Genomic DNA, 272,005 nt, shown 5'->3' with positions numbered 1-272,005 from the left:
TAATTACACTCCAGTTTACTTAAGATAATGCATTTGAATATTAGTTGACATGAAGATGAGTTTGCATCTCATTTTAACACATGGTGTTGGAGAAACCCACTTGAGGTGGAGTTAGTCGTCCTCTCAAAACAAAGGAGTTTGAATCTCATTTTAGCACATAGTATTGGAGAAACCCACTTGAGGTGGAGTTAGTTGTCCTCTCATGCCTCTTTGTTTGTGAAATCCACCTATTTCTGCAACCTCTTTATCATCCTCTCATTGTTGCACATGTTGCTAGTACTTTGTTGTACAATAGAGGATGATCCACCTTTATGGACATATGATTACACCTTATGTAGCTCATAGGTTATCACTTGAATCACACAGAAGGATCACACACAGAATTTAAAAAATAATAACCTAAGTTCTTATGAGTGCGGGACAACTCTTACCACATGCTAACTTTTGAAGGAATTCATTACCACCAATCTGACCTCCTTCATCCCAATGTGTAGAATAGATTGTGTGACTTTCAATATCACCCTTCAACTCATCACTCAACTCACCCAATTACACCCCTACAAGTAGTGAGTGACATCACCAAACATTGTTCACAACATCATGTCATTCATTGGAGCCACATCCAAGAGAGAGTGCATTTCTTTCAATGACTTGTCACATGAGCCAATTTGATTTGGAGCATCGACTCTAAGCCAATCAAATGACATTCATTCCCAAGATCGCTTATCATTTAACCAGCCAAGTCTGCCATTCCTGGTAATTTTTATTGAAAATTTAGTTATTCCACAAATTTCACTATCAATTTTGGCATTCATTTCAATGTGATGGGGTCAAATTTATTTTGATGTGAGTCATATACCCTAAAAATTGTAATTCAATGATTGTACTATCAATTGTGTATGTTTAACTTTGATGACTATTTAACCATCAAAATTAAGTATTTTTTTTTTCATGTGATGGTCATTTAACTACCAAATTTGAGCTCGTACTTTTTATGACATCTTCATATTTTAAAAAATTAGCCCCCTCACTATATGCAATTTCAATTTGGTAGTCCAATCTTGATAAGCCATAACTTGGTCATCCAGGTTCCAAATTGATTCCAATTTTTTATTTTGGCTAGACTATCTTGAATATTTCATTGGTACAACTATTTTCTAGTTTTGGTAAAAGAATTTTGTAGAATTGACATATTTTGGTGGTTTTACCTATCCAATCCTAGTTTTGGCAGCTTTCAGGGCTTTGTTCGACCTCATACAAACACACTTTTAGGTGTAATTTGCTTTTAAAGTGCATGATTTTTGGTCTATTTTCTAGATCATTTTATCTATTTTGACCTATTTTGGCACTTGTAATTGATTGGATCCTATAGAGATATTACATCTTATTTTTTTAGTATGTTAAACTTTGTATTTGTTATTGTAATCATCAAAATCAAAATTCCACTTTGATCCATTTTGACAAGTGGTGCATGACAAGGATCAAATTTTAATGGTTATGTAATGAAACTTTGATGCCTTTGATACCATGTAATAATCTACTTCAATCTATGATATCATATAAGGATCAAAAGGGAAAAGGTCAAGTCCTAGTTGCTACTTCAAGTCATGATTTAGGCAATTCACTTCTAGATTTGGAGGCTTTTCATCATATGACATCTTCATGGACTATGCTTTCATCATTTGGTCCATGTCATGCACCACCAATTTTGATGCACAATCACTCTTACACGAATGTGATTGGGAAAGGGACTATTGATAAGGTTGGGGAGGGGGGAAAGAACCTTCAAATATGTATTATGTGTAGCTCATCTAATTCATAATCTTCTTTCCATATATCACCTCACTAATGGGACAACAAGGAGGATCGTGGAATTCATTCCTAACTCAATTTTTATCAAAGATTTGAAGATTGGAGAAATCGTTTCTATAAGAGTGGTCAGCCATACATCTTGGCTATATTGTTAACATTCAATCAAGTTTGTTATTAGTGACAACACTTATTTAGATTCTGTATATAGTGTTTTCCAAGCACTACAATTCAAACCAAGCAATTCAATGTTTGTCGAGTTTTACAATTTCTACCAAGTTAATAGCTTAAGTCAAGCGAAGCTAGTGTTAACCGAGTTGAATGGAGAATAGTGTCTACCAAGTACGATCATGGTAAATAGGGAATGCAGTTTATACTGAGTTACACAGTATCTACCGAGTCACCAGTGAATACCAAGTTTGAAACTACATTGAAGTGATTAGTATGGACCGAGCTTCTACTTCTACAGAGTGCATGATGATGTCGAGTAATGACAATGGATGCCATGTATCAGAACTTCACCAAGTTAGTTTTCAGAACCCTAGTATCTACATTTGGGCCGACTTTGTAATATTGGTGTTAAATTGTGTAATGGTTGAATTTGTAATTGGATTGATATATATATATATATCATTTCCTTTTATGACATATATAAAAAATATATGAATGGAATACAAGAACGCGAATGTGAATCAACAACAAAGTAAAGTGTATTGTAAGGCCATATTAGGAGCAACAGAGTTATATTTATCATATAGAGGTGATTAGTATTTCAAAGGATCTCAATCAACAATTCAGTTGTCAGTCAGAGATCTACAGTTTCATCCTAATAGGTGAATCAGCTTCAAATTGTTTCACAAGGTAGAGTTAACAGTCTTTTTCTAAATCTCTTTACCAAGTGCATACTTCATTGTATGTTTGTAAAACCTCTAACAAGGTGGACCTAGAAGTCCTAATTGCTCCTAATAGTGTAGATCATTAGAAGTGATCAATGTAAGCCTTAACTAGCCAACTTTATGCTGCAGTATTGAAATTGTGTGGGAATCATCCCCACCCCAGTTTTACTATCTATTTGAAAGGTTTCTAGGTCACCAAATATTGTGTTCATGGTGTCTTATGTTTCTCAATTTCTCATGCATGCAGTAGATCAAATTTATTAATATTAATGCAATTAAGTTTTGAATTTGTTAAAAGGTTTTGAGGTTACTGATTCACCCCTCCCCTCTCAGTAACCTAGCTAGTCATGAATATTGTCAACAATTGGTATTAGCACTTTGTGATTCTCAAGATAAAGTTTGATAGCTTGAGCAAAGATCAAGGACAATGGAGATATTTAGACTTGACAAAGCTATTGACAATGAAAAGTTAGATCTAGAGATGGCCATAGCTCAACTCAAGAAATCAAAAGAGCATCTTTCCCAATCTCTAAAAAGAAGGAAGGAACTTGCAGATCAGATGAATGACCACCAATATATTGAAGATTTTCTCCCTTCAAGTATTTTAGATGAAGCAAATGATGCAATCAAAGAACTCCTAGAAAAGAATGGTTCCCTACAAGAAGAAGTAAGAAAATTGAAAAGAGAACAAGAAATTCAGTCAATAAGATTGTGTGCAATCTCAGAATAGGGAAATAAGGAAAAAGAAGACTTGGATGGAAGGCACAATAAAATTCAAAATCAATCCCTTCAACAAGAAAATCTTATTGATCAACTCTCCAATGCAAATGAAGAAATCAAGAGTCTGAGATTTGAAAATGAAAGAATAAGGAATGATCTGAGCTTTGAAAGAAAAATCAATGAAAGGTCAAGGAATGACTTAAACTTTGAAAGGAAAATCAATGAAAGGATGAAAATTGATCTAAATTTTGAAAAACAACTCAATGAAAGAATAATGAAATCCCAAGTAGAGATGGATCAACTAAATCAACAAAATGAGTAGAATCTCTATAGGCAAAAGGGTAAGGCAAGAATTGGATACAAAGAAGAAGGTGAGTCCTCCAAACAAGGTGCACAAAAGAAACAAAAACCTACTTGCAATCACTGTGGTAAGATAGGTCATACATCAAACAAATATTGGAGTAATGGAAAAGAAAAATTCAATGGAAAATGCTACAATTGTGGTCAACGTGGTCATAAAGCTAATGAATGCAAAGAAAAACCAAAGTTTGAGGGCAAGTGTCATAAATGCAAGAAACAAGGTCACAAGGAATCTGAATGCAGATCTAAGTTGTTCAATCCAGGTGAACAATTTGTAAAGGCAATATTCAATTGGGACTACAACACTTGGTGTAGATGTCATTACTGTGGAGAATATGGACACATTGGCATGAATTATGTTAAACATCACATAAGAAGAAAAGATACCACCATAAGATGTTACACATGTACCAAACTTGGTCATATAGCAAAGAATTTCATGAATATAGGTAGAATTGAAGATGAAAAGAAAGCAAAAGCAGATAGCATCAGGAAGTAGATGAGACAACAATGGATTCCTAAATCTACTAAGCAAGGTAGTTCAAGCGATGATAGTCATGTCACTCAAGAAGTGGGTGACTCCACCATTTCCAATTAAGTTCTTAAGGAAGAACTGGAACTATGTTTTCAAGGTCACATCTTAAATAGTTCCAATTGAAAGGAAGTAAAGATTCATATCGGTATTCAAGATACAAAAGGATCATTAGTAAGATCAGTAATAGTTATCACCGAATTGACTTCTCTACTAAGCAAGGTTGGGTCATGGACTCTACCAAGTGAAGTCGGGAGTAACATGGTTATGTTTGGTTGCCAAGTTACAAGCCTTCACCAAGCAATCCATACAAATAGTGGATTACAAGTTGTCGCACACGACATCATCACTGCTCCTAATGTATTGAGCATTAATGGGAAGTTTTATCAAAAAGGTAGGAAATTGACTTCATTTTCACTAAGAATTCAACATATTGTAAATAGAGCGATTTGTAGTGCATCCAAGTGACTTTGAGTAGAATTTGCAACAAAGTTCTTTCGAAAATGTTCTCAACTTACCGAGTTATCATGGCATCTAGTAGCAGTAGCAAGACAAAGAAAGGTTCTGAGATGTTGGTGAGAGGTGTTGAATGGAAAGCCCCTAACTTCAAACTTGTGCCAATGATCGTGAAAACCCTCGACCCGAATGGAGCTCAGTCACAAATCCCACCTAAGGTACTTCTCATAAATGATATCCAAACTCATTTTAAATGTGTGATTCAGGAGATAAGAACAATTGAAATTGATAATGCCCTAAGTGAACTTTGTGTGAACAAAATTCTCAAACCTAAGCACAAACATTTGGAAGAGAAAGGTTTAACTCATATTCCTCACTTCCCTCGGAACTTTCAAATCAAATGAATTAGGTATATCCTAAGGCGTGTTCATAATGGTCAACTGTGGTTAGAGTAACCAATTTTGATCACCAAAAAAATCATACATCACATTACTGGTCTCCCAATACTCACCAAAGCTAAAACCACTAAAACCCTAGGTCAAGATGAGTTACAAAAGAAAACCCTAGCTGAATGGGATGACAGAGGAATGAAAATTAGTAATGTAACTAATACAGAACTGAAATTTGGCATTTATGTGATAGCACACAAGATTTATAGTTTGAGCCAACTCAATAGTGTGTCATACAAAGTAGTTGACTTAGCTTTTAAGATCATAAAGAAGAATCTATCATATGATTTAATAGATTTGTTGTTGAAGCAATTGAAAAAAAACATGGAAAGCATTAGAACTTCAAAGAATAACCCATGCAAATTTGGTTCATTGTTGACATGTTTTTTTTCTATGTTCAAAAGTTTTTCCCTTCTAAAGGCACGATTGTATGGAGAAAAGATATGCCAATTTTATATCAGATTAATGAATATATTGCTGCAATCGATGAAAATTTTGTCAGTATCATGGATAACTATTTTGAAGCCTTCAAAGAAAAGATGAATAATAGATTTAGGATACCAAAGAAGTTAGTTGAAGACTATAAGGATGATGTTTGCTTTATGGTAGATAGTGATAGAGTCTACATCTAGGCAGTAAGGCCCAAAGTTGTGTGGGTAAAACCTCTTCTATATGAGGTTAACATTGATGAGGCTAAGGAAATCATTGAAGCCTTGGCAAATGAGCCTTTAGATCCAAAGGCGCCTTACATTGGAACTTATGATGAGGCAAAAGCAAGAATTGAACTTGAAATCAAGCTTCCACATGTGGTAAACAAAGGCAAGAGGAGGATAACAAATTTGAGAATAGCAAGCACCCCTCTTATGTTAACCAAAGGTAAAGGAGAAGATGTGGAAGAATCAGAGGATGAAGAGGAATAAAAAAAGGAAGAAGAGTCAATAAGGAAGAAAGGAAAGGTGATCATCACCAAGCCACCAAAGCCATCCACTACCATGTTTACAAGGAGATCCAGGAAGAAAGTAGGAAAAGAAAGTAGTGATGTAATCTTCAATCGAGCTTCTCTTACATTTCAAGAAAGGATAAAGATGGTAAGAGAAGGTGTTGGAATGAACAATTTTAAAGCACTCAAGTATGAGACAAGGACTCCAATAGAGCAGAAGGAAGTTGAAGATCTGGTCATGGACAAGATGGGTAGGTGAAAATTCTCTCCTAACTAGCTAGCATCAGAGGTCCCTATAGTTTTGTTAGATAAGATTAAGGTTAGATGGGAGAACACCAAAAAAACCATCAAAGACATTTTTGCATAGATCGTCAAAGACATTTTTGCACAAACATTAAAATAGTTGGTACCCAACTTGACTGATACAGAGGTAAATAAGGCATTAAAAGACAATGAGAACAAAATGACTTTAAAGTTCAACACTTGTCTAGTTTTGATGAAAGATATAGAGTATGTTGTGAAGAATGTTGCAATCCTATGGAAAAATGTATTCCATCTTCGCAAACTAAGTGAATATCCTATTGAAATCAAAGATGAGGGTGATGATAGTGACAAGGATGAAGACAATGATGAAGACTCTACTCAATTTGTCAGAATTGATATAGATGAATTTCAGGAGCTAATGAAGGATGATGAAGAGGAAAAAGAGGAAGAAGCTATAGAAGAATCCAATCAAGAAGAAGAAGAGATCGACCTAGTCAAGATAGTTGCAATTGTCATGGCCTCACTTCCTCACTCTCCAAAAAAACTTGCAACATCATCAAGCGAAGACAACTTCAACAGATTTGATTGTAACAACCATTGATACATCAAATGTCCAATCACTCCTTGCTACCTCTCAGCTTAGCACATCACTAATAGAAGTGTCTACCACTTCATGTACCAAGCTATAGCATCCCTCAATTACCAGGTCAGCTTCAACAATGGATACATAATGTTCTATAATTTTAAGCTCCTTAGCAATAAGTACAGTTTTAGATTCTATAGTTTTGGCAACCTCAGTTGTACATACTCCTATAAGTACCTCAGTTGTGCATACTCGTGTAAGTACCTCAGCTGTGTATATTCCTATAGACTGGGAAGGCTTCATTGATGCATCTTAGGTCTTGTTTCTTTGTAAGGGGAGGATGTTATTCTACACTCATGAAGCAATTTCTACATCAAGACTGGGGAATCTACAAGTGTATATTCTAAATTGAGGAGGGAATGCTTGGTTTCTATTCCACTTCTTCTCTCTTATATTGGGATTCTTTATTGTATATGCATGATGTATATCATAATTGGTGGGGGGCGGGGGAAGGGGGGGGGTGTCTTGATTATTCGATCCATCCATGCAACTTTCTTTATTTTTCATATATTGTTTTCAAGGAGATTTTTTCCCATGAGGTTTATCCTCTTTTCCTTCTTTATGAGAGATTGCATTGCATATCATTTTCTTTTGCATATTGTACATGGGTACCTAAAATGGCCTAGTAGTGATGATGCATCATGCATTTCATCTAGCTTTTGTAAGCTTGAGTTCATTCCCCTAAGTTACAACTAAGGGGAGGAGTTGGTGTAATTAAATATTACTACTACACTTTACTTAAAATTTTACTTAGGATCTGCACCAATCTGACTTGTTGGCTTGCTTACCTAACTTGGCTTCTCTAATTCTCTCCCACCTTGTGATGTGATGTAGATGTAGGCCAAGGTGTGATTGATTGTGCTTTTCTTTATCAATCTTATCCCTACACAACCCAATATGACCAATCCACAAGCTGGACAGGCCAAATTTTTTCCATGAATATGAAGACAAACAAAATTATAAAAAATGAAGATGAAAATCAAATTAGTGGAAATGAGATAATTATTAGATTTGAAATGAAAATTCATCATAAACCATTACTAAATAAAAAATCAAAGTATAAGGGTTTAATTTGCGAAAAAAAATAGCTCCAAATTTGACTTTTTCCTATGGTAGACAGATTTATAATCAAATTTCATTGGAATGGCCACTCGGATGCAATGGTGAGGTCTGATCTTGCTCAAAATGCTCGCACAAAGTGTTGATGTTGGATTTGAGTTATGGCCCTCCAAAGGTTGAATAAATTAAGGCTCTCCAATGGATATGAAATAAACATTCCTTTGGATTTGATACCATGTCTTAAAATGAAATACAAAATCCTATGTGTCTTAATGACAACTAATATGAAAATGTATTAACTCCTATTGAGATTATTTCTACTATTGTTCATGATGATGCTTGCATTCATACAACCATGGATTCAAGTGATTTAATACAATAGGATATTCATTTTCTTCTAGATTCAAATCCATTGAATGACTAGTTGATAGAAATTGTAGGTTTGTTTGTGGAGTCTTACATTGTAGATTTTGGGAGACACTATTAATGGCATTCATTGTCTCTTTGATGAAGATGATATTTTCAAGGGAACATGTTGATTCTCATCTTTACTCTCTAGTTGATCATTATTTTGAGGTTGATATGATGGTGGATACTTTGATACAACAATTGGAGGATGTTACTTTATCTTCAAAGGAGACACTTGAGTCTTTGCCACATGTTCTACATTCATCCTCAATTGATCCTAACCTATCTTTTTCAATAGAGTAGCATAGTACACATAATATGGGGAGGTTCCTTCCAGTGTTGACATGAGGAAACTTGAATAGGTTTTAGAGATTCCATGCATTATTCCTTCCTACAAATTGGGGAGGCTTCATTGATGCACCTTTGGTTTTGTTTCTTCCTAAGGGGGGAATGTTGTTCTACACTCATAGAGTAGTTTATACATCAAGAATGGAACATCTGCCACAGGTGTACATTCTATATTGAGAGGGGCTACTTAGTCTATTTTCCACTTCTTCTCTCCAGTATGGAGATTTTTTATTGTATATGCATGTTGTATGTCATAATGGAGGTCTACTCTATCCATCCATTCACTTTTAATTTTTTTCATCTCTTTATGGGGGAGGGTTTTTCCCATGAGGTTTTCTCTCTTTCTTTTCTTTATGACAGATATTTTATTTTGTATATTTCACATTGGTACCTTACATGGTCTAGTAGTTGGGACTCAACATGCATTTTCTTCTAGATTTTGTAAGCTTAATTGCATTCTCATAAGCTGCACTTAAAAAAGGTGTTAGTGTAATTAAATTTTACTAATTACACTACTTGATTTTACTTAGGATAATTGATGCGGGTGCATCACAAAACTAGTGATATTTTGAAGTTGGGTATCATGGTGGATAGTCATTATTTCATTAGGGAGTTATGTGGCCAAGCCATAAGCAGTTTACATAGTTTTAGATGGTTATTTTACATTGCAATGTGTCTTAGTAAGTCATTTTGCGTCTTCTTGATGTCAACTCCTGTGCCATTCGAGGCATTCATTTTGAGTTAGTTGATGTAGCTAGGTTAGTTTGGATTCAGTTGATTAGGATGGGTTCTCTTTTGAAAAGATGAGCGTGTACCTGATATGATGGGTGATGGTTGAGAAATGTCAGGATAGCAAAAAAGTGAAAGCCTGACTTGGAAGGGAGACATAGTGGTGCATGTGAGGCCGAGCCCAATAATGATGGAGTGAGAGGTTGTTCTTAAAATTGGTTGATACTCTACCAATTTTGGAGGCCGGTAAGAGTATTTTTGGGAGATTTAATATGCAGAAGCTGATGTGTAATGAGGGGAGAAACCTGATAGAGGGAGCTCGAGAATGGAAGAATGGAGAGCGGGTATGAACCCTGATAGTGGTAAGATAGTAGAGGTAGTAGAAAGGACTGATAGCAGAGTGGGAGATTGCGGGAGCCCGAAAGCAAGGAGGAACTGAGACTTAGAGTGTAGGTAAAGAAAAATAAAGGAATATGTGTGACGACAAATTTCCTTAATGGAATTTTGACATTTAAACTAGCATTTCCCATTTTCCCTCCAAAGGAAGAACAAAAAAAAGTAAAATGAGCTTAAATTAGTCAATCTACAAGATCAAACTTGGAAAAGGAAAAAAAATTAAAAATTGCCATAAGGTGAATGCTTGCAATACAATTATCAAAATCTAATCCATACACTCCTCACATAAAATGGATCCATTAGAAGTGATTGTATCAAAATAAGAAAGTGTAATTATAAAATAGAAAACATTGGAAGAGGTCAAAGTGATAAATCTGTTAGCGTGAATGCTAATGATATTCTTATGGGGGAGTATTCTGGCACTGCAGGAACATTGGAGAGACAGTTAGCATAATTATGTATTGCATTCATTACTATGTTTGGCATTGATATCAACATACTATGAAGATTGGCAAAGTAGAAGATTAAGATTAAGGTTGTATGAATCAAGTATTGAAAATGAGGTCAAGTGTAGTTTAGGACATGCTCTACAGTGTAACTTTATTTGGGGTTCAAGTACACATGCATAAAGTCAAGGATTGGTAGTAGTTATTTGTGATTTACATAAGAGATTTTGTAGACAGAGTTCTTGAGAAATGGTTTCTAGTGTTTGTATTATATCTCCTAACAGGGATAGAATTTGGATGAGCAAAGTTAGACAGAGGAAGAAGACAACTTGGTAATGATGTTAGAAAGTGCATGAGGTCTAAGGTCACACATGTGAGAAGTTGTGAATATTGTGAGTCGATAGTATTATGTAATTGTGAAAATATGTAATGAGGTCCTATTGTAATTAATTGGGAAAGCATCAAGGTTGACTCAATGAATTATTTTGAGGGCATGGTATAAAGGAAAGATGTTTTCCTTGTGATGAAGTATGGAATTGATCAAGTATGTGTGATAAGTGAAGAAGATTGGTAAATTTGAGTAAGAGATTAAAGGTATTATTGTGAAGCAAGTTTGGAGATCTGAGAAGTATTTGGTGTGGAAGAGGCACATTAAGAGGATGGAGCAAGTGTTGATTTGCTAAGATTAGTTGCATTTTTGTTATTCTAAAAGGAATAATATAAAGGCCAATTGGATAGTGTGTTCAGTGGTCTTAACCCTAAATCTATTTGGAAAGAGGGTCCTTCTACCTTCTACAACTCCCAATAGGGTTGGTACAACTCCTAACAAGGTTGGAATCTCATAACATGTATTCAAAGTCTCCTAACTAGGACTAATATGTACTGAATGTATTTCATTGGCTCCTAACATAGTCCATCCTCTTACAAGTAAATTATATATTAGTCCATCATTTTGTGGGTACCATCCCCACCATAGTTTTCCCTTTGATCAAGGGTTTCCCTAGTTAACATAGCTGGTGTTATTGTGTATGTGTATCTTCTTATAATTGTTGTTGATATTGATCACATGTTTAAGGTTTAATAAGGTTGATAAAAGTAATATTGATATGATAATTGATTCAACTCCCCCCCCTCCCCTATCAGTTATCTTGGTGGATTTTACTTTCTAACAAAATGATCATCAAACACCACAAGTTCAAGGATTGGAAAAAAAAGCAATTTATCTTCATGTATTACATGTAAAAATAAGCACAAGGATTTATTTGGAGTGGGAGATTATTCCTACACCCTCCCAAGAATCATGCATCATTGATGACATGGTACCTAAGGTTCCTAATTCGAGATTTATGAAATTTTCACATAATTCAAAACACATGAAAGGCCATAACAAACTAATAGCTAAAAATAATGTCTAAAGTAGTGATTTAGAAGTTACATCAAGTTCCAAAGAGGGTAATAAACAAAAAGTTAAGATATCAACAACTAGTTCAAAATATTGTCCCAAGAGTTTGAATGGTATAAGTTTGAGGAAAGATGGGTTTGTAAACAAGTATATCATTTATCTTTCTAGTATCCCCTTGTTTGAAGTAGAAACCAATAAAACCTTTGACTACCCATCCTTTGAACTAAATGAAGAGATTGTTTTGAAGTCACACATATGAGAAGATGAAATCAAGTTTTGGGATCCTGATGCATCTTCAATCAAGAAAGCATTAAAACCCTTGTGGAGAAATAAAACAAACCCCAACAACATATAGTTTAAACCTTGGAACAATAATTTAACTTATGTGACATTTATTCTTAACCAAAACTATCTCCTACCTTCCAAAGGAGACTTATAATCTATATTGGAGGGGATGATGCATCTATTGTAATAGAAAATAAATACACTACTTGTATCTAATATAATCATATTGAGATGGATGAACAAGAACTTATAACATCGATTATAGAGGGAAATAAGATACAAAGGCCTAGTGGATGGGTATGATTGATACAATAAAATAAATGATCATATACAAAGATCACAAGACCAAGGAAGAAATAATGTTTTGAAAAAATAGATGAGGAAGAAAATGATGAAAGTTTTTATTTAAAAAAGTTTGATTTCATAAATAAGGACACTCTTCACATTATTCATAACCTCAAGAATTATGGAACTAAAATTCCCAAAATCAAATTTTTTGAGAGTAAAGTTCAAATTTATAATCTTTCCTTCTAATAGAGATCATATGTTGATTGTATAAGTTTGGTAAATAGAAGGAATTATTGTTGTATAATGATGAACTAAATGGTTGATAAAATGGATAATGGATAATGGATCATGGAATACTCCTATATTCACATCCATCATAATGTATAATAAATTTTATCAACATATATGTGTTATACAGAGATGGCACTTCCAAGTTTGTAATTCAAGATTCATCGTGGAAATAATATAAGAATACTTGTGGAAAACATTTTCCAAGAGCGAAAGAGTATAATATCCATTATATAATCTACTCTTATAGAAGCATTAATAAATGATTAGTCTAATCATATCCTTTTGATAACAGACATCTAAATTTTGTAAAGTACTGATAGGATATAGCTTTGACATCATTAGATTAAATGAAGAAGAAAATGTACGAGGTAAAGTGAATATTCTATTATATAACATAAGTGGTGAAGTGATTATTCTATTGCACAAAATAAATGCATCCCTGGACGGTGATGGAGACACTGATTTCACTATAAAACATAGAAATGACAAGGGGTATGAAGGCCATGAGACTCCACATAGAGGCTACATCATCGCCAAGAAGGGTACTTCCATAAGATTTAATCATAAGAAAATTCATCCAAGTATTCACGATTTCCACATCAAGAATTCATCGACACCATTGTGTACATGGATGGGAGGAGATAAGTAAAATATGATAGCATTGTACTAACAAATATACCATCATGTATTAGATAAGATAAGATCATTAGTGGTGGTTTGAAGGAGATAACATACCACATGGATAGATGGATATGATTGAAGTACTTAGAGATGAAAATTACAACTACAAGCCATAGTAAAAGCATGAAATTTTATAAATGCTAATGTCTAAAATATATATGATAGTTGTATGCATGTGTTTATGCTTGAATTTAAATTTTAAAAAATATGTTAGTCTAAGTTTATCCTTGTTTCTAAGGATCTTCAGGTGGGGCATTACACCAACCTTGACCCCCAAAGATGGAATAAGATTCCTTCTAATCTTTGCATTCATCCACTAAACCCAAGATTCAATGCTTCGTATAGTATCTCCTTCTACACAGACTACGATTCTCTAAGCCCAATGGTGAGCCTAATCTATGCTCTTTTTTGCGAACTCTGTGGATCTATCTTACATGTCTTTTTTTAACGTTCTTTTACCAAGGAAGTTTGGAAGATCTTTAGTATTATGTTAGGTTGTGATGTCTCTATTTTCCAAATCATCTCTTGATGTATATTGGGAATTGATAAAAATGTACAACGCATTTTGGTCTATTTTTTCTCCTTTCATGTTCTAGCACATTTGGAAACTTAGGAATGAGCATATTTTTAATGGCAGCCTGGTGCAGAGCACCCTAGGGTTTTACTCCGAACCCTAGTACCCAGTTAGGTAATGACCAAGGAGTAGGTCATATGAATAAGAGTTAAGAGATTATCGGCTTAAACTTTAAACAGCTCAACACAAGGTCACAAGATCATACAAACTATAAACTGGAAGCCACATTCACAAACAAACCAACCGCATCAGAACCTTGGAACCGATAGATGTTGATAACGATGAAGAACAACAAAACAATGAAGAGCCAGAATCTTACCTGTCACACCGTCGCAGAGCAGAAAACTGTCAAAGGAAGAAGGGTTACGATACAGCAAATAAGATCATTATTTGCAACAACAAAAATAAAATAGAAAAGTGTCAGGGAAAGACAAAAGGATGACTGACACGTTGGAAGAGCAGACTGTCGATGTCGACACAAAAAGGAGAGGAAACGTCGACAGTTACAGATGGAAGAATACGTAGAGTCATGGTGGTTGGAGAATACAGGGTAACAAGAAACCGTTATAGCAAAGAAAAGAGCTGATAAATGGGAGCCGAATGATTCTTGGAGGCAGAAGTTTTTCTTTTGTCCTTGAGAGTGCGTTGAATAGCTAGGAAAAACTCTTAGGGGAAGAGATATTCTGAATTGCATTGTCATTTTCAGTTTTTCAATAAAAAAGAAAGAATTTGAGTGTGTACAGTGTGTTTTTTTTCTCGAGTTGCATACTAATTTCTGTTTGAGGTTGTATAGTAGAGTTGTGCTTAATAGTGGTTCTATAGATGGATTTCTCTTGACTTTCACACTCCGTCTTATGGAATGTGTTAGTCAGGAAGAATCCATCATGGGTAGGAGTATAGTTAGCTTAGGAAATATGGAAAGGCTAGCCAGAAAAAGTAAACAAGTCCTAGGCGAGCATTGATGGCCCGGCTAAGGAACTTGTAGAGAAGAAAAGATACAGAGAGGGGGCATGACTGACTCTATTCAGTCATGGAGAGAAAACTTAAGGTGAGAGGTGAAACATTTTGATGGGGAGGAAGTCTGAGAGAGATAGATAGTGAAATTGGTTCCTCTAATTAAGGTCAGTGAGATACCCTAGGAGACACAGTGAGAGTCCAAGGAATCCTAGAAGAAAGTAGGTTCTAAGATTGGGAAGATTTTATAAATCCCCATCAGATTGGTATCAGAGCTAATTGGAAACACTTATGCACAGTAGTTGGTGCCCATAAACTTATCTCTTCTTGAATATTTGTTCTCAATCCGCCAGTATACCGAGCAACTTTCACAACTTCTTCTTCTTGCACCCTTGATCTCAAACAAAGCTTATGAAACTCTTCTATATATGCAGCCACATCCAAGTCCTTCTACTTTAGACTCTGCCTCTTCTTATGGAGCTGTATCTCATAATCTTCAGGAAGATAATTTTCCTTGATCTTTGTCACCATAGCTTGCCAGTTTGCGATGGGCTTTTTGTCTTCTCTTTTCCTCTCTTCTTGGAGGAATTTCCACCAAGTCAATGCTGCTCCTCTCAATCGAGACTTAGCGACTTTTACCTTTTCTGCTTCAGTTACCCCTTCACAATCGAAGTGATTTTCCATGCCTTCTATCCATTCCATTACTAATTCAGTATCCATCTTACCAGCAAATACAGGTACTCCTTCCAATGCTTTTCCACTTAATGCCTTAATGGCTTTCAAGAATGGTTCTTCTTGTATAGGAGGGTCTGGTTCTGGTATGACATCCTCCTCAGCCACAGCTTCCCCTTTACTTGAACTCCCTGCTTCTCCTGTTACTTTACCAGCAACTTCATCTAGACGCTTTCTCATAAGCTCTAGAGTTTCCTCAAGGAGTCTATTTCTCTCCTTTTGTTCATTTACTTCTTTGGCCAATTCCACATTGGTCACCATGTTTGATTCCGCCACTGATTCTTCAGCAGTCTGAAACATTTACAAATTAAGCCCAAATCTTAACCAGGCTCTGATACCAATCTGATGGGGATTTATAAAATCTTCCCAATCTTAGAACCTACTTTCTTCTAGGATTCCTTGGACTCTAATAGAATCCAACTCTAATAGAGGCAGAGGCCGAGGTTTTCATCGAGGTGGATATAAGGGTAGAGATAACGAGACTAAGACTCAAGAAGATTCTAAACCAGTGGAGCAAAACCATCACAACAATAATCATAGAGGAGGCTACTAGAGAGGTAGAAATTCATATAATGGAGGCAGAGGAAGACATAGCTATGGTGGTAGAGGTTCACATTTTTCCACTATGAAGTGTTACAATTGCGGTAATTTGGGGCATCCTGCTTATAGGTGTCCAGATAAGCCTTCATCTTCACAAGGTGAAAGGAGAAATAATTATGTCCAAGAAGACCAAGTTAATTTCCATAACCAAGAGGTGAATCTTGATTCAGAGAAAGGAGAAAATCTCATGTTCCGTAGAATATTGCTGAAGGAACCAAGCCAGGAGGAGCCAAAAGAGAGGAGATCACTTTTCAGAGTGAAGTGCAAAATACTTGGCAAAGTTTGCAAGGTGATTGTGGATTCTGGTTCTACGGACAACATCATCTCGGAAGAAGCAGTTCAAAAATTACAATTGGTAAGAACTCCGCATGACCATCCTTATAGAGTTACTTGGTTAAACAAAGGCCACAAGGTGTTAGTAAATGAACAAGCTTGGGTAGACTTTTCCATAGGGGGTTATTAGGATAGAATTTTGTGTGATATACTTCCAATGGATGCATGCCATCTGCTATTGGGTAGGCCATGGCAGTATGATAGAGATGCAGTCTACCATGGAAAGAAGAATTTATATACTTTCAAGAAGGATGGAACAACCTTCAAGATACAGTCTCTAATAGAAGATGGAGACACAGTAACAAATCAGAAATTACTACTGATGAGTGGTAAGGAATTCTTGAAAGACTTCAAAGAAGAAGAAGAAGTTGGATTTGTTGTTCTGCTAAAACCCAGAGAAGAGGAGATAAAGAAACCCAATGTGTTACCTGAGGAGGTCCAGGATATATTGGACAAGTACAGAGATATCATTAGTGATGGTACACTAGCTACACTACCACCACAGAGAGTAGTAAGTCATCAGATTGACTTTGTACCAGGAGCTTCATTTCCAAACAAGGCAGCCTACAAGATGACTCCCGAACAAAACAAGGAAATTGCCAGGCAGGTTCAAGAACTGCTAGACCAGGGATTGATCAAGAAAAGCATCAGCCCATGTGCAGTACCAGTTGTACTAGCACCGAAGAAAGGAGGTAAGTGGAGACTTTGCACTGATTCTAGAGCAATAAATAGGATAACCATAAGATATAGGTTTCCTATTCCTAGAATAGAAGATTTAATGGATTGTCTAGGCAGTGCACAATATTTTTCCAAAATTGATTTGAAAAGTGGTTATCACCAAATTCGAATGAGGGAAGGTGATGAGTGGAAAACAGCCTTCAAAAATAATGAGGGTTTGTATGAATGGTTAGTTATGCCATTTGGTCTTACAAATGCACCCAGCACTTTTATGAGACTAATGAATGAAGTGTTGAAGCATTATATAGGTAACTTTGTAGTAGTTTACCTGGATGATATACTGGTTTACAGTAAGAGTAAAGAAGAGCATCTCAAGCACTTGGAGATTGTGTTGAGAAGGTTGCAAGAGGAGAAATTGTCCATTAACCTGGAAAAGTGTGAGTTCATGAAGGAGGAACTAGTTTACCTTGGTTTTGTTGTGTCACAGAGTAACTTGAAGATGGATGATGACAAGGTCAAAGCTATTCTGGCTTGGCCTACACCGAAGACAGGTACAACTGTCAAAAGTTTCCATGGTTTGGCTCAGTTTTATAGGAAGTTCATTAGAAACTTCAGTGGGATATGTGCTCTGATGTTGGATACTATCAAAGGCGGAGTAAATACAAAATTTGTGTGGATAGACAGAGCAAATGAAGGATTTGAGAGGCTGAAGAAAGAGGTAGCTACTAAGCCAGTTCTAGTACTACCTAGTTTTGAGAAGCTATTTACAGTGGAGTGTGATGCTAGCAACATTGTTGTTGGAGCAGTCTTAAGTCAAGAGGGAAGACCTGTTGCCTTTTTCAGTGAAAGGCTAAATGAAGCAAAGTCCAGGTATTCTTCCTATGATCTTGAATTGTATGCATTAGTGCAAGCCTTGAGAAAGTGGAGGCACTATTTATTGCCCAAAGAATTTGTAGTGTACACTGATAACCAAGCTTTAAGCTTTATAGATACTCAAGAGAAGCTCAGTCTGCGACATATTAAGTGGATGGAATTTTTGCAATCCTATACATTCACCATTAAACATAAGAAAGGTCAGGTGAATAAGGTAGCAGATGCTTTGAGTAGAAGATTGCTGACAGTGCAGGAAATTCAGTTGAGGAGTATTCGAATAGAAGAATTTAAAGATCTCTATGCAGGTGACGAAGATTTCTCAGAAGCCTACAAGGTATGCTCATTTTTTGAAAACCATTTTCATAGTGAGTTCGCTAATTATACCTTGCAGAATGGTTTGTTGTTTAAGGACAATCAGCTGTGTGTTCCAAGGGGTTCAATGAGAGAGAACCTGATGCAGGAGAAACACAATGGATGCTTGAGTGGGCATTTTGGATTGAACAAGACTCTAGAATTGGTGAGTAGATACTATTACTGGCCGAAAATGTAGAAAGATGTAAGAAGATATGTGGAGCAATGTACAATTTGTCAAAAGGCGAAGGGGACCTCATCAAATGCTGGACTGTACCAACCCTTACCCGTACCTAATAGACCTTGGGAATGTCTGAGTATGGATTTTATTGTGGGGTTGCCTAGGACAAGAACTGGATTTGATAGTATATTTGTAGTAGTGGATAGGTTCAGTAAAATGAGCCACTTCATACCATGTAAGACCACTAATGATGCCAGTCACATTGCCCATTTATTTTTCAAAGAAGTAGTTAGAATTCATGGGTTGCCAGTCAGTATGGTGTCTGATAGGGATGTAAAATTCATGGGTCATTTCTGGAAGACATTATGGAAAATATTGGGAACTAATTTGTCCCACAGTTTTGCATACCATCCTCAAACTGATGGTCAGACTGAAGTTGTAAACAGAGTACTGGGAAATCTTCTCAGATGTTTGACAAAAGAATATGCACAAACCTGGGATCAAGTGATACCACAGGCAGAATTTGCTTACAATGATAGCATCAACAGGACTACAGGGAAAAGTCCTTTCCAGATTGTGTATGGAATGCATCCACGGGGAGTCTGTGAACTTAGAGAGCTAAAAGAACAGGGAGTGGTCAGTGGGCATGCTGAGGATTTTGCTCAATTCATGATGGAGGTGCATGACCAGGTGAAAAGAACTCTGGTTGAAGCAAATAAAAAGTTGAAGGAGAAGGTAGATGAAGGGAGGAGAGAAGTACAGTTTCAAGTTGGGGACTTAGTAATGGTGCATCTGAATAAGGCCAGATTGCAGAAGGGGGTTCCTACCAAATTGCAGATGAGAAGAATAGGTCCTTGTAAAATTTTGGAGAAGTACGGGCCGAATGCCTATAAGGTAGATTTACCTAATGATCTAGATATATCACCTGTTTTTAATGTGCAGGATCTAATTATTTACAGGGGACCAGAGATGACTGAGAGCATTCAGAAAAGAGAGATAGATAGAGATGTTCGAGACATCAAAGTACAATCCCAGCCAAAACTGCAAGCGGAGAGAGTACTGGATTCACGGGTTAAGAAGACAACTCGACGCAGGGTTTATAGAGAATACCTCATAAAATGGAGAGGGTTGCCAGCTGCAGAAGCCACATGGTTGGATGAGGAAGAGTTCAGAAGAAAGGGGATTAGTTCGGCATTGCTGCCGACTAATCAAAATTGACATCTCCTTCACAAAGGGGGGAGTATGGTGCAGAGCACCCTAGGGTTTCACTCCGAACCCTAGTACCCAGTTAGGTAATGACCAAGGAGTAGGTCATACGAATAAGAGTTAAGAGATTATCGGCTTAAACTTTAAACAGCTCAACACAAGGTCACAAGATCATACAAACTATAAACTGGAAGCCACATTCACAAACAAACCAACCGCATCAGAACCTTGGAACCGATAGATGTTGATAACGATGAAGAACAGCAAAGCAATGAAGAGCCAGAATCTTACCTGTCACACCGTCGCAGAGCAGAAAACTGTCAAAGGAAGAAGGGTTACGATACAGCAAATAAGATCATCATTTGCAACAACAAAAATAAAATAGAAAAGTGTTAGGGAAAGACAAAAGGATGACTGACACGTTGGAAGAGCAGACTGCCGATGTCGACACAAAAAGGAGAGGAAACGTCGACAGTTACAGATGGAAGAATACGCAGAGTCATGGTGGTTGGAGAATACAGGGTAACAAGAAACCGTTATAGCAAAGAAAAGAGCTGATAAATGGGAGCCGAATGATTTTGGGAGGCAGAAGTTTTTCTTTTGTCCTTGAGAGTGCGTTGAATAGCTAGGAAAAACTTTTAGGGGAAGAGATATTCTAAATTGCATTGTCATTTTCAGTTTTTCAATAAAAAAGAAAGAATTTGAGTGTGTACAGTGTGTTTTTTTTCTCGAGTTGCATACTAATTTCTGTTTGAGGTTGTATAGTAGAGTTGTGCTTAATAGTGGTTCTATAGATGGATTTCTCTTGACTTTCACACTCCGTCTTATGGAATGTGTTAGTCAGGAAGAATCCATCATGGGTAGGAGTATAGTTAGCTTAGGAAATATGGAAAGGCTAGCCAGAAAAAGTAAACAAGTCCTAGGCGAGCATTGATGGCCCGGCTAAGGAACTTGTAGAGCAGAAAAGATACAGAGAGGGGGCATGACTAACTCTATTCAGTCATGGAGAGAAGACTTAAGGTGAGAGGTGAAACATTTTGATGGGGAGGAAGTCTGAGAGAGATAGATAGTGAAATTGGTTCCTCTAATTAGGGTCAGTGAGATACCCTAGGAGACTCAGTGAGAGTCCAAGGAATCCTAGAAGAAAGTAGGTTCTAAGATTGGGAAGATTTTATAAATCCCCATCACAACCTTAGAATTCTTACTGAGTCTCTGTGGAGACTCGTAATATTTAGCATTTCCTCATAGGTAACTATGATTCTAAAAGTTAAAGAATAGAAGAATTGCTTAATGTCATTAATGATTGTGCCACAGTATTCAGGAGGGAATGATTTCCTTATGAATTTAAGGCTAAGGACACATTGAATAAGTTCCTTGATCAGATAAGGAAGAAGAAATTGGTGGAGGCCTCTTCCAATTCTCCCCTGATCTTAGATGCCCCTTAGCCAACTACTGCTACAACCACCAGCATCAATAATCAACCATGTATTGTCTTAGGAACCCCTTCAACACCTCCAACTATGCCATGGGAACCGTGGATGTCAAATCCTTAAATGTCATCAGGTAGGATGTGCTTAGGCTTAAGTGGTTTGATGGTCCTCTTCCATGGACCACCTAGTTCAAATTGATCTAATGACCATTAGTAATACTTTTGTATAATTTTTGCATTGACTAGTTAATATATATGTAAAGGTAGAATTCGTAGTGCCAAAGTTTTTTTTGGTATATGGTATTTGGTAAATATTGTGGTGGATGTTGTTGGACAATGACATAACATATTGTATCTCACTTGTTTCCTAATTTTTAATAGAAAAAATAATAATAAATGAAATATGTAATCAAATTTTATATTTATATAATAGTTGTAAAATTACTTATTTTATTGCATACAATTTTACTTTCTTGAAAATTATATATTACAAAACACAGTGTTACATTAGTTCTTAGTTTTGAATAATATTACAAGAATATGTAATATTTAATTTTACAAACCATTCTTATTGTATGACTTTTATTCCAATCCCAACTTATTAGTTTTAATCATATATACTTAGTAATATTCTATATCAAAAATACATAGCTTTATTTTTAATAAATTTAAAAAGAACTCTTAATATTGATAATAAGGTTATTTAATATTTCTAAATAGACTCATCCTTTCATCAAAATCATCCCATACAATTGTGTTGTTTTATAATCATGCATTCCATTTGCATTCTATGTCTACTATTGTTACTACAATATGGATACGCTCTAATATACCAAAAAGATAAGGTTGGGGTCCCTTAGTAGGGGGCTTCGGAAGCCACTTGCTATTTTTTAGGGAAATTTTTTTAGTTGGTGGTCACATGACTTATTTAGTATATTCAAGCTGAAATTTTTAACTCCAAAAGTTATGGAAGGTGGCATTAAAAATTTGTAAAATTAATTTCCCTCAAACTATTTTTTAACTAGAAATCTAAAATTCAAATGTTCAACAAATGACAAAAAACAATCCTAAGTTCGTGGAGCTATTCCCAGACCCACCCCCTTTTCACTTGCTTGCTAAAAATTAGAGGCTTGTATTTTTTAGGAGAAGATTTCATATAATCCCATGACAAAATACAATTTTACTCACAAGACCACTCACTTCCTAAAAAATAGAGCTTGCGCCCCCCTCATGGGACCCCTGCCTAACTAGCCAGTAAGTGAAACTTTTTTTTTATTGTAAATAATTTAATTTTGTGTTTTGATGATTATTTATTTGTTTCTTTTAACTAAATCATTGTGAAGGGAAACCTTACAAGGACAATGATATATTGCATTCTACAATAATAATGGAATAGGACATGCGGGCCATTGAAATTAAGTGAAGAACCATACAAATATGTTTTTGTTTAATTTTTTTTGATGTAATTCATAGCCTTTGGATATTGATTCAATTTACTATTATTTGGATATCAAGTCATATGCATGAGTTCTGTAACATACCCAAAATTATTATTCAAACATAGACATTTATTAATTGAAAATGTAAATAATATATACATTCTGAATTGTTGAGAAAGTTGGCAGGAAAACTAAATAAATAGTTATAAAAATAAACTACCAAAAAACTACTCTAGATAACTAATAAAATAAATATCCTATCGGATTAGTTATCATTCCCCATAATCTGAAAGGAAATCGATCATGCCAAGTAGCATTCTGAATCACTTAAACATGACACGTCTCATTGCTTTGGTATAGATATCACTTATTTTCTCTTCAATGAAACAATGTTTCAATTATATAGTTTTTGCATCAACATGATGTCGAATCAAGTAATATTTGGTATTGATATACTTGGTTCAATCATGAAATCTAGGATTCATGGCCAATTGTTTTGTAGAAATATTATCAACAAATAAAGGTGTTAAAGTAATTTGTTTCTCTTGCATGTTGTCAACGATTTTTTTAAGCCACAGAACTTCTTTTGTGGCTTGAGTTGTTGCTACATGTTCTACTTCAATTGTAGAGTCAGTGGGTACTGTCTACTTCTTTGATCTTCAAGTGATGGCAGCTGATCCTAGAGTCATCAAATAACTAGAAGTAGATACCCCATTTTCTTTATTACCATCAAAATCTAAGTTAGAATACCTAGTAAGATGTAAATCTCAAACTTTTGAATATTTTATGCCAAGAGTTTGAGTTCCTTTCAAATATTTTAAAATTTGGTGTATTGTCATCCAATGCCCTTCACATGGTTTATGTGTGAATCAGGACAAAATTCCTACTACAAAGGTAATGTCAGGATGAGTAGTGGTGAGATAAATCAAACTTCCAAGAAATTACATGTACTTGGTTGGACCTTCAAAAGAATTTCCTTCATTGGAAAAAATCTTCAGATTTTGTTCCATTGGAGTGGAAATAGAAATTGCAATCTTCCATGCCAAATTTGGATAATAATTCTCCAATATTTTTTTTCTAAGAAAAAAAAATAAACTTAAGATTTTGAATGACTTCCATACCTAAGTAATAATGAAGTAATCCTAAGTCATTCATAGCAAAAACATTTTTCAACTCTCTCTTAATAGATGTTATGTAAGCATTATCATTTCCTACGATGAGAAGATCATCAACATACACAACTAGATATACAAGTGATCTACCAATTGTCTTGACAAAGAGAGTTGCACCATCCAGATTGAAGTGCATGTAGTTAATTTCAGCAGGTGTTCAGTTAATTTTTCATACCAAGCACGTGGTGCTGGCTTCCAATCATACAAAGGTTTTATCAATTTACATACCTTTTGTTAATGACCTTTGATGATAAAACCTTCAGGTTACATCACATAGATATCTTCTTTCAAATCTCCATTCAAGAAGGTTGTCTTAATAGATATATGATGTATATGTCATCATTTTTATGTTGCTAAAGAAAATAAAGTCCGAATAATGCCCCACTTTGTTGTAGGAGCAAAATTTTTAGTGTATTCAACACCTTTCTGAGAATATCATTTTGCTACAAGTCTTGCTTTGTTTTTATCATGTAAACCATCAACTTTATATTTGTGCTTATATACCCACTTGCAGCCAATAGGTTTGGTTCTAATTGGAGGGTCCACCATCCTCCAAGTTTCATTTTTCATGAGAGCATCATACTCTCTCTGTGTTTCACTTTTCCATGCATCACTAATTGTTGCTTCTTGAAATAAAGAAGGTTCATCAAAAACAAAAACAATAATTCAAAATCTTCATACCTTTTTTGAATTTGTTGTAGGAGTTGAGAATTCAACTCCGATAATGCACCAAGATCACCTGCAATGCAAATAGCTTGCTGAAGAGAAACCTAGGGAGCAAAGAGCTTGAAGCAAATACCACACAAGAATATTTCACAATAGAAAATTAGAATTGTTGTGTGAAAATAGAATTGGAATGAATTTACAATGAGAGAGAGACTGCTTATAAAGGCCTCATGGAAGCTTGTAGAACAAGCTGGAATGAGGTAGGAGATAAGGTTGACAACACACATCCACAAAAGGTGGAAAAGATAAGTATGCTAAAGGGAACAAACTCCCATGTTTTCAACAACTAACCTCAACTACATGCATCAACCTAAGTAAGCTTAAGCAATAGAATAAATAATTAATAATTAATTAATTATTTACTCTAACACCCCCCCTTAAGTGCAACTTAGGGGAATGCCTTAAGCTCACAAAACAAAGGAAAAAAAGCAAAATGGGTCCTAGCAATGAGGCCATTTTAGGTACCCAAGTACAATGCAACTAAATGCAACCTCTATAAAATGGGGAAAGAGAGAAAACCACATGGGAAAAACACTCCCCCAAAAAGAGGTAAAACAACATGCTGAAAAAAAACATGAAGTGAAGGAAGGATGGCCTCAACCAATCCCTCCAAGGACAACTTCCATAACCCCAAGCATTGACCATAGCTGAAGAAAGTTTGGCGATGTAAAAGGCTTAGTGAAGATGTCTGCAACCTGACTAGTGGTAGGAATGTACTCCAATGCAATAACACCATCCTGGATCAACTGACGGATGAAATGCATATGCAACTCAATTTTCTTGGTACGTTGATGTTCCACTAGGTTGTGTGAAATGTGGATGGCACTCTAATTATCACACCACAAAATAGTAGGATGATCAGGAGGAAATCCAAACTCAATCATTAACTGACGAAGCCATAAAGCCTCCTGACTAGCAAGAACTGTGGCCCTATACTCAGCCTCTGTAGATGAAAGTGCTCGATCATGCTGCTTCTTGCATGACCATGTGATGGGACCAGAGCCAAGACAAAACACAAAGCCAAAAGTAGACTTCCGATCATCAATATCACTGGCCCAATTTGAGTCAGTGTAGCCAACAATGTGTGGAGTTTCTGTAGCATAATGAATGCCATACATGAGTATGCCCTGAATGTAGCACAGAATACACCTAGTAGCTTGCCAATGACTCTCATGAGGGTCTTGAGAAAACTGAGAGACTAGGCCAACCATAAAAGAAAGATAAGGGGGTTGTGTGTCAGGTACAATAGGCTGCCAACCAATTGTCGATACAAAGTAGCATCCATTGTAGATGAAGAGCAGGAGGTAGACAAAGCAACACTTGACTAAAATGGTGTAGGAGCAGCCTTACAATCAAGCATGTGAAAGCGACAAAGCATGTCAAGAGCATACATCTGCTAATACACAAAAATGCTAGTAGGAGACTAATGAATCTGAAGACTAAGAAAGTAGTGCAGCAAACCAAGATCAGTCATCTCAAACTAGTCCATCAATGCACACTTAACATCTTGGAGCATGGATGACAAACTACCTATAAGGATACAATCATCAACATACAAAACAAGAATCAAAATCTCATCACCAAGATGCTAAATGTACACTGTGGGATCGGAATGGCAACGAGTGAAGCTTGTAGATAGTAGAAATGAGTCCATCTTCTCATACCAAGCCCTAGGGGCTTGTTTCAGACCATGCAATGAACGTCGAAGCCTACAAACCAAGGTGGGATCCTACACAAAACCTGGAGGCTGCTCCATATAAATCTCCTCTGTGATATCACCGTGCAGGAAGGCACTTTTCACATCCATCTAATAAACTGGCCATCCCTGTGAAGCTGCGAGGGATAAGACAAGGTGAATAGAATTCATCTTGGCAACAGGGGCAAATGTCTCGGAGTAATCAACACCATCGACTTGCGAAAAACCCTTTGCAACAAGATGAGCCTTATACTTATCAATGTAACCATCAGCGGCATACTTAGTGCGATAAATCCACTTACAACGCACTAGTTTTCTCCCCTTAGGAAGAGAAGAAAGATCCCATGTATGGTTCTTCATTAAAGAAAAATATTCCTCCTCCATTGCACTATCCCATTCTGAATGTCCTGTCACCTCTGCAAATGTCTGAGGATCAGTACTAATAGCATGACTGAGTAGACTGGAACTTGCAGTGTGAGAACGGGTGTGACGGGATGTGGATGGGTCACCAGCTAGAGATCCTGTAGCCTCAACAGTAGCTCGAGCCCATTTAGGCATCTAGGGAGGATCCTGTGGTGGAGATATATCGGGATCACCATGATCATCATCCTCATTATCTGTAAAAAAAAGTGGAGATGAAGAGGGAGTACTGGGAGCTGGAGGAGGCGCTAGAGGTGAGGAATGAACTGCAGGAGGGCTCTCATCAAATTGGACATCCCATCAAAATAGGACCTCTTTGAAATCAGGATCAAATAACCTGTAAGCCTTTACATCCTTGCAGTAGCCAACAAAAATCAATGGTCAGCTCTTCAGCTCCATTGCTTTCCTCTGAGCATCAGGTACAAATGCATATGTTATACTCCCAAAAAATCTGAATGACGACACATCATGCTTGACATGGGACCAAGCCTCCTCAGGAGTCATATGTCGAAGTGCCTTATGAGGCATCCAATTCTGAATGTAGTTGGCACAATTGACTGCCTCTACCCAAAAACATGAATACATGGACCTAGACTGAATCATGCAATTTGCCATCTCCCAAAAGGTTCTGTTCTTTCTCTCGGCCACACCATTCTGCTAAGGAATGTAGGGCACTGAAAGCTGATGCTGAAGACCATGCTCGAAATAGAAATCTCTAAAAGCCTCGTTCACATACTCCCCCCCATTATTCGTGCATATGCGTCAAATAGAAAGTCCAAACTGCTTCTCTACAAATGCCTTGAAAACTTGAAATGAGTCGAAAGCATCAAACTTGTACTTAAGAAAGTACACCCATGTGCATCTGGAGAAGTCATCAATGAATGTAAGCACATATCTAGCACCTGAAAAAGGAGTAGGAAATGACATGAGGTCACTATGAATCAACTCCAAAGGTGCTAAAGCACAAGTGGCTCGTCCATGTGGAAAAGAATACCTATGTTGCTTGCCAAGTGCACATCCCTAACAAACACCATCTAGACAGGAAATCTGGGGAAGCCCAAGAACAAGTGCCTGTGTGCTCATTTTCTTAAGATATTTGTAATTGACATGCCCAAAATGTTCATGCCAAAGTCTACTTACTAAATCTACATGTGCAACTAAGCATGAACATGTGTCATCAGAAGACTCAAATCCATCAAATTTGTAGAGGTGAGATGCAGAGTCAACACTCCTAGTGGCCACGATCATCTCCGAATCATGCAAGTCCCGAATAACCACATCATGTGGTGAGAACTCAACTGTCTTCCTAGAGCCAGAGTGGCAAATCTGATAGATAGACAGAAGGTTCATTGAAATATCAAGAACACAAAGTACATCCTATAGAGAACCCCCGGCCAAAGCAACAGTGCCAGAACCCAAAACTGAAAGTTGTGAAGAGTTTCCAACTACAATCTGTGTGGTGGCACAAGTAGCAAGTGAAGTAAGCAACTTAGGAGTGTTTTTTAGGTGGTGAGAAGCCCCAGAATCAAGAATCCATAAAGGCGCTCAAGTCGTAGCTCGTGCAGAAAGAGCATGACCTTTCCCTGTAGGTGAAGATGAAGACTGAGGAACTGAAATGTGATGCTCCTTCATAGCTTCCTCTAAAGCCTCTAATCGTTTCCAACACCTGGAAACTGAATGTCCATCTTTCCCACAAAAGCTGCAGTTCTCACTTGATTTCTTCTTGGTCCTGGAGGTAGACTCACCCGACTTTGAAGAATCTTTACCCTTGGGAGGGTTTGCTGGAGGATTAGTTGGAGGCTTAGGATTAGATTTTGATGTATCTTTCTTCAATTTTCCTTTCTTCTTTGATTTCCCCTTAGAATTTTGAGCAACCAATGCTTGGCTGGAAGAGCCAAAGCAATCCACCTGTTGTATCTTTGCCTATTCCCTAGTCAACCTATCACAAAATGTCTCAAATGTAGGCATCCTATGTCTGTCTCCAAGGGCATCCATGGTGGAGTAGAAAGTAGAATAAAAGACCTGATACTGCCACTTCAGCTTTGAGAGTATCAAAAATATGCACTCATTATCTGTTTTGTTCTTCCCACATCCCTATAAAACTGCATGTAGGGATTTGAACTTCATCAGAAAGTCCTCGATGGTGGGAAAGTTGCTTGGTGACAAAGAAGTCAACTTTGCATCCAATTGAAGTGCTTAGAACTCATTCACCTGTCCAAACAAAGTCTGAAATTTCTACCAATAAGCCCATGGAGTAGTCAAACCATCCAAGTGAAACAGCAGACTGTTTGAAATGTTGAGTGCAATCAGTCCCATGGCTTCATCCATCTTGTTCCTGTGTTGTAGAACCTCAAAAGGGCGCATAAGAACTGTTTGATTCTCATCCAGACAAGACCATAGACCTCTTGACATGAGAAGCCTATTCATTTGTGCCTTCCAGGTGTGGTAGTTGTGTGGTGTGAGACGGATCACAAATGGATCCACCATTGAGAGAAAGAATAAGACAGAAGTAGAAGGGTCTTAACTAAATAAATTACAAAAAAGAAAGACACCCCCCCACAAACGTACAAAAATATCTCCCAAATACCACAAAAACAACTATAGAAAGTAGAAAACTAGAAAAGAACCTAGATTTGTTGATGCAGAATAGGAGGAAACAAAAGCCTCTACTTTGACACCAAAAATGGAAGCTCAAACAAGCTCAAAATCTTAGGAAACTAGCACCAATGTCTCCACCTCTGAGTTAGCTTTCTGACACTTCTTTTGGATAAAAGAAAGACCTTCGTATGCTCAAGTTATGGCCAAAAAACTGACTGCTGCTCCAAAAATGCACCTTGCTAGAAAATTACAAACACTAGATTAAATTTGACACTCATATGGCTGTCACCAGGACGTCGTCGGGAGGATGATGTCAGCCGCTGAAATGATGATGTCAGTGGTCGAGAAGATAACATCAGTGAACAAGAAATGATGTCAGCAAAAGTTGTTAAAAAAGTGATGTCAGCTGACGGGAAGGTGATGTCAACGGACGGAAAGGTGACGTCACCTGACAAAAAATGTCGTCAGCAAGGTGGCCATGTGTTAGCAGGCAGTCGGAGTGGAGTTTGGCAGTGGCGGTGGTGCCCCAGAGGAAAACCCAACGGCACCGCTAGTGCAGGGGGTTCCCTGGTGGAGCTACGGTGGAGCGCCGACAGCACGCTAGCGGTGATGGTGCCAGGCTAGCAGAGCAGGCTCCAGGTGGCTGCTGCCGGCGGAGCGCGGCTGAGGACAGCACACTGGTGGCATGCAGGTGGCCCCGCAGTGGCACACAAGTGCTGCTGCGGTAATGCACTTTTTTTTTTAAAAAAAAAATTCGCTCCAAAATTTTGTATGGCAGCCTGTAGGGGGCCAAAAAAAATTTCAGAAAAATGTCTGAAGTTAAAAATGAAAAGTTTTATATGAATCTTAGTTGTAAACGGCGTTCTGGATCCAATGGCAGTGTTCGTTTAGGTTGAAAATGCTCCAAAAAATTTCTCTACCCCCGATTTGAAGAAAAAATGCACAAACAAATTAGGGTTTGTGACTACAAATTACAGCTTCAAAAATCCTTTGAACAAGAAGCAGCAAGGAGGCTCTGATACCATGTAAGAGTTGAGAATCTAACTCCGATAATGCGCCAAGATCACCTGCAATGCAAATAGCTTGCTGAAGAGAAACCTAGGGAGCAAAGAGCTTGAAGCAAATACCGCACAAGAATATTTCACAATAAGAAATTAGAATTGCTATGTGAAAATGGAATTGGAATGAATTTACAATGAGATAGACCGCTTATAAAGGCCTCATGGAAGCTTGTAGAACAAGCTGGAATGAGGTAGGAGATAAGGTTGACAACTAAGCACACATCCACAAAAGGTGGAAAAGATAAGTATGCTAAAGGGAACAAACTTCCGTGTTGTCAACAACTAAACTCAACTACATGCATTAACCTAAGTAAGCTTAAGCAATAGAATAAATAATAAATAATTATTTATTTATTTACTCTAACATTTTCTTCGTCTGTGTTGATCTACAAACTGGTTGCTCTGGTATTTTCTCAATCTCAAGTGTCTTAGAATCAGATTCTTCACAAGATGGTTCACATTCTTTTTCAACATGTTCTTCACAAAATATATCAAATTCTTTAGAACTGTTCTCTTTTAGATTGTTTCCATTCCCTATGACTTCCAAAGATTGACCTAGAAAGGGGATTCCCCCTTCAAGAGTTGGAAGTTCATTGTCCCATTCATGATAGAATTTTTTTTTAGTGAAATTTATCAAGAGGAGAAAGTTGTTTGTCAACAGTAGTGCATCTTCTTCAAAGTCAAGAGATATGACATCTCTAGAAATAACAAACTTTTGGTTTCCTCATCATATAAATGATAAGCTTTGGAAGTAGTAGAATATCTCCAAAAAATACATTTTCTAATCCTAGCTTCCAATTTATTTCTTAATTGTTCATAAATTAAAGCATAAAAGGTGGAACCAAAAGTCCTAAAATGCTTGACACTTGGAAGATGGTCATACCACATTTCATAAGGAGATTTATTTTGTAGTGTAGTAGAAGAACTTCTATTCCTTATGTAGATAACACAAAGAATTGCTTCTCCCCAAAACATTAATTTAACATTCTTAAAAAACATCATAGATCTTACCATTATCAGGAGTGTTATGTTCATACATTTTTCCACACCATTCTGTTGTGGATTATAAGGAATAGTGATCTAACACTTAATACCATTTTTTTGCATATATTTCTCAAAATCTTTAGAGTTGTACTCACTACCATTATCACTTCTAAGGGTTACAATATTGAGTTGAGTTTCATTTTTTATCCACAAATGAAAATTCTTGAAGGTATCAAAATCTTGAGATTTTTCTTTTAATAAATAAACTAAACACATCTCGATATAGTCATCAATAAAAGTCATTATGTATTTTTTCCATTTGTTGATGGAATAGGCATAGGTCCACACAAATATGAGTGAATGAGGCCTAACTTTCTAGAAGCTCGAAACATAGAATCATGAAAATGTTGTTTTACTGTGTTTGCCTAAAATGCAAGAATCACATTGGGAAATTATTTTTGGAAAAGTAGGAAGTACTTGAATTCCTTTTAGCTTCATAATTCTAAGACAAACACAACTAATGTGCCCAAACCTTGCATGCCACAACAAGCTGGAAGACAAATTACCACTATGCTTGGAGAGATTTGCAACATTTTTGAGAATTTGATGAAGTACCTTTTAAGTGTAGAATTTTGTCATATTCTACTCTAGTCATAACAATTACATGATCAACAACTCGTATAATGTCAATCATGCCATCAAACATATGGATTAAATGACCTTTTTGTCTAATATGCACAAGGGATATCAAATTTCTCTCCAATTGTGGAAGATAAAGAACATTAGAAAGTATGTAATCAACAAGACCTGGTAATTTAAGTCTAACAAACCCAATTCTTAAAGGTTTTAACTAATATTTGTTAGCAAAATATACTACTCCATCCACTTGATCATTGAATGTCTCAAAAAAATCTCTTCAAAATGTCATGTGGCTCCAGTAACTAAAAGCCAAGAATCATTCATAGTAGAATATGAAGCACTAAAAACTTCTTCAATCCCAAGACTACAATGTGCTACAATATGATGTATAGATTTGGGAGGGTTTCCTTTCTTTGATGGCTTCTCTTACTTGTCACAAATATTCTCCCAAGGAGTTCGATAAAAATTGGCAGTATGATCCATTTTTCCACATCTATAACATTGCAAAGATTGTGTCTCTTGGTTGAATGTCTCTATGTTGATAATCTCTATGTTGGTGTTGTAGCTGAGAATGTCTATCACCTTGATAATTTTTTACCCCCTCTACCTCTAGACTATCTTCTTCCACGACCTCTATTGCTAGTGCCTTGTCTAGAAAAAATATCTTTGAATGTCTACCCCTTATGTGCAAGACACAATGTCTTAGCATTTGAAGGTGATGCCTTCTTCCTAAAGGCCTTTTCTCTCTCTACAATCTTCTCCACAAGTTTATAAAATGTTATATCTTTCATCTTTTCATTGTCTTGAAGAGACTCAAGATAGTGTGAAGGGCTTTAATGAAAGCAGTGAGTTGTAGATCAACTTGTACACTTGTGGATTCAATATCATGAAATAACGCTCTAATTTCATACATTGACTTCATTGGATCATTATCTTTCATCTCTAAGTTGGATAACTTCATTAACAATTGAATGATTTTAATCTCTCTATGAGAATCACACAAATCTTTGAGTTTCTTTAATATTGCAAATGCAGTCTTACAAGAGACTATATGTCTGCTTACCTCTTCACTAATGGAGACAGCCGATAAAGGGTGCTCCCCTTAATACCATAAACACATAACAGAAACAACAACAATTGTGAGAACAAAATATAGGCTTCTTATTATTGCCGCAAATGTGCCATTACAAAATTCAGATTTACAATATGCTAACCCACATGGGCGCCTTCATTATAGTAATCTACAAGAGTTGCAAACTATGACCCAGAGTTGTCCTAGACAATGTTCAGGCATTTCTTAAATAGGCAATTTTATGCCACCTAGGAAGGTTCTAGACACTCAAACTTAATACCTAAGGCCGAAAAACCCTAAAAATACATATAACGTCAGCCAAATACACCTTTGACATTAGTTTGGATGTTTTGGTTGGCCCAACTTTCGAAGACCATAACTCTCGAACCATTTCTCTAATTACCTATAATAACAACTTTTTGGAAACCTCAACTCATGATCTACAAGCTTGGATTGGTGCAAGCACCCATCCTTTGAGTTTTCAAGCCTCATTCGGGCACTTTAAGGCCTCCAATGGTGACCCTGAAGTTTATATACCAAAATTGAAAATAAAAAATCTACAACAAATCCATGAATACAAATGATATGGCACTGAGCCTCAACTAGTAGGTTGATATATACAAGATGAATATCCACATTAGAAATTAGGACATTCATAGCTCATATGATTGACTTACTAAGTAGTAAGCCTCCATAGACAAAAACTCTGCATTAAGGCAACCCTTATTCAAACAATTGAAATGAAATATTTTTTCGATGATGCAAGATTGCTCTTACACCTAGGATGCTCCTGCATTAGACACCTAGGGTAATTTAAGAAATGACTTGGTCACGTCTCAAGTATTCAGAGGAAAACCAAGATGGCTAACCTCCTCCCTTACTAGCCATGATAAATCTTCTACTGGCCTCCCTTTCCATTTCACTGGGTATTCTTCATAAGTTTTGTTCCTTGTACTTTTGCCAACATGACTGTTCAATATCTCCTCAATCTCCTTTGTAGTCGAACTAGCTACTGGAATACTCCACTGTGCTTCTGCAACTTCATCTCCATCACCTCCTTCATAATACACTATCAAATGTGAAATGTTAAATACTGATGAAATATTCAATTCAGCAGGCAACTCCACTTCATAGGCATTTCCACAATCATTTCTTTTTACTATCTTGCACGATCCAAACTTCTTCATCTTCACCTTATTATATGTACCCACTAGAAAATGCTCCTTTCTCAAATGGACCATGACTTCATCTCCAATCTGAAATTCCTTATACCTCCTTTTCATATATGTCTTGGCCTTGTACTGTGTATTCATCATTATAATGTGCTTCCTCACCTCCTCATGGATGTTCTTCAAATGTTCAACAAATTCTTCAGCTTTGGCACTACTTATCTCTCCTTTATCTAATTGTCGCAATTCAGAATCATTTATGAGACTACTCCCATAAACAATATGGAATGGTGATTTACTAGTAGTCCTATCAACAAGAATTATTATATGAAAATTCTACCTATGGTAAAATCAGATCCCATCATTTTGGTTTATCTCCAACCAAACATCTCAACAAATTTTCCAAACTTTGATTCACAACTTTTGTCCGCCCCTCAGTCTGTGGATGATGTGATGAACTAAACTTCAAATCTGTCTTCAATTTCTTCCATAATGTACGCCAAAAATACTCAACAAATTTGGTATCTTGATCTAAAACTATACTCTTTGGCAGACCATGTAGTCTCACCACTTCTCTGAAAAATAACTCTACCACATGAACATCAGCACTGGTCTTTTTGCAAGGAATGAAATGTGTCATCTTTGAAAACCTGTCAACCACCACAAAAATAGAATTGTGCCCTTCCTTAGTCCTTTGTAATGCAAGAACAAAATCCATGCTAACACTAACATCCTCCCATAGCTTCTTTGGTACAAGCAATGATTGATATAGCCATGTATTCTACTTTACTCATTTTTCCATCTGACATACTTTGCAACTTTGTAAAAACTTCTTCACATCTTGCTGCAATTGTGGCCAATAATAGTTCTCAGCAACAAAAGTGATGAAGGGTGTTCCCCTTAAAACCATAAACTCATAATAGAAACAAAGAAACAACAGCCAATGCGAGAACAAAATATGGACTTCTTATTTGCGCTACAAATGCGAAATTACAAAATTCTCAAGTACAATATGTTAACCCACATGGGCGCCTCCAATACAATAATCTGCAAGACAAGCTACGAACTACCACCCAAAGTTGTCTTAGACAATGTTCAGGCCTTTCTTAAATGGGCAATTTTATGCCTCCCAGGAAGGCTCTAGATATTGAAACTGAATACCTAGGGCCGACAGATCCTAACAATACATATAGAGTCAACCAAATACATCTTTGACAATTATTTTATATATTTCAGGTAGCCCAACTTTGAAAGGCCATAATTCACAAATTGTTGCTCTAATTGGCTATTACAACCACTTTTCAAAAATGCTAGCTCCTTATCTATAGACTCAAAATGGCGCTAGCTCCCTTCCATTGAGTTTTCAGACCTCATCCGGGTACTCTAAGGCCTCCAACGGTGAGCCTGAAGATTTTTCTACAATTTTTTCCACCGAAAATCTGCAATAACTTCTCTGATACTTATGCTTGAGCAATGAGATTTTTATGGTAGGCTTACAACTCTAAAATGAACCTTCCGGTAAAAAATGAGAACATTCCAAACTCATATGACAAACTTACTAAAAATAGCAAGTTCTCATAAAAAGTAACCACCCTATCTACTAGTCCTTATTAAAATAGAGAAGATTGAAATACAAATATTTTTGGGGTGATGCAAGATTTCTCTTACACCTAGAATGCTCATGCATCAGAAAGCAATGATTTTATCTCTACCAAAGTGTCCAACCAATCCTCCACTATGCATCTCCTTGACGAGATTCTCTCTCATTGAACTTCTTGGAATTCACAACTGACTTCCTTTGAATAACATACCATCTTGGATTATGAAATCCAACCACTTCACCATGTCAAGAGTAATAGGTTATGTACAGTCCTTCCAAGCTTCACCAAAATCAAGATTCTCTAGATAAAAATTATTGATTTCCTTGAAGCCAACCACTTCAATCTACATTTTTGTTAACAAAAGTTGTCTTCTACTAAGAGCATCTATAACTCTATTAGACTTCCCACTCCTATGTTTCAAAACAAATCTATAACTCTGCAAAAAATCAACCCACTTCAAATGCCTTTGGCTTAATTTTTCTTGACTATCCAAATATTGCAAAGCTTGATGGTCAATATACAGAACAAACTCCTTAGGAAGAAGATAGTGTCTCCACTTATTCAATGCCTGAACTATAGCATAAAATTCCTGATCATAAACAGAGTATTTTCTTTTGGCATCATTCAACTTCTCACTGAAATAAGCAATAGATCTACCTTCTTGGCTCAAAATAACTCCTTTTGTAGTACCACTAGCATCACGATCTACTTGAAACGCCTTGTTAAAATCTAGAATTGCTAAAATAGGTTGCTCTATTAACTTTCTATTTCAACAAATTAAAACTTGTATATGCTCTAGTAGTCCACTTAAATCCTTTCCAATCCTCTCTCATTGTTTCATTCAAGGGTCTAGAAATAGTTTATTAAAACCTCTTATGAACTTTCTGTAAAAATCAGCCAATCCATGAAAAGATTTTACCTCTGTCACTCTCTTTGGAGTAGATCATTCAAGGATAACCTTCACTTTCTCCAGGTCCATTTTCAATCCTTCAACTGAGACTACAAATCCCAGGTACATCAACTCCTTCACAAAACTTCACTTCTTCAGGTTTATCAACAACTTTTCTTCCCTCAACTTATCAAACACCTTTCGGATATGCATCAAATGCTCCTCCAGTGTCTTACTAAAGATCAAAATATCATCTAGGTAAACAATGAAAAACTTACCTAGAAACTCCTTTAGTACCTCATTCATGAGCTATATGAAAGTGCTTGGTGTATTTGTAAGCCTAAAAGGCATGACTAACCACTCATATAGTCCTTCCCTTGTCTTGAAAGTAGTCTTCCACTCGTCACCTTCTTTGATGTGAATCTGATGGTATCCACTCTTAACATCTATCTTTGTAAAATACATAACTCCACTCAAACAATCCATAATATCATCCATCCTTGGCAATGGAAATCTATTCTTGATTGTGATCTTGTTAATAGTGCGACAATATGTGCACATCCTCCATTCTCCATTATTCTTTGGTGCTAGTACCATCAATACACCACATGGACTTAGACTCTCTCGAATCAACCCCTTCTACAACAACTCATGAACTTGTCTATTCAACTCTTCACTTTCTATTGGTGTCATTTTGTGTGTTGTCTTGTTTCGAAAACTAGCTTCTAGAATCAAATCCATCTGGTGATTGATCTTCCTCATTGGGGGTAATCCATCAAGTACATTATTTGACACAATATTAGGAAACTCTCCCAACAAATCTACAACTTCTACTCTACTTCTTCTTTACCATGTTTTGGGATTATAGCAAAACACATATGCTCACACTTCATACCTTGGAGAAACTCATTTCCATCAAAAAAATATATTCTAGTAGCACTACATACATTTTCTTTTTTCTCCTTCAATGGCTTCAACTTATGTTTCACTCCATCCTTGGTTAGAGTGTAGGTATTTTCTCACCCATCGTGTACAACATGTTTATCAAACTGTAACGGCCTACCCAACAACATATGACATATGTCCATAGGAGATGATAGCACAAAGTATCTCATCCTAGTAGCTTCCAATCTTGAAATTCACTTAGCATTGTTCATTGACCATGACTTTGTGGTCATCTTGCACTCAAGAAATACGATATGGACGTGGGTGTTTCTACCTCTTTAGCTTCAACTTTGTGACCATAGTTTATGACACCAGAGTGTCAGTACATCCACCATCAATGATCACATCACAACACTTATATTCACATTTTCACCTAGTGAAAAACAAACTCATCCTTTGATCAGGTTCATTCTCACCACTTAATAGGACTTCACTGTTAACTAGGACTTCTCCTCTTTCAACATCTTCAGAATGTGATGATCTAACATCTTCATCAACATGCGCAACTCTGGCCTAGTCTTTTGTTCTTTGGTTGGTCCTTCCTTAGTGTTGGGAACATTCAAATGCTCTATGCCTTTCTTCTCCATAGTGAAAACATTTTCCATGAAAACCTCCTCTTCCAGATCCTTTCCCTCTTCCTCTTCCTCTTTGATCTCTATTATTCTGGTCATAGAAAATATTGGAATTATTTCCCTCCGGTTCTAACTACTACTTCTAGCCTCATCCTTGTTCTTCTAATCATCATTTCGGCCTCCATAAGATTGTCTGCCAGATCTTCCACCGCGACCTCTACCACTATTCTTATTATCAAACTTTTTTCTTAACTTCTCCTCAACTCTTAAGGAAAATTGGTACACCTCCTCAATACTGGTCACCCGAACAAAACTTGTCTCCTCTTGAATACTTGGCCTTAACCCAATAAGATAGCAAGCCACTTTCTCCTTATTAGCTTCTCCATGGCTAATGAGAACTAGGTAGAACTCTTCGGTATACTCTTGAACACATTTTCGCGCTTGCTTCAACCCTTGCATTTTCTTCAACAAATCAAGCTCATAATCCACAGGAATGAACTGTCACTTCATTTTAGCTAACATCTTACCCATCTAATGATTTTGTGCTTCCCTCTTTTATTTTGATCCAACTAGATCTCCTGCCACCAGATCTTTGCATGACCCTTCAATTTGGCCTTCACAAACTTGACCCTATCCAGATCTTCAATATCTTCATATTCAAAGTACTCTTCCAATTCATTGATCTGGTTGATCAATTCCTCCAGGTTGAGATTTTCCAAAAATGTGGTAACATCAAACTTAGGTTTTTTTCCAATACTAGAAATGGCCTTTAAAAGATTTTTCCCCTTTGGGTTAAGAACTTCCTCTAATGCAGCTTGGTCCGCATTTCCTTCTTTTCTTTCATCCTCACTTTCATCGTCTCCTACAACAAGATTCATTCAATTGTGCATCTATTCTTACAATACTTGCATTTTCCTCTAGAGGGTTCTAAAATCCTCATGTGTAACACCTTCGACTCTTCCACCATGCTCTCTTCGTGGAGGCATTTTTGCACTTATGTTGAAACCCTAGTGCAAACTGCCTCACAATCAATGATCTGCCTACATGCTCAGCCCAAACCACAGTCCTGGTGTGAACTGCCTCGTAGTTGGTGATCTGTCCACACACTCAAGAACTCTTGCTCTAATACCACTTGATAAAGGGTGCTCCCCTTAATACCATAAACACATAACAAAAACAAAGAAACAATAGCAATTGTGAGAACAAAATATGGGCTTCTTATATCATTGCAAATGTGGAATTACAAAATTTAGATTTACAATATGCTAACCCACATGGGCATCTTCATTACAGTAATCTACAAGAAAAAGCTGTGAACTATCACGCAAAGTTGTCCTAAACAATGTTCGAGCATTTCTTAAATAAGAAATTTTATACTGCCCAAGAAGATTCTAGATACTCAAATTTAATACCTAGAGCCAACAAACCCTAACAATACATATAAAGTTGGCCAAATACACCTTTGACATTTATTTTGAATGTTTTGGTTGGCCCAACTTTTGAAGACCATAACTCTCGAACCGTTGCTCCAATTGCCTATTGTAACCACTTTTCGAAACCTCATCTCGTGATCTACAGGCTTGGATTGGAGCAAGCACCCATCTATTGAGTTTTTAGGCCTCATCCAAGCACTTTAAGGCCTCCAACAATGATCTTGAAGTTTATATACCAAAATTGCAAACCAAAAATTTGCAATAAATCCATGAATATGATTATATGGCACTGAGCCTCAACTAGTAGGCTGATATATCCAAGATGAATATCCACCTCTAAAATTAGGGCATTCTAAGCTCGTATGACTGACTTACTAAGTAGTAAGCCTCCATACATAACAACTCTTTATTAAGACAACCTTTATTTAAACAATTGAAATGAAATATTTTTGGGTGATGCAAAATTGCTTTTACACCCAAGATGCTCCTGCATCTGCAGCGATCAACGCATAAGCCTTTTTATCTTTACTATTTCATATGACAAGTTCATTTTCATCTGTAGGTTCCTTTGGCTCTTGTTTTGTCTCTTCACTAGCATCTTTGCTTTCACAAACATCATCCCACAAATCATTAAAAATAAGAGTATTCTTAACTTTCCAAAACCATTCATGGTATTTCTCTTTATCAAAAAGAACTATTACAACAATTGAAATTAAAGAATGCATTGAAATTTACTCTTCAATCTAAATTCTAATTTTTTTAAAGTAAATTTTAAAATCATTTACTTCATAGTTTTTTTCTACAGATTGTGCAACTTGGCTCTGATACAACTGTAATACGCTCAAAAATATTATTCAAACACACAAACATTTATTAATTGAAAATGTAAATAATATATACATTTCAAACTCTTGAGACAGTTGAGAGGAAAACTGAAGAAATAATTATAAAAATAAACTACCAAAAAACTACTCTAGATAACTAATAAAACAAATATCTCGTAGGATTAGTTATCATGTTCTAGTCCCTTCATCTTCATATTTGAACAAGATATCTTAAGAGACATGTTCTTACACAAGCATATATATTAAAACTAGAGTTCATGTTTTTTTTTGAAGACATTTACATTTTTTAAACATCATTTTTAACTTTACTCAAATTTTGCCTTCCACAATAGGACATGCCTATATAGACATCAAATGGCTGAGATTTTGCATTTAATAATTAAGTTTAAAATTAGAATATAATTTTATTTTTATATGTCAAAAATTAGATAGATAATTCCTCCACAACATGAGTTTTCAAGGATTTTCTCAAATTATTACAGATTGTCACATTACGTGGTACTTACTTCATGTCTCTCCAAAGGTTGTTTAAGTGCATTATCTTCTTAAATTTAAGCAAGTGATGTATCCCTATGCATTGTCTATTTGCTGAAAAATGTAAATTGAAATTTTTTCTCTATACTATAGAGAAGCAACTACTACAAACAAGCCTCAAAAAAAGGTGGGAACCAATAATAAGCAGCAACTAATTTTTGACAAAATGATATATGACTCCATAAATTTATTCCCCTCCTTTTTATTTACTTCTATTCATTTCCCAAAATTTACTCCAACAATGATTATTAATAATTTTATTTTAAAAGGGCATGAGCTCATAACAAAATGGTCATTGCAAGTCATTGTAGAAGGGAGGTGATAGGATCAAATAGCGAGGTCCTTACATGCATAATGGAGGACTGATTTTGCATGATGCAAGCTTTGACAGGGGTGGTGACGAGTGTTGACATTGAATGGAGTGTATGCAATGACTAATAGACCTACTATAAGATGATGATGCTAGTCTCTAGGAGTGTAGTGATCGAGGGAGGCATATTGGACGACACCGCAAGACAACTTTGGAGAGAGTGCAAGGGGTATCCAAAGTAGTGAATGAGAAAAAGGGTGTATATGAATGCCACCAAAAGAGTTGGTGGTTGGAACTAGCCTTGCAATGGGTGATGTGAAAGATAGGAGGATGAGTGGGGTGTGTGCACAGAGGCATGGTTGTCACGAATGTTGACATTGAACAAAGTGTATGTGATGTTTGATAGATCTGATGAAGGATGGTTATGTTGGTGACCTAGAGTGCGGTGATTGACGGAAGCAAATTGGTTATGTTGCAAGGGGATAGCTTTGGAGAAAGTGTAGGGGGTATGCGAAGTGAGGACGAAGGGTGTATAGTGGTGCCACCAGTTAAGATGGTGGTTGGAGGTAGCCTTGCGATGGGTAATGTGGAGTGATGTGAAGGATAGCAAGATGAGTGGGGTGTGGGCACATAGACATAGTAGTGGTGTGGAAAAACATAGAGGAGTGGATGTCAATGGATAGAAGATAGGTTGACGTGGAGAGTGGAGGCTTGGAGGTAGACACATGGAGTAAAGGGACATGGAGATTAGAGGTGAATGGCACAAGGGGCATAGAAGATGTGAAAGTCAAAATGAATTGCTGATGATAGGAAGGCTTGGTGGCGGATTAATAAAAAGTGTTGATCCCCTCCAGAATATTGACATTGATGGATGAGCAAATACCATATTGGTGTTTAGCTCAAATTGGCGATCTAATTGATGCAATATCACAATAATGGGGTCCTCAACTAGTTCATAGCTCCAATCAAAAGCAGTATCAATTACAGAGAAAAAAAAATTAAAATTAAAAATTATGATAGTTGTTTAAAACCATAAGTAGCAAAATTATATATTTGTAGGTCACCAGATACTAGAATTGTTTTCTAAAAATTGAACAGACCCAAAATAAGCTAAACATCTAAAACAATTTCATGGAAACCTGCTTTTACTCTCTAAACATGTTGCATTTTGTGAATTTAGACAAACCTCACAATAAAACTAACAAGCCATATTCTTGCATATATTTTACTTCTCTAACAAATCATTTGTTTTAGTTTGGTTTATTTTTAATAGTGAAGCGAGGATAGTCTTCATATCGGTAACTTTTTATTAAATAGAGTAAAGCAAATAAGAAAACCTTAATTGTCATTTTATTTGAACCTTAACATTACAAGAAAATTTTAATTGTCACTTTCTTTCAATTGAAATATTACTCAAAATTCTTACCCCTTGTTTTGTTTCAACCAAAATATTACAAGAAAACCTTCATTATCTATTTTCATCAGTCGCAAATATTCTATTATAAAATGAAATTGTGCATGTATTAATGCTTGTTTATTTTGGAAGAAAATGTTGATTTATTAGGATTGTTGCAAATGTACTAAACCCTGTCATAATATTTGGTATGTGTTTTCAAAATGGAAGCAACCTCTTATATATATAATGACAATAAGTCATGAAGAGACATGTCACTTCATGGGATATGTCTATTCATTAAGCTTGTGTGTGTCTGTGTAAACAATAAATATTTATCTCATAAATGATAAGCACGCGCGCGCGCACACACATTATATCTCATATATAATTATATATAGTTTTATCCGATTGAGGCTACTAAACATCAAAACTCCCTCTTAGCTAGGGAGGATAAGCACAAGATAGAGTTTACACCATTGATAATATTAGAAATGACAAATTTTAAAGGATATCTTTGATCAGAAGATATCCGCCATTTGTATATCACATTTAATATCAAGAGTATTGGTCTTCCAAAATATCAACACAATGTGATATTCACCAAGTACTCAAATAAGGTTTGATATCAGATCTGCTATCATGAGCATTGGTCTCCTAGAATATCAATGATATTCATCAAATACTCTTTGAGTAATGGCCTTCTAGAATGTTGAGATGTGGGATATTCACCAAGTACTATGCGTAATGGCCTTTATAGAATATCAAGTTGCATGATATTCACCAAGTACTATATGAATAATAGCCTTCCAAAATATCAAGTCATGTGATATTCACCAAGTACTCTATGTAACAACCTTCCAAAATATCAATTTGCATAACATTCACCATGTACTCAAAAAATATCTATAAGTATGTGCACATGCATTCTCATATTGCTTACCTAAACATCCACCATGCAAAGTATAATCTATCATGATTTGCATAGACATCATAAGATATCCATTATAATAGAAAATTAAGTTTTTGTAAGATTGTCACCTTTCAATAACTTCTACAAATATGGGTGACATCATTTGGAAGTCATCACTTCCTCATAATCTACACAAGGGATAGGCCTATTAAAATCACATAGCCATGATGTATATTCATGAATAACAATCATCTTGATTGTTACAATTTATTGATCACTGGAGAATTCATCACAACATGGTTTACTCCCTCTAAATAAATCATCTAAGCTCCTTAACAAAAGTTTATTTTGATGAAGTGTCTTACTCCCTCTGAATTTGATATGATCAAGATCTTCAAAGATAAATTGAAACATATCCTTTATCCATTCCTTCAAATGAATGTATCAAACTCCCTTTGAAGATCAATCTTCTAAGCTCCTTTACCTTTGAAGAACCATTAGACTACCTCTAAATCTAATATCAATCCTCCTTTTCCTAAAAGAACATTCTTTGAGGAAAAGATCAAGGCACATAGTTCTTATAGTGCATATAGAAATACAAATAAGAGAGACTAGAAAGAGTATATAAATGTAATATCTAAGGATAATAAATAGTTATCTGTACATCAACATTCTCGACTCTCCTTGTCATCATTGACATGTTCATCTTATGACTTTATCTAAATTACTGATGTCACTATATTATTAGCAGTACGTTATTCCAATTCTCCTCCATGTATCACGATACTAATTCTCCTTCTTATACTTGGGTACAGACTATTCATTCATTTAAATATCATTTATTCGAATGGACCCTATTGGCAGCTTTGATGAGGCAACTTATTATATTGTGAGTTTTCTTCCATTTGTTTGGTTCGGTCACCTCTTATATATTCACTCAACTTTACTTTGAATTCGTCCTTCATAATTTCTTTGTTTTCTATTATATGAAGCTATTCGTAATATATCCATCAAGCATGATAGAGTTGGTACTATAATATCAACATTGATATTGTATAATGTTTCCAATTAAATAGTCTCTTGGATTAATCATTTTCCTATGATCTCTAAGTTCCACGAAAAAACTATTATGCCTCTACCACTGAAGATTACTCACAACAATCTTCACTTAGATTTTGGTGTGCTTATTCATGACATCTAAGTTTCTACTCTTTTGGGATTTTGTCTCTCATTTATCTATAAGTTTTTTATCCTCCTTCAAATACTCTAATGGTAATTCAAACTTATCTAAGAGACTAGTCTATGCGTAATGAAGACCGCAATCCGTAGGATTATTTAAAGTGGCATATTTGAAGTAAACCCTTAAAATCCATCATCAATCGTTGCAGTAACTCAACCTCTCAAACAATCAATTCAGTGGTCAAATTCTACAGACATTGGGCTCACTTATTACTCTTACGGACTTGGATCACTATGTCAACAATTTATCTAGCCCCATACCAAGTTACCTTGGCAACATGGAAATACTGCTCTATCTGAATCTTTCTTATAACCATCTGTCTTATAACATTGTTCAGAAGCCGGTCAGCCAGCAGTGTCATAGGGAATTTTGATCTGCGCATCTCAAAATGCTTGAAATCATCGGTTCAATCTTCCAGTGTTCTCTCCAACTGATCCACGTTCCTTATTTTTGTGGGATTGTTTTCTTTCAGAGCTCTTGTTCTAACAGTCATGGTGTACTTACATGTTCAAAGGAAAAAAAAAAGAGCAAGGATGAGAACACAAGATAGAGGAATTTGTTCCATAAGGAAGAAATTTCTACCCTTCCTATATTGCACAAATTATGGACATTGATGTTGGTGCATCTCGCAATAATTGTTTGCCTTATATTTGGTGTTCATACTACGTCACCAGTGTTCCAACTACTTATTTGACGGCGTAGAATTTTTCAAACTTTCATTTGTCGCAAGTTTTCAAGGACCTCGATGCACAACCTTGTTTTTATGTTTTTATGCCCATTATTTTCTTTGATTTGATTCAATTGCATGGTCAATGTGTTCAAAATTGTGCAAATTTGACAAATCTAAGGACTGAACAAGGCTCGGGTTGGAGCAGAGGGTTGCGCTCAAATTGAATAGAGACATGATGCGAACACCTTGATCATAAGATGATCACACTCTCATTTAAATCTCTATATGCTCGGGATTATTCTACGACATGCCTATGGTATTTACAAGATAAAACTGTTATATTGATCTGAAAATTCACTAGTGACAACCTAAGATTGGTTTTGCTATCCATTGATTCTCTCTTCTAGAGTTCAATGGTTGCCCAAATTCCAAATCTTAGAATCTCATCTTCCGTCGATCAAAGGCCACCAATAATTCCTTCAACCCACCTTCAGATCTCCAACCCCCCAAAAATATGTTTCTATAAGATGCAAAGAGAATCGATCCAAACAAATTATTATTATTGTGTTTGTAGGACATTGATTTGAAAAGTATTATCATTCTTGTCATTATTACACATTTGTAGAAGTTATTGATCTTCAAAAACTCCATCCACCTTAAACATAAGATTTATTAATATATTGCAAATACGGAGGATGCTACTAGCTCAACAATGATTGATCAATACAACTTTCATTCCAATCTTCTTTGCAGTCTTGCAAGCGTGATAGGAAACCTACTCTAATACCATGTTGATTTAGTAGGATCGATGCAAATGTACTAAAAAAAGTCATAATATTTGGTATGTGTTTTCCAAATGTCGGCTACCTCTTATATATATAATGAGAATAAGTCATGAAGAGACATGTCCCATCTATTCATTAACTATATAATTAATATAATAAAACATTATATATATATATATATATATATATATATATATATATATATATATATATATATATATATATATATATATATATATATATATATATATATATAAAAACTAATATCTCATATATGATGAACACATATATAAATTATATTTCATATATAATGATATATAGTTTTATCCGACTGAAGCTACCAAACATCAACAAAAAAAAAAAGTGATAGAATATATGGCTTCAATAACCGAATGCTTTTAAATTAATAATTAATTCAACAATATTTTGAATGTCATCTTAACACCATAAAATGGTCTTCAATTGAGGCCTGTTAAGCTTTTATAAGCAATTACAAGATGCTATAACTAGAAGTTCTATTACAGTGACTGGATGAAAATTTGGTAACATGAAACTTGAAAGTATCAATCTTAGCACGGTGACTGAATTTCCAGCCATGAATTAGAACTCTAATATAATCACACCAATCTATCATTTATTCTAGATATGTAACAACTATAGTATGTGGAAGATAAATAATCTCCCATATCACATTCATAAATTATCTGCATGACAGAGCTTAGGGGGCGCAGTGTGAGATGTATATGGTTCTTCATCTTTTGATGCTTCTCCAGCTCTCACCAAGAATAACAGTTGGGAAGATTGGTTGAATAAGAACCAGAGAGACCCACCCTTTTTCGGAATGACATTACCAGGGATTTAATTATACAGTACATGCAGCTATTGTCGTGAACCCTGCAGAGATGTTCATGCTGGATTCTAGGAAATGGGTTTATAGTATCCCATAGATTAATCACCTATCATGTCACCCTCATACATTATCTGCTCGGATTTAGGAAATTGTGGCATGTGACAGCATTTAGGATTACTATTCTCCCTTAACTAGGTTGCAGACGAGAATCATGCACAATTCCAAAAATATTCATCGATGATAGATGAGGTTAAAATCAACGTTTTCTTCTTATTTCCACGTAGGCACTATTATAACATTCAACTATAAAAACCCAATAGTCTCCATTCCTCAAAATAAATTAAAATACGCTTTCATGTCATTCACAACTTGTTATTACGCCGAGAGGCGTTCTATACAATGGCAGCACAAATGTCCAGCACGGGAATATGCCAAGATTCTTGTCAATAAAAAAGAATTGGGAGTAGTTACAAACTTCCAAATTAAATATTAAAAAAGAATTCTCGAAATAATAGCTGGCCGAAATAATAGGGAGCCAAATGGAAGCCGAAATAATAGATGGCCAACATAAAAGACAATAAAAAATATTTCCGAAATAATAGCTGGCAAAGAAGATGCCAAATGGAACTCGAAATAATAGGGTCCGAAAAAATAGGCTCTTATAAATTATAATAAATTACATATTTCTTTTTTAAAATATAAAATAAAAATACGAAATTAATTTTTTTTAAAGTGAAATTTATTTTTTGTTTATATTAAGTTTTATTTTGCATTTTGATTACTATCCGCATTAAGAATTGTAGTTACACTATTTACATTTAGTTGTAAGTTATTTTTAAAATTAGATTTCTTAGCTTTTACATCGTTGTATTCAAATTTACATTTGCATGTTTCATGCATAATTTATATATAGTTGCATGTTATATATTTAGATATAACATTAAACTCCTCGTTTCATTAAACTCCGAGAGGCGTTCTATACAATGGCAGCACAAATGCCCAGCACGGGAATATGCCAAGATTCCTTGTCAATAAAAAAGAATTGGGAGCAGTTACAAACTTCCAAATTAAATATTAAAAAAAAATTCTCGAAATAATAGCCGGCCGAAATAATAGGAAGCCAAATGGAGGCCAAAATAATAGGCTCGAAAAAGTAGGGCCCGGAAAAGTAGGACCCGAAAAAATAGGGGTGACATAATTTCAATATGATTTTTTTTTTTGTTAAATATAATTTTGCATGCACATTCATGCTTTTTTTTTTGCGGGGAGTGGGATAATTTGAAACAAATTTGTGGAATGTGAAGAGACGTCTGTTGGGGGATATGAGGAGCCTCTCAGAAGTTATAAAACCAAGGCTCCTCATTTCATTTTCATTTTATGTTTTTGCAGGAAAGAAGAGGTGGAGGTTATTGGAGGATTAGATTGGAGTTTTTGAATAGGAGTAAATTGAAGTTTTGGAGTAACATTTTTGCAGGTGAGATTTCTATTTTTTATTTACATTTTCATTTAGATTTAGATGTAGAAGTAAATTGAAATTCAAAATTAGTTATAATATTCTACTTTGATTTATATTTCAATTTTAATTAATTTCATTTAGATTTAGAATTCTGTTCATCTGACCAAAATTGAGGCCACTGGAGGACCTGTGCAGAGTTTTTCGTGGAGATAAGCATGTGGGTACTGAATCAAGGCACATTAGGCCTCTTGGAGATGTAATTGCGGTGACTTCCATGGCTTTTTGAATCGAATAGGGCAATCTAAACAATCTCAGATCTGAAATTCTTTTTTTCCTTTTTAGTCGAAGACAAAACAAAGATTGCTTGCAAGAAATTTTGCAGAGTTTAAGATTTGATTGCTTATGGCCGACTATTCTTGGTAACTGATATTCTATTGTATATTCCCGTGCCCAGCACGGAAAGTTTTAATCTATACAATTTATTTTGTGCATTTAGTGCACAAACTAAAGAATGCATATGCAATCAATTTTTTTATCAATCTTTATGATAGCTTTTTTTTTAAAATAGTAAATAGAAATTATTCTTTTATGTATGTAGAAAAAAATTAGAAAGATTTTATGTATGTAAAAAATTAAAAGAATTCTATATACATCTAGATTTATTAAAAAGAATTCTATTTATATCTAGATATTTTGATTGAAACAACCATAATGTAAAAACAAAATATAAAATAGAAATGTTAATATATGTATGTAGAAAAAATTAGAAAGATTGCATGCATCTAAAAAAATTCTATTTACATCTAGATTTTTTTAGAATGGAAAAAAATGGATAATAGAAATATCAGTTGCATGTTTGTAGAAATAAATTAGAAAACCATGTATCTAGAAATTAAAAAGATTCTATATGTGTCTAATTTTTATATTTTACTTTATTCTAAACTAATTATTGATGGATATATATTTTAAAAATATTTATGTAGTTTAAAGTTTAGATTTTAATTAATTTGTATGCAAATAGGAAAAAGAATAAATATTTTATCTATATGTAGATTAATTTCTATTTTTAAAATTTACAAGTAAATGAGTACTTTATTCATTTAAAGTAAACAAGTTTTTAAGTAATATATTTTTATTTTAGAAATATATTAATCATAATGTTCATTTATTATTACTTATTTAATATACTTACTCTCAAATCTAAGACAATAGAAATGATATTTTATTAACTTTGAAATAGGGAAGTGTTAAGCAAGTTCGTTTACAAAAATACCAAAAATATATTTGGTCTTTGATCAAATTGGAGTTAATATTAGAAATATAAATATGATCATTAACAATTAAGCTAAATTCAATTCAAAACAATAATATTATTTAAATTTAAATAAAATAAGCCATGTTTACTTTGAAACATCAAACAACTAATTAACTAATACAATAATTAAAATAAATGAATCTATTATGACATAGAAAAATATTTTCGAAGTATAATTTCTTTGTTTTTGAATCAATATGAGTTTTTTTTTCTACTTGAAAAGATAAACCATCGTAATTGTCATCCTTAGTTAACCCTAACAACAACCCCTACCTTAGCCCTAGCCCCAACAATGATGTACAATATAACTATAATCCAACATTAAACTATAATTATAGCACTAAAACATATCCCTATTGATATAACGAAAATCTCTGTCCAAACCATAATCTAAACCAAAAACCTACACACTAATATTGGTTATAGTCCTAACCCTAAAATCTAACCCTTAACCATAATGTAAAAAAAAATTCCAAAATATTGATCAAAATCTACCTATATGGATAACCATGATATTAAACTCTAAATCCAGTCCCAAGGTCCTAATCATGGTGTAAACCTATAACCGAACTCTTAAAAAATTTACTAATCCCTGATCCTAATCACATTCCCAACTTTAAACTTGAACCATAAACCATAGTTGTAACCATAATCATAAACTTAAACAAAACCCTAACCCTAAAGGTACAATCATAAAATTAATCATAGCTTAGACCCTAATCCTAGCACAAACCACAATCATGACCAAATATAAATCTTCACCTTACCCGTAATCATAATTTCAATGTTAACCCTAACATTAGTTTCAATCCTACCATTATATGAACCCTAATATAGACTTCACCTTGATCCTCACCCTAATCTTAAGTCTAATTAAACCCTGACTAAAACCTAATCTAAATGATATATCTAACTATAATCCCAACTGTAATTATCATACAACCCAATGCTAACCCTCATGTATATTTAATCCCTAATCTTAACTCTAAATATTCTATAAACTCTAGAATTGACCTTGATTCTAACCATAACCATAAAATCTAAATTGTAACCATAGCACGAAAGGTGGGGACCCCCGCTACATGGCACAATTCTGGGTCTTGGAGCCTTGCGAAAGCACTACAGAGTGAGGAAATGTCATAAAGGTGACATGTAGTAGCATGATGCAATTTTGGGCTTTAGAGCATTGCAGAAACAATGTAGCTTAAGGAGGCGCTAGAATGGAGACTCATGGAAAGAAGAGGAAAGACATTCATGTCGCTGGCAAAAAACTATGAAAAGAGATAACATGATGTCTTAACCTCCCACAAAAAATGCAAGGTTGATCCCAAGGGGGAATTTGGTTTCCCCAAAAATGAATGATGGTCATCGATGAAGGTCTTCCTCTTGAAATAGACGGCATAGATGCATCGTGAATCCTCACCAATGAAGGATTAAGTCGCAACCATCGATGTAGATTCTCCCCTCAAAAAGGATGACTGAGATGCAACGAGGAAACTCCTCCCAATGAAGGATTAAGTCACATTCGTCGATCAAGATTGGCTTTATTTCCAATGGATGACTAAGATGTAGTGAAGAGATTCCTCCCAACAAACGAAGCAGATAGCACAAAAGGTGTGAACCCCCTCCATGTGGCACAATTTTGGGTCTTAAAGACTCATGAAAGCATTGTGGAGTGAGGAAATGTTGGAAAGGCAATGCGTGGTAGCATGATGCAATTTTGGGCTTCAGAGAATTGAAGAAACAATGTAGCATGACGATGCATCAGAATGGAGATGCATGGCAGCATCTTGTGCAATTCTAGGCTTTAGAGTGTTTCAAAGACACTAGCATATAAAGAAACGTTAGAATGGGAATGCATGGCAACATCTTGCACTTTTGGGAAGATGGGAAGATAGCTCGCGAAGAAATAAGAATTATCGAATCTCGCAGCATGAATCAACCCGACCAAGAAAAAATGATCCAGCGTGGTCAATGAAGAAATCGAGCCAACACAAAATGTTAGCCGCCAACTTTAGTGATGTTAACCCTCTGCAAAGAACCTATCCCATTTAAGGTCTCTCAGATCAGACATCAGTGATGGGTTGAATAGGGGGAAAAAATAGCACACAATGCCCTCCTAAATGAAATTCTAAATGTAACACTAATAACCACAGTCCTACTTCTTTCCCTAACCTTATCCATAAGCGTGGGAATATACATATTATTATATAGGGCACCTTATATAATAATAAATATAATCTAAAATCCCAACCCTTACTCCCCTCCTAACTATAACTGTGACCATAAGAAAACTTCTAAATATAACCCTTCCTCTAACTCTAACCCTAATCCTAACCCTAACTATAATTGTAACCCTATCCCTACCACTAACCGTAACCCTGAATCTAACTCTACCATAATTGGACTTTAACCCTAACTATAACTATAACCCTAAACCTAACTCTAACCTTAACCGTAACCCAAAACCTAACCCTAATCGTAGCTAGGATTCTAATACTTTGTCTACCCCTAACTCAAACTATAGCCCTAACTATACCTCAAACTCTAACCGTAACTCATATTCTAACCCTAAACCTAACCCTAACCTTGACCCTAACCCTAACCCTAAGCCTAAGCCTAACCCTTTGTCTACCCCTATCTCTAACCCTAACCCTAACCCTAACCCTACCCCTAACTCTAACCCTAAATCTAACTCTTTCTGTAAATCTAACTCTACCATAATTAGACTCTAACCCTAACCCTAACTTTAATCTTGACTGAAACCCTAACCCTAACCCTAACTCTAACGTTAACCCTGACTTAATCCCCTTACCCTAACCTTAACATTGATATAACTCTCTCTATATATAACCCTAACTCTAAATATAAACCTAACCCTAACCCTAACCCTAAATCTAACTCTAACTCTAACTGTAAGCATAACCCTACCCCTACCCATAACTCTAATTGTAAATCTAATTCTACCATAATTGGATTTTAATTTTAACCCTAACCCTAACTCTAACCCTAACCTTGACTCAAAACTCTAACCCTAACCCTAACTCTAACATTAACCCAACTGTAAAATTAACTCTATTGGTAACTCAAACCCTAAAAGTAGCCCTAATTCTAACCCTAACTCTAACTCTAGCTCTAGCTCTAACCCTAACTCTAACCATAAGTCAAACTCAAACACTAAACCTAACCCTAATCCTAACCAAAATTATAATGCTTTGTCTACCCCTAACTCAAACTATAACCCTAACCCTAACTCAAACTCTAACCCTAACTCATACTCTAACCCTAAACCTGACCCTAGCCCTAACCCTAACCTAGAACCTTACCCTAACCCTAACCCTAACCCTATCTATAACCCTAATCCTAACCCTAACTCTAATCCTAATCTTAACCCTAATTCTAATCCTAACACTAACCTTAATCCTACCCCTAACTCTAACCATAAATCTAACTCTACCATAATTAGAATCTAACCCTAACCCTAACCTTAACCCTAGCTCAAACCCTTACCCTAACTTTGTCCCTAACCATATATCTACGTATGACTATAACATTTTACATTACAATATCCCAAAAATAAAATATATATTTTTATCTAAATTAAACTCCTTATATTAAATTTAAAATAATATTTGACTCAAACCTTAACCGTAACCCTAACCTTAACCATGAGCATTACTCTAACCCTAACCTTAACCATAAACATAACTCTACACCTAACTCTAACCCTAATTCTAACTCTACCATAATTGGACTCTAATCCTATCCCTAACCCTAACTATAAGCATAACTCTAACCCTAGCCTTAACCATGAGCATAACTCTAACGTTAGCCTTACTATAACCCTAACACTAACCCTAATCATAAACATAACCATAACTCTAACCCTAACCTTAACCATGACCATAACATTAACCCTAACGTTAACCATAAACATAACTCTAATCTAAACCATAACCATAACTCTAACAATAACCATAACCATAACTCTATCCCTAACCTTAACCATAGCTCAAACCCTAACCCTAACTCCAACCCTAACTCTAATGCTAACCCTAACCCTAATTCTATCCTTAAGATTAACATTAACTATAATGGTAACTTTGTCCCTAACCATATATCTATGTATGACTATAACATTTTACATTACAATATCCCAAAAATAAAAAAAATATTTTTAATCTATATTAAACTCCTTATATTAAATTTTTAAAAATATTTTGAAGCATAATTTTATACTAACTTCATACAACTCTAATTAAAAATTAATTAACAATTTTATAGTAACCTTATCAAAATAAAAAATAAAAAGTAAATATTTTTTCTATTGCGCCGCGAGTGCCACTAGCTATATATACCTCTATATATATTACGCCGAGAGTAATCGTTCTCGAGGCGCCTATTTTTATTTTCATTAATCCCAACTTCGATTAAAATAACTTTGGGATTAAATAAAAATAGGCGCCTCGAGAACGATTACTCTCGGCGTAATATATATAGAGGTATATATAGCTAGTAGTAAAGTTTTGATTTGCTTTAATAAAATGAATGTATACAGCATCCAATAAAGGATAAAAATATTGCATTAAAAAAAGTCAATAATCTTGTCAATGGAATTTATTTGGTACAAATTTGTAGTACAAGATGAACATATTTGAAGATGATGTGATTTTCATTATATTTCAGTGCTCTGCTTCTACTCTGAATTAAAATCCATGTACATTGAATATACATAAATTCAATGTTCTTGCTGCAGGTCGCCATCTGTTCTCACCCAAAGCCACCCAAATATAGTTCTCAGCTAAAACTGCACTCTTTCTCTTCATTCCCATCACCATCATCTTTCAAATATTTAGCATTAGTATTCTCCCTTACATAAGTTGCAGATGAGAATTATGCACAATTGCAAAAATATTCATCAATGATATATGAGGTTAAAATCAAAGTTTTCTTCTTATTTCCATGTAGGCACTATTGTAACATTCAACTATAAGAATCCAATAGCCTCCCTTCATTCCCCAAAACAAATAAGCTTCCATGTCTCACAACTTGTTATAGTAAAGGTTTAATTTGCCTTTATAAAATGAATATATACAGCATCCAATAAAGGTGAAAAATATTGTATTAAAAAAAGTCAGTAATCTTGTCAATGGAGTTTATTTGCTACAATTTCATAGTACACAATGTACATATTTGAAGATGATGTGATTTTCATTATACGTCAGTGCTCTGCTTCAACACTGAATTAAAATCCATGTACCTTGCTGCAGGTAGTGATCTGTTCTCTCCCAAAGCCACTCTAGTATAGTTCTCAGCTAAAACTGCACCCTTTCTCTTCATTTCTGTTAGCATCATCTTTCAAATATTCAAGCATTTCCTTTCTTTGAGTAGCAAGAAAATTGGATAAATAAATCAATGGACAGACATCTTGAAAAGAATTCTTTTGTTCCAAAAGGTTTCATCAGCAGTCAGTGGAGACTCAGTTTGCTACGTCATCCACTTCAGTGTTGAAGATAAAACTTGGAAATGCTGTAGTAATATTCCTGCGAATATTTAAGTTCAGCTGATAAATCAGAGCTTAAGTTGTGAATGCAATTGACCTGTGCTGAAGTACTAGGGCTCTTAAAGATATTATATTCCTACAGTACAAACCTCACATCTAGACTGATATATATTTATAGTAATACCCAAGATGTACACAAGCAAGGAAATGAAATCAATTACTTGTAGAAAAATCTATCAAAAATTAAAAACTAATTTTCAGCTTGCTTCTGACTATTTTCAACTTGGGGGCAAGGGATTCCTAGTTAATATCGATGTTACAATCTTACATAAAGCCTTTTTACAGAATTTCCCTGCACTTTCAGCTTGAAAAAACTAAGAAAGTTTGTTGAGAACAGGAAATGACCCACTTAATCATAGCTTTTTGATATAGCCATGAAGCACCAAGAAGATATACAACTGCACTACTAATATATGCAACACAATAGATTATTACAATTTCCGTGTTGTTTAGAACATAGTTATTCACAAGCAAAGAAATTGGTATTCACTCCTTGAAGAAAAGTACTTTAAAAATGAAGCTTAAAAGATTTCTGCAAAACTAACAATCCTTGAAACCATAACTAATCAATGAAGCTGCAAACTTAACTTGTAAAAATCAACTGCATGGAATCAAACACAACATAGCTTATTTACAGTAGATCAAGCAAAAAATAATTGGCATGTACTACTTGAAAAAGTAATCTAAAATGAAGTTGATTTCATACCAAAAGAACATTTAAAAGATCTCAGCAAAACTTTTAACTAACAACCCTTCAGATCATAACTCAACAATGAAGCTGCAGAAATAACTTGTTAAAATCAAATGTACCTAAAGGCAAATAGGTGCAAAGTTACTCTCATAGTGCACACTACCTTCTTGATGCATCAAGAGGATTTGTGGACCCTCAAATGTAAAATAGTCAGAAACTGAGAGGGTTATATTCTGTTCAGAAATAATGCTTACCTTAAATATGGAAGAGTCATAATCTTTAACAGATAAGGGTACTGTACAACAAACTCTTTCCATTCCTCTCTATCAATTTTATCATCATGACGAAAATCTGCATCTGAAAATGTCTATGAGCCAATCCAGCAAAAAATCAGTTTACAATTACATAAATTGACTGCAAACTTGGCAAGCAATCTAATAAAACTAAATGATTCTTGATTTTAAATTTTTAACCATAAAGATGAATATTGCAGTGTCACCTTATCCAGTATAGCTTCAAGGACATCATCTGTCAATATCATGTCTGATTCATTCAAAAGAGCTACTATCATCTGCTTTACCTGCTAGATTTGTCCACATTAAAGAATTTGTGAGAAGGTGAGAAGCAACAAACCAGAACAATAAAGTATGCACCTGCCCAATGATTCATTAAATTATATTTTAGTTTCAGATGGAAGAAAGAAAAGGAAAAAATGGTATTAATGTCCACATAAGTCAGTAGAGATTTCTAGGAAGAGAAACCTATAGAGTCTTCAAAGGGGAAGAACAAAAGTAAAAACATACAAAATAAAAGGGACCACCAAAACAAGTGTTCAAGAATAGATAAAAATAGCAAAGAAAGGGAATCAAGAAACCCACAAAGACCAAAACCAGCCACAGAGGAAAACTGAAGATCATCAAGTATCACTATCTAGACTACAAATGGAGATGGCGCTAGTGCCATTGTCAATCACTGTGAAGGGACCAATACGACAACTGATAATGCTTGGCAGGAATTCTTGAGGTCTAAGAGGGGTACCCCCACTAGGATCCACCTAACATTCATGGCTGAAGTAACCCCTATAGTAGTGAAAAATCTCATAATATAAGAACTCCCCTCAGATGTATCCCTTGCCTTTTGGCCCTCATCCCCTATAGAGGATGTTTTCGTCCTCATTCACTATAAGATGCTTTGAGGACATCGGGATGCTCAAAAAACCTTTACCCCTGGTCCCCTTCTTGAAAAAAATACTTGGAACATGTCAAGTACATCCCTCATTGGTCACCGGATGTCAGGGGATGACTAGCCTTCCTCAAGATGGCCAGGGGACAACAAAGTGTCCTATGACCATCCCAGGGACAGCGAGCCACCTCCTGGCCTAGTACTATCCCAAATGACTTTTTTAAAGAAAAAACATTTGTTAATTGGAAAAAAAGTGATGGGAAGGATCCCCCCACCCCTTTAAACAATATCCAAACCTGATTGAACCCTCAGAAGAACTGAAAACTAAAAAATCATCTCATTTTACCACTTTGAAACTTGTGTAGAAAAGCAGCATTGAAAACAAGTATCCAACTGTCCCAGGGATAGCTAGATGTCCCTTATTGCCCAGCACTAACCCAAATGTAGATTTAAAAAGAGAAACAGATTTTTAATGGAAGAAAACAGATGGGGAATCCCACAAGAAGCTGTACATCCATTTAAACAATATCTAAAACTAATTAAACCCTCAAAAGAACTAAAATTTAAAAAAAAATCTCATTTTAAAATTTCTGACTTGTATAGAAGAATAACATCATGAGAAGAGCAACAGAGAAAAGAGGAGAGAACAATGATGGAAACAGAGCACTAGGGCATCAAATCCACTACATTTTGAGGAAAGTTCTTCATACAAGGTTTGTTTGTTCCATTTCTTTTGCATTTTTAAAAGTTTGTTTCAAATTTTAAAACATATAGGCAGGGCTTTTCTTTCTGCTATCTGAACTTGCAGCTTTCTTGTAACTTCTAAATATAAAAAACAATGAGCAGCAGTTGTGTTGGATTTCAAGAATGCTGCAAACGTACTAAGCAGTGCCATGTATTTTTGGTTTCCAACTGCAGTCTCCCCTTATATTTATAAGAGAGTGAGAGAATAGACATGTCCCATATATATATATATATATATATATATATATATGTTATTTATCGGAATAAAGCTACAAAACATCAACACTCCCTCTTAGCTAGGGAGGATAAACACATGACCATTTATTACCTCAATGTAATGTAAGAATATTTTTTATCAAAAGATATTCAACATTTTGTTATCACATTCGATATCAAATGAGTAATGGTCTTCCAAAATATCAACATATGATATTCACGAATTACTCAAAAATGTTTGATATCGCATCTGATATCATGAGTATTGGTCTCCCAAAATATCAATGATAGTCACCAAATACTCTTTGAGTAATGGCCTTCCTAGACATCAAGTCGTATGATATTCACCAAGTACTATGTGTAATGGCCCTCCAGAACATCAAGTTGCATAACATTCACCATGTACTCAAAACATGTTATAAGGTATGTGCACACCATTCTCATAATGCTTATCATATAAACATCCACTATGCAAAGTATAATCTATTACAATCTGCATAGACATTGTAAGATGTTCATCATAATAGAAAATTAAATTAATGTAAGATCATCACCTTTCGATAACTTTTGCAAATACAAGTGACATCATTTGGAAGTCATCACTTCCTTGTGATGTACACAAGGGATAGGCTCATTAAAATCACATAGTCACGAGTTATATTCATGAATCACAGTCCTCTTGACTGCTAGAATTTATTTAACACTGGAGAATCCATCTCAACATGGTTTACTCCCTCTGAATCAATATGACTAAGATCACCAAAGGTTGACTGAATCATATCCTCTATCTGCTCCCTCTCTTTCAAGGTTGCCTCTAATGAAATGTCAGGCTCCTTCTAAATCTCAACCACCCTCTTCCTGCAATATCATTCTCGGAGGAAAAGAAGGCACATAGCTCTTATAATATGTAAATACAAATAAGAGAAATATTGTAATGAATAGATAAATGCAATACTCAAGGAAAATACTTATCTACATTTCAACATCTATGATGCAATCTTTAATACTTTGGTTCATCCTCTTGATGGTAATATCAATACTCCCTCTGAACCCCAAGTTCTTGTAAACACGTACTCTTTGAATTCTTGCAAAATCTTTGTCAAAACATCAATCTTCCACTTCCACTCCAATATCTTTCTTTTATAAATCATTTTAACTTGGTTGTTATGTCACATAGTATTATAGGTAAAATCATCATAACCTCTTTATAAAAAATAATCTCTTCCTTTTGTACTCTTAATTTCATTTTGATTTACTTCCCACCTTTTTTATTTATTTATATCTATTGTAATTACTTGGCACCTTCCATTTTTGAAGAGGCATATCTTAGATGTCTTTTCTTTTCGATATAACATTAGTCTTCATGAAACCCCTTTGTCTTTGCTAAAAGATAATTTTATATCCAAATCAATGAATTTCTCTAAGGCTTCGTACTTGTTGCTTCAGTAACTATTCAAGCAGCCCTAACATATTTTCTATTTCGTAAGTTGTGACAATGTGTTACTCCATTCATGTATTAATGAATCTTTCATAAATAAGTCCAGTAACTGACACCTATGTGTTTGCTAGAAATCACCTCGACGCCATATATCTGCCATATTTTCTGAACATCCTAGTCACTGGACTAGTCAACAATTCCCAATGTTGATAACTTTTGTAATTGTTGGGTGGATATTTTGCAACCAATAATTTTGGGTAAAAATCCAATCACAAAATAGGATGACCAGCCACAGCGTATGAGACAAAATCTCTCCTACCTTAAAGGAAAGGCTCCCCTTTCTCACTATTCCTTGGATCAACTCAAGGTAAGCAAGAAGTCAAGAGATTTTATAAAATGGGTGGTTACCAATATCCTTTCTTCTTATCTTTCAAGAAAGAATCCACTTACTCATGGAGGGAGTAATGGGCAGGGTGAATCTCTAACTACACTTCTATCAAGAGTTAGAAATAGTGATACCGATAAACCTTCACTAACTCAAAGGCTCGCTGAAAATGCACCGGTTTGGCTCTAAGTCTAGTCATACTTCTATATGAAAAATCTTTACAATTAGGGCACAATGACTCCTAAAAGTAAGAATAACTTGACTATTTTGCGAAATAAGAAAAAAGTATAAGCTATAGACAAAGCTTCTAGCTATATATTTCCACAACTGCTCCCAATCAAAGCTTCAGCTCCGATTGCTTCTTAAATCACTATGCTCTTTTATTGAACACACAATACTAACATAAATCAAGAAAATAGGCACAAATTATAGTCAAAGCTTCTAATTTGCTCTATCACAATTGCTTCCAGTCAAAGCTTCGAATCCAATTGCTTCTTTTATTCACTTTTCTCCCAAATTTGTACTACACAATCAAAGTTATGCTTGCACAAATGTGGTAGAGCTTTCTTGCATACAACGAAAAATGATTTTTACAATGAGGGAGCACTCCTTTATATAGGCATAGGATTTGAAAAAAAGATGGAGGAAGAAGTGGGAGTAACTCAACCAACTTTGACCTGGTCTAACAAGAAGAGAAATTTTAGGGTTACATGCAACTGCTCGTGCAACTTGCATTACATCTTTTAACATACATATAACTCGCATTACATGTAATTAAATTTCTTCATACCATGCATCCTCTCCAACTATAAATATGAAAGAAGAAGAAAGAAGATGGAAAAGAAGAAAACAATCCTAGGGATTGTTTTGAAGGGCCTTGTACTTTGATGATGCAATCTCGGATGATCACAGGATCGAAAATTTTTGTACTTTGTACCCCTGTATTCACCTTGATAACCATGGTGTTGCGACTTTTGATAACCTCAAACTTTGATGAATTGTTCATTGTCATGTGGAAACTTGATGTGATCCAGCTTTTCTCGCACAAGTTGTCATGAATTCGCCTTTGTAGATCAACACAAACTAGAATCTCTGACACTTTGAAAACCTTCTTGACGATATTCGGATGTAAACTTGGAATAATTTTCCATCAACACCTTTAACTCTCTTTTTTTCAAAGCAAAGTGCTTGACAGGATGGAAATGCTTTGAAACATGAAAGTGGAATGCATGGGAATGCGTGTGAATGAAGACTCTTGACTTTAACAATTGACTTGGGCTTTCAAGATGTCATTACACGGAAAATGGATTGCATGTAAATGCAACATGTAATGAGGAATGGAAAGTGAGATGGAATGCAAAGGCAGATGGTGAATGAGCTATTACATGTAAGTACGAATGGAAGATGAGGTGCAAAGCATGGAAAGATGCAAAAACATGTAATTGCTCATGAAAGCGCAAATGCATATGGAGGGGTGGAAATGGAAAATGGAAAATGGAAGAGGGATAATGAACTTTATAGTCATCTTTGGTGAAAAGGTGAAATCAAAGTACATGGAAGATGAAAACGACATATTTTCGACTTTTTCAAAAAGTGACTTTTAATCAAAATCAGACCTTTTGGATGAAATTACACGTAAGGCTTTCATGTAATCATGTCGTGCGAGTGGATGCAAAAAGTGAGATGAGTGAAAATGGAAGCGGAAAATGGGATTACATGCATGTGCGGATGGTGAATGAAATGGAAAACATGTAATCGCATTTGTCAGATGAGATGTGAAGTGTTGTGACATGGAAAGATGGAAATGGAATGTGGAGTGAAGTGAAACATGCTCAATTTCTTGGGAAAGAAGTTGCAATTTCTTCCAAAAGAAGAAAAACGAAAAAGCAAAACAAACACATGCCTTTGGTTTTAAGTTCAAACATGTCAATATGCAAATTGCTTTCAAGTGCAAATTCGAATTTGGAATTTGGAAAAATTCCAAAAGTGTGAAAATGAGAGTTTTTATCATTTTTAAAGGCAAAATGCACTTTTCATGGCATCTATATGGACAAGTGTACAATAACAAGCCATAACATGCATGAAAATAGCAAGATAAGCATGAATTGATCAGAAAGTTTGAAAATGTCCACTTACTTGGAGGTTAAAGAGCCAAAATAGCAAGTTGTATAGACTTGAAGACCAATTCTCCCTCAAATCCGAATTTTCAAACAACTTTTTGACTTTTTTCGTACTTGTATTTAATGGACATTCAATGCTTGAATTTGATATGAGAAGGCCAAAAATGCGGTCTCCAAAGACAAGAGCACGCTTAGAACTCAAAAACAACCCCTCTTGATCCAAATGTATGGGTTGAAATGCCATTTTTTGAATTTTTTGAACAAAAACATGACTTTTTTATGTAAAAATTTGGGCCGGTTTTGCAAAAACGTGGCCAAAAAATGCATGTTTTTGAATTATTTTTTACTTGCGAATGCAAAAACAACTTCCCCAAATGCATATACATGGATCAAAATGCAAAAACGTGACTTCAAAATGCAAAAAAGTGGATAAAAACCCCAATTTTCTGAGCGTTTTTAGCAAAAACGTGATTCATAAAAAGCATAAAATGAATTTGTTTTTGGCTTTCAAGTGCAAAAATGTGAGCCAAGATGTATTGCAAATGATTGAAGATGCCAAAACGCCTCTTTTCCTTGCAAAAACGTGATTTAAATCACTCTAAATAGAAATATTTGAAGATTTTTCCAAAAACATGCCCTTGGAAGGAGTTTGAAAAAATGTTTTTTAGCAAGATAAATCTATTTTTGATGTTAGAAAATCCATTGCTAAGCAAAAACGACTCTAATGGAAAAGATCTCATGCAATTCCACCAAGTAAATCTCTCACAATTATCAAAATTGGGTTCTTCGAAGGCAAATGCATGCATTTCTTCAAAATCGCACTTTTTGGAGGGTAATGCACATTTTAAGTTACATCTCACAATTTAGATGCAAAGATATAAAAACTTACCTTTTGATGCAATGACATTAAAAAAAGTTCACTTATGATAGTTTTTTGATGTAATGACACCAAAAAGGTCCACTTATGTTTTCAAATTGAACTTTATATGCAGTGACATGTAAAATGTCCACTTTTGATGACTTCAAGTCATTTAACAAACATATATTCATTTAATTTCATTAAAATGTTACTTTAATGAGACATAAACAATATTTATATATCATATTAAATATATAACACATAAATATTATTTAAAAAGTAATATTTAAATGAGTATTTGATTTAAAAATAAAAAATTAAATTGAAACTATATAGTTTATATAGTGACTTTAAGTGAAAAATCAAAAAGTAACTCAATTTAAAATTATAATATAAAGTGCACTATAGTTACTTCAAGTGAAAAAATTAATAATAAAGTAACTTAAAAATATGACATAAAGTGAATTTAAGTTATATTTTTCAAAAAGTGAATGTCAAATTGAAAATATAACATCATATTTTTAATTCGTGTTGTTGCATCAAAAAGATCCACTTTTGAGGCACTAAAATGACCATAACTCTTAACTGACAACTCTGATTACACTCTAGATTAGACCAAATTGAAGGGGAAATCGAAAGCCATGACATGAGCAAAACCAAAGGACTAAACCAACAAATGCAAACTCAAAAGAAAAAAAAAGGATGATGAAGGCTTCAAAATCAAGCAAAGGCTTGATAGAAAACAAAATGAAAAAGACTTGATGAAGGCCATCAATAAAATGATTTGATATACAAATTGAAATGGATCGATCGATCAACATTAAGCAATTGAATCTCAAATTCAAGCTTAGAGAAATGTGAAACTAGCTTGAAAACGTTTCGTGCTATTACCAACGTTTTGTGGTAACAAAATGCAGGACAACAGTATTTATATGATGTTGATCGAACTCGATATTCAAGATTAAAATCTTGTATGTGTTATCATGTTTTTGAACATGAGTTGCCACCTGTCAAAGTCAATGTCAGATCAAGTACGTAGATCTGGTCGAAGAAGAAAAACCTGTGTATAACTATTTAGCTCTCCATCCTCGCTCATATGAGTCTCCTCCCGTAGTCGAGCTCGACAAATCCATGTTATTTAGCTCACATGTATGCCTTTTACTGTCATTGTGGCTCCCTCCTCGACTTGCTTTCATCTTTTCAGTGTCGTCCGGGATTTTCAGGCCTGTACCTGTTCTAGCTTCAAATTGTCTTTGTCAAAGGTCACTACTTGTGCATCTCAAGCTTGAGTTTCCATTGTCAAAGCTTGTCTTTGGTCTGCGGGCCTAGATTCCTTGAATATTATTATTGTTCATTTTAAAACACAATCCTAATGTATGGCTTAAATCGCATGTTGCATTTACTCATACACTTGGAGTGTTTGACCACTGATTTCACTAAGATACAATCACTTTCTTTTCTCTGAATCCATCATCTCAATTCATGTGACGATAACTTCAAAATGCCATGGATGATGTTATTTATCAACATGTGTACTCATTAATGGATTTTCTTTTTACCCGCATATGTGATCGATGACTATATAAATTGTTGAATGTATTATGTTGTCTACATATATTCTCTTTTAGCTCTTTATAATAGTCACCATATAATTTCAAAAAAGCAAATGGGAAATAGTTAAAGAAGACTCCAATCTGTTCACTAATGTTGAGTGTGTACAATGCTCATTCTATTATATCCATTCCTGATTAATATTACCGGTCCTCTGTAATTTACGTCCTAGCTTCCAAGGGGTATGATAAATCCCAATCATGTACAAACATTTTATTGAGTAACATAGGTTGGATAAATGTCGGGGTGAAGAATACCTTAGGTAATCCTTAAGATCATTGGTCTGAACTTTTTCCACATTATTTCTCCCCTACTATGATTGAACTGTTCTCTGATTTGATCACATTTGCAATCCTGATCTGATACCATGTTGGATTTTTGGGATCGCTGCAAATGTACTAAGCGCTACCATGTATTTTTGGTATGTGTTTTCCAACTGCAGCCTCCCTTATATTTATAAGAGAGTGAGAGAATAGAGATGCCCCTTTATGGGACATGTTTGTTCATTATTATAATTAAACTATTATAATTATATATATGCACACACACACAGAGACACATATTTTTATAAGTTTATATATATATATATATATATATAAACTTATAAATATATGTGTCACTGTGTGTGTGTGCATATATATAATTATAATAGTTTAATTATAATTTATCTTTATCTAATTTATCCAAGTAAAGATACAAAACATCAATAGTTGAGTGGTGAAAATGAAGGGATAGAAGTCCAAATGCACAATGTAGAGCTAGATGTCATAGAAGTATTGCTGCCACAAGGAATTTTTGTAAGAGTGGGAATGTACTAGGGCCAACAGATACAACAAAACCATTTGAACATCCTTCAAAAATACTCAAAATCTATGCAAAAGGCTAAGGTTAGATACAGTAGAATTTATTGTCATCTTTTGTCCTCAGGTAGTCAAAGGTTAAAAGATTGTGAAACTAACTCTAGTTGAGAGGGCTGAGGCAGCTAGATTGCATACGGAGGGGAAGGCTGTAACGTCCCTTTCTTGGTCACCTTAAACTTTCCCCTAAATTCACAAATCTGAAATGAAACAAAGAGCATAACAGAATTCGAGATATAATCCTCACTCAACAATAAGCTGAGATAAGCCTATTTTGAAAACTTGCAACCGAGTTAGATAATAATGTAGATATAATTCATGAGACACATCCATTTTAGGATTAACAGATATATACAGCTACATAACAAAGCTAAATGATTATGTGTGTTCAACTATATAGAGGGTTGAGAAGGGAGACATGATAAGATGCCCCAAATAATCCTACCCTAGGCACAAGGGCAGAAATTCTCTCCCTTGGCCCCATGTGGTCCTTAACAACTTTCATGATATAGTGTACCTAGTGAGGCTCGTGTTAAGTAACATGGATCATTTTCTGCAAATGTAAATAGCACTGCCATTATTATTGGTGTATCTCCAAATGCAGATTTTGAAGACTTTCAAATATTCATAAGAGACATGTCTCTACAAATCAATCATTAATTAGTCAATATTAATAACATATCTATATAATATATATATAATAATAAATATATTACATATATATATATCATAAATATAAGAGTGTATATCTAATTTTATGATTGACCAAAAACCATAGAGGAATTGTCTCTACGTCAATTCAAACCGACTGAAGCTACAACATTAACACTCCCTCTTAGCTAGGGAGGACTTGTAGAACACATTATGCTCTCAAGTATATGAAGAGATATCATCTCACCTTTCATAATGCACGATTGAAAAAAAATTCTATAAATTTAATATAAGCTTGAGCACCACCTTAAGTGTGGTCTATAATTGTAACTATGTCATGGTGTCCGGTAAGGTCTGGCCCAAAGAACCATAACAAGTTGATTATCACGGTGTCTGAAAAAATCTGGCCCAAAGAACCATGATGAGTTGGTTATCATGGTGTCCAACGAAATCCAACCCAAAGAACCATGATAACAGGTCTACCATTTATAAGATCACCACCTTACAATAGTTACCTTCTAGTTGTTCATTATCATGACTTCCAACACTCTAGGACAACAATTTAATGAAATTTGTCATGATAACAAGTCTACCATTTATAAGATCGTCATCTTACAATGATTACATCTTCTGTTTATATATGTCAATGAAAGATCATCACCTTTAATTACATATCATATGCCAAATAGTAACCACATGAACCAAGTCAGAGGGTGGTACTTCTGTCTCACAGAGAAGAATGCAATACAAGAAATTTCACTTTATAACTTATCCTCATAGAGAAAATATCATTTAAAAAGGGATGCACCTCAAAATTCTCCCTCTTAACAATGATCCTGGGAAGTCAAGTCCAGTAGTTACTCCCTTAGAGGCTCTTTTCCCCCAAGTATTCTTGTCAGACTTACTCTGAATCTGATATTAATCTTCTAATTTTCTAGTGAGAAGTCAATACTTCCTCATGATGTACTCAAGAGTAGGTCTATCAAAATCATGCAGTCACACAAATGTATTTCTAGACTCCCTCTGAGTATCAATCTTCTAAGCTCCTGTGTTGCCTTCGAAGAAGTGTCATACTCCCTCTTAATATAAAAGGATACTCATAATCTCAATCATCAAAGGTATTTGCTTCGAGAGCCTTACTTTATTCAGCCTAATCATAAGATTGAGTTTGCACAATTTTGGTAGCATGTGTACCAGTCTTCTTTTCCTACAAGAACATCCTCGCACATAAAGGAAAAGATCAAGGCAAATAACTCTTTAGTATGTATAGAACTACAAATATGAGAGATACTACAAAGAGTAGATAAATGTAATACTCAAGGATAAGAATACATATTTGCCCATGAGGGTCATGGAACATCTCCTTTCTAAAAATGGTTCAAGTGGGAATGAAGTATTGGAACATTGGTTATTATTCCCTCCACAATGTAAAATTCTCACTCTTATATCGTTGAACACTTTTACATCACGTCAAATATGACAACTTCTTTTTAAGTTCTAACTTGCTCTTTTCATCTATTGAAGGTCCAAACATTCATTAAGCTTAATAGTAGAAGCAAACATGTCCTTCCATTTTCTTAAACTTATCCACGATATGCCAATATCTTGATTGAGTATGATTGTGCCACATGAATGAATCTACAACTCATACATCAAGTTTCATTCATCAAAGAGAGACTCGTATATGGTTCAAATGAATTCTTAAAAGCTTCATTAACCTCTCACAACAACTACTCAAATTTCCTTTGTTCATGCAAAGGTATTTGTTTGATCTTTTGATTAAACCTATATTATGCACATCTTTAAATTTGTATATTCCAAATTTATATCATTGATGAATCCATCACAACATGGTTTACTCCAATTGAATTAATATGATCAAGATCACCAAAGGCTGACTGAATCATATCCTCTATTTGCTCCCTCTCTTTCAAGGTTGCCTCAAATGTCAGCCTCCCTCTAAAATTCAATCTTTCTATTTTTCCTAAAAGAACATTCGCGGAGGAAAAGATCAAGGTATATAGCTCTTATAGTACATATAAAAGTAAATAAAATTAAGAGAGATTAATATAATACTTAAAATAAGATCTTTCCAATAAAATGTAGATCATTCTATAATACTCAATTATATAATGATCCCCTTTATCTTAATATAGATAAATATTTAATTTAAATATATACATTAAACATATATGCATATATTCCATATACTTAATCTATGTTTTCAACATATTATTTCTTTTATTTTAATATCAAATATACTTATATTTTTCATATTTTATATTCCTATCATATATATATATATATATATATATATATATATATATATATATATATATATTAACACATCGATAGTTCAAGGGAATTAGAATATATAAATAACAAAGGAACATAATATATTACCAACTTACCTTTATGTCTCCCTTTTGTTTTATTTGAAAAATGGTATTTTCTTACCTAGTTTGAATTGCTCCCTTTTATCAAGACTTGACAAAGCATCTACATGGGTTACTTTATTTGGTTGGTGCTTGAGTCCTTTCACCCTCATGCCATACACAATATTCAAGTCCACGCTTCTACGTGAACACCAACAAATGGTAGGGTTTCCTTTCTTGTTTGATTCACGTCCCATCAATAGTCTGCCAATTCACATCTTTCCACATGACATATGTAGTTGACTGCTATCAATTTCATAGGGAAATCCATTTGCCTATACTGTGATCAATGTCGTTATTTCTGTCTAGCTCAGTAATTATATGTGCTTTCCCTTGCATCAAAATGAGAAAGTATTATTATCTTCCTTTGCATTTGAAGGTATAAGAGCCATGTAGTCACACTATTGTTGTAGATTAGACATCACTAATACACTAGATCAATCCTCGGGCCATGCAGATTTTCAAACAACTTTTAATTCATACTTATTATTTCTTTCCATTTGGTGCAAGTATTTTATAAACAGTCATAGCTAAACATGTCTATATTCAGGAGATAAAAAGTAAAATTCTGCAGCATATGTGAAGGGCCCTCATGACTTTTATGATCCATTGTTAAATCTCCATGATTTCATATGATCGGTAAATAGGCTCCACAGAAGGAACTATGGACTTCCCTCTTGTCTTAATGGATGTCAATGCTGACAGGGATCTTCCCTACAATGAATGCTCTTCTATTAATACTCTTGGCCATGTTGGGATGGTTTACTTCCAGAAATTTTTCATACAATCATCTGTTGGTCATATCTCCCTCCAATATCCTCCTCCACATTACCATTGGGTTCTCTTTGTTATTCTGTCAGTTGCATATATTCAATTCTCTTATCACTTCCCTAGTCTATGTTGACTGTGTTCCCTCTTGCACCTTTGACTGGTGTAAACATGCTCCACTTTATTCCCTGTATGTTTCTTTAACGTAGGTTTTAATGGTAATACCTATATGTTATTCCTCCTTCAATATCTATGCTTCCTAATTATTGTATCCCAATTAGCAATCACTGCTCCATAAGTCTCTCCCTGTTTGCAGGTATCATCTATATCCCAACGCTGACTACCTCAATGTTGCGATAGTGATTACCGACTTGGATTGGAGGTCTGGATGCTATACGTTGCCAATACATCTCCATTTGATAAAATCTCCAAACTGTAATAGAATATTCATCACTGCGTCTTGTGAATATAATCGATATCTTCCTCAACTAGTCTTTTGTCTATGCTTAATGCGTCTTGCGCCCCTTCATACTCAGCACCTTTCATAAAAATTATAACGCACTTTTGAGTTTGATAGATATCATAGTTAATAGCACTTTTAGGATTATCCGTAATTTCTGTTCCCTATAGATACAGCGGTTAGTTGTCTTCATGACCACCAATTCTTATTAATCATTCATAATGATATCAATTAGATGATGGCTCGCCTCCATGTCTAAATAGATATTGTAATCGATGTTATTAATCATGGTCGGCAATAAGGTAGTCGCTAATTATGGTTTGTACTCGTATATTGTTCTGCTTCATGGCTCAACATACTGCTTGTCAAAGTTCCATCAGTGCATATTACCTCAGCGACAATTGGCTCTTCCAGGTATTACCATGTATTACTTTCCTTATATTCTCATCTGTCATTGTATCTCCCAACTTCCCATTCTGCAATATATGCTTTGATTGTTGGTCCCTTGGTTCCTTTTATTTTATCTACTTGGATTTTCCTCCTCTAAGACGAGTCGCTTGCTAACTAAACCTCTGCTTACTATTATCTATGAAATACAATGATTCGATTCAGGCAAATGATTCATTGTTTGTCTTCAAAAATACATAAAGTGATATTAGGTATAAGACACTATTTTTCCCTCAACTTATTGTCTCTTCTTAATATGAATCTTTCTTACATTTACAACCTAGGCTCTAATACCATGTTAAGTAACATGGATCGTTTTTTGCAAATGTAAATAGCACTGCTATTGTTGTTGGTGCATCTCCAAATGCAGATTTTGAAGACTTATAAATATTCAAATAAGAGACATGTCTCTACAGATCTATCATTAATTAGTTAGTATTAATAACATATCTATATAATAATAATAATATATATATTATATATATATATATATCATAAATATAAGAGTATATATCTAATTTTATGATTGACCAAAAACTATAGAGGAATTGTCTCTACGTCAATTCAATCCAATTGAAGCTACAACATTAACAACTTGTAAGGTGTTCCCCTCTATCATGCCATCCTTGTCTTATGATTGAGGATCCCCTCTTGTTCACCTTGACAATTGATCAATATAGATTTTATAGGGTTGTAGGAGGCAACAATAGAGTGCCCTTAAAATGACCCTCTACCCTAGGTTTAAAAGCAGAAACTTTGTCCCCCTTGGTCTCGTGTGATCCTTAACCATCTTCATGAGGTGGTGTACTTAATGAATGATCACCTATAGTTTGCCCTCCTTGCATTCCCTCCCTTATCTCAACATGATCAATTATTCCAAAAAAAAAATCATTTAAATACATGCACAAATAATTATGCACACAAATGCATATGCATAATTATTGCTTCATACTCAGCAATTTAAGAGGTTACTACATGTTTAGTTTTTGTAGCTCAGACAATTAATTCTACACAGGTGTGATGTCTACACATGTGGAAGTCATCCGGTTAATTTTGCTTCCTCAATTGATGTAAAAAACAAGGAATTTGTGATTTTTAGTAAAAAACCATATTAGTTATATTTTTAGTTAATGTAGACTTATTTTATCTCTAAGGGCTTTAGTTTGGAGATCTTGGGTCAGAGGAGGATTATAAATTGGAGTGTGGAGGATATCAATCGCATGCCTAAAGTCCCTAAAGGGCCTCCCCAAATATCTATATAGGATACATCAAGAAGATAATTTCCAAGGGAAGTTGAGGAAGAAGGGGAAAGAAAATTTCAGTGTGGGAAGCAAAGGCAATCCTTTTTGCAGATACAAATTGCTATACTTTCTGCTGAATTTTTTTAGATTCTTCCATGGGTGCAATTTTGATTAGTACAACTTGAGAATTCAGTGAAGCAAGTATCTGAGTAAAGAAAGAGGATTGTGAGGCTGATATTATATGTGCAATTGTTGTGTCAATCTTATATAAATTAATGCTCCTGAAGTTGAATAAACAAGTGTTTGCAGATTTCCCCCACTTAGGGTTTCCTAGATATATTTATGTCATTTTTTTATTGGTTTCATATGAATATGATTCCGTTGTTCATTGTTATTAGTTCACCCAGAGTATTGTCTTTTGCAAATCAGATAAACTTTATTCGTGTTTCCATTCTATGAAATTTGTTGAGTTAATTTGTAATTGGATTATAGAAATTAAAATTGCATAAATTGCCCTGTTCACATATGATTACTTCTATTCGCTCAATTGTTGTTGAACAATTGGTTGAATGAATGAACTTTGATTTGACGATTCAAGATATTGTGAGTTATGATTAAAATCATGAATGGATGATTGAAAAGTGACAATATAATGAATGCTAGTTTGATATATTAGTGGATGATAATTGAATGGTTGATGTGATAGAGTGATGCTTAATTGCTAAATTGTATGTTTTCTTCATCCCAAGATGAAGTAATGATTGATGAGGATTTGATGATTGTTTACTTGATTTCTTGAGGGATTAATGATTGATGAAAGAAAGAAGATAACTAATGAATCCTCCTCCAACTTTTAAAATGAAATATCCTTTGTACTTTAGGGGGAAAGGGTCACCACCTTTTAGAAGAATTTAGTCACCATTTTCCATTGTTGCCTTTGAGAAATATATAATATACCCCAAATTGATCTCTCTTGAATGCCCTCCTTAAACAAAACCTTCTCCCCTTTCTATCTTCCAATGCAAGGGAGATTTGCACATCTTTCTTGTGTTTTCCCCTTTGCAATGGTCAGAACCTTTCACAATTACCACCCTTTGAAAGAGACAACCCTTCACAATTTCTTCCTTCTGTGAGAGTCACAACCTTTCATAACTACCACCTTTTGAGAAAGCCACAATCCTTCATCATTTCTGCCCTTAGCAAGAGTCACAACCTTTCATTATTACAACCCTTTTGACAAAGTCCCAACCCTTCATCATTGTTACCCTTCAAAGAGTCACAACCTTTTATACTTATCATCCCTGAAACAAGCACAACCCTTGAAAGAGTTGCAACCTTTCATAGATTTTGCCTTTTGAAGGAATCAATTCCTTATTTGCCTCTCCTTTCTTTTTTCTCTTCCAATTTCTTAATTCACACCTTCCATTTTCTCTTCCTTCATCTCTCCCCCTTTCGAATGAAGTTCTCTTCTCTCTTTTTATGTCTTGTGCTTAATGTTCCTTGTGTGACCATCACACTATTGAAACAAAAATTACACTGCATATGTTAAAGTGGACTAAGAAAATTTAAAAAGACAATATCTTCAAGGTGAACACTACTCAATAGTCAGGATTGTTATGATGGGATCTATCTTTGTTAGAGAGATAAAGAAAAGACTGATAAATAAGATGCCCTCTATTGGTCAAAGTAAAAATAATATGAATAGTCCTATGTTGTTTTATTAGGATCATTGCAAATGTATTAATATTGCCTCTTCGGTATATGTTTTCCAAGAGCATAGATCTTTCTATTATATTGCGGAAAATACATGGAGAGATGTGTCCCTTCATGGGACATGTCTATTCATTATTATTTAACTAATATAACAATTAATTTTGTGTGTGTATATATATATATATATATATCACATCTAATACATTATATATATATATATATATATATATATATATATATATATATATATATACAGTTTAGTCTTAGGGTTTATCCAACTGAAGCTACCAAACATTAACACTCACTCTTAGCTAGGGAGGATAAACACAAAGATATTACGCCATTGGTTATATACGAAATGACAAAAGTTAAGGATATCTTTGATCAGAAAATATCCACCATTTTAATATCACATTTCATATCATTAGTATTGGCCTCCAGAATATCAACATATGATATTCACCAAATACTCTCTAAGTAATGGCCTACAGAGTATCAACACATGATATTCACCAAGTACTCAATGGGGTAATGGCCTGTAGAATATCAACATATGATATTCACCAAATACCTATCATATATCTATACAAACAACTCATAGACCATCAAGTGAATGACATCTAACACAAGATATAATTTACAAAATATAATTTATCATGATTTGTTTCAACATTTACATTAAATGTATATCATGATTTAACTTATTGTAAAATCATCACCTTCCAATGAATTTTGCAAATACAAGTGATAATCACTTGGAAGTCGTCACTTCCTCATGACGCACATTCTTTACCGCATAGGTTAATTAAGAAATGCACACAGACAATGAACACAAACAGCAGTACTCCTTTATTCGCATATGCCAATAGATTACATAACTGGTAATAAGATGCTTTACAATGACCCAAGAGGGTGTATAAATACTTTCTACCGAACCTTCCAAAAGAGGTCAGTCGGCTACAAAACAATCCTAATCTACCCGTCAGCTACTAAATACACAATCTCTGACGGCATAACCCAATCGGCGACAAAATACAAAATCTGCCGACTACATCATCCCCCCCAAAAAGAAAAGTCGTCTCTTGACGACTAACAAAATAGGAGACAACCACATACAATAAAACAAAAAATACTAGAGAGAAGGTGGTGCCCCTAAAGAATGTTGTTGCCGACACAACTCATAGACCTACTCCGTCTGGATGCTCAAATCCTTTTGTATCTGTGAATTAACCTCGACAGCCTCCTTCAAGAGAAGCGCCGCATCCATAGCCTGCTTCCTTGCTAACTCTTACTCCTATTCTGCTACATCCTTATCCCGTACAGCCTCTTCCTTATCCTACAACAACACTACCCTTTCAGCTGCCCATGCTGCCTGCTGAGTGGCCAAATCCGCTGCTAACTTCTCTGTAATCTCCCTCTCGACTGCCACAGATCTCTCGGTTGCAATCATGTCCGCCTCCGCACGCCTACGGCCATAATAAATCTCCTTATATAGTGCCACGATTTCATGTGCCAGCTTCTCCAACGGAGTGTTGCGCAGTACCAACTCCAGCTCACTGGTCCAATCCGCCAGCATCTCCGGTGTCTCGACTGCTGGCCAACCCCTCTCCTCAAAACATGAACGGAACCACTGCGGACAGATCTTCCTGATGACAACTCAAACCAAATGCCATTCCCTCCGCCGAGTCATAGCCTGCAATGCCACATCATGTCCCTTCCGCAACGCAACCTTCATAGCCCTAAGGTAGTCTCTGCACCTGTCCTCATCCAACCCATAATCCTCCTTTGCAAAACCCTCCATCGTCCACTCGGCATCACTATTTTGTTCCTCATCTGCGGGGAGTATGCCCACATCCGGTGCGGCCTCCTCTACTCTCGGCGCAACCACAGCCTGTGACACCCCCACCTCCTGAGGCTCTGGTACTATAGCTGATACTCCTAGGTGCCCGGGGGACTGGATGGACGAACCAACCTCGGCAAGGATGAGTCGGAACTACTGTCTCAAGAAAGCGCTGGCTCTATCCATCACCTCCGGCTGCTTTGACTGTGTGGACTCCATGCCCTCCTCCTACTGTGCTGGCTGGGCTAACTGGACTATTTGTACTGGCTTGGCGAATGCTAACAAGGAAGACAAAATGGTGACGACTGCATCACAATCAATCACCTCCAAGCGAACCTGAGGCTCAAGCTCCGACGCTAGTAATTCGACACTCTGCAAGGCTGGCTCCACTGGGACAATATCTACTATGGCCGCAAAAAAAGTCTCTCCTGGAGTGGTTGCTAGTGTAACAACAGCTGTCGGCAGTGGGACATGCTTTGGTACTGCCCAAGGGACATCTGCTACGACCGGCGAGGTCATCACAACCGGTGCATGACACTGACCAAAAGGGGGAATGTGTGACGTGGGAGCAGACAAGTGCACTAAAGTTGACAACTGTGGCGGGGTGAAAAATGTGGGCTCAATATCTGTTGGTTCACTGCCAACCTCTGCGGAAGTACTGTCTCCCTCATACTCCGCCTCACTGCTTTCCAAAGTCTCCTCCTGTCCGCTGTCAATGTCCCTGTGCGCCGCCTGCAATCCCTGAAATACCTTTTTCTGTCGCGCGGCTGTCCCACCTGTGCCCAGATGTCTCTAATAAAATATTGAAGGCTCTCCCTGTGCCAACTTCCCCCGAGGCGGCGCTTCAAAATCATCCATGGGTATCTGATTAACCGCTACCTCCAGAAACAAGCCAATCGCATGATATGGCATAAAGAATGTGCGGTGCTGAAGCATCATGAGTTCCTCCATCCTGTCGGCAAGGACTGAAGCCCAATCATACACCGTACCCTGCATGCTACCATTCATGAATACAACCTGTGGCAATGCAGTATCTAAAGCCCAAGTCGCACCCATCAACCTACTCTTGATCACATCCATAATGAACCTCCAGTGACCCTCCCGAATGAAATCTCTACGGAGCCCTCTGCATTTCGACCCCTTAACCACTGAATCCATCTCCTCGGGTGAAAGATTGCGGCCCACTAGCCGTATCCAATGTTCCTTCCGTTCCTGAGAGAGCTTGTGGTTCTTAATTTCCACCTTCTTACTGCCGGGGCCAGGAATGCCAAAAACCCTCGTGAAATCCCTAGGCTTGAAAGAGACTGTCATCGGGTGCTTTTTATACAAAAATGTGCTTGTTCTGGTGTGTCGATTATATGCTTCTATCATGGTCCTCAATACTGATTCGAATAACCGGGTGGAAAAAATTAGAAGCTGGATGGCCCAATGTACCTGTGCCCGTATCAAAATCTACTTAATCTGGTCTGCCTCCGGAGTCTCCTACCACCATCTCCGGCATTTGCTACCATTAAGTCCCTCGAACTGGACGGTGAGATGAGTGAGTTCTTCCCTCACTTTTTGTTTCTTGCTACTGGAACCCCATGGCCCTGCAACTCGGATCCCAGATGCCAAAACCCTTGCATTCCTTTCCATAGTTGCCACCAGTTGACTCTTCCATTGCTTCCTTTTGCCTACCGATTCCATGCAATAGCGGCTTATTTCTCCTTATATAATCAATGGTTCCTCCTTTTGCATGTAGGCCAACAAAATGAAGTGCTAGCTAAATAACCCTCCACGGAAGAATTAAAAAAACTCCCAACAACACATTCCATGGGAAAGCCTCAATTCGAGGGAATTAGAAGACGTTCTTGGAGATGAAGGTAAAGCCGTGGGAATCCCACACCACACACCGGTCCACCAATCCTTAGACCAGCTAAACTTGGGACCTGACATTCAACACCAAGAGCATGCTCCTACTGAACATTAGACATATCAAAATCATTTCCATCTTCTCTGTCCAAGGGAAAATCCAATCAAGTTCCAGGATGTTGCGCCGCATCAGCTACAAAGCTGAGAACCCTATCTTTGCCCTCCTTGTTCAAGTTCCCCAAATTCGAACTCAAAAAGCTCGACGCAAGCCTAGAAATTTCACTGCTCAAAAAATTCCCAGACCTAGGAGACTCACTAATTTTATCCTCTGATTCAAATTGAGATTCATCTTGATCTATTGCGAGGCTTTGTATGACAAAGGAGATACCTGAGAAGCCCAAACAAATGAGTGGAGTCGCGTGAAGAGCATGAAAGATGCGTGGAAGATGGCACACGATCACACGCAGAAGCAAGAGAAGTCTGCGAAAAGCAAGGAAGAATACATGGAAAAAGATTGAAGGCGATCACATGCGGAGGGAAGGAGTGAGGTCTGCGGCCAACCCAGCAAAGAAATAGCTTCCGTGGGAAACTTTAAAAACTCCACGAGAAGATGAGAAGACCTCGCGGAAAGGTGAGAAGACCCCGCAGAATAGGTTCCGCAGAAGACCTTCCGTGGACAATTTTCCCACGAGACATGTGTCCGCGAGACAGTCTGCCCGCAGACCACAGTCTGCGGATAGGCTATCCGCGGGACTCCTTTTTTTTCAATTTTTTTTTAATTTTTTTTTATTTTTTATTTTTTATTTTTAAATTTTTTTTCCAAATTTTGTTTTTTTTTTTAATTTTATTTTTTTCAATATACAGTTCTTTCAATTTTGCCTCAGGGTGTCACCGTTCGAGAAAGTCATTTGGTCCTTCTGCGACGACAGCAAAGCCTTTCTGGCACGGTAGATTTTCAATTTGGACCCGTTGACTGCCTGAGGTACCTCTTGCCCGTCCAAGGTTGACAATTTGATCACTCCATTGTCGCCGACCTCCCGTATTTGGTAGGGTCCGACCCATCTAATCTTGAACTTCCTCGATTTGATTTCATTGCGACGGTCGTACTTCAACACCAACTGCCCTGGCTGTAACCTGCTGAGTTTCAAATGCTTATCATGCCAAACCTTGCGTCTGTTCTATGTCACTTCTGTTGCCCACTGCGCCAACAATCGCTTCTCCTCGAGCTTATTCAAATTATGCAGTCGCTCCGTTAAGCTTTCGACATGACCTAGCTTGTTTTCCAGTGCTATTCGTAGGCTCGAAATCATGAATTCCACTGGTACTACCGCCTCCTGTCCAAACATTAACTGGAATGGTGTGTCCTATTGTCACCTTGTACGCCGTACGATAAGCCCAAAGGGCGGTGGGTAGGTTTTCCTCCCAATCTGTACCTTCAACCACGCAGGATTTGTAGATGATTGATGCCAAAAATTTATTTGTAGCCTCAGCCTGTCCGTTTGCTCTTGGGTAGTACGGACTTGACAATGAATGACAAATCTTGAATTGGGTGGTGAGCAGTCGAATGACATGATTAACAAAATGTCCTCCCCTATCACTTGTTAACTGTAATGGAATTCCATACCTGGTAATGATTTGCTCGTAAATAAACTTTGTTGTGCTCATGACCGAGTTATCTGGTAATGCACGTGCCTCCGCCCACTTAGTCAGGTACTCCATTGCGACAATGATGTATCGGCACCACCTAGCCTTGCTCACCTTCAGGGGTCCAATGAAATCCAATCCCCACCACTCAAAGAGTTCCTACGCATGGGAGGGGTTAAGTGGCATGAAGTCTCGCTTGAGCGGCTTCCCAGCCCGTTGGCAAGTGTCACATCCGACGACCCATTCCCGCCCGTCATTGTACACCGTCGGCAACCAAAGTCCTGCGAGCAATATCTTCCGCGCAATGGTGTCGAGTCCAATGTGTCCTCCCGCAGGACCCTCATGTGCTTCTTTTAACACCCACAGTATCTCCTCTTCTAACACACCGCCGAAGAATATGATCCGATCCCATTTTGTAGAGCAATCCATTGATCAACTGAAAAGTGGCTCCTGATTATCAACTTGCGCCTTTCATTTCCTAGCATCTCACTAGGAAACTGTCCTGTTGACAGGATTTCTCCAATACTCCTGTACCGTTCCGGCAGTACTGCAATCTAAAACAACTGTGCATCAGGAAAGTCATCATTCACCCCCTCTGCTGGTTCCCCTGTTTTGATCCGCGACAGGTGGTCGGTGCTAACATGTTTCTTCCCCGGCCGGACAATGATTTTGAAAGTAAACTCTTGCAACAGAAGTAGCCATCTACTGATTCTCCCTTGAATGACAGGTTTATAGATCATGTACAATAGAGCTTGGTAATCAACATAGAATACGAACAGTGTGGCGAGCAAGTAACGACGGAATTTTTGCACGGTGTAGACCATTCCCAACGCTTCTTGTTTGGTCGTACTGTAGTTCTGCTCCGCTTTTGATAACAATCGACTGGCAAAGTATATGGGGTGATCTAACCCGTGGCTGCCCATCTGCGCCAGGGTTGCTCCGATCGCATAATTCGAGGCGTCAATATGCACATGAAACTCCTTATTCTAGTCTGGATATGCTAAGATGGGTGCAGCAACCAGTCGTACTTTCAACCCTTCAAACGCCTCATCCTGTTCCTTGTCCCATCTAAATGATTCTCCTTACGGGTATGACACCTTGGCAAAATTTTTGATAAATCTCATGTAATAGCCTATATGTCTGAGAAAAGACCTTACATCCATCACATTAGTAGATGGCTGCATTTCCAAGATGACTCTCACTTTGTCTGGGTCAGTCTTCAATCCTTCCTTACAGATGATGTTTCTGAGTAGTCTTCCCTGCGGAAACATGAATCTGCACTTTTTGGGGTTCAACACCAGCCGCGCCCTACAACATCTCTCCATACATTCACCGAGTGCTGCCAAGTGTCTGTCTTCCACACTAAATACCGACCAATCATCGAGGAACGCTTTGAAGTTTCCCACGGACATTTTCTCAAAGATGTGCAGTATAATCTACTAGAAGGTTACTGGCACGTTGCACAAACTGAATGGCATCCGATTGCATGAATAGACCCCATCTTCGACAACAAATGTGGTCTTTAATTTGTCCTCCTCCTCTATAGAGATCTGATTATATCCAGAGAACCCGTCCATAAAGGAGTAAATTTCATGTCCGGCGACCTCCAGAATGCTATCTGTAAACGGAATCGGAAAGGGATCCTTGACCATGACTGCATTGAGACATCGGAAATCCACGCATATCTGGATCTGGGTGGTGTCTTTCTTCAGTGAGATAACTATAGGCGACACCCATTCACTTGTCTGCACCTTGAAAATAATTTCGGCCTCCAACATCCTGTTGATTTCATTCATGACCCGTGCCGCATAGTTCTTGTTCATCCTATAGAGTCGCTTCCGTATAGGTACCGCTCCTTCCATCAGTGAAATGCGGTGCACACACAGCTTTGGCGGTACACCCTTCAGGTCCTTGTATGTCCATGCAAATACATCGTTGTATTCCAAGAATATCTTGAATGCTACCGCTTTGAGTATTGGATCCCAATTATCTCCTACCAGAGTGTTCTTCGATGCTGCTTCATCCCCCAAATTCATTGCTTGTGTAGCTTCATTATACTTGATTGTCTTCCCCTTACTGAATGTATGGGCGGGTGTAACATCCAACGGTGCATCCCCCTCGTTTACCTTAGTGAACTCCTTTGGAAATTCATCCTCCCTCGGACCTTCCTCAATTGTCAGTACATTGCAACTCTGGAATAGTTCGTAATCCTCTATTTGCCAGTGGTAGAGACCGTTGACCGAATCCAAGTCGTCATCTGTTGATCCTCCGTCCAATCGCAGGACTCCCTCTCGATCTGGTTCCATAGGTTGTCTTCCTTCATCCTTCTCTCCCTCGGAATCTGATGACAGGGCCTCTTCCCCGACCATTTGAGTGTGCAGATCAATAACAAATCATCGGCCTTTACTTCCGAGTGACAAGGTGTTCTTCTTCCAATCGTGTCTACTCTGGCTTGAATAAGCCATCCGCGGCCAAGGATAGCGTCATACCCCTTTCTCTTCAACAGGATCATGACAAAGTCCAACAGGAATGGCTGTGTGCCAATCGTCACCGGTTGTGCCATGAGTACACCTAGAGGTTTAATGCCATGCTGGTCCGCTGTGACCAACTGAAATGTAGGGTGCCACAATGTCGGCTGCCCCAGCTTCTTCCAGGTCTCCTCGGGTAAGACATTTACGATGGACCCTCCGTCAACTATTGTGTCTGTGAGAACATGTTCGAGGATCCCCATCTCGATAACCGCGGGATGCCGGCCAAATGTGAGGGCTAGCAACATTTGGTCTTCTCCGCCTGCATCAGTTTCCTTCCCTCTACCTTGTTCTCCTGGTATCCATGGAGCTGATGCAATATTTGTGAGAGCGGATCGGAGCTGGGGCATTGTAAGAAGCAAATCATTTATCTTGACCCGTACCTCTGTTTGTAAAATCTATTGTACAATGTTTTGCTCCGCAGAGTTTCTTGCCGAAGTGCCGGTGGTGTCCTTCAACTGAGATGTTTCCGCCTGGGATGCCTTTGCAATCTCTGCCCACGCTTCTCCAAATTTCCTCTTTTCCTCTGCCGGGTCCGGGTACCTTTTTGTTTGCTTTCATGTGATTGCCAACACCTCTTCTTCAGCCATCTCGACAATGATCAAGTTGACTCCAAATTTTGGATATTTGGCATCGTCATGGTCGCCAGGTCTGCACCATCTGCATAATAGTTGGGGTGTATTTGCAGTTGGACATTCCCGAGAAAAGTCCCCCCACAAGTTACATGCGCAGCATTGTACGATCGGCCATCCGTTCGCATCATACTGGATTCGGCTTCTACTAGTATTGTTAGTATTATTGTTTGCATTGTTATTATTATCTGCCCATGTCTATTATTCCTGTATCCTCCTGACGTAGCACCAGCATTATTGGTATTTCCGCTACCGCCTGACGGAGACGCCTCCTGTGTAAGAAGTACCTGTAGAGATCCTCTTGTCTTCATGTTAAAGGGACATTCCTTGGTCAAATGGCCCATGATTTGACAAATGTCACAGAATTGGTTCTTTGGACAGGATCCTTGAGTATGACCGTCGGTCTTACACTCCGTGCACCACAACTCACTACCCTTCGTCTCCTTCTGCATATTTTTAAACTCTTTCATCATGCGGATCATGTCTTTCTGTAGGGCGCGGATCTTCTTGCTACTACCTTCATCGTCGTTGCTATCTTCTATGGAAGGCTCATCATCATCAGAATCAAATGAGCTAGTCTTCTTCTTCTTCTTTGTCTTCTGCTCACTTTTGAGGTTCAATGCTCTATTATAGGCTTCTGTGTATGATGATGATGGCACAATTTTCATTTTCTTTCGCAGCTTTGGGCGTAGGCCTTCCACGAACCACCTTTTTTGAAGTCCGTCCGCCGGCTTATTTTCCATTTTGTTTACCAAATCTTTTAATTTCCTAGCATAGACGCAGACAATTTCGTTCTTCCCTTGCTTAGTATTGAAGATCTCTACTACAATTTCATTATCATCACGCAACAATTGAAATTCGGCCAGAAACTCCTTTTTAATGTTATTCCAACTGTCTAGCTTTTGCGGATCTGTACTAGTAAACCAGTCAATTGCCACGCCCTGTAGGGTGGCCGGAAATTGCCTCATCCAGTCGTCTTCATCAGTTATCCCATTTGCCCTCTAGATCGTTTCACATGTTTTGCAGTGTCGAATGGGATCAGCTGTACCATCACCATCGAACTTCGGCAATTTCTCTTTTGGTCTCGCCATCACAATTGATTTTTGTAAACAGGCGTTGCTCGATCCTGTAACACTGGCGCTGTTCACTCCCACACCGTGCCTTTGCACTCCCACACCGGCGATCTGCAATCCAACACCGGCGGACTGTTCTCCCACACCGGCAGTCTACAATCCCACACCGACAGACTGTTCTCCCGCATCGGCGGACTGTTCTCCCATGGTCTCAACAACTGCGAACGTTGGCGAAGAAGGATCTTCTGAAGTTTTCCCCTACAGAAGTGTATCCCGGACAAAGAGTTCACTCCACGCTCTTGCTCCGTTGGCACTCCGAGCCATGCAAGTTGATGCTCTTTCATCTGGATTCTCTTCCCTCGACGAACACAAATTCAAAAACTCCTCTTGTGCTTCTTCCACCAATTCCACCAGCTGCCGAGTTTCCTCCAATAATTCTTTTGTGCTCTGGTTTCCATCGGCAATCTTCTGGAATCTCCTTCGGCATTCGACTTGCTGTGCCATAATTAAATGTTCTTGCACAGTACACATTCCATCTTTTCCCTTGGCCTTATTTTGATCCTTGTTAAGCTGATTTGGCATTAATCTTCATTCCTCCCACCTTCTAGGTTCATACGGCAACAACGCCAAATGTTTACCGCATAGGTTAATTAAGAAATGCACACAAACAATGAACACGAACAGCAGTACTCCTTTATTCACATATGCCAATAGATTACATAACTGGTGATAAGATGCTTTACAATGACCCAAGAGGGTGTATAAATACTTTTTGCCGAACCTTTCAGAAGAGGTCCGTCGGCTACAAAACAATCCTAATCTACCCTTCGGCTACTAAATACACAATCTCCGATGGCATAACCTAGTCGGCGACAAAATACAAAATCTGCCAACTACACACACAAGGGGTAGACCCATTAATATCATACAATCACACACATGGACTTTCAAACTCCCTCTAAATATCAATCATCTGAGCTCCTCAACCAATGATGCTTTTGATGGAGTTTCACACTCCCTCTGAGTCTAAAATACCAATCCTCCTTTTCCTACAAGAGCATTCTCGGAAAAGATCAAGGCAAATAGCTTGAAATACAAGTAAGGGATTTAACTATAGTGAGTAGAAAAGTGAAATACTTAAGGATAATAAATACTTATCTATACAAGGTGCTTTAGTGAAGGTCCATATGCATTAGATCAAAAGATGCCTCCATATAAACTACCAATATTATCCTCTCAATAGCTTTCTTTATAATATTTCATTGAGGGATCTTGTGAACAACAATCACACACCTTGTCTGTACTCTCATTTCAATGGATTTATAAGAAAGATGGGGACAACAACCTTATACAAATGTCAAACAGTCACTCTGTAGATGTAAATAATGAAAGCTTGACACACGCAGTCCTGAAGTGTAGCATAGAAAAGCGGCTCAACCTACTATAAAAACTCAGCCCCATCACATAGAAACATGGCTACATCATATGTATTATGAACACACTAAAGTTTGTATTAGCATTAAGTCAAAACATCTTAATCGGCAACAGGTCTGTGATTAGAGACAAAGTCTGTTACATTACAAGCATCAATCTACTGAATCATTATCCACTATAGTGACTGACTGACATTTGGATAATTGAACTGTAATGTCCCCGTTTTTGGCAAGTCTGTGTAGTTGATGGAGTTAGCTCATCATAGCAACCCTTGTGAGCTAACAGGGTGTTTTGGGGGTCCCAGTTGTGGACTTACTATTTTTAGTAAGTCTATTTTTGGCAGTGTAGTGGGTGGCTTTGGTAGTTGGCCGTCACCTGTAGTAACTAAGGTTAATAATTGCATGAGCTTTTATTTATTCATTAATTATTAAGTTGCATTATTATAATAATGACATTAAGAGATATTTCTAAAAAGTGTGTTGGAAAGTTTCAAGTGTTGAGTTCTTTTGAGAAACTTCCACAATTTTTGAAGTGGAGTTTTTAGGAAACTTTGGTCAACAAAGGATTATAAATAGGAGCTCATTTCATTGGGAAAGGCATGCTTAAAAATTATATGCTTTTGTTGCCTTTGTGGCTTTTTCTGAGTTGTAATATTTTGTGGCCCTTGCTGAAGTATAAGGGTTGAGTCTGGAATTCTGAGAAGTTCTTGGCAATTGTGCTGAAGTATACAATTGGCCAACATCTCCTACTATAAAGTTTTTGGCTAAGGAGAATATTCTTGAATATTAAATCTTTTTCCTTCTTGATCATCTGGCTGAGGGTTTGTGAATTTCTGAGAATTGCTAGAACTGATATTGCAAATTTCTGCTCTTGTATGACAATTTGCCTGGCCTCTCCCCACTGCTTCCCACTGTGTCTGAAGGAGAGGTTTATTTCTATGGTTATCAGTTAATGTATTGCATTTCTGGAACTGCGATTTCAATTGGAGGTCCCCATTTTGAATTGCCAAAGTCCGATGTTCATATCAGGGCAGTGGTTGATCATTGGAGGTCATATTTCATAGTGGACAAGTTTATCAAATTATAATCAGGCCTGCGTGAGGGAATTCGAGGTTAGCACCAGCATTTGAAGCACCTACCGGCCAGTATTTCAACTGTGTTTGGTTTGGGACTTAGCCATCACTTCATACATGCTCAGCGATATCATTTTAAGGTCCGCGATTTGATTCCAGGCCTGTGATTTCTATTGTATATTGGGCCACGTCCTTGTTTGGCTGTCATACTAAGGCAGGTGGCAAAACACAGTTGGCTGGGTGATAATCTGAATTGGAGAAGGCCACAAAATGATCTAAATCAGCAACTTACAGTCTGGAGTTCTGTGTTTTCCATATTGATCGTTCCAAAAGCCTTCAAATTATAATCAGGTTCTTTGATTATTGGAAGTTTTCTTTAAATTGTTGGTTCATTGTTAATTTGTTATTCTCGTTCGCAAATAAATTCTGGAAAATTCTGGGAGTGTGTTATTTTGCAATATTGTTCCTTGTCTTTCATTTATTTCTGAAACAGAATTTCAAAGTATATATTTTAAAAAATCAGAAAATTATCAAACATACAAAAAATCAGTTTGTGCATCAGTGTTACAGTTTGGGTCTGGTTGGGGTCTTTACATGAACAGCTATTCCATCCAAGGCTGACAATGTTACACTACATCATATCATAGACTCTGCACATCGGGTGTGAAAATCTCTTATAGACCGCTTGGGATCATTCATCAAGCGACACGTAGATCATCAACATCAATTGTTTTAGTCATCCACGGCACAATCATCCAGATTCCAGACACACAAGCATCAGCATTCTTAGTATCTGATCAAATACTCACTGTGCAAGTGGTATCTTTTGAATCATGCCATACATATTGCAGTCTTTGGACCCAAGCACAGATCGAATACGTGGTTGGAAAGGAAAATCACCACTAATATAGTCTCCTTGATTGATATCCTTTATAGTACATATCTCAGATCAGATTCAGATTTTATAAGTCATTGGATTTCCGATGGACTGAGCAAGTACAAACAATTTTATATCGTCATATATGTGCCTTCCAATGCAGATACTTGCCCTAAGAAGACTTATCACTGTTCAAATTATTGTACCTGATTACACATTGACTTTTGATATTAATCCTCGGTTTCTTGGTGCTTGTTGGAAAGACAAACACTTTCGTAAATATGACCTACTTCCATCATTCCATATCTCTAGCCAGACTTTTCTTTAGGGAAGCAAGCACGAATGGCATCTTCTAAATTCTAAATCCTTCCTGTGGGACACTCTATCGGACATGATCCACCGAATGAAAATATCATAGTTCTCATTAATGATATTTCATTCCCCAATGAAATCCCTTTACCTATGTCAAGCGATCTAATTCCACTACTGACTTTAACGTCACTTAAAGAGAAGGCACAAGAAACGAACCTGCTCTGAATACCATGTTGTTTTATTAGGATCACTGCAAATGAATTAACATTGTCTCTTCGGTATATGTTTTCAAGAGCAGCGATCTCTCTGTCATATTGCGGAAAACACATGGAGAGACATGTCCCTTCATGGGACATGTCTATTCATTATTATTTAATTAATATAACAATTAAGTATTTATTTATAAATATTATATCTCACATATTATATATATACCTTCATTTTAGTCTGAGGGTTTATCCAACTGAAGCTACCGAACATTAACTGCCTATTTCAAGCTCTTAGGAAAAAAATTAACTCTTGATAGAAGATTTACTAAGAACAAGCTCCAAGAAGAGCTTCTTTCCTATGAAAGACTCTTGCAAGAGAACCCTAATAATGATGAAATACTGATTATTGCCAAGCATAAGTTAGAAAAATCCAAACAATGAAAATCTGACGTATGAAAACTAGGGCCAAATTGAAATGGATTAAAGATAGGGACAAAGGATCAAAGTTCTTTTTCAATTATATAAGAATGAGAGAAATAGTTTGGACCCATCACCATTGCCAATACATATATTTTCCATATATTTTACAAGGACTTCTTATTGGCTGAAAATAAACAAATTATTATTGCAATGAAGCTCAGGAGATTTATAAGAAAGTCATTCAAAAGGTAATAATTGTGAAGGTAGATGTTACAGAATCAAGTAGGAACATCAATGAATAATAAAACCCGTGGTATTGATGGTTTATCTCTATAATTTTACAAGAACAATGTCAATTGGATCAACCAAGATTTGCAATTTGTCTACAAGGAAGCTATTAAGAAAATTTTCCTAGGCAGTAAAATCAATAGAGGACTTATCGAACTTCTGTCCAAAATGGGGAAGAGCACACATCAAAAACTAGCAACCTACTAACCTTCTAAACGTCTCCTACAAGATATTGAAAAAGCCGCTGGCTTGAGACTAAAAAAGATCCTGCCCAAGTTTATCAGCTACACCAAAACTAGATTTATAAAAGGCAAGTGTAATCTCCCCTATTTAAACAATTAAGTTGTCAAAGGAGGTAGGCCTATCATCTAGATTAGATAGACAAAAAATAATAGTTACATGCAAATATAATCAATATCAAAGGAATGAAGTGCACATTAATGAACAGTAGACACGAAGATTTCACATGGTTCACCCAATCCCTGGGCTACATCCACCAAATAGTGAGTCCAATATTATTAACTTCAACCTGTTCCAATCGTCAATCCCACGTACAGCTCAATACCGCTGCAAGAAGCTATATATTTACATTAGAAAAAACCCAAACCCTAAGCCAGTATTACATGACATGTCGGCTTAACAAATTAACCCCAAACATACTTGATGAGTCAACCTTAGGAAATGGTTGACGAGTCAACTTGAAAATGTTTGATGTGTTTACCAAAAAAACCAGTCACCACAAATCAAAATCATGTGGGTTCCCATAGGTCAGTAGAGTAGATAAGGATCTATCCAAGGGTTTGTGGAGTTCCGCAGGGGATTTATAAGTGTAGTTTGGCACAGTATCCAAATTTTAGGAGAAATTCTTACTCCAAGATCAATCTACAGACTTTGGTTGCAGTTCCTACTTTTTAGTGGGAGATTGTTTGTTCACCTGTTGCATCATCCTTGGAACAAGAACAACAATCAAATTTCAGTTTGGAGTCCAAATGATGAGTTTATGAATAAATTTGAAAATTTAAAATATTTACTTTATTTTTTCATTATTAATAAGTTATGAAGGGTGACTTAGGAAAAAATATTGATTATTTATAAAAAACCCTCCTTTGCACAAGTTCCCAATTAAAAAATGTTTCTAGAAGTTTATGAGAATATGACCCATAATGGATTGATCTCTTTAGGAAATTAAACATTTTAATAAGCTTTTTCTAATAAATTGTGGAGAAACCCTAACTAGTTTCGAATTTAATGGAGGGTAGAGCAAAAGTGAAAAAAGTAACCTATGTTGCCTAGTGATTGAACTCTAAAAATTTGGCAAATTTTAGAGTTCCAAGCACCATGGCAAAGGGAGATTCTTTAGATCTTACCCATTACTTATATTTAAACAATATGCTACAAAACAACTAAAGGTCATGATTGGGAGAATGTGGAAAAGGAAGTTGGTTCATACTTAAATACATTTCAGCAATCACTGTTTCTCCACCATATTCTTTAAAACAAAAAATACACACAAGCTGCATTGAGAATGGTGTTAGACAGTTCATACTGGCATGATCAAATGGAATATTCGAGCCTAGAAACTAGGGAACGATTGATCTGTGACTTCAGTATATAGCCGCATGTTGGAGAGTCGAGAAAGAGAAGCGAATGGCTGATCACGTCCGAATTGCTTCCACACTCTCAACCTGGGTATAAAAGAAGGGTTCCACTTCTGTAAACTTGGCACATTTGTTTGACAGTCTGTGAGAAGCAATACATATACTCAACACCAAACAATACCTCTGGAAGCCATAAAACATCTGGAAGACAATTTTGCTGGATACTGTAGTAAGGAATTGGAGTTCGTGGAATGTAAGGACGACTCATTTTGCGGAAGATACAAATAAGGAAGAAATACATCATCCCATCGTATATTTGGAAGCCAAAAGTCTTCAGCAATATATATATATATATATATATATATATATTGAACAATGATTGAATGCCTCCATTGTAAACAAAAGATAGTGAAAAAAAGACTTATGAATATCTGATGGCATCAATGAGAGTCGTCGTGGAACTTAGATTTATAAAGAAAAGCAAGCTGTTGATTTTCTTGGACCACTGCAAATGTACTAAGCACTGCCATTGTATAAGGTATGTGTTTTTCAAATGGCAGCAACCTCTTATATATATAAAGAGAATAATCGATGAAGACACATATCCCTTCATGGGACATGTCTATTCATTAATTAGGTAATTAATATAATATAAACTTTAATCATACTTATGTACATATATAAACTTATATCACTTATATCACATATTATGAACATTCATATATAAAGAATAAAGACATCCAAATTGACTAAAACTTTAACACTCGCTCTTAGTCAAGAAGGATAAGTGCATTTTGGTAATCAAAGGTAAAGGATGATCAGTATTTTGAATGTAATGTCCTCATTTCCAACATTGATTTATATGATAATAGAGCTAAATATATAAGATTACACAATTAAATAAATAAAATTATAATTATAATAACATTGATAAAATTAAATTATAGATATACAATAATTGACATATATATATAGCAAACTTAAAAGGGGATCTAATAATGATTAATAATAATATTAAAGCCAATATAAAATGAATTTATATAGTTGATGATTAATAATATATACTAATTAAATTAAGTAATACCCACAGCTAGATAAGTTTAAGATTGATACTTATCTAGTATTTAATACTAATAAAATGATAAAAAATTATAATAATTATTTATTGATTAAATTAAATATTATATATATTATTGTCTAAATTAATAAAGAAGATATGATGAGACGTGTCCTTTACAAATGCAACTCTTCATCTCCACCCAAGGTGTATAGAGAGTAATTGTTTTCCTCCAAATGGGAAAAAAGGGGATTCTTTTTATAATCTACAGAATGGCAGAAGGAGCAGCAGTCGCATAGGATCCGACTTAGGGTTTTATCAAAGGCGTTCAAGTATAAGAATCAAGTCAGCTTTCAGTCAAAGAAACGTTCATCGTGGAACTGGATAAGAGGAGTTTATTCAATGTGAATCATACAATTAGAAGAGCAACGCAGATGGATAAGAACCCAAAAATTACAAAGGACAGAAATTCTATACAAATAATCGAGCATTCATAACACATTAAATCTCCCAAGCAAACACATAGAAGTTTGGCCAATCAACGTCTAACAGAGAAGGGAATGAAAAGAAAGGAGACGAGTGGAAATAGCAAAGGGAAGTTACCAAATGATGGAATGCTAAAGTCAGCGAATCTTTCTTTTGGCATAGCGTTTGAATGCAAAGGTGATCAGTGATCAAGACTACTGACAGTGACATCATCCTTTTGGTTATTTATGTGGATGATTTGATCATCACTTGCAATTCGGCATCTCTAGTTTAGGGAATCAAACAGAATTTATGTCAGTCTTTTAATATGACTAACCTTGGGCTCATGCATTATTGCCTCGGTGTTGAGGTTTGGCAATAGTCTTTTGGTATATGTTAGCCTTGTGAGAAATTGAAACTATATAAATTGTGCCTTTGGATCTATTATGTGGATCTATACATTATTAGAATATTATATTTGTCCATTTGATAGTATATATATCATATACACACATATATATAAAATATTATACATATATATTTGTACTAACTTAAGTCGAGCATTCTATAATACTTTGTAGTTACTCCTTATCATTTCTAAATTGCATCAAGTTTCATGTGTATTTTGATTAACAGTGCTTTTGATTCGTTGACAGCATATTACTGTCGGCCCTGCAAGCTTATTCTCCTTGTCTACTGTCGTTCTAATATGATAGCAGTCCCTTGTTGGGACGTGTCCTTTCTTCTTAACCCCTTCCGATGATATATATATATAGATGCGATAGAAGACTTTGATCAATAACTGTGGCAATCAAACTGTAGTCAGCAGATTTTGTATTTTGTAGCCGACAGGATGTTATCGTCAGTAAAGATTTTGTAGCTAACAGACCTCTTCTGGAAGGTTCGGCAGAAAGTATTTATGCCCCGTCTGGGATCATCGTAAATCATCTTATCTTATCTCCAGTTATGTAATCTGTTGGCATATGCGAATAATCTAAGGAGTACTACTGTTGTTCCTGTTTATTATCTATGTGCATTTCTTAATTAACCTATGCAGTAAACACAAACATCTTTTCTCATCGCATTTCAAGTACAAGACACCTTCAATACTTATACAAGATAATATCATAAGCCATTTTCTTATATTAATTAGTTGAATAAGAAATTCTATAATATTAAATTATTATAGAAATATTATATCCATTCTAAGTATCCTAAGTCCTTCAAGTCAATATAAATAGAAATTGAGATTTACACCAAAGAAGAAGATCTATTTAAACTTTTCATGGTATCAAAGCCAACTTGGTAGAGAAATCTCGAATTTTAATTAAGTTAAAAAAAAGGGAAGATATAATGACAAACAATGTCAGAGTGGAAGATAGACTTGAAGGTGCATCAAATTTTTTCTCTTGGAAAACTCATATTATTACGATTCTTGAAGAACTAGAACTAGAAATATTCATTGAAAAGGATATTCGAATACCTCAAAATGAATCAGAAGGACTCACCTATAAAAGGCGGAACAATAAAGCAAGTAAAATTATTGTCGACTCAATAAAGGATCACATTCTTCCCTCTATATCAAATATCAAAAGTCCATATGAAGTATTTAAGACCATAAAAAATACATTTGAGATAAATACTCAAGTAGACTGATCACCTTAAAAACTCAACTACTGAATACTAAAATGGAAAAAGGAGATTCTATTCAATCTTATTTTGAGAAAATTTCTAAAACCAAGAAACACTTATCGTTTATTGGAAACAAAATTGAAGATCAAGAGCTTTCATTAATAGCTCTTAGAGGACTACCAATGTCTTGGGATACATTCATACAAGTGGTAAGAACACTCTGCTTTAAAACTTTCAAACAGCATAGAAGATGAACCAAACTCAGATGATGAAGAATCTAGACAAAGTGAGACTTAGAGGAAGAACACATCTTGTAAAGTTTCGTTCCAGGATCTTGTCAGTTAAAACTAGAAGGTGGAGTCGACTGTACAGTAATGACTATGCCCAACAAGTAGGGCCGTACGGCCGTACGGTAGAGTAGGTGACAATGGGGAACGATGGAGGAAGATAGCGTACGGAATGGCAAGGAATTGGTTCGTACAGCTGTGTGAAATGATCGTACGGTGGTAAGGAGGTGGATATGGCTGTACGGTGGAATCAGGATGCTCATATGATGAGCAGAGGGTGGTCGTACGGTGAGCCAAGTAGTCATGTGGAAGGGAAAAATATGGATGTCGTACAATAAGTGTATAGAGGCCATACACAAATGTTGCTACAAAGGATTGCAAGGTGAGGGGTCTGTATGGGTGTGTGAAAGCCGTACAAATGATGGTGCCAAGCAATGGTTGTATAGAAGATGTTGCCTATGATTGTATTTGCCAAAGATACCTAATAACGCCAATACAAGTATGGAAGAACATTCACAAATTGATATAGATATAAGTATTTGCAAATAATGATGGCACTCCAATTTGCCAAATCTGAGTGGAGAATACACAAACGGAATAGGGCGAGGGTTGAATCCCACCAAAATTGAACGAGCCAAATAGGGAAGGTCTTTCACTTCCAAAATGGCCAATTATAGAGAACTTCAACAGGAATTCGCAATACAGAGACAAATAATCCAAAATGCATACCTACAGACTTCCTACAAGTCGTGCTTAAATACCCATCAAGAAACCTTTCCGAGGGTGTACAAAGATAGCCAATAGCAACACAAACTACGGAAACAAAAAAAAATGGGTCCAGGATACACTAAATCAATTGGCCCGTTACAAAAGTTTAATTTATTATTTACTTTATAACAGGAACATTACTGTCCTCCCGTCCCAAAGTTTGCTTGTCCTCAAGCAAATGCAATGGCGGGTGCTAGAGAATGTGCTCACCTTCCAACATTGCATCGTCCAACGGTAGGTGTCGCCAGCGTAACAAGTATCCCTTCACAGTGCAGTTCCGTAGAGTCTTTTCACGTACTTCGAGGATCTCAACAGGTTCCAAAAATAGCTTTCCTTCTTCATTGAGTGCCGAAAGGTCGGTAGCAACTGTGACGTTTTGCCCTATGGCTTTCTTCAGACAAGAAACATGGAAGACATTATGAATGCGGCTCCCCTCCGGAAGTTCCTATTCGTACGCTACTTCACCAATGCGATGGACTACGCGATAGGGGCCATAAAATCGTGGCTTCAATTTTTCCTTTCCTATTCCCTTTAATGAAGATTGTTGGTATGGCTAGAGCCGGAGATAGACCAGATCCCCCACTTCGAAACTCCTCTCTATCCTGTGTCTTTCGGTGTACATCTTCTGTTGATTTTGTGCCCATTGTAGGTTTTCTTTCAAGCACCTCAGTATGTCCTGTCCCTCTTGAAGCCAGTCCCTCGCCCTTGGAGTGCGACTATCACCGAGAACTATGTCGATGAAGAAGATGGGTTCGTACTTGTACAGATCTTTGAATGGTGCCATCCTGATAGACATGTGATGTGTGGTATTGTAGCAATATTCTCCCAGATGGATCCATTTTACCCACGCTTGTTGTCATGCTGAAACATAGTTCCGAAGGTAGCCTTCGAGCCATTTGTTCACAATCTCGGTTTCTCTATCCATCTGCTAGTGGTAACTCGTACTTGGCGACAATTGTGTCCCTACTGTTCGAAACAATTATGTCCAAAAGATACTGACGAATCGTCCATCCTGATCACTAACAATGTTTCGAGGTAACCCATACAGACGAAAGACTTCTCTAAAAAACAAATTGGCAACTTGTGCAGCCTGAAGGTCCAAGGGGATGGCAAAGAAATGTGCATACTTTGTCAATCTGTCAACCACCACGAAGATACAATCCTTTCCGTTCACCTTGGGAAGACCTGTTATGAAATCCATTGATATACTTTCCCACTTATGTTTGGGAATTGGCAAAGGTTGTAGCAACCCGGTAGGAGGAGTATGTTCGGACTTGTTATGTCGGCAGACCATACACTCTCTTACATATTGCAACATGTCTCCTTTAAGTCCTTTCCATGAAAACCTCTCCCGAAGACTTCTGTAAGTTTTGAGGAAACCCAAGTGTCCCGCCAGAGGTGAGTCATGTACTTCCTTCAAGATTTTTTGCTTCAATTTGGATTCTGGCACTAAGTATATCTGGCCTTTATAGTAGATGATGTCATCCACCACTCCGTACCGATCATTGTGAGTGTGGCCATCCATTATTTCACAGGCAAATGTATTCTTGGAGTATTCCACTAACAGATGTGCCTTCCAGTCAGCTGAAATCTGGTCTAGTGAGCAAATGGTGGGTTTCCTGGACAAGGCATCTACAACTACATTGTTCTTCCCTTTCACATACTCAATGTCAAAATCAAAAGCTTGAACTTTGCTTACCCTTTTTTGTTGTCGTTCGTTCAAATGTCGTTGCTCCAAAAAAATCTCAGACTGGTGTGATCCGTACGGACGACAAATTTGGCACCTACCAGATACTACCGAAACTTGGTTAGTGCATGTACGATGGCCAACATTTCTTTGTCATAGGTGGAATATAGGCATTCTGTTGGTGTAAGCTTCCTGCTCTCATAAGCGATGAGGTGTCTATCTTCCATCAATACCCCTCCAATGCCTTCTCCGGACGTGTCACACTCCAAAATGAACGGTCAAGTGAAATCAGGTAGTGCAAGTATGGGACAAGTGCTCATGGCCTCTTTCATCTTATCAAAGGTGAGTTGTGCCTTTTCATTCCATTGGAATGACCCCTTCTTCGTCAGATCCATTTGAGGTGCGCTAAGCTGAGAAAATCCTTTAACGAACCTCCTGTAGTAACTACACAGTTCGAAGAATCCTTGCAAATCCGTGAGTGATTTTGGGGGAGACCAGTTGAGGATAGCCTGAATCTTCTCCTGATGCACTTGAACTCCATATTTACTAACAACATGCCCCAAGTACAATATTTCTGTCATACCGAATTTACATTTTGACTGTTTGGCGAACAAGGATGTTCCTCCATGATACTTAGAACTTCATTCAGATGATTCAGGTGCTCCTCCCATGTCCTGCTATAAATAAGATCATCAAAGAACACCAATAAAAACTTACGCAATTGCTTGTTGAAGATGCAGTTCATGCATGATTGAAATGTAGCAGATGCATTGGTCAATCTGAACGGCATGACCAAAAACTCATAATGTCCGTAATGACAACGGAAAGCCGTTTTCTCCACATCTTCTTCCCTCATGCGGATCTGATGGTATCCGGAATGGAGATCTATTTTGAAAATAGACCACACTATGCAGTTCATCCAACAACTCATCTATCCTTGGAATTGGATATCTATTCTTTATTTTTTTTTGTTCAACGTGCAGTAGTCCACACACATGCGCATCATCCCGTCCTTCTTTTTGCCCAAGACCACAGATGACGTGAATGGGCTAGAACTGGGATGGTTCCATCCTTTCTCTAGCAATTCCTGAATCGTCCTTTCGATCTCATCTTTGAATTTCTTGGGATAGCAGTACGGTGTGGTTATGACCGGCTTTGCCCCTGATTCCAACTCGATAGTGTGTTCGAACCCTCGATGAGGTGGTATGCCAGGAGGAATATCCATGAAAACTTTATCATGTCTACTTAAAATATCCTGAAGTTCATCATCTTGTAGAGGTGTTCGATGCCCCTTTATAGGTTCCACCGAGATAAGACAATGTGCAGGTCACACAACATCATCGTGCTGACAAATTGCCTCCATCTGATGTGCAAAAACTTCCTTCGGACCTTCATTTGCCATTCCTCGGAGGACAACCTTCTTTCCATCAACCACAAAAGTGAAGTCCATCCGTTTGAAACTCTAAGTGTATTCATCAAGGGTCTCCATACACTTTATATGCCAAGAATAATTTCCATGTTGGTCAGGTCCACTATGAAGAAGTCCTCAGTCACCTTGTGATTCGCCATTGTGATACTCAGTTGAGGAACAAGGTGCATGCAGGGTAGAAAAGTCCCTCCGGCGACCTTGACCTGAAAGCCTGCGTGCGCCTCTGTAGGTAGACTTCTTCATTTTACCAAGGATGAGTTTATGAAATTTAGGGTAGCTCCACTATCCAACATCACCGTAACCCTTTGTCCTTGAAGGGTACCCCAAACACGAAAAACTGTGCACCTCAGGCTGCTAGCCAATGCAATGGTTCCTCTGCGTTGTACCAAAGCGGCAATTTTCTCCTTACAGTTCAAACTGATGTTGGTGTCATTGTGGGGTTGGTCATCTTCGGCCAGCATTTCTTCTTGTTCATCCTCATCATCAGACACGACCTCAATGTAATGAATCTTCCCCTTTCCAAGGCATCGGTGGCCAAGCTCCCAAGGTCCCTTGCAATTGAAACACAATTTCTCCCTTCGGAGTTCCTGTCTGGTAGCTTCATCCAACGACAGCTTTTTGGGCGGAGGTTTGTCCCTCAGAAACATCGGTGGTTTAGGATGCAACTTCGAAGGGCTGATGCCGACGACAATGCCATACTCCTTGCTTCATTGATTGCTTCTGATAGGGTGGCAAGATTGAACCCCTTCACCCAACCCTTTAGAGGTTCTGTCAGTTCGTCCATGAAGAGCACTACCCGTCTTCTTTCAGAAATGTCCGTGACCAAAATAGAGTCTCTAAAAACTCTGCAATGAACTAATCGACCGATCCAGTTTGTCTTAGTTGCGCCAAATCTTTGGAATTGAGCTCCGGATCTTTACCATCAAATCGTTCCATCAATCTCTATGTGAATTCTGCATAAGTATTTATTTGATCATGCCCTAATGTGATGGTGCCGTGGTGTCACCATTCATGCGCCACTCCCTCCAAGTGCAACGTGGCAAATTTGATTGCTTCTTCTGGCATGTGATTCAGCTGGAAATAGGTATCGGCTTTCATTACCCACGCTTGTGCAGATATGGAACCGGATCCATCAAATGGTGACAGATTTACCTTACTCAACTTTCTTCTAAGATCATCGTTAAAGTATCCTATGTTTCCGCCTCCCGAATATCTCATTCTCAGATCTACGTAATCTTTGTAGGATATATCTTCTTTAAGGTTTGCATTCTTCCAGTTTTCTCTCATCTCTTCAAAGGTTGGTTGTCTCCCTCCATGTTGTGCCTCCGTCTATGGTGGAAAAGTTGGCATGGAAGGTCGAGAGCGTGTTGGTTGAGGGTTTGATTTACCCGACACCAAGTCCACGCTATGACCATTTTGTTCTCCAGATATTTTGTTCTCCGCCAACTTCTTGAGAGTTTCTTCCATGAGTCGTTGCGTATCAGTGATTTGTGCTTGATTCCTGCAAGTTCCCTCAGTAGAGCCACAAGTTCGGCAGCGGTCGGTTCCCGTTCATCAGCCATTCGATCAACGAAATGTGTCCTTCTCTTCCGGCTATAAACTCTCATTCACTGTCCACAAGCTAGCAGGATCGAAGTACTCTAATACTGCTGTAAAGTTTAGTTCCAAGATCTTGTCAGTTAAAACCAGAAGGTGGAGCCGATTGTACAGTAATGACTATGCCCAACAAGTAGGGTCGTATGGCCATACAGTAGAATAGGTGACAGTGGGGAACAATGGAGGAAGATAGCGTACAAAATGGCAAGGAATTGGTTCGTACGACTGTGTGAAATGACCGTACGGTGGTAAGGATGTGGATGTGGTTGTATGATGGAAACAAGATGCCTGTACTGTGAGTAGAGGGTGGTCGTACGGTGAGCCAAGCAGTCGTGTGGAAGGGAAAACTATGGATGCTGTATGGTAAGTATATAGAGGCCGTACGGAAATGTTGTTGCAAAGGATTGCAAGGTGAGGGGTCCGTACGGGTGTGTGAGAGCTGTACAAATGATGGTGCCATGCAATGGCCGTACGAAAGATGTTGCCTATGATTGTATTTGCCAGAGATACCTAATAACGCCAATACAAGTATGGAAGAACATTCACAAATTGATATAGATATAAGTATTTGCAAATAATGATGGCACTCCAATTTGCCAGATCTGAGCGGAGAATACACAGGCGGAATAGGGTGAGGGTTGAATCCCACCGAAACCAAACGAGCCAAATAGGGAAGGTCTTTCACTTCCGAAATGGCCAATTACAGAGAACTCCAACAGGAATTCGCAAAACAAAGACAAATAATCCAAAATGCATACCTACAAACTTCCTCCAAGCCATGCTTAAATACCCATTGGGAAACCTTTTCGAGGGTGTACAAAGATAGCCGATGGCAACACAAACTACAGAAACAAAATAAAAAATGGGTCTGGGATATACTAAATCAACCGGCCCATTACAAAAGTTTAATTTATTATTTACTTTATAACGAGAACATTACACATCTGAAGGAAGAGAATCAGATATAGCTAATGAGGAAATTACAAATGGGAAGAAAAGGCCATTATGGGCAAGGAAGATGATTGAAGAAAACAATGTAGAACCAGATGAGATCTCAAAAGAAAGCAAGAGAACTCGAAATCAATCATGTTACACTGCTTTGATAACTAAGATAAATAAAACCGAACCATCTACAACTAAAGAAGCTCTAAATTCACAAGAGTGGAAAGATGCCATGATGGAAGAATACAATTCCATACTTCAAAACAATGTCTGGGATATTGTACCTAGACCTAAAGGTAAAACAGTTGTATCTTCAAAATGGTTATATAAAATTAAATACGTTGCAGATGGAAGTATTGAAAGACACAAAGTTAGATTTTTTGCTTGAGGGTTTCCTCAGAAAGCTGGCATTGACTATGAATAAACTTTTGCTCCAGTAGCCCGTTACACTTTTGTAAGAACAATCATTGCAATTGCAGCATCCAAAGGATAGAAGATTCATCAGATGGATGTAAAAACTGCATTCTTTAATGGGATCATTAGTGGAGAAGTCTACATAGAACAACCTGAAGGTTTCACTGTGAAAGATAAAAAGTTGTATGTAAACTCAAGAAAGCACTCTATGGTCTCAAACAAGCCCCTCCAGCTTAATATGAAAGGATAAAAAACTATCTATCCAAACTTGGATATTCAAAGAATGAAGCCGACTCAAACATATACTTCAAAACCTCAAAAGATGAGATGTTAATACTTAATACTTGTTCTATATGTTGATGGTTTACTAATAACTGGAGATGATAAATTGATTGAAAAATGCAAACAAGACCTCATAACCGAATTTGAGATGAAAGATCTAGGGTTACTACACTACTTCTTGGGACTAGAAGTCAATCAAAAAAAGGACTACATCTTCTTACATCAAGGAAAGTATACTCAAGATATTTTGACTAGATTCGGAATGATGGATAGTAAGCCCTTATCTACTCCGATGGAAACAAACTTGCACAAGCTAAGATAAGAAGCTATAAATTCTAAGGACATCGATCCTACTCTCTTCAGACAGATCATTGGATCACTTATGTATCTTGTAAATACCAAACCAGACACATGCTATGCTACCAATGTTCTGAGTCATTTCATGTGCAAATCAAAGAAGAATTACTTTAAGACTGCCAAACACATTTTGAGATACTTACAAGGAACTATTGGTTTTGGTTTAAAGTATACGAATGTTGAGATAAATCTTGAAGGATACACTGACTCAACGGCAAGTTGCTCCACAAATCAAAAAAGTACTATAGGTTGTTGCTTCAATCTTGGGTCAGCTATGATATCTTGGTTCAATAGAAAACAACCAGTTGTTGCTTTAAGTTATACTGAAGCTGAGTATGTAGCTGCTTCCATAGGAGCACGTGAAGCAGTGTGGCTCAGGAAACTACTATTTGGGTTATTTGGAAAGCCCCTAAAACCTACACTGATTCATTGTGATAATCAGAGTTGTATCAAACTTTGTGAAAATCTAGTTTTCCACAACCGGTCGAAGCATATCGAGACCCCTTATCACTATATAAGAGATATGGTTGGCAGAAATGTTATTAAATTAAGTTACATTAGTACAAATGAGTAGAATGCTGATATTTTTACCAAACCTCTTGCGAAGTTGAAAATTGTGTACTTCAGAGGTAAACTTGGTATAACATTGTTGTAAATGTATTTATTAAATAATATATTCATGAATATAAATCTTTTCTTGCAAGCTTGTGTTGTGAAAAGTGACTTACTTTTCTTGTGAAAGGTGACGACCTTTCTTGTGTTCTGATCCTATTATAAAGTGACGACTTTATTTATAGTTAATCTGTCTTCAAACAGAAATGTTTGAATATAGGGTTATCCTTGTTCTTCGGACAAGATTTTCTCGAACACATTGATAACCTTCATGGTTCTTTGGGCCACATTTTCCGGACACCATGAAAATCCATTGGGTTTTGATTCTTGGGTTAAACCTTATCAAAACACTATGATGATTACACTTTAATTGTGTAAGTTGTTTTATTCTCTTTCAATTTCCCTCTTGCTAAAGAGGGAGTGTTAAATATGTTAGCCTTGTGAGAAACTAAAACTATATAAATTGTGCCTTTGGATCTATTATGTGGATCTATACATTATTAGAATATTATATTTGTCCATTTGATAGTATATATATCATATACACATATATACATAATATTACATATATAATATTATACATATATATATATATAATATTATACATATATATTCGTACTAACTTAAGTCGGGCATTCTATAATACTTGTAGATACTCCTTATCATTTCTAAATTGCATCAGGTTTCATGTGTATTTTGATTAACAGCGCTTTTGATTCGTTCACAGCATATTACTGTCGGCCCCGCAAGCTTATTCTCCTTGTCTACTGTCGTTCTGATATGACAGCGGTCCCTTGTTGGAACGTTTCATTTCTTCTTAACCCCTTCCGATGATATCTATAGATGCAATAGAAGACTTTGATCAATAACTGTGGCAATCAAACGTATTTTCTCATTGCATTTCAAGTACAAGACACCTTCAATACTTATACAAGATAATATCATAAACTATTTTCTTATATTAATTAGTTGAATAAGAAATTCTATAATATTAAATTATTATAGAAATATTATATCCATTCTAAATATCCTAAGTCCTTCAAGTCAATATAAATAGAAATTGATATTTACACCAAAGAAGAAGATTTATTTAAACTTTTCAGTATATTCATCTCTTAGTCCAAATTTGCCAAGGCTCTGTTAGACAGATTTCATATGCAGGATTGCAAGCATGCATGTACACCCATGGAGAAAGGTCTCAAGTTATCAACCAAGTTTGATTCTCCTCTTGTTGGTGCTACTAGATACAGGCAACTAGTAGGCAGCCTCATCTACCTCTCTGCTACTAAGCCCGATATCAGCTTCGCAGTTCGCTACATGTCCTGCTTTATGAAAACTCCCAAGTCTGATCATTTGATGGAAGCAAAGTGTGTGCTTCGTTATGTGAAGGGCACTTCAGGATCTAGATTTCTTTGCTCTCGGAATTCTAATCCTAGACTCAATGGGTTCACCAATTCAGATTGGGCAACCTCTGTTGACAATAAAAAATCAACTTTTGAATGTGTTCAGTTTGAGATCCGGTGCCATCACATGGACCAATAAGAAGCAGCTGGCAGTTTCTCTCTCCTTAACAGAGGCTGAATACAAAGGGACAGTCAAGGCAGGTTGTGAATTTGTTTGGCTTCGTCGGATGCTTGGGGATATGCAGATGTCACCGACGAGACCTAGCACTTTGTTTGTTGATAACGAAGGCGTTATCAAATTAGCACAGAATCCAATCTTCCATGAACGAACCAAGCATGTGGATGTTCACTATCACTACATACAACAGCTAGTTGAAGATAGGACAATAGGCTTGTAGTATGTTCTTACAACGGGTGAGACTACAAACATTCTCACCAAGCCTCTTGGTCCTGATAAGTTTGTCAAATTCAAAAGACAGCTTGGTGTTGTCGATAGATTAACCATTAAGGGAGGGTATTACAATATTAGAGAGCTTCTATTATTAGTTAATGGTTATCTATTTGTAATCTATTGTAAATAATAGAATTTTTCTAATATTCGTTAATTTGTAGTTATCTGTTAGCTTTCTTTAAGCTTTATTTTTGCTAGAATAGTATGTTTCCATTCTTTACAATCATTTCCTAAGGAAACATCATTCAATTCTTTTGTATATATTGACCTCTCCATCTTTGTTAATATCAAGCAAATATTTACCAATTACTTTGTAATACCACTTCTTTCGGATAAGTTTGTCCCATTGCGAGAAGGATACTTTTGTGTGATTAGAGTTTCTGAGCCTACTTTTTAGGCTTTCAACAATACTTGTTTCAATCTTGTCCCTAAGAGAATCTGATGTCAGCTCTTTGTCTTGGAACAACCTCTTATTTCTTTCTTATGTTGACCACCTTCGGGTCTGTTTGGTTTGTGGAATTAGCAAAACTGGATTTTGTTTCCTATTCGGAATTTGTCAAAATCTAGATTTGTAATTCAAAATTGGGTTTTGGGGAAATAGTTGGACCTGTCCTGGAAGATGAGTGGGAACATAATCTTCTACATTTGGGGGCCGTATTTCAGAAGTGGAATTCGTGGAGCATTATTGTGATCTGTATGTGACAAATTTACAAAAATCATTGTTTGCTAGGAATATAATGCAGGAGATGGTTGCAAAACAGTAAGCAAGGAATGCAGAGATAAACTTCTTCCTCACACAATAAATGTGATTTAATATATTTGGGACGTAAAGTGATAAACATTTTCTTTGATTCATTTAACTTCAAATCCTAATACTTCTTGTTATGTCTCCAAAGTTTATTAACCTTTCAACAACTGTATTGCTCTGATTATAACTTGTTACATATGTTGTACTTTCATTTAACTTCACATCGTTTCTTTACAATGGTTTTTGTTGCCACGTGGATGATCTGTTGCCTTTGCAACCCACATTTGGAGTATGAGATCTCTGTATCTCTGATCCAAATCGAATCTAAGACTGATCACCACCAGCTGCCAATCTGTAATATCCCGGGACTTAGTGAGGATTTTGTTGCCAAATACGTCGGACTTGGAGGCCGATTTGGTGTGTCAAACAAAACTCATAGTATTGAGACTGTGCAGATCAGATCCAAGGTGGAAGATGCCAAGATGGGTGGCTCATGGCTCGCGTAGCAGCAAAAAATGCAGAATGATTACTGATTTCCAATGTTTGGCAGATTTCCAACACTCATAGACATGTTCAAGAGTTATACCAGAACTCTAATGAAAACTCAATTTGGTAAGTGATTAATCGAATATCTATTTATGCAGATCGTGGACTTCAAAAATTTTACGATTGACTTTATTTTCAATCCTCATTTTAGTGGAATTGGAATTGATTTTCCAATTCCACCTCTTGAGATGGAAGATTGAAACACTGGATTTGGAGGTAAATGGGAATACGAAACTCAAATACCAATGCCAGTTTAGCTCATCCAAACTGCTGATTCAAAGTTTTAGTAATTAGCTCATACCAATTCCAACAACCAAATGGGTCCTTAGTGTCATAGCTCATTAGAACTGGGTTGAAAAGTTTAATATCTTGGGCACAAGAAAAAATGACCTCACATGTTAGAAAAGCATGATATGGTTGAAAAGGTCTTTTGGGAGCCAAAAGAAAATTAATAAATTATATTATGTACCTAAGTATAAAGCAAAAAGGCTTTTAAGTGAAAGGTGTGTAGTTGAAGCTAAGTTCCACAATGGAGATTATGAATATGGCTCCCATTATGAGAATTGATCATCTAATTGTCTATTTTCTCATATTGTCTTTGTGAGGGTTTCTGGGTTTTGGTGATTTCAATTCCCTTGCTGAGGTACAAGGGTTTGAAGCTGAGCTATTCATTTAATCCATAGATGAAGCATTGTGGATTAAATTTTGAGAATTATTATTGTCTTCCGGAAGCTGCGATTACTATGGTTACAAGCATCTCTTTGTTTGCTGAAAAGTGTCTAGTTTGTGGAACAATTGTCTATAGGAGAATTTGGCATCTTCTCTTATTGTTTTCACTGTGGCTGAGAAGTAAATATTTTACCAGCAATTTTAGAGTTGTCAAACGTCCAATTTCATTTGTTGTTGGGCGTTTTTAATCTGCAATTGAATGCATACTCGGTGGCCTGAATTTGAGAGGTGACGTGGGGTTTTTCTTACAGCAAATTTCTTCTAAAGGCTGCGTTCTTAGCTAAAGCAAATACCATTCATGCCCAAATTTACAAATAAATGGTGCATCCATGAATCTTTGCAAAGTATTGTTGTACTTGTCATTTGGATGTAAATTTTGAACTGTTGGGAAAATAAATATATAAATTACAGTCCACTATGTTTGTAACAGCAGTGACATAATTGTCCACTATGTTTGTCGAAGTTAGAACCAGCAAGGGTTCTTACAATATTAATTGACCCACAATTCCAGTAACACTTGATTTTAAGGTTATCCCTAGTTAAGAGATTGATTTACCAAAGAAATTTTTATTTTATCAAAAGGAAGGATCTGCCATGGTAATTAATAGAGATTTCTGGTGGTGTGCATATATTCACTAACAAAATTAATGTACTTCACCAAGATTTCATCAAAAAACAATTTTAAAGTTATCACAAATCTCTAGTTAGATTAATATTTTACAATTGGAAAATTTAAATATCCATAGTCCATACATGAATTTATTAACTTATACCAAAAAGATAGGACACGTACCTCTTCACGTTCAATGTAGCCTGTCTGCCTCAAATCATAAAGTCTAAAAGCAACTGCAAGTGAAATTCCAGTGAAAATTCTCTTGTCAATTTTTAAAACAAAATTGCTTTTCATTTTTTAAATGGTGCATCATATGGATGTATGGAGTTCAGGGTGAATGGCATTGAAGAGAAAACTCATAATATCAAATGCAACATTGAAGATATCTTTCTTTACTTACAATCAATCTTATCTTTTAGGGGTGCATCTGGATGGAAGATGCTAAGTCCACGAACAAATTCTCCAAACTCAATGACTCCATTGTGATTTTTATCGAATAGATCAAAGACCTATTAAGATAATGCAATAAAAAAGTCCTCAAATAAGCACTAGCCATGAAGCAAATTGAAGTAGCAATCAGAACTGTTGTGAAATATAATTTCCTCAAATGAATCAATATCAGGAGCTGAGCTCAACAACTGATGCACTGAATAATACACAGGAGTACTTACTAGATTCCAATATTTAATACACCATATCTTTTTAAGATAAACTCAGATTTTACAGAACTGTATTGAAAAACAGAATGCACCATAAATATCTACAAACTATTACAAAAGTCAAATTGTGCAGTTGACATCTGTGAATAGTCATTACTGTATCACACTGTAGACAGACAAGCTAAGTTCAAACAGAGATTCATTACATGGCACCATAATAAATACAGAATAGACCTCAAGCCTCAGATTTCCATAATTACTGTAAAATGGGATTAATTAAGAAAGGGAGATTGATAAGTTCCAATGTAAAATATTAAATCACTTTATTGACTGAGTAAATGATTAGCCTCAATGACTTAACTTTTAGTCAGATTGGCAATCTTCTGCTCAGTTTCACAGACTACTTAAAGTCACCAACTTCTATCATACCATTCAATATCAAGAAATTTCTAGACTAATCTAAAAAAACAAAGCATCCAACTCAAAAAACATCAGAACTGGCAAATGCTTAAGAATTTCGAATGCATAATGATAATCTAAATTGATCTCTACGACAATGGTGTCCATTACTTATGTACACTAGCATGTGCTTCATCATTTTGAAACCACCAATCTAGTGGTACTCCAAAAGTGGCTTTAGACCAACAAGTTGTATGGTTTAATGCAGTATCAATGCCACTCAACGTCAAAATCAAAATACAAATTCAGGGTATAAACAATACATCTCGGCAAATATTGGAGATGAATCCGCAACTGCTAGGGAAAATTTAGGGAATTTTAGAAATGACTTAGATTTAATTAGAAATGCATTATTTTTGCATAATTCAATAAAAAAATGCATCTAATGAGTCAGTAAATGACTAAGCAAACCAAACAAGCTGATCTAGGTATATATATATAAATGCAATATGTAACAAAATCGCATTCTCATATGGAATGTTGGTGGCTGGCAGCCATAGTCAAACACTCTAAACTCTGAAGCGAACTAAAAATAGCAAATTGTCCTTGTAAAAAGATAAGCAAATACAAACGTCAAGTACAATATGACACTAGTCTACATCTAACTCTTACCCTTCCCAATAGCTCTTGTAAAAACTGTGATTGTGGTTGTGGTTGTGGTTGTGCTTATGACTCTATAGCAATCCTAGATCTAGTTGGTGATGGCGCTAACAATGAATCCTCATCATCTGCACCCTCACTCTTAGTGTCCTCGATGTCCTCACTCTCGCAGCCCTCCTCCTAAATGTCATCCAATCCCGGTGCAAAACCACCCTCCTTTGAATCCAGATTTGCTTGAAAAATCTCTGTGAATCCACTCACTCACCATCACACACCTCATGAAGTGCAACATCATGTCTGCTATCATCAATGCACACCTGAACAACTAAGGTACTACTGCTAGGTACCTCACTAAATGGTTCATCTAGCATGGAAGTAGCTTCTGATATGACAATATCATTATACACTCTCACTCCCACTAATACTGCATCACCATCAAATGCACAATCTTGGGAACTCATGGCAACAACTGCATTATCCGACTCAACCTAACAATAATCCCAATCAAACTCCTCATCCAATGTGTCCAACACTCGGCACTGACATGTGGTAACTAAAAAGGAATGTCTTGCACATCTATAGCTACCACTGTATGATCATGATGCCAAAAATCCTCATTGTTGTCATGCAAATCAGAACTAATGTGACTATCAATATCCATGTAATCTTCTTCCATATCATCGATATCCATGCACACTATCCTATCGATAACTATAATCTCACATGGGCCACTGCTGATATAAAAATCAGACTAAGTATTGACTGAAAACATTTTTTGCTCTCTAATAGTGTCCATTGTACCACATATTTGTTCCTTTGAAAAAACGATATCATGCTCTTCTCAAATTTTGGATTTGAAATCAGTTTTGTCATTCATTTGTGGTTTTGATTCAGTTCACTAACACATTCAACTGTTTCACAATACCATCCCATTGTTTCTTATTAGTGGCCATAATTTTGATATATGCACAATAAATTTTATTTTCCTACCCCACAGGATTGCAAGAAACCACTCTGATACCACTATAATAACCCCAACTAGTTATAGCTTAGACAAACAATAAATTTCTTCACAATTGCAGGTGGAAAGGGAAAACTCTATTGTTCAACTTGAACAATTCTCAGGACTTAACCCACAATACCTCAGCTGTGGATTAAAATGCACTTCTCGGCTCCAAACCTTTATACCTCAGCAAGGGACTTGAAAACTAGAAATTTAGAAACAAGCACACAAGAAACAAAGCAAATTAGACAGTTGGAAGATTCATTTGCTTCATGAAGCCACCTTTTATAATTCACTTGGCTTCACCAACACCATTTATTAGAAGCTTCCATTAGATTCTTTTAATAAATAATTTTTCTAGCACATGGCTTCATGAAGACGTTTTTCACTTAAGAGTAACAACTCCTTGCACTTCTGTAATGTCCCTGATTTTAGCAGGTCTACGCAGTTGATGGAGTTAGCTCATCATAACGACCCTTGTGAGATGACAAGGTGTTTTGGGGGTCTCAGTTGTGGACCTACTATTTTTAGTAAGTCTATTTTCGGCAATTGCTATTTTTGGCAGTGCAGTGGGTGGCTTCAACAGTTGGTCGTCATCTGCAGTTAATAAAGTAATAAATTGCATGAGCTCTTACTTATTAATCGTTGAATTGCATTATTATAATAGTATTTATATTATTATAATAATGACTTCAAGAGATATTTCTAAAAAGTAAGTTGGAAAGTTTCTAGTGTTGAGTTCTTTTGGAAAACTTCCACGATTTCTGAAGTGGAGTTTTAAAGAAAATTTGGCCAACGAAAGCTTATAAATGAGAGCTCATTTCATTGGCAAACCACGCTTGAAAATATATTTGTTTTTTGTGCCTTTGTGGCTTTCTCCTAAGTTCTGAATTGTGAGCCCTTGCTAAAGTATAAGGGTCTCTGAAGTTTCTGATGTTTGAAGTCACTGCTGATGTATAGTGGTTTCATTAGCTAAATCTCCTATCTATGTTTTCCTATATCTGGGAGATTGTTCAAAGAATTTCATTGCAAATTGTGTTGTTGTAAACAATTTGCTGAGTCTCCTTACTGTATTCCTATGGCTTGGAGAATTCGTTGCTGATAAATTCTGGAAGTGTGGATTTCTGATAATTTGTTATTTCCTCCTACTATAATTACTGTGTCTATGGAGAGCCAGATTTTGGATATTGTTAGTGGAGAAATTATTTGTAACAATCGAATGCAATTCTGAAGTTGTCCTAGGGAGTGCAATTTTCAGCTGTTAATGATCAGAGATCGATTGGTATTTCACGTAGGGCCTTGAAGTGAAAAATCAGAAATGCTAGAGGCTGGACACTACCATTTCTTGCTCGTGGGGACTGCAACTCAGAGGTTCATTGCAATTTCTTGACCCACACTTCCATTACTGCCTGGCATTAATAACCAAGGGCCTACGATTTCATGTATGACAACAGCGTTTCAATTCGAGATCAGTATTTTAATATTTGGAGGCTGCGGCAATCATTGTGATGAGCAGCTATTGCATTCCAGTGATCCTGCGATTTGTAATACGCTGGTTCGTCAATTTCCAGGCACACGAGTTTGAAGTTTAATGTGGAATTGCTGGGTTGTGTACTGCAGTTACTACCAAGTTTACTTTATCTTGTATGTTTGTTTTAAATGCAACTAAGCAATCAGATTTTAAATGCTAGTGTTGGAGATAGATATTGATTTTCCTGTGATTTTATTGAGGCAAACAATCAATATAAAAAACATTGTTTAGTTGCATCAGCATTAGATAGAGGCAAATTCAGAATTCAGTAAATTGGTATAGCGAGCTGAATCGGTTTGTCCTTCACCATGGTTATCTAGAAAACTGCCTCTATCTTTTAATATTTTGGGTGTGGTACTTTGGAATTGAGAAAATTTGTGAATTGACAAACATTTGGAGTTCCTTAATATTGTTTGCTAAGTGTTTGACTAAAAATGACAAGTCTCTGATTTGTAAGGGAAGTTGTTTGTTAAAGTCATAACCAACAAGGGTTTTTACAACTTCTATGTTCAATACTTAGGCTTATAATTAATTAATTAAATAGCCCCTTCCAATGATGACTCAACCCTCAACTTAACTTAAATTATAAAATTAAATTATAACTTTATAATAAACTATTTAATGATTTAATAATAATTTGGGGCACTAAAGTAATGATAACTCCCAAAATACTTATCCTTTAAGTATGTCGTCTAAAACATAGGTCACACCTATTATTTCCTCATGTGACCAAATGCACTTTCTTAAAATAGAAAGGGTCCCTCTCAATCATCACCTAACTTGCCATAAATAGCAGTTGCATGAAACTAAGTCCAAACAAAGTCCAATCTAAGTCAAACGAAGACCAAACTGGAGCATACTAAATTGTGAAGAAGAAAAGACCCTCCCATAGCCAAGTCTCTACCTCAGAAGACCTTCTATCCACAATAATTAGCCTACAAGGATCACAATAATAGAAAAATCTCTCAACCTCTAATGCTGGCGAAAATGGGGACATTGCAGTCCACCCTCCCTAAGATTGCTTGTCCCCAAGCAATCTTGGAAACAAATAACAAATCAGTCCACTCGAGTCTCAAAGGTAGAATAGTATAATATTCGTAAGATTGCCAACTAGCTCCTGTAGCGTCATCACCAATCTAACTGACAAAACCTACCAAACTGAAATGAATCTGATTGTAGATGTTTCAAGAGTGAATATCTCATAGGGTAGCAACTCAGAAAGCTGACAAAGCTTGCTTCCAAAAATTGCGCAAAGTGAACTGCCATACACATTATCTAACATATGCACAACTGAATTGTACACTTGAAGAAAATCATGCACCTTAGGGTCAAAAGTAAAACCATATGTACTCGGCATCATGTACACATCCCAAAACTCCTTTGCAATCCCTATTTGAAATCCCAATGCACTAGAAGGATTCCAAAGACTGAACTCAACTTCACCAACAACCCCTACAAAAGATGTAGCTACAAAAGAACATGGTTCAACACGAGATTCCCTACTACTATCAACAAATGCACTCATCTCAATTGTATCAACAACACCCATATCCTCATAATAATTTTCAGATACGGGAACATCACCAATTGCTGCTATAGGAATCTGAATTATGTCTACAGATGGTGTAAATTGCGACCAACTCCACTCAAGTGAGAGATCAACATCAACCTCAAAAAGGGATTGTCATAAGATATCAAAAATAGGATTATCCACAAAGTGAACCTTGGCACTGTGCAGATTTGTACTATAACATAATGTTGTCTCTACATCACTCACCTCATGAAGTGCAACACCATGTGTGTTATCATCAACGCACACATGAACAACTAAAGTATTTTTGCTAGGTACCTCGCTAGATGGCTCATCTAGCATGGAAGTAGCTACTGATATGACAGTATCATCGCACACTCTCACTCCCACTAATCCTCCATCACCATCAAATGCACAATCCTGGGAACTCATGCCAACAACTACATTATCTGACTCAACTTGGCAACAATTCCAATCACACTCCTCATCTAATGGGTCCAACACCTGGGCACTGACTTGTGGTAACTCAAAAGGAATGTCATGCACATCTATAGCTACCACTATATCATCATGATGCTTGTTAAAGATATGATCCATTAATTTGTTCTGTAACTTGTAATAGCACTTGTGGATATTTTATGTGTTTTCCAAGTTACTATACGAGTGAATATATATGTGGTCAAAGAGGCATGTCTCTTTAATATCTTAACTTACATTAGTTATAGTTATAATACAAGTAAAATATACCCTCAATATATTATAATGGTTATATAACAAGATATATATATATATATATACTCTTAACATAAGTTAATTATTTCATATATAAATTTTGCCATTTATTATTTATATATCTCATATATATAAAATAATTTATCCAACAGAATTATAACATTAACACTCCCTCTTAATGAAGAAGGATAAAACACGGATATTACACCATAGGTAATATTTCAAGAATAATACATATAGGAAATCTTTGATCAGAAGATTTCTAGTATATGATATCGTATAAGTATTGGCCTATTAGAATATCAAAACATGATATTCACCAATTACTATTTAATATCATATTAGGTAACACGAGCATTGGCCTACTAAAACATCAATCAAATGACATTCACCAAGTACTCAAAGTAATGGCCTATCAAAACATCAACTAAATGATATTCACGAAGTACTCAATGCGATAATGGCCTATTAGAATATCAAGGCAAGATATTCACCAAGTACTTAAAATATATCTATACAAATAATTTGTAGATAGTCAAATTAATGACATCTAACACCTAATTGTTGATTTATAAGATAAAGTGTTTCATGATTTATTTCAACATTTACATAAAATGTATATCATGATATAAGTTATTGTAAGGTCGTCACCTTTCAATAACTTCTTTAAATACAAGTGATAATCATTTAGAAGTTGTCACTTCCTCATGATGCACACAGGGGGTAGGCTCATACAAACATGACATGAAAAGTTCACATGAAGTCACCGCGGGTACTGTCATGTGGTTTTGTCATGACATCCATCGTGAAACATATCAAAGAATAAGGTTTTACCCTCAAACTTATCTCTCATAGATAAGAATGTATTAGAAGGGATTACACTTGGAACTTCTTCTTCACGAAGAAACATTAACCTTATGACCTCTAATATCAACTTTTCTAACCTCTTAGAACAAAGTTCTCTTCAATGAAGCATCAAACTCCCTTTGAATATGTTATCATCCTTCTAATTGTCTAGCAACAGGTCATGTCATGCTTCCCTAGTTCAAAAGGTATCCTTATAGCATAAGGTCTTCTGATTGAAGCATATTTTCTATCTGCTCCCTCTCTTTGTTCAAGGCTGACTCTAATGAACTGTCCAACTCCCTCTCATAATCTCAATCATCAAGGATATTCACTTCAAGAGACTCACATTATCCAACCTAATCATCACATGATTAATAAAGCCTAAACCACAGCTAGTATCATAAGATTGAGTCTGCACAATATTTGGTAGCATGCCTAATGTTCCAATCTTCTTCCCTACAAGAGCATTCGAGAGAAAACAAAAAAGATCAAGGAAAAGAGCTTCTTATAATACATATAGAAATACAAATAAGATAGAGACTAAATACTCAAGGAGATAAATACTAAAATCTACACAGCAAATTCCTTGATACAAATTTCTCTAATTAGATAATGCCTTCATATAAGCATTTGTCAAACAATGGGAATAGTACATTGATTCATATTCCCCCACACAATGTAATATTCCCACTTATATCAAGCTATTCAAAGCTTTCTTGGCATCCTTGAGACAAATAACAAGTCAAATAACTCTTATAGTAATAAAATCACCTATCATAATTATTCTCAATAATAATAATATTATTATTACAAGAACATTAGAAATTTTATCCTATACTTAATTCATAATGTATTAATTATATTCCAATAACCAATATAGTTACTATAATAGTTTACAATCGTAAATCTTGGCAATAAAGAAAAGAACATTAAATTCAAATCTTTAATGACGATTGGCCATCAAATCTTATGAGTTTAAGAGTTCGATGAAGGATAGATTTCATTTTCATTACTTATCATTTTCTTTTCAATATCTATTTTCTACTCCTTTTATTATGTCCCTTGAATTATTCATATGTAACTTATCTCTTACCCTATAAGACACTTAAAGAAATATATTCCTTAATAACATTAAATGTAATGCATTATATATACTTACCTGTAAGGAATCAGTATCCAATAAATTGTTATTTATAACATGTGATCGCTATTGATTTAATGGCCCTCTTTGTAGGATAGCCCCTATCACCAAGGTCTCAACACATCAATGTTGATTACTCTATATTTACCTTTCTATACTCCCACTTATCTTAGAAGGCCTCTGTAGATTAAATCTGCTGCATTTGACCTTCTTCGGTGGTATCCACAAGGAGAGATTATAGGAGATAGAACCATTGCAGTCCATGGCACAGTCAGCATGGGTTCATTTTCAATCTACAACAGTGACATATGATTTGAGAACTTGATTGTAGACTGAAAGAGGTGTGACATGGAGGTTCAAGCTACAGGTATTCACTATCGATTGTCAACTATTGGCTGCATTCACTATGCGAGATCGCTCAAGTATTGCGAATTAATTTAGTGTTGCAGAAATCATTCCAAGCAGCAATAAAACATTTGCAACTTGCATTGTTAAGCATGAAATCTGACATTGCTAAATACTTAATCCATTTAGCGATAGAGCACTACTTGAGACCATACCCTTGCAACACATTTGTATGATCCCTATCCAATCTGCACTTGGCCAGTAGACACAAAGCCTTTGATCCGCTTATAGCTGGCTCTGCCACATTTCCAATCCTATATAGGCCTTGCTTAGGTCTGAGGATATAACTTCTCCAAGTCCACAATGGCTCAAGATCAAGCTTGCATCTTGCCATCTTGCATTTTACCATCCTTAGACATTCTTCCATATATAGCTCCGATCTCAAATGGGATCGCATTTCCTCTTATTCGATGTTGTGTAGAATCCTTGTCATTCAAAACCTATGAGGGATCCACGGTCATAACTCACCCATTCACACCAATGTTGAATCTTCATCTACATAAACCTTTTTCATCAATTTATAGGTTATGTAGAATGACATTGGAGATTCCTTGTAAGATGAATTGGAAACCACTAATGGTGACTGTGAAGCCACGAGCAACAATGATTATGAAGCTTGTAATCAACATCTTTCCTTTGAGAAGGATGTTCATACTTTGGAGAAGGTGATTCACATGTTTCCCTTGCTAAGGCCTTATCTCAGACTTCCATAATATAGGGACTATAGAGAGTTATGAGAGTTTCTCACCACATAAGGCTATCCCTCTATGACTTTGGTGAGAATGGAACCAAAGACATGCACAATGGAAAGTACACTACCAGTAGCATAAGAAAATAGTGAACACAGTGTGTCATCTCCATCCTTAGCGAATTTAGGACTGTTATCGACCATCGTTGTCAAAGCTAGAATCAAATCACACTCTGACATTCACATGCTCCCAATGTTTCACCTCTTCACTTTTCTATAATGACATTGCCTTTATTCGGAATGTCCATTGGAAAAATCACAACAACTTACGACTGGCTTCTCTTATCCTAAGTGGGTCTAACTCATTGGCCCAAGCCCTGGACCGAGGACATGATGTACAACAAGCCTGAGTCGTCATCCATTCTCCTCGTAGTTGGAAGTCTGTGCAAAATTTCAATGTGGGAGATCTGAAACCATGCAGATTCACTGGCTCTACATCGATTACTCACACACAATAGTCACAAAGAGCACTGTAATCTAGTCCCAACGCACAGTTCAACATCCTCATCTATGATCCCATGTGAAAAACTCGCCTACCTAAAATTCCACCATAGAGACCAATTTTACTTTGACATAAATGCATCAAATATGCACATAGTGTACGCTTGTGGAGAATTGAATTTCATTCATCCTTGATATATAGAGCTCGAGAGGAGTATTGAACACCAACATCTATTTACAGCAATTCCAGATCATTCACTTCTTCCTACAGCAATCTCCTCTCACATCTCTGGCTTTTTCTTCTACACTCTTGAGATCCACACGCAATTCTAACAATATTAATATAAAGTGAGATATTATTTCATCTTTGATATTAAACAGTAGATCAAAGGAAAAAGGATTCCCGTAGCATCATTATCAACTTATATAATCAGTAAATTTTGTCATCAGTAGATTTTTTATTATGTAGCGGACATGTTGTATCGGGCCGACGGACTCCTTCGGGAAGATTCGGTAGATAGTATTTATACCCCCTTAGGGAAGCATTGTAATCATCAGTTCGGAGCAAAGCATAATGTAATGTTTGGCATATACGAATATAATAAAGTTCTACTGTTTCATATCTATTGTCTGTGCATTGATTTCTTTACCCAGTACGGTAAACATTTGGCGTCGTTGCCCGATGGACCTGGTACGCAGGCAGGTGGATATGAATTAAATGTCGAATCAATTGAACAAGAATAAGAATAAGTTGAAGGAAAAGGATGAATTACATGCAGCACAAGAAAATTTAATTTTGGCAAAACAGGCTGAACGCAGACGAAGATTTCAGCAAGTTACCAGCGGACACAAAAGCACTGAAAAATTGTTGGAAGACACTCGACAGCGGCTCGATTTGGTGGAAGAAGCAAGAGAGGAGTTTCTAAACCTGCATACGCCACGGGAAGAGATTCCTGATGGAAGGAGATCGACTCGCACGGCTCGAAGTGCCGAAGGAGCACGAGCGTGGAGTGACCTCTTCGTCCGAGATATACTTCCGGAACGAACAGCTTCAGTTGACGAAACCTCTTCTTCACCAAACCGCGAAAGTTGAAAACAGCGCGGGTGTTAAAAATAGCACGGAAGTCGAAAATAGCACGGGTGTTGCAAACAGCACAGGTGTTGAAAATAGTACGAAAGTCGAAAATAACGCGGGTGTTGCAAACAGTGCATGTGTTGAAAACAGTGCGGAAGCCGAAAACAGCACGGGTGTTCAAAATAGCGCGGGAGCTCAGAATAGCGCAAGTGTTCCGAACAGCATAAGTACACAACAAAACCCCCAACATACAATGATAATGGCAGGTCCGAAAGAAAAGTTGCCTAAATTTGATGGTGATGAAGCAGTTGATCCCATTCGACATTGTAAAACATGTGAAACGATCTGGAGAGCGAATGGCATAACAGATGCGAATGAATGGGTCCGACAGTTTTCAGCCACCCTACGGGGTGTTGCGATTGATTGGTTTACTGACACAGATCCGCAGAAATTAAACACTTGGGATAACATTAAGGAGTTTTGTGCAGAATTTCAAATATTGCGCGATGATAATCAGATCGTCAATGAGATATTCAATACCAAGCAGAAGAAGAATGAAACAGTACGGGTCTTTGCCAGGAGGTTGAAGGACTTAATCAGTAAAATGGAGAATAAGCCGGCAGATGGGCTCCAGAAAAGATGGTTCGTTGACCAGAAAAGATGGTTCGTTGAAGGCCTTCACCAGAAGCTGCGGAAAAAGATGAAGATCGTGCCACCATCGACATATACTGAAGCATACAATCGGGCATTGAACCTCGAAAGTGAACAGAAGACAAAGAAGAAGAAGAAGACCAGCTCATCCGATTCAGATGACGACGAACCTTCAGGAGAAGATAGCAGCAACAATGAAGGCAGCAGCAAGAAAATTCGTTCTCTTCAGAAGGACATGCTTCGGATGATGAAAGAGTTCAAAAACATGAACAAGGAGACTAAGGGCAATGACCTATGGTGTACTGAGTGCAAGAAAGAAGGCCATACGAAGGGATCCTTCCCAAAAGATCAATTTTGTGAGATTTGCCAGATTATGGAACACTCGGTAAAGGAATGCCCTTTCAATTTGAAAACAAGAACACCGCAGCAAGTGTTCTTGACGCAAGAGGCATCCTCGTTAGGAGAGAACGGGAACATCAGTACGGAAGGTGCCACATCGGGAGGATATAGAAACAATCAGCGCGGTCAAAACAACAACAATAATGGCAGGAGGAGTCGAATCCAATACGATGCCAATGGCCGGACGATAGTTCAATGCCACGCATGCAATCTGTGGGGTCACACCAAAGTTGTTATGCAGATGGTGTGGACCTGGTGATCATGACGATGCTAAGTGCCCGAAGTTCGAAGTAAACTTGATTACTGTCGGGATGGATGAGGAAGAAGTTCTGGCAATCACTCGGAAGCAGGCGAAGCTATACCCCGATCCGACGAAGGAAAAGAAGAGACTGGAGGAAGCATGGGCAGAGATCCAGAGAGCAATGCAAGTAGAAACGGCACACCTGAAGGACACGCCTGGTACTTCTGTACGGAACTGCACAGAACAGAACATTGTACGACAAATATTGCAAGCTGAGATACCCGTCAGGATAAATGATCTGTTGCTCACTATGCCTCAGCTCCGATCGGCACTCACAAACATTGTTCCCGCTGCTCAACTACTAGGAGAACATGGAAGGAAGGAGGAAAGTGGAGCAAGTACAGCAGACAAAAAGGAGAAGGAAAGGGACGCAAGTGCAGAAGATCCGATGCTGTTAGCCCTCTCATCCAGACGTCATCCGGTAGTCATCGAAATGGAAATCCTCGGGACTGTATTGATGGAAATGATTGTGGACGAAGGATCCGATGTCAATGTTTTGCCTGAAGACACCTGGAAAAAGTTGGGACAGCCGACATTATGGCCGCCTACATTCTAGCTGCTAACGGCCGATCAACATGGAATCAAGCCATTGGGAGTACTCACAGTGCAACCAGTGACAATTGGAACACAACCGTTCCTGTTGGACTTTGTCGTGATCCCACTGAAGCGGAGAGGATACGATGCTATTCTAGGTCGGGGGTGGTTGATACAAGCCAAGGCGAAACACGATTGGAAGAAAAATACTTTATCACTTGAACGCAAAGGCCGAAAGTATGACATCGATCTACACACTCAGATGGTTGGAGAAGAAGCTCTATCGTCGAATTCCGAAGGAGAAGACGATGAGAGGAGGCAAAGTATGGAACCCGATCAGGAGGGAGTCCTACGATTGGAAGGAGATGACGATTTGGATTCAGTAAATGGTTTTTGCCACTGGCAGATGGAGGATTACGAGCTCTTTTCGAGTTGTAATATGCTAAGGATCGACGAAGGTAAGAAAGAAGGAAATGAATGTTCGAAGGAACACAGAGAAGCCGAAGAAGGAAATGAAGGTCCGAAGGAACACAGAGAAGCCGAAGAAAGAAATGAATGTCCGAAGGAACACAGACAAGCCGAAGAAGGAAAGGCGGGTATGACTGAAGCTGAAGGAAAGAACATACAATACGAACCCAAAAGAAGGAAAGATTCTACTGTACGACTGCGTAGGAAGAAATTCTTACGTCAAACCACAGATATAGCAAAAAGCTACCGGCAGCAAGGAAGACACACGATACGGTCTGCACAAGCAACAAAGAGGAAGGGTTTAATAAAAGTTGTAGCAGTATAGAGTGAATGTGTTATTGACGGACAGAAGGGGTAGCTGACGAAGTCCATGGTAGCGAGCTTCAGGAACAAACTGGGCAATATGGAGATGACACAGAACAGGCGTAGCAGGTTTCAACTCGGACCGTGGGTGTTGAAGTACGACGACCGGAATGAGATCAAACCAAGCAAGTTCAAAGTTAAGTGGGTTGGGCCCTATCAAATCCGAGAAGTAGGGGACAATGGAGCGATAAAATTATAGGCTTTGGATGGACAGGAAGTTCCTCGGGTGGTGAATGGCTTGAAGCTAAAGGTATACCACGGCTGGAAGACTTCTGCATCACAGAATGGCTTTTGAGCGACCCCTTCGTTGTTGCAGACCGACGATGATGACGGTCGAAGGGAAAACTGACTTTGCTATTCATTAAAAAAAAAACAAAAAAAAAAAAAAAAAATTTAAAAAGAGAGAGAGAAGTGGACCGTACGGATTTTTCACCTTGCTCACTGTACGAATTCCTCATACTATAAAGTTACCAAGAACGTACAATTTTTTTCCTGTACGAATTTCCCTGACAAGTGTACGGATTTTTGTGCAGTACGGATTTCAGCAGGTTTTTGCATCCTCTTGCTGTACGGCATACGAATTTTGGAAGAAGCTGAAGTGAAGGCAATGTACAAATTTTCTGGAGCTTGGAAGAGTATAGATTTTAATATGTGATGTACGGATTTTATAACAATAATGCAGTGTACAGTTTCTTAGAAGGCTACCGTACGGATTTTGCAGTTTTCAGTGCCTGAACTGCCGGTCACAAGATTACAGGGGTGCAACGATTCATGTAAGACTAAGAACAACTGTATGGGTTTTGCACATGATAGCAAGCATTGCGTCTATCAATTTGGCACATTGGTGAACGGATTTGGGCCCCTGAAGCACACACACACATGTACTTGAAGGTCTCTACGAATAATGAACAGAGTATTAAAAGCAAGAACCCCAACCGTGTTCAGATCTTGAAGCAAGTGGAGATGCTACCGTACGGATTTCGGGTTCTAGCCACTGTACGGATTTTCAGTATAATATGGTGTACGGGTTTTGCATAAATGATAAATATGGCATACGACTTCTACCTGTTATTGCATTCAGACTTTGGAGGACGTTACAGGATATTGCATAAGGAAGGAGTCGATACGGTGGCAGAATGTATGGTGTAGCTGTACATTGGTAGCACAGAAGAGTGACAGGAGGTTTTCTATAAAAAAAAACAAAAAAAAAATGTCGACAAATCAAGAATGCTCAGAATGAGTATCAGATGATGCTATAGGGAAGGGGAAGCACTAGTGGTTGCCAAAAAGAGTGTGGGATTAGGAGAAATTGCAAAAATAGTGTGGTCCATGCAGTTTCGTGTGGGTTTCGAAGCGCTGCCCCAGGACCCCATGGGGGCGCTGCCCCTCGACCCCGTTGGGGGCGTTGCCCCCTAGACCCCCAGTCGTTGCGGTTATCAGTCGTGGGAAGTCTGACCAGTTGATGAAACTAGGAGCTGTTGCAGGCATGGAGTGTTTGTGTACCAAAGGCACTTGGAGTAGGTGTTGGACGTGAAACTGTCTTGGTGGATGCATAGAGAGCTCGGGAGGAGTTGATCATCCAGTTGAAGGCAGTGCAGCGACACTTGGCTCAGTGGACCCACAGTTGGAAGCAGAGAAAGCAGCACAAGTGGCTATCAAGGTCAGCTTGACTAAGGAGACAGTGTGTTTTGGAAACCAGTTTAGCGCGAGCACAGAACGAATGTGAAAGTGATGTGGCAAATCTATCTTATTGTAGTTAGTTGTTTGAGTTTTGTTCTATAGTCGTCAAGAGATGACTTTTCTTTTTGGGGGGGATGATGTCGTCGGTAGATTTTATATTATGTAGCTGACATGTTGTATCGGGTCGACGAACTCCTTCGGGAAGGTTCGGCAGATAGTATTTATACCCCCTTAGGAAAGCATTGTAATCATCAGTTCGGAGCGAAGCATAATGTAATATTTGGCATATACGAATATAATAAAGTTCTGTTGTTTCATATCTATTGTCTGTGCATTGATTTCTTTACCCAGTACGGTAAACAAATTTCGCCAACATCAACTTATACACAGTCAATTTAGCACCGACAAGATCCCTAAAAACCAACCTGCTCTAATACCATGTTAAAGATAGGATCCATTAATCTATTTTGTAACTTGTAATAGCACTTGTGGATATTTTATGTGTTTTCCAAGTTACTATACGAGTGAATATATATGTGGTCAAAGAGGCATGTCCCTTTAATATATTAACTTACATTAGTTATAACACAAGTAAAATATACCCTCAATATATTATAATAGTTATATAACAAGATATATATATATATATACTCTTAACATAAGTTAATTATTTCATATATAATATTTTCCATATATTATTTATATATCTCATATATATAATATAATTTATCTGACAAAATTATAACATTAACAATGTCGTATATCCTCACTAATATCATGCTAATCAGAACTAATGCGCCTATCAATATCCATGTTATCTTCTTCAGTATCATTGATAACATGCACACTATCATCCATTACTCTATCGGATATCCATATCATTTTCAAACTTTGCTATGACACCAAGTGCAATTGTAATATCACATGGGTTACTGCTAATATAAAAATCAGACTTCAAGTATTGACTGAAAACGTTTTCTTGCTCTCCAATAGTGTCCATTGTACCATCACATTTGTTCCTTTGAAAAAATGATATCATACTCTGCTCAAATTTTGGATTTGAAATTAGTTTTGTCATCTGTTTGTGGTTTTGACTCAGCTCATTCACTAACACATTCAACTGTTTCACAATACCATCCCAGTGTTTCTGATTACTGACCATAATTTTGATATATGCACAATAAATATTATTTTCCTACCCCATAGGAAGGCAAGAAGCCGCTCTAATACCACTTTAATAACCCCAACTAGTTACAGCTTAGACAAACACTGAATTCCTTCACAATTGCAGTTGTTTGACATTCCATCATACAGTTTGCAAGCAAGTACTGATATCACTGTAATGATTCCTACTGACTTACACATTTGCAATATTATGAATTTCTCAATGTTTATTGATTGTGAGTTCCTTAATTTCGAAATACCATATTTAAGTGATTAAAGATCAAGGCCAATATATCTAATCAAATCAGGTTGCAAGAAAGCTTTACAGAATTTCTCTTATGTCAAATGAAAGAAATTGAAAATTTGGAACAGAACAATCAGTATTTAATTATAACTATTGGAATTATCACACTGAAACCTTTGCAATATATATTTATAAGTTCAATTGTTTCATCAGCTACTGTAGCAATATTATGGTGAAAATTGAAATCAGATATCAACCTGTACTCCCAGCAGTTAGCAACAATCCTAATCTTCTTTGTATTGCAGGCCAAATCAGATGATGCTAGGTACCAAAAATGACAATCACAGGGTGCAGAATGTTAAGAGTAGATTGCATTTGTTCCAAGGAAAATTATTGCCCAACAGCAAAGACCAAACGCCTTTGGATAGTGTTAAAAACAGGCAGACCGATCATGAATTTTGTTCCACAGCAATGAGAGCAGCTGCCAAGTAATAGCTACGAATTTGTAGAGGGAAATACAATCAGTGCAGGCAGACCAATAGGGAGATTCAAACGCAGAACAAAACCCTTCAAGAAGGCACTCCAATTTGCAGCAAAGAATTGGCATTGAAAATATAGATCAAAGTCACCATATAACAATGATAAAGCCACGCCAATCAGAAAGATGTAAATGGTGCCCAGAAATTTACAACAAACATCAATTCTGTCCACCTGAAAGGTCAAATCAATCCTCTCCAATGTAGATGCAACAAACACCAACTCACCTAAGAATAAATCACATCAAGACAGAAAACAATGATAGCGTCCAAACAGACATATAAACACAAATTCTCCAATCCAATCAGCTTCCCAGACACAGTGGAAAACAGTAGGAAAAACTCTATTGTTCAACTTGAACAATTCTCAAGACTTAACCCACAATACCTCAGTTGTGGATTAAAATGCACTTCTTGGCTGCAAACCCTTATACATCAGCAAAGGACTTGAAAATTAGAAATTTAGAAACCAACACACAAGCAATAAAAGCAAATTAGACAATTGGATGATTCATTTGCTTCATAAAACCACCTTTTATAATCCACTTGGACTCACCAACACACCTTATTTAGAAGTTGTCATTAGATTCTTTTAATAAATAACTTTTCTAGCACATTGCTTCATGAAGAGGCTTTTCACTTAAGAGGCTTCGCGTCATGAGTATGTGTCTAGTATTGGTACTACTAGACTTCACTTGACCCTTCTTCCTAGAGTACAATAAATTTGATGAAGGCACTAGAGTTGTGCTAATGGAAGATTGTCACCCCATTATGTTTGAGAGTGGAAACTCCAAGGACTTTTATGACTGTACTTCTGTTGTCAATCAGGATTGCGCCTATAGCAAGATGCAAAATCTAGCTATCCTATTGAAACATAGAAACTCTCTCAGGTGGTGGTTTGTCCTAAAACGAGAGATGAATCTTCGGAAACTAGGCCGGTTCCTAAATAATGATGACCTAAAACTTTAAATTGTATGTGGGAAAAGGGATGAGAAGAGAATGAAAATAATGAATACTAACCTAAATGAGGTGATACACCAATGATTTGTATGCAACTTTTATTTAATTAACACCAATTACCCAAGATACAAATGATTCACAATACCCAAACAAGCATGCAACTACAAAAGTGATTCTATGCAAGGACCCGAAATCTTCTACTTTGAAAGAAAAACCCAAGCTTTACCAATTATTTGCAAAAAGAACAAGGACACAAAAAAAGACCTGCAATTACAAGTATCGAGATTCTAACATGCAATAAGGAATATAGCTTTAATGAAGGACGAACACAACATAAAAGAAAAGAATCCACAATATTGCATGAGAATCAACGAGAAGGAATCATTGAATCTGTATAACCAATGCTGAAAAATCTCTGTTACAAAATGCTGATTAACTCAAAATTTGCAATGTGCAAAAGATCTGAGCCCAAAAGAAGATACCTCAAAAATGAGGTGAATGTATAATAAATAGAGCTCAAAACCCTAATTCGGATATCAAAAATATGCATGGAAAAAAAGAGTCAAAATTGATCCAAACTGTGAAGAAACCCTTGAAAATTGTTCTCTACCACCTATCCAATTGATAGCCAATTGGAAAACTGCCTCTATCTCCTCAAAATCATGCACAAAACCCTAACTCAGATCTCAAAATCAACCCAAAAATACGACATGCGAACCTACTCAAAAATATGCATAAAATAGGCTCCCAAAATAAACTGCATGCAAAACTGGCCTTAACTGCTCAATATTTAGCCAAAAAATAGCACTAAAGTGCTCCATCACTGCATAGAAAACTCAAACTGCCCTTTGACCAATTATGCATGTAGACATGTTCAAGAAGACTCTAAAAATGCCAAAAATAGCTCCATAATCGACTCCACAGTCTCGAGTTTGACTCAAATATAGCCATTGAACTCTAATCTCAATGACTCAAACTCCTTTTTATTATTATTGCACTTAACAAATTGATTTATTCTTCATCAATTTATTAATATTAATTACATATTTCTAATGCAAATAATAATAAATCAATTCTTTTGTTTAAATAATCAAAAAGAATTGTTTTTAATTAATTGATTTTGTCAAACACTAATTAATATTATAATGTAATGTTCCCGAGCTAGCAATGGCCAAAATCAAGCTTCAAAATTGAATGCGTACACTACTCTAGGATGCCTATATGGAATGTAGGAGAACACTCTGTGATAGCCGTACGGCAGCACACAGGAGATTTGACTGTAATGTTCCTCTGTCCAACTGTGTCTGGAAATTGTTCAGATGCACAGGCGTCAGAAAGGAACAGGCGTACAGATTTGAAGGCCAAATATTTGTACTGCTATGTGGGAATTGATGATCGAACAAGGGTGGTAGATTATGAGCCGTACGATGAGTTTAGGAGGCCGTACAGTGAAAGGAATGGAATGCAAAGGCCGTACGTGTACGGAAGGGGAAGAATCCAGTGTTAGAATCTGAAAAGATTAATAACCCAAAAAACTAGTGCAAAGAATAAATATCTAAACTATGAATGCAAATGATACAAAATCAAATAGCAACACAGAGTTAGTCTCCAAGAGAGAAATGCAAATGCTAGAAGCAAAATAGCATTAAGAGGATGCAAAAACAAGAGATACAAATACAAGTCAGGTAGCATGCTTATATAAGCTAGGAAGAGGAAACACCAACCAATGAGGAGCAACCATCTATCGGACTAAAGATAGCTAATGGATGCTCACATGGAGGAAGGTGACACCTCACAACCATTCACCTAATAAGACATGCTTTATTAACCTAAGCGAGATTATTAAAAGTGTAGGAAAAACCTAGCAATATAGGAAAAATGAAAAACTACACTAACAACCCTCCATAAGCGAAGCTTAGGTGGCTGTAGAAATGGGTCCCGGCAAGTCAAGCCTGATGAGGTACCCATGTACATAAGATTTCCCAAAAGAGAGAGAAAAGAGACCCCCCCAAAGAAAAGTCAAGAATCCGAGTGAAAGGAAGAGGCCCCCTCAAAAGATGAAGCATCCCGCACCCCCAGCAAAGCTCGCAAATGAAGGAACTTGCTCTCAGTGAAGGGTTTGGTGAAGATATCAGCAACTTGCTCAAAAGTCGGACAATAGCGAAGGTCAATGACATGACCATGGATGAGCTCCTGGATGTAGTGCATGTGGACCTCTATGTGTTTGGTTCGCTGATGATGAACCGGATTCCATGAGATCTGAATGGCACTCTGGTTGTCACAAAATATGACTGATGGCCATCTAATCTAGATACCAAACTCAATAAGAAGATGTTGAAGCCAAATGGCCTCAGTGGTAGCATTTACAGCCCCCCGATACTCAGCCTCAGTAGAAGATAGAGCAATAGCAGACTGCTTTTTGCTCGACCAACAAACAGGACCTGACCCAAGTGAGAAGCTATACCCTGAAGTAGACTTGCGATCCTCAGAATCACCTACCCAATCTGAATCTGTGTAGCCCACCAAATCAAGCTCAATACCTACTGCGTAGTGAATCCCACAAATATAAGAACCCTGAATGTAGTGAAGGATCCGCTTGGTTGCTTTCCAGTGCAGCTCATGGGGCTCCTGCATGAATCGAGAGACCATGCCAACAGCATAGGAGATGTCAGGTCTCGTATGAGTCAGATCAATGAGACTCCCAACAAGTTGGTGGTACAAAGTGCCATCAACAAGTGGAGAAGAACATTGAGCCTCAAGTTTGACTCCAAAAAGGAAGGGAGTTGGAGCAGGCTTACAATCAGCCATATGAAACCTCGAGAGTAAATCTAGAGCATACTCGGACTGTGTGATGGTGATCCCAGAAGGAGACTGAAGGATCTCAATCCCGAGAAAGTAATGCAACAAGCCCAAGTCAGTCATCAAAAAACTGTCCTGAAGGGCCACTTTGACAGCCTTAATGGTGGGTGAAGAACTTCCTGTGATCAGCAAGTCATCAACATACAAAACCAAAAATAGAAGTGAATCACCCTATTGCAAAATGTAGACATTAGGATCAGAATGGCACCGAGTGAACCCAACTGATGGAAGGAAGGAGTCCATCTTGGCATACCAAGCCCGAGGAACCTGTTTGAGGCCACAAAGAGACTTCCAAAGACGGCACACAAGTGAAGAATCCTGAAGGAAGCCCTATGGCTGCTCCATGTAGATCTCCTCATGAAGGTCACCATGAAGAAAAGCACTCTTCACATCCATCTGATGTACTTCCCAATGATTAGCTGCAGCAATGGCAAGAACAATTCGAATGGAATTCATTTGAGCAACTAGCGCAAAAGTTTCTGAGTAGTCAATCCCAGGAACCTGGGAGAATCCTTTGGCGACCAAGTGAGCCTTGTGTTTGTCAACTAACCCATCTGCTGCAAATTTTGTCCGATAGATCCACTTACATCGAACAAGTTTTCTTCCTTTAGGAAGAGGGACAAGATCCCAAGTGTGATTCCTCATCAAGGAACTATACTCTTCCTACATAGCTATATTCCACTCAGGAATACCAGAAGCCTCATGAAAGGACTGTGGATCTGAGGCAGTAGCAATGAAGACATGTGGAGCATCTTGGAATTGTGAACGAGTTTGCCTGGTGTCTGATGGATCCCCAACCCAATCACTGCAAACTGCAAGGTCTGTCTAGCCCAAAGTGGACAAGAAGATGGAGAATCTGAAGGGGAATCATTAACCTCTGAATGATGACTAGGAGAGGAAGGAGGTGAGTTCTCTGAATCACTTTCTGCATCAGAAGTAGAGGTAGAAGACTGTTCAGGTGAATCTGACTCATCAGAAGATTTGTCATGTATTCCAAGTGACTCTAATGTCAAGGTAGGAGTTGGAGAAGTGATAGAAAGTGAGCTTGAAGATCCCTCCTCAAACTGAACACTCCTCTCAATGAATAACTCATGTGTAGTAGGGTGGAGCAACCGATAACCCTTCACACCATTAGGATAAGCTACAAATATGCAAGGTCTACTTTGCGGATCCAAGTCCTTATCTTTCTCTGTAAGAATGTGGGCCCATGCAGGGGAGCCAAAAACTCGAAAGTGCTTAACTGATGGTTTCCGACCGCTCCAAGCTTCAAAAGGAGTAATTCCCTTCAAGGCTCGGTGAGGAACACGGTTCTGGATATAACAAGCACAGATGGCTTCTGCCCAATACTGTGGTGTAAGAGATCTAGAGTGAATCATATAGTTTGCCATTTCTTTCAAGGATCTATTCTTCCGTTCTGCAACACCGTTTTGTTGAGGATTGTATGGAACTGAATGCTATAAATCAATCCCCTCTGAAGTGCAAAATCTTTCAAACCAATGGTTGACATACTCACCACCATTGTTTGTGCACAAAACTTTGATGGCTTTCCCAGATTGCTTTTCTACAAAAATTTTGAAGTCTTGAAAATGATCAAATACCTCTGACTTTTGTTTGAGAAAGTACACCCATGTATATCGAGAAAGGTCATCAATGAATTTGAGGACATATCGGGCCCTGCTGAAAGAAGGATGTTGAAATGGACCAGCCAAATCACTGTGAACTAACTCTAGTATCTGTGAAGCTCTCCATGCCTTACTTTTGTCAAACTTTTCCTTAGGATGCTTACCAAGAATGCAACCTTGGCAAACACCTCCTGAGAACTGAACCGAAGGCAACCTTGTGACCATGCTCTGCTGGTTGAGCTGATACAAATAGCGGAAATTAAGATGGCCAAACCACTCATGCCATAATTTACTCACATCATTAGAGTGAGTGAGCAAAACAGATGAAAGAGGATCAGGAACAAAGTGAGAAAATAGATAGAGTCGTGACTGATGATCTACTCTCCCAACTGCAACTACAGAATCACTATGCAACTCACGTATCTCCACTGAATCAGGAGTCAACTCAACCCGCTTGCATGAACTTGTGTGAGTGATCTGGTATATTGATAGGAGATTAGTTGATAATGAGGGTACACAAAGAACATCATGGAATGTACTATCCCCCACATCAACAGACCCTCTCCCACACACCTCAACAGGAGTGTCATCACCCATCAAAATAGAAGGCATAGTACATGGCTCCAAGGATGCAAGTTCTTCCTTAGATGAAGCCATGTGGTGCGAAGCACCCGAATCAAGAACCCAAGTGGATGGTGAGGAAGCAACTGCAACAAGAGCCTTGACCTTTCCTTTCCCCTTGTTGTTTTCTTTTGCCTTGTTAGACCCTTCATTAGAACTTTTTTTGATAGACTCAGGAACACTAATATTATTCTTCTCAAGAATGTATGTCAAGTGATCAATTTGTTTCTTCGAACATTTATGTTCATCATGACCGGGTCTTTTACAATAGGCACATTTAACTTTTTCTTTCTTAGGCTTATCGCCCTTAGAGGATGAGGTATCAATAGTTGCTTTTGAAGCAATTGGTATTTGATCCTTCTTTTCCTCACTATTATTTTGTTTCTCATCCTTACTATTGTTGTTACTACTTTGTCCTTTTTGTTTTTTTGTGCTTTGGTTGGCAGCTAAGGCATGTGACTTAGAGGACTTAAGAGTGCCCATCTGGATTAGCTTGTCCTGTTCTCGAGTGAGATTGACAGCAAAATCATCTAGAGATGGCATGGTGAATTGAGTACCAAGTGCACCCTTAATAGCATAGAAGGTAGAGACAAACACAGAATATTCTGAACTTAGCTTAGAGAGAATACTAAGAATTAGTTGTTCATCTTTCTTTTCAATTTCACATTGTTTTAACTGCAGCCTTAGTGATTTCAATTTGGTGAAGAAATCTTGGATTGTGTTGAAATTGCCTGGACTTAAACTAATTAATTCATTTTCCGACATATGACCCCTCATTGAGTCTTGTGTGCCAAATAGTGTTTCTAGCTTTATCCATATTTCATTTGGTGTATCCAAAGACTCAATGTGAAATAGCAAGTCAAGAGAAACAGACAAACACAATGTTCCATATGCCTCATCACATTTGTTAAACCACTTAGGCTTATCTTCATCTTTATTAGGTTCAATTTCAAGTCCCATAGTTATCCTATTTAATCCAGCTTTCCTTAAGTGAATTGTCATGCGTGATTTTCACTCAAATTAATTGTATGGAGTTAGGATGGGCATATTTGTTTGATCCATGATGAAGAAATGCAAAGAAGAAATGCTAAAAAGAAGAGAACCCAGCCACGACAATGCCCCCCCCCCTTTTACTCAATCAAAGAACCCCCCCCAAAAGAAATATGATTTGGCACTTTATTTTAGTGCGTTTACAACTACCACTAGAAAGAAATACATAGTGGTCTTGATTTCAATGCATTACAAACCCTCATGAAGAGCATATGCTGAAAGTGAAACTTGGGCACAACAATCAAAGAAACAAATAGCACCACTATGATCTACTCAAAAAATATGCACTTTCAAAATAACAATCGCCTTGATACAAAGTCATATGAGAAAGTTATGATCCTCCGAAGTTTCCAAAACGAGAACTGTGCACAGTTACGGCTAAGAATCTGCAATTTCTGAAAACTTTATGCATGAAAATCAAAAAACAACTCCACTAGTGGATAGAGCACAAAAATATAGAGAAGGTCATAACAAAAATCAGTGAAATCGAAGTCTGTATGAGCAAGAACGAAGCATTTGAAAACTGCATTCAAATCTGCGACTGCCAACGGAGAGGGTTACGGCTGTATCTTTCCACGCTCGATTCTGCAAAATATGTAGATTGCATGCAAAAACTAAAAGATACCCAGATGGATTTTCAGGGCTGCGAACAAAACCCAGAAAGCATTTTTCTTACTGATGTACAGAAGCTGTAGTTGTAGTGTAAATTAGACGCCTTTAACAATAAAAAACGGCTCCAAAAACCAAGAAATGACCCTAGCAACCAAAAAATGACATGCAAATGTTGAATTAGCTTCCTGTGTCCATCAATGGCATGCTGGAACCTGCAATACTAATTGAAAACTTCAAATATGCATGTTGGTTGTCAGATTTGAGATTGAAACCCTAGAAATTAAAAACGTTTTTGTCAAAACTTTAATAATTCTCAAGATTATACAAAGATGCAAGAAAAGAGCATACTTCGTTTTTCAAAAACCTACAATAAGATTTATTAGCCCCCCTCCCCCCCCGAATCTCTCAAATGAGGAAACTAAAATCTACTCTTGCACATAGAAAAGCTTTGATACCATGTTAGAATCTGAAAAGATTAATAACCCAAAAAACTAGTGCAAAGAATAAATATCTAAACTATGAATGCAAATGATACAAAATCAAAATAGAAACACAGAGTTAGTCTCCAAAAGAGAAATGCAAATGCTAGAAGAAAAATAGCATTAAGAGGATGCAAAAACAAGAGATACAAATACAAACCAAATAGCATGCTTATATAGGCTAGGAAGAGGGAGGAGGTGGCAACACCAACCAATGAGGAGCAACCATCTATTGGACTAAAGATATCAAAGTATCTTCCCAAGATAGCTAATGGATGCTCACATGTAGGAAGGTGACACCTCACAACCATTCACCTAATAAGACATGCTTTGTTAACCTAAGCGAGATTATTAAAAGTGTAGGAAAAACCTAGCAATATAGGAAAAATAAAAAACTACACTAACAGTCAGTACAGTGGAAGAGGGAATTCCAAGCCGTACGATGCTGTTGAACTACCGTACGAGATATAAACTTGGCCATACGGTGCAAAAGATAGCCATACAGTGGCCAGAAAAGGTCGTATGGAAATATAAAGGAGGTTTCGTATAGTGATATAACAGGAAATGTCGTACGGTACAATAATAGGATACCAAGCAAGGATATTAGGAGGTGTTGTTTCGCAATGAAAGCCGTTCAGTGAATACAGAACACAATACATTAATGGCGTAACACTAAATCATAGCCGAACACTAGTAGAAGGACATTCACCAAATTGATTCGAACACGAATTTGCAAATAAAATGAGCACTCCAATTGCCGGATACAGACCAGTTGAACACCGATGGAATAGGGTGAGGGTTGAATCCCACCAAAACCGTGAAAGCCAAATAAGGAAGGTCTTTCACTTTCAAAATGGCGAACAATGCCAAACTCCGACAGGAATCCGCAATACTGAGAAATGAAATCCAAAAACATCCCTACAACTTTCTACAAGCCGCGCTTAAATACCCATCGAAAAAAACTTTCCGAGGGTGTACAAAGTTAGCCAACAGCGACACAAACTACGAAAACTAAATAAAAATGGGTTCGAGATAAAATAAATCAATCGGCCCGTTACAAAGATTAAATGAGTACATTTATTTTATGACGGGGACATTACATATAATAATAGTTCTTTATATTTAAACAAAATAAAACAAAATAATAATCTATATATTAACATGTACATGACTCTTATGTTAGTAAATAAACTATCATATTGTTTTATCTCCCTGATTCTTAAGAATGGACTCGAAAGTTAAAATATAATTGAGGAGAAGAATAAAAGTGTAAAACAATTGCTATGTATTTGGCATTTGAATGCAATTCGGAAATTGAATGAAGGAAGAAGGAGAGGGTTTGAAGCCCTAGCCATCATGGAGAAATTTTGGTGTCTGCGATTTCTTCTTGCTCTACATCATACCGTGAGTTCTTGTTCTAGTTATTTTCTAACCTGTGAATGTTGTGTCCTCCATCTCCATTTCGTGGTATGCTTGTATGGTTGTTGTTGTCCTGCATTTTGTCACCACAAAATGTAGGTAACAATACGAAACTTTTTCAAATTAGTTTCGCATTTTTCTAAGTTTATTTCATTATTTAATTGGTTAGCATTGATCAACCAATCGGTACCAATTGATACAATGAATCTTTTTATTGAAGGCCTTCGTCAAGTCTTTTTTGTTTTGCTCTTTGTCGAGCCTTTGCTTGATTTTTGAAGCCTTCAAAGTCTGTTCTTTGCTTTTGAGTTTGCGTTTGTTTGATTTTAGTCCTTTGGTTTTGCTCATGTCATGCCTTTCGTTTTCCCCTTCGATTCGGTCTAACTTAGAGGTCAATCAGAGTTGTCAGTCAAGAAATATGGTCATTTTAGTGCCTCAAAAGTGGACATTTTAGGTGCAACAGTACGAATTAAAAATATGATGTTATATTTTCATTTTGACATTCACTTTTTAAAAATATAACATTTTATTCACTTTTTGTTATGTTTTGAAGTTACTTTTCATTTAAATTTATAACTTTATGTTTTAATTTTAAGTTGAGTTACTATAGTGCACTTTATGTTTTAATTTTAAGTTGAGTTACTTTTTAATTTTTCACTTAAAGTGACTATAGAACTATATAGTTACTTTTTAAATTTTTTATTTTTAAATCAAATACTTATATAAATGTCACTTTAACTTAATGTTTATGACTTATATTGATTAATATAATACATAAATATTATTTTTGACCTATATTGTTAACATTTTTATAAAAATAAGTGAAATGCATAACTTAAAAGCCTAAAAGTGGACATTTTATATGCATATGCATGTAAAAAACTATGAAAAATGGAAACTTTTCATGCTAATGCATATAAAAATTCACTTTGTGGACACTTTTCATGCCATTACATCAAACGCTTGTAAAAGTGGACCTTTTTGATGCAATGACGTGAAAAGTTGAGTTTTCATGCTTGTGCATGAAAAAGTGAGATATGTTTATAAAATATGTAAGTGACTCCAAAACGTGAGATTTTGGAGACTTGCACATTTTAAAATATGTAATGGGCTTCAAAAAGTGAGATTATATCTCAAAACATATTTTAAAATATGCATTGGACTCAAAAAGGTCCTCTTTTGCCTTCCAACATATTTTAAAATATGTAATGAACATAAAAATGTCCTATTATGTGAAGAAAACATGTTCTTGCTCCAAAAACCTCCTATTTTGATCATAACTTTTGATTTTCTCCATGGATTTGAATGAAATCAGTTGCATTCATCATGTTTTGGAGAGGTGATCATTTTGCCCTCATCAAAAATCAAGTTATTGCACCCAAAAACGTGTTTGAAACTCTTAATCTAGGGCACATTGTTTGTATAAAACTCCATAAATCTTCAAAGTTTGATCACATTTTTGTATGGAATCAAATCGTTTTGGCCCTATTTGCTGATTACATCACATAGTGATCACCATTTTTGTGTTTAAACATCAAATCGTTTTGTTTGAAAGATCACGTTTTTTTGCTTGGAGAAACACGTTTTTGCTTAAAATGCCCAGAAAATTGGGGTTATAATCCACTTTTTTGCGTTTTGAAGCCACTTTTTTGCATTTTGATCCATGTATATCCATTTGGGGAAGTCGTTTTTGCACTCACAAGTCAAAAATGACTTTAAAACATGTATTTTTTAGTCACGTTTTTGCAAAAACGACCCAGATTTTTGAATTAAAAAGTCATATTTTTGTTCAAAAAACTCAAAAAAATGCATTTCCAGCCCATACATTTGATCAAGAGGGATTGTTTTTGAGTCTTAAATGCATGATATTGTCTTTAGAGACCATTTATTTGGCACTTTCATGTCAAATCCGACCATTGAATGTCCATTACATGCAAGTGCGGAAAAAGTCAAAAGATTGTTTGAAAATCTGGATTTAAGGGAGAATTTGTCTTTAGTCTACAAAACTTGCTATTTTGGCTCCTTCTCCTTCATTTTTGGCATTAAATCTTCATACAAGTGGACTCTTTCTTTTTTTCTATTTAATTTGTGCTAATCTTGCTATTTCCATGCATATTTTAGCTTGAAATTGTCCATTTGTCCATATATATGCCATGAAAAGTGCATTTTGCCTTTAAAAAGGATGAAAACTCTCATTTTCACACTTTTGAAATTTCCCCAAACTCCAAATTCGAATTTGCATATTGAAGTGGTTTCCTTGTTGACATGTTTGAGTATTTTGCCAAAAGCATGTGTTTATTTTGTGTTTGTTTTTATGTTTTGCTTGTTTGCATTTCGGTTTTTTTTTCCATTTGGAAGAAATTGCAAGTTCTTTTCCAAGAACTTGAGCACGTTTCACTTCACTCCACTTTCCATTTCCATGTCACAACACTCTCACTCAATGAAATGTGATTACATGTTTTTCATCCCATTCGCCATTCGCATATGCATGTAATCTCATTTTTCGTTTCCATTTTCATCCATCTCATTTTTCGCTTCCATTCGCATGACATGATTACATGAAATGTCTTACGTGTAATTGCATCTAAAAGATCCAATTTTGACTAAAAGTCACTTTTTGAAAAGTCAAAAAGATGTCATTTTCTCCTCTCCATATGCATTCGCACCTCCATGAGCAAATACATATTTCCGTATCTTTCCATGCTTTTCATCTTAGCCTTCATCCGCATATGCATGTAAAGTGTATCTTTCACTCACACTTGCATCTCATTTCACCCTCCACCTTCTTACATGTTGCATTTACATATAATCCATTTTCCGTGAAACGACATCTAAAAAGCCCAAGTCACTTTTTGAAAATCAGCAATTTCCCTTTACACGCATTCTCATGCGCCAAGCACTTTACTTCAAAAAAGAAAAAAAAAAGGAAGTTAAAGGTGCTGATGGAAAGTTGTTCTGAGTGTACATCCGAACATCGTCAAGAAGGTTTTCAAAGTGTCGAAGACTCTAGTTTGTGCTGATCTACAAAGGAGAATTCACGATAATTTGAGCGAGAAAAGATGGATTACATCAAGTTTTCACATGATAATGGACAATTCATCAAAGAGAGCTAGAGGTTGTCAAAAGACGCAACACGGTTATCAATGTGAATGCAACGGTACAAGATACAGGAACTCCCAATCTTGTTATCATCTAGGATTGCATCATCAAGTACAAGGCCTTTCAAAATTGTTCTTTTCTCTTCCGTCTTCTTTCTTCTTCTTTCATGTTTGTAGTTGGAAAAGATGCATTACATGAAAAAGTGTAATTACATGTGATGCGAGTTACATGTGTATGTAAAAGATGTAATGTGAGTTGCACGTGCAGTTGCATGTAACCCTTTATTTTCTCTTGTAGTTAGACTTGATCAAAGTTGGTTGAGTTGCTCCCACTCTTTCCTCCCCCTTTTTCTCAACTTCTTTGCCTATATAAAGGAGTGCCCCCTCATTGTAAAAATTATCTTTTGTTGTATGCAAGAAAGCTCTGCCACATTTGTGCAAGCATAACTTTGATTATGTAGTACGAATTTGGGAGAAAAGTGAATAAAAGAAGCAATTGGATTTGAAGCTTTGACTGGAAGCAATTGTGATAGAACAAATTAGAAGCTTTGACTATAATTTGTGCCTATTGTCTTGATTCATGTTATTATTGTGTGTTCAATAAAAGAGCATAAAAAAGAGTTAAGAAACAATTGAATTCCGAGCTTTGACCAGGAACAATTGTGAAAATCCATAGCTAGAAGCTTTGTCTGTAGCTTGTATTTTCATCTTGATTCACAAAATAGTTAGATTGTTGTTACTTTTAGGAGTCTTTGTGCCCTAATTGTAAACATTTTACCACATAGAAATACAACAGGACTTAGAGCCAAACTGGTACATTTTGGCTAGCCTTTGAGTTAGTTAAAATTTATCAGTATCACTGTTTCCAACTCGTGATAGAAGTGTAATTAGAGATTCACCTTGCCCATTATTCGCCTTACGAATGAGTGGATCCTTTCTTGAAAGTTATGAAGAAAGAATAATAGTAACACCCTCTTTATAAATCTCTCAATTTCTTGCTTACCTTGAGTTGATCCAAGGAATGGTGAGAAGGGGGAGCCTTCCCTTTAAGGTAGGAGAGACTCTGTCTCACACGCTGTGGCTGGTCATCCTATTTTGTGACTGAATTTTTACCCAAAACTGTCGGTTGCAAAATATCCACCCAACAGTTTCCATGAGTGTTGGATGCCGTGAGCCATTTCCTTCACAAGTTTTTCTTAATTTGACAGTTGTCGTGAGCCACTTCATGGTTATAGCCATGTTATTGGGTATTTTTTGTTCATCATGGCTCTTCATTTCTTCTAGTCGTGGCTGATGCCATGATTGGTAGACATTTTTTGGCTGGATGTGACTTCTTTGCTCTATATTTTTCAACACCATGACTGCTGGTTAGTATGTCGTGGCTCATTCTCCCTCATGTTGGGTTGTTGATGCATGAGCTTCATGTTTGATGTAGTGAGCCTGTGATTTTTTACAAGTTTGTTTGATGGTATTTAGATGTCATTACTTCTGCTAGTTATTTCTTATGGAGCTCCATGCTGTGGGTGTCTGGTAGCCATGAGCTGATGCCATTGTTCTTCACTCTTCATGCTGTAAGTTGCACTTGATTTCAAACTTAGAGTTTTAGATAAAACAAGGGAGTTTTACTTGTTATTGTGCCTCATGCACTCCTTGCAGATTTTAAAAAGAGATATATGAAAAGAACATTCCTTCATTTCTTTCTTTCAAATGGATGCTTTATTTGCTTGGGCTGGAGGTTACATTTTCTGGGTTTCTTTCTTAGCCGTGAGTGCTGCCATAAAGGATGGGTGTGCTACACAAAGTTACATATTCAAAATATCCCTTTCCATTTCATTTGTATCTGGCATATTTGATAGGAGATTTTTTATTTTATTTTATTTGAGGCATTTACTTGTAAGCTTTCAACTGCATCAGACTTAGAGATTGAACCATTATCTTCAGTACCCAGAAGGGGCTGACTGTGACGACCATCTCTTAGAGATAAAAGTTGTATCTAGGGAGAAAATATCATCTAAAATCACAGAAATTAGAAGATAAAATGCCAAAACAATGCTTGTAACTTGGATAGAGGTGAAGTATCCATGCTTCTCCGAGTCTTCTGCTGAAGCTGTTGTGCAAGGCCTAATAAAATACATTGAAAGAATACAAACAGCAGGAATACCCATGGTAAGAAGAAACAGAAGCTTCACAGAATCCTTCTCAATGCCTCCAATATAAATTTCTGTATGTACTGCAGCACTCAGCCCAACATAACCTTTTAAGAATGCCAGCTAAAGTGCCCCTTCTGTAAATTATACCATTGGTGACAAGAACAGCAGTATTGAGCCATGTTGCACTGTTTGTACCAATAACTAGTGCTATCCACACCTTTATTTGGTTGTAGCATAACATCTCATTATTGCAATAATGGCACTTTTGGATTTTACTGTATCTTTTTTTTTCAGAATTATGAATGACTCATGCGTTGACATGTATAAATGCAAAAAACATTGCTCCTATTGCTGCCACAATCCATTGTTCATTAAGTACTGAAATCTCCTCCTAGAATGCTGAAATCTGCCTGCTATTGTCCTTTTACTGATATGAACCAGCGATCAAATTCAATTCAATCTGTTATAATCCACTTTTCCCTTTTAACTGAAAAAATTGATTGTGCACTTGTAGACTTCCAATCCCTCCATGATTCAATTGAAAGGTTTCATACCTGTAATGTATGTATGTCCCTTTGACAATCTCTTCGTGTCTTCAATCTTCTACTATGGTTCAACTAGAAGGTTCCATACTTGTAATTTATGTATGCCCCCTCAACAATCTCCCCATGTCTTCAATCTTTGCCTCTACATGATTTGACCAGAAGGTTTCACGCCTATAGTTTATGCGTGTCTCTTCCATAGTCTCCTCAATCCTTTAGTCTTGGCCTCTACATGATTCAGTCGAAAGGCTTCATGTGTGTAACTTATGTATGATCCATCAACAACCTCAAACTTCATACCTGTATCTGCACATGAAACAAACTTATTAGCATAAAACCTACTTTTCTTTCAGATATTTCTCTTGCCTTTACATCTTTTAATGTTTTCATCTGAATAACCATGTTGTAGGAACACTAAGTAGTGTAGAGATGATTGGAATGGTTTCCATTGCCCAGTTCGTATGAACTAACCCTCATCTTTTACATTTTTCAGGTCTATTCCCAGATGGAGATGCGACTCAAATCTTCTTCAACATTCAGATCGATCCTTCCATTCAAGCAATGGAGGCTCTTCCCCTTATTTCTCCAATACTTTTCTGTTTATGCAATGTGTTTATTCAGATATTATATTAGGAGCTACCACGACTTATGTGGTATCTAAATGCATTGTATCAAGTATTGTCTAAAATTTGAACATTTTGCACCTTACCAAAACAGTTCTGAAATATATTTCAATAAAGTGTACTATTTTGGTACTTGTATGTATTTTGAATAAAAAATGATCAATTTCTCTTGTTTATTGATTTCTATACTTTACATTATGCATCCAAACCATTTTGTAATATGCATAATCAGCAACTTAAAACACATAGCGCACTATATAAGCAAGCTTAACGTAGCAATTTAGGAGGTGGGCTAAATTGGTAACAACTCCATATATGAAAAGAAGATGCTTGCCATCATGCATGCACTAGCCAAGTTTTGGCAATACCTCATTGAAGCCAAACTTGTTGTGTAGAGGGAAGAATAATGTGGTAGCCAAGGCGCTGTCAAGAAGACCTATCATATGTTCACTATCACAAATGTTAGCAGAATGGAAGACACATTTGCTGGTTGACTACTCCGAGAATTCTATTGAGTGCAAATTAATGGATGGACAAATATAGGATATCAGTTACAAGGTGGTTGATGACATCATCAACCACAAGGATAGACTCTATTGGGTACTCGAATCGAAGATGGAGGAGAAGATTCTGAGGGAAGTTCATGACTCGTCTCTCACAGGACACCTAAGGTACCTCGAGACATAGCGAAATTCGGGAGAGGTTCACTAGGAGGGTCCTGAAGGATGATTTACTACAGTACGTGAAATAATGTTCCACTTGCCGATAGAACAAATCCAACCATACTATTCCTGTAGGATTACTACAGCCCCTTCCAATAGTTGATCAAAAATGGGAGAGCATTACAATGGATTTTATCACTGGGCTTCCAAGAGTGCAAGGGAAATATTGCACTTATGTCGTGCTAAACCATTTGACCAATTATGTCTATTTATTCGCCATTTGTCAAGCAACTCAAGGCCTAAAAAAGTAGTTGCTCTATTCAGTAGTCCATTTGCTTCTTTCTGGAGCTACATCCAATGTTGTATCGACAACTTACGCTCTCAAACGGAGCCGGGGCGTTTAGCGCCCACCTAAATATAGATCTCAGATTGGATGGGAACTATCTACAGTTGCCCCTCCTTTATAATAGTAGGGCTATGGCCCTACATTGCCAATAATAGAATAGGGGCCTGAACTATATAAAGTTGGGGGGAGGGGGGTCAGGTTGTTGAATAGCTCAGATGACCAACTTTTTTTTCCATAAAGTGTTATGCTTGCATGGTCATCCACAGAACATAGTCAATGACAGTGATAGTTGTTCACTCGGCACTTTCTAGATGGAAAAATTTCGGTTTGCAAGAGAAAAACTGTCACCGAGGAAGAATTAGCACCAGCAGACAAACAATCAAATGAAGATTTTGAACAAATGGCTCGAGGGGTACGTCAAGAATTACATTTCAGTATAGCAAAAGGCATGGGTCTGTTGGTTTCATTTAGGAGAGCAATGTTATAGCACTACTCATCATGTATCGATAAGCATGTCACCCTTCAAGGCACTTAATACTTATGAGCCTTCATCCTTTGTGGAACCTACATTAGGTAACAATTATACACCAAGGACCAAGGAATACCTACAGGAATGTTTAGATGCCCTGAGGTCTCTCAAAAAAACTTGCAGAGGGCTCAAAATCAGCTGAAGATGTATGTCGAAAAACACAAGGTAGAGCATAATTTTGAGGTAGGAGATTTGGTTTACTTGCCTCTATATCCATAAAGACAATCTTCCTTGAAGAAAATTGGTGTCGATAACATGAAGCCCTATAGGCCCTATAGTGGGGTTCGAAGGGTGGTGAAGTTGCCTATGAATTGGAGCTTCCTAAGGGAAGTCAGATTCACAAAAAATTTCATGTTTCATGCCTTAAAAAGGTAGTCGGCCAATGTGTCATGGTTTTCAAGGAACTCCCACCCATTGACAAAGGAGGAAAACTTATTCTGGAGAACATTGATGTCAGAGAGAAAAAGTTGAGGTTGCACATCATCAAGGAGTACCTACTTTGTTGGAAGGATGTGTTGATTGAAGATGCCACATGGGAAGGCAAACAAATCTTGGAGCATCCAAATCTACAATTTATTGAGGGCAAGTAATTCTTGTGTCAGAAGGACTATAACGTCTCCAATATAATTAAATAATTCAATCAAAATCATGTGTTGTAGGGCCTTGAAACTTAATAATAACATCTTTGGGGTTCCTTTTTATTTATTATTAAGTTATAAATGTTTGTCATGTTGGTCATTTGTAACCCTTCAGGAAGTTTCCCAAAGCCCATTCATAGGGTTGGGTTTGGCATAGTTGTAAGCATGGTAAGTTTATATTTCTTTGTATTTGTGAACTCCCCCATTGGAAGTTCAACATTGTTTGTTGTTTCAAAGGTGCAAGATCCTCCCTACTCTGGCACTCTACAATTGATGGGAATCATCCCTCACCCTATTTTGCCTACAAATCTCGGTTACCATATACATGAATCTATTAAGTGTGAAACATCTATATTTGTTATCAAGGGTGTGAAACATTAATTAATTAAACATTAAATATTAAATTATATTTAATTAACACACTATTTAACTTCAAAAACCAAGTTCTCCATTTTACACTCACTTGGATATATCCTTAATGGACATTCAAAATCTACTATTCCACCTTCCATGTAATTCACATCACCTCAAATTCTCATGATCACCTTCACCTTTAGTCACTTTTCAAAACATTTGCAAACATGTATGGGACAAATGAGGAGCTTGATTTTTAATGTTTGCCGAGACTTTGATACTTTCCATCAGCTAAATATTTCATCCTGCTCCCATTATGGATTTTTGGAGTTCATTAATATTTGGCATGCGTACTCATGCCTTTATGTAAACAGGTGCACATTGATTATGATTAGAGGACAAACTTTCACTTTCACCTCAAAACATTCCCAACTATTACAAACAAGTTCCTTGAGCACATTTTGAAGGCTCTCAAGGACATTTATTTTTAAACATTCCTTGACAATATCATTCTCACATTGGAGTGCACTTAGACATGCATGGTGGACAATATGTTTTCCATCTTGAAAAAGGGTTCCTTTACTTTGAATCTTTTGTGCTCAAATGCATTTTAGGAGGATAGGCAGATTATTTCAAATTGACACATTCTTTCACTGAGTTAAATCATATTGGAGCCTAATTTTATGTCCATGGTGGAAATGTTTTCTTGTTTTCCAAATTTCTTTAACCTGTGATTGGGCATGATTTGACCAAGGTTGTGAATTGTTTTTGCAAGTTCCCTCATTTTTTTGGCTCCACAATAAAAATGTTTCCTTGATCAAGTGCTTCTTGAGTTGGGTGTGATTTGGCCATCACGGTGGATTATTTCATGTCGCATCTTTCCTTGTCTAGAATAGCGTTAGAGTGCATTTTGGGTCATATGGAGGAATTGTTTATTTTTTGAACATTTCATGAGTGAATGGAAAATGCACTCAAGCGCATATGAGTGTCTTCTACGAGCTGTCCTTTGTTTAGCATTTTCCCTGGCTAAGGTAAAATTGCATTGGGCACATATTTAATAATATCGTGGATGATTTTTCCTTCTAAAATATTCCTCCACAGTGTGAAAAATGTGCTCCGCACACTCCAACAAACCAGAGTCCACCTCTATCACTGTGGTTTCCTTGGCAAATGCTGGTTGTGTTTGGTAATTTTTTTAATTATACATTCTATGATAGGTATTGTTTTGCGCTCAAGTGTGAACAAGGGGTGTTGGCGGAGTCTTCTCTTCACAGTATTCCTTCACCCACAAATTGTGTCACTCGTGGAGTCCTCATCAAAAGTCCCCTTCCTTTGAACACTTTCTTGACTTCCTAGCTTTCATGTTCTTGAGAGGTTTTGGAAACTTTTTAGTAGATGAGACTCTTCTCACACAAAAATTTCTTCCATTTAATACCATCCTGTGCTTCCAACAACATTTCTTCAAAAATGAGTTTACATTCACGGGGATATCCAATCACCTTTTTTGTGCATGCTTCGAGCTTTCATGGGGATCTACTTTGGGATTATTGAAAGATTCTTCAGCATGGCCAGCTTTCACATTGGGCATGTTTTGGTTATAAGAGACAAACTTCTTTGTTAGCAAATGCCGTCAATATGTGCTCAACGTGTTTTGAAGATTGTGGTAGACTTCAACATTTGGGTGGAATTCCATGATGTCTTTGAATTAGCTCTACAAACACCTATGAGATACGAAGGGGAATGTTGGGAGTTTTCCAACATTCTATGACAAAGGTAAAAATTATGTTGTGTTTGAGAGTATTCAGAAAAAATCCTTACAATCCCTCTATGTGAGCAAGCTATTCACACTGGACACGTTTGGAGTTTTTTCACAAACATTCTCTTTCAATTCATTTCCCAACCTTATGGATTTATTTTGGCATGGAGATCAATGTTGAGAGCATGTGCCCTGTTTTTACTTCTCCCGTTCATTGCTGCATGAGATTGGTGTTGTCATGCATGATGGGCTCATGTGTGAAAAGGTTATTCACAAAATCTGTGCATGCAAATGTAAATCGGGCCTTATGATGATTTGATTCTAAACTTGAAGAAATCCTTCTCAGTAAACGCAACCACTGTTTGATGGAGAGTTTACAGCTTCAGACTTTCTTGTCATTCACAGCTCTCGAATACCCTTACCCTGATGCTAGATAAAAATTCATTCCTATGGAAGGGTATTGCACATAACGTTCATGGGTACCAACCAGGTACAATTAAGGATTTAACTTTTAGATTAATTTCTTGCTTTTGATATTCATGACTTTGTGCATAAAAGTGATCTTTTCTCTAGCAAACTCGAATGTAAATTAGGTACTGTGAAGAATATTCGCAGCTTCAAACTTTTTTTTTTCCCCTAGCTAAACACTCTTTTTCCACGGATGATATTATGCTATTCAGAAGCGGGTCGATTTTAAGATTGTAGTTTCATTCTTAGTTCGTGGCTCAATCTTCTCTTCCCGTGGGCTGTCTTAGCCTCTCGCGGACTGCCTTAACCTCCCGCGGGCTATCTTATCCTTCTGCGGGCTGACTTATTCTCCCGCGGCGACATCCTCTTTCTTCTGCGGTGGCGTTCTTTTCTTTCATGGTGGTATTCTTTCTCCCACGGGCATTACATCTTCCACAACGTTGCTTGCCTTTTGGCATCTCTAATTCGACGGAGTTCATCACTCGACGTTTGGCGAAGGTGGATGTCCTCTCTTTGAGGGTCAAGAATGATTTTGGTTATTGGCGTTCTCAGATTTCTGTAAATGAGTATCCATGAAAGAGATAGATTTTGATTGCTTGAACGAATCACATTTCATTGCATGCTGTGAATATAGAACCCATGGATAATGGTCTTTTTATTGAAGTCTTGTGACATTTGAATGATGTATAATGGTATTAGAAGCTCAACCACTACAGATGTGAAGCTAAGATCAACGTCTCAATGGCAAAGGAAACATGTGACGGATGGATAGAACATAACAAGCATTTAGCAAACATCTTTATGGAGTCTTCTGGAGAAATATGCTAGTGATTGGGTGTGTTGGGTGATTTTGGCGAAGGTATCTATCTTGGCAGACGTTGTCTTCCCGTGGAACGAGTTTTGATAAGGCTATAACTTCCGCGGGCACATCTTAAACTTCCGCAGTCAACAGTGAAAAGGGAACCGCAGGGGAAGGAAACTAACAGCAGGAGGAAACATATATTAAGGCATATTCTCCGCGGGAAGGCAAAACCAGCAGGAACCCTATATTATAAAGGCAAGAAAGAAGTCGTTATTATGGAATCAGCAAGAAAACGGTAGTGGAAGAACCAACTGAAGACAAGTATGGAAAAGAATGCCAGAGGTTTAGCTTCTGGAATCCAAGTTGCAGGGCCATCAGCGTCTACCAGCAAGAAGCAAAAAGTAAGGGCCAAACTCACACATCTCACAGTTCAATTTGAAGGGCTCAATGGCAGCGAATACCGGAAATGGTGGCAAAAGACTCCGGACACAGAGGTAATTAAACAGATTTTGATACGAGCATAGGTACATTGGGCCATCCAGCTTCCAGCTTTTTCCATCCAATTGTTTGAATCAGTTGAACTATGTAGAAGCATATAATCAGCACAATAGAACCAGCACATTTTTGTACAAAAAGCATCGGATGACAGTTTCTTTTAAACCTAAGGATTTCACTAGGGTTTTTGGCATCCCTGGCCCTAGTGGTTGGAAGGTGAAAATCAAGAACCACAAGCTGTCTCAGGAACGGAAAGAATATTGGATAAAATTGGTAGGCCGCGATCTTTCGCCTAAGGAGATGGAGTCAGTGGTAAAGGGGTCTAAATGCAGAGGGCTTCGACGAGATTTTATTCGGGAGGGCCGCTGACAATGCATCATGGATGTCATCAAGAGCAAGTTGACAGGGGCAACTCGGGCTTCGGATATAGCATTGCCACAGATTTTATTTATGAATGGCACAGTGTACGATTGGGCCACATTTCTCACCGATCGGATGGAGTTCATGACACTCCAGCACTGGATGTTCTTTATGCCACACCATGCCATTGGCTTATTTCTAAAGGCAGCAGTTAATCAGATACCAATGGATGATTTTGAGGTTTCACCACGGGGAAAGTTGGCACAAGGGGAACCTCCAATATTCTATTGAAGACATTTGGACACGGGTGGAACAGCAGCAGGGCAGAAGAAGGTATTTCGAGGATTGGAGGCTCACGGGGACACGGACAGCAGACGAGAGGACACTTCAAAGAGTAGTCGGGCTGAGTATGAGGAAGAGAGTACTTCTGCAGAAGTTGGCAGTGAACCAACAGTTAGCCAATCCACATTTTTCACCCTGCCGCAGTTGCCAACTTCGGCGCACTTGTCCACCTCCATTTCACACATTCCTTCGTTTGGTCAATGTCATGCACCAGTTGTTATGACCCCACCGACAATGGTAGATGTGGTCCCACGGACAGTAGCAAATGTCCCACCGGCAATGGTAGATAGTGTTCCACAGCTGATAGATGTTGCACCGGCGGCCACTTCAGAGATTTCTTTTCGGACGTCCACGGCAGATGTTTCACCCGAGGGCATACCTTCCCAAGATCGTATGCCAGACCCTGTTGCACCAGTAGAGCCAGAGTTGATAGAGTTGCCAGTGCGAGAGCCTGAACCCTAGGTTCGTTAGGATGTGGTTGGTTCAGATACTGTGGTCACTATTTCATCTTCCTTGTTGACGGAGGCATAGTTGGAGCAGCCCAAGAGAATGGAGGTGATAGATAGAGCGAGCGAATTTCTAAGGCAGCAATTCCGGCTCATTCCTGCAGAGGTCGGACCGTCCATTCAGTCCCGGAGTCATGGAGGAGTCCCTCCAGGATCAGCAACCGTATCAAAGCCATAGGAGGTGGTAGTTCCAAAATCGAAGGTTGCACCGAGGAAGGAGAAGGCAGCACCAGGTGTGGACATGGTTACCGCAACAGTGGCAGAGACAAGTAGTGATGGGGAGTGGACCATGAACGATGTGCTGAAGGAGGATTATGGATCAAATGAGGATAGATGCAGAGACTACCTCAGGGCTATGCAAGTTGCACTGCAAAAGGGACACAACGTGGCATTGCAGGCTATGACTCGGGAGAGAGAGTGGTATCTAGTCTGGGCTTATATTCAGGGGGTTTGTCCTCAACGGTTTCACTCCTACTTTGAAGACAAAGGATGGCCAGAAGTCGAGACACTGGAGATGTTGGTGGATTGGGCCACCGACCTGAAGTTGGGGCCATGCAACACTCCCATGGAGAAGCTGGCACACGAAATAGTAGGATTATACAAAGAAGTCTACTATGCTCGCAAGGATGCAGAGGCGGACAGGGCAACAGACAAGGTCGCAACGGAGAGGTCTCTAGCAGCAGAGGAGGCTAGAGAAAGGTAAATGCAGATTTGGCCTGCCAACAAGCAGCGTGGGCAGCTGAGCATGCAGCACTTTTACGGGATAAGGAAGCGGCTGAGCAAGAATTGCAGTTAACAAAGACCCAGACTATGGATGCAGCGCTTTTTCTGAAAGAAGCCATAGAGGTTAACGCACAAATTTAGAAGGATTTGAGCATCCGAATGGAGCAAGTCTATGAATTGCGCCAGCAGCAACATTCTTCAAGATCACACCCTTCTTTCTATATTGTATTTTGTGGTCTCCCGTTTTTGTTAGTTTTGAAGTCGCTAGGAGACAACTTTTCTTTTGGGGGGGATGATGTCGTCGGTAGAAACTGTGTAGCTGACGGGTTCATGTCGTCAATAAAGATTTTATAGCCGACAAGTAGATTAGTATTGTTATGTAGCCAACGGACCCCTTCGGGAAGGTTCGGCGGGAAGTATTTATACCCCAGCCGGGATCATTGTAAATCATCTTATCATCGGTATGTAATCTCTTGGCATATGCAAATAATAAAAAGAGTTTTGTTGTTCTTATCTATTGTCTGTGTGCATTAATTTTTTTTCCCCAGTACGATAAACATTAGCAAATTGAACAACTCTATGCTTAGGCTAAGCCACTTTCAACACATCCACTCAAGCTCCAACCCGAATCTTGATAATCTTGGCTTCTCTCAAAATTAGCCATAAATTTGACTCATTTGGCATTTGAAAAAAAAAAACAAGAAACTACAGGAAATCAAACCTAAGAGCCACTAAAACAACACAACCCAAAAGGGGCAAGTGAGCGAAAGGATAGAGGTCCAAAATTTGATGGGCGACGTGAGAATGGGTCACAACATGTCCTAGCCTTGAATTTTTTAACTTTTTCAGTGTGAATGAAATTGAAACATATATGAGAGCATTCATGTCAAGTAGAGAAACATGTTCAACCAGAAGTGCCTCAATGACTTTGACTTTGTCCAATAAAATCTTTGCCTTCATACCAAAAAGATGGAGGGTCCTTATTTGTGTACCATTTATTTGGATGATAGCATTGTTGATACACTGCCACAAAAAAAATTCTATCATGTTCACTAATGAAGATCTTGCCAAATCAGAGAAAGTAGCAGAGATGGATGTGTTCGAGGAAGGCAAAGACACATTTGAGGAAACAATCAATCCTCATTTACATATCAACTTGCATCCTAGTTCAAGGTTTAAAAGTTTAAGTTACACTAGAAGGGGGAAAAGGAAGATGTAATATGTTGCCTTTTTTTGAGTTATGTAAACATTATTGTACTGCTATATTGTTAATATTTATAATTATACAGTAATGCAATGTATTGTTTAATTTTCAAATTTTACACATTTTAGATTTATCATGCAATCTTTGAATTCAGACAAGATGATAAGAATAGACTTATGTTTTCTCTAAATTTATCAATTTCTGAATTGTTTTATGTAGTTATGTATTTTTTTCCTAAGTCCCAACTCGAAGACAAGATTCTGGTCTGCCAAGTCAAAGAACTCCAACTATGGATAATCTAATGGGGTATTCCAAAATAATTGCTCTCTGTGCTTATAAGTTTGAGTTAATTCAGTAGGTTACACATTACAAGAAGACAAATATATTGCAGATATCGTAGCATTGCCATGGTGATATTTCAAGGCATTAGAGTACACATTGTATTGATTGCTTCTGATTTCTATCTCCCTTGTTTATTATCTCTTTTTAACACAACAATTCCTTTGGAAAGAAAAAAAGGCACATATGCACATACTCTGTCTGCAAACAAGTTCTCTTTTGTGGCGCACCTAAACAATGCTAGCTGGAGCTCTTCCTGAAGAAAAAATCAAGAGTGATTTTAAAATGTAGAAATCAAAAATGTTCATCCAAAGATGTCCAATGTAATCCACTACTTCAATATCTACATAATACTAACCCCTGTATAAAAAGCGTAGATAATTCATACAACTGCCATACTTGTCATGCAATAATCTAAACCGACTAGCTTCTATTTTATATACGGAAAGGTACCTTGTGTATCAAGCCATCATCAATTACAGAGCTACTCAATTTTTTAAATAGCACGTACAAGGCCTCAACTTCATTTATGTTGACTACCTTGCAAAAAAAAGGATATCATAAAATGATTAGACTCATAGAATGTATATAACCCATGATGAGCAAATATGCTTTTGCAGTTACTATTACAAAATGTAAACAAGTAAACTTGAAGATGAATAGCATGAGGAGAAACTGGCAATAGAGAAGTAAAGTGGACAATAACCATGTACATAATATTAAAGTGATTACTTACGATGACAGATAGCAAACATAATTCCTATTATGACCATCTACTTCACTAACATCCTACACATTGTTTCTACTACATAGAAATTATTATTGAGACAGCATATTCAAATTCCATCAAATTTACAACCCATGCTACTATTAGTGTAATATAGAATCATTTCTGGATTTATTAATACATTTCTGGAAATTCAAATTTGTCTTGTTATGGATCCATACATAGTTTGCAAACTCTCTAAGTACTCCCCGAGTTATCGAGTATTCTGCTTTTTTGGTTGGCAAGTACTCACAATTTTAACTCACATTTTTTTAGACAAAAAAAACATAGGTAAAATGTTGATGAAGGTAAAATGCTGCTTAAAATGTGTTTTCCATGAGCTTTTTTTGCTATAAAACCATTCATTTTCTCTTTCAAGATGTCAATTTATAACTTAGTACATTTTGTAATTGAATTTTACCAAAAAAAAAAGTGTTTCTTTAAGAGATTTTAATTTTAGTTATTTCTAAGTTTTCGAGTTTAGGTCAAGTTTTCTCCAAGATTTTGCTGAGTTGAAAATTTTGGGCTTGCCAAGTACTCATCGAATCCAAGTCTGCAAACTATGGATTCATATGTATAAAAAAGATGTGTTCAAATTTATCTGATTTGATATTTAAATAAAATAACCACATGTAGTTGGCTTACAAGGTTCCAAATGATCTTTCAGCAATGCTGCATCAGGCACTAGCTGAGTCTATACTTTCTCAAATGAAGAGAAAGATAGTTGTATATATTTCCCATTATAAGTATCTGCATCTGAGGTCTACAAAAATCTTTTAAAAAACAGGAAGTCCAGCAGATATGCTAATACAACAAATTCCTTGTTTGATACAATTAATTAAGAACATGCCAGCTTTTACAGATACATGATGTTGTGCACTTAGAATATTTTTGTACGGTCTCAAGTTTCAAGCTAAAATTTTATCATTTCCTCTAACACAAGAAAAGTGTCAAAGTTTTTCTTGCTTGTCCATAGTCTTTTTGCCATTTCTGAATTGAATAATTGCATATCAAAGAACATGGTTTTCAAAGTTTCAAAAACATCTGCCAGCACAAACAAGAAAGTTCAAATGAGCAAAGACTTGTCATGTATGTCCTCTAGTTGAGTAGAGTGCACAATTTAGAAGAGAGACAAGATTTCAGCAAGTGTAAAGCTGCAGTCTGTGTAGCATGGAGTGTGCCTTTCACAAATATAAGATGATTTTTTTTGTGTTCTGAAAATATGCAAGTCTATGTACATGTGCCCTTTCTAAAGTCAGAGATAAGGATTCAAAATTGAAGTCCATTTTCACATGCACAGGCATGTGCCACAGTTAAGTGGAACATATTTCAAAGGACAAAAATATGTAAGCCAATTAGGTAGCACATATCAAATAAGGTAGACAACATAGTTTTGGTCTTTGAGTCAAAATTTGTGTGTATGTTGAACAGCATGCATTGTAAAAGAAGAGTTAATGAAGTTTGTTAAACAAAATTTACATGCCTATTACCAAGCACACAACATAGAAGGGTCTATTTATAGTAAGCGACTATTTTGGGAAAGTCAGACTTTACATTTTTAGCAGGGTACCTAGACAATTTGGTGGCAGCATGGAGTTCTGGTGACACTGACAGAGCATCTAGTTGGGGACTTACTATTTATAACTAGTCAAATTATGGTTAGAGCTATATCTAGCAGGGACCCCCAAACTCATGGTATGCACAGTAATTGACTCATTTGTTAGTAAGTCAATTATGCCCATGTTGCCATTTTTGGCAATGCATCTGAACTTGGTATTAGCAGACTTCATCGCATAGCTAATTATTTAATGTTTTTCCGAAGTCAATGTGAGAACATGAAAAACAAATATCATTTTATGATTTAAAATAAAAGCTAAGTAGTATCTCGTGTGAGGCATTTGATAAATCAATTATTAATGATGAAAGTCAACCTTCGTCAAAAGCAAATGGGATTTTTAAGTTATGTGAAGAATCAAGTTGAAGACTCAAGGGCACTTTTGAAAGATCCCTGAGGGATCTCTTCTGCTGATCTATTGTAATATTATTATTTTTAAATTTGTTTTCCCTGTTTAATAATATTTTCTTGCAGAGCTAGACAGAAGTTGCAGAAGGGTTTGAGTGTTTTATGTTTTTAATGATTTTGCAATGAGTAATAACAGAAGTACAATAACCTGAACCAGTTCTGAAAATATATTTCAAATGCAGCCAAAGTAATTTCGCTTCAAGCAGATTTTTAAATATAAAACCTAGTTTGTAACCGGATGAAGATTTACAATAATATCCAGATGATTACTATAATAACCCCAATAGGTTATAACTTGTTCAAACACCAAAAAATCTTTATACTTCAATTGTTTGACATTTCGTCAAACACTTTGCAAGCAAGCTCTGATACCACTGTAATGACCCTCCTCAAATCTGCTCTCAAAAAATGCTGATGAAAGCTCAAGGAATTTCATCAAACAAATCACATGCAAGGGACGTATGACTGATCTAGTTTTTTAGCTGGCTTTAAATGACTTTTTTTTCAATTTGCATCAATGAAAATCTTGTGCTAGAAGACTACAATGGACTACACAATGACCTAACATGAGTGTGCTACTAATTTTGACAATATTCAGTGCATATATATGATCTAAGCATGAGAAATGAACACCTACAACCAACTGGCATTTTTACAAACAATTGGTATGCAAACTAACTAGCTAATAAATAATGATATTAAATTGCTTAAATGACACCAGCAACTATTATCTTCTTAATTGCAATGAAAATTACAATGCTCATGAAATATGGCCAAGACTTTGGTATTTACATGGATTACAAAATGATAATGCTGGTATAATGCACACTTACAGCTGAAAGCTTATAACACCCTAAAAAGCAATACGAACAAAAGAACCTGGTTGTAAATGGCTGTAATAATTTACTTCAATGCTGCCCCTTCTGCTTTGCTTTTTTCGAACTGTTTTTTCGACCTGCTTTTTCGGTTCTGCTTTTTCGGGCTGCTTTTTTGTACCCGCTTTTTCAGCCTGCCTTTTCGGTTCCGCTTTTTCGGACTGTTTTTTCGTATCTGCTTTTTCGGATTGCTACTATGTTGAATCTCAAGACCATATCTTTCAATGACGTCAAGATTTCCAGCTTGAAGGGATTTCGTCCTTCAAGCTATTGAGACATAATCTCCAGAAAATTTCCCAATTTCTTTGATATTTTCCAAGCATGCTTAAAAGAAGCTCTTTCCATTTCTTTTATAGTGTTCTCACAAGAGCTCCGTCCTTCGTTTTCTCCATGTGGGATAAAACATAACTCCCTTTATGTAACTTATGTCTCCAATGTGTTATAAAATAAAGGGGACTCTTTTAATTTAAATATTTCCCACAAACTATAGTCTATGCATTAATAAAGTTAAATATTTAAATTTAACTTTATAAAATAGCTTTATCAATGCATAACAAATCTTATCAATGAGAAACAAGTCTTCTTCTCGATTTTAAACAATTACCATCGACATACCGCTGCCCTTGGATGTTCGACCATGTCCAAGATGACTTACTATAAATAGTAAGTATGCCCAAAGTTGCCTCAAAAACCCTCAGAAAGACCTGCAACTGAAACTATCTAGGCCAAATGGCCTTTAAGTCCCTTTAATGTCTTGGTTAGCCTACGGGATCGTGGGGAAATAGGCTAACGACAAAATCATGTTATGAATGCTAAAAAGGGGACATTACAGTCCGCCCTTCCCAAAATTGCTTGTCCTCAAGCAATGGCCGAACAACAACCCAATCAATCCACCTGGATCCCAAATGTAGTCATGATTTATACTGCTATCAGTCAACATAGGTTCTGGCAACAACCTCTGAAAATTAACCAAGAGGAATCCATAATCAAATTGGCGAATACAACTCACCCAAACTCCAAAGTCAAGAACCCATGAGAAACAAGCTCTCGAAATATCAGAACCCAAGTAGAGTAGATAACCCAAACTACCAACATAGTAAATACCATCAACACATCCCACTAGCCTATGTGGAATGTACAATACAATTCTACAACAACGATGAATACTCCCGCATGAAACTGCACCAAATACAGAGAATCCACACACTGCACACCTACTGCAATTAACACAACTCTGCAGATCACCGGTCACTATCTCATAACCATAACACCCATGCACTGCTGATGGCGAATAGTCATTACACAGTAGATAGCAAAAACGAGAGCCTAGACCAAACTTGTCTGCCATCAACTCCTCAACACATGGATCAAAAGAAAACCGATGAACATATCCTACAATATAATGCCGGTAAAAAGAACCAATCCCAATCAAAGACTCATCCTGCAGATGTGATACAACCAACTGTGACTAATCATCAGCTAAGTCAGAGGATGATATAGCCAAGTGTGCAGAATCAACAACATCACTAGTCTCTATGCCCTCCAAGTCAAACATATCACAATGCTCAGCTACAGTGCCCAACTCAGTTGAACCTGCCTCCAGTGGAAACGGACCAAATATGCCAATACTAGTGTCATGGATAGATATATCCTCATCTCCACTACCTCTATCAACCTCGACCATGGACATCCTCGGATCACCAGACACCACGGTCAGTGACTGTACAGAATCTGGTAAATACTGAAGTCGTTCCAACTCCACAGTCACCTCAGCTAAATGAAACTGTGACTCCTCGAAAGCCAACTGTGTACTCTCAAGAAACTCGGAAGTCACCTCAAGCTGCTGAGTAAGCTTACTCACCTCATCTTCCTTGACCAATAATGTGTCATATGCTGTACTGCCCCACTCCATAAGATAATCTCTATCGGCTACCAACTGCATATAATTCTGTTTCAGAATCCAGATAGCCTCCCATAAAGAGTGGATCTCTGTCAAGGAAAGATAACTGCCTCCCTGCTCATCACTAGTAGGAGAACCCCATCCATAAACTGTTAACAACTGTCGAGCAGCATTGAAATGCTCGCAAGCGATAGAAATGTCTCACTCGCCAACTCTCAGTTGACTAGACACATGATTGTGCCGACTGGTCGCACTCCTATACTCTATCCCTAGTACACTGTCCAAAGGAGTAACCTTAGAATAGCTATCATCTGTAATACTCAGTTCTTGGGACTCTTCTGTAAACTCTGTCATATCCGAGAGATCATTAACCCATTCCAACAAGAATGGTCGACTGGATATATGAACAATGCCCAACACAGGTGTGTAAAAACTAAATCCAGCATCAAACAAGTTGCTGGCATGGATGAGAACTACACCTGGAAAACTACTAATCAAGTCCATGATGGTGCAACAGATACTACTACCAAGGAATGATAGATATCTCCGGTCAAAACGATCCAAGGTACTAAGATAAGGATCCCAACATCTAATCCATGAATGGAAACCAGCTGGCAATTCAAACAAACTTCTCACCTAAGTAATGTGAACAATACCAACCGACTTCACGCACCTGTCTACAATCTCTGAATCTAGAGTGTGAATGCTAGACATACTCATATCATCATCAACATGTGACTCGACTGTAAAAGAAAACTGAGTCCCTGGTATACGCGCTAACTCCCGAACTGAACTCACCTCAAGACAAAGCTCGTCTACATGTCTCTTAGAATCTTGGAGAGCCAACTGAGTACACACCAAGGAATTCCGAGTATCCTCCAGCTCATGAAAAAACTGGTCAACCTCCTTCTCCTCCTTCACTACATCTAAATAGATCCTCGCAAGATTAAGGATATGATCGCGATCTGAAAGTAGGTGTATGCAACTTAACTTCATTGCCTCCATGCCTTCCTTGATCTGGTGTAAGTCGTCACAAGAAGAACCTGTTGTGACTCCTTTCTATCTCTCCTGCAGTTGAATCATCCAAATGTGATTCTCAATCAATCCATGTATCCTATCATGATGAGATAAAGTCGTGACAATATTCTTGTCCCTTGTCTTCAGCTGGCTTGCCAAACCAAGTAAAGAGCTACTAGCCTCTATCTCATGCGAAGAAGCATCCAACTGTGCCTGATACTCATTTTCTGCAAAGTCCTGAATGCTCACTTTCTGATCAACTGTACTATCCTCAAACATGACAGTATCCTCGACTGTTGTAACTTCATCCAGCCCAACTGTACTGGAATCACTATCTGAGTCAATCGCACAATCCGGTGTGCCTGTGATATCACCTTCTGGCTCAACCTGCACAATGTCTGTAACCCCTTCTACCTGTGAAGATGATGCAGATAAACCATTACCTAAAGATATGCTAATGTCTCCCTGTATCGAATCAGCATGTCTGTTAAACTCCTCATACAAGTTTCTGCCTGTCATAGGGAAGGTACAATCCTTAGGCCTATCAAAACGTTCAATCAGTCTCTCCTTAAACTCCACATATGAGGTAATGTGTGCATGACCCATAGTGACCATACCATGATGCCACCACTTGTGTGCTAACCCATCCAGTTGAATTGCTGCATACTTAATAGCTTCTTCCGTAGGCATAAGGTTCGTTTGAAAGTATGTGTCAAGCTTTTGAACCCAAGCTCTTGCTCTAGACTTCCCCGAGCCATCCTAATATGGTAACTGAAGTTTCCTTACTTTCTTCCGTACCTCATAGCTCTGGTTCCTGTCATCGTGGCATATGCTTCATCCGCACATCTATATACTCCCTAAAGGTAATTGCAGCAGTAAAATCTAGACCTCCGGCTTCCCAATCTCTCCTTAACTGGTCCTGTATATTAGTGATCTGGGGCTCTGGTACGGGATGCTCTGAAGCTCTAGGAGGAAATGTGGGAATCATGGGCCTCGAACTCACTGTCCTAGCTTGCTGGGGTGCATGACCGAAATTGTTCCCAACTTGTTCACCTCCATTATGTGTCGCATCCTGATTATTCCCATTCTGATTGTTACCATTCTGATTATTACCATTTTGATTATTTCCTCCACCTACGTTAGCATTCAACCCCATTTGACAAGCCATCATCTGCATCATAAGCTCCAATCTCTGACTCTGTTCCTGTGCTCTTTGCTCTGTTGATTGTTGTCGCTGTGCTAAGGTGTCTAATAACTGTAAGAATCTTTCCTTTCCCTGATCTGGACTGGCATTCATTTTGTCAAACATTTTTCTCTCTATCTGGCTAATCCAAATTCCCAATAAGACCTCCACAGGATGGCAGGAAACCGCTCTGATACCACTGTAATAACCCCAATAGGTTATAACTTGTTCAAACACCAAAAAATCTTTATACTTCAGTTGTTTGACATTTCGTCAAACACTTTGCAAGCAAGCTCTGATACCACTGTAATGACCCTCCTCAAATCTGCTCTCAAAAAATGCTGATGAAAGCTCAAGGAATTTCATCAAACAAATCACATGCAAGGGACGTATGACTGATCTAGTTTTTCAGCTGGCTTTAAATGACTTTTTTTTTCAATTTGCATCAATGAGAATCTTGTGCTAGAAAACTACAATGGACTACACAATGACCTAACATGAGTGTGCTAGTAATTTTGACAATATTCAGTACATATATATGATCTAAGCATGAGAAATGAACACCTACAGCCAACTGACATTTTTACAAACAGTTGGTATGCAAACTAACTAGCTGATAAATAATGATATTAAATTGCTCAAATGACACCAGCAACTATTATCTTCTTAATTGCAATGAAAATTACAATGCTCATGAAATATGGCCAAGACTTTGGCATTTACATGGATTACAAAATGATAATGCTGGTATAATGCACACTTACAGCTGAAAGCTTATAACACCCTAAAAAGCAATACGAACAAAAGAACCTGGTTGTAAATGGCTGTAATAATTTCCTTCAATGCTGCCCCTTCTGCTTTGCTTTTTTCGAACTGTTTTTTCGGCCTGCTTTTTCGGTTCTGCTTTTTTGGGCTTCTTTTTCGTACCCGCTTTTTCAGCCTGCCTTTTCAGTTTCGCTTTTTTGGACTGCTTTTTCGGATTGCTACTATGTTGAATCTCAAGACCATATCTTTCAATGACGTCAAGATTTCCAGCTTGAAGGGATTTCATCCTTCAAACTATTGAGACATAATCTCCAGAAAATTTCCCAATTTCTTTGATATTTTCCAAGCATGCTTAAAAGAAGCTCTTTCCATTTCTTTTATAGTGTTCTCACAAGAGCTCCGTCCTTCGTTTTCTCAATGTGGAATAAAACATAACTCCCTTTATGTAACTTATGTCTCCAATGTATTATAAAATAAAGGGGACTCTTTTAATTTAAATATTTCCCACAAACTATAGTCTATGCATTAATAAAGTTAAATATTTAAATTTAACTTTATAAAATAGCTTTATCAATGCATAACAAATCTTATCAATGATATACAAGTCTTCTGTCGATTTTAAACAATTACCATCGACATACCGCTGCCCTTGGATGTCCGACCATGTCCAAGATGACTTACTATAAATAGTAAGTATGCTCAAAGTTGCCTCAAAACCTCTCAAAAAGACCTGCAACTGAAACTATCTAGGCCAAATGGCCTTTAAGTCCCTTTAATGTCTTGGTTAGCCTACGAGATCGTGGGGAAATAGGCTAACGACAAAATCATGCTATGAATGCTATAAAGGGGACATTACAATTACAACCAAGGATAAACCCAACCTCGAGGCATGAAGAAGAAATATGAACCCAGAAAGAAGATACGGCCAGATTCCAGCTCTCCAATGCTGCACGTTGGAAAGAATATGGCTACCAGGTGTTGTCGTACAACTGCAAAGTACCCACACGTGGATAGAATGCCCAAATCCCAGCTGAATCTCTGATTCAATATTGCGTTCCCAAGAAGAAACAATGCACAATCTCCAAGATGCCTCTGACTACAACAAATCCAAACCACTGTTTTGGGGGCTACGTCCCAAACAGGGAAAGCAAGTGGGGTTGGCGTCCCAAGTGCTGAAAGCTCAATCAGAGCCCAAATCGCAAATCCAAGATGTAATATGTCAATAATGAATTAGAACTTTCTCTTTACCTCCTTATAACCCACCATACTTAGCTCAAATCCTAAAAATGTCTCAATGTGGCGTTGGGTTATAAAATAATATATTTCTCATTTTTAAAGTAGTCAAGTGTCCAAAAATTGACCTTTTTCCCAATAGAAAGAAATCCATTCACCGAAATGCTCTAAGTCAAAAGAGAAATATTTAGAAAAGTTCAAGACCTTTCCAACGAGCTATTACAACAAGGGATACTCATCCAGATGAGGCCAAAAAACCCCTTATTACTCCAAAATGGCTATAACTTAGCATTATTTAAATTATTAAAATGCTAATTTAGGAAAATATTTAAATATATTAAAATATTTCCCAAATAGCGAACTGATAGCCCAAAACACCTCTACAAGGTGAAACTGATCTCGTCACCTCCCGTGACTAATGCCGAATAATCTGAAATAACTGACAGTCTCATCCCTCAAAAATAAGGATACTCCTAAAAAATAGGAATGTCTCCGAATCTCCCAAAACTGAAACCATAGAATGATCTCGTAGAGACTCAAGAATGTTACCCATCTCCACCTCCTAAAATGTAGGAAACTCCTCCTACAATTAAGGAACTGCTGTCAACTGCTCTCCTACTGTCTGAAACTCCAGATCTGAACACTATGTACCCTGACTGAGTCCCTAAACACCACTGCCAGCCTACGAGACTCTAATGATAGGCCAACTCTATCGTCTCTAATGTCCACTCTAGAAAGGGGACATGACAACTTTATACTTGGGAAATATATAAGCCAAGAAAATAAAGAGTCGATTCAATCTATTGTGCATTTGATTTTGTGACATTATGAAGAGTTGAGAGCTAAGGGTTTTCAGAATCTTGTAGAATTGTGAATTCTATCAAGACTTTGCACTTTAAATTGGTTGATCCCTGCCAATGAATTGTGTCAACAATAATCTCATCCAGAGATTATGAATGTGCTTACTATGTGATTGAATTGTGAGGAGAGATTCGGAGTTTAATCTTAGGAGGCTTTAACATTTGTTTCAGAAACAATTTACAAAGTTAGGGTTGTGATTAATAACTGCAGATTGCAGCTTATTGAGGGGCTGTGCCTGGAATTAAAGACTGCCATAGCAATAATAGGAGGACAGCATTCATTGATTACAAGCTGCATTTCCCTTGCTAGAGGTAGTGTTTGACATCCTAGAGGCACATTTTGTCGTTTGGTGCCTTCATTCAAGGTTTATGAGCCTCAGAAACAAATAGCAATCATTTCCAGTGGGTGGTGTTACAATCTGCAATGTAATTTCCAGCACATGGTCATGTTACAGATTCATCGTAATAAGTTTCAGACATTTATTATCAGCATTGCATTCATATTTGTAACTCTTGTTTGGAAGAGAACGAATTAAGTTAATAGAGAGAATTGTGTTGTGCTAATAAAATATGAAGGTTGAATGAATAGTTGTTTAACTATTGAAACTTCATGCAATGTTCATTGCAATTCCATATATTTTTGAAAAGAACAAGAGTATTTTAACTTATAAATACTAAACAAAAAACAAAGTGTGCATGCAAGGTGTCTAACAAAATGTCAAACACGAGAAAGCGAAGCAATTCAGTGTTTTTTAAAGTTACAACCAGTTGGGGTTCTTATAGTGGTATCAAAGCTTGCATGAAAAGTGTTTGATAAATTGCCAAACATCCAATATTGAAACAATTTGGCATTTGTAATGATTTAGAACCTCAGAGGTTCTTACAATGGTATCAAAGCAGTTTCCTATCATCCTATTTAGAGTTGGGAAAAAATTATATTGGTACGACTAATAACATTTAGCTTTTTAAGTGATCAGCTTATCTTGCAGTTGCTCCAGTCATGGAAATAATTAGGAGAATAATTAATTAGGGAATTAGATGAAGGCTACACCACAGGGTAAAATGAGTGTTAGAAGGGATGTAGTGCTTCGCATGTTTGAGGAATATAACATTGTTGCTGTACTTTAGGTCTTCCTAGTTTTGAGCTCCTAAGTGAATGGCAATCCAATGCAAGTCTAGACTGCCATTAGGATGGTTTTTCTTCTCATCTACCCCTGTCAGCCTACCCATGCAGGAAATGGAGCAAGTCAAGCACTATCAGTCAACTACGTGATTCTAGGATGGGTAGGCAAGTGTCAAGCTTTTCTTAAGATGAGAAGAAAGCTAAATGAGCTCTATCGATACATCTATCCATGCTTAGAACTAGCTTGAAGTGAAGAACCAGTTCTGTGTACATCAGAGGAAAAGATTCCACAAAGATCCAAAGCCAGACCGATGAAGAAGCAACCAGTTATGGTGCTTAGCTTCTGGATTAGATTGTGTTAAGATTGTTCTTAGCTTATGGATTAGCTTTTGGATTAGCTTCTGGATTGATGGTAAAAATCTCAACACAATCTAATCCAAAAGCTAAACACCATAACTATCATGGATTGTGGAAATTTGATCTCCTTAGAAGAAGCAGCCAGTTGAACGAAGAGATCATGGAAAGCATAGACAGAAATTGGTGATGCATTTCGGGTTGTTGATGTGATCAGGGAAACGGTCCAAATCAAATAGTGATCAACCACGTTAGGAGGAAGAAAATTCAAATATCATATAAGCAAGGATTCATGTGACTAAGCATTGAAGAGTCAAATCTCTAGTCATAAAGATCCACATGGCAGCAGACCCACAGCAAACCAAATGAAGTGGTTAAGAGATTGAATCCAACGGCCTTTGCTTTACCACTTTAGCCAAATGCAAACTCTTTAATCTTCACAAGGTAACGGGAGCCGTAGATCTCCTTTCACCTAGTATGTTGCAGGCCCAAATCATCAATTCATCCTGATCATCCAACACAACTAAGATCAACGGCTCCAAACGTGTTTCAGGCCTAAATGTTAAAGGACAAAAAGTCTTGGATAAAGTCTCCAGAATAGTGACACTTGTCGACACTAAAATCCATCTCGAGCCTAAATGTTGAAGGACAAAAAGTTTTGGAGAAGTTAATGTTAATGCTTACCACACAATCAAAAGGGAGTCACAAAGTTACGCCTGACGGTTAAGCATAGACAGGGCATCAACCTGACCATTGTTCGATCAACTTAGATCAACGGCTCCAAATGAATTTTGGCCGATTTTGGGCAACAGTCATCATGTATTCACAAATTCTCCGGAAAGAGGACATGTGGTATACTTGACATAACATCTATTACGGCATCGACATCCTTAACAAGTGTTACACGCCATGTGATCAACAAAGATCGAATGGCCCTAGTCGTATTTCAGGCCTAAATGTTGAACGACAAAAAGTTTTGGAGAAAGTCTTTGGAATAATGACACTTGTCCACACTCAAATCCATTTTGGGCCAAAAAAAATTAAGGATCAAAATTGACTTGTAAACGGCAATCATAGATTCAAATTATAGAAGCAAAGAGCTTGTGTGATTGTGGTCGTAAATATTGAGGAAGTCAACAGTGGTCGCAAAACAGTTGAAAAGATAAATGCGTGGACCCAGAGAAAATAGAGTAATGTCGCGTAGGGGTGCGGACCCAACTTATTAACATGCAATTTCCAATCAAAGTGCGGAGACTCAATCGTAATCATTGATTTGGATTAATCGTGGTTGTCCATTTTCTCAGCGAAGGAAGGATAAAGTTAAAAGCCCAGTCAAAGCATGAAAACCAATCTTGATCGTTGATTTGGTAACTAAAGATGGTACAATGACAATAGAGATTTTAACTCAAAGAAATGACTAGAGATATGAAATGGAAAAGGGGGCGTGAAGGGTTTTGCTGAACCAGTAAGGGAAAATGAAGTGTTTCAAGCACATTCCAAAACAACTATGAACTGCAGAAGCCATAGAGGATGTCAGAGGTTAATAAGGAATATCAAGTTGTCAAATCCAGATTTAAGAATGTTACCAAAATCATGTAATGATGCCAAATTGTTAGGGTTTTGAGGTTATCTGACCATTTTTGCTTTCTTTCTCTAATGTATTGAATTGTAGTTGATGACTAATGATTCCTAAACGATTCGAGTGCTCTGTGTGGTAATCATGAAATGTAACTGGCCAGTTCTAAAGGGCCGATAAATGTAACTTTTTGAGAAGTAAATAAGATCGACAATTTTTTGTGCAATCATCCCCCAGTAGCTAGGACTACTAAATGAGACTCGAAGTTGTAGAGAGAGGGTTGATTGATGAAAGGGTTGGGAACTGTCTGAATCTTGATAGCTTATTGGGGTAAGCAGTTCTCGTGACTGATTGTCACTTTGATTCTTTCATCGTCACCTTATTGTCAAGCTAGGCCTGTTAGTTTGTTTGAGGATTGGAATGTGAACTGGTTGGGAAGTCACTGATAGTGGTTTTCACATGGACTGTGATCCATTTAGGTCGGGAGTCATTCCAGTTTTCATTGTGTTTTCATTTAATTAGTTTAGATGCATGTAGAAGTAGACAATAGTTTAGAGATAGTCCTAAAATCTGCCTGATTATCCTATAGTTATAGGTTACTTGGTTCTTCCTCTATTGCTCTTGGTTAAAGAGCATACCTTTAAGTTAGTTGTAGGACCAGAATAGATTGAAAATCATTCTAGAGGGGAGTTGTACCCTTCAAAAGGGGTCTTTGATAGAGCACCTACCTAGACCCATTCTTCTGGTATCAGTTTGTTCCTTTAAATTTGGGCAAAGAGTAAAGTCTAAGACCATTTTCAAGAAAAGGAAAATCTGTTATCCAACAAGCACTCTTCCTCTATATGTTTACTCTATCATTTCATGGAATTTCATCCAAGTCTGTGCAGTATGACTGGCTCAGAAAGAAACAATATCAAGGGATAGCTCATGACTTGTTTGCAAGAAGAGTTGGTTGGCAGGGTAATAAGCAATTGGTGTCTAGTGGTAGGAGGATGAAAAATGAGGAAAAAGTGGACAATAACAGTTATGATTTTTATGACAGCAGCCCTTTTCTTGAGAGTAATGGTGTTGACATCATGGCAAGTGCAGAAGATGGTTGTATGAAGACCTATGTAGGTACTCAAGAGTTGAGTGTCAGGAATGAGTTATGTGATGCAGATGCAGGCCACAATGAGTCTCATTTTTTATATTAGACCTTAGAAAATAAATCAGAAAAATCAGTGGTTGATAGTAGGTCCCAGGATTGTGACTTGCAGGAACTTGCAGTTACATTGGAAGTGGAAGTGAGTGTAAAGATGATCAGAACATCAGTTTCCACTTTACCAGTTAACCCACCTTTTGAGGTACAATGCAGTAGTACCTTGGTTGATGATGTGTGCATTTTTGATAGCACACATAATATTAATCATGAGGTGATCATTGCAGATTCAGCCTCCTAACACAATGTAGACATTCAAAGAGCTTGCATGGGAGGTATGAATTTCAGAGGCATCAGTTGGTTGGGCAATTAAAGGTGAATAACAGTATGATCACCACAACCATTGAGCATTTTGATGTTGCTCGCCAAATTTAGCCACCTTTGGTTGGAGTTATCCTATGATGGATGAGCATTATGATGGCAATCCTTCCCTTACACAGGTTCATACACTTTGAGAACCCATCGGATCAATAAAAAGCTTACTTACAATTATTCGTTGACGGAGACTTATCTTTCTGAGAAGGGTTGCACTTGCTATGATACAATTAGGGGAAAGAAAGATGAGCTCACGTGTGAGTTGGGAATTACTATGGATTCATTGAAGGGAACCTAGCCTTTCATGAGCCTTAGCCACAAATGGAGGAGCTTACCATGGCATTGAGTCGGCTACAGTCTTCACCGACTATAGGTACAGCGCAATTCTCTACAATGACAATTAGTGATGACTTTATACCCATAGGTTATAGTTGTGAGCCGATTGTGGATGCGGTTGCAATTATCACAGTTACAAATGCAGTTGATATAGTTGGGATGAGTGCATCTATTGAGAGCAACGGGGACCACATGTTGCATCAAGTTCTCTAGTGGTTACATTCACTGCAGGTGTTGTTGGTGATGAGTTAAATGACAGAGGTCATATTCAGAACTATGACAGTCAGCGCTTGACCAAGGTGGGAGCCTTTTATTGTGATTACATAGGGAGGGGTACTCATCACAACTTTTTTGATCCACACATAGAGGAGTTAATGATGCATCGATGTGGGTTGATCCTGAGATTGTATCATCCTTTGTGAGATGACTACTTGTCATATACAGTAGATGGGATTAGTGGCACCAGTTGGATTTCTTGCAAGGTCAACACATCCATGGAAGCTTAGAAGAGGACGTTGATAATAATGGTTTTGCAGACCCTTTCTATGGTTTGTATCTCCACATAGCATATGGATGTGAGTTCAGTCTGCTTTAGGACAAGAGTAATGACAGAGTTAGCAATGCAGTTTGGGTGGGTCCCATTGGTTGGCTTCACCAATTTGGGCATGGTGGTAGTTCAGATCAGAGTTGAGTGACAAAAGTCAGAGGAAGTTCTTGTTTGCAGGCTTATGTTCAGAGCTTGGGATCCTTCTACAGCATCAGGATTTTAAACAGAGCCCACTGAGAGGTTTCTAGGAGTTTACACAGTGAGTAACTACAATGTTTTCCTTGATCCTCTTGTGCATGACCCCTTTCAAATGCACAGTTCACTTGCACACTTGTTGGACACAGTGTATGATAGCTCACTTTGAGCAGTTTGGGGAAGAAAGCTTTGTTAGCCTTCCAAGTTGCTTCCCTTTGAGATGTTCACTTTTACAGGATCTACAGTTGGATTTGATTTAGTTTGGCAGGTATTGTCAATTGTAATGATGATGATGTTGCAGGACCTAGTTGGTCATCACAGGGACACCACACAACTCTACACTTGGTATCCACATGGATTGATTTGTTTTTTGTTTCTGAGATTGCTTGGGGGCAAGCAATTTCAGAAAAGGGCAGACTATAATGTCCCATTTTTTTAGAGTGTCAACTTATAGAGGATTAGCTTGTTTCCTAACCCTCAAAGGCTAATGGAGTTCTTCAAAGGGTCTAGAAGTCGAGTTGAAGGCTAATTCCCACTCTAGAGATCAGGGATGTTCAGGACTGCTCTACATTTAAATCAGATTGGCACACTTACTTTATATATTGAGTGTCTATCTTTAGCAGGGCACCTAGATAGTTTGGTAGTAGTATGGAGTTGTGGTGACATTGACAAAGCTTCTAGTTAAGGACTTACTATTTATTGTAAGTCAAATTGTGGTTAGAGCTATATCTGACAGAGGCATCCAAGCTATGGTATACACAATGATTGACTCATTTGTTAGTTGGCTCAGTTTGAGGGGCTTACTATTTATAGTAATACAATTATGCCCATGATCTTATTTTTGGTGGTGCGCTTGAACTTGGTATTAGCAGACTTTATCAGTTGGCTTCGTCGAATGACTTTATTGAGCACATTGAAATTATTTATCATTAATAACTTCGCTTTATTAATGATAAAGTGATTGTAAAGTTATTTAATGAGTGGGGCCAAGTGACTTAAAAAGCGCATTAATAGATTATAATATTAAAAGGGGGCGACTATTTACTGTTTTCCCAAAGTCAACCTGAGAACATGAAAAACAAATATCATTGAATGATTTTACAATGAAAGCCAAACAGTATCTCACATGAGGGGCATTTGATAAGTTTATTATTAATGATGAAAACCTTCATCAAAAGCAAATGGGATTTTCAAGTTATGTTAAGAGTCAAGTTGAAGACTCATGGGTGATTTGTACTTGGGAAATATATAAGCCAAAAAGACAAAGAGTCAATACATTCTATTGTGCATTTGATTTTGTGAAAATGTGAAGAGTTGAGAGCCAAGGGTTTCCAAATATTTTGATCTTGTAGAATTGTGAATTCTATCAAGACTTTACACTTTGAATTGGTTGATATTTGTGAGTGAATTGCATAAGTGATAATCTCATCCAAAGATTATGAATGTGCTTAATTTGTGATCGAATTGTGAGGAGAGATTCAACATTTAATCTCTAGAGGTTGCAGCATTTGTTTCAGAAATAATTTACAAAGTCAAGGGTGTGATTAATAACTGCAGATCGCAGCTTATTGAGGGGCTGGGTTCAGAATTATAGACTGCCACAGCAATAATAGGAAGACGGCATTCATTGATCACAAGCTGCATTTCCCTTGCTAGGGCCAGCGTTTGACATCCTAGAGGTATGTTCTGTTGTTTTCTGCCTTCATTCAAGGTTTATTGTTAATGAAGTAACTTTGTCATTATACTGGTCTGAATCTGCTGATCATACAGATCCTATATAAGCATGAAATCGATGAATGAAGAGGCCTGGTATTGCCTTCATTGTGATCAGCATCTCCTTGGGGCACTTGATTAAAAAACAAATTGCTTAAATTGGTTAGTTTAATCACTAACTAATTGTTATCCAACTAGAGATGCCGATTTCCATGGAAGCATTTGTAGTGCCAACCTAGAGAGGGACATGTCCTTTTTAAGGACATGCCCCTTGGGTGTTATACTTATATGGGGTGTAAATGTGGATAAAGGACACACAATCACAAAATAAAGTCTGCTCCTTTAGCATTTCACTGCTTCATTCAATTTATAGCAGAAATAAATATTTATTGCAGAACTATACATCATTGCAAAAACACTTAACAGAGGTCTGGTATAAACAAAGATCATCTTCAGCAGAATTAAAGGTATTACATGTAACAACCTGCCTTGTTCTGCTATTTTAATGTCTATTTCTTCCACTGGAATTTAATCAAACGTTTGGCTTGCAACTAAATTTTTTAATAGTTTTCAGCTTGATGTTGATTAATGGTTTCTCAAGATTGTTTGTGATTCATATAAGATGCAGATAGGAGGCAACATAAAACCATATGCAGCTAATAACAAAGACCATTTATTTATTTCTTGTTTCCAAATTATTAGAAAGTTACAACTAACATAACAATCATATCTTCTCATTAAACTCAACACATTATATCAATTATAGAGTTCAATGATGGTCCATAACAATTTCAGCTATAGCCGTTTTAATAGTTCTGAAAATTGCTACAGTAACTCGCAGCTATAGTGATCCGGACTGCGACAGTAACTTGCTACTACAGTACCGCGCTACAGTGATTCGGCTGCTACAGTAACTCGCTGCTACAGTACCGCGCTGCTACAGTAACTCGTTGCTACAGTACCACGCTACAGTGATTTGGCTGCTACAGGAACTCGCTACTACAGTACCGCGCTACAATGATTCGACTGCTATAGGAACTTGCTGCTACAGTACCGCACTACAGTGATTCAGCTGCTACAAGAACTCGTTGTTACCATGTTGAATCTCAAGACCATATCTTTCAATGACATCAAGATTTCAAGCTTAAAGGGATTTCGTCCTTCAAACTATTGAGATATAATCTCCAGAATATTACCCAATTTCTTTGATATTTCCAAGCACGAATAAAAGAGAGCTAGCCTCTTTCTTTTAATCCCTTCCTCACTCGCTCCACGCTTCCGTCTTGCCAATGTGGGATAATACATGAGTTTTAATATTACTTCTTTTTTTTCCTTTTACAAAGTCCATGTATGTACTCAAAAGGGGGACTCTTGATTTTTTTTATAAAGTGACTTTATGAAACATTATAATATTTCATTTAAATAGTCACTTTACCGTTGTAACTTCAAACATTAAAATAATATACCAAATAAACTCGGAATCCCACATATAATAGTTCATCAGAAAGAGCCCAACAAAACGCATCTCATCCTGTCACTGAAAATTGAAGGCACTGCATCCCCCTATTGGCTTACTAAAAATAGTAAGTCTTTCTGAAAACCCAACAAACGAACTCCGTTTGGCCTGTAATTAAATTTGACTAGGCCAAATAACCTCAGGATCCCTTTTGAAGTCCTAGTTAGCCCTCGGGACCATACAAGAATGGGCTAACGACAACATACATCCAGACTGGCTAAGTAGGGGGCATTACATTACATCTGTATTGACCTATCAGAATTTGCAAAAACTTTACATGGTATCAGAGCTCTGGTAGTCAAACCTAGGCTCTGTAAATTGACAATCAGATTTAAATATCTAGCAACATCCTTCTCCCTTCAATGGCTAGCGCAATCAGACATGAAGATAGGTTTGATGGAAAAGAACAGTTCGTTGCTTGGAAATTCAGAATTATGATGATTCTTGAAGACAATGATGTAATACAATTTATTGATAAGGAATCCAAGCAATTTGACCCGAAGATAGGTTTGATGGAAAAGAACACTTCGTTGCTTGGAAATTCAGAATTATGATGATTCTTGAAGACAATGATGTAATACAGTTTGTTGATAAGGAATCCAAGCAACCTGATGCTGATCCTCATAAAACTATTTGGATTAAAGGAAACAAAAAAGTCATGCAAATCATACTAGAAGGAGTTAAAAATGAAATAGTACCTATGCTAATGAAACATCATACATCATTTAATATGAGTGCATTATTAAATGCATGAGGTTAACAATGCAACTAAAACCTTTGCACTAAAAAGACAACGAAATTATATAAAGATAAGGAAGCGAGAATCTATGAATTCATACTTCCTAAGGGTGGCTAGTTTAAGAGATGAACTTGTAAGTATAGGGACCATAATTGAAGACAAAGAGCTATCACTTATGGCTATAGATGGGTTACCGGATTCATGGGAAACATTCTCACAAGGAGTAAGTGCAAGAGACAAACTTCCAAACTTCAATAGACTTAAAGGAGATTGTCTTCAAGAAGAATCTAGGCAACTCGAGAAAGGAGGAAAATTAAAAACTTAAGATGAAGAACTTCATGTCCTAAACACAAATTCCTATAAAAGTAAGAAGAAGCACTTCAAGAAGAAGAAGGGTAATCAAAGAAATGTCAAATCTAAGAAAGATTTATCCAAAATAAAATGCTTCAAATGTGAAAAATTTGGGTGCTATAAATCTAATTGCCTTGAGAATGCAAAGCAGCAAGTAAATTGTACAAACATTACTAGGAAAGGGGAAAACTATGATCCTGAGAAACGTGTACTATATTCAGCACTTTCAAATAAAGAATCAAGAAAAGCATGGGTAATTGATAATGGATCTTCTCAACACATTACAGGATACAAAGAAATACTAGATTCAATATTAGAAGAAGTTAATGACGAAGTTACCATGGGTGATAATTCCACTCATTTTGTCAAAGGAATTGGGAACTGCACCTCGACACTAAATGTCATGTCCCCTCTTTTAGCTAAGTCTAGCAGAGACATGTGAGTCAGCGTATTATGGGGTCTTGTAGGCTGACAGGGTTGACCCAGTATGGTTATTCAATGTTGGGGACTTGATGTTCTGGCAGTTATTGATCAGTTGGGAGACGTTCCTTGTTTTTAGGAGGCAGTTCCTACTTTTTTGGGAGGTATGATCTTGCCCAGGGTTGGGTCTCCATGAGATTACACTTTGGGTTTAGTTTCAGAGGGATCGAGCTTGTTTCCTAAGTTTTAGGAGCATCCCTAGATTTTAGGGATGAGACTGCCAGTGGATCCTTGATTTTTGACTTCAGTCACAAACAGGTGACAGGATGATTTTATGGTTTGTGATGTCAGTTGGGCAGTTTGTGGCTATTTGGGTTATATTTTTAATATTTCCGAAGTTAGTGTTTAATAATTAAATAAGGCTAAGTTATAGCCATTTTGGAGTAATAAGGGTTTTTTGGCCTCATCTAGATTTCTTATCCCTTGGTGGAATAGCTTGTTGGAAAGTTCTTGAACTTTTCTAAATATTTCTCTTTTGACTCAAAGCATTTCGGTGAACGGATTTCTTTCTATTGGGAAAAAGGTCATTTTCTGGATACTTGACCACTTTAAAAATGAGAAATATATTATTTTCATAACCTAACGCCACATGGAGACACTTTTAGGGTTTGAGCTAAGTTTGGTGGGTTATAAAGAGATGAAGATAAAGTTCGAAGGTATTATTAACATATTACATTTTGGATTTAGATTTTGGGCTCTGGTTGAGCTTCCAACATCTGGAATGCCAAACCCACTTGCTTTGCCTGTTTGGGACGTAGCTCCCAAAACAGTGGTTTGGATTCTTAGCAGTCAAAAGCATCTTGGAGATTGTGCATTGTTTCTTCAGGGGAAAGCAGTATTCAGTCAGAATTTTAGCTGGGATTTGGACATTTTATCCACATGTGGGCACTTTGCAGTTGTACGGCCGCACCTAGCAGCCATATTCTTTTCCAAGTGCAGCACTTAAAGAGCTAGAATCTGGCCGTAACTTCTTTCTGGGCTCATATGTCTCATTTACTTCTTCAAGTTGGCTTTGTCCTTGGTTGTATTCATCTAGATATGATTATAAATCTTCATCTAGTTACTTATTAGGCATATATTCAAGAAAATCTACTTGAAGCGACTTTGTTTTAAATATATTTGGAATACATTTTCAAAACTAGTTCATGTTATTGTACTTCTGTTATTACTTATTGAAAATTATCAAATATACAAAACAATCAAACCCTTCTGCAACTTTTGTCTAGCTCTGCAAGAAAATTTTAATAAACAGGGAAAACAAATTTAAAAATATAAATTTTCAACAGATCAGCAGAAGAGATCCATCAGGGATCTTTCAATGGTATCAGAGCTTACATCCTACCAACCTGTAGGGTTTGTCAGAAATTGTCACAACAAATTTCAGCAAAAGTCTCGATAATTCATTTCAGCATATGGGTACTGGCTAAAAAGTTTTGATAATTGATTTTGGCATCTAGGTATTGGATAAAAAGTTTTGATAATTCATTTAAGCATCTAGGTACTGGCTAAAAAGTTTTGATAATTCATTTTGGCATGTGGGTATTGGATAAAAAGTTTTGATAATTCATTTTGACATCTGGGTGTTGGCCAGAAAGTTTTGATAATTCATTTTGGCAAGGGTTTGGAATAGACCAAAAACCTACCATGGCTAGAAATAAAAATGGGTGCTCTAAGGTTTCATCTTCGTTAACAAGCACTAGTAAGATGCCTCTTGCTAAGACATTCAATGTTGCAGTTATGAGCAGCTACCATCAGTATTGGTCTCTTCCTAAGGAGATATGCAACCTCCTTTCCTTCACAGAATTTATGGGTGTACCTGAAGCAGATGATAACTGGGTATCTACAAGCTCTTTTCAGCAGCAAAAAGAGAGAGAAATATTAAATGATAATAAAGAAGCCATTGGTCACAAATTGGACGAGATTACAATCAGGGGACAAACCATTAGAGATGTTGGAAATGTGACACCAAGGTGTGAGGCCTATTTTGAGATTTGCAACAGCAGTTCAAATCATGAGGTGACATTTATTTCAAATGGAAGTAATGATGTTGATGATGGTATTCAACTTAAGAATGGAACAAGAAGTAATACAGAGGGTCAGGGTTATTTTGGTGGGTCTGCACAAGAGAGTAATCCGGACATAGGCATTTCAGAGGCATTGGGTGATGAGACTTCATGTCATGATGAGTCTGATTTCTTAGACCATAACCTAGAAATCAGAGTAGTGTGTACTCATAGTGACACTGAATTCCAAGATCGTGATTCGGTTGTATGTGCAGACACATGGGGAGCTGATGAGAGTGAGCATAGTGTGGTGACAGTAGTTTCATCATTGACAGAGGAGGTGGTCTCAGAGGTACAAAGTTGCAGTACTATAAATGAGGGTACATGAATTAGTGAATGCATATTGGATACTCCTTACAGCGATGTACATGACTCCGACACAATATTCTACCATAGCGCAGATTCAGAGGTAGTACACATGCCTAAGAGCTATCATTTTCAGACTCCTCATCCCTTGATTAGACAACTCAAGGTTGATGACAAGAGAGTAGACATAGTGGTTGAGCACTTCGATGTCACTCGACAGATGTTATCTACACTCAGTTGGAGTGCTCTTATGACTGATGAGCAGGATAGTGGAGGATTTTCCATGGTAGATTTTCATGCTCTTCATAAGGCTATGGGGATATTGAAGCAGGGCCTATACTATCTGTGTTGTGATAGTGCGCTCCCATCTTCAAAGCATACAGTTATTGACTGTAGGCACCTGACTCAGCAGTTTGGGAGGATTGGTTGGTGGGACCAGCAAACGATCCAGCATTATGTCAAGCAGTTTCCGACATGGGCTATCACATCTATATCATAGAGACTTCATCCGAGATCATGGTTACAGGATGATGTGGGTATTAGCAGACATGATGCTTTGGACGATTATTACTTTCGTGGTGGTATCACAATGGTTGCGAAGAGATATGGCATGATAGAGGTTTCTAGTTATCCCTATTTATACCTGATGGATGAGTGTTGGTTCAAATGGTGTTGGAATCTAGGTGTTGTTTTGTTTGACGCCTTGTCTTAGAGGGATTCCAGTATGTTACCACCTTGGTTGTGGGAACACTCTCATCCAGTGTGGGATCTTGGTATTATCCTATGCAGTGCATTTGATTGGGCGATCCTTGATATGTTTCTTCATTTTACACACCCAGGAGTGTATATCAGAGTGGCACAACTTGCTTGTGGGCAAGCATCTCCGAGAGGGGAGGATTGTCATGTCCCCTCTTTTAGCTCAGTCTAGCAGAGATATGTGAGTCAGCTTATTATGGGGTCTTGTAGGCTGACAGGGTTGGATAGAGACCCAGTATGGTTATTCAGTGTTGGGGACTTGATGTTCTAGCAGTTATTGATTAGTTGAGAGACGTTCCTTGTTTTTAGGAGGCAGTTCCTACTTTTTAGGAGGTATGATCTTGCCCAGGGTTGGGTCTCCATGAGATTACACTTTGGGTTCAGTTTCAGAGGGATAGGGCTTGTTTCCTAAATTTTAGGAGCATCCCTAGATTTTAGGGATGAGACTGCCAGTGAATCCTTGATTTCCGACTTCAGTCATAGACAGGTGACAAGATGATTTTATGGTTTGTGATGTCAGTTGGGCATTTTGTGGCTATTTGGGTTATATTTTTAATATTTCCTAAGTTAGCATTTAATAATTAAATAAGGCTAAGTTATAGCCATTTTGGAGTAATAAGGCTAAGTTATAGCCATTTTGGAGTAATAAGGCTAAGTTATAGCCTCATCTAGATTGCTTATCCCTTGGTGTAATAGCTTGTTGGAAAGGTCTTGAACTTTTCTAAATATTTCTCTTTTGACTCAGAGCATTTTGGTGAACAGATTTCTTTCTATTGGGAAAAAGGTCATTTTCTAGATACTTGACCACTTTAAAAATGAGAAATATATTATTTTCATAACCCAACGCCACATGGAGACACTTTTAAGGTTTGAGCTAAGTTTGGTGGGTTATAAGGAGATGATGAAGACAAATTTCGAAGGTATTATTGACATATTACCATTTGGATTTGGGTTTTCGGCTCTGGTTGAGCTTTCAGCATTTGGGACGCCAAACCCACTTGCTTTGCCTGTTTGGGACGTAGCTCCCAAAACAGTGGTTTGGATTCTTAGCAGTCAGAAGCATCTTGGAGATTGTGCATTGTTTCTTCAGGGGAAAGCAGTATTCAGTCAGAGTTTTAGCTGGGGTTTGGACATTTTATCCACGAGTGGGCACTTTGCAGTTGTACGGTCGCGCCTGGCAACCATATTCTTTTGCAAGTGCAACACTTGAAGAGCTAGAATCTGGCCGTAACTTCTTTCCAGGCTCATATTTTTCCTTCATGTCTTCAGGTTGGCTTTGTCCTTGGTTGTATTCATTTGGATATGATTATAAATTTTCATCTGGTTACTTATTAGGCGTATATTCAGGAAAATCTGCTTGATGCAACTTTGTTTTAAATATATTTGAAATACATTTTCAAAACTCGTTCATGTTATTGTACTTTTGTTATTACTTGTTGAAAATCATCAAATATACAAAACAATCAAACCCTTCTGCAACTTTTGTCTAGCTCTGCAACAAAATTTTAATAAACCGGGAAAACAAATTTAAAAATATAAATTTACAGCAGATCAGCAGAAGAGATCCATCAGGGATCTTTAATTGAAGTCGAGTATTTCTCTTCATCTCAAAAGGGTAATTTATGCACCAAGAATCAAGAGGAATCTAATTTCTGTTACAGCACTTGAAGATGGACATAAGGTTGCATTCATGCACAATAAAGTAATAACCTGGTCTAAGAACTCTTCATTTAAGAAATCAAAGTTGATTGATCAAAGAAAGGGATACTTGTATGAATTAAATACAGAACCTATTCAAGCCTTAATTCATGAAGCCGCTGATATAAACGAAATGTGGCATAGAAGGTTAGGACATCTAAACTTCAAAGCCTTGTTGACTATGGAAAAGATGGTTACTAGTTTACCTAAGTTGAATAAAGATCATTCAAGCATATGGACAGGATGTGGTCTAGGTACAAATGTCAAAAGTCCATTTCAAGATAGCTCTAGAAAAACTAACAATGTTTTAGAATTAGTCCACTTAAGTTTATGTGGACCTATGTTTGTTCCTTCTCTTGGAGGATTCTAGTACTATATGCTTTTTATAGATGATTTCTCTAAGAAAACATGGATTTACTTCTTAAAATGTAAAGAATCAGAAGAAATCTTTAAGAGATTTAAAGAATTCAAATTCTTAACTAAAAACCTATTAGGACACAAAATTAAAACTCTTAGGACTAATAATAGACGGGAATATACTTCAAATTTGTTTAAAGATTTTTGTAAAGAAGCGGGAAGTAAGAGGGAGTATACTATTCCTTATAACCCACAGCAAAATGGGGTAGCAAAAAGGAAGAATAGAACAATTATAGAAGCAGCAAGAGCTATGATATTTGATCAAAATTTAGAATATTATCTTTGGGAGAAGCCTCCTGTACTACTATCTATATTCAAAACAAAAGTCCTCACTCCCACCTTAGAGATAAAACTCCTAAAGAAGTCTTTTCTAAGATTAAACCAAATATAAGTCATCTCAGGATATTTGGGTGCCCAGTATACATACATGTTCCAAAAGAAAAGAGAACTAAGTTAGAACCCTCCGGGAGGAAAGGTTTTTTATCGTGTATAGTGAAACATTTAAAGCATATAGACATACCTAGTCAAAAAAACATTGAACTTAATAGGGATGTAATATTTGAAGAAGATTTAGCATTCAAAAGAGCCCTAAGTTCTAAAGATCCTACAAATATACCTAGTTCTGAAGAAAATCATGAATCTGAGTTTCAAAGGGAGAACATTGAAGAAATTGAAGGTGAAATTCAAAATCTTAATCTTGAAGAAACTCAAAATCCTAAGAAAAGACCACTTTGGGCTATTAAGACTGTAGAGGAAGCACAAGACTTTGTTGCACCATCTGGAACCCTTAGAGAAAGCAAAAGACCCAAAAGATTTTCTAGCTATGCAACAAACATGAGTGATTTATCTAAATTAGAACCAACCAATGTTTCAAATGCTATTAAACATACAGCTTCAAAGGATGCTATGATGGAAGAATACCAATTCATTATTAAGAATGATGTTTGGGAAATTGTTCCAAGGCCTAAAGGAAAACCTATTGTTTCTTCTAAGTGGATATTTAAAATCAAGCATGTTGTTGATGGTAACATTGAAAAATATAAAGCCAAATTCGTAGCTAGAGGATACTCTCAGAAGGAGGGAATTGATTATGAAGAAACCTTTGTTCCAGTTGCCAAATACACATCTGTAAGAGAAGTGCTAGCTATTGCAGCATCAAAGGGATGGAAAGTACATCAAATGGATGTGAAAACGATATTTCTAAATGGAAAGATTACAAGAGAGGTATATTTAGAACAACCTGGAGGATTTGAAACTTGTAATCTTAAAATCTTTGTTTGCAGACTCAAGAAAGCTCTCTATGGGCTTAAACAGGCTCCCAGGGCATGGTATGAAAGAATCGATACATATCTCACCAGTTTAGGATTCTCCAAGAATGAAGTTGATCCAAATATCTATTATAAAAAGGATAAAGATGATATGATAGTTTTGATACTATATGTTGATGATTTACTAATAATAGGTGATGATCATCTTATAGATCAATGCAAGAAAGATCTAATCAAAGAATTTGATATGAAAGATTTAGGACTCCTTCATTACTTCCTAAGACTGGAAGTATGGAAAAACTCTGACAACATCATACTTAATCAAGGAAAGTATACATTAGACATCTTGAAGAGATTGGGAATGTGGAACTGCAGATGTATGTCTTCTCCAGTGGAGACTAATCTACACAAACTTAAGGAAGCAGTTGCAGAATCACCCTCCATAGATTCTACTCTTTACAGATATATGATTGGGTCTCTTATGTACCCAATAAATACAAGACCTGATATTTGTTATATTGTTAATGCTTTAAGTCAGTTTATGTGTGAGCCAAAGGAGATTCACCTAGTTGCAGTCAAACACATTATGAGATACTTACAAGGCACTCTTAACTTTGGGCTCAAGTATGAGAAAGTTGACTTGGACTTAGATGGGTTCATACACTCAAATTGGGCTGGAAGTGTTATTGATAGGAAAAACACTCCAGGATGTTGTTTCGGTTTAGGCTCAACAATGATATCATGGATATGCAAAAAGCAGGCATCAGTAGCACAAAGTTCCATAAAAGATAAATACATTGCAGCAGCAATGGCCTCTCGGGAAGCAGTTTGGCTTAGAAAGTTACTTGTGGAATTATTTGGTCAACCCATGAATCCTATTATTATTCACTATGATAATCAGAGTTCCATCAAGCTTTCTGTGAATCCAGTTTTTCATGATAAGTCCAAGCATATTGAAATTCCTTACCATTATGTAAGAGATATGGTAGACAGGAATATTGTAAAGTTAGAATACATTTGCACTACTGATCAGACAACAAATATTCTTACCAAACCTCTCTCGAGTGAAGATAGATCACTTTAGAAAAAGACTTGGTATGGTTGAATTATAATATATTTGTATTCTTTATTTATTAATGAAATAATTTTGAGTTAAAATTATTATTGTTAGGCTATTGACTGTTATGGGCTGCACCATTTGTATTCATTATCTAAGAGGTGACGATCTCTAAGATAATGAACACTTGTATAAAAGACATTATGAGAGATGACGATCTCTAAGATAATGTATAGAACAGTAGAGAACTACTGTCAAATCCAGATGAGTTCAAGATCACATTATGATGTAGACATTTCTATGCCTATGAGTCACAACTTGGATAAAGGAAGAATTTAATCATTCTCCGGATTTTATTTTGTGTACTGGTAGCTCTTAACTCAGGATCATATTGTGATATAGGTCTGTCAGTAACTATGAATCACAACTTGGATAAAGGAAGAATTTAATCACTCTCTGGGTTTTATCCTATATATTGCATTCCATGCAATATTGGTATCACAAATATAAGTGATAAGTCATATCACAAGTATAGTAATGTGACATAGTATTATGTGTTCAATGATACCACATGCTTAGAAGATTCAGATAGATATAGAGTATCAATCTATGTTTATTCATCTTAATTGATGGTGCTAGATATGTTAATTCTCAGTATGATTATCAAGTTAAGAGGGAGTGTTAATGAAGTAAATCTGTCATCATACTGGTCTGAATTTGCCAATCATACAGATCCTATATAAGCATGAAATTGCTGAATGAAGAGGCCTGTTATTGCCTTCATTGTGATCAGCATCTCCTTGGGGCACTTTGATTAAAAATCAGATTGCTTAAATTGGTTAGTTTAATCACTAACTAATTGTTATCCAACTAGAGACGCCGATTTGCATGGAAGCATTTGTAGGGCCGACCTAGAGAGGGACATGTCCTTTCTAAGGACATGCCCCTTGGGTGTTATACTTATATGGGGTGTAAATGTGGATAAAGGACACACAATCACAAAATAAGTTCTGCTCCTTTAGCATTTCACTGCCTCATTCGATTTATAGCAGAAATAAATATTTATTGCAAAACTATACATCATTGCAAAAACACTTAACAGAGGTCTGGTATAAACAAAGATCATCTTCAGCAAAATTAAAGGTATTACATCTGTGTTGACCTATCAGAATTTGCATAAACTTTACATTTATAAGCCTCAAAATCAAATTGCAATCATTTCCAATAGGCGGTGGTACAATTGGGAATGTAATTTCCAGCATGCAATTATGTTGCACATTCTTCATAATTAATTTTAGACATTATCAGTATAGCACTCACATTTGTAAATCTTGTTTGGAAGAGAAGGAATTAAGTTGATAGAAAGAAATGCATTGTGCTAATAAAATATGAAGGTTGATAAAAAGTTGTTTAACTGTTGAAACTTCAAGCATTGATAATTGCAATTCCATATATGGTAAAAATTTGAAGTGCACACACACACACACACATTTTTTTTTTTTGAAGAAAACAACAAAAGGAGTGTTTTAACTTGTAAATATTAAAACACAAAACAAGTTTGCATGCAAAGTGTTTGACAAAATGTCAAATATCAGAGAAGTGAAGCAATTCTATGTTTGTTAAAATTGGAACCAAATGGGGATTTTGTAGGGGTATAAGAGCTTGCGTGCAAAGCATTTGACAAAATGTCAAACATCCAAAATTAAGACAATCCAGTATTTGCCGTGAGTTAGAAACTTGGGGGTTCTTACATAAATAAAAAGTGTACATGGGCATGATCAAGGCATAGTGAACTCATCTTCTAAATAGCAGTGTAAAGTAAATGCAGAGAAGCTATATAATCATATAGGCGATCAGGGACTGGAAAAATGCAAATACATTGTGTGTTGAAATAAATCTCCATCTCCATTCCTTTACCACATTGTTTGTGAGGAGGAATTTTTACCAGCAGTGAATTTTTCAGTCAAAGAGGGTATTATTTATAAAACTTAAACCATATTTTCAAAGTGTAGCAATATCCATTGGTTGTCAGCCGTTAAGTTCATTATTTCAAGCAAGGGTGACTTAATTTCAAAGGTTTTTCATCAATTCTTAAAAATAATTGCCTGATTTTAGCAGAACTTTCACTCTTTCCAGCTGTTTTGATTCATTTTCAATCAGACTTTCTTCCTTAAGCAGAACTTTAACTAACTGTTGATTTCAGGATCACTGCCAATGTATTAGTACTGCCTATTTTTGGTATGTATTTATACTGAGAATAAGCAACAACCTCTTGTATTTATACTGAGAATAAGCCAAGAACAAACATGTCCCTTCATGTCCCATAAAGGGACATGTCTATTCATTATTAGATAATTAACATGATAAAATTTCCACGAATCATTATTATTATTAATTTCACTCACATAATAATACTTATATACATACATACATATATATATATATATATATATATATATATATATATATATATATATACAGTAGTATTGTCCCATATGCTTATCCAATTGAAGCTACCAAACATCAACACTCCTTAGATAGGGAAGATAAACGCAAGATCTAGTATTACCTCAATGTAAAATCAAGAATGGAAAAATTTAAGGATATCTTTGATTAGAAGATATACACGATTTGGATATCATCTCACGATATTAAGATTAATGGAACTTGAATGTCAAGTCACATGACATTCACCAAGTACTCAAAAATGTTCATAAGGTATGTGCACACATATTCTCAATAACACTTACCATAGGAACAACCATGGCCTAAGGAACTTAATCCACCATGCAAGTTAACATCTATTGTCATTTGCTTAGACACCATAAGATGTCCATTACAATAAAATATAATATCCCTATCATAAAATAGTTTATTAATCAAATCTTTGTTATTGGGCCAATTGATTTAAAATATCTCGGAGCCATTTTTATTTTGTTTCTGTAGGTAAGTGTAGTCGTCGTCTATCTTTGTACACCCTCGGAAAGTCTTCCCGGTGGGTATTTAAGCACAGCTTGTAGGTAGTCATAGGAGGCATTTTTTGGAGTTATTTCTTTTACTACGAATTCCTATTGGAGTTCTAGATTAATTTGTCATTTTGGAAGTGAAAGATCTTCCCCATTTGGCTCATGCGGTTTTGGTGGGATTCAACCCTCACCCTATTCTATTGTTGCATGTAATACTTCGCTTAGATCTGGCAAATTGGAGCACCATCTTTTGGCAAATATATATTGAGAGTTATTCAACTTCAATCTTCATTCTTTGGGTGTATCTAATGAATTTGGATAAATAAGTTTGTTGCATAATTGGATATTCTTCTTTCCTCCATCCGTACATCATCTGTTTCCTTCCCCTACCGTACAAACAACTCTGTGTTCATCCTGTACCCCACCTCACCACCACATCGTCTCCTTCACTCCACCAAACACCCTCCCCACAATACCGTACGACCTACATACTTAAACGTATGGCCTTCCCCACCTCCACCATATAGCCTCATACCATACGGCTTCTTCCCATCACCACCATACGGCTTTCATACCGTACAGACCACATCCCAATTTGCCAAATATCTTTCGTATGGTTTCCTGTAAGCTGCTACACCGTACGGCCTCCATTGTCCTTCCCTCGTACGGACTTCCAATTTTCTCGTACGGTCTCCCAAGATTCGTACTCCAGCTACTACATTCATCCCTAGCAAATTGCCAACCATACGACCTTCTTGCAAACCCTTCCGTACAGTCATTCAGCATTCTATAACTCACCATCAGGTACCCAAACAAACAGAACATTACATAAAAGGCCATGGTCTGTTTAAGGAACTTAATCCACCATGCAAGTTATCATCTATCATGATCTGCTTAGACACCATAAGATGTCCATCATAGTAGAAGGCCAAGGTCTATCTAAGGAACTTAATCCACCATGCAAGTTATAATATATCGTGATCTACTTAGACGTCATAAGATGTCCATCATAATAGAAGGCCATGGTCTGCTTAGGGAACTTAATCCACCATGCAAGTTATCATTTACCGTGATCTGCTTAAACATCACAAGATGTCCATCATAATAGAAGATTAAGTTATGAAAGATCTTCGCCTTCCAATAACCTTTACAAGTACAAGTGATAATCATTTGGAAGTAGTCACTTCCTCATGATATACATAGGGGATAGGGCCATCAAAATCATGCAATCACACACATGGACTTTCAAACTCACTCTAAATATCAATCTTTTGAGTTCCTCGTCTAATGTTGCCATGGTCTGCTTAAGGAACTTAATCCACCATGCAAGTTATCATTTATCATGATCTGCTTAAACATCACAAGATGTCCATCATAATAGAAGATTAAGTTATGAAAGATCCTCGTCTTCCAATAACTTTTACAAGTACAAGCGATAATCATTTGGAAGTTGTCACTTCCTCATGATATACATAGGGGATAGGGCCATCAAAATCATGCAATCACCCACATGGATTTTCAAACTCACTCTAAATATCAGTCTTTTGAGTTCCTCGTCCAATGTTTGCTTCTAATGAAGTGTCAAACTCCCTTTGAATCTGATATCAATCTTCCTTCTCCTGCAATAACATCTTTGGAGAGAAAGGAAAAGATCAAGACAAATAGTTCTTATAGTACATAGAAAAATATAGATAAGAGAGAGAATGCAACGAATAAATAAATGCGATACTCAAGGAAAATGCTTATCTGCACATCAACATCTATGACACAGTCTTTTATACTCCTTGGTTCGTACTCTTGATGCTAATATCAATACTCCCTCTGAAGTGATATATGTATTTTTTATATTTTGCACATACATTCTCCTCCCAATTCTTATTTCTTTTTATATCTACATATAGAAGAAATGCATCCCTTACGAAGGAGGATGCTCTTCCAAATGGACATGACACTTCATAAATCTTAATCACTTCCTTAATCACAACTTCTAATTTTTGTTTCTTAAAAAGATCTTGGCCATTGCAACAAATCACCTTCTTTAACCTTGTCAAGTCACATTCAGTAATTTGTCCCACTTACTTGAAGGATTCCTTACTTTCTGTCTAGGGATGGTGTTTGATTTTTCCTTAATTCAATGGCACCTTTCTTGTTTCTAGCAACAATGGTGGATGGAAGTCGACAGATAATAGGACACGTGCCTTGGTGTTGTCCCTTATAACTTCCTTATCTCAAAATGCACCTTTTTGATTGGTTAATTCCGAACTTGTGTTCTGAGTGAGAGACTTCTTGTTGGTTCTTTTTGTTTGATGATATCTTCCTTAATCATGCCATGTCGCTGGAACTTCTCTTTTTATTGTGATTAGGTCTCTTATCCATGTTTGGTGGGTCCGCTTTCCTTATTTTGTTTCCCCACATGTTTCCCTAGAAGTGAATTGAATATTGATGTCTTTGATGGATGATAATTGGAGTATCATCACGTCTCTTTATAATTAACACGTCCACATTAAACCTTGGATTATTTTTGTTCTTTCACGGATGCTTGATCTTGTAAATGCATTATTTCTTATGGACATGTTGCATCATATCTGGTAATCTCTATAATATGTATCATCAACTATGACCCTACAAGTGGTCACCTGGACGCCTAATGCTTCCTACCAAATGTAGATAGTAGTCATGAAAACAAAGTGGAAACTACGATGAGATCTCACACAGGTAAGGAGATGCAAGTGCCTAGAGAGATTCATTGAACCCACAGTGATTCCAGTCACTCGTAATGGCATCCAATGCAGCAGGTCAATTGATAATGGTTAGCACCTATTATGATATTGAAACTCCAGCCGCAGAAAGGTGAGTGCTTGATATATAAGGCTCAACACTCAAAATTCTCATCGTTCTAATTAACTTGAGGTAAGCATCCACATGCAGCCGAAATCCTAAGGCCAACTACTCAATATAATTCATTCCTAACAACCTATGCTCCTCCGAGTTTCCAGGACGAGGATAGCTGGGGACGGCAAGATGGATTTCTGGGACAGCAGATTTTGAGGATGGTGTGGGGGATAGCAAATGGGGATGGCTATATATATATATATGGGATAGCAAATGGGGATGGCTATATATATATATATATATATATATATATATATATATATATATATATATATATATATATATATATATATATATATATATATATATATATATATATATATATATATATATATATATATATATATATATAAAGAGAGAAAGAGAGAGAGAGAGAGAGAGAAAGAGAGAGAGAGAGAGAAAGAGATATATATATATATATAAAGAGAGAAAGAGAGAAAGAGAGAGAGAGAGAGAGAGAGAGAAAGAGAGAGAATCCGAAAATATAAAATATATAAAGAAATTTGCATATATACGTTACATTCATATGAAGACATGGATAAACCATGCTATTTAAACATCATTGAACCTTAACATACAACATTCTAATAATCAAACTCAATGCTCAATATGCTATAATGCATTCATAATTTGGAATTATTGTAAGTGTAGATGTAATATTAAAATAATAACATTAAAACTTGAAATGTACCCAAGAACATAATTTAGAATTCATTTTCAATAGCAACATGAACAATAACCCACCTTCCAAATTGAAACACACTACTATCATTTAATTCTAAAACTACACTTTCAATTCATTGTAAGTGGACTGATAGTATTATTAATACAAAAAGGTTTTCTATACAATTCTGATCGTGATATAGGTTTGTTACAATAAGACGGTATCTTGATGCAACTTCAATATTCACCATATCTTCCACAAAGGACCCAGATCAACCCAAGACCAACCTAGCACTAATGTAATGCCAGAAAATGACATAAGGATGCATGTTCTAGGCCTATAATGCACTTTTCAAACTTTCCCAACACCTTGCAAACAGTTTGCTATATAATTATGAGCGTGTAGCATGACTATAACAGCAATATTAATTCCATGATTCTTAAGTTAATGTTATCAAATACTAATTAGAGGCCCCAAATAGTAGGAATTAACTACCAAACAATAGTAAGCATGTTAGGGTGAACTTGGAAGGAGGGGCCACTTTCAAAAAAAAAATTTAAAAATTCTAAGTGTTGACGTTGTCTATAAAATCAGGGACGCCCAAACATCCTGGGAATTCCAAGGCATCCCCAACCGTCCCCGAGACATACAGGCATCCCCAAAAAAATCCCGTAAGTTTTTTGCAACGTTTCTTGGGAATTTTCACAAAAGGGGTGTGGGAGGGGACGTCTCATACTTGTCCTCCTGTCTGTTTGACATGCCTGTTTTTGAAACGTAGCCTTTTTGGGTGGGGATGCGTCCCGGGGTACATAGCTAACAAAAATAATCAGGAGCATTCACAAGTCCCAAATTCACAGCTAACAATCAGAAGATTGCACACCTTGATATGCAGTCCAATTTATCAAATGATGACTATCCACTATAGTATCGAACCTCCACAAAGTTGCAAAACATAAATTTCATTTCAAATATTTTAATGTGTGCCTTTGTTATAGCTTCTATTATGGGCTGAGACTATCCTTATTTTGTTTGACCTCAAACAACAATGGACATCTTTTATCCTTCTCAATCCTAATTTCAATATTATTGCTTCTTTCACGTTTAACAGTGCTCAGTAGATCTACCTTCAAGCTGTTTGGGCTTTATCTTAGGAAACTAGCTCTGATACCATGTTGATTTGTCAGAATCGCTACAAATGTATTAGTACTGCCTATTTTTGGTATTCCAAAGGCAGAAACCCCTTGTATTTACATTGAGAATAAGCCAGGAAAAGACATGTCCCTTCATTGCACATGTTTATTCGTTATTAGATAATTAACATAATAATACATTTTAATCATACTTATATATATAATTTCCATGAATCGTTATTATATTAATTCCTCTCACATAATAATACTTAGATATATAGGCAAGAGCCTACAACACAATGGTAAATTGTGAGCCTCTTATCTAGGAAGTCTTGGGTTAGAGCCTACTCGAGCTTAATAAATAATACTAATTAAACACAACACACAATAATAATTAATCTTGGCTTCGGCCTCTTACCGATCAGGAAAAAGAAATTACTTAGATATATATAAATTTATCTCATTAAAATATATATATATATATTAGATATCTACAATAGTATTGTCTCATAGGTTTATCTGACCAAAGCCACCAAACATCAACACAAATAAATCACCAAATTTACATCAGCTGTTCCTACAGTTTTGGATTGATCTGCAGGTCTCGTTTTCATTGAAACCCAGCTGCTTTATCACATCAAATAGCATGAATTTCAGCTATATTATCTGCCCAGTTTCTGAGAGTATATCAGCCCCTGAGCAAATGAACATGGTGACCTTTCAAGAGGTATTTGTTCATTTTTTTGCAACTGCGTTTTTAGGGTTTTGAGTTGGTTATCAGCATAGCAATTTTACGACAGCAGTGTGAAAGATTTCATAAATCAAAACACACAAACCAGCAGCTTGCTTTCAGTTTTCAAACCCTGGGCATTGAAGATGTAGTATCATTTTCAATCTGTTGAGGTTGCATCAGTTTTGATCAATAAATTTCCTAGGATTCAAGAAACCAACTGCCATGTGAATTTAAAGGAACTGAACTTGAATAAAAAAATCAAGAACTGGAACAAGATGGCACAAAAGTTTATAGATGGTAGTCTTATTCAAGTGGATTCTTCCCCTTATTATTGCTGAGTCATGAATTGTCCTCACATGTGTGAAGCATTACAATTCTAAAAAATGTAAGATGATATAGGTAAGGGATCAACATATTTTCAAACTTGATACTGAGCCAATAAATACTGCATTCACCATGCCACTCTGCAACAAAATACTAGATGTCAATTTAGGTAGTGTAAAAGAGCATTGTAAAACATTTTTATGGAGCATCAAAAGCATATGGGCACTAAATGGCTTAAGGAAAAGAAATCAGAAGTGCCAAAAATAATGATGAGAGGTGAATACAAAGACAAATTCTCCATCATAATAACCTTTCTCAATCAGGTTACAGGGCAAGAGAGCAAGAACTTTTGAGCCATAGGTGTTCTACCTCATGAGTGCCATATGCAAGAGACAAGCATATTTCTAATGGGTTCTCTTGATTGGAAAAACGCATAAGAAATTGATAGATTTTGAGTGAACATGTGAGTTAGCATGACTTCCTATATAGTCTATCTCACAACACAGAGAAACACTTACATGCTTCAACATAGTTGGACCTCCTTAAGAACACATATTTACAAGCATGAGTATTTGTCACAATTAAGTATATTAATTCTCTCAAACACTTCAAGAAGGTGAATGAACAAACACTTCAAGAAGGTGAATGAACCTTCTTAATGCAATTAGTGCAAAAAAATATGGACCAACAAATACATGTGCAAATTACTAACTTATGTCAAAGCTATAATGTTGGATTGGAAAAATTGGTATATTTAGTTTCCTATCCTTGATACATTAGGATACCTGGGCATGTGCAAATTACAAACAAATGTCAAGCAGTAATGTTGATTTGGAAAATTTGGTATATTCAGTTCCAGACTTCAGATACATTAAGGTATTTGGATTCTCTTCCTATTCTTATATACGGTCAAAAATATTCAAGTGATAAGGTCATCATCATGGAGTATATATGGCAGATTTCAATGGTTCACATTCTCTTGAAAAGACAATATAAGTCGGGGGTTGGTTGATTTCAATGGTTGGTCTCCATGGTCACTTTTAGAGAGCTATAGACTAGGTTTCAAGCACTAGTTGGGGAAGAAATTAAAATGCAAAGGATTCGGGTGAAGAATGAATCATCTAGATAATGAGAAATTGGAAGCCCCTTCAAGACCTTTCGGCAAGGAGAGCTACAAAGCCGAGAAAGCCTTTAAAGCCATCGAATTCCTTGTCTGTATTTGGTGTTTACCGTACTGGTAAAGAAATCAACGCATACAGACAATGGAACAGAATAGCAGAATTATATTCGCATATGCCGGACATTACATTATGCTTGATAAGATAAGATCAATGATAGAAGATGATCGCTCCCTTACAATGATCCGAGACGGGATATAAATACTATCCGCCGAACCTTCCCGAAGGAGTCCGTCGGCCACAAAATACAAAACACCGGCTACAAAAACACCGTCGGGACCATCCAGTCGGCTGACATTTGGCAGGTTCGATCAAGAATAGAGATAGCATGGTTAGTTCCAAAGTCGTCAAGACTGAAGCAGATCTGGAATGGCTTTTTCCAGGTTTATGGGCAAGTTCAGTGTATATGGTGTGCCATGTAGTAATCTTACTATCAAATATATAGGTTTCTATATTACTGCTCATATTTTCATGCTGATCTCGACATATATCACGTTTTCATGGAGTTATGGAAAAACTATATGACCTTATTTAACTTTTACATATAAAAATCAAGAGGATACTGTGTCCTCTAATTCACAGATCAAAAAAAAAGTACATGCTAAAGTCTTTAAAACAGATTGGAACATACATCAAGGTGAAGGGAAAGTCTGAGAAACAAACAGATGCTTGTCAATTTTGGGGTCACTGTCACATAACAAATTTCTTACAGAATCCTGTGTTAAAATGCTTTTCACTGAAGTAAAACTTGTCCTGGTTGTTGGCAGAATATTCGATAAGCACCCTACAAGAGGCTGCACTGCAATGCACAAAAATTCTTTGGCTTAGATGCCTGGTGTAAGGTATAAATGCTTTACTAAAGTCCTGGAGGCTTGCATTTGACAAATTCCTTCTTGAACTCACACTTCAGGTAGACTGGAATATAGTTGGAATCAAAACCTAGTGATTAGCTTAAAATTATCAATAATTAAGGTCCTCTTAGCTTCCACAATCAAGTCAAAGTCGTCCTAAATTCCAAGCAATGAGAAATGGCCCTATTTTTTCTTATTGCAAAAGACACATTCGTCAAGGAATTCAATGATATTAATAATGGCAGCAAAGATCAAGAGACAGCAAGCTCTCTTAGTTGGGATATGCAATACCAAGGGGTAGCTGAAGTTTAAGTGTCCATATTCTATTATGAACAATTAAGGCTTGAATCTAGAATATCCCATAGAGCCAAGGGCCAGTCAACCACTGAGCTAGTGGCCTCTTACATTTCTTATTTTTTTCTAAACTGAGGATTGACCTTCATAAAACCATTTTATGACTTCATTCCGAAATACTATTTATAGATAGACAAATATTGTTTATGATAAAAAGCCTTTAATAATTTTGCGGGCATGGTCAATTTCTCTTAAACAATGAGAAAGTCTTATTCCTTATTTCATCTTATCTAGAGTAATGGATCTGTTGATATGGACTTACTATGCAAGTGCTTACTTCACGAAAAAAATTTATGACTTTATTTGAAGAACTATTTATGGATAGATAAATACTGTTTACCAATAAAAAACCTTGCATAATTTCATAGGGAGTGCTCACTCTCCCTTAAACATTGAAAAGGCCTTGATCCTTATTTCATCTTATCTAGAGTAATGGATCTGCTGATATGGACTTACCGTGTAAGTGCTTAGCCTTGAAAAAATATTTTTTTGTTATAGAGAAAAAGTCAAACCTTCTGAGCATCACCTGAACTTGAAGCAATAAATGTCGAAGGAATTGTTGAAATTCATGACAAGTGAGAATTTCTTGACAATTGTTACTACCCATCAAAGATAATTCAAGAAGGATGACTTGACATTAGAATCAGAATTGATTCTCAAAAATGATGAGTTGATACCCAACCCACCAGAAACAATATCTAAGAACAAAGAACTATAAAGGCTGTAAATGTATTAAAAAATAATACTTACAGAGAGTCTCAGATGCCAGCAAAGCTGGCTCTTCACGGCCAGGCGGGAGTTTGTGCAATTTAGCAGTAAAACAATCTGTGAAGATGGCAATCACAGGCTCTAAAATTACTATCAGTGGAAATATTATGGGGCCAATCTTTGCAACCAGGTTTGTCTGTTGCACAGTGAATACACAATTCATTAGTATAATTAAAGGAATGATTATCAGAGCATGAAACAGAATTCTCCTTTTTAAACATATATCCTTTGAACTTTATGCTGCTCAATAAACAACGATAAAAGTCACAATTCTGCACATATTTGCAGTATGAAATATCAGATCAAGGCTAAAAAGAAAACAACAAATAAGCTAATTTGGACCTCGACATCTATAAAGACAATCAATCAGTAGGTAATATTCCTGGATAACACTACACTTATTGATCAGAGATAAGACGTTTCCACAGTCCATGTTAGTGAATAAGTGCTTCTGGCTTAAACTGTGTGCTTTATTGTCATCAACAATTGGAATCCCTCAACAATGACGACGTCAACAAAACACACATAGTTTAATCCAGAAGCACTACTACACTGTTTTTTCCGTATGGCATATAGAATGAATTTATGGGTAACAGTCAGATTCTTAGTCAATGGCTCAAATGTTCACCTCAGAAACCAAGAATTAGTGTAACTACTCTCACCATGGTGAAAGGGGTGTAAAGCTTCTTACCAGATTTCAAATAAGGCTTGACTAATGCACGATTTTGTTTTGTAGGTTTAATGTAATGTCCCCATCTTTTTAAGCATCTCAGTGGAGTTCTTAGCCCTTACATTCTACGAAAGCTAAGTGGAGAAATAAGGAGAAATTGATTAAATTAATTTCTTATAAAGTCATTAAATAAATTAAAATTAAAAAAGGACTTTATATTTAATTAATTTAATTAAAAATGACTAAATTAAAAGAATCTTGTAGGAGGAGGAATTGAATATTATTTTATTTCTTCTAGAAGGAGGTCCATCTATTGGAGGAAAAGAATAAATAGGGAGGGCAACCTCATTGTTGAGCATCGAATGTGTTGCCATCTACTCTTCTGGATAGCTTGTGGAGCCAAGGGTTTCTACAGTTACTACATTGATCGTTGGGAATGAACACTCCCATTGATTTGCATAACTAAGGTGGTGAAATATCTTCCAAAGGGTTGCGCCTGTTGGAGAAGACAAATCAGTCTTTTCATTGTGCCAAATTTGTGGCCTAAGGCCAGATTTGTGGAGTAAGGAATAAGTTGGACATTGTTACAAGAAATTTGATACAGTGACACTGCTACAGTAACTTTGCTACAGTACCACTGCTACAGTAACTTTACTACAGTATCGCTGCTACAGTAACTTGCTACAATACCACTACTACAGTGTCGTAGCTACAGTGATTTGCTACACGAAAATTCATATTTTGGAGCAATTCCAGGTTTTAATCTACTACATTTTGCATTATTTGAGAGGTAGATATTTAGGGCATTGGTAGGGTTTTTTTTAAATCTGTTGTAATTTGATTTATATCAGAATTTGTTACCCTAATCTCTTATTGATGTAGATGCATAATTTCCTATTTGTAATCAGCGTTATACAAAAACATTTGCATCTTCATTGTTAGATGTTTTGAAGTTCTTGCAAGCATATTTATTAAAGTTTGGTATTTAGAAAGCAATCAGAATTTAGATATGCAATATATCTCTTGCTTGCAAAGTGTTTGACGAAATGTCAAACAACTGAATTAGTAAAGAATTTGGTGTTTGTTGAAGTTATAACCGGTTGGGGTTATTACATTTAACCACTGATGCCAATGAATTTGATTTGCTTCAAAACTTGTATATATTCCTACAGAAGTAACAAAAATGCTCTTATACTAGTGATGCTTACTTTCCTTTCATATGCCAGCATTAATAGATTTCAACGCATGGAAATATGGGGCAGATCGAGCATTAATACCATAGAAGGGTGATGGTAATGGACATGTCTCCAAATGGAGACATGACCATTCACGGTCGCACCTGTTCGGTGGTGGATTATCAAACCCGATCATTGCTAGTTAGACATAATCAAAGGTCTAAACATGCACTAACAACCATAATAGAGTAATTCCTATCTCAGCCCGATAATGTTATAATGCAGATCAATAATGATCAAATAAGGCTACGAATATGTTTTGATCATAACTGAGGCGCAATCTCAAATGAATATATGTGATCATCGGCTTAGCAGAATACTATGCACTATGCAATGAGGGTTTTATATATATATATATATACACACACACACACACACATATGTATTCATTCTCAAATAATCGAACATAAAAATTTGTCTAATCCGAAGCTACATACTTTAACACTCCCTCTTAGCTAGGGAAGACAAAGTACACATATATTTTTCAATATATTCTCCTTATCAAAAATGATATCACCGAACTTGTGATATTAAATGAAATACTTGAGAACACCAAGTCACATAATATTCTTCTCAGTTATGGTATGTGCACTGACATCAAGTCTCATGATGCCTACCATAAGAGATCATGGTATATCCATAGATATTACGTCTCATAATATCCACCATGATAATAGAACATAATGATCTTCTACAGATATCACGTCACACAATATCTATCAATATCTGCTTTTAACTATCATGACTTGTCCATGAATATCAAGTCACATAATATTCATTATGATAGTAATCTAATCATTATAAAGTCGTCACCTTATAATGTTAGAGTCAACATTTATTTATAAAAGATTGTCACCTTTTAATAATGTACATAGGGTAGGCCCATAAGTCATAGAGTCACACATATGACAAAAGAGTTTACACTTTAAACATCTTTATTAAAAATAATACAAATTTACAATGTTGAGACTCAATCTCATAAACTTACATTTCAACCATACCAAGTTTATTTCTGAAATGATCAACCTTCACTTTAGGAAGAGGCTTGGTAAGAATGTCAACTATTTGATACCTATATTAGTATTATTCCAACTAAATAGCTCTTCTTTCCACCATGTCGCTTATGTAGTAGTAAAGGATTTTTATATGCTTAGATCTATCATGAAATACCAGATTCACGGACAACTTGATACAACTTTGGTTATCACAGTGAATAGTAGTAGGTTTCAGAGGCTTGCAGAATAAACTAGAAAGCAATTTTTGAAGCCACACTACTTCTCTTGCTCTCATTGCTGCTGCAATATACTCTGCCTCAGTAGAACTCTGAGCGACTAAAGCTTGTTTCCTACAGATCCATGAGATCATAGCTGATTCTAAACTGAAAAACATCCCGATGGACTTTTTCAGTCTTTTACACTTCCAACCCAATCAGAATTAGTATATCCATGTAACTGCAAGCTGGTATTCTCATATTTAAGTTCATACTCAATAGTGCCTTGAAGGTACCTTAATATATGCTTCAAAGCAACAAGATGTATTTCTTGAGGTTCACACATGAATTGACTTAATGCATTCACAGCATAGCAAATATCTGGTTGAGTATTCACAAGATACATCATAGACCCAATTATATGTTTGTATAAAGTGAGATCAATAAGTCTGAATTCAGCACTTGCTTCCTTTAGCTTGTGTAAGTTGGTTTCCATAGGTGTTGACATAGGTCGACAATTCCACATTCCAAATCTTTTCAGATTATCAACAGTATACTACTTTTAATGTAAGAAGATATTCCTAGACTTCTGACGAACTTCCAATCCAAGGAAGTAATGAAGAATCCCTAAGTCCTTCATGTCAAATTTAGAAGTCAATTCTTTCTTACACTAATTAATGAGATGATCTTTTCCTGTAATCAGAAGGTCATCAACATAAAGAATTAGAATCAACATGTCACCTTTAGTTACTTTAAAGTAAAGATTTGGATCAACATCATTCTTGGTGAATCCAAAACTTAGAAGATATTTATCAATCCTTTCATACCAGGCTTGAGGAGCCTGTTTGAGTCCATATAGAGCCATTTTCAATTTACATACATAGGAGGTAGCATCATGAGGCACAAATCCTTATGGTTGTTCCAAGTATACTTCTTCCTCAATCGTTCCATTTAGAAAAGCAGTTTTTACATCCATTTGATGAATTTTCCAACCTTTAGCTATTGCAATGGCTATTACAGTTCTAACTGAGGTGTAACTAGCAACTAGTGCAAAAGTTTCTTCAAAGTTGATTCCTTCCTTTTGAGAGAATCCTCTAGCCACAAAACGAGCTTTATGTTTTTCAATGCTACCATCTACAGCATACTTAACTTTGAAGAGCCATTTGGATGAAACAATAGATTTTCCTTTTTGTCTAGGAACTATATCCCAAATATCATTTTTTAGTATAGACCAATATTCTTCCACCATTGCATCTTTCCAAACTTGATGTTTAAGAGCTTCAGCAGCATTAGAAGGTTCAGAGTTTGGAAGCTCACACATGGATGCATTGTATGTTGATTTTCGAGGTCTTTTGCTTTCTCTGAATGTCCCTGAAGGTGTTGCAAATTCATCTTCTTCCTCTATAATTTTTTGCCCAAAGTGGCCTTTTAGAATTATTGTCAAGACTCTCTTCTTGAGTCTTGGGAAGTATCTCATTTTCATTTGAAGTCTCTTCAAGGTACTCTCTCTAAATCTCAAGAGCAAAAGCCTCTTCTAGGGAACAGGATAAGTCATCCGTATCTAGTTCATCTGAAATTTTGGCTCTTTTGGCAATGTCTTCTTCAAAGATGACACCTCGGCTAAGTTCTATTTGTTTCTATCCAGGTATGTAATTTTTGTAACCCTTTACTATTTCACTAAAACTAATAAGAATTCCTTTCCTTCCAATAGGTTCTAACTTTGTCATTTTTTCCTTAGGTACACGAACATACACAGGACATCCAAATATCCTTAAATGGCTAATGTCAGGTTTCATACCTGAAAATGCTTCTTCAGGAGTTTTATTGTCTAGATGTGAGTGAGGACACCTATTTTGAATATAGACTGTTGTATTAGATGCTTATGCCCAAAATGACATGCTCAAGTTTTGATCAAATATCATAGCCCTAGCAGCTTCTACAATGGTTCTATTTTTCCTTTCAGCAACTCCATTTTGTTGAGAGTTCTACAGAACTATAAACTCCCTCTTAATCTTAGCAAGCTTACAGAATTCTTTAAATATTTCAAAAGTGTATTCTTTCCCATTATCTGTTCTTAGAAGTTTAATTTTCTTTTCTGAGCAATTTTCAATGATAGTTTTGAATTCTTTGAATTTAGAAAGAATCTCTTCAAATTCTTTACACTTAAGGAAGTATATCCATGTCTTCCTTGAAAAATTATCAACAAATATCACATAGTACAAGAACCCTCGTATGGATGGTGTAGACATGGGTCCACATTGGTCCAAGTGCACTAGTTCTAACACATCTTTAGTTTTGCTCAAACTATGAGGAAATGACTTCTTTTTTTCCCCTAAGGAACAACCTTTGCAAGATTCATTATGAATTTGACTTAATTTGGGCATTCCAATTACCAACTTCTCCATAGATGTTAGAGCACGAAAGTTGATATGGCCTAGTCTTCTATACTAGATATCATTTGAATCTAAAGTCTCATGAACAAGTGCAAGATTAGTCTTAGTGCAAAGCTCATATAATAGTTCTTGTCTTACTCCTATTGTTTGAGCCTTCTTTATGGTTGAATTCTTTGCCCATACTAGTACTTTTCCTTCCACGAATGTAATTCTTTAACCATCATCTTCAAGTGCTGATATAGATATTAAATTCCTTTTAATACCTAGTACATATAGAACTCCAAAAAGCTGAATAGATTTTCTGGATTTTAATTTGATGGAGCAGATCCCAATTCCTTTTACAGAATGTGTAGAATCATCCCCAATTGCAACTTCTTCATCTGTTTCTATTTGCAAGGTTTCTAGGTTATTTTGATATCCAGTGATGTGTCTTGAAGATCCACTGTCAATTATCCAAGTGTTGGACTTGGTGGATATTTGACTTGGACAAGGTTGAGTAGAAGGCATATTTTTCAGAATCTTGACCTTCGATTGATTTATCAGTTTTGGCAAATGATGCTTGAAGTTTTGATCAATCAGGACAATTTAGTGCATAATGTCCATATTGATCACATCTGAAACACTGAATTTTAGACAAATCTTTCCTCTATTTTGACTGTCCTTCGACATGAAAGTTTATTTTCCTCTCAGTGTTCTTCTTACCCTTCTTATGAGAGTTGGTGTTAAGAACATGAATGTCTTCATCTAAGGTTTTATGTTTTCCTTTAGTCATTAATCTTGACTCTTCTTGAAGACAATCAGATCTTAATCGATCTAGTTTTGGAATTTTAGATCTTGCACTTATACCTTGTACAAATGACTCCCAAGAATTTGGTAGTCCTCCTAATGCTATTAGGGATAGCTCTTGGTTGTCAATCTCGTAACTGACTGAAAATAATTGATCTCTCAATTCAGTGATTCTCGTGAAGAAGGCATTTACTATTTCTCCTTCATTCAAGCTAATATTATTCATTTGTCTTTTACGAGCAAGTTTTCTACCAGTTTCATTTAGTATGAATGCATTTTCAAGAGCTTTAAACATGTGATATGTTGTTGCATGTTTTGCCACGATAGGCACTATGTGATCTCGAACAGCATCCACTATTATTTTCATGGCCTTCTCATTATTCTTGATCCATAGAGTTTTCTTTGGATCATCTTTAGGTTCTTCCTTTTCTTCTTTTACAAAGGAATCTAATTTTTTCTCTTTTAATAGCATCATTATATGGAATTTCCAGGATTCGAAGTTGTCAACACTTGTAAGGTGGTGTTTGAATCTTAACATGTCTTCCATCTTGAAGAATAATTAGAGATTGTAACTTAATGTGAAATCTGATCTCTTAAACTTAATAAGATATCTCCTTAACAAGGCTCTGATACCATGTAAAGTTCCTTACCGGATTTCAAAGAAGGCTTCTGTGATGATCCCGTGTCCTACGTCTACATTGAAATGATCTTCTTTTGTCCACTACAGGAAAAACTCACGTGATGGCGTTATTGCAAGGGTCGTACGGTGGGCTGGATAGTGATACGGACTTGAGAAGATGCTATATAGTTACCAAGGTAATAGAAGTCGTACGGTATGTAGTGTACAGTAGAGCAAGAGGAAGGATGTTCGTACGATAGTATGGACTGGCTATACGGTGCTTAGGAATGGTCATACGGAGCCTAGAAATGGTCATACAATTAGCAAGGAAGACCGTATGGATGATATAGGGAGGTTGTACGAATGGGGGATGGGAGGTCGTATGGTGGGGGATGGAAGATGTAAACACACAAGGTCATACAGTGGAGAGAAACAGAGTTCTACAAATGGAAACGCCTGGCAGTACGGATGAACAGATGGGTAAGATTGTGATACTTCGAGCTAGGGGGGTATGCTGGAGGGAACACTTAGTCATGCAAACATAAACTTAAAGATTCAAAGTTATCTGATAAAACCAAGCAAGAATAGAGATTGAACACATATAACCTTTCATAGACATTTGCCACAAGATGGTGCTCTGATTTGTCAGATCCGAGAAAAGTATTACAGGCGACGAAATAGGGTGAGGGTTGAATCCCACCAAAATCGGATAAACCAAATAGGGAAGGTCTTTCACTTCCCAAATGGCGAACCACAGAGAACTCCAACAGGAATTCACAGTACAAAAAAAATAATCCAAATTGCATACCTAATGACTACCTACAAGCCGTGCTTAAATACTCGTCAAGGAAAACTTTCTGAGGGTGTACAAAGATAGTCGACGGCAACACAAACTATGAAAACAAAACAAAAATGGGTCCGAGATATATTAAATCAATCGGCCCATTAATAATAGTTCTATTAATAATTTATTTTATAACCGGAACATTACAGACCGATGCACAATTTTGTTTTGCAAGTTTAACCACTAATGCCAATGACTTTGATTTGCTTTAGAATCTGTATATATTCCTATAGAAGTAACAGAAATGCTCTTATACTAGTGATGCCTACTTTCCTTTGATATGCCAGCATTAATAGATTTCGATGCTTGGCAATATGGGGCAGATCGAGCATATATACCATAGAAGGGTGATGGTGAATGAGCATGTCTCCGAATGGAAACATGACCATTCACAGTCACACCTGTTAGATGGTGGATTATCAAACTCAATCATTGTTAGGTAGACATAATCAGAGGTCTAAACATGCACTAACGACCATAATAGAGTCATTCCTATCTCAATCCAATAATGTTATTGTTATCTCCAAAATCTGCACCCTGAAAATCTTGCTTTAAGTCCTAAAACTTGCAGCAATTTTGGAGAAACATTGGATCAACCAGAAGTTGTGGGTAACCTATGACCTGGTTGAACCTTCGGATTCTAGGCCGGTTCCTATATGATATATCTGATACCTTACTTGTACTAATGGAGATCTGGAAAAACTTATATGGAAAAGGGTAAAAAGACAACTTTGAACACAAAAAAAAAAAACTTAAAAGATTAAAATAAGGTGATACACCAAGATTGATAACACAAAGCACTGCTATACCTGAGACACAATGAAAGTTTTTGACAGATAATCACAAAAACCCCTGCTTGAAGATCTGCTAATTCATATCAATAATTTAAGAGAAGGTTTATCAATTTGAAAATATACGAAAGGAAATTAATCACAATCGAATATATCAATAATAGAAACACAACTCAAAACTTATGAAACAGCTATTAGATAAAGAAGATGCAAGATAAGACATAATTCAAAAAGGTCTATTAGTAAAACACAATTTGAATAACATCAATCACCTTGAAGCATACAACGAAGTCTGTCACTCCAAAACTAGTTCCAATGAAAACTTTATTTCAATCAAAGGCCCAAAAAATAGTACATCTGCATAATAGCTCAGAATAATGAACGAAAAGATACTAAGGACAAAATCTCATAAGCATCCTTCTCTCCAAATCTCAACCCTTCCTCCCAAAATAAGAAGAGTATATAACAACAATATCAACTGCCTCAAAATAGGAAATTTTTGGTCGAAATAATGAGTTAACTCATTATTAAGAACCTCTAAAAACTCCAAAAATATGCTGCAAATATCTCAAACTGAGTTTCTACCATCCATGCATAAGAAAAGTCTCAAAAAGACTCCCAAACTGCCACAAATCACTCCATAATGCACTCTGAACTCTTCAGTCTGAACTGGGCCTCTAAAAATATCAACTGAAATTCCTCCTTGAATTTTGGCATTTAAATACTGTTAACTCTTTTTCAACTGCTGGATACGCCTAGTTGAACTTGAAATTACAATGCAACGTCCCCTTTTTAAAACCAAACTCTTCCCTTTCTATTTATTATTTATTGCATTTTATGATTATTATCATTTAATAGTTGATAAAAAAAAATATCAACTAAAGAAAAAATAATAACATATATAATTTTAATTTTAATGCAATGAATAATAAAATCAAAAAATAAATTTATTAAAATAACAATAGAGACACTTAAGAGATAGAGTCTTTATTATTATTTTAATAAACTTATATATGAAAAAGAACAAAAACGACTCCATAAACATGCATGGACCCGAAATTTTATTCAAATCAACTTAGGATTTGATAAAAAGGAAGGTAAGGGTTTAGTTTATCATTTCGAATGCATTTTATGGGAGACAAAACATAGCAGGGTCGCTTTGCAACCCTAGCCACCATGCATGTCTCAGATCTGTGCTTCTTCTTTGCTGTAGATGCCATTTTATGGTGTATCCGCCCTTTGCTGGAAGTTGTCTGGTGCATTCTCGCTTCTTGGCATGAAGAAAGAAGGGGTTTTTTAAGGCTTTCGACAAGTATTTAAAGCCGTATCTGCCCTCTTTTATGGATTTCTCTTCTTGTAGTTGGGCTTTTCCTTGGACACCCTTTCTTCTCTATGCTGTTACATTCGGCCGCGGGCTCTGATAGCAGACTATGTTTTCTTTTCTTGTTGGGTGTTAGACGCCATGAGACTCATTCTTGGCCGTGGATTTACACCATTTTCTCCATCTTTGCTGGAAGTTACACCTGGAGATTCATGGCTCATGGTATGCAATATGGAGGTTTTTCTTTAGATGCCAATTTTCCCATGGATTCCTTTTGCTGTATATGAAATTTTCATTAAGATATTTGCAAAACTATTGTAGACAAAATTGCTTTGTTGAAAGTAACTATAAATTGCTAGATTTCTCCGTTACTGGTTCTTTGTTGGAAGTTGTTATGGCGTCCTATTTATCTCATATTTGCCACTATCGTATGGGTTTGGACCCCATCTCCGTTGTATTTAACACCAGACACCCAACTCATGGCATGAAAAAATGCACTTCAGTAAGCATTATTTTTTTTCTTTCAGACATAAATTATTGCTTAGAATGTTGATGCCGAATTTCTTCCATATGTTATATGTTCGCTTTAACACTTGAAGATTGTGATTTTCTTGCTGTAAGTTTGTCATAAATCTGAGCACCATATTTATCTTTCTATTGGTGGCTTTTGCAACAGCAGGCTGAAGTTTTCTCTGGCCCGTCTCTATTTTTCAGGCCTTTCTATGTAAATCCTGCATACTTCTCCAGGCTGCATCATCCCTCTCCATAAATGACTTAAAATGTAGATTATTTTCTCTTGAGAATACTCTTCTCTGAACTAGAAAAACTTCTAAAATTATCTTGAAAGGCACCCGATGCTCAGGCTCAGAAAGTACTATAATATGTGTAGCATCCCGTAGCATACAAGTTACCACTCCTCCATGCATTTCAATCTCCTTCTTTAACCTTCTCAATACGAGTTCTGAAACTGCTTGAGAATCTGCATTTATGGATTGAATAATGTGGTGAAAGTAAACAAAACAGTTATGAAACTGGCATCACTTATTGCTTGGGCAATACTTCTTTTGTAATCTTCGGTGTGTGCAACAGAATTAATAAGTTTGGAATCTTGTAGGTTGCTGAAAAACTTATACTGTTCTCCTGAATGTATTGCTTGCCTGCTTTCTTCATTTGGAAATGATGCTTAGTTTGCTCACTCTGCTTTGTAGTTTGAACTTGTGCTTCTCGTGCAAAAATTAAAGTTTCAGCTATTTTCCTTGATTATTACTTTTCATGGTTCACTTGAAATGTTGGAACGGAAAAGTTACCTCCTTTCCTGCCGACCACTATCTTTCAAAGTGAAAACAAGGCATCTCTGTTGTTACTATGGCATCTTTCTGTTGCAATTTCAAAAATATTTGTCCTTTGAATCTGTAGCATGCGCTCTTTCTACTGGCTGAAAATGGTTATCCTTTTGCTGTGATAGATAACCTCTTACTGTAGCTTTCATTCTTGCTGCATGAGCGAAACAAAAGGTTTCAAAACTTTGAAAGTTCGTCGCTTTAATGTTTCATTTGCTGTTATTTGTATGTAAACCAATCCCACCTGCTATGCTTATCCTGCTTTCACCAGTTTTTATAAGTAAAAGGTTTCAAAACAAAATGAATTGTCCCTTTAATACTTTTATTCTTCATGATCGACCTCTCTATCTGCTGATGTATGTCTGTATTTTACTGAGATGAATAGCATGTAGGATGATGAAAGTGAGATGAAGTGAGCTATCAGCATTGCTTAGATCCATTGGATCTAACCCTTTCTCTTTTGTGGACGCAAGGATTGGAAGCACGAGAAAGGCGAGATCCGGAACAACCAGACGGTGGATGCAGATGGACGCCACTTCACCAGTCATTACAGGCAATGACTGGTGCCCATGACCTTTTTCTCCCTTTTCTCCTTTTTCATGTTATTGATTCCAGTAGGGTATAGGTGTATGTCAGCACATAGGGACTACTCTCACAGTCAAATGTGTGGGAGAAATTTACTTTCAGTACTTTATTTCCATCATGATTTGTTCCATCATACGAACATTGTATATTATTTCAAAACGAATAAAATACTTTTCTTTAATGCATTTCTAAGAATTACTTGAAAGTAATAAGCATGTATGTTTTCCTCCATTTGAAAATGCGTGAAAATTGAGCAACAGTTATAATGTAGATCGATAACGATCAAATAAGGATAAGAATATGTTTCGATCATAATTGAGGCACAATCTCAGATGAATATATGTGATCATCGACTTAGCAGAATACTATGCAATGAGGGTTATATATGTGTGTGTGTATATATATATCAGTATGAATAACATATTGGTATATACATACATATGTATGTATTCTCGTACAATCGATAATAGAGATTTGTCTAATCCAAATCTACATACTTTAACAAGGGGAAAAGGAGGAAAGGTTCTCTTAGGGTTCACAATGGCTAGCACGATACCCACCCAACTGTACTTAGAATACAGATACCTTATGGCATATGAAAGGCACATACTCAACAAACCTGACCTTGCTTACCCTTAGTTACCGATTCTTGCAGGGAATCCATGGAAGTGGTAGCTAATGCTTGGAGGTGTTGATGCAGAGCCACGTGCATTGTAGATGCCACCTAGAAGCACATCCAAGGCACCTGGATGCCTGTGGAGGCATCTGGGCACATCTATGGGCATTTGGGTGCCCAGCGTCTTAAAACACGCTTTTTCAAAGAAACATCACTTAAAGTTACAAGTACATTAAGACATGCGCTCTTTATACTTTTTTTTCTTTTCCCCCCAAACCCTAAAAGAGGCCATTCATCAATTTGCATCTCATTTTTGTAGCTAGCTCTCTTCTCATTAGGTCTCCATTTTGGCATTTTAAAGGCAAGCTGATTATTTTTGAAGAGGATCATTTGTGGGGTGTGAGATAACTTCCACAAAGGAGTTTTAAGCATCTACGTAAGCATTTGATCCCATTCTTGAGTATTTTAATGAAATTTTTCGAGATCTTGATGAAATTTTCAAGTTTGGGAAGAAATTTTGCTTTTTTTTTAAAGAAATAAAGAAAAAGTTTAGCTATCTATTTTAGTAGTTTTGTATCATTTTTTTGCACTTGTATGTTCAATGTTCATAGTTTTATTCTAATTTAAATTTATTTGATTTCTTATTATACCAAGAAATTAGATTGCATTATCCAAGAATAGCTTCCACCAATACTCAAAGTTCAATAGGAGAGCAAGGAGCCAATAGTTTCAAAATTGATGTAGGATCTCCTTGATGGAGACATACTACAAGAATGTTATGGGTTTCAAGAGGTGGCTCATATATTTGGAAGTGTAATTATTGTCAGAGTGACAAAGGAAAACCCTTTAATAGCTCATATTACCAAGTCAAACTTCATTTTATGAGCCCTCGTGGCAATGAAATGGGAATGTGCAAAGTTACAAATAGGAAGGGCATGTCTAATGCACAAATAGCTTCACATGTAAAAGAACACGAAGTTACTGATAATTTGGTTAAGAGATCAAAAAATAGTTTTTGATCAACCTCCATCTGGAAAGAAAACAATGCAAATACCCACGAACCAATTCTGTCATCTAAACATCCATTCTTGCAAGTACCTATACTAGGAGAGGAAGAGGAAGAAGAAGAAACTACCACCCACAAAAGAGGTCCATTGGATACCGCATTTAATTTGGAGGCAGTAGAGCTCGTTGATGAAGCCATTGCATGTCGGCTCTATGCCAATGGTCTTCCTTTCAACTTGGTGAGATCACCATATTGCAAAGAAATGGTGGCAGCCATTAATAAAAGATCGGCTGATTACACAAGAGTCCCGGATATGAAAAGGTGCATCCCACTCTATTGCAAAAAAGAGAAGACTTGTGTAAAGAGAGCTACTCAGCCAATTAGAAATTCTTGGAAAACTTGGGAGTTTCTATTGTTTCTAATGGATGGAAAGATACAAAAAAATGACCATTAATTAACGTAATTGCAATGTCGCCTAGAGGCAATGTTTTTGAAGGCAGTTGATTGTTAAGGAAAAGTGTGACCATGCTTTGTTTGAGGGTCAATATGACCATGTTTTTTGGACACCATGCACCATACACTCCCTAAACTTAGTCATGCAACAAATTGGCATTCAAATAGATTGGGGAAAGCAAATTTACCAAGAGGGGGAGGACATACAAATATTTGTGACGAACCATCACATGTAACAATCAATATTCAATTCATTCTCCAAATTGGAGTTGTTGAAGGTAAATTGTAATTACTAAATATAATTTATTTATTTACTTTGAATAAATTTTATGTCATGTTCAATAATCAGATTGTATATAACTTTGCTCAATATTTATTGAAATATTGTTAACTTAGGCGGTTGAAACCAGATTTGCATCTCAAACTATTGTTATGAGAAAACTTGTCAAGGTGCAAGGGGCACCAAGCCAAATGGTTATTTCTAGCCAGTGGGGTCTATGGAAAGGCTTTGAATTCAGAGAGGGACAAAATGTCAACGTATTGATCTTTAATGACAGTAAGTGGGCTTTTGTGCAATTTGTATTAGATTTCATGGACCCTATCATGACTATGCTCCACTTTGTTGGTACCAATCAACCTTATTTGGGGGATGTTTACAATGGCATGGACACAACGGTAGAAAAGGTAAAACTTTCTATACAAGCACATGAGAATGACCCTACACAATGTGAAGTCTTATGCAATCAGCTAGAAACAATCATTCATCATTGTTGGGAAAAGATGACTACCCCATTGCATATGCCTTATCTCCAAGGTACTATAGCAAGGAAGTACTTGCTATGCCAGTGTTGGTTAACAGTTTGTTCTCCTATTAGATTTCATAATCTGACAACTTTAATACCCAATGTTTTGGAGAGACGAAAGGATGTTACCAATAAATGGGTCAATGTATGTGTTCTATCACTACCCTCTGAATTACAAGGTACAGCTCCCTTAAGATTTGCAATGATGTGCAATGAATATGTCTTTCTTCGATCAAAAGTTTTGACAGAATAAGCTCTTAACCTAAGAGCAGTAAAGACTAACCATATTGTTTGTAGACACAAACAATTCAGGCAAAATGGATTTGGACAACCTCTCACATCAAATGGAGTGACTATGGTAGGTTATCTTGAGGATTTCTGACTCTTACTCCTACTCTAAATGTAGATTAATTATCTAAATGTAAAGAGGAAAGAAAGGAGAAGTGCACATGAGAGAAAATGGAATTATTTTAACTATTGATCTTGAATGAAATGGAATCCAACAAGTTACTAATAGATTCATCCACATTTATCCTTCAATTCCCAATGAAACTACTTAACATGCCATGAAACAAACAAGAGGAGAAGCAGAATTATAGGTGAAAAAGAAAATGGAATTACCTATACTGTAAGTACCATAGTAAAATGGAATCCACATGGTTATCACAGTGTCACATATAATTGTTCTTCAACTCTCAATGCAAAACTAATCTATGGGCAACAAAACATGAAAAGCAAATTAGGTGTAAGAACTCTATGTATGCTCTGATAGAATTTTGGTGCCAGTGAACAAGTTGCTATGTTTCTTTGTTTATTTAGGATTAATTTTCAGAATACATTTAAAGTGCAAGAAGAACAATGACACATAACTCCAACATTATTCATAATTTATATAGAAAAGAAATACAATTAACATAGATCAATGCCACCATAAATTCAGTTAAGAAACCTGATTTCTCCTTAGCGTAACTTCTTTGTGCTTGCCGGCTGAAGGGAAACCCAAATTATGAATCAAAGGCGGCTCTTCAACTCCATGCCTCCATGATTAACTCCTATGCAGGGCAGAGACTTTATTATAACAGCCAAGAGTTAGTGCGAAATTCACCAAATGCAAATTGCGGCCAGGTATTAATGGACGTCCAGCTAAAAACAACCCCCGGTTGCAATTAGAGGGCCGTCTACATGCAATTTCGCCCAGCATGTATATGCCTCCAAACAAAGAAAGTAAATCCACAGGCTCAATGTCAAGTTGATGGAAAACTTAGACGCCAACCCTTCCCAGTATGAAACGGCAGTCACCAATACCTTGAAATGTATAATAAATCGATTGCCAATATGCAACCAATACGGTCAACTTTCTTCAGAATACTGATCTTCGTAGCCACAGTTATTACAATTGGAGAAATAGAACAAATCCACTATACTTCAGCAGTAGAAAAAACACTTCTCAACTACAGTGATGAATAGTAGAGAAGTTGGACAACTTAGCTATACCTCAGCAGCCAAATTGCAAAAGAAATTCGAAACCCTTATACATCAATAAGGGCATACAATTAAGAACCCAGGAAAAGCCAAAAAGGCAATAAAAGAAAATATATCTTCAAGCGTGCTTTTTCCCAATGAAATGAGCTCTTATTTATAAGCTTTCATTGGCCAAAGTTTCCCTAAAACTCCACTTCAGAAATTGTGGAAGTTTCCCTAAAATACTCAACACTTAGAAACTTTCCAACTTGCTTTTAAGAAATATCTCTTAAAGTCATTATTATAATAATATAAACATTATTATAATAATGCAATTCAATGATTAATAACTAAATAAGAACTCATGCAATTTATTACTTTATTAACTGCAAGTGATGACCAACTGCTGAAGCCACCCACTGCACTGCCGAAAAAAGACTTACTAAAAATAGCAAGTCCACAACTAAGACCCCCAAAACACCCTGTCAGCTCACGAGGGTCGCTATGATGAGCTAACTCCATTAACTGTGTAAACCTGCCAAAATCAGAGAAATTACATTAGGTAAATGGAATTACAAAGCCAATTCACCATCAAGTTTGTCAAGCCATTAATTATCAAAAGAGATTACATTTATAGTTTTTTGTTATCTCTTAGTTTTGGCAGAGCAACAGTCATTCATTAGAAAGAAAATGAGAATAAAGCATGAAAACATCTAATCTGCATCATAATATGGACACATGGCATTTTCCTATCGATGATCTTGAATGTATGGCACTTCTGAAAACTCATGGCGACTGTTTATCTTCAATTTCTATTGTTTGGTGCCAAGTCCATATAATTCATATTCCAACAGTCACTGTAGTTTTGAATTCTTATCGTTGATCTCGAATCAACGATCACGATTAAAACATAATAAACCTCTTTATTTTTCCTTGTGATTTCCTCTATGGGTCCCTCTATATACACGTGCCTAGCGCTCGCTTTCCTGCATCGGTTATCCTTTACGCATCTTTAAAAAGCAAGTAAGCGAGCGTCGTTGATCTTCTGAAATCTGACGGTTGAACGATATATCCTCTTTTCATGTTACATCTTCACTACAGTTTCAAGCTTTAACATTTGTTTTAACCGCAAAATAGTAATGGCTCAAACGACTAACCACATCACAGCTTCGCAACTATCGTTCATACGATGTCTTCATTCGATGCGATGATACGATAACTACTTCCAAGTTAACCTTGACTTCATTCGCAAGCTCACAACTTAGAAATCCTAACTCAACTTTAACCTTTCGATGATGCCATTAACATGCTTTCCCATCTTCGTGACCTTGACCTTGAGTTAATTTGAACACCATGCGAACATGCGATCTGTAGCCTTTCGCTTCTTCGCAACTCTAACCAGAGGTAAGTTCTAACTCCATGTGACGATGCGAACAATGGTTTTCGTAGCTTTGTCGTGCTAACTCTGGGTTTCATTTAACCTCTTGCAACCATGCAGCAAGCGTTGATCTTTACGATGTGACAGCTGAGATTAGATCTTAACCCTAGTTCTGCTCTGCGTTGTGGGTATCTTTTCCACGTGTCACATGCTTGCTTTCTCGTATTTGCTAAACCTCACGCATCTTTGAAAAGCGGGTATATGCCAAACGTAGATCTATTGAGATCTGACGATCACCATTAAATTGAAAACTTGATGTTATAAGCTCAGAAAATTGCCCTTGCCATCTCACGATACTCTTACTATCATATAATCAAGAGTCCTCTTTCTAACCCTTGCAATCATATGTTGGTTGATATATTGTAACATTGGAAAACTTTAAAACATGAGACACTTATGATCTAACGACAATGGAATGATCGTAAGATCGGAAACTTGAAAATACATACCCATGATCCTACAACTACCTAATATATCATAAGATCGAGATAATCAGCATTTGTCTTTACAATCCTCTATCAACCTTCAATTCATAACATCGGAAGACTTTATGACACATGCTTATGCGCTAGACCCACTCAAATTCGATATTTATATGCCTACGATCTTATGACCATACGACTGGCATAACTTCTTATCTCTGTTTCTTTCTTCTCTCGATCTTAGGACTAAGGCATCATCTGGCGTACCATCATAACTCTTATATCTTTCTTCTTTCAATCTTACGATTTGGGCATCATTTGAAACCAAAGAAGATGAGACCCAACTAACAAATAAGTTGTTAACTTTTCAACTGACCAATGGCGTGCATTCTTTTGTTAATTGATTTTTCACCAGCCCACGTAACTTGCTACGATCACATCTAAACCATCCATGCAATTGAATCGACAACACTCATTTGCTTATCTTTACGTTTTGATTTCAAAGGGTTTTGACCATTTTCTATAGCACAATATTACTTTCTCTGCATTCTCAACTAAATTATCTATGGTATCTTCCATGAAAATTGTAACATAATATGAATCCTTGTCTTCAACATGATTAAGAATAGAATCAGTAAAATATCCAGACCTTCTTCTCATCAGAGGAACGCATAACAAACTCTCGAAAACCTAATCACCTAGCCTTGGACTAGTGCATTGCTCACATGATTTCCCACATCAGATTAGCTCAAAGGGATGATGAGAAGAGAGGTCATCCTATGGCCATTCTAGACTTAGATTCAAGACATTGACACATTTGACTTGACTCAAATCTAAAGCAAAAAGGGATGAACTGAAAATTGGGCAACAACCAGATAGAGTAGCACCATATGCGGATGAAGAAGTTGATAATGGGTGCTACAAAGTTTCTACAAGTCTTTTCCAAGATGATGACATGTACATAAAAGTTAGGACAGAATTTGGCTTATTTCAATTTGCTTAGGGAACAAAACTTAGTTAAAAACTTGGGACCAAAGTGTCATGGGAGCTATCACATGGTGGTATCTCTATAGTCAAATATTTAAGCATCTACAACCTCTCGCAATTAAGATCCTCTCACAAGAAATTTTTTTATGTTTTTTGTTTTTTGTTTTTTGTTTGCCACTTGTAGTCTACAATTCTTTAAATTTGTGAACATTATTATCCAAGTTACAAGTTCTTTTGTTGTTGAACAGAATTGACGTACATACTCCTTTATCCACTCAATGACATGTAACTGGTCGGGCTCAAAAAAAAGCTAAAGGCTTGGTTTACATTCATACCAGCTTGTGTTTTTGTCACATGATGAGATCACTATAGGGAAGGAAGCCAAGCTTTGGGATGTAGAACCTGAGTGTGTGAATTTGGATACAATGATTCAAGATCTTAGTACAATCATAGATGATGATGATGATGACATCATGACACATGGTGCATCTAGTACAAGTGCAACCGTTATCAGTACAAATGATCTTGAACTTGCAGCAACTGGAGAAGTTGGACATGATGAGGATTTTTTTGTGAATCATCCTGAACTATATTTCAATTTCTAATTGTGATGATTTTTTGATTTACATTGGATTGTGAACATAGACATATATGATATGGCTTATTGAATATTCAGTTATTAGTTATTTGAATTTCAATTTGAATATTTGTGAACTATCAAATATCTTGATCAATGGTATTGTTGAAGTATCATACTATCAAACGATTTAATTTTGTATATTTCTTGCATTTCTTTGCATATGCAATACATACATACATACATACATATATATAAATGAATCCGCATCGCCCCCAAAAAAAAATTCACACATCAACGCAATTGATTTTGGCATCCACACCTGAATCAGTAACTAAGTGCTCACCCTATGAGACATGCATACATATCCACCTGACTACTTTTTAGAGGGACAAAGTCACTGAAATACATTAATAAAAAAAATTTACAATGCAGTATTATTCAATAATATTACTCAAAATGCTATATCCTATTTAAATTTTAGAACCAAATTTAAAAAATTAATTCAACAATCTTCATGTAAATCTATATAGATATTTTGAATTGACATCAAACACTTTCTTTAAATATCTTCTGGAACATTTGTATAAATATTTTGAATAGACATTAAACTCTTTCTTCAAATTTTGTTGAATGATCTTCTCATAAACCCTCTATAAATATTTTGAATAGACATTAAACTCTTTCTTATTTTCAATAACCTTATTCAGGAGGGTTTAAGCGAAAAGTAACTTAAGTGAACGCACAAACAACCCTCGACCAGGTCTGGAATTTGACAGTCACCCATGCCTGTCATGGGTATTTTTTATTTATGACAGTTTGGTCATATTAATGCCTTTCATTTTACATTTTAAGATAGATACTGATTGTCAAAGATCAATATAATATAAGTATAAATTAGTAATATTTACAAAAACCTTATATCTTGAAATTTCTAAATTCATCCATTTTATAAAATAATATTAAATTTTAGAAAGTATCATAAAGTAGCAATATATGTCAACGTAAAAAGTTTTTAACTTTATATTTTACATACAAATATTCTAAATCGACGAAACAAGTTTATACTATGTTTTACAAATATTTCGCTATAATGAATTTTGACTGTTTATTGATAAACTTCAGTATCATATTGACAGTTTTATAAAAATTCAACCTGTCAATCAATACGGTCTACTAAATTTTTAGCTGAAAACTTAATTGCAATCCACATTTCCTCTGTTCTGTACTCTTCTTTTCCATTGCATAATTTGAGAGGCTTCCACGGAAAACAAAACACAAAAAACGTAAATTAAATGTAGCGAATCCATCGGTCATACCACAAACACTGATTTAAAAAGTCTTGTAGTCACTGCACACCGTCCATATACATAGAATGTGATTGTAACACAGAATTACCAGATCAACATCACATATATATGCATCACCGTGAAAGCCTCAAAATTCTGATAATCAGTACATGCCAGTTAAAGGGGGAAACAAAGACAAACAGCTGGACAATCTAACAAATTGTGAAGAATGTACGTACCGAAATAGAAGAGAAAAAATTATGATTGTGTTGAGGAGTTTCGGCAGGAGATCTGCCTGCCATGGCTTTCTGCAAAATAAATTGACTTCTGTAATATGGGGAAAAAACGGATTAATAATTTTATAACTCAAAACCTATCAGAATAAGTCTTAAGATCAACTATGATTATTTTTTAAGGAAATAACAACTACCTGTACTAGGAAAGAGAAGATAAGTGTTTATAATAAGGATCGAAATGTATAAGATAAGGATAAATTATTATTATTTTACTATTTATTATGTAGTTAAGTCGTAGAATAGATATGCACGTCGTCTCAACCCAAACATCCTTACTGTTGTCAAAGTTAGGTCCCATGTATATTATCCGAGGATTTTTTAACTAAAACCGATTGGCCAAAACATTCATCGTGTTATCAGAGGTAGGTAATATGTGTATTATGTGCGGATATGTGCGGATTTTTTAAATGAATCTAATGGCTTTGGCAAATTTTATCAATTTTATGATCAAAATTATAAAAAACTATTCTTAAATTGATAATAAAAGATAGAATATGTTATACTAGCAATTGCACATTTGTATATGTGCAACGATGAGGCAATAGATTGTGGCATGTAAAAGAAATTATGAAAATTATTTTAGAAAAAATATCATAGAGAATTTATATAGAAAATTGGTTGTTAAAATATGTCATTCTATAAAGCAATCAATTACTTAAGATTGAAGTGTGTAACAAATCCATTTTAAGGAAAATCAAATTTTAAAATTAAACTAATTGAAAAGGATCATAATTTTTTTAAATATATAATTATTATGAAAACAAATAAACTACCATTAACATTAAGATTTTAATTATATCATTTATTCCATATTACATTTAAATAACTCTATAATATTTAATGTTAAATCTAATTTTTAATATTTAAAATTACTTAAAATATAATATTAATAAAATATTAAAATTAGTTACATATTTTATATCTCATATATATTTACTTAAAATTGAATTGTATAACAAATTCATTCTAAGGTTTTGAAATTTTTGTTAGCTGCATATGCCAAAAAAAATTTACTACCTCTATTCTAGCAAAAAGTGCAAATTTATTTATTTTTTAGAAAAAATAGTTACGGAAGCAGTAAAAATGGTGCTAGGGTTTCTGGAAATGGTGCGGTGGTAACTAGTTCTAGTGGTGTGATGGCTTCTGAATCTAGCAAGGGTGCTAGTTGTGGAAGCAATAAAAATGGTGTTGAGGCTTCTGGCAATGGTGTGGTGGTTGTCGGATTTGGTGGTGTGATCAAGACTAGTGTGATGACTTCTGAATCTGGTAAGGGTGATGGTTGTAGAAGCAGTGACAATGGTGTTAGAGTTTTTGGCAATGGTGTGGTGGTAGCTAGCTCTGGTGGTGTGATCAAGACTGGTGTGATGGTTTCTGAATCTAGCAAGGGTGTTGGTGATGGTGCAAGGGTTTCTGGAAATGGTGTGTAGGGTGTTGGCTTTGGTACAGTGGTTTTTGTATCTAGCAAGGGCATTGATGTTGGTGCCAGGATTTCTAGTAATGGTGAGGTGGCTTCTGACACTAGTTCTAGTGTGGTGGTTGTCGATTCTGGTTCAGAATTTGGCAAGGATAGTTGTGTTGGTGCTAGGGTTTCTAGCATTGGTGTGGCGATTGCTAGTTCTAGTAGTGTGATCAAGACTAGTGTGTTGGCTTCTAAATCTGGGAAGGTTGCTAGTGTTGGTGCCAAGGTTTTTGGTAATGGTGTGTTAGGCACTAGTTTTGGTTTTGTGGCTTCTGAATCTGGCAAGGGTACTAGTGTTAGTGCTAAAGTTTATGGTAATAATGTGGTGGTTGCTAGTGCAATAGATGTTAAGAAAGGGTTTTCATATGCCCAGTCCTTTTGCATGGGTGGGGGTTTGGAAAAGGTCACTAAACCTATTGTATCTCTTCCAATCCCCAACTGTAAGCCAATATCATTTAATCTAGGGGATGAGTCACTTTTAGAAATTGCGGAACATATTAGGGATCTCTCCAAGGATCCTATTATTTATCACTTTATGGGTTTTTGGCCCACTCTCTTGAAGCTCCATGCATGAATTTTGAAGCATTGGGATCTATATATTATGGCTATTGTTGAGATCTTCCCTTTGGTCAAAGGTTTCTTCATTGTTACTGTCATCAATTCTAAGGATAGGAAAGTCATTCTCTATGATTAGGTCTTTTCTTGGGAGAACTGTTTTCCTTTAATGGTTAAACCATGGCATCCAGATTTTAACCCTCAAATTGAGTCTTTCCTCAAAATCCTAACTTGGGTAAGGCTTCCTAATCTTCCTCTTCATTTTTGGGTGAATTCTGTTTTTATGAAAATTGGCAAGGCTTTAGGGGATTTTCGTATGGTTGACTCCCAATCTTTTGAGCATTTCCATTCTACTTATGCTAGGGTTCTAGTGGATATTGATGTTTCAAAGGGTCTCCCAAATGAAATTATTTCTAGTTATTCAAAGGGTTCTTGGACTCGGTCACTAGATTATGAGGGCCTCCCTTTTAGGTGTAAAAAATGTTTCAATATGGGACATATGGTTGCTAACTGTGAGATTGGAAAATCTAGAAATAAATGACCCTCCTCTTGGTGGAAGGGTGCATTGGACCAACATTATTCAGTAGTCAAATTATTTGCTCCGGTGGATGAGGTTTCTAGATCTGTAGACTTGGGGGCTCCATCCTCTATATTGGAAGTTATTCCTTCTAGTCCATTTGAAATGGTGAATGCTTCTGATTCCAAGATAGATGCTCAAGTTTCTTATGGGGTTGGTCCTTTGTCTGCTGGTAGTCTTAAATCCTTTTAGAAGGGGGATGAGACTATTGTTTTTGATGAAGGTGTTAAACCTGGTGTTCTTGGTGCAAACTCTAGTCGAGGTAAATCTAGTGGTTTTGGTGTTGAGACCGCCAATTTTGGACAAGATAAGATACCTTGTGGCTATGATTGTTGGATCCAGTCCTTGTATATCTACTGGCTTTGGTAATGTTTCTTCTTCTAGTTATGGTATTGGCACTTTTGGCTCTGGCGATTATACTTTTGCTACTATTGGAATTGGTAATCAGACTACTGGTATTAGTTCTAGTGTAATGGAAGAAGTGATGACAGTTGGTCCTTATCAAAAGCTGAACGAGATTCCCTCTATTTTGGATTTTCAAATTTGGCAGTCTAAGGTTACGATGGTGGAGGAGGGGTGGATGCCTATTACTAGGAAAGGATCTAAAAAGGCCTTCCTCAATTTGATATGAATTTACGCTCCCAGAAAAAGGGGGTGAAAGGAATTCTTAGTCCCCTTGCTGGTTGGTTGGTTAAGAGTTCTTGTTGGTTTCTTCTCTAGATTTTTTTGTTGCTGTTGTTAGACATATAATGTTTTTCCGTTGTAGCATGCTTCTGGTTTTTAGATCTTACTTGGGGTATCTACTCCCTGTATAACCTTTGTTTGGATCCCTTTGGGATGTTTGGGCTTTCTTTGAATATCTTTTGGGTTTATGATGTGAAGGGGTTTTGGGTCCCCTCAAAACTTGGTTTTACCTTAATCTAAAACAAATTCATTCTTAAGAAAATAAAAAATGAACTAAATTCATTGAAAATGAGCATAATTTTTTTTTAATACATAATTATTATAAAAATAAATAAAATTGCATTCATGTCAAAATTTTAATTATTGGATTTATTCCTTATTACATTTAAATAACTCATAACTCTATCATATTATATGTTAAATCTAATTTTAATATCAAACTTTTATATTTAAAGTTACTCAAAAAATAATATTAATAAGATAAAGAAAATATTTACATATTTTATATCTCATATATATTTGTCTATTATGTCTCAAAAAAAAAAATTAATAGAGTTCCTATGTTACAATATTTTAGAAAATGTAAACAATATCTATTTGAAATTTAGGAAAGCTTTTTAAATGAGATAAATTACAATGTTAAAAGGAAAGTATCATAAAAGAATAATTCATTTTTAGAAATACTTGAAATGGGTTTTAAACTCATGTCAGAAAATCAATCAAAAAATTAAAAAATCGATATGGTCTTGCAAATTTTTTGGCAAAGAACTAAAATTTGGGAGCAAAGATCCCACAATAAGCCTATCGGCTTAATTAAAAATATATTACAACTAAAAAAGTATTGTTTTTTATTATTTGGATAAATTTAATTGACTACTTCAAGATGAATCTTAGTGTCTCTTCAAAAATAGTGGAAATCTTATAATTGATTCCTAACAAATAGAACCACAAATTAACTCTACTATTAACTATACCCCTAACTTTAGAACAATTTTTTTTTAAATATATTCTATAACTTTAACCATAAGATTGTAATAAATTATACCTTATCCCTAATTTTAGAACCTTTTTTTTTTTTTAAATAGATTCTATAACTTTAACCAACTTTTAATCCTAATAGATTGAAATGAATTATTAACTACAATCCACATTTCCAATGGTAGGTATTATGTGTATTGTGTGAGGATTTTTTAAATGAATCCAATGGCAAGTGCATATTATTGTTTTCTATTCAACTGGTTATTTTAAATGTTTTTATTTTCAATGTTATAATTAAAATTATAACTAGGCTAATATCAAAAGGAGATGAAGCCCTTAAGTTGATAGTAAAATATACTATAGATTGAAAAGTATTATGAAATATACTACAATTTAAAAAGTATTACAAGGTTTTGTCTTTCATTTTGTTTGGATAAATTTAATTGACTACTTTAAGATGAACTTTAGTGTATCCTCAAAATAGTGAAAATCTTGTACTTGATTCCTAACATGAATAGAACCTCAAGTTAACTCTACTACTAAACATATCCCTAACTCTAAAACATTATTTTTAATAGATTCTATAAATTCAACTAACTTTTAATCCTAATACATTCTAATAAAAAAAAATTACTCTTTTATATCAGTAAACCACTTAAAGCCTTTTACATTATTTTAATAATATTTACAATTGTTTGACCACGGTCAAATGTGGGCACTGGGAAAAAGAATAGGGAAGAAAACTCCAATGTTGCTTTGAACTTTTTGGTCATGACTTTTTGCACATGTCTTTGTAGGGGCATACCCCACTTACATTCCTTCAGTTAAGCACATTTTAATAAATTATTATTTATATTCAAAATTTTGAAATATTTATTCAATACTAGAAATTGTTGAGAGATTACAAAATAATATTAATTGAGTAAAAACTATAATTTTTTACTTTTTATATTAATAATAAAATTAATTTACATTATTTCTTATTGAGTCTTAACACTTATCTTAAACCTAATTGGGACTACATTTAAAAGAGCATTCATGCTATATAAAGAATATTCATGTTGTATAATTTAGTATATATTATTTAATACTTATATTAGAGTAGTGTCTATGTTTTGATTCTTAAAAGATATTAGTTTATATGTTTTAATCAATAAGTGACTTCCCTAATGCTTTATTTGTGTGAGCATCCCCTCTATGCAATGTGTTTCATTCATTCTCATAACTGATGATTTCTTGTAATCCACTAGTCATGGGACATAGTTGAATTTTGATAACAATACTACAAAATAAGCTCCACTCATTAAACCAAAAAAAATGAACCTCTTAACCTCTTCTCATGTAAAATGTAAAAAGTAATTTAAAGAAATATCTTCATTTTCTCTTTGAAAGTATATCATAATCAACACAAAAATGTCAAACTGTTAGGAATAAGGTGTCTCAACCTTGTATAATTCCTATTCTTATTATTTATTTTGTAAAATGTATTCCTTGCAAATAATGTTGATGTGTCAACATCTTGAATTGTGTGTAAGGAGATCATGACTAAAACGGTTATGACGGATTCCTATGACACGTAAGAGCTATGTTAGGAAGATTCAATGACAGGTGAAGACATGTGGCAACTGAGATATTTGAGTACTGTACACTCTACCCCAAAATTTTTTGGGGTTCCTATTTTCTCGGAGAATGGTAAAACCCTAATACGGTTTACCTTTTGGGAGTAGCCCTAAAGTGAAGCGCATGTTATAAGCATTTTTGGGGTTGCGAAGAGATGTGATGCGAAAAGGGTGTATTGTTGGTACTGCGAGTAGCTACTGGAGTCTTCCGTTGTTGATGTTGAACTTGCATTGCAAGTGTATTGTAACCTCGTGTTGAAGATAATACATTGTACAGGTTCTGAAGGGGTGGGGTTGTTTTACCGAAAGGTTTTTCCGCACCGACAAATCCTTGTGTTATGTGTTCCTTTCTTTGTCTATTTTCTGTATGCATGGTTGGCTGCAATATTGTTGTTTACATGATATTGAATCTATAAGTGTGAAGATTTTAATAGGATTTGCATCATACTGTCCTTATGAGATTAGTATAGGAAGTTGTTTCTGCACCTGAGTTTCCTTACACAAACAAGAGATGCATGCTTTGACCTCTTCTAGAGTTTTGGATTGTGTACTACTATTCTGAGTATTTTTTGTGTATCTGCATGTGTCATATTGTATTAACTACAATTTTAATAAGGTAATTAACTTTGGCCTAGCAATTGATGTTGGTGTTGGAGTTGTTGCAATAGATTCTCATAGTGCCACTGTTGAACAAACATCATCGCTAATTCATCCAAAAAGTGTTTCATGAGGTATGCCTTCACCTAATGTTGTGCTCCATGTTCAATATTTTGATAATACTTATGAATGGCTAGAGAAACATACTTTGATAGGCTATTTATGGGTGGAATCCCTCTTAAAATCATGTTGCAAGAGTGGGTGGCCAAAGCCTAGGCTCCTTATGGAGTTTGGCTTGACAAAATCCAAAGCCTTACCAATTTTTTTTTTTTAATTTCATTTTTCCAACCCTTCCCATGTAGAGGATGTCCTCTCTCATGGCCATGGTTTTTCTAGTCTTTATTTTTGGTTATCTAATGTTGGTCTGAAGACATTTCTATCTCATATGACAAGAAATTAAGGATTCCTGAGAGACTTGAGTTCCTAGTCTCCAATTGTTGTGTTGACCTTTCATGGAAACCATTGCTCAATCTCTTGGCAAGGCAATTTGACTTGAAACCAATAAAAAATTTAATGCTTGACCTCAAAAGAGGGTTTGTTTCAAGGTCAAGCTTTCAAGGGACCTCAAAGAAACTATGGAGATTCATGTGGGTGGTGACACCTTTGCCCAGAAGTTTCTTTATTTAAATATCCCAATGTCTATTATAGGTGTTAATCAATGGAGCATAAGGTCAAGGATTGTCTTCTCAATGTGCCACGGATGAAACCTCCTCCTAAGGAATCTAGTTCTCATTCAGTAGAAGAAGGTAAAAAAGTTGAGAATGGACAATAGTTTATAAAGGCAAGAACTATTTAGCTTCAACTTAGAGGAAATGTATTAACTCTAATTTTGAACTGATATTTAAACTCCAATCCTAGCTTTTACTCAATTGATATCCACTCCAATTTCAAACCCTAGTCAACAGGCGAAGGAGGTTTTTGTAGGTGTTTTTTAACCCTCTTAGGTCTACACTCCATAGGCAACATTTACTATTGGTGCTTCTTAGTCTTTACATCATTCTCACTGCACTTTTAGGTGTGTTAAGACTATTTATGGTAGTTTGAATAAGTGGAGAGTCATCTTAGGAGGTGATTATTGTTGAGATAATGGGTGTTGCACACATTGCATAATATTGTTATATTGTATTATATTATTTTATTTTGTTATGTAATTTTGCACCTAGATGGACATGCAACATGTAAAGATTCCCATGGGATATACTTGATGAGTTGTATTGTAACATTGTGATAATATTTTATGTAATTATTTAATATTGGGGAAAAGAATTAAATTTCCAATATTAAATGTGAGATCAATGGGTTAGGTAGCACATGGTTTTAGAACATACCACTTGGTGGTTTTGTGGGACTTACTACTATATAAGCAGCCACAAGGGCAGTTGTTTCTGTGAGGCAAGAGTCAAGTAGGACAAGGCTTGACAGGTTAGCCAAGGGAGCATTTGTGAAGGTCGAAAGCATCGTGGGATGTGTGGATTCATGCTTGTTCACATGGATTTCTTGGTTGTGGCTATGGGTTTGAAGGCTTCCATAGTTGTATTGCACTGGTGTTTTTTCTTAATAATACATAGAGATGGATGCTTTTGGACGCTGGGTTTTTTTTCTCTCAATGAGGGTTTCTCAGGGTATATTTTGTGTCACATTTTTTGTGGGTATGTTGTCTATTCTCTTGCATGTAGATTTCAGTTGCATATTTATTTCAGATCTATTATGGGTTATGTGGATACTTTTATATTCTTTGTTGCAGTTTCCTTGCAAGTGGTATCAAAGTTATGGTTGTGTTGTTGTAATCTTAGATTGAATCTATGGGAATGCATGAGAGCATAAAAGAAAGGGAAAGATATATGTGTTGTTTATTGCAGATCTGAGAGTTTTGGGTTTACTGTTAAGATGGGATATTGGTAGATTTTGGGCATGTGAAATTGTTGGACAAAAGGATTTTTTGGATGTTTCATTTAAATGAGCATTTTATGGGGTATCTTGTTGAAATGACCTCCTAAATAAAAATAGACCTCACCATTGGATCTAGGTCGACATTTCCATAAATTTTGATATATAATATGGCCTAGTTTGGCCATGTTTAGAGGAAATGAAAGAGTTTTTTAGTTTCAGCCTATGATAGCCATCAGATTTAATCCCATCAGAATTTTCATCACAACAAAAAAAATCGTAGTGAAAATGGTAAAAAGATAGTCTTAGTAAAATGGCCATAACTTTCTCTTAGAATATCAGATATCAAGCATCTTACAGGTGTTGGAAAGCTAATTCAGTGCACTACAACTTGGTGTAAGTTTGGTTCTGTCATTTTCACATTTTGTCAAGTTTTAAGAGCCCTAAAATTAGATGTTATTTATTTTAAGTACAAATTAAGGCATAACTTGGGCATATGGAGTCAGATTTTGGACTTCAAATAGTCAACAAAAAGCTCTTGGAGAGCTCTACGCATTGGTTCAAATTTAGTGTAGGTTTAGCATGGTTTATTTGGTGATATATTAATCTAAACAGTTTATGATATATATTGACTATGGTAGCACTGTGAGTTTATGACATTGTATGTTTGGAGATTTAAGATTTAATGTATGTTAGGATTAAACCATAAACATAAATAACAATTACGTGCTATCAAAAAATGATAGATCACATAGAAAAGAACTCAAGACACCAAGATTTAACGTGGTTCACCCAATCCTTGGGCTACATCCACCAAACAAAAAGTCCAATATTATTATGATTCAGTGATTACAACCTAATTACAATCTGTAATCCCTTACAGCTCAATATTGCCGCAAGAACCAATTTTCACATCACAACTATGAAACAATCCCTAACCCTAAGCTCTTTTATACAAGTATTTTTACCGCTTTAAGGTTATAATTAATAATTACATGTCATCCCAAAATCCTGATAAAATAGGGCCCAAAAATTTTTCAAAAAATTTATGAAGTATGTACAATACTTTCTTGATCAGTCACCACAATCTAACAATGTCATTATATACTCAGTTCATATTTTAGATTGGTCTCATGTCAATATGGTTATTAGTATTTGGTTTGGATATGTATGATGACTTGTTGGGTCTACAAGTTATGCAATGTTGTAAGCAGTCTATACTTATAGGCTGCATTTATGGCTTGGATATGAGTTGTCTTTGCCCATTTATATTTCATTATTGATGTATATTTAGATTGGTGGTGGATTTGGGTTGTCTATGCCTTAAGTCATATGATTTTTTTATTTTTCTTCATGTAGAAGGGATGAGATGTTGTTACTAGGTACAATCATGGTGGAGGATTGTGGTTGACTATTTTATGCTGATAGGTTGGACATATTGAGAGTCAAATGCTCAATTTATGGATGTGATCATGATGTCATGGATTTTTGCATGACATGATTGGATATACAAGTACATCCTTGATGTTCATTAGTTTAGATTCCTAATTTGCTTATGGTGGTATATCTTCTTGGTTGAGGATCATGGTTATTTGGTTTCTTTTGAGGAGCTCATGATGTGCACTTTGAGTTCTTTGATGGTTTGATGCCTTGGTTGATTCTCATGGTTAGAGGATGGTTTTTTCATCATGATGTCATAGATATCTTGGATGCATGGTTTAGTGGGAGCTTGTGACAGTGATGAGGTGATAATGCAGGATTAGTTCCAAGTTTGATTTGTATCTTCTTAGTTTGGAGATTTTGGTTTCACTTCGTACTGATTATTTTGGTTATGTGAGTGTAGACCTCAAGGATCTTCATGTAGGCGATGGATTTTATGATGCCATAGGTGACTTGGTACCATGGTTGAGTGGGAATTTTTTTTTGCATTAATATATTTATTGAGTGTTTGCAAATGTTGGAGGTTTGTCTTAGATCATGTTACTACAAAAGCATCTTTAACATTTCCATGGTGCACTTGATTATCTTCATGGTTTGTGAAGATGGTTAGATATTGAGGACTCATGGGGTTCTTGGTTATCTTCATGGTGTGTGGAGATGGTTTTTCATGGTACGTGGAGATGATTTTCTTCATGGTGTGTGGAGATGGTTGCATCTTGAGGGTTAATGGGGTTCTTGGTAAAGGTGTGGTTTATGCTTTCATTTGACATGTTATCCTTGATGTGAGGATGGTTTTATTTTTATGTCATGGTATAATCTTGATACGTGTTTAGAGTTTTTGACATGTTATAGTATATTCATATGGAGCATGTTATCTCTTTAGCTGAGATGGTTAGATCATGTTGTCATGTTTATGTTCCTGAGGCCATGGTTGGAACTTTGACATTGATCTTGGTTTAGTTTCTCAGTATTGAGTACATTGATCATAAGTTGGATACTTCATGATATTGCTATGTTTCATTTGGAGTTGGCATAGATTGATTGGTTACAGGTGCTCATGGATACTTAGAGATGGTGGTGATACTGATTTCTCTTGGATTAGAGGAGTATTTGTTGGGATAGTTGATAGTTTTAGCAAGAAGTCTAAGGGGCATTCACCTGATATGGACTTGAGAGGATATTGTTCTTAGATGAGTCTTGCTTGGAGACTTGGATATCTTGATAACCATTCTCATTCCCCACTCTTGGTCTACTTGGTGGTTTTCTACTTGAGAGGTATAGCCCATTATTTCTCTCAGGTGTATTTAATTTATGCTCATCTTTCATGGATATGGATCTTGAGCTATGGTACATGAGTTAGTTCTAGAGAGTTCATTTGAGAGATGGTTTAGCATTGGTTATCTCCATTTGCATATGTTGTTATGTTGGTTTAGTTTAGGAGATAATTTTATATTGGGCATATTCCTTGGATCAGGAAGGGTTTATGAGTTTGATCTTCTTGTGAGAGGCTTACATCCATGATTAGTTAAATGGTATGGTTTGAGTGTTGTTTAGGCTTCTTGATTAGGGTCTTATGGAGGAGATCATACTTGCATAGTCTACATCTAGAGGTGTGTGTAGAAGAACATGATACAGGTTATGATTTGCATGGTTTCTCTTGCTTATGTTCCTGGATGTTTGGCTTTGCATACATTGGATTTAAGATTGGTTAAAGATTGTGATTACTAGTTTGTGCTCATGTATGTCATGTGAGAGATGACATGGTTATTCCTTTATCTCTTTCCTTTGTTGGTTGTGGAGAGCTTGGGAGAGTGTTAGAGACTTGTTATGAGAGTTGTTCTTGTAGGATATTGGTATATGTGTTGTGGATGTCCTTGATACTACATGGATTCACTTCTTTGAGATGTTTTGAGTGTATTGGTTATAGATTTGACATTATCTTTTGCAGTGGGAGCTTCCTGGTATATATGTGGTAGGTATTGCGCTTGAAGCTTGTAATTGCAAGTTATAGATTGGATATGTTGGTGATGTGAGATTCACTTGGTATACCTTTGGAGGTATGATAGTTGAATGGGTTTGGCACTTCTTGTGGGTGTTATTTCAGCTATGGATATTTTAAAAATTATAGATACATGTGATTACCTTTGGATCAAGTTTTTTCTAGTTGGCATTTTAGTTGGTACAGGATTTTAAAATCTTCTAATGCAACAGGTTAGGTGGCTTTCTCTTTGGATGGCTTTTATGTATGTTCAATGGTAGTGGCATAATAGGAGGTGACATCATTCATGTTTGAGAATCTAGATACTTTTATTTTGTTTTGGGTATCAGGATGGAGCACTTAGTTTACTTTGATCCATGATTGTGGATGTGTTGGGAGGGATTATTCCCTTATTCATTTATGTGGCTACATATTGACCCTATGCAATGTATACAATGAGAGGGAGATTGTTGAGATAATGGGTGTTGCACACATTGCATAATATTGTTACATTGTATTATTTTATTTTATTATGTATATTGCATCTACATGGACGTGTAACATGTAAAGATTCCCATGGGATATACTTGATGAGTTGTATTGTAACATTGTGATAATATTTTATGTAATTATTTAATGTTGGGGAAAAGAATTGAATTTTCAATATTAAATGTGTGGTCAATGGGTTAGGTAGCACATGGTTTATTTAATACCACTTGGTGGTTTTGTGAGACTCGCTACCATATAAGTAGCCACAAGGATAGTTGTTGGTGTGAGAAGAGAAAAGGCAAAAAAGCAAGAGTCAAGTAGGACAAAGCTTGATAGGTTAGCCAAGGAAGCATTTGTCAAGGTTGGAAGCATGGCATGGGATGTGTGAATTCATGCTTGTTCACATGGATTGCTTGGTTGTGGTTATGGCTTTGAAGGCTTCCATGGTTGTATTACAATGGTGTTTTTGTTGAATAATACATGGTTAAGTGTTATTGTTGTTAAGTGTTATGAATAATTTGCACGTAATTGTTATTGTTGTTAAGTGTGGATCCTGATCAGTCCCCAAGTGGGAGATTGTTAGATTATGATGACTAATTGGGGAAGTAGAGTACATACTCCATAATTCCTTGACAGGGTTCAAGGCTATTTTATCAGCATTTTATGGCCGACATGTTGTAACTAATTTTAACCCTAAAGTAGCAAAAACACTTGTATAAAAGGGCTTAGGGTTAGGGATTGTCTCATTGTGCGTGATGTGAAAATTGATTCTTGTGGTGGTATTGAGTTGTAAGGGATTACAAATTGTAATTAGGTTGTAATCACTGGATCGTAATAATATTAGACTTGTTGTTTGGTGGACATAGTGTTGGATGATACTCCAAAAGATGATGTTCCAACAATTCCTCATGATGTGCAACAACTGCAACAACAAATACCACACGCTCTAGTGAATGTTAGACAGTCAACAAGGCTAAGTAGACCTCTAGAAAGATTTTCTCCTTCCTTGTATTTCATTTTACTTACTGATGTTGGTCAACCTAAATGTTATGATGAAGTTTTGTAGGTGGATAAAAAGATTCAGTGGGAGTCTACAATGAAAGAAGAAATGGACTCTTTGCTGAAAAATAAGATATGAGATTTACGCAAGTTGCCAGCAGGTAATAGGGCTTTACAAAATAAATTGGTTTACAGCTTGAAAGAAGAGGATGAAGGTAAGAAACTATTTAAAGCCAAGTTAATTGTAAAAGGATTTGCACAAAAAAAAGGCATTGATTTTGATGATATATTCTCTCATGTTGTTAAAATGACTTCTATTTGCACTATTTTAAGTATTGTGGCTACTAAAGATTTGCATTTAAACAGCTTGATGTTAGAACAACCTTCCTTCATGGTGATTTGGATGAAGAGATATATATATGGCATAGCCACAGGGATTTGAGGTCAAAGGTAAGGAGAACTTAGTGTGCAGACTGAAGAAAAGTTTATATGGCTTGAAGCAAGCACCTCGGTAATGGTATCTAAAATTTGATAGGATTATGCATGAGCATGGATGTGATGTCCCCATTTTGGAAACTAATTTAATATTTTATATAAATTAATATTAATAAATAATATTATGCTATAAGTAATATTATAATGTATGTCGTATTATAATAGTAATACGAATGAAAAAAAAAATAATGATAAAGATATGTTTAATATAGCAATACTATATCAGTTAAGTATTATAATATAATATAATATATATAGTTATTAAAATAATATATGATATACTTATTAATATAGTTATATTAATTAATCAAAAATTATTAATATAAATATATATAATTAATATAATATAACTATATTATTATTGTTAATATAATGAGAGGACGTGACTCTTATTATATATAGGATCAACTATGGAGAATAATTATCAAATGGCAAGATTATCAAGTTGTACGGATGAAAATGGGAAAATATAAGAAATGCCCCAAAAAGGGGACATTACAAGTGGTATCTGAGCCAACCTTCCTGCCAACCTGTGAGGTCTATTAGAGAAAAATTTACATACAGTTTTCTCAGGGACATTACATTCATAGTTCAGACTACATAGTTCCCATTTAGAAGTTTGGAAACAATGATCATAAAATATAGTCATGCAAGGAAATTTGACATTTAATTTTAGCCATATTAATTCATCAAGCAAGCAAAAGCAATCAGCTCATAAAGAAAATTATAAATACCACTTCTAGAGAGATTGAAGAATTTTTAGGGCAATAGAATTACATGCAATAGGTAAACAAGGAAACAAATAGTTACAGCTAACATAGTTGTTCTATCGAGTACAATTAAGCAGTGATGATGCAGAACAAGAGGGGAGTTGGTACGTTGCACTCAAGGGAAAGTAGGTGACCAGAGATGGCATTAAAGATTATGGATCTGCAATCATTCTGATGAAATATTTTGTCATCCATTTCCAAAGTATGGCAGTGCATAGAGGGAAGTTAGGCACTAAATTGAACAAGGTCGTAATACCTACGAAGCACAAACCGACTTCCTTTACAATTGGTGGCTTCAGTTTGAGATCCACGCCTTCTTTTTAGAAGCAACAAGCGAAGATGCAAAACAGTCATGTCTTCACCAATGAAAAAAATCTTTGATCACCTCATACATGAAATGAGAGTGGAGATGGATTAAATATTCATCGCCAGTGAACTCACGAAATCACCCACAAATGAATATATTGCAGTATGGGCCTTAGTAAGGTGACAAAATGGTATATGAACTATTACGTTCACCTTGCAAAATTTAATCCATGTGGATGCATTGATTGGGAATAGGTAGGAAGCGCTTCAGCAAGAGGAGCAACATACAAGGTAGGAAAAGGTTTATATAATGGACGTAATAGTATCCATCCTGTACATTATTTAAAGACCTAAAATTAAGGCAGAAACATAGAGTGGGCAGCGTTCTAGCAAAGTAGTTGCTAGAAAAATGAATAATCCAACATTGCCATCAAAAGGAGGAATTGTGCGGAAAATATATGACTGTATATTAGAAGATATATTATATTGCTGTCAAGATCATTATATGCCCTACAGAGAGATGTGTGTATTCCATATTGCTGGTTCATTCATAGTTTTTGTGAGTAAAGTATTAAAGGGAACTTGATCTATAATTTGGCATAATCGTCAAGCATGATTGTGTAATAGAATCAAGGTATTTAATTATTCAATAGAGAGATGCACGATAGAGGGATAAGGAACTGAAGAATTAGAGACTATTCACCAGTAATGGAAGATTGGAAGAGTCACTTTTTAGACTTATACATAATAGATATTTTATTCACGAAAAAAGGGATAACCTGTTTTCAGTAGTCTGAATGCTCAGTGAGTTGTTTACATCATCCAATCGACTATCAAAAGGTGATCATCGCCTATACAACTCCCATCATTGGCCAATAATGATATCTTTACTTGATAAGATATATCTCCCTTTAGTAGAGTTCACATGGGGAATAAAGAAGGCAAATAGAATCCACCACATTGGGAAGTGAGGTAAGTAAGAATGTTAAATAGACTATTACCAAAGGAAACTATCAATGAAGGAAAGTAAAAGCATGAGGAACATCATCCAATCATAATTATTTATGAATAGAGATACTCCTAGCCGCATCAATGATGGAAAAAGGTATGTGAGGTATGTGATTTTCAAAGGTAATATGTTTTATTAAATAAGAAAGCAAACTTTTCTTATAGAAGGTATTATTAAAAGATAAAATTATATTATATTATAAGATATTTCCATTCTAACCTAGAATTGAAAATGTTATTTTATTATTGACTTGAATATACATACAAACTATTTTGTATTTATTTTGAATATAAATTGACATTATAAGAATATGATTTTTAAATATTTTTTGATATATTAATATTGAAAATTATAAGTTAGAGAATCAAATTACCTCCTAAGTAGACCACCTTGATGGATGTCACAGGCTGCCATCAAGGCCAAGAGGGCCAAAGTTTCGCTCTTGGACTTAGGTAGGATATTTAAGAAGAATAAGATTACCTCTTAAGAAGACCACCTTGATGGATGTCACTGGCTACCATCAAGGCCAAGAGGGCCAAAGTTCCGTTCTTGGGCTTAGGCAGGAAGAATAAGATTACCATCTAAGTAGACCACCTTGATGGATGTCAATGGCTACCATCAAGGCCAGGAGGGCCAAAGTTCCACTCCTAGGCTTAGATTGATTAAGACTTGACATCATGTCAACTCTATTCAGTTAAGAATTTGCCAAGAAGACCACCTTGATGGATGTCAATAGCTGCCATCAAGGCCAAGAGGGCCAAAGTTCCACTCTTGGGCTTGGTAGGATATTGGTTTAGGACTAATTTATCATGACTAATCTTTTCTTTGAAGCTATTATATACATGTACATGCTAATAATTGTTTGTGTTGCAAGATCTATGATAAAAGCATACTAGGGAAGTATATTTTATAAATTATTCCCTTTCCTCTACTTCATTGTGAAAAATAATGTATGATGTGTTTGCATCGTGTTTGCTTCGTGTCTTCATATGTCTGCACCATGTTTGCTTCGTGTTTTCATTCATTAAGATGTATATTTGATCAATCTTTTAGGACTTTATATACAAATATGTTTTGTATCTATAAAGCAGTTTGTGTGTGAAAGATTTTGCTTGAGGACAAGCAAATTCAAGAGGGGAGGACTGTGATGTCCCCATTTTGGCAAGTAATTAAATACTTTATATAAATTAATATTAATAAATAATATTAAAATAATAATATTATGCTATAAGTAATATTATAATGTATGTCGTATTATAATAGTAATACGAATGAAAAAATAAATAATGATAAAGATATGTTTAATATAGCAATACTATATCAGTTAAGTATTATAATATAATATAATATATAGTTATTAAAATAATATATGATATACTTATTAATATAGTTATATTAATTGATCAAAACTTATTAATATAAATATATATAATTAATATAATATAACTATATTATTATTGTTAATATAATGAAAGGACGTGACTCTTATAATAAAATTATATATATATATATATATATATATATATATATATATATACATATATGTATGTATGTATGTATATATATATATATGTATGTATATATGTATATATATATACATACATATATACATACATATATATATATATACATACATACATACATATATGTATATATATATATATATATGTATGTATATATATATATATGTATGTATATATATATATATATATATATATATGTATGTTATGTATATGTATGCATATATATATATATGTATGTATATATATATATATATATATGTATGTATACATACATATATATATATATATATATATACATACATATATATATATATGCATACATATACATACATATATATATATACATACATACATACATACATATGTATACATATATATGTATACATATGTATACATATGTATGATATATGTATATATGTATACATACATATGTATACATACATATGTATACATATGTATGTATACATATGTATACATACATATGTATACATACATATGTATACATATGTATGTATACATATGTATACATATATATGATATATGTATATATGTATACATATGTATACATACATATGTATACATATGTATGTATACATATGTATACATACATATGTATACATATGTATGTATACATATATACACATATCATATATATGTATACATACATATGTATACATATGTATACATACATATGTATACATATGTATGTATACATATGTATACATATATATCTATATACATATATATGTATACATATGTATACATATGTATGTATACATATGTATACATAGATATGTATACATATCTATGTATACATATGTATACATATGTATACATACATATGTATACATACATATGTATACATATGTCTACATATATATGTATATATATATGTATATATATATATATATATATATATATATATATACTGGATCAACTATGGATAAGAATTATCAAATGGGAAGATTATCAAGTTGTATGGATGAAAATGGGAAAATATAAGAAATGCTTCAAAAAGGGGACATTACGTTGGATATAATAGGTGTTATTCAGATCATTGTGTTTATTTTTAGAGGTTGGATGATGAAAACTACATTATTTTATGTTTATATGTTGATGATATGCTTATAGCTAGGTCTAACATGGATCATATTAAGGGGTTGAAATGCTAATTAGTATATGGATTTGCTATGAAGAATTTGGGGGCAGAAAAGCAAATTCTTGGTATGAAGATTTGCAGAGATAGAAAGAACAAGAAATCAACATTATCTCAAGATGATTATGTTCTGAAGGTGTTGCAACGTTTCTCTATGGACAAGGCTTGATAGGATAGCCAAGGGAGCATTTGTGAAGATTGGATTCATGGCATGGGATGTGTGGATTCATGCTTGGTTACATGGATTGATTGGCTATGGTTATGGCTTTGAAGGCTTCCATGGTTGAATTGCAATGGTGTCTTCGTTGAATAATTCATGGTGATGGATGATTTTGGAGGCTAGGTTTTTTTACCCTCAATGAGGGTTTCACAGGGTATATCTTATGTGACATTTTTTGTGGGTATGTTGTCTATTCTCTTACATGTGGATTTTAGTTGCATATTTATTTTAGATCTCTCATGGGTTATGTGGAAACTATTATATTTTTTATTACAAGTTTCCTTACAATTATCTTTCTAGTTTCAAAACCAATTCAAATAGTATCTCCTCTATAGAGTATGAGGATGATATACAATATTATTTTACATGAATTACATCTCATGGAATGTTGGAGGTCGTATTGACCTCCATAGAAAATACTCTGTTAAAGATGTATGTCAAAGAGTTTCTAGCCTTGATGTTCTCTATCTTCAAGAAGTTGAAATTGTTGATTTCATGCTTAATTTGGCCAAATGTCCTTGTCATCTCTTCTCAACATAATGTTGGTCAAGGTGAAGTAACTAATCTCATTTCCCCTCATTTGTGTCCTATTATTATTGCTCAAGGTTTTGATCCTATGTAGAGAAGTGTATGGGTTTTGATGTTGTTAGACAATCATTCTTTTGGGATAGTTAATATTTATGCTCCCAATGTTGTTTTTGAAACATCACATTTGTGGTGATGGATCATAGACCATTTTCTATTTACAAATTGGGTAATGTGTGGAGACCTCAATATGGTTGAGACAACTTTAGACAAGAATAACTTTTTGATGGACAACTAAGAGAGGGAAGTTTGGTGCTACATGTATGCTAAGAAAACTAGTGTGCAAAGAATACAAAGATAAACTAAGCATTCAACAAACAAGATTCAATAGTAACAAATAAGATAAACTGAAAGGAAACCAAAAAAGAGAATGCAAACCTTGTAAATCCTTGTAGCCTCAATGATGCATAGATTTGGTCAAGACATCATGTATGTGTGCTCATTTTGTTGCTCAAGCTTTAAAAATGGATGCAAATGGTGGATGGGTAAAAGCATAGATGTGTGTCACCTTTTTATAGGACCTCTAAACCTGTTTTCGTCAAATTTCATTTCTTTATCAAAACTCAACTTTTTCAAAAACTAAAAATACCCTTTTATAGATTTCAGAGTCAAAAGGGTATAGATTTGATAGAGAGGTTTTGACAGGAGGGAAAAACTATTGGCTTCTAATAAGGTCAACCTTGAGTACTTATAACAAAGAAAATATACATCAAACACCAGTATTTCTTTTTTTGTGCCTTAGCTATACATGCCATCTGTAACATATTTTCAAATCAAATAAAAAAAATATGATTTGCATCTTGATTGACAGGAACTACACCCTATATTTTTTTTTATTTAAAAAAGGAATTCAATTTTTTTTCAAATAAAAAATTTCTTATTCAATTTAAAAAATATATATATATAAGCATGAAATCATCTAATTTCACACATTTCATCAGTTTTCATCATCTTCAAATTCTAAACGCAAATAACAATTTTATGTCGTCAAAGTTGAATAGTTTACATTTTGGGATCTTTTTTCTTTATAAAAGGTTACATAGGTTTTTGTTTTTACCCAGATGAATATATGAGAATTTTAGTATATTAATAGTGCTTCAATAATAATTTGCTCTTGAAATAATATATTAAGTTTCCTCAGATGGTGGATAATTTGTGAAGGATACAAGGGTTCAATTTATAGGCCAAGGATAGGAGAAATGGACAGTTGAGATGCAAAGAAAAATGAGCATAAGGGAGGGCTAGGATGCAAGGAGAGATGAGCACATGGATTGTGTTTTCTCAAATCCATAGCATTGCAACAAGTGTCACAAGGAGAGAGAGAGTGTGAGGAGATAGGCTTTGTGGAGACTCAGTTAAGTGAATGAATTGTGAAATAGAATTCTATATTTGAAGGTGGAATAGGGAGATATAGCAAGAAAGTAGACTTGGGCTTGAATTGAGAGGACTTAATCATGCCTTGATTTGTGCAAGTGATCTAGAGAGGGAATCTAGACATGGGTAAGGAGGTGATGTGGCTCAATTAAGGGGGATGATGTGGCTCAATTAATATGGTGAATAGTTTTGTTAGAACAAAGGTAGGTGGATGAGTTCAATTAAATAAATGAATTATTTAATTAAAAAAGGTATTTTTTGGTGCATAAACTGGGTTAGGCTAGCTGTTGGGTTAAAGGATTGGTTTGTGGTGAACGGATTTAATTAATTAAATTAATTAAATGGAAGGGGGATTTTGAGGCAAAAAAGAGAGTTATTCATTTATTTGATTTAATAGAGGAAAGGGAATTTGTGCAATACATTATACTATTAGTTGTTGTTTAATTTATTAATCAGAGTATAATTAACTAATTAAAGTAATTATTTTAGGGGATAACATTAAATTAATTAAATATTTTATATTTAATAAAAAGTGCCTTAGAAGATGACTAAATATGATTACGCATTTATGTGATCAGATTTAGTGTTTATATTTTACCCCTCTTCAACATAGTGTCTATATTTTACCCCTTAATGGAGAAGAGTGGTAATCCTAGCATGGCCTTGAAGTTTGATATATCGAAAGATTATGATAGGATCAATTGGAATTTTCTATATGAAATAATGGTGAGAATTGGTTTTAGTCAGGAAGTTATAAATTTGGTTAAATCAATGCTAGAGACTATCAATCATTTGGTGTTGGTGAATGGATCACCTTGGGGTAACTTTAGTGGGGAGAGAGGCCTAAGACATGGGGGACCCTATCTCTCCTTATTTTTTCATTATGGTTGTTGAAGTGTTGGGTAGAGTATTCTTGAGAAGGATGGAAGGAGGGGAGATAAAAGGTATTAAACTAGCTACCTCACTACCGACAGAGGTGATCCAACAGTTCATGGATGAAACTTTCCTAAGTGAGGACTCCTCGGTGGATGAAGAAAAAGCCTAAAAATTTGTCCTGGAGGTTTATGTTGTTAATGCAAGACAAAAAATTAATTTGGATAAAAATAAGGTGTTTTTCTTCAATGCTATGTTGGATATCCAATAGTAGATCTTAAATATCCTAGGTTGCAACACTGCCTTGTTAGAAACAATAGTCCACTAGGATAATTGGAAGGGTTGTTGGGGGGGGGGGGAGGTGGGCGTGGGTGGTGAATTAATTATCCAACAATTAAACCATTTATCTTAAATAAACAAACATAACCATTTAACCAAAGTAAACAACAACCATACAATATATGCACATAAATAATTACACTAGATTTGTTGACTAGGGAAACCCTTGATCAGAGGGAAAACCCCAGTGGGAATGATGCCCACAAGATGATGTACTAATATAAATATTCCTTGTTAGAGGATGGACCCTATTAGGATTCTATTACAACATTTAGTACATATGAGTCCTTGTTAGGAGACTTTGAATCCTTGTTAGAAGATTCTAACCCTGTTAGGAGTTGTGGTACAATGTATGCAAGATGAGCCCACTACTCAAACATTCAATTTCAACTACAAGAAGAGCTCACTAATCAAACAAGTAATTTACTATTATGTTCTTCTTTCCTTTTTTCTATCAACCAAACCAAACACTATCAAACCTTGTAGATTAGGTCACAAACATCAGATCCAAATATCAAATCTTAGATCACTTAGCAAAACCTCGATAATGAAGTTTCCTTCACTTTTGTTCTACTTTGCTCACTTTCACATTCTTCTCTTACTACTTCTTATCATCAATCAAAAACATACATTATGATAAAGGAAAATTTCCTTCCTTTATACTAAGTCCATACTACAATTCCTTGAGTCGACTGTTAGACCTTCTCAATTAATCATTATAAGACCACATAAAGAACACGTTACACTTAGTGATAACATTGGTCTTCTGCCTTTCAACTTGAATAACTCTCTATATACACAATATTATGACAAGAAAACTTATCCATGGCATCATCAACATGTCTTCTTCACATCCTCAACTTTGATTCTTAGAATAACAACTCTACTAAGAGATATAACAAGTTTACCAGAACATGCCTCTGTAACTCTATCTCAGAATAGACATCACCAAAACTTACATAACTTATTCCAGAATTATCATTTCTTCTTCTAACATTAATTGCATATACTAGATACTCAGAATTATCTCTCATAACCTCATATAGTTAGCGTACTCAACCAGTTGTCTATACCAACTTGATCTTTCCATTGTTCTTCTATCAGAGACCACAAAAAATTGCTATGTTGACATCAATCACAAACTCAGTCATGAATGTAACATATAATCATATTAACATATCTAAAATACTCCCCCATAGGAATATCATCAAAATTCACGCTTCCAACAATCTCCCCCTTTGGCATTGATGGCAACATAGATGAAAACCATCTAGTTCCAAGAATACCAACAAAAGACTATTCATCTTATTTTCAAATCCTCTTGATCAATCATTCTCCCCCATTAATATACCTCAATGTACTTTCTCTCAAACTTTCATTCCATGCTATACTTTTTCTTGACATACTGTATTCATGCTAAACTTCCCTAACTATCATGCAGTACATGTTGTTTTTCATGCCAAACTTCTCCCCCATTGACATCAATGTCAAAGGTTTTAGCAACCAACTTCACAACATCAAACTCTTCAACAATTGATTCTTACTAGCTCAAGTGTCTGAAGGCACTATTCAAAACAACATTAAACAAGAGTCCTGGATGATTTTGTCCATCTCAAATACTCCCCCATACAAGAAGCATCAATATTCAGTCCAGACAACAATGGTGCTCTATTACACTAGACTAATGCACTCTTGCATCTTCTACTCTGATGTAGGAAGGTGAATAACCCCAAGCATACCTCATAAATACTCAAAAGTCTCTTTAGGAAGAGGCTTAGTGAATATATCTACAATTTTCTCTTTAGTGCTCACATACTCCAATCTTATTTCCTTTTTTGCAACTTTTTCTCTCGACATGTGATACTTAATAGCAATGTGCTTAGTCTTTGAATGCAACACTAGATTCTTAGAAATATTTATTGTGCTTGTGTTGTCACAATGTATGCCAATAGGTTTACTAATTTCTATCCTTTAGCATCTGCTCATCCAGAAAACTTGATTGTAATTGTTTGATGCTGCAACATATTCTGCTTTCGTTGTACTTTGTGATGTACAATCCTACTTCTTGCTTAGCCAAGAAACCAATCTTCGTCCAAGAAAGAAGGCTCCACCACTGGTGGTTTTTCTATCATCCATACTACCTACCCAATTAGCATCAGTATAAGCACTTAGAGTAAAGTCATTAGATCTATTATACCATAATCCAAACTCAGATCTTCCTTTTAGATATTTAAATATCCTTTTGACTATTGCATAATGTGCTTCTCTGGAATCAGCTTGGAATCTTGCAACAATTCCAATTGTATTTGCTATATCTAGCCTTGTGTGAGTCAGGTATTATAATCCTCTGATCATAGATCTATACTTTTTTTGCTCAACAGTTGGTGCCTCATCCTTCGTAGATAACTTGTGTCTAGTTACCATAGTTCTTCCAACAGGCTTGCATGTTTCCAAACCAAACCTTTTCAGTAAATCCTTCAAGTACTTAGTTTGAGAAATAAAGATTCCTTCTTTATTCTGTACAATCTACAATCCTAGAAAATACTTCATTTCTCTTATAATACTTATCTCAAATTCTTTCTTCATTTCTTCTGCAAACTTCTTACTTTCTTCATCATTTCCTCCAAATATGATATCATTAACAAATATTACCAAAATCATCAAAACATCATCAGTTAATTTCCAATACAGATTACTATCTGCCATATCTTTGCTATATCCAAGCTTTGTCAAATATTTGTCCAACCCTGCATACCAAGCTCTTGGTGCTTGCTTCAAGCCATACAATGTTTTCTTCAGTTTGCATACTATGCCCTTATCATTTGTCAAAGGACAACCTTCAAGCTGCTCTATGTACACTTCTTCAAGTTTTCCATTTGGAAATGTTGACTTGACATCCATCTAATACACTTCGAATTTCTTTTGTGCTGCATAGGCTGAGAATAATCTTACTGCTTCTATTCTAGCCATTGGAGTATAGGTCTCCTCATAATCTATTCCTTCTTGATGTGAGTAACCTTTACATACCAATCTTTCCTTGTTCCTTACACCTTTTCCTTCTTCATTCATTTTTTTCCTGAATACCCATTTAGTTCCTATCATATTCTTGTCTGTTAATCTAAGAACCAATTCCCATGTCTCATTCTTTACTATCTAATCTAATTCCTCTTTTATAGCTTGTTTCCAATAATCATCTTTACATGCTTCATCTACATTCTTGGGTTCAACTTGAGATATCAAACATAGTTCTTCACTGACTCTACTTCTTGTCATCACACCTTTATCTTTTCTTCTGATGATCTACTCAAATGGATGATTCTTTATCATATTCTTTCCTAAAGTAGGAGTTGTAATCTTGACTCTTGGCTCTACTAAAGGTTCTAAGATGTGTTCCTTCTGTGGCTCTCCTTCATTCTACAAATCAATTTTAGTCTCAAGAAATACTTCATCATTCCTTGGGTTCATAAAAACATCATCATCTAAATTATAATCAACTATCCTTTCTTGTATCATAAATTTCTCATTAATTCTCACATTTGTACTTTCTATAATAATCTTAGTTCTCTAATTATAACATCTATAAGCCTTGATTTTCAATGAATAACCAAGAAACCTACCTTCATCACTTCTAGCATCAAACTTACCAATATCATCATCTCTTTTGATATAACACTTACTTCCAAATTTTTTGAAATACTTAATGATAGATGAGTAACCAAACCATTATTCATAAGGGGTTTTGTTTGTGTCTTTCCTGACTTGCACTTTGTTCATAGTGTAGACTATTGTATTCATAGCTTCTCTCCAAAACATCTTGGATACTTCATTCTTAGCTAGCATAGCTCTTGCAGCTAGCATAGCTCTTGCAACTTTTGTAACTAATTTGTTCCTTCTCTCTATAATGTCATTCTGTTCATGGGTTCTCGGAGCTGATAACTATCTGTTGATTCCATTTTCTCCACAAAACATGTTAAACTCATTTGAAGTGAATTCTCCTCCTCTATCTGATCTTAAACATTTCATCTTCATCTTAGATTAATTCTCAACTTTATTTTTGAATATCTTAAACTTATCAAATGTCGCATATTTCTCTTTAAGAAATTCAACCTACATCATTCTAATAAAGTCATCAACTAGAATCATAAAATACCTTTCACCATGGAATCCTTTAGTCTTTGTAGGACAATTGAGATCTATGTGTACAATCTCCAAATTTTTTGTAGTAGAAAACTTCTTGTAGGGAAAATAAGTTTTGTTATGCTTTGCCAACACACATTCCTTGCAAATTGTGTTAGTAGGCTTTATAATCTTAGACAAATCTCTAACTGCAAACATACTACTAGTCTTCACAATACTATCAAAGTTTATATGACAAAATCTCTCATGCCATAACCTGTCTACCTTTGCAACCAAACATGTAATTTCAGTAGGATTCAACTGAAATACATTACCTCTAGATTTGGTTCTTGTTCTAATTACTTTTCCATCTTTGTCTCTGATCATGTATGTCTTCTCTATGAATTGAAACTGATTACCTTTGTCCACTAGTTGTCCAACACTTAAAATATTGTGCTTCAAACCATCAACAAAATATACATCCTTGGTATTAGTTTTACAATCAATAATTATAGATCCAATACCTCTAATTTGACATGTTGCATTGTTTCCAGCCTGACTTTTGAAGTCAACAAACTTGTTCATATCACCACTCATATGATGTGAACAACCACTATTAATTATCCAATCAGATTTCTTTTCAACCTATGACACCAATGCTACTTTTTTCTTGACTTCCTTCTTTAATTGCCACAAAATCCAATTTCATCATCACTAGCACTTATTGCTTATCCATCAAAATTGTTATCTTCATTTGCATACAAACACTCTCTATCTTTTCTAGGTTTGTAATTTCCCTTATACTTTTTCTCTCTTTTAGGATACTTAGATACATAATGACCATATTTATCACAAGTCCAACATTTAAAGATTTTCTTACTTCCTTTCTCTTTTCTTACCAGAAGGGTTACTCCTTCAATCTTTCTGTCTTCCTTAGATCTGTTGTTGCTAGCAAAATCTCCTCTAACACTTGTGCTTCTTGATAAATTAGGTCAAATATTCAAGGCATTGAAAGTTGTCTTTGCTCTGGTCAACTCTCTGGACTATCTAAGCTCATTCTCAACTGCTTCAAGTCTTCCAAGCAATGTTTCATTTGTGAAATCTTTGGTACAAGATATCAACAATTGTATCATTTGAACTGCTAGCTTAAATGGTGGTGTTAAGCTCTTCAATATCTTCCATAACACCTCATCATCTTCTTTGGTTCCTCCTTGAGATCTAATACTTGCAGTAATTTCTGATATTCTACGTACAAATATTCTTATAGATTCATCTTCCATCATTTTAGCATCTTGAAATGCACGAATTCAACTTTGTAGCCTCAATTTCTTAGAATGTTCATCACCTTCATAATTTTTGTCCAAAGCTTTCCAAATTAAATGTGAAGTAGCAAGTGATTTTACCTGATTGTATTCAATTTCAGGAAGTGTAATCAACAGTGCTTCTCTAGCTCTCATGTCACACATAAAAAGATCTATTTCTACCTTGATACAAGTTTCCAAATCCTTTTCAGCGATGATTGTCTTTGCTGATTTTGTCAAGATCCAATGTCCTATACCCATACACAACATATGTGTCTTCATCTTTTCTTTCCAACTATCATAGTTTGTTCCATCAAACTTTAGACTATCTTTCCTAAACATGTTAGCCATGGATCTCCCAAAATTGTTAAACTTTATCTTCAAGTACCTGATGCTCTCACACCAATTGTTAGAAACAATAGTCCACCCAGATAACTGGAGGGGTATCCAATAATTAAACCATTTATCTTCATTAAACAAACTTAACCATTCATCCAAAGTAAACAACAACCATATAAAGATGCACATAAACAATTACACAAAAAAAATTGACTAGGGAAACCCTTGATCTGAGGAAAAACCTCGGTGGGAATGATGCCCACAAGATTATGTACTAATATAAATATTCTTTGTTAGAGGATGGACCCTGTTAGGAGTCTATTACAACATTTAATACATATGATTCCTTGTTAGGAGATTCCAACCCTGTTAGAGTTGTGTCAACCCTATTAGGAATTGTGGTACAATGTATGCAAGATGACCCCACTGCCCAAACATGTAATTTCAACTACAAGAAGAGCTCACTGCTCAAACAAGTAATTTATTGTTATGTTCTTCTTTCCTTTGTTCTTTCAATTAAACCAATCATTGTCAGACCTTGTAGACCAGATCATGAACCTCATATCCAAATATCAGACCTCAGATCACTCAACAAAACCTCAGCAATGAAATTTCCTTCACTTCCACTCTGCTTTGCTCACTTTCACATTCCACTCGTATTGCTACTTATCATCAATCAAAAACATACATTATGCTGAAGGAAAATGTTCTTTCTTTATACTGAGTCCATAATACAATTCCTTGAGTCAGCTATTAGACTTTCTCAATTAATTATTATAGGACCACATAAATAACACATTACACTTGGTGATAGCATTAATTTTCTTCCTTGCATCTTGAATAAATTTCCATATACACAATATTATGATGAGAAAACTTAGCCATATCATCATCAAAATATCTTCTTCACATCCTCAACCTCGATTCTTAGAATAACAACTCTGCTAAGATATATAACAATTTTACCAAAACAATGCTTATGTAAACTCTATCTCAAAACAAACATAACCAAAACTTACATAACTTCTTCCAAACTTATTATTTCTTCTTCTCACATTAACTGCATATAGTAGATACTCAAAAGTATCTTCCATAACCTTAGATAGTTAGAATACTCAACTAGTCATCTGCACTGACTTGATCTTTCTGTTGTTCTTCTGTCAAATACCACAGAAAATTGCTATGTTGACATCAATGACAAACTTAGTCATGAATGTAACGTATCATCATAGTAACATATCTAAAACACTCCCCCATAGGAATGTCATTAGTATTCATGCTTCCAACAATCTCTCAACATGCCTCACTCCCTGATACATACCTAGGGCTTCCACTGAGTATGAAAGAATTAAGTAATAATTTTTGGAAATTCATTCTAAAAAAGACACAAAAGAAGTTGATTGGTTGGAAAATTAAAACCTTGAGTAGTGTGGGTAAGCTATAAATTTTAGCTTCATCCCTTCAAGGTATCCCTATTTACTTCCTCTCCTTATTTAAAATCTCCCAAAGTATGATAGAGAAACTGGAGAGAATCCAAAGAAATTTCCTTTGGTCGGGAGGTACAGAGTAGAATAGATTAAACCTAGTGAATTGGGAAACAATTCGTAGACCCAAGAGTAGAGGAGGGTTAGGAATTAGAAGGATTTCTAATTTTAATAATGTCCTTCTTACTAAGGCATGGAAACTAATGAAGGATGAGGCTAATTGGTGTAAGATAGTTAAATCCAAGTACCTGAGAAAGTTGGATTTTAATCATTGCATTTGGAGAAATGACCTCCCATTGGGTTAAAGGATTTGGGGTAATATAATTAATAATATAAGTTTACTCATGGAAGGAGTGAGGTGGATGGTGAGTGATGGCTTTCAGATTCATTTCTAGGAGGATACTTGGCTAATTGATAAACCTTTGGTTAGAACAAAGTATGTGTTCTTTCGAGACCACCTTCAGGAGTAGGTAGGGAATAAGGTGTTCAATTATATTGGTCCAAGGAGGAAGCAGAAAAAGTTAGAATTACAATAGTACTTCTTAGATGGTGAGTAGCTGGTGGAGGAGCTAAATGAGCTCCCTAAAGCCTACAAAATCTCAGAAGCGGCTGAAAATAATACCTTTATTTGGAAGGCGACCATGATGGGGGATTTTTTTGTAAGTTATGCCTATAAATTAATTTTTGAAAAGGAATTATAACCTAAATTCTGGGGAAAATTTTGGTTTAACCATTTGATCCTAAAGGTCAATATTTTCTAGTGGACCTCCATACATGGGAAGATCCTTACCATTGATAATCTAAGGAAAAGGGGATTCTAATTACCCAATAGATGCTACCTTTTTAAGAGAGCAGAAGAGAATATTCCTCATCTATTCTTGGAGTATAACTATGCTATTAACATATGGGGTAAGGTGTTACAGAAATTGGATATGGTTTGAGTGTTCAATTATGGGATTGACCAATTTGCTGAGAGTTGGCAATGCCCGTTCACCCACCCCTTCTTATCCAAATGTGGAAAGTTATTCCCCCCCATTTTTGTTTCAGTATTTGGAAGGAGAGAAATAATAGGGCATTTGAGAATGAAGAGAGAAGTGAGGAGATTGTAACAGATATTATATACAAGCTTTTGGTGGAAAATATGAAGAACTGCAAGTGGAAGAAACTAGTGATCCCCCCCAATCAGATAGAACAAAGGATTGCAACAAACTAGAATCCTTAAGAAGGGTTCTTGGAGATTGATAATTACAAGAAAGTTTCTAGGAAAAGGACAAAATGGAGACCCCCTATGGAGAACTGGGTTAAACTTAATTTTGATGGAGCTACAAGGAAGGAGGGATCGACTAGAGGGGGTATAGTCAGAGACAGAGAGGGAAGAATGCTTTTGGCCTATGCTAGACACCTGGGAAAAGTCTCAAATAATGTTGTGGAAGTAATACCTTTTTTCTAGGGTCTGAAAATGGTAATCAGTGTTGGATGGAAGAATGTGGAGATAGAAGGCGACTCAAAAATTATAATTGATACTGTGAAAGGAATCATGAATGAAGGTTCAACAATCAAAAGGATCATAGAAGATATCAGACATTTATTGATCATTTTGAAAACATTTGAACTGTACCATATTTTTTGGGAGGGAAATGAGGTGGCAAATAGGATGGAGACGATATGACTAAATGTGCAAGGCCTACGGTGCTAGAGAAAATTTAGAGTCTTACCAAACTTGGTAAGAATCTTAGTGAACAAAGATATAAAATTATAACTAAGTTTAGTTGGGGAGTTTTTTTAATCAATAATGACAACTTGTTGCTAAGTAGGTTGAAGAGGAGGGGTCATTATGGATAGATGGCAGGGTATGAAGAAAGGCATACATGTGATAATTATTTCGCATGGTTCGAAAGGGAAAGGATATCAAAGTATGATATGGGTGTATTTTTAATAATTTTATTGTACATGTCCTCGTACTTGATGTTGTGTAAAAGTTCAAATTTTAAAAGGCTTGATTTGTTTAGGAATGATGAAAAGGTTTGGAGTTGTGGCAACAACAATCAACATGTGACGACTAAGAAAAGATATGATGTGGCTATTCATAACAATAAAGGCCTTATGAATACTTAAAGCCATCCTTTTTTTGGCACAAGTGTGATTGCATTGTTAGTAATTGCCTCTAGTTTTTGAAAAAGGAGAGTATTCTAGTGGAAGTCGATGAGATGAGTGGTGATCTTCTGTGAATTGAGCCTTTGATGGTTGAGGACAATGCTTGTAAACTGTTGGTTTGGTATATGCTTAAAGAGGGAGGTTTTATCCCATTCATGGAGGTGTTGAACGAATATGATGAAAGTTTTTCCTTACAATTTGTCAACTCTTGGGAGGATAGAAAGCTTATAGTTAATGGGATTTCATTCCATATTTTAGAGGGAATTATCTCTTTGGCTATGGGCCTTGTGATGAAGGGGAGGAAGTGGTAGAAGGTGACTAGGGTTGCTGATGAGGTGAGCCTAAATCAGTTTTTCATGGAGGGTGAAGAACCCATTTGTCATAGGGGAGGGTTTATGAGGGACAATCTTCTAGAGCCTTGGAACAAATTCTTCCTAGTGCTAATGAAGTATTTAATGCTTGAAGTGAGGTATGTTGTTTGCTACTATTATAATTTCCCTCTTCAGAACCATTTCTATCACCGTGATCACATTTCTATTCCATTTTTTTTGTTACATGATTTGGTTGATATGGTTGTCAATGTTAAAGAGAAAATGAGGAAGGGGGTTGATTATATTGTTCTCCATTAGGGTTTGATGTTCTACATATATCAATTTCACCTAGCTTTGTTACCCCCCTGAATTGTCGAGGCTGACATCCCATCTCTTTCTAACCCTCGCCCTCACCAAAGTCCACTTAGAATAACTAAACCTAGAGCCCCTACCCGTAGCCTTCTCCTAGTGGGTCCCATGTGGAGAGGAAGAAGAAAGGTAAGGAGAAAGAGCTAGAGGATTCAAAGGACAAGGGGAGAGGAGGTAGGAGGATGTCTTGGAGAATTTCTAAATCCAATGCTAAAAGGAAGTTGAGGTCTGGGGCCTTGCAGGAGGAGGATTCTGATTCAGAGGAGATGACCCACCCCAAACAAAGATTTAAATAGATGACTTCAAAATTTGGTGGGTGGAATATGGAGGAGGAGGTGGAGGTCTCAAACTCCTCAATGTTTGGCTTAGGAGGTGTGACTAAAGGTGGAAAGAGATGATTCATGTTTCGGCTTCCATTATGCTAGGGTGTATGGATATCATGTCGGACTAGTTCTTGGACACAGTGGAAAGAGTGCCCTCCCCCATAATGGTGTCCTCACCTACCAAGGTTTTAACCAATGACAATGTTATCTCTAACCCAATGGTTTTCCAGGAAGTCGCTAAGGATTTGGTGGATGGTAATCAATGTAGAAAAATAGGAGGACCCCGAGGAAGCTCAAAATCTGGCTGGCAAAGAGATAAGGGAGAGAGTGCATTCCCTAGAGGAGAGATTGAGACTTTTGGCCAAATTCACAATTAAGGTGACACATGTTGTAGCTACTAGATTGCATCTACTATAGAATAATCAGGAAGGAGATTTGACCAATGAAGATTCCAAAATGTTGTTCAACTTCTTGGTGGAGGACTAGGCTAATGTCCTCCTCAAAGGGAAGGATGAGAAGAAGCCCAATTAAGGTTGTTTCCTCTTTATTTTCTATGTATTTAGTTTTTTGGTTCAAGAACTCTGATAGTTTTAAGGTGTTTGTGCCTTTGTTTGAAAACTTTTATAGTTTATGTTGTTATGGTATAGGCAATAGTAGTTTGATGCCTGCTAAAACTCTTTTTTTTTTAATCTTTTTAGGTGTTTTTTTGGGATTATAAGCATTAGGGGGTAATTTTGATTGCTGGTTTTATGCTAGTAGTAGTCCTTGTTTTTTTTTTGCATGGGCCAACCCCCTTGTTAGGTTGCTTTTTAATTCCAAAACATAGTGTTGAGACAACACTATTTCAAAGAAATTTTTTAATAATAGATGATGTGAAGAAGATTTTTAAGACAAAGTTGCTTCAATCTTTGAAAAAGATTGTACTATGTGATGCCCCCTTGAGAAGGTGATGGGAAGAGAAAATGAAACCCAATGAAATCTTGAAATGTATGAAAGGTGTGGCTTGAATGAGGATAGAAAAAGGATAAGAGAAGGTTAATTTTATGATTAGGGTGTGTAATATGTGTGGGGGGTGAAAATGGACTTCCAATAGGAAAAATGGAGAAAATAGTGTTAGGAGGGGTCCTATATTAGGTCCCAAAAGGGCTAAATTGGGTCATTCATGTTCATTTCTCTTGTGGAGATATAGTCTTTTGGAGCTCTAATATTCATTTGCAAGATGGTTGTGCAAGGATGACCAATTCATCGAGTAGAGATTATGCAACACATTTGGGTCCGAGGCTTAGCTGATGAGCAGTAACCCTAAATGTTTCCTATTAATTATGCATTTTTTTGCATTCTTGGTCAATTAAAAAGTGTTCCCACAGACATAGGCATGTTAAGAATGTGTGCAGGACCGGTCTTCTTGGGGATTTTGGTCTTTGTCACAAGAATGCATTTCTATAAGGATTTGATACTGGAACACATTCCCAAGAGGTATTTTTGCTAGGGTGTGTTCCTATCACAAGAATGGAGTCTTATAGCTTAAGAAGAATTTAGGGGTCTATAAATGTAGGAATAAGTTAGTGTTTTGACCAGCAAGAGAAATTAGGTTCTCATGTTCCTTACAAGATATGTTTCAGTGAGATCACTAGGGAAAATAGGTAACTACAAGAACGTAGCTAGCTAGATGAGTAGAAAGTTGGGGGTTTAAAAATAGTTATGTTGGGTGTTGGAAAGGTTTACACTTGTAAAAATGGGGTTTGGGTAGATAGACATTTTAGTAGCACAACAAAGTAATAGGTTTGTGGTTGTGGAAGTAGTGGCCAATAAAAATACTAGTGGTTTGAGAGAGGGATGAGATAGTTTTATGGGCCACAAAGCATTTTGGACTAAGTGGGAATGAGTGGAGGTTATTAGACTAGGGTATATTGTATAGATACCCCATAGGCAAACTTATATGGCTGCGGTGATTACTTTATATGGAAGGTCGCATTCTAAGGTAGATACCTTCCATCTCCTGATAGGGGAGATGACAATGACTTTGGAGGATATATATATAGGATTTTTAGATTGCATGTATGGGGTACGAAGGTTTTGATGACTTCAGACATCACTAGTGAGTTGGCCGTGTGATATTTATTGGGCCATGGTATCCCTTTCAAGATCTAATAGGAGCAATTTTCCTTATATCACTATTAGGATGTGATGCTAGTGCAACATGTTTAATTCTATGTGTGTGGATTTCTGTTGAGGTATCTTCCCAAACACGAGTGGTACAAGTGTGACTCTTGGATTGATCCCCACCATAGTGTGGATGATGATTGTGAATGTTCCCTCTACCTGGGGCTCATTGATGTTGGAAAAGCTATACAAGGACTTGCACTAGATCATATATCATGGAGATGTAGCTAGTATGGGGAGGAGCATTATTTTGTGATGCTCTTGCAAGTGTAGGCCTAAGAGCATATTGTAATCAGGTGAGTAAAATGATCGAAAAGATTGGTTGATTAGCTCATGGTATATAGCTAGGCAGATCCCCTCATACCATCATACTAATGACCTTAATTATTGGAGGGTGAGAGTGGATGATATCTATGTTGTTACATGGAGGCCCTATATGGGGTTAGGGTCATAACCTAAGGATGAGTTGAAGCTTCCCTATACCATTACACCAAGCTTTATCTTTGGTCGGTGGGACTACATTGTAGAGAAATACTGATTAGATAGGGATCTGTGATAGTTTGGGTGGTCATGGGGTGCCTACATATATGGTTGGGTATCAACATGTGATAAGTGAACCCACCACAACTTTTGGTCTAAGGTTATGAAAAGATGGGTTGTTATGAGAGTGGAAATATTTTTAGCCAGAAGAATATCACTAGTTTGGTAGCATAAGTGCGAAGGAGGAGGAGACATGATGTAGAGGCTATGAGGCGGGTGAGATATGAGTCTCGCAAAGCTAGACAAGTCGAGGACCCAATTGTGAAGCATTAGAGATAGAGGGTAGATAGACGAGAGGAGATGAGAGAAGAAGAGAGAGGAGGAAGGAGGATGATGTTGGCATACAACAAATGGACATAAATGGTGGAAAATTTTTGTAGGTACCACTTGCCATGCAGGTGCCTATAGGGGGGTCGAGAGGAGGCTCATCTATAGGAGGAGAGGATAATGAACTGGTAGAATAGTATGTGATACTACAACAACCACATGTAGTGACTAGCCATCTTTTGAGAGATACTCGGAGGGAGAGGGATTGACTATATGCTGAAAGGGATCAATTCAAGATAGAGCAAGACAATTTGTAGGGCTATTTTGACATATTATAGTTAGAGTGAGATGGGCTCTGAACGGAGTAGGGAAGACTAGAGGGGAGGCTATATGCTAGAGGCTCTTTAAGGAGAAAGGGATCGAGTGCATGAGAGGTTATATTCCATGCAAGAAAAGAGGGACAAGTTATTGGTGGAGGTAACAACCTTGAGGGTACAATCAATGATGGAAGGAGGCAAGTCACACAGGGAGACATGGAGGATCTTAGGGAGAGGGTAAGCTTCTATCAGGGGCAATATCATGCAGTGGTGTAGTTGTGGTTCCACAACACATGCCCCATTTTCAACTTCAAAAATAGGGAACCCCCTCGTGCCTTAGCTCACAAAAGCTTGTTCCGTAGAATAGGGTATATTCTAAGGTGCCTCAGGGAGTGAAATTTTTATAGTTTGACTTTAGGATTCTGGTCAGTTAGCATCATTTTTATCCCCTAGCATCAGTATACTAATGTTTATATTTTGTGTAGGTCATTATGGCATCCTCATCATCTATAGTAGAAAAAAGTACCATGGATGGCATGTGCATATTCGACACAAGCGCCTTGAGATTTCAAATAGAAGAAGTTGAAGGAGTTCAAGTCCATGAAAATGTTGGACTATAAAGAGGGCATAAATCATCAAAAAGATTAGGAATAAGTACACAAGAGTTCTCTCAAACTTAATTTGAGAAAAACCTAGAACCTATTTTTAAAACTAGGAACTTTGATTTTAGGGTGAATTGAGCACCTTGCACACTTCCCAAAAGGTGTGCAGGTGTGCAAGAGCACAATTATTAAGTCTTGGAGATTCCCAAGGTACCAAAGATGCTAAGATATGTAGGTGCACAATTTTACAAAGTTTTGAAGACGCATAAGTGCAAGGTGTACAAGTGAGCAAAGTGCATAGTTGTACAAGGTGCTTAAATGGGCATAAGTCATTGGAAATATTATAAATATGTATACAAGAGTTGTCTAAGACCCCATCTGAGAAAAATCCAAAAATCATTTTCAAATCTGAGAACTTTGAATTTTGGGACCTGAGCACCTTGCACACATTTATATGGGTGCATAGGTGCACAGGAGCACAATTTGAAGATTTGGTGAAGGATTTGTTTATAAAGATGCATAGATGTGCATATTTAAAACATCTAGAGGCCTCCGATGTCCCCAATATTACCATTTCTTCATCATCTTTTGCAACAACTAAGATCACACTCAAACCCATGACTTTCAAGTTCCAAGGAGTGCCCAAGAACTCACACTTCATGGATTTGCACTCAAGAGGAAAAATAGATAAGATTGATGATTGGATTGAGAATATATAGGCCATTGATAAGGTCATGTTATCTATGTATGAAGGTATCCAAGATATGCAAAGAAGAACACATGCTCAACTATTAGAAGTGGATAAACAGTATAGTGCAACCAACTTAGAGATTTTTTATGATGACTCTAGAATAAAACTATGCTTAGTGAAAATAGTTGTACAAAAATTCAAGCATCATTTGAAGCAGTATCCTCTAAGGATGATGTCAGACGCATTTTTGAAACTAAGGAGACAATAAGGGAGGTGGACTATAAGCTAGATGATTTTATAGAAATAATTCAAGAAGTTCATAATTTCCATAGGGAAGTGAGGGAAAAGTATGCAGCTTTAGAATTTTTAGATCCTCTCTAAAGCATCTTCACCATCCAAAAGCTCAAAGGGAACATTCACACATTATTTTCATTGAAGGTCAACAAGACCCAGATGCTAGAAACTGAAAATTGTAGACTTAGAAAAATTCTCACTCTTGGAAAATTGTGGAGTTTGAAAAACTCTCACTCTTGGAAAATTTTAGAGTTAGAAAAAATTATCAATTTGAAAAATGTAGTTAAAAAAATTCTCACTGTGGGAAAATTGTGGAGTTAGAACAATTCTCCCTCTTGAAAAAATGAGGACGAAAATTCTCACTCTTAGAAAATTGCTGAGTTAGAAATTTTTTGTCAATTTTTGTCATTACACCAAGGTGCACTTTTCACAAAGGTGCACTTTTTACAAGGTGTGCTTTTCACAATGTACGTCAAATCAAGAGGTGCACTAACAATTTTGAAGATAAAGCAATGTGCCTACAATTAACTATCACTTACTATTTTTTAGCATTCCATGCACCAAAAATGCATTTTGACAGTAGCTCAACTCCTAGGAACACCTAAAGAAGGTCAAGCTTTCATTTTTAGAAGTCTCGGTGACTCCCAAATCATCTCATGGCTTCTTCCTTCTTATCTTCTTCTTCTTTCATTGTTTTAAGTCATGTAAAGACTCACGCACCCATTAAAACAAGGGGGAAGACCTACTTTGCACCATTTAGAGAGTCCTTTTTTATATAATTAGCTTTATTTTTTAAGTTTTTAGCATAATGTATGCATTAGAAGATCTCTCACTCCTAACACAAAATAAGGAGAGTGTTTCTTATAAATACATGGATGTAATATGTACTCCAGACCAAAATTTTGAGGCAATAATAAATGCTATTTGTGCTCTCATTCTAAGTGTAGTAAATCTTGTTAGAACGTGTTTTTTTTGTGGATTCATGTTCATGAATAATAATGGAGCTAGTGGTTTTATTGAATTGTGATAATTATGCGATCTTCTAGTTCTTGTGTTTTCCTTATGTTAAAAAATTACATTGTTATGACAAATTGGAGAAAGGATCATTGTTGTTCTTAAATAGCATTCTCTCTATTGTGTGCACACTTTCTATGGCTGCACGATTTGATGAATCATGAAACATCTTTCAATTTTCATTAAAGTTCCCATCAAAAATTTCATTAGTGGAGTCAAGGAAGTGTTGCTCCTAATTTCATTAGTTTCCTACCATGTTCTTTTGGTAATTTAATTTGCAGACATGTTGTTGCTTTAGCTTATGTCCGTTAGGAAATTCCCTTTCAATACTTTTCTTTATAATCATGTTATTCTATCTCCTTTATTTAGTTTTCAAACTCATGGTAAAAAAGGAATTTGTATAGTTGCATTGATAAGAAATTGCATTCATCATAAAATAAAAAATATAAAAAATACATTGGTTTTGTGGTTACATTTCATCAAAGTTGTGTAGAATTGATAGGTACCAAAAAATACCTCCCTATGAACATTCACATTTATCTTCGATTGAGCTACCTAGAAGGTTGAAAATTAGCTATCCATAACCTTGGAGTTGGTCATTGATCATCTTTTCAAGAGAGAGATTTGTGAGAATTTCTATCATTAGCATCATGTAAAATGACCACTCAGCAAGTGTCAGTAAATTGGATTAAGCATTATTAACAAACTATACAACTGGGGACTACTGGCACACATACTAATAAGGAGGGAGCCAATAGAAACAGTTTTGGGGTTAGGGGATTATGGAGGACATGACAGTGTCATAGGAGGAGGTTAGGGTTAGTGCAAATGGAGAAGGGGTAGAGCTCAACAATTGGTATAGATGGAGTAGGGGAACTCAAGGTGAAGGGAATGGGAGTAATCGGGTGAGGGGAGTCATAGTGGATATGATGTCATAGTGACCTCCAAGTCCACAACAAGTTTCCTTAAGGGAGGACCCTTTTGTAGATCAAATAGATGAGGCTACAAGAGAGGAGACAGATGGGCAATGATATGTTGCATGTTAGGAATATATATGATATGATTTTTATGTATTTATGACATAATGTATATATCTTTTTTTTTAGGGCACAAACCCTGATATACTTTACAATGAACATTATGGATCTTGGATGGACTCTTTATTCTTTCATGGGTGGGATGTATTTTTAATTATTTTGGGATGAGAGAGAGAGAGAGAGAGAGAGAGAGAGAGAGAGAGAGAGAGAGAGAGAGAGAGAGAGAGAGAGAGAGAGAGAGAGAGAGAGAGAGCAATAATTGAATGGGATATGCATGTATTATGGATCTTGTGTCATGTTTTGTGTTTATGAGATGCTTTATAAATGATGCAGATATGATGCCTATACAATGTTATTGATATTTGTGATTGAAAAATGTGATGCATCCTATTATGCTTTGTATGATTATTATGATACTAATGTGTTTGTGCAGGATGTGATGCATATGGATGTACTTATGTGCTTTATGCAGGGTGATGTGATGTGTATGGATTGATCTAAATGTGATATTTCTTCTATGATGTAGAATGTGATTTAATTTATGTATTCATATTGGTTATTTCTAAATATGGGTGAGATACAAAATTATGTATGTGCCTATATGATTGTGCATATGTATGAGATGTACATGGTTTATGTTTGTATGTGATGTTGATGTTGTTGGAAATGTAGTATAGACTAGGAGACTGAGAGGGGGAGGGGGTGAATCAAGAACCAATATAACTTGTACTTTAATTCACCAATTAAACCTTCACAATATAATTTGATCGAATTGCATGCATGAAAGATTGAAAGAAATAAAACATTCATAACACTTGACACAATATTTGGTAATCTAGAAACCTTCCAAATAGAAAGTAAAACTAGGGTGGGGATGACACCCATAGGCTTTATTACTACAATATAAAATTAGCTTATTAATTTTTACAATTGATCACTTTTGCTGATCTACTCTATTAGGAGCAATAAGGACTATTAGATCCACCTTGTGAAAGGATTTACAACATACAATGAAGTATGCACTTGGTTAGGAGATTTGGAAAAGACTATTAAGTCCACCTTGTTAAAGGATTTGACTGATGCACCTATTAGGATGAATTAGTGGTTGATCTCTGATCTACAACTTGGTTTTCTAAATTATATTCTTTTGAAATACAATGATCATCGTGTTGTGATAGGTAAGACTATGTTTTTCCTTATACTTCTTGTAGCCTTCTTCTAATTTGCACTCATGCTTTTTCTCCCTTGTTATACTTTGACGTTTCTTTGGATATGATAAGATGTATTATATACATACCAATCCAATAAATTACCTTCTGCAGTCGGCTACAATACCTAATCCAAACAATCTTCACTATGTCGGCTTAGTGTTGTAACTCAGGTTCTGAAGACCACTCGGATGATATTCTAACACTTGACAATGCTATCAACTCAGAAAACTTTGGCATTCATTTGACGCTGGTGCTCGGTCCACATTGATCGCTCTGGAGTAGCAAGAACTTAGTTAGCATTGGATGACTCAATGAATACTAAAGAACTTAGTAGACATGGTTGACACTGAAGCTCAGTCAACACTACCTTCATTCTGCTTCATTAACACACTGTAGCTCAGTAGTCATTGATAGACTCAGTAGACAATATAGATCTCAATTAACACTCAAATCTTCATCAATTACACTGATAAGCTAGAGCTACTCTATGAAGCTCGATAGCAACTGATATTTGCTTCTAGAGCTTGATAGACTTTTTTGAGCTTGATAACAACTATGAAAAATTGACTAAGTGTTAAGTCACTAATTGACAAATGATTTGACCTTATGTCAACAATCTCCCTCTTTGGCATTAGTGACAAAAATACTTATCATACCAAAATTTTGAATACTCAAAATATAATTCAAAACTCTCCCTATCAACATGCTTGGGTCTGTTACTCGATTTTGACTATTGTTTGCTACTCAATAAACTCTAACTTTTTACTCTTTTTTTTCAAAATTATTTTTGTAAACATATTTTCTGCTATGTATATACATCTCTCTTATTGTACATATATTTCCTTCTTCTATATATGCATTCCCCTTGATTTTATTTATGATATACATATTATATACATTCCCCCTTGATTTTGACACAAATGCCAAAATAAAGCTAACACCAAAATGTGAAAGGAAATCATTCTATACTTTCAAAAGTATGGACATTATCTTGTGTCAATTCTCTTGCAAAAATTTTGAATTGTGCAAAGCTATCTACACCTATGTTGATAGTTCCATCATGTGATCAACAATTGAGAAATTGTTTTCATGGATCGATGTTTTGGCATGTGCAATATGTTTTTGCATTGCATCCATGTTGGTAGGTATCATGACCTGAATTTATGCTAGTGTTTCCCTTATCCTGGCTTCTTCCCTCAATAATTCTACCTATAAATCTATTAGATATATGATTTTCACAAAATATGTAGAACTACTACTAGGATCAAGTAACAACTATTGTGCACTTGCCTTCATTTTAGCATCTATCTTAGATAATTTATCCTTTATTTACTTATTAAAATTTGATGTGTCACTCAACTTCACAAATAAAGCAATAACATTATTTACAAATTTTTCAAAAGAAATAAGGATGGTGGACAATTCCACTTGATCAATGACTATTTTCTGAGCCATTTTCTCCAAAACTTTATTTTTAAATTTCCTTTCTACCCTCTATAGAATTTTTTCTTGTCCACACAATTCCTCAGTAAACTTATGAACTACTTTAGCAAGTTGATCCAAAATTGGTTGCTTTTCATCAACCTCAATACTTAGTGCATCAACAAATATGCCCTTAATATCTTCAAGAACTTCCTTTTTCTGTTTCTTCTCTTCTCTAAGCTTTTTTTGTTTGGCCCTTCTCTTCCATAGCTCACCCAAGGTATCCATTTGATCAAGGGTTAGATTGGAGAGATCCCATTTTGGTATTACAATATCTTCCCCTAGATTAATTTCCTCATCAGAGGCTTCTACCTCTTTACCCTTTTATTTATGTAAAACATAAGGAATAATTTCCTTTTCTTTGCTCAAGACTTCAATGCTTGGTTGAGGCTTAACCTCAACTATCATTGCACTTGCAATAGTAAAAATAATAGTAAAAACAATATAAATTGTAGGAGAAACAACAATAATAATAGGAATACTTTTAGTACCTTGCTAAGACTTGGTTTGTCCTATTGTTGAGATGATTGGAGCCTATTTCTTGGTAGATGAAGAGACGGGAACAACACTCATCATTGCACTTTATAGAGTTGCTCCAACAGTCAATTGGATATTTAGTAAAATAGTGTTTACCTCAATTGACTTAGTAGTAGCCTTCTCTGAGTTGGATTGCACTAAGGCTTTGCTTTGAGAGAGTGGATGGGGGGGCATTAGCTTTGTTTCCATCTTCTTTGGATCTGAGTCTTCAATACTCCAAATTTTAGGAAGATCTCCTCCTATTGCTTGATCCTCTTTATCCTCTTCATCATCTCCTTCTATATTTTTTATCTCCTCATCTTCTATCTCAATATCCTCTTTCTCCTCATCATACTTATCATCTATTTGAACAACCTCTTTAGTAGGAATTTCTAGTCCATAGATTTTCTTCCATGTAATTATATTAGGCTACACAATAGGTTCAATATCTTTTGATAGAATCAAGAATGCATTGAATCTGGGGGTTAGCTTTTGTTCATTCTTCTTCAATGATTCCTTCACTTCCTTGTTAGAAAGATTTGGCATAAGTTGTCTCAAAGTTTGTTATCTGATGTCCCTAACAACATCTAATGCATTATCCCAATGATGTGTTACTTCCTTTAGTAGGATATCAAGAACTTGCTTTGTTAGTTCCTCTGGGAAGTACTTCTACTTAGCCATTTTAGCCACTCAGGCTTCTTCAACTAGTTTATGTTCTTCCTTATTTATTTTTCCATACTTCAAAAACTTGAAATTAGACATACTTCCAACATATTGTAGTCTTTTCAATATTTTTTCAAAGGTGAGGGCTGATCTTTTGTATGTCACTTGTTGGTCTTCATCATCATCACCATCATCACCCAATTTGAGCTTCTTCCTAGATTTGCAAATCACCTGGTGAATTCAGCAGGGGAGGACTTTGTTGGCCTTGTTATTCTAACCTTCCTTTCTTCACTTTATTGTTGGAAGATACCATTACACTCAGTGATGCTTCAAGTGCAAGAATAAACTTTGAAAAATCTTCTCTAAATCGCTCGAGGGCTCAAAGATATTCTTCACTCTTTTCTCTAAAAATTTGTGGTGAAACAATAACCTTTGATTTCTCCTTTTTAATGAAATTATGTCTTTAAGTCATCATTAATGAATTGTACAATAGTTAGGTTAGTGATAGGATGTCCAACTTGGTAGATACCTTCAACTCAATAAAGTCTTCAACTTAGTAGAGTCTTCAACTCAACAAGAACTCTGATCTCACCATCTGCATCCAATCTCAGTTAGGTCTTGCAACTTGACTTTTCTCGGTAAGGTCTTGCAACTCGACCATGCTCAATAAGGTCTTAAGACATAACTTCAACTTTCATCTTAACTCGGTGATCCTAATGCATCTAAAATGTTGATTTGGACCTTTTGCTTTCTAACTAGAACTATTATGAGATATATCCTTTTGACTCATAGTTCCAGTAATCTCTATGGCTAACTAGTTTGAAATGGCTGGATTACCCAACTCATTGACTTGGGTGTCAACATTTTCATAACTTTGTCTTAAATTCTCTGGAGATTTCTTTACCCATTACTGCCTCATTTGACTTCTGATATTGTCAACCTCTACTTTCCTTTCATCTTCAACTCATACAATTCTTGGCAAGATATCCAAGTTTTGTACATAGAAAACATCTCTTTGTAGTGTTTTTCTTCCTCATGTGATGTTTTATGCAATTTTCTCCAATGTGCCCATACTCACCACAATAGTGACATCTACACCGTGTGTTGTAATCCCAACCAAATATAGCTTTGAAAATTTGTTCTATTGGGTTCTGTAGACACCTTAAAATCCTTTAGAAAATAAAGTATTTTTATTTTCTGAAAAAAATCCCTGATGACATCATCATTTATTAATTAATTAATTATTTAATTAATTTATTTATTTTTATGCCATTAAATCCCTTTATCTTAATTAAAAATATTTAATTAAGGAATCCCTCCCAAAAATGTTTAAATCTTATTTAAACATTATTTCCTTATTTATTAATTATTTAATTAATAAATTGACCAAAAATCCCAAAATAAATAATTTATTTTTTTTTTGTCCAAAACTTGGCCAATTTCCTTAAGACCACTAACCTCTTCCAAAATCTTCTAAATCCTTCTTTAATTTTGATTAAAGGCTAATCCCATCATTTCCTACACCTAATCCCAACTCAAAATATTTAATTAAGATTAAATATTAATCCTCATATTTATTAAAAATATTTTAATAAATATTTCCTCAACCTAAACTCTTGAAATAAATAAAACTTTATTTATTTTCTAAAAAATCTTATTTATCCTCATCCTAAAAGCCTAGACTCTTCTAGAAGATGTCAATTCTAATCCTAAACCCCCCTCTAACCTTGTCACATTCCCTAAACAAGGTTAGCCAACTCCTAAGCTAATCCTAATCCCTCTTCTAATCATGTGCACAACTTAAGCAAGGGTTAAGACTTGCTAACCCAAGCCAAAGTCAATAATCTCATCCTCCTCCCAACCACCTCTAAGCCAAAGTCAACAATCTCATCCTCCTTCCAACCATCTTTATTTATGACCCAACCATCTCTATTTGACCCAACCATCCCCATTTATGGCTCAACCTCCCTCATTACTCCTTTGACCAACCCATATCCCACCCTCTCACATCCAATCACCTTGTGACATGTGTCACCTCCTAATTGGCTTTAAATAAGCACAATCCATGTGCTCCCCTTTGAGTGCATCCTAGCCCTCCCTTACCATCTTGCCATCCTTGCATCCTGACTATCCATCCTTCCACCCCTTGGCCTATAAATAGAAGCCTCTCCCTTCACTAAAATTATCCACTTTTGAAGCAAACTTATAATGCTATTTTGAGAGCCTAAAAACTACCAAAATACTATTATAATGCTGAAAACCCTCCATACCTTCATTGTTGAATCATTCATCCACACTCATATTTGATTATCACTCATCCATTTGGAGCTTGAGCACATCGTGAGCATACATCCACTATCCATTAGGGACATAGCTTCGTCATCATGAGAAGCACTTGAGGAGTTTACCATCTTTGGTCTACTTTCCTCAATTTTGTCTTCTTTGGTCCTATCTTAAGTGTTTATTTGTTTTTAGTATTGAGAATGCTTTTTATAGATTAGTGTTCATTTTACTCTACTAAAATAGGTGATACATTTTGGCACGCCCGGTGGGACCCACTTCACGGGTTCTTTGCAAACATGCTAATGTGATTTAGAGTGTTTTCAGATTTTTCAAGCTTATAGGTGGACGGAGCACTTTGAATTCTTCTTCCTCTTCTTGTCTATATTCTTCTTCTATTCCGTCTACTTCTTCTTGTGGGATCTTGGCCTTTTTTTTTTATTTTTTTTTTTTAAATTTTAAAAAAAATCTCATCTTCTCTCTCCTTCAAATTTTCTTTAAAAAAAAAAATTTAAAAAAAAAAAAAATTGGGTACACCTTTTTTTTGTGAAAGTTTGGTAAAAATATGCATATTCATATATATGTGTTGTAAAAAAAAAAAAAATTCAAAAAAGTGTAAAATACGTGCTTGTCTTTTTGGAGTGGCACGAATTTTGGCCACTCTCTAATCATGCATAGCCCACGCCCATTGGATCTGCCATGTTAGCAGGTCAAATCTTTTTTTTTATGCCTATGACAGCCATATGGCCATGAAATTTAAACTTGCACTTTGATGATGTCAGCACGGCATCATTTCTACATGCCCTTTTAAGCTTGAGAAGCAACATTTGGTGTTTTGGTCATAACTTGAGCATCCGGACTCTGTTTTCAGAAAATGAAATATCCTCGAAAAGCTGGTTCCGAGCTCGTCATGATGGTATTGGTTTCTATCATATTTTACAGCCTTTTAAATACTTATTTTCACTATCAATGACTGAACTTTGATGGTTTTTGCAGGGATATTTGCTAACTCATGCATTATCGGTTGAAGACTTCTATGAAACCACTAATCACGTTTCTTGCAGGTTCTCCTTACATGGTTTAATGCTCTTGGAAAATGAACTTGAAAATTTAAACACTTGTCTTTGAATGCATGTTGCTAAAATGAACTTGAATGTTTAAACACTTGTCTTTGAATGTATGTCACTTAAATCAATCTTGAATGCCATAGATTAAAATCAATCTTTCTTGGAATGTATGCTTAGAAAAAACAAACTCAATCTTGAATGCAAAAGATCAATTAACCATTGCAATATCTCACACTTCAATTTTTGGGCATAAAAAGAATCTACATTCTAGAAACTTCCTAAATTATAAAAACCAAATAAAGACGCTTTAAGTGAGTTTGTAGTTGGACTCACCCTCTTTAATCACCCATCAATTCAACCATTGGTTGCAATCTTAGCGCCATCTATGGAGATGGGTCCACCTAAGAGGGTGTTAAGTGCTCCACAAAGATCAAACTTCACTTACTTGTGTTTTTATTAGTTTTTCTAGCTTAGAAAATTCTTTGAATGCACATTAGGTTCGCTAACACTTCATTTGGGCACTAAAATTGAACAACTCTTGACGTGGAGGGCCTTCGGGCGTGCACTTGACATCGAATTTCATACACTTTTGTTTTGGGCTTAAAACAAACTCACACTCAATCTTGAATGCCTTAAAGAAAAATCAATCGATACTTGACGTGGAGGGCCTCCGGGCGCACGGGTTTACTTTCTTGTTGACCCTAACTCTTCTTCTTGTTTGCATTCTTTGATCGATTTACTTTTGTTGGTGCTTCAAGTTGGAATTGAACATTGTCTCTTAAACATGAGTGCTTGCAAAGTCTAGATTGGCACACATAAGAGTCAGTTGGTAAAAGAACAAGCGTGTTTTTTAGCCCAAGGTCATCCAAGTCTTCTCTCCCCTTGTCGTCTTTCGAGGCCATCTTGGGTGCATAAGATTAGGATCCAAAACCTTGTTTGTCTTCTTAGGAGGCCTGCTTGGGGATTTCATCACCCCTTGGATGACCTCAACTCCAGCGTTCCGATGGAGTATAAGAACCGGGAGGTGAATCGAAAGACACCTCTCTTGGGATCAAGATTTTGTCACTCGGGCTAAGCCTCAAGGAACTTTATACCCTTGAGAAGTGAAAGAGGAGAAGTGGGTTACCGCTCCTCTCGACTGTGCGACATCTTTTTGTTTTCATCTATGGATTTGGGCCTCACGTACCTTGGGTATATCGAGGACTCCCTAGCTAAACCAACTTTCAGCCTTGCAGACAACCATCTAGGGTGTTAATGTGTTTGAAGTGACTGACCAAAACATTTGTAAAACATACACACTCCTTGGCGCAAGTATCACATTCTGAGAATCAAAAACTTCTATGTGGTTGTTCCTATCTATTGCTTGATTTTTTATTTGTTGAATGAATGTTTGCCAAACTTGGTCAATCCTAGCTTAGGGCATACTTAGTGTAGTCACTGCTTGTTTCAAAAATTGAAGAAGTTGAAGCAAAACAACCAAGATCTCTCAAAGCCAAGCAGATTTAGGAATTCATGTCAGAACAACCCAAACCCAAATAGAAGTTTCACAAAGTTAAACTCAAGCCATCTCAGGTACACCAAGAACTTTCAGCCAAGAGAAAGGAACTAACACCAAGCCCTCAAATTTCCAAACTCCACAAAGCAGAGGACAAAGCTGCTGACGAAGCCCTTCAAGATGCCTGGTTAGATCGCACCATCCAACTTAACCAACATCCAGGAGTTAACAATGCTTATGCCTTACCAACTAGGCATGCTTTCTATGATTAGACCCCCTTGTTTCTCCACATCTTCTTGCATAAGCTTCACTTTTGCATTAGAGTCATCTTTGTAGGTAATCCAGCCAGCCATCCTTAGTCATCCTCTTAAGCATTTTAGTTCTCCATCTCATTTAGTTCTTTTCTTTAGAACTAAACTATCTAACCAGTAATCAAAAAAATTCACATCCAAGCCTTCAAAATTGTTGTCACCTTGCCAGAATTCTGCCATTCCTACCATCTTGCAAATCCACCAGTCTCACCGAGGTTATCCCTCTGATAGAGCTTTGTCTAGGGTAATCTAGGCTTGTCACTTGTTATCCCTCATCACCTTGAGCTAAAAGTTGAGATCCACAAGTGGTTAATCTCATTTTTTTCCTAAAGGATCATCAGTCTATCCTTAAGTTGACACAATCACCACCAAGCTTGCACATAGGAAAGCAGACCTTTCATGCTTTGGCAACATATCTTTGAAGTTAGAATCCCCAACCCAATCCTCCTTAGGTTTTTCATATAGCTTTGTCTCAAACTAGGAAATCATTTGCATAAAATAGCCTTCTCCCTTTGCATCCATTAGCATTGTTGCATCTCATCCCTGGGAACATTCTGCATTTTCATGCCAGCCACCACTCGTTTTGGTAGAAACGCAAGGAAAAAGGACATGGATCCTAGTCATAGTAATAACACATCTCGAGCTCAGCCATACCCCGTCGTTTCCATGATGGCACCAGATCCACCACCACAAATCCCCGAAGAGACAAGTTCCTCCATATACATTGATGCTTTCATGAACCAACCTGGTCATGCCACCATTGTTAATGCCATCATAGACCGAAACAAGGAAACCATCATGGAAAATTTCTTAAGGGATAATGTTGGTTCCTTTGAATTTGGGTGTCCACCACCTATCGACATTTCAGATCCTACACACCTTTTGTTTGGGTGGCAACCACCAGTCGCAGAGTCATCTATTCTTACCGATCCTTTCTCTGGATGTCAACCACATCAGACAGAACCTGCAGACCCAAATATACCCTCAACCCAGGTGCCTGCTCCTATTCCACAAAACACCCATCCCATCCTCACTCAACCCTTAGTACATGTTGCATCCCAACCAACCTCATGTGTATCATCTGCCTCTGCTTCAACCACTCATTTCCCTACTCCCCCAAATCCTCTGTTTACATCCAACAACACTACCTTTTCACTTCCACCTCACAGCACACCTAGTCTATTTACTACTCAAATGCCACCACTAGGGTCAAATACCTCATCTTCCATCCCACCCAACATCACTATCAACCCCTTTGCAGCTAGCCAAAGCTCTTTCGCCTCTTTTCCTTTGGGACCTTGGAATGTTGCTATAGCGCAAGGACCTACCACTGGTCTTCCCCCTAGCACTGTAGCCATGTCCGCCCCTCAAACACTTTCATCTACCACTTCACATTGTTATTCACTACCACCCCTTACCAACTATCTCTCCATGCCACCTTTGGGAAATAGCCAAACCATCCCGCCATTACAGTTCCCTATGATGAATACTCTACCACAAAATAATTACCTTGCACCTACTCATAATCAGTCATACTCTCAAGTAGGAGCGCACCCCACATATATTGGACATGGTATGTATTCCCAAAGCATGGCACCAGCATTAACCACCTTACCACCCTTTCAGCCGCAGTCTTCACACCAACAATATGCTCAAGCACTTACATAACAATATCTCATAGGGCAGCAGCCTCATACTTATCTTCCCCACCAACAAACTTCTCAGTAGATGCAACAATATACCCAAAACACATTCCAACAACCCATAACATCCATTCCTCCAGCTATGCAACCTATTTTTCCACAGACGCCATATGGCAACCAAGGTTTTCCATATCAATCGCAACCATCAGATCCAGGCATGTATCCTACGCTAGGGGCACTCGCTCTCCCACCTATAAACTCTAAATGGGAAGAAATGAAAAATGCTCTCAAAGCCCTCAAAGATGGGACAGACTCCAAAACTTTCAAGTTTGAGAATGATTGCCCATACCTGTTTGACAAAACCATCACGATGACACTGTTTCCTAAAAAGTTTGAGACCCCTAAGTTTGACAAATTTAGAGGGAAAAGTGATCCAGTCACACATGTTAAAGAATTATATATGCATTGTCAGGAGGTAGCTTATAATGATGTGTTCCTCATGCGGCTCTTTCCCAAGAGCCTAGCAGGACCAGCTTTGGAATGGTTCTGTCGAATCCCTCAAGGTACTATTAAAACATTTGCAAAACTTTCTGAGGCGTTTGTTGCTCAATATACCCATCTTGTTGAAACTGAACTGTTTGTAGTAGACCTAGTCCATACTAAACAAAAAGGTGGAGAAAGCCTCGCAGAATACTTGCAACGTTGGAAGATCCTCACAACAAGGATCTCTTGTACCATCCCTGAGCGTCATCTTGTCAAGATGTTCATAAACAATGCACACCCAAGACTTGCTCATCATATGGTTATGAATTGTTTGCAAACGTACAAGGACATCAAAGAAAAAGGAATGGGCCTTGAGCAAGGTCTCATTAAGGATGGTTTCATTAGATTGTACAAAGAAAACACCCAAGACCGAGGTCCAAGCAATGAAAAAACTCGATATTGGAACAAAAACAAGAATACAGTAACAGATGGTGCCACCGACACTCGACAGGTCCATATTGTTGGGGCGGCTACCAATGTTCCCACCGCATTTTTCCAACAACAAACTTATCAACAACAACCCCCTGTGTATCACCCATCACCCATACAATACAATCAACAAATACCTGCTCATCATAATCAAACCAATGCTATCACACTTTCGACAAGTACTAAACCTCGTGTTCAAAGACAACCTCGTGTATACACCCCATTGGGGGAACCTCTTGATGCAATCTTTGAAAAACTAGCTAAGGATAATCTTATTCGACATCCACCAACACAACCCTTGGAACCAAACTAATCTAGGGCATCTTGGTATAAAGATAATGATTTTTGCAAATTCCATCGTGTCAAAGGACATACCACTCTCAAATGCATGCAACTCAAAGACTATGTCCAAGACCTAATTGATCAAAAGGAAATCACAGTGGGGGCACAAACTTCACCCAATGTAGGATTAATGATGTATCAAAATGCTTTCCCTCCTCATAACACAAAACTAGGAAAAGCACCCACAAACCCACTTGTCAACAAACCGAACAATACTCAAGGCAAACAAGGAGATAACCGAGACAAGTCTCAAAATTATACCTCAGCGTATTTAGACTATGGAAGCCTTATCAATTGCATATCACAGGTTGAGCCATCCATCAACATCATTAACATTAAGGGCCCAGATGCCCAATGTGCAGTTGCTACTCGCCGGACTCGACTCAATATAGCTGGCCCACCTATTTCTGCACTGTCAAGACCACCTCCATCTACAGCATCTCCATCATAATCATCCTCCTTAGGGCCACAATATAACATCTTGGAACACCTTGGAAACACACCAGCCCAGATCTCCATTCTAGATCTCTTACGAACAAGCCCACTTTATCAAGAGATCCTCAATAGTACTCTACATGAGTCACGCGTCCCCTCTGACATAAATGCCATCGAGTTTCGCAACTTGGTTGGCCATCTTTCAGCCTCATGTGCCTTATCCTTCAAAACCACTGATATCCCAAAAGTTGAACCAGATCATATCCTTCCACTCCGCATAGCCATCATGGTTTCTGACTTTGATGTTAAAAGGGTCATGATAGATAATGGATCAGCTTTAAATCTATGTACTTTAAAGTTCATCAAACAGGCAGGATACACTGAGGCAGATATCATTAATGAAGTAATCACCATCAAGGCCTATGACAATTTGGAGCGCACCACTGAAGGAACCATCTTGCTCCCTATAGGAGTTGGCCCAGCCACTCAAGAAATACTTTGCCATGTAGTTGATCTTAACCTTCCATACAACATCCTCCTTGGTCGCCCATGGATTCATGCCATGAAGGCCGTTCCATCCACATATCATCAGTGTATCAAATTTCCACATAATGGCACTGAGATAACCATCCACGCAGATCCTGAACCCTTTGCTTATTGCAATGCGGTTGAAGCTTCATACACCAATCACTGTCTTGGGATCGAAATTGGCACCACCATGGCCAGTTCCTCTGGCACCTGCCATGATCCAAACACCATTTTAGCCTCCACCCTCTCCACGGTTAAGATCAACTACCAAGGTTGTGGTGAGTATAGTCTTACAGATGCTTTTGCTGTTGGCGCTCTACCACTTGATCCCCATACTCAAGGACGCCCAACACATCAAGGGCCTATATCGGAAACCACCTCTCAACTTCAACAAATGGGTGCTACCACATTTATTACCAAAGGCATTCTTTATGGAGAAGAGAATGCACCTGACATTAACACATGGCTATACAAGGAGCCCCCTCCTAAAAGTGAAGCACTTCTTGATCACTTTAAACAAAAATATCCCTGGTCACATCGTTTGGCCACAGAGCAATGGGATTATCAAGGAGGTGGTTTAGGCTACCAAGAATCAGGTATGAGACAGCCTATAGAAGCACACCAAGGGCAGAAAACTCAAGGCTTGGGCTATGGACTCCCCGCAACTGGGGGCACTACAATGGAAGGCCACGCCTTAACGAACATCCAAAACACTCTCGTTTAGGTTGAAGACATCCCTAAGGAAGTTGAAAAGAAAGCTTACGATGATATTTTCCTTGACGAAATAATCCTTGGAGCCTCTGTGCTCTGCTAATTATCCTTGAATCTCATAGACCTCCGGCTCGCTCACCTCGAATTCATAGATTGGGACCAACCAAGTGTCGTTCATGTTGACAAGTTCTCTATTGAGCACGCGCTTCTTAAATTCATGGGGGCAGAAATGCCACATAAACGGCCGCCACCACCATCGGCATATGTCTACAAGCTGGATCTTGCAGGTTACTTCGGGGAGGAGGAAATCTCCAATCGCAAAATAGAAATACAAAGGAAACAAAAAAGAAAAAAATCAAAGGAAAAATGTCCTCTGGTGAAAACTCCTCTGGAGCATCATTGGATAACTCAACAAATGAATTAAAAATAAAGGATGTATCTGATGGTGAAAACCTCTCTGAGGCGCCTGAAGATGGAGATTTCATCCTTCCCCCGCAAGAGCATAGGCATCTTATCTCTTCAATTTTGATAGAGGAAACTCGGCCAGTAAATATTAGTTTGACAAAGGTCCCACATATCACATACATCGCAACCTCTCTACCACCTGAACAAGCAGATCTTCTTATGGAGGTTCTCCGCAAAAATGTGGGCCGCTTTGCATGGTCATATCAGGACATGCCAGGGTTGGACCCCAAACTAGTCGTACACCATCTAGCAGTGGATCCAGGGGCCAGGCCCATTAAGCAGAAGCTCCGTAAGATGCACCCCAAAGTTGCTTTATTGGTTAAAGCAGAGTTAGAAAAATTGTTGGAGGCCAAAATCATTCGCCCAATAGATTATTCTGAATGGATTTCTAACATGGTACCTGTTACCAAGCCTTCGGGTGATATCAGAATCTGCACTGATTTTAGGGATCTTAATAAGGCTTGTCCGAAGGATGACTTTCCATTACCAAATATTGACATGATTGTGGATCTCACCGCAGGTCATGAACTCTTTTCACTAATGGATGGTTTCTCTGGATATAATCAGATTCATATAGCAGAGGAAGATCAACATAAGACAACATTTACTACACCTTGGGGCACATTCTGCTATAATATGATGCCATTTGGGCTAAAGAATGTCAGGGCAACCTATCAGCGTGCCATGACAGTCATCTTCCATGACCTAATCCATAAGATTCTTGAGGATTACGTGGATGATATTTTAGTAAAGTCTCTCAATGCTCTTGATCACTTATTTCACCTCGAAAAAGTGTTTAATCGATTGGGAAATTATCGTCTCATGCTGAATCCAAAGAAATGTGTCTTCGGTGTCACCTCAGGCAAGCTCCTAGGCTTCATTGTGTCCCAACGTGGTATTGAGATTGACCCCAAGAAGGTCAAAGCCATCATGGATATGGCTCCTCCTAAGACACTCAAGCACCTTCGTTCTTTGCAAGGAAAACTCCAATCAGCCTGGCAGTTCATTTCTCAACTTGCTGATAAGTGTCAACCTTTCACTCACTTGCTTAAGAAAGATCAGAATTTCAAATGGGACTCAGCTTGTCAGCACAATTTTGAGCTCATCAAGCAATACTTAGCTAATCTGCCTATTTTGGTTCCTCCAGTTGCAGGGCGCCCACTCATATTGTACATCACAGCTACTCCCACAGCATTAGGTGCTCTTCTAGCACAACTTGACGATGCAGGAAAGGAATGAGCTATTTATTACATTAGCCGAACATTAGTGGGCTATGAGCTCAACTACACGCCAATGGAGAAGGCATGCTTAGCAGTAGTGTTTTCCACCCAGAAGCTACGTCATTACATGTTGAGTCATACTGTGCAACTGATATCAAAGATTGATCCATTAAAATATATGTTCTCTCGCACAGTACTCACTGGATGCCTAGCAAAATGGGTTACACTTCTAAGTGAGTTTGACATTCAATATGTTGATAGAAAGGCCATCAAAGGCCAAGTTATTACAGATCACTTGGCTAATGCACCCTTAGTTGTAGATCACCCACTAATCATGGAATTTCTAGATGAATACCTCTGTTTGATAGAAGAACAATCACTTTGGAAGCTATATTTTGATGGCTCCTATACATCTCATGGCTCTGGCACTGGCATACTCTTGATTACACCTCAAGGTGATTATATTCCTAAATTTTTCAAGCTACCATTTCGGTGTACCAATAACATTGCAGAGTATGAGGCCCTTGTTGCAGGCCTCAAAATCGCCATTGAATGGAATATCACAGAGCTTCAAGTTTATGGTGATTCTCAACTTATCATTAAACAAGCATTGAATGAATATTAGACCAATGATAACAAGCTACTACCTTACAAAAATCTGGTTGATCAATTAAAGGAGCATTTTACTCAGATACAGTTCATACAAGTACTTAGACTCCAGAATAAGGCAGCTGATGCTATGGCTACTATTGGTTCTCTCTTGGAAATGCCATGTGAAGCTACACAATATGAATTCTTGGTCGACCAGCTACATGAACCTGCATATGAGAATGATGAATCAACACAAGTATGCATCTTGGTTGGTCCCCAATCCCCATGGTACCACAAAATTCATGCTTACCTACTAAATGGTATCATATCTCCTCACCTCACACGAACCCAACGCCAAAACCTTATACGTAGAGCTTCCCGATACACTATCATTGCCCAAACCCTATATCGTCGTGGTTATCATGATACTCTCTCTTGATGTTTAGATCAAAATGAGGTTGCGATGGCTCTCAAAGAGGTACACACTGGACTTTGTGGTGCTCACACGAGCGGGATGGTGCTAGCAAAGTAGATCCTTCGGGCTGGATACTATTGGCCTACTCTAGAACATGATGCATGTGAATTTGTGAAATGATGTTTACCTTGTCAACAACATGCTAATTTAATCCGGGCTCCAGCACAGGACTTGCAACCCATTGCACCACCATGGCCTTTTGCCTGCTGGGGGTTTGATCTCATTGGTCTTATTGCACCACTTTCTTCAGAGGGGCATAAGTGGATAATCACCGCCACTGATTACTTCACTAAGTGGATCGAAGCAGTTCCCCTTGTCACTGCTACGGGAGTTCAAGTGTTCAAGTTTATCTTATATCATATCATATGTCGCTTCGGCATCCCAGCTACCATCTTCACTGACCATGGAGGTAATTTTGAAAATCTAAATATGGAGGAATTGTGCACTTCCCTTCATATCCATCATCGTTTTTCTAGCCCATACTTCCCACAAGGTAACGGTCAGGCAGAGGCAACTAATAAAACCCTGCTCAAAATCCTCAAGAAAGTTGTCAATGACTCCGGCCACGATTGGCATTTGCAAATCAATCCCGCCCTATGGGCATACCGCACTTCATTTCGCACAGCCACTGGCACAACTCCATACTGCTTGGTTTATGGTGCTGAAGCAGTCCTACCTATTGAGGTAGAACTCCCATCACTCCGCATTTCTCTACGCGGACAGATATTTGATGAAGAATATAGAGTGGCTCGACTTACTCAACTTGATCTACTTGATGAAAAAAGGCAACAGGCCTATGACCACCTCATGGTCTACCAGAGCCGCCTCAAGCGCAATTTCAACAGGAAAGTCCATCCATGTAGTTTTCAAGAAGGTGACATGGTCCTCAAAGAGAATATGAAGGTTCAAGCTGACAGAGAAAAGAAAGGCAAGTTTGAGCCCACATGGCTTGGTCCTTATGTGGTCACAACATCTTTTGGCTCAGTAGCCTATCAGCTATCTACCCTTGAAGGTGAAGTCCTAAATGATCCTACCAACATTATTCACCTCAAGAAATTCTACGCCTAAGGGCAGAATTTGCAAATCAAAAATAGGCAAAGAAAAATAAAGCGTCCAATGGTGAAAACTTGGCAATTCAAGCACCTTGGATAGGTCCCTGGTTAAAATCTAGCAAATAGGCGCCAGGTGTACTATAGTCTTTCCATTATCTATCAATGACCTACATCTCCAGTATCACCCCTTTCCTTCTCATCGCCCATCTCCCCATTTTCCAAGTTTTTTCCAAAAGTTCATACATCCACTGCACATCCGCTACTATGTTCTATCTTACATTCCAGAGTCATCCACCCATTTCCTTTTCATGCTTGTATATTTTTTAGCCTTATAGCATCCAGCATCACTATCTCACTCACATCCTCCGTTTCACCCCCACAAACTCAAAAATACCAAAAAAATAAAAAATTGCCAAAAAAATTGTCAAAAACATTCATAAATCATCCAAAAATCCAAAAAAAAGAAGAAAAAAAGAGCTTCCTTTTCTCACAACCCTTTCACACACACCTTCCTTTCCACAATAAAGACCTTGACATGAGACAAAAACCTTTCACAGACCTTACACAATGAGAAACCAATAGAATTACAACCCTTCCACATAGACCTCTCGAAGAGAATCTTTTGGAGTTGTAACCGTTTGCAAGGCCCATGCCAGTTGCCTCACACCACAAAAGGAGAACCAACCCCATCACTCCTCTACCGACCATCGATACATCTAGAAAATGAAGCCAAACTCGCCCTTTAATGTCCTCCAACGGATTGCCAGAGGATTATGCACAAACCACCCCAAAATCAAACCCACAAGGATGGAGGGAAAGACAACGCTGATAGCCGACGCAACTACCCAAACTACCCAAAAAAATCATAAATCATCCAAAAATACCAAAAAAAATTTCAAAATCATCCAAAAATACCCAAAAAATTCATAAACTACCCAAAAATACCAAAAAAATTCAAAAATCACCCAAAAGCACCCAAAAAAAATTCAAAAATCACCCAAAACTACCAAAAAAAATTCAAAATAATCCAAAAATACAAAAAAATTCATAAACTACCCAAAAATACAAAAAAAATTCAAAAATCATCCAACAATACCAAAAAAATTCAAAAAATCACCCAAAAATACCCAAAAAAAAATTCAAAAATCATCCAAAAATACCAAAAAAAATCAAAATCATCCAACAATACCAAAAAAATTCAAAAATCACCCAGAAATACCAAAAAAAATTCAAAACTTGCCCAAACAATATAAAAAAAATACAATAAAATTCCAAAACATTCCAAAGGGGGTCATAAATACCAAATATGGCCATAAAAGCTTGAAACATTAAAATACCACTCCAAAAATTCTCTCAAGTTCTGATATTAAGAAATTGATATTAAGAAGAAGCGTGGTAATGTCCTGAAACATAATTTCAAGCTTAGGAAAATCCAGCACAACTCGGATAGCAAAAGAGATGCCGCAAAGCCGATTGTCGCCTTCCTTCCATGCAACCATTATTAATGTGAATCAAGAAGGATTTTGAGTCTTATTTAAGTTGCAGTGGCCACGTTTAGTCTAATCAATTTCCACAAATCTATCAATATTGTCTTGTAGGCCCATGTGTCCTTTTTGGACCCCTTTAGCGCCTTTTTAGGCCTAAAAAGCCTTTTTCAAGGCCCATGTGTCCTTTTTGGACCCCTTTAGCGCCTTTTTTAGGCCTAAAAGCCTTTTTCAAGGCCCATGTGTCCCTTTTGGACCCATTTAGCACCTTTTTAGGCCTAAAAGCTTTTTTTCAAAGCCCATGTGTCCTTTTTGGACCCATTTAGCGCCTTTTTAGGCCTAAAAGCTTTTTTTCAAAGCCCATGTGTCCTTTTTGGACCCGTCTAGCACCTTTTTAGGCCTAAAAGTCTTTTTCAAGGCCCATGTGTCCTTTTTGGACCCATTTAGCACCTTTTTAGGCCTAAAAGCTTTTTTTCACAGCCCATGTGTCCTTTTTGGACCCCTCTACCGCCTTTTTAGGCCTAAAAGCTTTTTTTTTCAAAGCCCACATGTTCTTTTTGGACCACTCTAGTGCCTTTTTAGGCCTTAAATACTTTTTCAAGATACAAGTGTCCTTTTTGGATCACTCTAATACCTTTTTAGGCTCAAAGCGCCTTTTTCAAGGCCCTATTTTGATCCTTTTTGGCCCCCGAGATGCCTTTATAGGCCCAAGCGCCTTTTTCAGGCCCCCGAACTACCTTTTTAGGCTTAAAGCGCCTTTTTCAAGGCCCTTTTTTTCTCCTTTTCGGCCCCCGAGATACCTTTATCAACCCAAGCGCCTTTTTCAGGCCCCCACACTGCCTTTTTAGGCTCAAGTGCCTTTTTCAGGCCCCTGAGACAATTTTTTTGGCTCACACGTCTTTTTCAAGGACCTCTTTTGGCCATCACATGCCTTGCGTAGATCCCAATGCCTTTTCCACGCCTCATAAACATCTGTCTCATCACAAACCTAGAGAAATATCCCCACATTTTGTCTTATTATTGTCTGTCATACTTGCTAAATCTACATAAACATTCTCACCTATGAGTCATGGTTACCCTTACTCTACCAATTGTATTGTTCCCACTTTTACAAGTGTCAAACTATTTCATTATTTATCCCAAAAACAAAAAAACATTAAAATATATATCAAAAATCCCAAAAACATTTAAATATTCGATAAACACACAAAAACATCCATATATCTTCCATAAAAATCCCACAAAAAAAACATAACATTACATTATGAACAACATCTGTTGTCCCTTTGATTGCCACAACAATAAGCACAAACTTTCTATTCTCCTACGACAGCAACAACTACTAATGTTTGGCAGCTTTATTTTAGTCTGGCCTCCCTGGGGGAGGTGGCACGAAAGGATGTCCAAACAATGGCATTCCTTCTGACCCAGTCCCAGATGATGATGCCCCTGGAGTCATCATCACACCTGCCCAAAGTGTATCCATGGGGATAGGGATGTTACCACGCCTCAAGAGGGTGTTTATCTGCTCCATAAAATGTTTTTCAGAGTATACAACTCCTCTCCTTTGCTCCAAAGGGACCGCTTGGTGATATAATCCCATGTAATATGTCGCCTCTCGTGCAACCCTCACTAATTGCTCCATGACATCTTTCATTTATGTCCATAGTCTTTCTGCTCCTGGAATAGTTGTTGTCCTCTACGCAATATCACGTTCTCTTTCATATCTATTCACTAGCATTTTCATTGACTCCCTCTCATGTTTCACTGTATTTAATTGATTTTGGTACCATGTAATGCGCACATTACTTGCATTCAACTGCTCTTGTGCCCTCTATGCTAAACTATTGGTCTGCACTGCTGACTCCTTGTACGCTTCTACTTGCGACCGCAGGAGCACTAATTCATTTTCACATCTCTCCATCGCTGCTCTCTCAGCTGCCAAAGTCGCCTCCATAGTCTCCACTCTTGTTTGCTCCATCATTAACATCATCCCTAGATGCTCAGCTTCTGTTCGTGCACCATCCTCTCGCACTCTTTCAATCAGGCCTTGAAAGAAATTTGCATCTTTCTCTGCCTGGTCAGCCCGTTCTTTTTCCATTGCCAATGCTTTTTCCATCACCACCACTGCATCATGAGCTTCTTGTACTGCCGCATCAGATTGCAATGCTCGAAATGGCCAAAATGCAGACAACACTGGGTCACCCTTTTGTTCCCCAGAGCTCTGCATCATATCCCCTAATTTACTTTTTCCCTTCTTCCATTCGACCATTGTTGGTCGCATCACGGATCTTTGTTCCCCTTCTGGAAGGGTCTCTTCTACAGATGGTTGATTTTCTGCATTTGCTCCCTCTACCCACACTTCCACCCTTGGTAAGTTTGTCTCCTTCTCTTTTTCCATCGCCTCTGTTTGTTGCCTCGCACCTTCTGCTAATAGTTGCAGCAAGGTTGGATCTTCTTCTTCCTCTTCTGGCTGATTTTGAGTTGGATTACTTTTGCTAGCCTCCACCACTCCCCGATCACAATGCCGCACACTTTGACATGGCAAGGTTTCTCTTCCTTCTTGTTGGCTCTGCTTTACACCCCGCTTCTGCCCTCGCACCCATTTCCTTTCTCCTTGGCTTTCATTTTCCTCTTCACTCCATCCCCCTGTTCCTCCTTCTATCACCTCTGGCATTTTTTGCCTTTGCTCTTGCGAATCGGCCATTGATATTTCCCTCATAGCTTAATTCTTCACTCACACTTTTCTTATGCTTCAGCTAACACTTCTTGTTGTTCATCTTTCATCAAATTCACTCACCTTTTATAGAACCCACAACATTCTCCATCACTTCCATTACACGCTATCCATCTCTTCGGCAATAAGCTTCAATACCCACCATCATAATAGTCAAGTTGGCAACTACTTCTGCCCTTTCCACAGCTCACCTCCCCTATAGTAACGGTATGCTATATCCTACCTCTTTCCACTAACTTCCCACGCTTTTCCTTGCACTATCTCCTATCTCCTCATCCCTAGATTTTCTTCTGCTAACCTTCTCATTTTCATCTTTCCCGCCACTATCCTATCATGTTGAACTTTTGTACGGTCATCCCTTGTAAATACTTTGGTTTATCCACTGTATATTTCTTGCGTGTCAGTCCTTCTCTTGGTATCATTGTATATCTCTCATCTCTTCACGTCCATTCATGCTTGCTCAACAAAAATCAAATACAAATAAACATTTTTAGTTCTCTTGGTTAGATACTTTCGCGAATCCTTGTACGAGACCCCTTGTCATCAACATGTTGTCCTAAATAGTTCTGATTGCCTAGCTCATCCTAGTCCTTGATATTACCGATAGATCCTTGTAGGCTGCATCCTTCCTCTCGTCTGATCTTGGTCCGTCAGTATCCAGTCCTACCGATCTCTTTGGCAAAAGGTTCCTTTTTCATGGATTTACATTTTCTTTCAATTTCTTTTCTTTTCAGGATTTCACATTTGGTTCTTAAAGTATCTCTTTCAAGTGATTTGGGTTGCATCCTTCCTCATTGTTCCTAGTATCCTTGGCATATTCCCAATATTCCTATATCAAAATAAGTGCTCAACTACATGGTGGTGCTCCCCTTTGGAACACCCACATGCTCAAGCTTCAATGGATTACTTAATACTCCCATTTTATCAAAACATCCCATCCTATCCAAGCATCCCATCCAATTAGTCTTACAATCCTGATCTACAAGTTTTATCCATAGCCCAATCATATCTCCTATCAATCCCATGGTATTTAATCCTGTATCAATCATAATCATACCTCCTCTATCAATCATAATCTTAGCTCCTTCATCAATCATAATCTTAGGTCCTTCATC

General features: G+C 36.5%; 1 protein-coding gene across 1 annotated transcript; it reads right to left on the bottom strand.

Annotated features, from left to right (window-relative positions):
- Positions 1–54,974: 54,974 nt before the first annotated feature.
- On the bottom strand, positions 54,975–210,048 carry LOC149576812 (calcineurin B-like protein 1). Its single transcript, XM_089820144.1, has 10 exons — positions 209,962–210,048; positions 209,860–209,927; positions 188,757–188,910; positions 148,738–148,820; positions 148,481–148,540; positions 105,618–105,726; positions 105,398–105,450; positions 56,794–56,874; positions 56,549–56,661; positions 54,975–55,583 (listed from the first exon to the last, which is right to left on the bottom strand). Exons 2-10 carry the CDS (start codon positions 209,920–209,922, stop codon positions 55,520–55,522), a joined length of 780 nt encoding a protein of 259 aa, XP_089676270.1. The 5' UTR covers positions 209,923–209,927; positions 209,962–210,048; the 3' UTR covers positions 54,975–55,519.
- Between the last annotated feature and the right edge of the window lie 61,957 nt (positions 210,049–272,005).

This window comes from Cupressus sempervirens, chromosome 1 (genome assembly GCF_028749045.1).
Source record: "Cupressus sempervirens isolate cs-2001-9-10 chromosome 1, ASM2874904v1, whole genome shotgun sequence".
NCBI lineage: Eukaryota > Viridiplantae > Streptophyta > Pinopsida > Cupressales > Cupressaceae > Cupressus > Cupressus sempervirens.
The sequence above is the reverse complement of the archived record's forward strand: the minus strand, read 5'-3'. Positions and strand labels throughout refer to the sequence as shown.

Bases quoted from the DNA above. Each gene is read 5' to 3' on its own strand.
- LOC149576812 (XM_089820144.1), bottom strand. From the start codon at position 209,922: ATGGCAGGCAGATCTCCTGCCGAAACTCCTCAACACAATCATAATTTT. The intron at 188,911-209,859 runs GTACGTACATTC...ACTGTGCAACAG, and splicing joins ATTTTTTCTCTTCTATTTCG to ACAAACCTGGTTGCAAAGAT. The intron at 148,821-188,756 runs GTAAGTATTATT...TTTGCAAGGTAG, and splicing joins GCTGGCATCTGAGACTCTCT to TCAACATAAATGAAGTTGAG.